Source organism: Uranotaenia lowii, chromosome 2, assembly GCF_029784155.1.
Source record: "Uranotaenia lowii strain MFRU-FL chromosome 2, ASM2978415v1, whole genome shotgun sequence".
NCBI lineage: Eukaryota > Metazoa > Arthropoda > Insecta > Diptera > Culicidae > Uranotaenia > Uranotaenia lowii.
Genome location: NC_073692.1, coordinates 134,509,142 through 134,741,555, shown reverse-complemented (window position 1 = coordinate 134,741,555; position 232,414 = coordinate 134,509,142). Strand labels below are relative to the sequence as shown.

At 34.3% G+C, this 232,414-nt stretch overlaps 1 protein-coding gene across 1 annotated transcript; it reads right to left on the bottom strand.

Moving 5' to 3' along the window:
• Window positions 1–8,107: 8,107 nt before the first annotated feature.
• On the bottom strand, window positions 8,108–191,779 carry LOC129741883 (trissin receptor-like). Its single transcript, XM_055733696.1, has 9 exons — window positions 190,429–191,779; window positions 96,629–97,235; window positions 83,798–83,942; window positions 73,137–73,296; window positions 60,461–60,658; window positions 51,712–51,876; window positions 51,396–51,607; window positions 32,426–32,627; window positions 8,108–19,938 (listed from the first exon to the last, which is right to left on the bottom strand). The coding sequence occupies exons 2-9, from the start codon at window positions 97,146–97,148 to the stop codon at window positions 19,912–19,914; spliced, it is 1,629 nt and encodes a 542-aa protein (XP_055589671.1). The 5' UTR covers window positions 97,149–97,235; window positions 190,429–191,779; the 3' UTR covers window positions 8,108–19,911.
• Between the last annotated feature and the right edge of the window lie 40,635 nt (window positions 191,780–232,414).

Here is a 232,414-nt window from a genome sequence, read left to right as displayed (position 1 = left end):
TTTGATTTACATACCTGTGGAAGTTTTATAAGGCTGAATCATGAAAATTTATGCCTTTAGTAATGTGGAATGCTCAATTTCAAGTACAATTACTCAATTTAATCGATGTTTGGCCTGATTTGCCTTTGAAATTTCCAAAAATAGAATCACAGATAACACAAAACAACAATATTAACATTTATTCGAGGTGCAAGGAATCTTTGAACTGATTTGGACTTATTCGGGGGCGCTGAGTTAAAATATTTAATTAGTGTTTTTTGTCAGCAAAAATTCTCAAGATAAAATGAAAAAAAAAAACAAAAATTAAGTTATTCAATTTGAGTCCTTTTCTTTACAAAACTGTAAATAACAAAAAACTAATAGACTCAATCCACCTTCTCAAAAACTTTCTTTCTTTCCAAACCTTCCAAAAAACTGGAATTTTGATGGAATTTGAACGTTAACAAACTTAATTAAATTGAATCTTTGATATTTTATTATAGTAAGTCAAATCATTTCACAGTTGTTAAATGAATTGATATCTTGAATATTCAATATTCAATGACTTTCATTAATGACAACAGAAGAAGTTGTAATCATAATTTTTGAAATTTCTAAAATCAGCTTTGGTTATGAAGATGAAATTTATCCAAACTGATGAAATTTAAAATTTCTACACGTCATATCACCGAAACTAGAAGTGATAGACCAAATCTGGGAAATGTTTTGAATTCAGGAAGCCAACATTTTACAAAATAAGTGAATGAAACATAGGTACTAAAAATGCTGTTCCCCTGGGTAATAGTTGAAAACTTTTTGTGGTGAATCACAGAATTACAGATATTGCTTCTTTTGAGAAATCGAAATTTTTATGAGCCATGTCGATAAGAAATCGTTTCGTCAGACCATTTTCTGACTTTCGGTCCAGGTAATAAAAACGACTTTACTTGAGGAAAACTTAAATCAAAGAGAGCGTTTATTGCATTTCCATTAATAATTACAGATTTTCCTAATTTGATATATTGGCAACACTTCATAAATCACTTTTGGACAAACGTTTCGCCTGATTGTAAATAATCTTGTGTGAAATTCGCTGATTAGGTTGACCAACATTGTTGAGACTCAACGGAAATCTTTAATCTTCTGTATGATAAAACTTTCTTTATTTTCTTTTTTAGTCTAGAATAAAAATCTTTCACTTCATCATACAATTTTATCTGTGCTTGAAAACAAAAATAATGACCTAACTAACTTCTTTAATGCGTTTTTCCAATTAACAATATTGCATCTATACCTACAAAATAAAAAAAAAAGACTCAAAGCTTAAATCCAACAAAAAAGTCAACAATCTGGATGATTAAGCAGCAAATGCAACTGCAAACAAGTGACGTGCATATTGGATCAAGTTTTTGATATATAATTTTTTTTGGTTCAGTATTGACTGCTATTTTATGATAACAAGCAATCTATCGTAGAAAAAAATCGTGAAAAAAAATCAAATTTGAGATAAGCTTCGCGGGCCGCACAAACATGCAAGCGGCCCGCTCAACCCTGTTATTGAAAGTTTTTTCCCGGTCGGTAGAGTTAAGGACTTTGAAGCAAAACATTGCATTATAAAACTAAAGAGAAATCTCCTTTATTTTTAAAATTAAAGTCAAACGTATTGCGGTCTGCGACAAAAATGCTTAATAAGTTAAGCTCTAGAAATACTAAAATCTCAACAAAGATTTCCAGTGATGCTAGATATTATAATGAGAAATCTACAGTACTGGACAAAATAAAGTAAGCACTTGTCATCAAATTCCTGTACACACCTAATCTTTTCTCCTGTGGTTGAGACGATTTTGACCTGTATATGTAACAGTTGAAATTACAGGGCTTCTCCTGCAATTTACAGTGGGTTTCACATGATTCCTGTAGGTATAAATTGGCCACAATCCGAGATTTTCATGAAATTCGAAAATTTCTTTCCTACACAATTAATCTGCTCCCCTGTGATCAGGACGTATTCGGCCCGTATTTTGAACAGCTGAAATTACAGGACAAATCTCGGGACAGAAAAAGTACCCAGGAAAAAAACTGTCAAGTTGACCTGAGGGTTCAAATCCGTGTTTTCCGGTAAATTGCAGGACTATTTGAATTTTCCTGTAAGTTCGAAAAGCTTTCTTCCGAGTAGTTAATTAATGTATTGTTTCTCTTTTAATTGTTCAAATTAATTTCTATGCTCTATTAGATAAAAACACAATGATTTGATAAAAAAAAATGCAATCTATTTTTAAATTTTCATCAATATATTTTTTTTACATTTTAAAGTATTACTTAGCACTGTTGTTGCTGTTTGTAAAATTTCGCTTGCTTCCTCTGTTGTGTGAAGCTTTTCAAGCAAAACACCGTCACTAAGATTTGTTCAAAAGGATAATTGCTCGAAAACATGTTAAAAATGAACCAGGAACACGAATTTTAAGTTCCCGGTTCAATTTTAACATGTTTTCGCGCAATTACAAATCCTACTGACGATGTTTTGCTTAAATTTTACGAATATCTACGGAAACTTGCTCTGTTTTATAAGAAAACGGAACAGTTTCATAATCAGAGGAATAATGATCTTTCAAGGTACGAGTGCGTACTTTATTTTGTCCATGCATCACTTGACTTTTCCTACCTCAATGCTCAAGTGTGAAGAACAAATGCAACTGTTCGACTAATATTTTCGATGATATATCAAAAACTCTACAGTTCATCAGAATATTTCGAGTTGAAAATCTTTATGTGACAAAAGATACGGAGATACGGAGAAAATTTTGATAGCGAGTGTGTATTTAATTTTGTCTACTATTGTGTTTAATTTTACACACATTTTCTCAATATTATATCTTTGAAACTAAAATAACTAACCCAAATCTTAAACGCGATCAAAATAAAGTAGAATAAATTGATCGTGATCAAATTTTATCGGGGAGCACTCACTCATATCTCTCATATCTCACAACTATTAGAACTACATTTTTTAATTTGGTATTTTTTAAATACTTTTAAACACTAAATTTTTTTTAATGGCTTCAATAGCTGATTCAGAAAAATAATGAATTCATATAACATAACTTATCAAGATTGAAGCTGTTATTTTTTAAGTCTAAAGAGAGTTATCCCCCATCAAAGTTTGGAAAAATCATATTGGAATTTGATAAACGATTCTAATTTGTTTCAAGAATCTCTACCCAATGTATTTCATTAAGAAATGGTTCTTGAAACTTTCTGTTTTGAATATCAGGTTGATGATTAGAAAAGCCCAGCGCTGCTTTGAATTTCTTGGATTAATAAATGTACTCGAAAGCGCAAAGTTGATTTAAAGTGTTAGGAAATCTGAGAAATTGAAAATTGATAGAAAGTTAAAATATACAGTTGCGTTCAAAAAAGAATAAAATCACGTGAAGCTGCGCACCCACTTCCAACTTTGACTAGCTGCCATTTCTCTCTCGGTTGACATTTTTTCATGAAAATTTGACACAATCTAGTTCAACTATTAAACTAACACTAGACGAAAAAAAACGTTCATCGATTTTGACGAAACTTGGCCTGGTATTAGATCAAACATTTTTACATCTTTGGACCAAATTTTAAATTTTTTCAATGAAAATTGTCGAAGATACAGCACGTTTAATGAAGCAATTCCAAATTTCCCTTTTTAACGGAAATAGCTCTATCTTTCTTTCCCGTCAATGAAAAGACTTCAAATTTCGTCTAGTGTAAGTTAAATAGTTGAACTAGATTGTGTCAAACTTTCATGAAAAAAATGTCAACCGAGAAAGAAATCGCAGCTTGTCAAAGTTGGAAGTGGGTGCGCAGCATCACACGATTTCATTCTATTTTTAACGGAACTGTAGGTACCTTTGAAAATACATCAAAAATTCTGTGGGAATTGAAAGATGCCAAAATATTTCAATTTACGCCAATTTTCCATTCCAATCCAAATTGACACTCCAGGAACTCTAACGGATAAACAACTCTGGGACGGAGGTTCTATTGTTATCCTATTCAAGCCAAAATTTTATTATTTTAATTGTATAATCAAATAAACGATAATAATCATATTAGATTTTCGTAATTCGGATAATGTATAAGTAAAAAAGTATGTTTTTATTTCAATCAATTAGCATTCTTTTTGTAATGTTTTATTTTTATTCAATTAAAGGTGTGCATAAATAAAATAAATATCAAAATCAATTATCCTGTATTTATTTCCCCAGCTGTCAATCAAAAAAATCCTCAATTGTTTAGGGGTCTGGGAAACAAACAAAAAAGAAAGGATTGCTAGGTTTTGCCACAATTTTCAAGCTATACCCACTGCTGACAGCACATTTCGTTCGGTAAATTGAACTCAGAATTCCAAAGTCCCATCCGCCTTTAATCCGGAAAGACGCCTCAAAGAGCCTCCGATAAAAGGGTGACAATTTTGCGAAGCCTTAGAGTTTCATTCCTTCCAGGAAGAACCTTTCGAGAGATTTTTGGCTCCATCCAGGGGAATTGTAGAATGGAAATCAATTTTTGGGCTCTCTTCCACTGGTTGGAACTAAACGTTTCTCAATATATTTCCGAAAAAAAATCCTAGATATCAGTTTTGTGATTTTTTATAACTTTTCGAAAACCCCTCAAAAAAAATTCATTAACCTCCGCTCTAATTAATTTCAGAAACATGTTTTGGATCCCCAACGTAGGCTCAACTACGAAGTGCTACAACGCACTTCAAGACGAACTCAATCGAGCAAAGAAAAAAAAACCAAGCAAATTGATGCGATTAAGGTTTTTCCAAACGAGTTTTCCTTTTCCTTGTTTAGTATTGAACAATTTGTTTATTTCAAGCAAATGAGCAACAATATAACAATTAGCTCAATTTTAAAAATGAACTTGCATTAGGAAATATTTTTAGGTTGGGTATATGTTTTCGATCGGGAAGATGTTTTTTTATTTTTTGGCTTTTTACCCGACCCGACCCGATACCATTTTTTTGTGGTCTTTCTCAAGGGACAGACAGATAATTCCCTTGAGTAAGACCACAAAAAATCGTCGAAACGTCGGGTATTTCGAATAAAATGTTATTTGATTGAAATCTATGACCGTAAAAAGCCGAAAATTAAAATTCAAAAATCAGGAAATATTATTTTAGGTTGGATGGAAACAAATAACAAGACTTGAAACGTGGGACCTGGAAAATGAGAAGAAAAAATTGAAAAGAGATTTTATGCATTTACATTATTAAACATTTGAAGGACCTGAAGTATGAAATAGAACTTACCTTTTACAGAAAGCTTCGATATGTGTTATTTGGATAAAAAAAATCTCAAATCTAAAGCCAAGCATAACAGTCTTTAAGTTGAGGATTCAAAATCAAGGATTTCGGATGAATGATTCCCACTTACCATTACCTTTATTAAAACTCTTTATTCTCTTTGGTAACAAACAAATAAATAGTTGATACAAAATATTTTTCCGTCCCACCCCAAAATTCCACACAATATGTGCGGCGTGGCTTTCCTTTATCAGATTCTGATACCTACTACATACCCGAACAGTTAACTTCATCGCCCCGTTGTTGTATTTCAAACCCTGAATCAATTTCAATTTCCTTGTCCCGTTTCTGATTTCTTTTAACTTTGTTTTGGCATCTCCTGGCTGATTGCTCCGCCTTTCGTTAAGTAAATAAGCACATATATTTATATCAAAACCAAACATCTAACTTGCTCGTTGATTTTTTGTTCGTTTTTTCTTACTACGTTATTGGTTTGATTTACATTTGTTTTTATCTTTACAATTAATACTGCATTTAAATGGGAATTTACTAGCTCAAGTTCCATAGTAGTTCTGTACGTTTCTTCATTGGGTGGCCTTGTAAATATTGTGGCTCTCTCTTTCTTTTTCTGATGCCATTCGCTCAACTTCTAGATGCTAACACAGAAATATGAAAAATTACGTTTTTGGTTGGATTCAACTACGATGTTTTAGGTATTAGAGTAATGCGCTTGGCAATTTTTATTAGTATGGGAGAGTGGGGAATCATGGGCCACTTTTTTGCGTTGTTCCATAACTTCTTCAATATTAAAGATAAAATGAAAATAAAAAAATGGTATGGTTTTCTACATTTTCAAGGTATCATAAGGTATTTTTTTATTTTTTTTAATAAGTAATTTTCCCCAAATTCTGACTGTTTGAAAAAAAGCAATATTTTTTGGATTTTGAAAAATGATGGGGAATCGTGGGCCACCAAATCCAAATTGACCAGATAACATGCAAAGTTTATGAGTTAACCCAAAACTGTGATTTCCTAATTCATTTCGTTATTTAAAAGCAATTTCAGATGATGAAATAAAAAAGAGAGCTGTGTATGATCGCATAGATTCCAAAACCTGGCTCGCGAATTACTTATATAGGATAGACAAAATATTTTTCATAACTCTTCATTTGGCATAAGAAAACATTGCAGATAGGTAAAACGTATTATAAGTTCTGAATGTGTATAAAAACATAAAAATATAGGTGATTCAAGATGTGTGGCCCACAATTCCCCACAAGCTATGATTTGCAAATTGGTTGCGTTTGTGTGACTGATTGATGTTTCATCAAAAATTCCTTTTCCACTTGAAAGATCATGACATAACTAAAATCATAAGCGTATGAGCATATTTTTGTTATGTACTTTAGGTTCCCCATCGATGAAATTAGCGGGTGTTGTTTTAATTATGTAAGTAAATTTTTCCAACTTTTTTTAGCTTGATAAATAAAAGAAGCATATGATGCGTATTTAAGTCAACAACATATAGGAATACATGCTCACGCAAAGCGACAACGATGACAGTTGATTTGAGATTTTTATCTCAACACACATCTGAGATATTAAAAGTGGCCCACGTTTCCCCATGGCCCACGATACCCCACTCTCCTCTACTTATTTTTTGTTTATTTTTCTACGTGACATGATAAAACTGTCTCCTTTGACAGTTCAAACAACCTGGTTAGTCAGTTGGTATTGTTTTACATATTGTAGAACTTGATTATTTTCCCTCGTGGTATTCCGCTACAAGAGTTGATTTGTAATACTTTACTTTTCCTTTTGAACTCTTTCGTTTACATCCATTTTGTTCATTCACTTATCACAGTATAGTTTAGTGGTATGAAATTGTGACTTGTCGTTTTGATTTGATGATCGTTTCCGGAATTTTAGTGTTTCTTTCATTATAAACTGTGAGATTTGTTTGTTTTCTATTGCATTTTTTTTTTTAAATATAACGGCGTCAAAGGTAAAAGATATTTGATTCACTGGATTGTTCTCCTGACTTATTTCATGCAACATCAACCGCTAAAATTTCATACTTTTGGAAATAATTTAAACCGTCAAGTTTATTTAATGGAACCCAAATGTATGTAAATTCTTAAAACAAAATTCGAAAAATTTCAATTGGTCTTGATCGATTTGATCAATCCAGCCCAATAAGAAATACCCCTAAAGTTATGCTCAAGCAAACATGTTTGCATAAATTTCGATTGTTCTTAGTCCCGGCATCGAAGTTCAATTCTCGGCACGTGGAAATGAATCAACGAACGAAAACTTCCGCAGCGGTTGCTATGATTGCGGCGGCGTTTCGATGGCTGCTGGACGATTGATTCCTTTTCCTCGCAACCCTCGCAACTGCTCATCCACGGCCGAAAAATTAATGAACCGTTTCAACCTTCGCCGCCGGAAGTTTGTATTAGGGAGGGAACTTTATCAAATCCGTAATTAATGACGAAACTTTTGCCGCGCTTTCATTTATTTCTTACGAAGTAGCTGCAGCAGATTTGTTTTGTTGAGTTCTTTCCATGCTTTCTGGCGATGGGTTTCAAACTGTTCTAAGTGAACAGAGAGATATTATTCATGCTATTCAATTAAATCGGCTTACCCTCAATAAGACCCTTTCGATTGTGGGGTTTGGAAAAGCTGCTGCTGTAACGCTAATGGAAGTGCCAAATGTTCCAGACAATCCAATTTTGTTTCGATATTATATGTTAATGAATGATCCCCAGAAAGTTGGTTATTTATAACGAAGGATGACCAATGAATGGTATTCAATTATCAGGTTCAGAATCTGTCAGGAAAAAGAAACGAAAACACTAGCTGCCTGCGTGCGGTTGCTGTGCAATAATAGCAATAGCAGAAAAACCTCACGCATTCGATCCACGCACAAACGAGGAGACTCGGGTTTGCTGTGCCTTTTGAATTCGGTTTCCTCAAGAATGTAACAGGAGATGAGTGAGAGCCATTCGTTTGGTTTTTTTGTATTCGCTGCCTCGAATGTATATTGCTTCGTGAAGGCGGGCCATGTTGAGAGCGTATGCATCATCGGTTTTGACGTTTTCGCTGCCTCAAAGCAACCTTTGCTTCCGAGTAAAGCGTTGAGCGAGAGAAGGTTGATCAATTCATTCTCATCCAAATACAACCACTGGTTGACACACACCTAAAGAGCACGCTGAAAGTGTAGCGTTTAAATCCTGCGTGATTATCGTAGAATAATTTGGCAGGCATCCGACGCCTACAAACAAGACGATCCGTTATTTGAGGGAAAATAAAAAAAAAACATTGACGCACCGAAAAAACTTTTCACATGAACGCTACGTGAAAATGTACATAGATTTTTGCCACCATGAAAATCACGTGAAACCTACGTGAATTTCAGGTAGCAAACAGAAGTCGAACAGCAAGCAATATTCACGTAATTTTCATATGAGTTGTAGGTGAAGCGTACGTGAAAATAATGTAGATCGGAAGTGAATAAGGATTCGATCCACTGCATACTTTTCACGTAGATTTTATTAAAATATGAACGTATTGTTTTGTATTTCACATCAATGCAATAAAAAATAATTAATTCGGAGAAAAGATTTTATTCAGCTGAAATAATAACACATCACAATATTTATTTTGTTACACTTAACTATTTACAATTTTACTGCACTTATTATATATTTCACTACTCACTTCACAACGTCTTCGAAAAATTGTATTCAATTTGGCTCCATATAGCGGTTGGCTGATCGTCCCAGCTGCTCCAATTCCGCATCCTGTTGAAATGGCAAATTATGTAAATAACAGTCAAACAGTGATATTTTTACTATACTTACGAAATTACAGCTTCTCCGTCACAAAAAAAAACTTCTCTTTTGGCAGCCAATAGATCTTGGATTCACGCGCGCCATATTGGTTACCTTTTTTCTTTCACAATGATTTCACGTAATCGAGCCGTTAAGAGCTACGTGAACATCACATAAAATTTAACAAACCCGTTTGTGATCGGCGGTTCACTGGATTTTCACGTAAATCGAACGTGTCTTTGTTTTGAAAGCATGACAACTACAGGAATTTCACGTAAGGATTATGTGATTTCATGTTAGCTTCTAGGTGCTTCAGGTAAACCAAGCAAAAATTCACGTAGCGAGGGCCTACGTGAAAATCCAGGTGATTTTAATGTTTCCTTTTCGGATGAGTGCGAGCTTGCAGCTAATAGGTATTATCGTGCCAGCACCTTATTTTACTTCGTTAGTCCGGGCTTCCGACTTCCGACAAAGGAAAATAAAGTACTAGATTGTTGGAAGTCTGTGTTTTGCTGCCAGTTCACCACCCAACAAACATTTTTGAAGGTGGTTTTCTCAACAAACTTTAGTATGCGTTTCATATGCATTATAAAATCATCGCATAAAACTTGAAAAAACAGCAATTAACTACTTAAGTGGAGGCATATACATACATATTTTTAACTTTTGGGTTAAGCGATAAGAATTAAACAAGCTGGGCGATATTCAACGCCTTATTTGTACATCCTGAAAGCAGAGCTGTCACAGTAGACTGAGTCGATTTGGGGTCATTTTTGAATTTCTCAAACCCAGGGGTCAAAAAAGCTTCGTCTTGGTCCAAAACTCATCCATGATGTTTTGTAGAATTTTTGAGTAACGTTTACATGAGTAAATTTGAACTTTTAGGTTTTTATGGGAAAATTGAATATTATGTACTGAAAAATCAGCATAATTTTTGTTTTTCTTGAGGAACCGAGCCTTCTGATGGTTTTTGTGCCAATTTATAAAATCTCTTAAGGAAATTTTCCGCTGAACAACTTTGTCGAAGACTGTAACTTCGTATCATATTGGATAAAAAAGTTATAAGATGTTCAACAGAGGTATGTCTTTTCGCATTGATAAACAATAAATTCAATTGACATCACTGCTCAAGCCTGGTAAAGTATTGCATGAATAGAAGTCATGCAATACCTCGCTAGGCACCCTGCAGTGATGTCAATTGAATTTATCATTCATCAATGCGAAAAGACACACCCCTGTTAAACAGCTAATAACTTTTTTTGTCTAATAAGGTACGAATTTACGGTCTTCGACAAAGTTGTTCAGCGGAAAATTTCCTTTAGGCACAAAAACCATTAGGAGGCTCGGTTCTACAAGAAAAACAAAAATGATGTTGATTTTTCAGTATGGGAGAGTGGGGAATCATGGGCCACTTTTTTTCGTTGTTTTATAACTTCTTTATTATAAAAGATAAAATGAAAATAAAAAATGGTATGGTTTTCTACATTTTCAAGGTATCATAAGATATTGTTTTTAAATGTTTAATAAGTTATTTTCCCCAAACTCTGACTGTTTAAAAAAAAAGCAATATTTTTTGGATTTTGAAAAATGGTGGAGAATCGTGTGTAGCATATAATTTGAAGCATAAACTGTCATAAATTAAATACTCAACAGTTTTATGTTACAGCTTAAATCTCAAGTCATAATTCTCATATATTATTCAAATATTCGGTTTATTGCTGAAGCTAGTCCTCATAATCGACTAGAGACGTTGACCCATGTCATCGTCACGTATAGAAGAAAAAAACCGAAACACTCTTTCATATTTTCGTTAAGTGCGTAGCGTAATATGATCGTTCTGTTTGTGACTCGGTGCATCGATGCGTCAGCGCAACGAAACCATAACACAAGTGGTCGATTGTTAACTTCGCTTACGCATCGATCTGAATATATATTCTTGAAGCGCCTTATGTAACTCCAGGCTCCTCCTCAAAATAAATGTCAATGTAGAGTTAAGAATTATGTGTGTAGAGTTAAGTTAGTATAAGAACAAAGAGAAACCAAATAAACGGGTTCAGACAGTCTTCAGTCGGACTCCAACCAAATCGGATTAATTGTATAATTTTGATGACAAGTCCGCACTTTTAAACGTGGGCCACCAAATCCAAATTGACCAAATAACATGCAAAGTTTATGAGTTTACCCAAAACTGTGATTTCCTAATTCATTTCGTTATTTCAAAGCAATTTCAGATGATGAAATAAAAAAGAGAGCTGTGTATGATCGCATAGATTCCAAAACCTGGCTCGCGAACGTTTTGGCAAAACTTTTTATATAGATGGACAAAATAATTTTCATAACTCTTCATTTTGGCATAAGAAAACTTTACAGATAGGAAGAACGTGTTTTAAGTTCCGAAAATGTATAAAAACATAAAATATAGGTAGTTCAAAATGTGTGGCCCAGGATTCCTCACAAGTTATGATTTGCCAATTAGTTGCGTTTGTGTGACTTATTGATGTTTCATCAAAAATTCCTTTTCCACGTGAAAGATCATGCAAAAACTAAGATCATTAGCGTATGAACATATTTTTGTTATGCACTTTAGGTTCCCCATCGATGAAAATAGCGGGTGTTTTTTTAATTATGTAAGTAAATTTTTTAAACTTTTTTTATCTTGATAAATAAAAGAAGCATATGATGCGTATTTCAGTCAACAACATATAGGAATATATGCTCACGCAAAGCGACGACGATGACAGTGGGTTTGAGATTTTTATCTCAACACACATCTGAGTTATTAAAAGTGGCCCACGTTTCCCCATGGAAACCTAAAAGTTCAAATTTACTCATGTGAACGTTGCTTAAAAATTCTACAAAAACTCATGGATGAGTTTTGAACCTAAACGAAGCTTTTTAGGCCCCAGGGTTTGAGAAATTCAAAAATTACCCCAAATCGACTCAGTCTACTGCCACACTTTCAGACACCAAATTTCAGTCGACTTTGATACTGTTTTGCAGTTCTATGTCATGCGATACTAAATTTTGGTCAGCGAAATTCGATTGCAATGTCATGACCAGATGATCAAAATCTGGATTGCTGCGACTTTTCCTTCTCTCTGCCGAAGATTACATTTTTGCAACTGTCGGTCAACAAATAATGTAAAAGCCTTCCCAACACAACCACAAAATGATATAAAAAAGATGACCTCGTGCGTGATGCGAATGAAGTATAGTCAGAAGTATGTCATATAACATTGACGTTGCTACCTGACGGAGTTTGTTGCTTGGTCATTCAATTCGTAGACGACTATGATATTCTTTTCCTGACATTGACTAGGGTAAATGATCTTGATCGGAACTAGTCGAAATCTGATCTTGTCCGGAACCATTTACTTTTCCTTAGATCTAGGCTATGATTGTTTATGAATCTTATCGAAATGTTGAAAAACACTTTTTCAAGATCTATTCAGTCAAGCATTGTCATTTTTGCTAAAATTTATTAAATGAAATAATGAAGATTTAAAAACATACGCATTTCTACTGCAATTTTCACCAATCTACGCTGACTTTGAACGTCAATTTCTGTCACCCTTGACCGTTGTAAACGGATTCTTAATGAATAAAATGGTAAAAACTCATTTAAAAAAAGCATTATTCGGGGTTTTCAAACAAGTTTCTCAAATATCAAATAATGGCGTAGTTTTTAAAAGGAAAATGTATTATCTTAATTGGAAGCATCTTTGATCTTGAGCGGAACTACTAGCGTCCGAATTAAACAGCAAGGTGCGCTATCTAATGCCTTACTCACACGCGGGTTTTACCCCTGAATGTATGCATCACCATTGTATTTTTATTATTATATCAGCTTTAGGGAAAGGAAAGATGCAAAATTAAGTTCGAATAGAACCAAAAATTACTTTAATTGGTGTCACAGCGTACCAAATCAGGCACTCAAAAAGTTTAATTTATTGGGGTACAAGAAATGTGTTGTTGATTCTTTCTTTCAGAAGGGACGGCGGGAAGGAGGATGAAGGCTTTCACATATATTTTTCGGCATAATTAGAAATCTAATGAAGCCAATAAAGTAAAGTCATTATTTCAGAATAAGAGCCAATCTGCAATTACTATTCGAACTATTAGAAGCAGCTTTCGTTTAAAGAGGGTTTTAAAGGTGTTGAAATTCCAATTCATAACGACATACTAATAAACAAAAAATAAAATTGTTTTTAACACCAATTCCTTCAGTTTTATAAAGTGTAGAAAAGCACACCGGTTTTGCTATTTTATAATACTCAACGATTCAATTGGTGGCCTGGTATTGAAAACCTTTCCGATTCCCTTGTGTTTTTTTTACACTTGAGCTCGAACAAGAAGTCGGGTTGGTTCTATCAATTGAACAAAATACTTAATATTTGCATAATTTTTTAAACAAATCAATTTTATCGTGATTCATAAGAAACTGGAATTTATTATAAACTTTATTCTATGAATGAGTTGCTTAAAGCAAGCTTGCCGAAATCGTAGAAAAATCTGTAATTTTCATAATTTGGTGAAAATTTTTATCACAAAATCTGTGTCACAAAACACAGAACTTTGAAATATTTACAGATTTCACAGAATTTTCAATTTTCGAATGGATTTCCGTATTTTTTTTTTTGTCAATGTAACATTAAGGTTTCTTACTTTGAATTAGAACAGTATGACAATATTTTCAATGTTAACTGATTTTGCCCAACTAAAATATAAAAGACTCAATTTATCATGAGTTTCCAATAAAATTTAAAGAATTGAAGGAATAAGAAATCACAAAAAATCCATTTTTTTTCTCAAAATCATTGATTTTAAGCAATGTACAGTTTTTTTTCTGCTAAATCTGTAATTTAAGGCATCTTCTTCTTCTCTTATCACAGAGAACAGACGTACAAGCTAGCCCATGAAACTTGTGTAAAAATTCCAAACCCCTTTTAAACCAATTTTTGATTTTTGGCTGGGACACCAGATGTCTCTAAACACATCAAAGAGAACTGTTAAAACAAAACTGAGAAAAAAATTACTATATTAAAGCCAGTTTTGAACAGGCCGTTTGAGCTTCTTTTCATATTTTGAAAAATCGCTGTTGGAGTTTCGTAACATTGGATATAAAGTGAATCCAAAAATTTATCCGATATTTTCTTCAAACTTGCAAGAAGTACTAAATTTTGAACCATGACATGCAATTGGATACGTGAATGAAACCCGCTTGAGATGTCTAGAATCAGTACTGCTGGGTGAGAATGATGGTCGAGAATGTTTATATTTGACTGGACATAGCCGATGCTCCCTCTGACTTCGATAACCGTTCAAGAAGTGCGAAAGCTTGAACCAAAAGGTGTCAGTTATTCTCTGCCAAAAATGTACTAAAATACAAAGTAAAATTTTGCCAAGTCAAAAGTTAATCTTATTGCATTTTTATCAAGCAATAAATTGAAGCCGTCCGTTTTACTGAGATATTCAATTTATTCATAAGTTCATTACAATTTAGCCGTTTCGAAAAATGAGCGCTTTAAAAGTTGCTTTGTAAATTTTCAACGAAGCACCAGATGGCACTGCTTACTGTCAATTTTTAACGTATTTTTCTGATGATAGCTCTTAAATTTTTACACACTTTTCTGAAGATTTTTTGTTCGAGCTTGGACGTCTGTTCTCTGTGGTATTACTGACATTGTCGTTACCTCCAAAAGTTGTTCGAATCAATATGACCCTAAATACGCACATTCAAATAATCAAACAAAAATACTAACGAATTTCAGTGTTGAGATAATAAAAAACTAAATTTTGAATTTAGAGAATCGATTCTTTTAAAATGAGATACAGTGAATCAAAGTGAAAATTGTATTTTTTTAAGTAAGAAATAAATTTGAACGGATATTTGAGAACAGTTTTGGAACACTAAGTTTCTTTTATTTACTTAAAAACAGCCGAAACGTCCACAATAAGACTACATTCACCAATCACAAATCAACCATCTTACGTAAAAACATTAATTTTTGAACTTTAAAATCTTCAAAGATGAAATTTTATCAAACTTTTCACAATTACATTAAGATTAGGAATGAGAGCTATTAAAGATGTTGACAGTACAAAATGGTTCCGCTCAAGATAATATTTTAGTTTCGCTCAAGATTAGAATTCTTACTTCAGTAAAACAGCTTTAAAGTTATTAGGATTAACTCTAAAATATTCTCAAAATCATCATTAGAAAGCAGAAACCAAGGTCTATCCGTTGAGCTGAAAAAAACATTCGTTCGGATATATGTAACCCATATCCATACCGCTTGATCAACTGTCCCGAGTTGCGTCGAATTGAGCCATTTAGTTCCGCTCAAGATCATTTACCCACTGAATGCCATTTAGTCAGGATCAAACGAAATTGACTGATATTTAGCAGCCTTGCCTGAAAGTATGCGAGAGAGCACAAGTTTTGCTCTCAATGCATGCAAACCGTTGCCAGCGGCAATATTTGCTACTTCTCTCATTGGACAACTTTTCAAAATGCACCATTCGATTTTCAGCAATCTGCACTGCTTATCGCAGAGAGTAGAAAATGGTTGTTTTCTCACTTGAATCCTGCGCTGGAGAACAAATCGGTATCGAATTTTGAATACGGCGAATGCGCCAACATCACGGTTTCGAGAAACACGCGTTCAAAGTTTGACATCTCCATAAGCTCCCAGCAAAAATTTTATTTTGTTTTTTTTTTTTTTATTTCTCGAAAACGAAACAGTCTTCGGTTAACGTTGTACATAGAGTGTCCGTCCCGGGATTTCCCGGTCGGGAATTCCCGGGAATTTGAAAAATTCGGGAATTCCCGATTCCCGGGAATCATAGTTTCATTCCCGGGAATTCCCGACATGTATAAAATTATTTCTCTGGAAAAGCCTGATAGCCTTCGGAACTATTCTTTTTGATCTTTTGAAAATGTAGTCATACAAAACTCATTGAGAATATGCCGATTCCTGTAGCAGTAGACATTTTGGAACCATTTGGTGCATTTTTTTTTTCAAATAGATAATTTAAAAAAATAATATGTATTTTCACACCATTTTCATTGAACGAAAACCAACAAAACTTCGAAAAATACATATATGAAAAATCGCGCAGCAGGTAGGCAGATTGTGTTTTCTCGAAAGTAACATTTAAGCACTTGTTTTCCTCTGGCTTTGAAAGCCAGACGAATTTCAAAACTTAAAAAGGAAGAACACATTGTCTTCTTCATTTAAAAAGCAAATATAAATCATACAAATAAAAAAATATTTTTTTTAAATAACTCCTAATTGCATGAATGAATTCTTCATTTGACTTATTCAGGCTATTTTATAGTTCGTTTAACTGTTTTCAATTTATCATTGTTGATAACAGTTTGAGTTATTTGATTAAAAATAAGTTGAAAAACATAATGAAGCGTACATTTGAACGAATTATGGGCTTGTATGCACTACAGTTTTGAATCGAAGTGCATATATTTTACATGTTTTTGAAAATTTCCCGGGATCCCGGGAATTCCCGGGAAACAGGCCCTCAGATTTCCCGATTCCCGGGAATGGGAAAACGGCCGGGAAATGGACACTCTGTTGTACACTCAAAATGTAGGTCTTCGAACGTATTTTAACAACCAGCTGATAACTTCGTTTGTTAACATTTGGCGCATTCGCCCTATTCAATATTCACTACCGAAATCTTCAAACATGGTGGACTGTATATCATATCCGATTTATATCGACTTTAAGTAACTATTTTTACCAACGTTTGCTTGTTTGGTTGGAAATTTGATTCCCATTTACATTGTTAACGATTTGACCGATCATTTCTAATGCAATTTTATGTTTGCTGGGCAAAGAAATTTCTTAAAATTTCATTTAAATGGTGAATATACGAGCTGAAATAGTCGCCCTAAAGCCCGAAATGCTGATCAATGTTATGCAGAACGCCTGCTTTTACGTGCAGTACAAAAAATCGGAAAAACTACTTTTTAAACTTTTAAGTTGTTCAAAACTTCTTCCGGAACTAAATGTGTACTTAACATTATCGCCTCGCAAGTAATTATGTGTTTGTACAAAAAACCTGACCTTCTTTTTCATTAAACCGGGAGATCCCATACAAAGGCAATATACAATTTTTCAGGCCTTGAGCAATTTTAAAGTTATATTAATTAAAACTGAGATCTATGAAAGTTCTGACAAAACATGATAATTTATTTAACTGAACCTCTCTCGCCTTTAAAATTAGGAGTTTCCATGTAAATAAAATCAATATGAAGTTTAAACCATTGAATCATTTTCAAGCGATTTTTGTCCAATTTGGTGCTCAAGCAAATGTGGACATTAACTATTCATTGTTATATTCTATTATATTTAAAGTCCCCTTAAAATTCGCAAAAGGGGGTACTGTAAAAAATCAATAAAATTTTAACTCAACTTAAAAATGTTTGGAAAATTTAATAAAATTTACTGAACCAAGTTTAAACACCACCAAATGATAAACATAATTTTTTTATCTTAACTAAAACGGTGGGGCTCTACATAAAATTGGTGAAAACTAAGGCCGGATTAAGCCATCGGGGCAATTTACAACGAGGGGCCAATATAATTTTTTTTTTCATATGCCTTCTCAGAAAACGCATATTATTACAAATAGGCAAAAAAAAAAATAACTGTATAAATTTCGTTATATTGACTTCAAATAACCATAATGTCTGATATCTTCAAACAATAATTTAAGATCCATCACGTGCAAACATTGTGGAAGAGTTAATCAACTAATCGAAAATGAAAATGAGCTGTGAAATGCAAAATTGCCGAAAAAAACTGACTCGTAGTCAGAATATTGAAAGCTTTCGAACATAAATTTTACTAATTGCTACACAAGTTTTTTCAAAGAACTTGACTGATCGCGACAAGACGTTTCAAGTGGTTGATGCTACAAGAAATATTCATTTAAATTTGTTAAGAATAAAATAGCTTAATGTTGCTGTTGGTAGAAATCTTATAGCACAGAGAACAGACGCACAAGCTCGAACAAAAAACTGTTTATGAAAGTGTGTCGAATTTCAAATGCTGGGAATTAAAAAAATACGTTGAAAACTTACTGGAAACAGTGGCATCTATTACGCCGTTCAAAAGTTACAAATCAAATTTTCGCCCAGTTTTCGAGAAGGCGTAATCTCATATGAATTTATTGCTGGATTTTACTTTTGAATGGACAGAATTTCGCTTCCTTTATTTTATACAGTTTTTACTTGTTGACTATTTCCGGTGAGTGAAAGAACTGTTTTATATTTACGTAACGTTTCGAGTAACTTTTCTTCACCCATCATCAGATGTCCCCCAGAGTAGCCTGAAACGTTACGTACATTTAAAGATTTAAAAGAAAATGTTTCACTCACCGAAAAACGTCAATAAGTAAAGATCGTACAAAAAGTACTGGTGATATACTTTTATTCATTCCTTTATTTATGCACTACTAAAGCAGTTAAAATAAACAACAGTTTTTCAATTAAATTTTTCCCTTGTAGAACGGTTATCGTCAAAGGACGAATTGTATGTATCCAGTCAATTTGGAACATTCCTGAGGACCAGTCTTACCCAACAGAACGGGTTTTATGCGGGTTACTCTCAAGTATCACTTTTGCATCCCATTGTCCAAAATTTAGCACTTCTAGCTTGAAGGAAATATTGATTGATTTTTAACATATTTTTCCTTTATGCAACTGAACGAAAGTGTTATGGAACTTATACAGCAATTTTCTTAAAACATGCCAAACAGTTCATACGACTTGTTCAAAACTGAAAAAAAAATTCCTCAGTTTGGTTTTGACAGTTTGCTTTGGTGTTTTCGGAGACATCTGGTGGCCCATCCAAAAAACAAAAATTGATTCAAAACGATCGTTGGCAATTTTACACATGTTTCGGGGCTAGCTCGTACGTCTGTTCTCTGTGCTTATTGTGCTGAAATAAATAATAGGTAGATTTTTTTCTTATGTTAAAGTTAGTTTTTTGTTTTGGCTCCGATTGTTAGAATCACTAAAAATAATCAATCACCCATCATATTAAGTTCGTTTGATAATTGAGTTCAAGTTCCAGCTTGTGATAGAACGTTACGTATAGCATGAATCAACAGAGCACCTTACAATGGATGATCCGCCTCATCTCCTTCGACAAAATAAACCGTCGAAGGAGCAAAAGTGACAGCCGTAGCCGTCGAAGCGAACTCATCACAGGTGTTGGTGAAGGTCGTTGTTTCGTCATCGTCCTCATCTTCATCGTCGTCGTCGTCGTCGTGATCAACCTCACTAAGACGATCCCTTGGACAATCTCGCTTGGTGTTGGGATTCTTCCGAACGAAAGCCATCGGAATCCGCCGTCGAAACCGGCTGCTGGCTTTCGCCATCATCGAGGCCATTCGAGAGGACGGCTTCGATAATGATCGGCTGATCGACAAAGGAGTCTTCGAAGAGTTGCTGTTGCTGTCTTCGAGGCTTCTTCCTCGTAGATCCATTGACGGCATCTCTTCGGGAACCGACGCTGCTATCAAAGTTGTCGTCATTGTCGTCGTCGTCGTCATCGTCGGAATGCTCGGTGATTCGCTCGGCTGCTGCTGTTCCGGCTGTTCGAAAAGATCGATGTCGGTGTTTGTGTTCGTGTTGGAGGTGATCGAGTTTGAGAGAATGTCTCGGCTTCTGATTGCTGAGGAGGCTGCTGTCGGTCGAGTGGATCGGCTGACCGGGACCGGAAGCACCCTGCCATGCATCCACCCACGCGTTCCAGAGGCCGGAGCAGCACCGGCCGCACGAGATCAGGTCGTAGCATCATTGGGGAAATCCTACATGGGTCGAATCGGTCCGTAAGGAATGGTTCTACGGAAGTTTCAAAAAGGGGGTGGTTTTTTGGACGGTTTCATGAGATGGATCGATGGATGGATGGATGGATGGGATGTGGCAGTTTTTATGGGAGTATTCATTCCGGCAGAATGGCGTGACCCCCACCAAGCAGCGATGGCCATTACAATTTTGGCAAAAAACGACAGAAAAAGAAACAAATATCGAAAAAGAAAACAATTTCAAAAAACGCGTTCAATGAGAAATACTCTGGCTGCATCTACTTTTCTACGCTACAAACGGAGTACAAAAAGAGGGTAAGGATTCTAAGGATGAAACAATTGTTAGAAAATTTTGATCGAAAAAGCAGAGGAAACCATATTTTGTAACATTATTAAAAAATACGGATGAAATATTTACAAACTTACCTTTTATACAAGTGCGCTGTTGAAACTATGTTATATGACGAAAAAAAATTAAGAGCTTCTTTCTCCACACACACTTTTGTTGATACAGAGAGAACGAAGTACGAGTACGAATTTTTTAAGTTTAAATCCTTCATAAGTTAGAATGCAAAATACGAAATAGAAGTATCTTAATCAATATTTTTGATCAAGTGCATATAATAAAAATACCAATCCCGATTCTAAACGCTTCATCAGACAAAATACCTGACAATTTCAATACGAATTTCATTCATGACCAAAAATTCCAAATCGTAAAAAGACCGACAAAAATTTGATGAACTGAAGAAAAAACGAACTGGCAAAGTAAATTTCATATCATCATTCTATTCTTAATTTTAATTATAACGTTAATGATCAAGCTATGTTATACAAATATGTTTTATAAAATGTTTTAAGATTGTGGTCAATATTTTGAAAATATATACAAAATCTGAATGCATTTAAAGTTTTAGGATAGCTAACCTTAGCTTAGAATACTTTTCTTAACTAGAAATTCCTCTGAACTCTCTCATATACCGTTCATTTTGATTTGATTTTAAATTTGGAGGTGTTTTATTGACCTAAAAACCCGAAAATGAGGAATTTCCATCCGATACCTTAAAATTACGAACTTTTTGATTCAAGTTACTAAATAAATGTATTAGAAAAACTCTCAATATCAAATATTTATTTATTGGGTTTATATCAACGGATCACGTATTGATCCTAATGATTAGACTTAAAAGTAACATTAATATAAATTAACAAAAAAGTATAAACTACAGACTACACAGTTCTTAACATCGCTAGAATTCTTCTTTTAAACGTATTCCTGGAGGTATCAAAGTCGAAGAGCTCTGAAAAACGGTTGAATATCCTTGTAATACCGATCAGGGCACTATTGGCTCCATAGTTGTTCTGGCGAAGAGGAATGTGAAGCTGAAGGTTCCGATTTCTTAGTCCTGGAGGTCGTACGCACAGGTTGATAGTTTCCAGCAGCATGGGGCAGTCTATATTCGAAGCCAGAAGATCGGAGACAAATAACGCTCGAATGGTAGCTCGCCGGGCTTGGAGCGTGTCCAAAGATATGAGGTAGCAACGATTCTCGTATCGTGGAAGGCGGAACGGATCTTGCCAATTCAAGCGTCTCAAAGCGTAACGTATAAAGCGTCTTTGGATGGCCTCGATTCGATCAGCACCATTCTGATAATAGGGACTCCATACAGCAGATGCATACTCCAAAGTTGAGCGGACAAGGCTACAATAGAGACTTTTCAGGCAGTAAATGTCTTTGAAGTCTTTAGTCACGCGAAAGATAAATCCCAAACTTCTCGATGCTTTGTCGACTACATAATTAGTGTGCGACTTAAAGTCCAACTGTTGGTCAAGAATTACACCTAAATCATTTACTTGTTTTGCTCGAGCAATTATCTGGTTTCCAAGGAAATAATCAGCAGTTACAGGAAGCCGTTTACGGGAAAAGGTGATGACCGAGCATTTTTTGCGGTTTAATGGCAGGCAGTTGTCATCGCACCATTTGGCAAAATTGTCAAACTGTCGCTGTAAAAGTACAGTATCTCCAGAACATTTTATAGTGTAGAAAAGCTTCAGATCATCTGCATAGGCGAGTTTTGGACCGTCAAGTAGTAAAAGCACGTCATTGAAGTAAATCAGGAACACTACTGGGCCTAGATGGCTGCCTTGAGGCACGCCTGATGTGGCAGAGAATTGTTTGGAACATGAGTTACCAGATCTTACAGAGAATTTGCGTCCAATGAGGTAACTGCGAAACCAATCTAATAAGGACCCGCAAATTCCCAGCCTTTCCAGCTTCGCAATAGCTATTTCGTGGTTCACTTTGTTTAAAGCGGCCGACAAATCAGTATAAATGGCATCGACTTGAGAACCGGCAGCAAAACTGTTTTGCACGAATGATGTGAATGTCAATAAGTTCGTAGTCGTAGAGCGCTTGGGCATAAATCCATGTTGATCATTACAAATATATTGCTTGCAAAACGAGAAAATTGGGTCGAAGATAACGAGTTCGAACAATTTAGCTACAGCACACAAAGCCGATATTCCTCTGTAGTTATGAATATCCCTTCTTTCGCCTTTTTTGTAAACCGGGAACATAAAAGCATTCTTCCACAACGACGGAAATATAGCTTTGTCAAGCGATGCGTCAAATATGCGTTTGATAGGAATTACTAGATGAGGCATGGAGCATTTCAAAAAAGTAGCTGGTATGCCATCGGGGCCCGGGGAAACAGAATTTTTCAGTTTTACAGTCGCCTTCAGAATAGTGTCTTCACCAAAAGAGATGTTGTTTAAAAGAGTATTCAAAGATGGAACGTTTCTAGTTGCACTAGCTATTTGTTCTGGGGAAATAGATCCGGAAGTGAAGACGCTAGAAAACTTTTTAGCAAAAAGATTGCATATATCGTGGTCCGACGATGCCGTCTCGTCATCAAGAAACAGGTTAGTTGGTAATCCCGACTCTTTCCGCTGGTCTTTGACGTGTTTCCAAAAAGACTTAGGGTTTTGTTTAAAATTCCGTTGCAATCGAGATAAGTAATTCTGGTAGCATTTGGCGCTGGCTTTTTTAAACGCTGAATTCAGCTTACGAAATTCATCCTTTGAGGAGGGTGATTTGAGCCTGTTGTAGGTTCGAAGAGCTTTGCGCTTCATAGTTTTCATGCGTTTCAAATCTTTGGTAATCCAAGGCGCTCGAGCATTTTCGACAGCAAGACGTTTCGGCACATGTAGATCGATTATGTGATTTATGATGTGTGTAAATTTTTCTGCTGCAGCATTGGGATCGGATCGATCAAGCTCAGCTTCCCAGTCAACAGAGTCAAGCTCGTGAGAAATAGCCTGGAAATCAGCGTTTTTCAAATCATGAAAGAAAGATGTCGGTTTCTCTGAGCGGGAATTCAAAACGGAAATCTGCATTGAGATCAGCAGCGCAGGGTGGTGACGAACACACTTGACTAGAGGTGCAGGCGCTGATTCAACCGTTATGGAATCATTTTAATGGTCGCATGCAGACTGAGAAGGTGGCCGCACGCGTCTGTTCCCCAGGTCAGGGGCGGCTTGCAACAACAACCGAGCGTTCACCAAGTCAGGGGCGGCTCAAACAGCGTCTGTCTTGCAGCAAGCGCCTGAATTTATGAAATGCGGCTCCCGTCAGCTAAGTCCAAGATGGCAGCCCCATCGCGGGATAGGGACTTTAGGCTAACAACCTACTGCTCCTGATATCTTGTATTGTTACAGAAACTGAGAGAAGAAATATCCGAATTGGAACTTGGCAACGAATTGGCAACGACCTTTAGCATGAAAACGCGGACTAGAATTGGATTGTTTTGACCCTTGCCCAGCCAGGAAAGCTGGCTCAACTTGCTAGAGAAGCTAGCAGCCTCAAGCTAGCGATATAGGGACTGAGCGAAGTCCGTTGGCCTAACACTGGGGAACACAAGACACAGTCCGGGGAAGCACTGCTTTACTCTGGCATACGAGGAGAACATGCTACTCGGGAACGAGGAGTTGGTTTCCTGTTAAGCCCGCAGGCCCATACGGCCCTCATAAGATGGGAACCGATAAACGAAAGAATAATCGTAGCCAGATTCAGAACACGGGTTAGAAACCTTAGAATGGTCCAGTGTTATGCGCCAACTGACGTTGCCGATTTGCAGGAGAAAGAGCAGTTTTACAGTCAATTGAACAGCGTGGTTGAGAGAATTCCGAAGGGTGACATTCAAATCCACTTAGGCGACTTCAACGCAAAGATTGGCTCCGATAATCAGGACTTTGAGCGCATCATGGGGCGCCATGGCCTAGGACAGATGAGCGAAAACGGAGAGCTGTTTGTAAAATTTTGTGGCAACAACAACATGGTGATTGGTGGATCGCTCTTCCCCCATCGACCAGCACATAAGGTCACTTGGGTATCCCGAGATGGCCGAACAGAAAATCAAACTGACCACATCTGCATCAGTCGAAAATGGAGAAGGAGCCTTCTTGATGTCCGCAACAAACGAAGCGCAGACATTGCATCTGACCATCACCTCGTCCTTGGCGAGATACGACTGAGAGTTGCGCGTGTCCAACGGCGCGAGGAGAAAGTCGGGTGTCGATACGACGTCCGCCGGTTGGAGAATCCAGAGGTGAAAAGGGCATACGTTGAACAGCTAGAATCCCGAGCCTCGGAGTTGCCGACAGACGGAACAGTCGAAGAACAGTGGTGTGGAATCAATGCCTTTATCACGACGAGCCATGGTACTCTCGGTAAAGTTTGTGGAAGACGAAGTGAATGGATGTCGGATGAAACCTGGTGGATGATCGATGATCGGAGAAAGGCGAAAGTCGGAATTGAGCAGGCATGTACCGGGTCAGCCAAAGCAGCCGCCCGCTTACGATATGCGGAGCTGGAAAAGGCAGTTAAACGAGCTTGTAGACGAGACAAGAGAGCCTGGACAAACTCCCTAGCCGAAGAGGGAGAAAGAGCCGCCGCCATTGGAGATATCCGATTATTATATGATATTTCTCGCCGCCTTAGTGGTGCAAGGACTAATGCAAGAATGCCGCTGAAAAACCGAGCAGGTCAGCTGCTGACAGATCGAACAGATCAGCTCAAGCGTTGGACTGAGCATTTTGATCAACTTTTCCGAGTTACAAATAGCAATGGCCAACAGAACCCGCAGCTCGAGGCGCCCACAGTAAGTCGCATTAATGGCGTCAACTCGGAAGCGCCCTCGCTGGATGAAATAGAAGCGGCAATCAAGGACATGAAATCCAACAAAGCGCCTGGAATCGATTGCATTCCTGCTGAAATGCTCAAAGCCGACCCTGCCTTGTCAGCACAAATGTTGCACCGTCTTTTCGCTGACATTTGGGATACTGCAACATTCCCGGCCGACTGGATGCAGGGTATCCTCGTAAAGGTCCCAAAGAAAGGAGACCTAACAGAGTGCGGTAACTGGCGTGGCATAACTTTGATCTGTACAACCCTCAAAGTACTCTGCAAAGTGATCCTGAACAGGATCCAGGAGAAAATCGACGCTACACTCCGACGGCAACAAGCTGGATTCCGATCCGGACGATCATGTGTGGACCACATCACAACGCTACGAATCATACTGGAACAAATGAACGAATTCCAGGACTCTCTTCTGCTGGTGTTCGTTGATTTCGAAAAAGCATTTGACCGATTGAACCACGAAAACATCTGGGCTGCTCTTAGACGACGAGGGGTCCCAGAGAAACTAGTCCATCTCATCGAAGAACAGTACGAGGCATTTTCGTGCAAGGTCTTGCACGACGGTGTCTTGTCCGAACCAATCCCGGTAACTGCTGGAGTGAGACAAGGATGTATTTTGTCACCGCTGCTTTTTCTCATCGTAATGGATGAGATCTTGACTGGATCGATTGACTGTAGACCAAACCGAGGATTGCCGTGGAATCCTTCAACCATGGAGCAACTGAACGACCTTGACCTGGCAGACGATATTGTTTTGCTCGCCCAAACACAACAAGACATGCAGAGCAAACTCGACGACCTTACCGAAAGCTCCAAGGCAGTAGGTCTCAAAATCAATGTCGGAAAGACCATGTCGATTCAAATCAACAATTTTAAGGTTCAGCGCATCAACGAAAACGGTCTCAGACTTATAGACTTCGCCGCCTCCAAACGAATGGCCGTACGTAGTTCCTTTTTCTGGCACCACCTCCCACACAAGTACACCTGGAGATCATCATACTAAACGCAATTACAGATTGACCACGTCTTGATAGACAGCCGGCTCTCCTCGGACATTATCGACGTTAGATCCCGTCGAGGCGCCAACATCGAGTCAGACCATTATCGGCTGATGGTGAAGATGCGCCCAGAACTCTCCGTAGTAACAACATTAGAAACCGTCGCCCGCTTCGGTCAAATACCGGACGACTGAAGCAATCAGAAGTTGCAGTAGACTACGCGCAATCGCTCAAGGCAGCGCTGCCGGCAGAGGGCGAACTTGACGAAGCCCCTCTCGAGGACTGTAACAGTTGGGATACCATCAAGACAGCCATCAACAGCGTTGTGGAGAACGTCACCAGACATGTGGAATGAACACGACGGAACGACTGGTTTGACGAGGAGTGTAGGAAGGTGATTGACGGAGAGGACGCCCCGCGGGCGGCAGTAGGGCAAAGAAGCACCCTTCGAAACGGAATTCATCAACAGCAAAAGAAGCAGCGAGTCCAAATTTTCCAGAAGAAAAAGCGCCGCCTACAAGAAGAGGAGCTGGAGCAGCTACATCGTTCCCAGGAAACACGAATGTTCCTCAAGGTTTTTCAGGTTTCTCAGGTAAATAAAAAAATCTGAGATAAAAAAATGATGGGCACAATTTTTTTCGTATGTTTGAATAACGTGTCGCTATTGAGCCTACCTTCTTTTCTTGTTGCCTACCTTCTTCTATAGAAGATTTTTATTTTGCTTTTCACAACCTCCTGTAGGTGGGCCATTTTTCACTCAAAGGCGGTTTATAAAGAAAATTAATTTTTTTTCTATTTTATACTTCAGATTCATAGCGCCCTGATAGATTCCCCAAAAACAAAAATGTTGCTTGGCATAGTATTTTCCTTGAAACACAATGTTCTATGAACTCGTTGCAGGTCACAAAAATTCGTCAATTTGAATTAAGCTGGAGTAAGTAAAAATGAACAAAAGTATTTCGCTAACATGTGATTATTTCAATAGTTTTTTAACACTTAAAGCTTGTGTAGAGAATATTGAGAATAGATCTGAGCAATGAAGTATGATTTAAAAAAGAAAGAATAAGTTATATATAGCATACCGACACACCCTGTATCCCGCAGAGAATAGCTCCGCGAGAAAAAGGATTTCAATGAGAGTGTTCAAAACTTTTATTCGAGAGCGAAAAAGCTTAGGAAAGCTGAGCTGGAATTCCAATAGAGATTACTCAAAGAAATGTATGTCAGTCAATAAAGAGAGCTGAAGAAAAACGGATGTGGTTGGAACCTCTAATTCTTGGCGTTCTCGATACGATTTGATTGTGTCAAATCAAAGAAAAACTATTGTGATGGGCGTTTCCAACGGAGGACTAACCGGTCAGTCACGACAGCTTGTTCCAGATAGAATTCGAAACAAAACAATTGCCTGTATTTCAGTAATTTATTGTTGAATTTAAGATTTTTTTTTATATAAATATAGCGCTTTCTTATTACTTTTAAGAAAAACAAAATACGGATTAAATTTCCCGTCAAGGTTTTGATGGAATTCTAGAATTTTTCCTGTAAAACGACTCAGATGGCGGCACACACTCGTCGTCTATCGTATTAGCTATCATATTCCACCAGGTCTTCATCTTATTGATGTATTTGACCACCTTTCCCTTTGCCTTGAGACTCCTCGTCATGATTGTCCAGTGTTTCTCAAACGAGCGTGTATCGACGCAAGAAAAAATTTCGACGCCCAAACAACTTCAAGTTGCCCGGTTTAAAAAAAAACGCTGACGTTTATCAAAGAAAAAAGAGGGGAAAAAGCTAGGTGCGCTTCGTCCACGTGGCGAATTTCGAAGGGCAGCCGACGAACAAACAAAAACCTCTAGGAGACAGGATTGCTGCACACCAGATTTTCATCAGTTTCCTGGGTCCCGAAAACATTCCGACCGGGCTGAAGTATCGACATGTGTCGTCCAACGAGGAAAACCCTCCCACAGAGGGCCGTATTGGGCCAACCAAGTATTGGCGTTTTCAACGGATCAAAACAACCCCTAGCAACCCCTCCGTACAGGTGGCAGACTGCAAGTAATGTCACTTTCGAACCCGCATCAGTCCCTTATCAGAGTCCCTTCTTCTGCAGCCGAAACTTGTCAAAGGTAGGTCAAGCGAGATAAACTCAGGTCGAAAGGAACGGTTATCGAAGAGGCGCAACCGAGTGCCTCTACGTCAATTGTTTGGTTTTGGATTAGATTTTCTACGGTAGGACCAGTTCGCCGGGCTGGACGACGATCGAATCGGGTGGTTTTTTTCGAAATTTCTTGAACTGAATTCTACGTACTTCCGGCTGAAGTTTACCCCGTTAAAATACCTGTTCGAAAAAGGTTCCCTGGACAATTGTGCCAACTGTCGTGCTGCCGGAGAAGTTGGTGAAGTTTAAGCGGGTGACAATCGTCATCAGAAGTATACTCAGAGGATGCACGAACCTTAGTGCAACTAGTACTGAAGTTGCTGAGTAGCAAAGTAAGCCCAGGCTCGCATGAGTGACACAGACCAACCGTCAAAGCTCGATCTTGCCTTAGAGATTCCAGGCATTTGGCTAAGCGGTTGAAGCGACGATTCCGTGAACAAGTTATCACAGTGCGAGCGAGTTATGCATGCATTAAACACTTAGTCGACGTTATTGCTATATTAGTCCTAGGGTGCAAGGGCCATACCAATATTAAACAAGCTCACACTCAAGTCATGATTGCACTTCTTTTGGCCACAAATAGCACCACTTCACTTAAAGAGTCTTAAACTCGTAATATGCGGTCGAGTGGATTAAGGTTTTTCGGAACAAACTGGACATCTTTCTCTGCATACCTTTCTTTAACGACTTTGCTGTAATGACACCTTGCCAAATCTGTGCAAAACATTACGGGGTGGTCGTGGGATCGAGCGAACGGCAAAAATCTTTTTTAAAGACACTCTTTTTGGTATAGTTCCAACGTCATTGTCTTTTTTGTAACGAAAACTTTCAATTTTTGCCACAGCTGCCGAATCATAAAATTTCTTCCCATTTTTTTTTTGCAAAACAGCCGTTTCCAATTAAAGTTTTTGACCTGGGATTTTCCCGAAGACAGCCTTGACATTGGTTTCATCGTCCATCATTACAGCTGATGAGCTAGCCAAGGTGCAGACCACAATGCACAGAGGGTCAGAAATAAAATTTAGCGGGAAACAAATTTTTGCATCTTTCTCTTAAGTTTGATGCATTTCATGCTTTGAACAAACTTTTACAACAACCACAGACGGTCATTTTGAATGAAATAATTTTAGGGTGGTTCATGAAGTTTCTGAGATATGAAAATTATACTCCAACTGTGATTAGATACAGGCTTACATTGTTCTAAATTACTGTAGAACCTTATAATTCATGAAACTTTGTCCAAGACATTAAACATCTATCTCCTGAAGTAAAAGTTTTATGGCATTTTTTTTTCATATGGTTATGGGAGCCCTCCCTTCCCTGAATAGAAGGGACTCAAAACATCACTGGAACAATTGGTTATTAGAAAAACTACTTAATGCAAAATTTCACAAAAATCGGTCCAGTAGTTTCTGACTTTCTGAAGAACACATATACAAATTTTCACTTTTTTTCTAGAGATTTTAGCAATCATTACTTAAATTCAAACAACGATTAAGCGCTTTTAACAAAAAAACATACCTGTAATGTAGACTGTAATATGAACTTCTAAATGCAATCAACGATACAATTTTCGACTGGTTCCATTTGAAGTTATTGTAGCACAAAGAGAGTCATTGTCAACACAAATTGCCTGATATTTTCAAAACAGAAACAAATTTTGGTAATCCGTTTTCCAAAAAAGATGCGCATGATGATTGTCTGAAATCTTGCTCAACAAATATTTTTGATTAAATATCACCCCGAAAAGATATAACCATAAAACTGTTTTTTGTAGGACCACTCTAGCCTTATGAGAACAAATTGCTATAAAACTTTTACTTCAGGAGATAAATGTTTAATGTCTGTTGTGGTATGAGCCTACTTGGTTGAATGATTCAACTGAATCAAAGCAATCGAAAGATTCCTTTTAATTCATCCACGGTAAATGAAAAGTTCATATACCAGTATTTCGATAGCAACTTACTACCTTCTTCAGTTTTCGATTGATTAATCGAAAGTTGCTATCGAAATACTGGTATATGAACATTTCATTTACCGTGGTTGAATTTAACGGAATCTTTCGATTGCTTTGATTCAGATGTTTAATGTCTTCAACAAAATTTCATGACTTATTAGGTTCAACAATATTCTAGAACAATGTAAGCCTCTATCTTATCACAGTTACAAAATAATTTTCATATCTCAAAAACTTCATGAACCATCCTTAAATTAATTAATTCAGAATGACCATCTGTGGTTGTTTTAAAAGTTTGTCCAGGACATAGAATGTATCAAACTTAAGAGAAAGATGTAAAAATTGTTTTCCGCTAAATTTAATTTCTGGACCACTGTGTAATGAATTATCTTAATAACTGTTCCATGTTGATGGTTTACAAAGTACAGTCGACTTGCGGAATGTCGAAAATACATACGTGAACCTGATAAAACTCCACACACGTGGGCGCCAAGAACTTCCGAATCCGTCCACCAGCAGCGCTACAATATGAGCAAAGTTTGTTCCAATTCTAATTGAAGCTAGCTTTACCATGAATATTTTGAATTTATTAATTACTGAATTTATTTTTTAAGGTGGATATAAGCTAAGATAACATGTGATTATTTCAATTCATTCCAACCAATATGAATATAGAAACAGAAAATGCGTTTCAATGCTCGAATTTTTTTTTTTCTCAATTCAACAATAAGGTGATACAAACACTGAAAGAGAATCTCTTTTAAGAAAGCAAGGTCAATAGAATGATAAGTCAAGAATAAAAAGAATTTTCGGTAAAACTAGAAGCAATGAAAATGAATAGAGGTGCAAAAAACCGTTCTACAGATAAAAAAAAAGCTAATTTATTTGTCCGAAGATCAAAGCGCCGATGATTCGATGCCAATTGTGCGTTCGTTCATTTGATTGGAACCGAGAAATGACCGTAAGGGAAACGAACGCGCAAGAATTGCTGGAAAAGAACTTTGATGATAGCATTTGTGACGTGAGTTCCTTTCATGGTGGAATATTTTAATTGTTTTAGAATTATTCTGAAAACCTTTGGTGGTGTTTGTTACTTATTCATATTCGTTTTTGATTATTTCTTCAAATATATGTATATTGTGATCTTTTTTTTTTCATTTTGTGAGTATTTTTTTTATAATCAACATGTTTCGTTAAATGATTTTTTTGCTGTTTTTTTTAGTTTTCTTATTCTTATTTTATGCAATATTTTTTGCATTATTATTTTGATTTCGTATTTATTTATTTTTTGAAGTTTCATGCAAAGTACCACTATCCACAAAGAAAGTGATCATAAAAACGCTTCTCAACAAATTTTCCATAGAAAAGTCACATCGTTATCATGTTCCAATATTTACTCCGAACTGGTACGAGTGTTATTAATTTTGCGTCGTTCTCGAGAAGCCACGCGCCACGCGTTCACTAACCGGAAGTTCCTAGTCTTTCCGGGGACCGACCCACATCACCATTTGATGCATAATTCAGCGACGTTCCATATTTACTAAACCAATTTTCGCATCGAACTCTGTGGAGCAATTTTGGCTCGTTTGATAACTAGAAGAATCTAGAGGCTGTCGGACGTCGGCCTTCAATGTGTCCAATGCGTCCAATCATCAATCAAAGCGTGTCTTCGTCGTTGACTGGCTCACTTCTTCCCCCAGTAGAATGTTTTGGTCTTTTGTGCGTGTCTTTTAGGGGCCTGTGGGTCAGTTTTTCTTTTCGTTTTTCCCAATGGATGGGAATATGAACGTGGGCGCTGATCCGGCTGCCAGTCAGTCGTGGGGCCAATTTGTTGAAACGTTGTTGATACATTTTGTCCCGCTGAACAGAAGTAGCCGAAAGTAGCAAAGCCAACCAAATCATGCAGCAAATTAGGCGGGGGATGGTGTTGGTGGGTGGTTTTTTTTCGTGGGTGGTGTTAGTGGGTGGTGAAGATGGGTGGTGGTTGAGTTGAGTTATGTCCTTCCATCTATTCTACGATCGAGTGTAGTATCTAGAGAGACAGTCGAAAAAGGGAACGCGAGAAAGTGGCTGATGAAGTGTGGTGAAAGCGAAAGGGACAATCTAACAGTAGGAAGGTACAAACAAGAACGGGCCTTCGGGATATGTCTGATTAATCGTCTCACTCTGGTACTTACATGTAGTGGGAGTCGTTGAGTGAGGGATTTGTTTTTGTTCTTCTTGAAGGAACAGAGCAACAGTTCACGCATGCCCTTCCGGAAGTTCCGGCTCAGGAAGGCGTACAGCAGCGGGTTGACGCCCGAGTTGAAGTAGGTCACCAGGAAGGTCAGCGGGGTGAAAAGGGCGTTGAAGTTGGAGTCGCCCTTGTAGTCGGTTGACCTGGAAAGGAAGGCAGAACCGAATGAATAGTGAAAGTTTCAAATCGAGTTGTAGTGTGGGAAAACTTTATTGATAGATGTGAGCAAATCACACAATCAGCTGTTTCGAATTTGTTTTCAACATATCTACAATATCACGATTTTTTTTGTAAATCTTTAATTGAAACGGTTCGTACCTTCAGGTTTAAAGGAGCCTATATCGTTTTTATAATCACGATCACCTTTTCGAATACATAGCATCATAGCCCTTTTTTTTCATTCAAGCGAAACCCTACTAAACTTAGTACTCAAAAAATATTTTGCTTTTTTTTCTTAAATCCCTGATAAGCCTCGCTCAACACATGGTAAAAAAATAACTTTTATCAGATGAAAAAGTAACGTTTTGCACAGTATAGAAAAGAATACTAAATATCTCTTTCGCTTTAAATTGAACTCATCATATGATGTAGCTAAGTACACCCAAAGAAGAGGTTGAAAAATCCAATGCCCTCCCACATCTCTGGGTCGAAAATGCGCTGGAAAGTGTACTGTACCAAAGACTAGATGATTGGATAAGCACTAAATTCTGGTAAAGAGATTCAAGCTCCCAAGCAAAATGATGCATGACCACTACATTCATGCGAAGTAAGAAAAACATTTTATGGGATTTTCATCCAATTGGATTATTCATCAAAACAAAAATAAATAGTGAGAATTGAAAGCAATGCAACGGCTTGCCAGTCCGATATTTTACCCAGTGCACCATCTGAGTTGGTTAGCAAACGAAGGGTTATTTTCATAGTCTTTCTGCCACTGCCGATTACCAAAAAACTGCAAACTGTATTGCCCGGCGTATTATTTCCTCCCCTTTGTCTTTGGCGTCAGAGGGATTAGAATAGAATAGGAATGGGGAACTAGAAACTGTTTTTTTTTATTTCCGGCCGTTTAACATACACACGCCCAGCTCATCTTGACTGGTGCTTTTTTGTCGTCGGTTGGAAACAAATAACGTTTCTTTTTTCTAATGCCCGTTTACATACTTACACAGCGCTCAAAACATCATTCGACAATATCCTTGCCGGCTGATTATCCATCCTGCTTTGTCTTGTGATAGGATATGCGATATATTTTATTTGGTTTCTTTCAGACATATGCAATCAGGATGCGCTGTGAGGACAATGCCAGTTATTAGAAAGCTTGTTAATGCCGGTCCGGCAGAGAATCTTATACCGATAATTCCACTTCCAAGAAAGCTCACTATTGCAGTAGAGTCTGGGTTGTGGGTGTATTTAGTGGTAAAAACAAATCTTTATTTAATAAAGCCAGTCAGGTTTGCTTAAAAATTTTTTGCTTACGAATTTTTTCGTGCTACAATACTAGAAAGGTCATAATATTAAATGGAAGACATTGTTTAGAATATTTAAGTGGTAAATTCTTTTATTTTTATAATTTCACTAAAACAATTGACTCTAAGCGAAAAAAAGATTTACAGGTTGCAGGATTTCGAACGAAGTGCCAACTTTAGAAAAAAAGAATAGCTCCGAAATTAAATTGCAATTTTCAAAAAAAATTGATTTATTAGTTTTGAAACCTTTCAATAATTCACCCTACAGTGTCCATTTATATTATCCCACATTGTTGCCAATGTCAATTGATTTCGGGAAAAAAATATTTAAACTCTTCAACTATATCTTACTTCGTTTTGTACCAAAAATTACGTTTTCCTATTTGAGATTTAGAGCAATATAAAGAGTTTTCAGTAAAAACGATCTTATGTAACTCATAAACAAGTGAATAAACATGAAAACTAAAGCTGTTTTTGAGTTAATTTTTTATCCTTTATAACTTGCCTTGATTTTTGTATTTAAAAAATACACCGCTATAAAAAATAATTCTTCAAATTTAGGATAAATATAAGGTTGTAAGATTTTTTTCAGCACGTATCCGTACCAGACAAATTCTGGCTTTTTATCTAAAAACTTGGAAAATACAGGGTTGAATTCTAAATTGTCGACCAAAATCCGGACAATATGCTGGCAATTTGGTCGAAACCTAGAAATTGCTCATCGGAAGTCTTGAAAAAACACATGTTAATTTATTTTTAAATTAAAATTCATCAGCAGAAAGTGGTAAAATTTCTACAACTTTTTCCCAACACCATTGAACTTGCTCTAATGATAGGAGTATTTCCAAATGCACATCTTTTCAACAACAACAACCAAAAAACAAAAGAATGAAGGCTTAAGGAACTATTTGATAACAAAGTTACCTGAGATGATTTGGGGCCATTTTTGATTTTCTCAAAGGTTCAAAAACTTTTCTTTTGGTTCTAAACTCATCCATGTTTTTTTGAGTTTGATTGACCTACCTTCAATTCCATTCAACAGGTTAAAACTCCGTTATCTGATTAGATACTAAATTACGGTCTTCGATAAAGTTGTTCAGCAGTAAGAAATCTTTATAAAATTTACCAATTGGTACAAACATCAAACACGAACACCCTGTTCTAGAGTTAAAAGAAAATTCATGTACGTATTTCAAAACACAATTTTTCCATACAAACATAAGTAACTAAGCTTGTCAGATCGCCCAGTCTTGCACGGAAATTTGAAACTAAATTTGGAAATGCCTGGTCCGACCCGAATGCCCAGTTTTCATTTAAAATAGCCCTAATTTTTAACACTTGATTGGCTAAATCATACAAAAAACTCAAATCGAGTCATTTTAATCTCTGATGTTTGCGTCTGAAAACGATTTTTCTTGAGCAAATATCAACAAAACAATTTTTAACGGTTTTTGGGAAGCCTCCAATACAATTTGAATCTGCTGATGATGTGTTTCGATGGAAATATATATTTATTTAAGGCGTTTAATCTTTTAATTTTTGGATAAAAAGCTTCTCGGCTTTGCCTAAATTTGCCAGGATATTTCCCGGTTTTTGGGTTAAATTTTTTTAAACCAAATGCCCGGATTTTGGCAGGTTTTCAGATAAAAATAGCCCGGATTTTCCCGGCCATGTTACGTGCCGAAAAATTTCTGGCAACCTTATACTATCAGTAATAATGCGTAACTCAACGTAACGTGAGTTTGAAACAAATATATGGGAGTTAGCGGAATCAAAAAATAGCGGAGCTTTTGAATTCGCTTGCTCAATCAAAATTAAGCGGCAAAGTTAAACCGCCAACAAAAAGTTAACGGGCTAATTGGCGGTAAGCGGATAAGCGCTTTAGTGCCGAACACTGGTTTTCATAAAACCTTTCATGATTATCTTTTGCAACTTACCCAAAATTATTCTTTTTGAACGCATAAATATAAAATGATTACCTACAACACAATCTGTTGATTTGAGACTGAGAATGAGAATAAAACCGGGCAAATACCGAACTTTTCGAATGAAATCCGGGCAACCGGACCTTTTCCCAAATTTATAGGGGAGAGTGGGGTATCGTGGGCCATGGAGAAACGTGGGCCACTTTTAATATCTCAAATGTGTGTTGAGATAAAAATCTCAAACCAACTGTCATCGTTGTCGCTTTGCGTGAGCATATATTTCTATATGTTGTTGACTTAAATACGCATCATATGTTTCTTTTATTTATAAAGCTTAAAAAGTTATAAAAATTCTCTTACATAATTAATAAAACACCCGCTAATTGCATCGATCGGGAACCTAAAGTTCATAACAAAAATATGCTCATACCCTTATGATCTTAGTTTTGTCATGATCTTTCACATGGGAAAGGAATTTTTGATGAAACATCAATAAGTCACACAAACGCAACTAATTTGCAAATAATAGTTTGTGGGGAATCGTGGGCCACACATCTTGAACCACCTATATTTTTATGTTTTATACACATTCAGAACTTAAAATACGTTTTTCTTATCTGTACAGATTTCTTATGCCAAATGAAGAGTTATGAAAAATATTTTGTCCATCCTATATAAGAAATTTTGCCAGAACGTTCGCGAGCCAGGTTTTGGAATGTATTCGATCATACACAGATCTCTTTTTATTTCATCATCTGAAATTACTTTAAAATAACGAAATTAATTAGGAAATCACAATTTTGGGTCAACTCATAAACTTTGCATGTTATTTGGTCAATTTGGATTAAGTGGCCCACGATTCCCCATCATTTTTCAAAATCAGTCAGAATTTGGGGAAAATAACTTATTAAAAAATTAAAAAAAACACTTTATGATACCTTGAAAATGTAGAAAACCATACCATTTTTTATTTTCATTTTATCTTTTATAATAAAGAAGTTATGGAACAACGTATAAAAGTGGCACATGATTCCCCACTCTCCCATACTAAATATCCGACTAACCCGAATTTAATCGGGCTGTCTGGCAACCTTCAGATAAGAAAACAACTATTTCTGACAAAATAAAGGACATATTTGAGCGTTTCAAATTTAAGATTTTAATTCATTTAACAACTTTGTTGAAGACGGTGAAACGATTCGACTTAAGGTTTAAGAATATTAAAAGTTAAAGTTAGTTTTAATGTTCTTTGAATTTTCGTCATAATTCTTGTTTTTAAGCCAATATTACACGCGATCTTCGAGAAGGTTGATCATTGAGCTTAAAACTTTATTTTAAAATTTTCGGAATGCTCCATAGTTTTGCCAAAAAAGTGCACAAATTTATTCAGCGAATTTTTACTTATTTTTTCAAAGTTATGTAGAAAACAAGAGCTGATAGAAAAAAAAAAACTAAATGAATATCTTGAATCAGCGCCCCAAAATCAGTCAAAATAAGCTCTTATATTCTTTGCACCTGGAAAACATGTAAATTTTGTTGCATTGTGTTTTAATTAGGTACAGTACTTTTTAGCACTTTATGATGCTCTAATTTTAATAGCAAAATGGGAGACATGAAGTCGGTTCTTCATTTTTTCAACAATTTAGGGGTAAACGAATCATCAAAACTAATTCAGATTCATGAAATTACATTCCGTATGAAATTTACCGATCTTGTTTGTTTTAAGTTTCCGGATTTCCAACACCTTTAAATGTCACACAATCGATTAAATATGATTTGTAGATTAAATCATAAAATTTTCAAATAATAAAACAACTTTTGCAATCGTTTACTTACAGAAATTTTATTACAGAAATAACAAACAACGATGAAATTTTCAATATAATAACTTTTAAATTTTGAAACTTTTTAAATATTATATTGTATCAAATGAGGCGAAGATTGACATAACTTTTGTTCATCCCTTTAATTTATCATAATAGAAAAGTTTCATTTTTTATATGGATGTGGATAAATTAATAACAATGTGCTCAACAAATTACACCTCAAAATTTCATTTATTTATGATCGCATAAATTTAAGTTTCTCCAGACTATGCGTACCAAAGCTAGAAAACTTGGAATAGAATACTTATGGTCTTTTGCACTTTGAAGAAGGTTGTATGAATAAAATAACATAAGACCTTATGTTTTAGTCTTCACGGAAAAATCTTATAAGGGTTTTCAACAGCGTTCAAAGTTTTCTTTTCCAGAATCACAAATCACCAGAGACTAAGTTTGTCAAATATTTTCAGAAAAAGCGTACATTTCACGAAAAAACGGAATATTTGAGAAACTAGTGAAAAAAACATTATTGTATAGTCAAACTTAAACGTATATCATTAGCCAATGTTGGTCATCGAAAGTACACAAAGGTTTTTTTCATAACGCGAATAGATTTTGCACAGATTTTCTTACATGACTTCTATTAATACGGTTTCATGTCAAATTCATCGTAATTTTTCATGGTTCACGCGAATTAACACGTTATTTGAGAGAAAATATTTTAAGTCCTACATATATACGGCGGTTAAACCGCGTAAAATAAACCTTTGTGTGATTTGTATCAAAATTAGTTTGTTTGGTAATTTGTTAAAACATTTGAAAACTTAAGAGAACTTCCATCTTCATATTCTTTGGACAATTGAGTCCAAAAAAGTGGTGTATAGTAAAAGGAGTTTTAATTAAATTCCAGAGAAAAAAATAATCTTTTTAACTCTATAATCTTTAATTACTTGGCAGATCCGAATGACCTCAGTCGTTAAAGGGTGTCTAATAAATAATAAATATAAATAAAATAATTATTTGGAAGCAACTTAAACAATATTTTTTTCATTCATTGGTTGAACATGCTCCAAGAACGCTTAACTGAATCGGTATCTTACAGTAATGCTAAGAGCTTTAGATTTATTCAGTATTGTCTAATGTAATCAATAAAAAATGCTTCTTATTTTGTGGAAAAGACGGGTTTCGAAGATTTGCTGTGTTGAACCAATGCACAATGGGGAATAATGGGGCGTATAAACCGCGAAGAAATTCTATATCTTCACTCCTACATGAACCAAATCTATGAAAATATACTTTACTTTTGTAAAAATGTCCGGAGAATCGATTGGACATAGTTACAGACACAGTAAGGGCTCACGAACGGAGATATAGTGCCTAATTTATTTTTTGTCATTTTTGTCATTTTTGTCATTTTTGTCATTTTTGTCATTTTTGTCATTTTTGTCATTTTTGTCATTTTTGTCATTTTTGTCATTTTTGTCATTTTTGTCATTTTTGACATTTTTGTCATTTTTGTCATTTTTGTCATTTTTGTCATTTTTGTCATTTTTGTCATTTTTGTCATTTTTGTCATTTTTGTCATTTTTGTCATTTTTGTCATTTTTGTCATTTTTATCATTTTTATCATTTTTGTCATTTTTGTCATTTTTGTCATTTTTGTCATTTTTGTCATTTTTGTCATTTTTGTCATTTTTGTCATTTTTGTCATTTTTGTCATTTTTGTCATTTTTGTCATTTTTGTCATTTTTGTCATTTTTGTCATTTTTGTCATTTTTGTCATTTTTGTCATTTTTGTCATTTTTGTCATTTTTGTCATTTTTGTCATTTTTGTCATTTTTGTCATTTTTGTCATTTTTGTCATTTTTGTCATTTTTGTCATTTTTGTCATTTTTGTCATTTTTGTCATTTTTGTCATTTTTGTCATTTTTGTCATTTTTGTCATTTTTGTCATTTTTGTCATTTTTGTCATTTTTGTCATTTTTGTCATTTTTGTCATTTTTGTCATTTTTGTCATTTTTGTCATTTTTGTCATTTTTGTCATTTTTGTCATTTTTGTCATTTTTGTCATTTTTGTCATTTTTGTCATTTTTGTCATTTTTGTCATTTTTGTCATTTTTGTCATTTTTGTCATTTTTGTCATTTTTGTCATTTTTGTCATTTTTGTCATTTTTTGTCATTTTTGTCATTTTTGTCATTTTTTTCATTTTTTTAATTTTTTTCATTTTTGCCATTTTTGTCATTTTTTTTCATTTTCGTCAATTTTATAATTTTTGTCATTTTTGTTCATTTTTAAAATTTACAGTTTTTGATATTTTTGTCATTCTTGGTTTTTTCATTATATCGATAGTTGTGTCCTTTTTTCATTCTTCTATTTTTTGTTAATTAGGTATGTCATTTTTTTGTCATTTTTGTCGTTTTTTTTCTTTTATTTGTCAGTTTTTGATATTTTTTCATAATTACAATTTTGTTTATTTATGGCAGATGTGTTATGATTCTTTTTCTGTTTTTTTTTCGTTTTTGGCATTCATTATAATTTTTAATGAACAGAGGATTGAGCACTTTGAAAAAATTTGTCCTATATCAAACATTAAAATAGTAACAATTTATTGATCAAAACTTTAATAGAACATAACAAGGTTCTTGCTTTCCTGATCAATTCTGTTTCGAATAAAACAAATGTCAATCACATGACAACTGTTTTGATGAGAATTAAATAAATTGATGCTGCTTTTCAACAAAGTTGCTCAATTTAACGAACGAACGGTCGGATTGAAGTGTGGTTTTTTATCTGCTTCACTTAATGGAGGAACACACAGAAAAGTTGGTACACTCGGCGTTGTTGTATGCTCTCGTGTTAATGCTTTCATTTTTATTTTTTCATCCTGTTGAACTTTTCCGGAGTCAACCAGCCGAAAAGTGCTGAACGAAATGCTTTTTCAATAAATGTTTCCACTTTTCGCGAGCTTTTTTTTTCACCGTGAGTGAGCAAGTAACGAAACCGAACAATTTCAACCGTAAAAAGTTGGATTGGGGGAAAGGTGTCGAATTTTGACTGCTCAGTAATTTTTCTAATTGAAGGGTGAAGAATTAAATTTATGTTGCCTAAATTCTGCACCGCTTACAAACTTTCATAATTGGTGAGTTGAAAGTAAAAATTGAATCAATCTTTTGAAACAAGAAAATTTAACTTGTTTCAACAACAGGAGTTCCGCGAATCTGCTTCCCTGCACCCGATTTTCATTCAACATGGTTGATTGTTGCATGTCAAAAACAGCGAAAGCAAGAAAAATAAAGCAAAAACAAATATTAAAAAGCTCGAAGTGTTTCACTCCAAGCCACTCAAGAGTGCCATTCTGGATGGGTGCTTGGCTTGGAGGATTCAATAAATGTGTGGATGAAAAGAAAGAAAGTTTGATGTGTGAATGTTTTTGTAGGAATATGAGATTAGAAATGTTTGATCAGATTTGGTACAACAATGTTGGCGCCTGGCTTTGGTATTGTTGTGATGATGAAGCTGCTATTGCTCCGGAAATCGGTCGTTCCACTCGGTTCAACATTTTGCCAGGGAAAAGTTATTTCGAGTCCTATGTTTTATGCAAAGTTTCAAACACGTTGTTATTCCTGTTAAAGCTTAGCGCTTTCGTGTGAAAAAAAAAATGATTTGAATTTTTCTTGTTGATTTATGTAGCAAAACATGGTTCATATTCAGGCTTGTTCGCGACAAAAAAGTTATATGGTGCAGTGATTTACACGTTATATTGGTTCGCGGAAAATCCTTATTTTTTTCAGTTATTCTAGTCAGATGATCAATGAGAGCCCACGAACTTTTTGCTGATAAAACCAGTCAAACGTGACGGAATTTTCAGAGTATTTTTTTTAAATTAATCGTGAATAATGATTACCTACGTTTTATTTAGTACAAACATATTCGAAGCGTTCTTTTTTAACAATGTAACAAAATATGTTACATAAAAAATATCTGAAATAGTTCTTCATGCAACAAGTTGAAAAAAATGATTTTGCTTAGTTGGATAACTACGGCAAAATACGGCATAAAAAAATCGATTTTTGCAACGAGATTCATACACAACTTTGAGCAATACCACAAAAGACTCTTCGTACTCAAGTTCAGAGATGTTAAAATCGCGAGTCTACATACTCGCACTTTGCCCTTCTTTGCAGAACGATTTTATTTCGTTAAACTCAATCTGCAATGATGCTATCTAAAGTTCAACTCGGAAAGCATCAGGAAGTAAGCTTCGGGTAAACTCGGCAGGAGTAAACAGCAATCGGGGGAGAAACATCAGCGAAGCAAACGAACAGTTCAGCGAATTAAAGAAAAAATCGTTTTCGTTCGGCAGCCGAACACATCAATCGGACAACGCATGGGGGCGTGGCTAAAAGTGATAGATACAAGGGAACGGGAAACGAGCGAGAGAAGGGTGCGAGGAATGTTAACTCGGTCCGTCGGGCAACGATCGCTCGTGAGCATTCGTGTACGGTAAGCTTCGTTCTGTTGTTTCATTGGTGTGATTTTATTCCTGCGAGGAGGGGAAAACATCAACTCGGAACTGTTCTCTTCGTTTTGTGTGCAATCACGTCATGATTGGAACGAAGATAAAATCAATCTGCACACACAGGGTTGCCAACATTTATTTTCAAAAATCAGGGAACTTGCGAAATAAAAATCAGGCAAAATCAGGCTACGTAAAAGTAACGGAAATTTCGCTCAAAGTGTTTTTTTTTTGGTCATTGCTCCACATTTTCACTCCAATATGTGTTGTGAGCCTACTTTGTTGAATAATTCTGCTGCATCAAAGCAATCCCTTCAATTCTTTTTTCAATAACAATTAACGGGAATCTTATGATTGCTTTGATTCAGCCACATTTTCACTTTTTCACTTCAGCTATGGTACCTACCCAGTTCCTTACTACCCATTTTTCATGACATTCGCAAAAATCAGGCAAAATCAGGCACATTTTCAAAAATCTGGGAAAATCAATGGCTTATCAGGTTGTCAGGCAGAGCCTCGAAAAATCAGGCAACGCCTGAAAAATCAGGCACATTGGCATCTCTGTGCACACAACAAGTTAAACTCGGAAAAAATCAGCCGAATGATTCTTTCCGAGGCGAGTTTAAACACCGCTGCTCAAGTTTTTCAACCTGAAAAACAGATTGTTGTTTTTTCTCCCAAAATCAAAGCAGTGTCGAAAAGTATTATTTTTGACATTGGTTTATCAACAGAAAAAGCAGGCTCTTTTAAAACCACAGGTTTATTATGGAACATCATAACATATATGCTTATTGACTACATTTAGGGGTATACCTTAAAGTTGCCAGATTTAGAACGTATCCGGGTCGGACAAATCCGGGCAATTTTATTTAAAATCTTGCAAAATCCAGGCATTCGGTTCCAAAATTTACGACCCAAAATCTGAGCAATGTCCTGGCTAAATTGGTCAAAACCCAGAATTTAGTCAACAAAAATAAAGAAAAGAATTGAAAAAAAATTATCAATATATTTTAAATGGTATTTTTAGCTTCCAAAAAGCCTTTCATGATTATTACTGTGAAACTTGCGAGACGGACTGTTCCCAAATTGTGTATTAAATATTTGGGCAAATCCGGCAATCTGGTATCCTAAGTATACCTGAAGGGGTAATTTGGTGTGTACAAGGAACAAAAAATTTCTTTTATTCATGTTACCTTTAAGTCTAAAACTTTCGCTGAAAAAAGGTCCGTCCGTTTTTCTAAAACAGCTCTAACTTGCGATTCGCTGGACCAATTTTTACCAAATAACTTTTGGTGAGGTTCTTACAGTGTTGAATTCGAGTTTCCTGATCATATATGTACCTTTCATACATTCATATCTATTCAATTTTCAATTAATATTAAAAATACTGCTTCTTAAATTAAAGGTAATGAACAAAACCTGATAAAAAATCGAATCTGGAAAAAATTTCCCAGACAAGATTAAAAAAATATATCCTCCAAAAACTTGATTTTTTCCCAGGTGAAATAACTACGGGGATAAAACTATTTCGTCATCACTGGACCATTTTTTGGTCACGAGGCAATCACTCAAGTTGAACATTCCGAAGACATTTTTCTAATTTTTGACCAACACGGCTGAATTGATATGCTCACCAATTATATCGTCGATATTGCAGGTCATCCACGCAACAATAGTTAAAATTTTAAGAAGAAATCTAGCTAAACATCCATTCTGAATCCGAAAGTTTCGTTATTTCAATTGAAATTGATTGATACTTTTTATTGAAAAGAAATATCAACTACCAAAAATGAACCCTCTATTCTATATGTTTTTATTTCATTTTAAATTATACAAAAAGTTTGGAAATATTGAGTGTATGAAGCAAAAGTAAAATTTTCCAATAAATCATTCGTTCCAAATTTGTTGCTATTTCTTTCGATGCAGTTCTTATAAAATTGAAAACCTCGTATGAGTGCTTGAAATTCGAGATAAAACAAATAAAATCAAGTTCCAAATGCTTCATACCAAATAATATGATATGAATAATTTTGTTGAGGAATTGAGTTTTTATTTTAAAATTGGTGAATCGAAACAAGAATTAATAATCATTCGATATTTTCGAATCACGATTCAGCAAAATAATAAAATTTTAAGTTTTAAATTCGTAGCAACACTTCTCTCAAATAAATGTTTGGATTTCCAAACGTTTTAATGCAAAATGCTAACCATTAAAATTTTGGTCAAAGTTTTGCGTTTTTGCGAAAGTTTAGCAGATAACTTGAAGTTTTTTAACATTTTCTTCCACAAAAATGTGTGTATTTGTCTTTGCATTTGTGTTATTTTATTTTTATCGGAAGATTCTTAAAAGAGGTCTTAATGTGATAATTTTTAAACTGCCAAATTTACAGTTTTCGAAAACTATCTTTTCATCAACATTTTTTTTTTTGCAGTGAATCTTAAAGATTTCCAGATTGTTTTATAAAAGGATGTATTTATATCTAAGTTGAAGGAAAAAAAAATATCAAAAAAAGTATATTGAGAAAATCCGTTTAAAGTTTTCAATATTCTTCTCTAATTTCAATTTGTTCAAAATAAAAAGCTGAAATTTAGTTGAATGAAATTTAAAGAGAAGGGGATCAGCAGTATGCAGTAAAGTCGAGCAAACGGGGTGGCCCTCCATGGACCTTTTTTTCAAGTAAAATTTTCAGTTCAAGATAGAATTCACTGTAAGGTTGCCAGTTAATTTTCAGCTCATATTCAAGCTGGACAAATCCAGGCATTTGATTTTAAAGTTGTCGACAAAAATCCGCTTAATATTCGGAAAACTTGGTTAAAGCCTTCGACTCACTCATCAAAAATCATGAAAAAAATTATCAGCTGACTTTAAGTCGTATTTTGGGCTTCTTAAAACTTTCTATGATTATTTGTATGAAACTTGCTTATAAATTTCGTTTAAGACGCATAAATATAAAAAAATGTGTTACACATTTTGTATATTTCAGTTTGATTTGAACGGACTTTCCCAAAATTTAATTTTCAATATCAGGACAAACCCGGATAAAACCGGGCAAACCCGAATAAAACCGGGAAATTTTGCAACCTTCGTTTACCGTAGTTATGTAAAATTACTTTATTTTAAAAGGTGTTTTGAAAATAAATGAAGGCAAACATGTCAGAAAATTGGCACGCCTCCGGCAGATTTAGTCTAAAAATTTCACTCTGGAGTGATGAGCCTGAGACATTTCATTTTACGAAATTTTATAACGTTCACGAGTTGAAACCCAATTTGAATGTTCCACTAAACAAGTTTACGTTGATGGTTAATCACTTATAAAAAAAAATCGTTTATATCATTACAAATTTTATGCTGGTATGAAAGAACCCAATTTCAGCCTTTTTTTTATCTAAACGCTCAACTGCACTTTCAAAAGGGTTTTGATAAATTACACAAGGCCACAAAATTAAACAAATAAATAAATTATCGAATAAAAAGTAACACATTTTCATTGTCATAATCTGGGAATGGGCATATCATGAGCTCTGTTTTTAAGTCATTAAGATGGTAAAACGACTATAATCGAAACAAAAAAAATATTCTTTCCTAAAGAAAATTCATTTCAACCGATACATAGAATTAACATTCAATTTTAATTTCAATATCAATTGAAATTTTAATTCATTTCATTCATTCTGTTTAATTTTCAATTAAATCTCCCGAATTTTTAAGTAAAACTTAAATTTTTTTTGGAAATATCTTTAATAAGTTTGTCTTTGATTTTCGAACCCGAATTTTTATGTTCTGAAACATCATCTTGAATGAAAACATGAATAAATTTTGAAAAAGAAAAACTAAGTTTCCCTTTCCAGGTCTTCATATTTCAATTGACGGCGACAAAATATTCTGGGCTAAAAATTTAAAACTTTAACCTCGTTTGAAAATTTAATGGAGACTCACCAATTTTTAGTATTTTAAATCATCTTTGAAATAATCTATGAAACATTCGAAAAACGATTCGAGTTAGGTTAGCATTTTTACTAAGTTTAAAGTGCATTGTATTCTTAATAAATAATTCCTATGTTTATTTTCAATATTCACAATAAAACTCCCTGTTCTTATTTGATCAGTTTTGTATTTAGGAATCATCCATTCCATAACTTGTACTTTGTCAGTGAAGATGAATTTAACATGTTATATTCTAAATACATGAAGTCAGGCCCGTGCAAAGGACCCTTCCCAGGGGGGGGGGGGGGGGTTTCGAAATTTAAATTAAGCCAGAATAAAAGCAAACTAAAGAAATAATAAATGTTACTGATAAAATTAATCATCATTTTGAAAATGAATCAGAATGAATGTTACAAATCAATGCTATTTTTGGTAAGTCATTGATAAATTATTTAAAATGATGTTCCTTGTTCTGAACTAGAATTTTGCTTGAAAATAAGTTCTAAGGATTCAGTTTTCGAATTTGAAATAAATATTTCCGAATCAGCAGAAAAAGAATGCAATTTAAAATATTGAATAAAGCTGAGGGGAAATTTTTCGATAGTAGATAATTAAATTTTATTTGATAAAGAGAAGAAAACATTTAATTTTATTTCAGGACTGCTAGTGATCAAAGTCCAAGATAAAACCTTTTATATTATATTATATTATTATTATTATACCTATTATATTTTTTATATTAAAATTAGTTCAATTATTAAAATTAAACTGTAAACATTTTCTGGAATTAAAAATAATAACTTTATATTTATAATACAACATGTTCAATTATACAATTATATACATATTATAATTGAAAGCACAAAGACAAACCAAATATAGTTAACGTTGTGCATTAAAATTTAACTTTAAAGTTAATATAGATAAGATAAATTAAAAATCAGAATCGATTAAAGCACATGACTTAATGAAATAAACATTAGAGAAACGTTTATCAATTTTCAATAAAAGGTTTTAAAGTTTTAAATTTCAAGATCTGAATACTTTGTCATAATCAATTGGAATATTGGGTCCTGAAAAAGACAAAAGGTAGAAACTCTGTTTTTCTTAAGAAAAATTCAGTTTCAAAGGCAGGTAATGGTTATGTTTTCAAAAAACAAACATTCAGAAAACAAAGACAAACTTATGAAAAATATCTCATATCATTAAAATAGTTTTACTTTAAAATTCAGTTAATTTATTTGAAAATTTAAACGAAATATGACGATGAAAAAGAGAAGTTTTTTTTAATAATTAAGAAGGGTTTTTTCAATAAACTCGTCTTATTATAAGTAAAAAAAAAAATATCTTAAAGAAACAGCATTTTGGTGCCTATGATTTAATGATTGATTTGGTAGATTTATTCGTCCTGAACTCGAATCTTTTGTCAAATTTTTCCTATCACCTTGTGTTTTGGTGATATGAAGTTTATAAGCTTAAAAATGTATCAGTTTTAAATGAAATCAATCATTGATATATGATGAAATAACACTTTTACTGTTACAGAAAAAATCTGATTCTAAATTAGTTTATTATACTCATTTAATTCAATCAAGGAATAATATTTCAAAGATGATGATGCATGATCTAAAAAAGTTAAATTCTACAGTTTATAAAAAATTGGAAAGATATCATTACAAGTATTTCTGACATAACTAAATAATGTAAGAAAATGAATTTATTTTCAAAAAATTGTTCAAATTTGCAAAAAAAAAAATATCCGAAATGCAATTTGGTTTAAAACTTCATAAAAAATGGGAAAAAGTACACAAATTGAGTACCTCTATAACTTTTTTCGTTGAACTCAAAATTTCTTGAAGTCTAGAGGAAAGATGCTAATAATTTTTTTCTTCTATTTTCAAAGTTTTGTCAAAAAATGCATAAAGTTTTTAAATGATTATGAAATATTTGCAAAAATTATTTAAAAAAACAAAAACTGAAAGGAAAAATGCTCATTTAGATCCAGGGCCCTCAAATCAGTCAAAATTAGCTTTTAAATTCTTCGCACCTCGAAGGATGTTAATTTTGTAGACTTTTGTAATTTTTCAAAACGTTTTTGAATGTATTGTTTAGCGTTAAGAAGAACAACAAACACAAAATAAAATTGAGACTGAAATTGGTTTGATGAAGAATATTTATAAAGTAAAGGATCCCAAGTAAAATCGATGGTATTTTAAGACTCTTTAAGCCTCTTATGAAACCTTAACTTGGTCTAGAAGCCTGCATTAAATCTTTAAATTTTACTTGGTGATACTAGGTTTTAGATTTTGATGTATAAAATTAGTATTCGATGGATTAATTTTGAAATTAAAATGGATGGTTTCTGAATTAATTTGGTTACACTTCAGAATAAAAAATTCTTTTAAAGGCGAGTTAGGGTTTCTGTATGTCAAGTTTAGAATTTGAATGCAAAAGGTTGATTGAATTTGAAATTTTTAATCTAAATTTACAATTAAAAATTAGTTTCAACTCGTGAACACCGTCTCTAGTCTAGGGTGATTGAAGATTAATTTCCGCCGGAGGCTAGAAAAATTAACTTGTTAACACTTTTTTAACACCTTTTAAGATAAAGTAATTTCTATTTACTACTTCGAAAATTTTACTTGGAAAAAATCTTCATGGGGGGGGTTTTTGGGGGTATTAAACCCCTAAAACCCGCCTCCTTCCGTTCGCACCGCCTTGCATGATGTTGTAGTTGCTAAACTCAATCAAAAATTAACTTTTCTAGTCTTTTACTTTGATTACTGGTAGAATATATATATATTTCAAAAAGGATTGTATCTCTAACTTTGATCACTGGTACTCTTGAAATCAAATTAATTATCTTCTTTTTTAAATTCAATTCAACAATCATCGACTAGTTTCGAATAAATTCTCTGAATAATGAAAATTTTTATAAGATATATAATGTTTATGAATGAAATTCAAGGAAGTGATAAAAATGTAAATAATTTGAGACAATATTTAACCATGTACACATAGACTAGTAAAATAAAAAAAAACACCTGAAAAAAAAAGTTCAAAATGGATATTGTTTCACATTGATGATATTACAGAAGAATTTTTCAATCAACCCTATAATTGAAAATGAAGAAAAGAAATTGAAATTAATATGGTTGCTGAATAACTTTCAATCATGATTCTGACCTGATCTGGGTTGTTGTAAGAATTTGAGTTAAATTTCTTTTTAAATCTTATATTTAAATAAATGTTTAATTTTTCTAAGAACAAATTGTTATGCCCGAAGATTCAAATTCTGGTTTTATTCCAAATTTTAATTCGCATTCGTTTTCTTGTGTTTCGAAAATAATTGATTTTTTTAAAGTTCAGAATAAGAGTTATCATTAAGAACAATTTTTCAAACACTTTCCGGAAATTATATTGATTTGATACTTTGATTCTGATTTATTTTTAGTCGTATTAGAAAAATTTAATTTTTTTTTGAGTTTGTGTGGTGATTATGAGTTTGAATATGGTCTTAGAAATCAATTTCCTTATTTATTATGTTTTTTATATTGTTATTATTTTCAGCAAAATTTCAAATTTCAAACACCCCTCATGGATGTGTACTTCACACGGGCGTGCTGTGCAGCAAATATTGAAGTCTCATCTCTCAAAATAAACGTTTTTCGCCAGTTATTTCCGTTTCTTTTTATTCACTGATTTTTGAAAATTTGGAAAATAATCCCCTTAAGAGCCAACTCTTGGACCGTGCATGGGCAAGAAAGGCACAGAATGGAATGGCTGTTGCTAAGAATGTTTTCGGATTGTTCCGGCCCTGGTGAACCATCATATTTTTTGTATTAGCTCAAACTTTTATAAATTGTGTGTTTTAGCTTAACACATTGTAGACTAAATACGATGATTCTCGTCTTTCGCTTGCCACAAGTTTTCTACCCTATTTTATAATGAAGTTTTTGCTGAAAATTTAAACCAAACAGTGTTTTGTTACTTAAAGATACAAAGTAGAAATATTTGGTCCAGTGAATTCGGATATTTACAATGCCAAATGAATAACTTTTAATGAAAAAAAATTCTATTCTTTCTAAAATTGTTTCCAAAAATATTGTTGATGCTTGGATCTTGGATCTTAAAAAAGTTTTCTACACTATAAATCACGAGATATTATATACAGTCAAAACTAGCTACATGGCGACCGTCAAAAGTTCATTTGGAGTGTTTCAATGTGGTAACACGTTGAGTTTTCATGAGCCCCAGCCTTATACCCGAGGATGAAGAATAATTCAACCTTAGGGGAGAGGAAGGCTATATGCGCATATTAAGGAAAGCACTCATTTTCTCCTATACTCCAAAAGATAGGAGTCTGAAAACTATATGCACATGAGCGGACATCTGTTTTATATACGTTAGTGAAATTTTTCTGTTAAAATCTCTTACAGTTTTTGTGAAAATAATTTTATAATAAAAGAAGTCAAAATAGCCGATTTCCGAAACTGGCGGGCTAAATGCGCATATTTATGTTTTTAGCTATATTTCATTACCACTTGCAATATTTTGTTATTATTTAATTGAAAATGGTAGAAACGGATATTAAGCATACGTCAAGGCCGAAATTTTGGTGAAATTTTTTACATCACTAGTTCTTTTGCAGGAAACATAGTTAAGTATGCCATATGGCCATATTTCAGGGTAATATTTTTTCCATATTGTATTTTTATCGGATCTGTAGGAAGTTCTTCTTTTTTCACTGTAAGATCTTGATTTGAGCGTAGATTTCATGTTTAAATGATAGAAAGTAAAAAATTTATAAGACTAATCTATTTTTCTTGATACAGGCATTTAACCTGCCATGATATGGGCATTCAGAACCTGTCTCTTATTCCAATATCTTATCATTTACAACTTTGCCAAAAGCTTCAATTTGTTAAATTTCCGATTTCCAGATGAATAAGAAAGAAAAACCACTAAAATTTTTGTTCACAGAATCTGTATGCACAATAATTAAAGTTCAATATATTATAACAAAACTGACAAAAATCTTGTTTGAATTTTTAAATTTTTTCGACTTGATACAATAATTTAATTTTTATATGCCATGTGTTAAAAGCGTATTACCCTCAAACTGCACTAATTAGATATGATGAATCTCCAGCCATATCGTCAATCGGCTGTATGCGCATATTACCCAATATGCGCATATAGGAACACTTCCCCCTAATTGTATCTTACAGTTTGAATCGGAGATAAAAACTTACCAATACTGCCACATCTTCCGGGCATGGAACGGCAGATTGCAGAGGGCAAACGTCAGCACCACCACAATCAGCATCCGGATAACCCCCCGTCGAGCCCTCAGCACATTGTTGGACGAATGTGACACCTGCGTTAGTTGCGTTCCGTGACGCTGGTGGAAGCTGTTTTGCGATCGCCACGTCGTTACCACCACCTTGTCGGATTCCACCGATACCTGGTCGAAATGATGGAAAAAATGAACATAGAAAAAATGTTTTATTTTTTGTAAATATAGAAAAATCACAGTAATTTTTCAATCCATTGTTGAAAAATTCTAACCTGACTTTCGCTAACTCCGACAGCCCGCTTTTCGTACTTGCAGCTCGGCTTCCGGTGATAGTTGTTGGAATAATTGGACGAAGAGGTCGTATTCTGGAGGGCGATGTGCCGCTCCAGCCCTCGGGAACTTTTCCACAGAGCTATCGCTATCCGACTGTACAGGAACTGTCGATTCGAGCGTGGTCGAAAGGAGTAAAGTTTAAAAGGAAACCAAAACACAAACATTAGCTTTTTATGATAGTTCTTTTATTGCTGTTCGCCCCGGACCGGAGAAGACCGAAAAGTTCAACCCATTCGAGCACATCTTCTTAGTTAGTGACGGCTGTTCCGGGAAGTTTCGACGTTTTATCGAACCTTTTGCGTTTTCCCCTCAGTGGGCTATATATACAGGATCGTGAAAGTTTTGTTTTATAAGTCACTTGATTTATTATTGATGGAAACATCTTGACGATTGTTTGCCTTTAGAGATCGACGATAACTGATTGATTTTGGTTAACTTACACTTGCCAGTTAAAGGGAAAGTTTAGATGAAATTGATTTCTACAATTTTTTAAAAGATTTGCTCTAATCTATGGACATTCAAAAATCCTATTTACACGCGTAGATTTAAATAGTTTTTATTTTTTTTAAGAATTTCATATGCAAAATTGTACCAGGTTGGATCACAAGAAGTAGTTATATAATTTTAAATGACGAATGACCAAGTTGGTTAAAATCCTCTATAAATAAAAAAAATGAATAGAAGACATAAAAATGCTTTATACTAAGTTTATATTAGCTTTATATTTTTTTTGTTAGGATGAATATTTTAGGACTGATTTTAGGCAGAAGTAGGTTCCGGAAGAAGAAAATTTAGGATCAGATTTTAGGTAATGATCAATATTGAGATCAGAATGTGTTTCCAAACTGACTCTGAATAAATATTAAATATAAATTTTGAATCAAGAATTAAAACTATGAAATTGCGATCTCCTGCAATATGAATCCTTAATTAAAATCTCACATTGATATGATCATCTTAATTATAAAACTTAACTTCGAGCTGAACCTGAATCTAAATTTTTTATTATAATGCTGGCTCTAAATCCTGCCTTTTGAATCTGAGTTCAAAATCTGAATTCCGAATCTGACTACGAATTTTTTATTTAAGTTTCAGATTATAATTTCTTTTAATAATCAACCAACAATCGAAATTTGTATCAAAACTCTCAACTATAAATCTCTTATTTGAATTTTGAATTTTCATGTTTTAATGTGAATTCTTTCTTCAGTTATTTATTTTAAATTCCATTTGTAAATCTATATAAAAATAGCGATTGGTGAAACTATTTAGATTTTTCAATTCTGGATCACCATGAAACTTTCTCTAGTTCTAATTCTGCATATGAATTAAAAGTTTAGTAGAGGTTTTAAATGTAAAGCCAGATTTGAATTAGGTTTCATTTCCCAATGATAATCTAAACTGGATTACCAGATTTTTTTCCGCTTATATCGGGGCTGTAAAATTTTGGATTATTTTCCCCAATATCCGCCAATATCCACCGATATCAAAGTTATTAAATAAAAACTAGAAGAGAAGCAATTAAACCAGTTTTTTATAATATCAAAACACATCAATCAATTTTCAATTATATTTTAAATTTCTAAAAAACCGTTCATGTAAACTAAGACGAAAATTGTCCAAAAAATTTGGGACGCAAAATACTTTACGTATTTTGCGTCCCAAATTTTTTGAACAATTTTCGTCTTAATTTTTTAGAAATGTATTTTTAATGAATGAATTCAAATTTCTGTTTGATTTTACAAAAAGATGAACAAAATCAGGTGACATCTAGGTAATCTGGAAAGCTAAGTCCTATCTTATTCAAATTCGATATTCGGGACTCAATTTCTATCAATAAAAGAGAATTTTGTTGAAAAACTGTAGTAGAATTACGGACCTGGAATAAGATTTCGAGGTTTTGGCTTTAGTTCTGAGTCGAGCTTATTACACTTGAATAATTTAAGTCGTTTATCAAAGTTTGATTAAGAATTTAGAATTTTTAGTTTAGAGAAGAACATTTCGCTTGGCTTTTTTTAACCTCATGAGGGGGATTTAATACAAAATCTTCTCGCCATGACTACGGCCATGCTCAGAAATGCCAGTTGTTTTTCAGAAAAGTCTGGAAGATTTTGAAAAAAAGTCTGGATGTCGAACTCCACAGGTGATGACCTTTTCTTTTTTTTTCCTTTTTTTTATCGTTAGATCGCAATAGTGCAGATGCTCATTACTTTATGGTATTATCATACATTCTATACGTAACATGAAGTTATGCTTAAAGAAAATATGATTATTTATTAATTTAATTTAATTTAAAAAAAGCTAACCAATGCACCCTTAGATCATTCTAATATGAGCATCAGAAATCATAGTGGTAATCATGGTGATAATTGAAAATTGGATTTATTAACAGTATTGGTGTGTTTTTAATCGACTCGAAAGATTCTCAACCAATACTTCTGTGAATGAAACATTCCGAAAACAATTTTGAATGATGTGTGTAAATCTACTTTTGATGGCGGAGAACGTGCGCGAGTAATGCTCTGCGTTTAAGTTGAAAGTGAGGTGAAAAAAAATATTATGGCAACGACACTATACATCATCAATTGCCTGAGACCATTGTGATTGTCATGGCAGTACTACATTATATGCTGAATTTCTTGTTTTACAACCATCTTCGTACAATTCCTTACTTTTACTGATTCGAATCCTTTCCTTCCATTTCCCTACGAAAATTTTGAATCTAGTTTGTTTTGTAAAAAAATCATGTTCTACTTAAAAATCTGGAAATGTCTGAAAGAAAAGTCAAAAGTTTGGATGTATGGTAAGGCTATGATCATTTAGTATCCGGGCACTTTATTTCGGTGATAGCTACGTTATTAGAGCTCGGATATGCAAAACTTTATCAGCGTTGTGTTGGTTATGAAAAGGACTATCGTGCCTATTTTTGCCAGATTTTTAAGTTAATGTGTGTTTGAGATATTTACGATGCAAAAAGACATGATAAAAATAATTTTGCACAAATTTGCGCCTTTTGTGCATTTTGCGCCTCGAAAATTCTTCATTGTCGACTTGAAAACTCATAAACTGTTGATTTTTTTCTGATTCTTTTTTCAACCGAATGGTTAAGAAGTATAAAGAGCCACTCTAGAATCCACACGGAGTTCAAATCAAGCATCGGAATGGAACCCTTGATCTTAAATATGGTGTAAAGTCTATGGTTAAAGGGGATAACTGAATACAGACCCCTTAAATAATGCAATTAATCCATTTCCGTCAGTCAAAAAGTGTTGTCTGACTAGTAGACACCAAGTAAATAACTAATAGTGAACAGTTCCTTAGATTGCAATATGTGCAACCGGTTTTTAAGCAATGCGACAGATGTGTCCTGATGGACGAAGAAATTTATGTTAAAACCGGATTTAAGAGATCAAATTTCTCGGGTGCCTACTCATGAAAAGGTTCCGACCAGATTCCAATTGCTTTTTCCAGGTGAGTTTGTGTAAAATATCATGATTTTGCTAAGGTTTTACAACTGTGGTAAAAATAATAGATAAATACATGACTGACACAAGTGTGCAAAGATAAAAAAGAGATTTTATGAAAAAGTAAGATTATTTCTTGAAATCATTGATAAATAATTTTTTTATATTTTTATATTAAATGTCATATTAACACCTTCATTTCCTCCATAGAAAGTTTTTCGATCAAATGAATAGTTTTTAAAATACAAACGTTTGTAACTGCCCGGATACTAAATGATCATAGCCTTAACCTAAAAAAATGTCTGATGAAAGCTCAAAAAGTCTGGAAAGATTCAGACAAAATCTGGAAGGTTGACATCACTGGTTGCACTATCCAAAATCTACAATACAGCCGAATAAATCCATGGAGGGGGGGAGGGTAGAGCATGAGAAATATCCGCGGCAAGCATAAAGCAAAATTACAAAATATACAAAACTGTATGGTTTTTTAGTGCCATTCGGCAACAGTTGCCAGCAGTTTTGAAAAAAGGTTGAATGTTTTGATTGAAAAGCATGAAACTTGGAACGTCAATTCGATGGATGCTTTGACAATTCGATGGATGCTTTATTGGCGAAATTCTTTCAATTTTATGAAGGAATATTATTCAATGTTAGTACCAAAAAGGCACTTTTTGAACTTCTAGTTTAGCACTTAATACAATTTTAAAGCATGAAATACGTGATTGATTGATCCACAGTTTCATTTTGCCCTGTCTGATTCAATTCAAAGTAAAAAATAAAATACCTGAAACACAGGGAAAATTCTAACGAGCGTTTAAAAAAGGATAGAGTAGGCTTGCCAGATACTTTCAGAAAAAAGCGGGACTTTTTACGACAAAAAAGCGGGACACAGCCGAAAAAAGCGGGACATTTAAGAAATTCTTAAAAAATCTTAATTGTAAAGTCAAACTTATACGTACCATATTATAAAATGTACACAATGGTTTTTTTCAACGCGGGTTGATTTTGCTCAGTTTTTCTTATATGACTTTTATTTATGCGGTATTTTGAGATATTATTTTCTACGGTTCTCTCAGATCATCACGTTAGTTGAGAGAAATATTTCAAGTTCTACATGTAAATGGTAGATTTGATATCGCGTTAAAACCTTTGTGTCAACTATCAAATATATGTCAAATTTGTTTTCAAAATTTGAAAATTTAAGAAAATTTCCATCATTTCATACTTTGGACATTTGAGTTGAATAAGGTAGGGTATGGCAATTTTACTAAAAATGTGTCAAAAATAAAATCTTAAAATCAATTGCAAGCGAAGTTATCAACTGAATCAGAATCTTACTGTAACTTTAGGATTTTTCAGTATTGTCTTATGAAAAATCTGAAAGTGGATGCTTATTTTTAGAAAAAAAATTTTGAGAAAATAGATGTACCTAACGATTAATTAGGTTGAACCAATGAATTGAAATTTGATTTTTTCCAGTGTAAGTCAGTGAACCTTGTAAAAGTTTTCCATGAAAAAAGCGGGACATTTTGAGGAAAAAGCGGGATATCGGGACATTCAACAAAAAAGCGGGACATGTCCCGGCAACCCTAGGATAGAGGTTTCAGAAAATGGTTGAAGATTGGCATCACTTTCAGCAAGTGAAAATGAGCGATTCTGGAGTAAAATGAGTGAAACAACAAAAATTGTCGGCCCGGTTAACAATATTATTAGCAAATTTCGGTTATTTTTGAGTATTTTGAGAGATCATGCTTGCCAAAGACGATTCTGTGGAATTATTTCTTGTACTGAAATTGTTATTTAATTTAAGTTGTGAGTGAGATTTGTGATATCGAAAATGTTTACAATTGTACCGAAATCCAAGTAGGAAGTTGCTCCATGTTTTTCAGGATTGGTTCAGGATGGTCTGAATGGAAAATGGATCGAAGCTAAGTATCATTCTATTTATCTGTTTAAACTCTGATTAAATGAGTTATTACTTTTGATAGTTTTCTGTTCATTATAGATGGATTAATGGGCTTAGGTCTGTGTTTTGAGTTTGGCGGGGTCTTATTCGTGTTTTGCTATTTCTCCGGCTAATTGGCAAGGTACGGGTGAAATTCCATATTTCTAAAAATTTAGCAGATTGAAACATACAATTATTGAAAGACATTTTTAGAATTTTATTGAAAATTGAGACCGAACATTCATGCGACAAATGAGGGGTTACGCGTACACGCGCCCGTTTGTGTGTGTGTTTGTTTGTGTGTGTGTGTGTGTGTGTGTGTGTGTGTGTGTGTGTGTGTGTGTGTGTGTGTGTGTGTGTGTGTGTGTGTGTGTGTGTGTGTGTGTGTGTGTGTGTGTATGTGTGTGTGTGTTCTGTTAAAATTTAACCATTCACCATCCACATTAACAAATAATTAAAAGTCTAAACTACACAGGTTGATTGCAATATTTTAATCTATACCATATTGTCCAATGCGTGATGCAATTTGGGAAACAAATTATCTTCAAACACGCTTTGGAGTACGATGAAATATTTTTAAGAATGAAATGAAAAAAATTTTACACAATTTCAGATTATTAAGTGAACATACCGAGTTAAAAAATAAACATTAACCTTTAGACGATTTCTGGACGAACAGATAAAAAACATTTAATTTACACTCTCTGTAACAGAGATGAATGAACTTTTAGGTTCAAAGTCTCTCTAATCAAACAATCAATCTACACTCTCTGTCGGACCGTTCAACAGCGCAGATTAACAAACATTAATAATGATTTGTAGCCTTGATTGTGAACTTGTTTGAGACATTGTACATTAAAAAATAGCGATTGAAGCGAAAAAAAAACACATAACACATAAAACACATTAAGTTTTTTTGTTTAAGATGAATTCAAATCCATCAATTATTTTACTTTTGATTCAACGCATCCGTTTGTGTAAATAGGAATTAAATAAACAAAGGAAACATTTAAAATGGGATAAAGACATCAGATAAAGTAGATATTCTATAACAAAGTTTTTACAAGTTGTTTGTTGAATAATAGCAAACAAAAGTGATGAATCTGTATTACCAAATCAAATTCTTTTTTTTTAAATCAGAAGGAACGTAGGTTAATATAAAATAGTTTGCCATTGTTTGATTTTTACACTAGTCAAAAGTGTCTCCTGATCATATCCCTCCACCCATCCTCAAAAAATAATTATTTGCTAGGATGCAGAGGTAACCTCGGTCCTAAAGCACAAATTTGTTCTTTTATCCCTTTCTCTCTTTTTCAAGATCTGTCTATTGACTACTAGGACGTGGCCGGCGCCGTTTTTGATGTTTAAAGAGAGAGCATCAGTTTTGTTCATTGTGAATGTGCTGTCAATCCCAGATACCATTCTTTTGGACCTCTGTACAAAATTGATGGCCTCGGTCAATCACGGAGTAGCAACCATTGGCGATGTGGAATTCGTTCTACTGAGCCACGCCTACGATCATGGAATTCGAAATACGGCTGTTTTTAAAAGATGTCCATCATTTAAAAAAAACATCAACTAAGTCTACGAAGCTTATTAATTAAATATTCTTCAGGTTGTATTTCGAGTTCAATGATTTAGGGTGGATGTGAGTAGTCAATTAAGCTAAGCTTAGCTAAGCTAATATTTTATAGTTACTAGTGCTGGTATCTATTCTTAGGAGGTATTGTGAAACCTCCAACATTGATTCTAATAATCGTTCATTCCCAATTGCGCGCTATAATCTGTTTTACGTGCACAGAGCTCACAACCGGTCCTAAAAAAAGAAACACACGGCCCATACTGGGTGTGCTAAAGAGAGCAGCTTGAGTCGCCGTATCATCTCGGAAGATGCTCGGTGTTCCACACGCGCACAAGGCTGGAGAAACGCAAACGCAATTCCCGAACCGTTCGCGCTCTCGAATAGACGCGTGCAAATTCGCACCGCTCAAAATTTTCCAATCTGCGTTTCGGCCGCAAATTTCTCGTGAGAATTTTGAGCAATTAATGTACCTGTGAACGGAGCCCAAAAGAGTTGCATAAAAATTTCTCTTTCTTATTAGACGCACTCGCGCGTGTTAAAACCTGACCATAAATCAAGTCGTATTTGGCTTTAGTGTTCCAATCAATCCTCTGAAATTATCGATAAATATCAAAAAAGATCACGACCTAAAACCATGGTAGATTTCGAGGTAGTTGTTCGGTTCCGAATGCAGTCCAAATATATGGAAATAACAGTCGATTGTAGACGTTAAAAGTTGACGTGGTTAACAATACAACAGATAGCTCTTAATCGTTCTTAAACCTATGTGTTATATGCAACCCCCTGGCAACTTGACAGTTCGGCCGAGTTTCGTGTGCCTGTTTCAAAATCGCAGATGTCGCATATGTACCGCTTGTTTACATACTTTTCGAGTCATGAACATGGAAAGGGCATATCATCAAATGTTGTGCGAATCAGGCAAATTCATAACTTTCGAATGAAGAATAGAATGTTTCAACCGAAATTATTATTCTCATTCAATATTCTATCTATTTACTTTTTGCATAGCTTCCATTGAACGGTTAAAGTTTAGCTATAAAGTGGCTTTTTTGTCATTCCAAAGTATTTTTATGCATCGCAGTTTATGAAAATCACTTGATGATTGTCGTGGTGACGTTGTATTTTACATGTGTTGACGATGATTGCCCTCTATCGTTTCGGTGGGGGGTCTTTGTCCCAAAAAACTACTGGATATCAGTCAAATATTTTGATCAGTTCAAAAGTTTCAAACCTAATGAAGAACACACAGATTGACGTCCTATTAGTTTCCTTGTACTGAACATTTGAAAACAGATTAACTTTACATAAAACTAAGCTATAAACTTCAAATTCGTAACGCTTTTTTTCATTTATTGAATCAATCAAAAGAAAATGCGCCCTTCTGACATGTTAAGTTGCTTGATTTTCGGTTTGACAGAACCAGAGAACCATAAAAAACTGGCACTCGCGATTTGTATGGGAAACGTCAAGTTGCCAGGGGGTTGGGTATATGTGACATCGATTTTCCCGCTATTTTTGACTCAGGAATCAAAAAACCAGTTTTTGTTAACCTGCTTGCTCGAAATCTATTTAGGGGAAAATTCACTAAATTGTTTGTTTTTTATTAAAGATATTGTTGAAAAAATGTTGAAAAAATTACAATCTTTTTGCAGTTTTAATTTTGGTAAATTGGTAAAAATGTTGGTCTCCATACTTACGGTCATCATCAGCAGCGGCAACAGATACAGTAAGGCAAAGTTGATGATATCGAACAGCTCCGAGTTGAATGCCTTCCGGTCGATGATGCAGATAGTTTCCACCTGATCATCGCCCAGGTCGTTTGTGATCGTTCGGACGAAGATGAACTTAGGCACCGAGTAGACGGCCGACGTTATCCAAACCGCCACGATTACAAGCTGCAGGAGATGGGGAAAAAGTGATAGATTTAGAACAGTATAGGCGACATTGAGCGTAGATGATATATGTTTTTTTAACTAAAATATGAAAAAAATAATAATTTAATTTTGGTTTTTTCGGTTTTGGATGTAGATCAAACAACGATTGTTTTTGAAATAAGGGTTTTTCAAAAACCATCGTTGTTTGATGTACGTCCAAGACCGAAAAAGCCAAAATTAAATTATTATATATCATTCCCGGTCGAACACATAAACCTAGTTTAAAAAAAATCTTTATGAATAATTGCTTTAAGAACTTTTATTCAACTTGATTTTTTGTCTACTGGAATGAAAAGATGGAAAGATAAACCCTCAGCTGGGCTCAAATGCATTGACCCTTATTATTCCTCTAATTATTCGTAAATTTTTGAAGCCAACAATTTTGTCTGCCACGCTTAATGAGCATCGGATACGAAGTCAAACCTATCAAGTCGGGGAAAAAATATTCAGCTTCTAATTAGGAAGGTACGGCATCCCAGGAGCTTAATTAAAACTGAAGAAATGCAAGAAAAAATTGCAAGATTAAATTAGGCTCAACTTTTTGTCTGCCTTTCTTTAAATTTCATCGAATCAACGATTCAGTGGCATTGAAAACGTAACGGTTAGCGAATTACCTCCATGCTTTCTGTTTTGAATTTAACAAATGTATTATTGGCACCTCTCTTTGTAAAATCAATCTATTCGTCGTTTACCATTTGAGACTAACTTATTTTTTTTGCAACTCCTAAAATCTGTTCCCCCCTCATCCTCGAAAGACGGACGATCCATTTTTAATTAAACTGTCTGTGAATCACAAATCGACTGGAATGATGGTTTTTCTCTTCCTCCAGGAAAAAAAAATGAAAATTACTGTCGCTGCCTTGCCTAGTTTGCGCTAGACCTTAGCCTAGACCAATCGAAACCCATTCCGGATCAATGATCTGATCAAATCCGATTAATGGAACGGTTCCTTCGAATCGAGAGGAGCGATATTCGTATACATTCACTAATGTATAGTTGGTTTTTATGGCTCAAAAAAGAGATATTTTCAAAGCATTTTTCTAAATTCTTCCGCAATAATCTAAGTGATTCAAATTCATTGCATCAGAACTTTTGATTTGATGACATTAGATGATAATTGAATTTAATCAACCAATTATCCAAACAAACGATCTCAATGTACTTGGAGGAAAAAAAATGAGATTTGCTGATTTGCCATTTGCTGAAAAGTGTGACTTAGTCAACTTAACTCATATATTGCGAAATTTTAAAATGATTGATATTTGAATTGCTTTGAATGATCCGTATCAAAACTTAAAAATGTACAATGATTCTTTTTTTGCACATCATTGCACATTTTTAAAACATTGGAAACAAAAAAACTCTCGACACCCAAAAAATTTTTATAAATGAGCCATTTTAACACAATTATCACAATATGAAAAAGTCATGGAAAGGTCTTTAACAGATTTGTAGGCGTGTGCAACACCCACTTTTTTTATCTTGTCAAATTTTGAAAGTATTTGCTATAACAACAACAAAAATGTTACAAATTCGTCAAAAAAACTGTTTACGAGAAAATTATAAATTGGAATTTTCAAAAATTTTGTGGTTTTGTGAATGTTGATAAATACTTAAACATGGATCGACAAAATCTGAAAAAGGCATTCTGTGGATGCAACAGTGTTTCAAAATTAATTGGATTCGGCCCACAAGAACTGACATCATTGCTGGAAAAGGGTTCCAGATGGCATCAATTTCACAACATGTTTTGACCGGCGTCAAGCTTCGGGAGTATTTGGTGACATCAATCCATTAATTTTGTTATTACTTTAATTTTACCTTTTGAAATTGGATATATTAACAACTTCATCTAATCATTTGAAGCGATTGGTAGAGGACTCCGCGATTTATTCTTCTCCTTCTTGGTGCAGTATCTTTTGCAGTTTTCATCACATGGTTGACCTGGCCGTAGTTATATCTGAAGTGCATTGAATAAGCAACTGATACAACAGAAGAAAAAGAAGAAAAATTGGTTGATATTCCTTCAAAAGTTAACGAAAAAAAGGAATATTTAGTTCAACCTGATCTATTACAAACATTTGTTTATTTTAGAATTTTGGAAAAACACACAAAGATCAAATGTTCTAGAACAATGTGCCAAATGGAACGAAACACCTCTCAGTGATATTTAGATCAAGTTTTCTAAAAGGTTAACTATGGGTTTAAATGATCTCTAGAGTTCCAAAAGACATATTTTTTTTTCGAATGCATCTCTATTATTGCACAGCAGGGTATTTGAATGATTATTTTGAATTAAAAACAAGGAACAAAACTTGCAAAATAAATTCAAATTTCTCAATACCTACATACTTCTAACTTCTAGCCTTAAAATCTGACATTGAATAACAATTTTAAATTAGAATTAGAATTCCTCATAGAAAATGTCAAGATGACGATTTCATCTTGATATTTTTATCTTGATTGTTAAACTAATATACGAGCTGAATCTTGAATTTTAATTTTGAATTAGTTTTCCTGTCCTATATTCAAAAATATTGAATCTGATTATTTGGCAAGTGAGTCATATTTGTTTCAAAGCTTTTCATCATGAATCTTAAACTATAATGTTTTGAGATTCTATCAAAGTTGCCGAAAAAACTTTGTGTTTTTTTGGAATATAAATTCTGGCTTTCTGTCATTATACTCAAAAATTCTGTGATGGTTTTCTGTGATGCTAAATCCTTGAATATCAAAGAAAACTCATGATAAATTGGGTCTTTTTTACATTTTAGTTGAGCAAAATCAATTAACATTACCAATCTTATAATCCTTTTTTAAATCAAAGTGAAAAATCTAAATTTATACTGGCTGAGAAAATTTTAATTTTGGAAATCCATTTAAAATTTTAAAATTCTGTGAAATCTGTGAATATTTAAAATTTCTGTGTTCTGTGACACAGATTCTGTGATGAAAATTTGCTTAAAATTCTGTGAAATTACAGATTTTTCTGTGATTTCGTGAAGCTTGGTTTAAATCGGATTTGAATATTTCAAATATTTACATTAATTCTGATTTGTGGATCTGAAAATATGAATTTCAAATGAAAGTGAATTGAAATTTAATTAAAAAAATGAAAATTGAAAACTTTTACGAATACCGAAAAATTAACTTTATTCAATCACGTGACAAATGAAATGACAAATTTTTTCTGAGTTTTCCATTCTGGATCGCCATTTTGAATTTTTGCTTTGTTTAAATTATTCATTAGAATAAAGTTTAAGAGCTTTGAAACTGATTGCCGAGACTGATTACTGTTGAGAAAATTAAGAAACTCCATTCATAACAAACAAAAAAATCTTTTTTTGTTCTTGTTTATTCGGAAAGTTATTGTCAGTGTTTTGAAAATGCACATAAGTTTTGAAAAAGAGTAATGATGAAATTTTCAATGAAATACAATGAACTAAATCTCAACCAAATTTAAAAACAGCTTTTCATTTCCCATTTCTCATTATGATTTGAACTAAAAATCAAAAACCGTAGAATGGATACAGAATTCTAAATGATTGGAATTCGACCAGACCGAACCGAACACCATCAGCATTTTTTCGAGGCATTCGAACTTTAAGTGCAAATATTTCAATCAAGAGGCTAAATCCCTGATGATTATGAACCATAATCGATTGTTTTAAATCTGAGGAATTTATTTTAATCAAACATTCTAGCTTTTTCGATCTAGAATAAAGACGAGATTCAATGTTGGTTGTTTTAAAATGTTCTCGTGGCCTGAGCGTCAATCTGGTCGATGACTTGCCAAATATTAAACAGAAATAAAAATTCAATTTTGATAATACTGAACCTCCAAAATGAGTTTATTTTAAGTTGAAATATATCATTCAGAAATGCAGAACTGCATTTCTATCAACAAGGGAAATTATTATTATTATTATAATTTATTTGAGACCTTTTAACCACCCGGGTCATTCGGGTCTAAACAAAGGAAATGTTTTTGAAAAAACAGAGAAAATGCAGATTTTTAATTTTCAAGGTTTTGGCATCAGTTCTTAGTCAGATTGGTTTCTCTTGAAAAATCTGTATGGATCATCAAAATTTGATCACGGATTTAAAATTTTCAGGTAAGAATAAAATACCTCGCTTGCTTTTTATGGATCCCATGGAAGGGAGAGGGTGTTGAACCCAAAAAACCAACCCCTTCCCCCGTTCGTACGCCAATGCATACATATATGCTTGCGTTACTTTTTTAACTGAAGTAGTCTATAGAGTAAGGTGGGGTAAAAGTACGAGTCGGGTAAAAGTACGTTTTGAGATTATCACAAATCGAGAACAGAAAAATTTAAAACTCTGGCGTGGATTGATAGTGATTTAGACTGGTTTCATCCAGACAAAATTTTTATTTAAAAAAAGGGAAAATACTCCGAAAAGTGAGGTAAAGCAGCTATTTGCCCAAATGATGTAATATTTAAAATAACGGCAAACATGTTTGAGCAATAACAATTCTGGCTTTCAATGAAAGTCTTAATGAGTCTGTTTAGTTGTTTTCAACCACTAGCAAATATCGAAGAAAGAATTTCAATCATATGTCTTTGTTTTGCAAAACAAACTGTGAATCACAAGAAACCTTGAAGGGGCAAAAGTACGAACTGCAAATTGGGCAAAAGTACAAATAATATACAGGGTCTACTGAAGTAAATCTGAACGGAAAGTTTTAACTTCTTTCTAAAATTCACTGGGAACATCAACGCATATATTTGTTTCTAAAAAGACTTGCTCGCGCAAAAAATTGCTCAAATACGATGAGAACTGGATTTCGTAAACCATGTTGAATATGGACAATTAGTGAAGAACTCCAAATCCGCGCAGGTTGTTCGCCCATGTATAGGATTTGTATCAGAAGCGAACACAGAAGTAAGCACAGATTGATATTAAATAATTTTCCTCTTGACTCCATGCTAAATTGTGGAATTCTGAAAAGTCGTACTTTTACCCCACATCATTCGAATTTTTGCCCCAGAGGTGGGGTTAGAGTACATTTCGATAGCAATTTCGCATTTTCACAACTGCTATCAAATGCGTTGATCGACCATCTCCGTATTTTTTCAAGAAAAGAGATAGAAGTCTAACAAATCCAATGCTGTTCTTGATATTATAGAGAAACTACTGCAAAATTTTCTAAAAATAGGATAGGTCATACTTTAACCCCACCATACTCTACATGAATTTTCTACATAAGCAAATGCGAATCATCAGATGCAGATGTTTTTTTCCAAAATTAAATTATCATAAGGATTAAATATCGTTAAAAGTTAGATCAGTAGTAAAATATATGAGTTATATACAGCAAAATTTAAACTCAAATGCAAGATCCCTAATTAAGAACTTTGTACTGATCACGAATTGTGGTGCGCTTAAAAAAACCTTGAATTTACGGAAAATGAAATTATGGTCTCACAACAGAAAGCTAATGCATTCAATTTACATCGTCGTTTTTCGCAAAATAAAAAAAACGCGTCTGACACTTTCAACCAACGCCTACTCTTCTACTCGTTACGCGAGAATCAGTATGGCAAACATGCAGATAAAGGACCTCTTGTTAATTTATTTATTTGTATTTATGACAAAATTTCAGGAGACCCATAATTGGATTAAGTTTCCTTGATTGTACCTAAATGATAGTAAATGACCACATGTCGTCCATATTTTCGGAGCAATAGAACCGACAAATACGACATGTTGCTATTTTTTTCAAAAATTGATGATAGAATATTTCTGTCAAATTAGGCCCTATCAGCTAAGGATAGTGATGTGATTTTGTAGACCACTTGATCACAGTAGTAACGGGTTTAAAAATCATACATTTTTTTTAAAAAAAAGCTGGTTAATTGACTCAATGAATAGTCATCTGAATATTTTTGTTAAATTAAAAGTAGGAGCCAACGACTGTGGCCAAGAGAATAGCGTTTTTCTCATTTCTTACAATTTTTTAAATTAAAGACTAAAAAATCTTGAGAGATAAACGATTTTTTTTGCATTAACTGCTTAGTTAAGGGCCAATAAAGTTATTTCCTTTGACGAAATTCTATTTTACCCAACGGATTCATAATCCATGCAGTAGAAAGTTGAAGTTATTAGAAAAATGATATTAGGGTGAGTGACCCGACTTTGGACCTAAAGCCGGTTTTGGCTCTAAAATTCCAAAAACTGTTAATAATTCATTTCGCTGTCAATGATTTAGGATACTCCAATGCCAAAAATCAACTCTTATTCTTTTTCATCCCATCATACCGTTTTTTCCATAAAAAGTAGTCTAGCTTAAGTGTTTAACCTATAAAAAATATTCTTACTTTTCAGTGGAAAAAAAAATTGTTAAATTAGTGAGGATCATTTTGAGAAATTAGAGTAAGTAAGCTTAAATCTCATTTAAAATTAGTCATTTTTAACTGTCCAATTTAAAGTTTAAAGGTAAGCTACTATTTCTGTGTAGAATATGAGCTATGGTACATATATTCTCAAACTAAAAGCAAACTATTGGAAAATCTGGAGAATTTATGAAGGTTTGACTTTTGGACACTTTTGATCAAACGGTTCCATTTAAAGACCTTGCAAATATTTGTATCAATACCAACGAATCATATAAAGTGTGAATTTCCATTAGGGCAAAATAAAAAACCTGCCTTGAGCCTTTTTAAGATTTTTTCAGCTATATTGAAATTAACTACAGATAAACACAAAAAAGTTATAGATAATGTCCTAGTACTAGTCTAGTACCAAAACAAGCGTAGTTCTTTCAAAGATGGAAATTTTGATCATCCATATCTATTTTAATCTATCAATAACGACAAAACCTACGTTCATATAATCATTTGAAATTGAAGACAAGATAATACACTATTTTGGATTTTCTGGAAAACACTTAATTCCCTTCGTTTTGTGAGAAATACAAAGATTTTTAAAATCAATTTCTAAAAGGGTCCATATTAAGGCAACCCTATAGTCATATGCAAATTAGATTAAGGTTGTCAGATTTTTTTCAGCACGTATCCGGGTCGGACAAGTTTTATCTAAAAACCTGGCAAAATCCGGCCAATATCTGGGTAAATTTGTCCCACTCGGGTGTTTCTTAATTAACAAAAAATAAGAAAAAAAAGAACTCAGAAGAAAAACATTTTTTTCATCAAAATTTATCAGTAGATTTTATATCGTATTTGAGGTTTAAAAAAAATCTATCAAGATTATTTTTTTTAGACTTGCTTAAAAAATTCCGTTTTTTATTCATAAACTAATAAAATATTTCACTCAATTTGATTTTTATGTTTGATTTGACGTAACAGGTGGAAAATGCGGGCTTTAATCAATGAAATCCGGGCAACCAGACTGGACCGGATTTTTCCCCAGATTTTGCATGAAATATCCGGGCAAACCCGAATAAAACCGGGAAATATCCGGGCAAATTCGAATAAAACCGGAGAATCTAGCAACCTTATATTAAATGTTAAAAACAACGCAAAAAAAGTATTTTTTATTCGAAAATCTTTTTTTCATAAAGGAACGAAGATTTGATTTTTTTCAAATTAAATTGGTCAGCAAATCGAAATAAAAAAACGCACCAGAGAGCCAAGCTATATAAATCTATAAAGATTTTTGTCTGGCATATTCGATGGTTTTTTTTGTATTGTATCGATCACGCTTTATTTTTACACTTTAAGGCGCTTAAGTTAAAACTGATGTACTTAACTGCCATTTATGAATATTTCCATTAACATCTTGGAGACCATATCAAGACCATCGAGACCATAATCACAAAAATGTCCATCTGATCGAATAAAATGTAAATAATCAAATTTCAACTTTGACAATCAAAACGTTTAAAAAGTGTTTGAAGAAAACCATTTTTACTTCGAAAAATGAACAATAATAACCCAAGTAACAAAGATTAAGCCAACTTGCATTAGGAAGTTTTATTATGGTTTAATTATGGTATTTTTTTGCAGCTCGTTTTATGACGGTTTTATTATGGTCATGCAGAATGCTTATATTTTTTGTCGATCATATGTTTTCAGATGGTTTTGAAAACGCTAATAAAACTTTTATTAAACATACTGTTTTAGTTATTTTGAAAGAGTTATGAATGCTCTTTTTAAACTATAATAAAACATGTTCTACAATAGCACTCAGTGCATGATTATTAAACCACCATAAAACTTAGTGACAGTTCTCGATCAAGATGTCAAAACAGGACACGCTCAGGTTAGATAGCACATATTTGAATTGGAACTCCCATTTTCACACATTTTTGATAAGTTATGCGTGTTGGTTTTGAGTTGACATTCAAAAAAAAACATAAAAATCTTTGAAAACTTGAAATCACCGAAAGTGGTATGAATATCTTTACAATATGAGTATTAAGTGAAAGGGCCCAAATAGTAGGAAAAAATTATTGCTTGACGCCATCATTAATTCAATATGGCGGCTTCCGCTTTTATTTTCAAAACTGTAAATTACTGAAAATATCGTGAAACCTTCACAATATGGTTATTAGGTGAAAGTAATTAACGAGTAGAAGTCAAATTTCGTTGCCCGTCGCCATCTTAAATCCAAGATGGCGGCTACCACTCAACTTGAAAATACTGTAAATGACTGAAAATCGCATAAAACCCATAATATAGGGGTATAAGTTGAAGAGATCAACCGGTAGAAGTTGAATTTAGCTATTTGACACCATCTTGAAATCCAAGATGGCGGTTTCCGCTAAACTTTAAAATGTAGTTAATGACTTAAAATGACATAAAACCCAAATTGGTATTGGGTGAAAGGACTAAACGAGTAGAAGTCGAATATTGCTATCTGACGTCATCTTGAAATCCAAGATAAACTTTAGAAATACTCTAAATCATTGAATATCGCTTGAAACCTTCAAAATATGGGTATTTGTCAATTGGGATAAGCTATAAGAAGTTTATTTTTGCATTCTGACGCTATCTTGAAATCCAGGATGGTGGCTTCAGCTGAACTTAAAAATACTGTAAATGAATGAAAATAGCATGAAACTTCCTATTGTACTAGGTACTAAGGCTAAACGATAGAAGTCGAATATCTCTTTTCGCGTTTCTCTGAAATGTTGTAAGTGACTGAAAATCCCATAAAAACCACCACAATACAGACTCCGTTCGTTTTTGGCAACATTCGATTTTGGCATCATCGAATTTGGCACATGTGCCTAAATCAAACGGTTAACAGAAACAACATTACCTTATAGTTTTCGCTAGAATAAGACCAATACAATTTAGACATATTAGCATGATAGAAATAATAGAATGACATAAATATCAAAAAAATCAAAAACTGTAAACAAAACTAGAAAAGTTTTAAATGCAATGAACACACAATGAAAAACTAATAAAAATGATTTAAATTGATCGAAATTGTCTAAAAATAGAAGTTTATGTAGTATTTAGTGAGTTGAGAAATAAATCGTTCGATTTTGGCAACACAAAAACTTCGGGCGTGTTGCCATAAACAAACAGGGTCTGGTTTTTCTTGTTTAGCCCTTTCACTCAATACCATTATTGTAAAGCTTTCGAGCGATTTTTAGTAATTTACATTCAGTGGAAGCCGCCATCTTGAATTTCAAGATAAAGTAAAAAAAGGGGAATTCAACTTCTACTGGTATCGCCCTTGAACCCAAAAAAAATATTGTGGGCGTTTGATGCGATTTTTAGCGATTAACAGTATTTAACAGCTAAGCGGAAGCCGCCATATTGTAGTTCAAGATGAAGTTTTGTAGCAAAATTTGTCTTCTCTTGGTTCCACCCCTTTACCCAATACCAATATTGTGGAGATCTATAGCCATCTACAGCATTTTAAAGTTCAGCGGAAACCGCAATCTTCGCATTTAAGATGGCGTCAGATAGTCAAATTCCACTTCTACTCGTTGATCGCTTTGAAGTAATACTTATATTGTGGGGGTTTTATACGATTATCAGTCATTTATAGTATTTTAAAGTTGAGCGGCAGCCGCCATCATGGCTTTCATGATGACGTCGGATAACGATTTTCGACTTTTATTTGTGTAGCCCTTTCACCCAATACATCCCAATACCTCATGAGATTTTGAGATATTCACAGCTTTGAAAAGAATAGCAAAATCCACCATCTTGGATTGATGATGGCGCCAGATAGCGAAATTCGACTTCTTCTAGTTGAGTCGTTTCACTCAATACTCATAATGTGGTGATTTCATGCAGTTTTCAGTGATTTAAATCATTTTTAAGTTTCGGGGGAGTCGCCATATTGGATTTCAAGATGGCGTTTGATAGTAAATTTCGACTTCTACTCGTTTGGTCCCTTCACCCAATACCCATATTGTGGTAGTTTCATGCGATTTTCAGTGATTAACAGCATTTTAAAGTTCAGTGGAAGCTGCCATCTTGGATTTGGCCATGGCGTCGGAAAGAAAAAAATCGACATCTTCTAGTTTAGCCTTTTCATTCAATACCCGTATAGTGGTGGTTTAATGCGACTTTTTGTCAGCATTAAAGCATTAAAAGTTTAGCGGATGTCGCCATCTTGGATTTCAAGATGGCGTCTGATAGCGAAATTCGACTTCCACTCGTTTAGCCCTTTCACCCGATACCCATTTTGTTGGGGTTTCATGCGATTTCAAGTCATTTACAACATTTTAAAGTTCAACGGAAGCCGCCATCTTGGATTTCAAGATGGCGTCAGACAATGAAATTTGACTTCATCTCATGATTTATTCCACGGGTCATTCACAACCAATCCCTTTTCATTCAAAAAGTCTATACTCATTTAACAACTCAGAAATTAGGAACTCATCCTAAGCGTGTAATTGGTTGGCTTGCGAGAGAAACGTCAAATCGTAGCTTTTTTTGTGGTCATTATTAAACCATAATAAAACTATGAATTGACTCACTCCATGTTGGTTGGAAAATCGAAGGGCACAAAATGACGCCATGTTGATGGATTCACAATGCAAGCATTGGAATATATTTTTTCAGGCCTTTTTTTCATCAATTCCATCATGATTGACCATCAGGTTTAAAGAGGCGCATTTATTTTAAGATACTATTTCATGCACATTTTACCTAAAATCTTGACTTGTAGTAGAAAGAACGCTCATTATATGATTAAAACATTGGTTTTTTAGCTATTAATTTTACCAGAACATATCTGAATAATGCAATCATCATTCATCAACCATTATAGTTGCTGGAAAAACAAAAAAAAAAACTCCGAGAACTCACAGAATCGAAAAAAAAAAATCTAACATGTTTAATAATTGCTTTTTAGAAGCTTTGGTGACCAACATTGATGATCAACAATGATATATCTTGATGACGCTTCTAGCCAGATTTTGGCTTTATTAGAGTCCAGGTGATGTTATAGAATGCGCTTTAGCTTTTTATGAAGATTAATGCTATAGTCTAAACGAAATTTTGCTGGCCATAATAAAGCTAAAATTGTTACTTGGGAGTACTATAACATAATACCAGACGTCCAACTCTTTGAAGACGAATAAAGTTTGACTTTGTTGGAAATTTTCTTCTAAAAAAGAGGGTATAAGTGCATCAATTTTGTTTTCAAGAATAACTGCTCCAAAGTTTGTGATTTGCCCCTTTTCAATATATAAATATTTTTTTTGGAAAGTGTTAGATGCCTTTGAATCAAAAAAGTATGCAGAAAAATTCTTTAAATCTTTAAACTTCCTCCAAACGAAGTTAGAGAAATCAAGTATCGTTTGGCATCATCGTTTTATCACAAATAAATACAAAAACTGACATAAACTAGTCGTATCTTTTTCCCAATTAAAATATTTGTAGTCTGGTCAACAAATTCTATATGTGAAATAGAAATTTTGAAATTGTTTTGATATCTATTGGAGCAGTTTTCTGTGAATTCTTAAGATGATTCATACGACGTAATGAAAGCTCACGCAAGAAATGGTTTTTACCGATTTTCAAATAAAGGTTTTGAATTGGAATTTTTAAGAATCATTCCATATGAAAGATGCATACATAGATTTTTCAAATTATTTTCAGCTTTGCAGCAATTGATTAACATTGATTGATTTCCAAATGGTGTGTTTGATTTTATTAAGTAAAGTATTTTTCAAGAAATTATCCTTTAAATTTAAAAACTTTTGAATGATAGTAGAAAGATAGTAACTTTTTTGTTTTTCGCCCAAAGCTTTAAAATATCATGAAATTATCTTAACTAACTCTATCCTCCTCTTCAGTTGTTGTTTAATTGAAGCGAGCCAAACGATTTTCTTCCCTCTTTAACACAAACACTCCGGATGCCATTCCATGAGGACGGATGTTCTTTATTTCCCGACAGTTTATCCATCTCACAGTAATGACCATCACTCAGATCAGGCATTTCGACAGAAAAAAAATCGACTTAATTGAAGTTCGGTACTCACCCGCAGCTTCCGGGACGTCAATATTTGCTTACACGTAATGGGATGGATGATGGCAAAGTACCGCTCCATGCAGATCACCACCAGGATGAAAATCGATGCCGTGTAGCTGAGCGAATGCACGAATTGGTACATCTTGCACAGGAAATCTCCAAACACCCAGCTGGAAAAAGAGAAAATTAAAAAAATGTTTTAGGTTGAGTTCGAATAAACTTGAAATATTTGGATGGAAAACTTAAGTTAAGTTAACAGAACAGAAAACTTTCAGACAGACATTTTAACCTTAATTCGTCCCAGATTTGTTTCTCTACCCGTTTGAGTTCAAGGAGTGAAATTTTAGTATACAAACGCAAAATTTTCGCAATAAAAATATATTCACCAGAAAGGCAATTTTGAACCAATTTTAGTGAAGTAATTACTTAAGAGCTCCAATGCTTTGCAAAAATATTGAACTCCTAGAGCGGGTGTAACTTTTCATCTTCATTGGCTCTTGTTAATAAAATATAAATCTTGATTTATTCAGCATGAAGTTCCGCTGAGAATAATGCATTGATTTAGCACCGGAGAGTTAGGGAAACTAGGGTTGAAGTTTTCTTAATTTTTTCTTCTCTGGCAGGCTTCTACCTTCGAAAGAGTCTTGCAGGGAAGATAAAGTTTTCCGTGGTACTTTTCTAGAGAAGCAAGAGAAAAATATTTCTGTAACGGGTTTCCCGATGGGCAACTTTCAATATTAGATGCCTGCAAGCAAGAGATAGTTTGCGGCACTTAATGGATGCTTAATGATGTTCTTTGTAACGAGGAACAATTTGAATATTACGGCTTAGGAATGAATAATTTGACTTTGAAGAAATAAAAGTTAAAAAAAAATAGCAAGAAGAAAGTATCAAAAAAAATTAAGACCGAATGAAGAAAAAAAAGGTTGTTAAAAGTCCGCAGTAAGCAACAATCTAATTCATGATGGCTTAATTAATCATCCTAAATAAGGATGAATCTCTTCTGCTGCAAAAGCTTTAAACATAATTCATTCGATTTGAGCACCAATTAGTAATAATAGTCACAACCCACGATGGCAAAGTAAAATGGACAGAGGGACTATGCTAAGCTTCCGTCTAGACTACGAGGCGACCCTTGCTTAGGCCTAAGACGAATTGAAGCTAATTCTAAGGCTTATCAGATTGATGGAAGGGAGGCAACAAAAATTAATCACAATTTCATGAAATTGAAAGCTCCCCCTGAGGCTAGAGAAGCAAATTAGGGAGCTGTCAGCACGATAATCAATCAATTTTTTCGGCAGTTTAAAACGATGAGAAATTCTTGATGAATGTTCCATTAATTCAAAAATGAATGAAAGTTCCTTAAAACTTTAAAATTTAAACTCAAATAAATTGAAAAAAGTGTCACTTAGCTGTCGCTTTCGCAGGAAACGTACTAATCCTTACATACAAACAGTTGACGTCAGGTGATTTTACTGCGAATTCACTCCAAATCCAGTAACGTAATAAGCCAAAGTTCGCGAGTAAAGGGCAATGGCAATCAATCATGTTTGACGTCATCATACGAATGTCATCGGATTTATTGATTGAAAAATACGGTTCTTTGAATTGCCAAAGTGTAGTTGTAAGTATCAGCTTCCTGTGAACATCAAGTAAATAGTCCTTGATAGTTTTTCGAAGCTGTCGTAAACAGATGTTTTTCTACGTAAAACGGTGTCGCCTACTTGGATTCAAGATGGTCTTCGATTGCAGAGGAACGTAGTAAATAATTGACATTCCCTGATTAAAGAAAGCTATTGGTCTGAAACAGGGAAAATAATTACCTACTGTATAATTTTAGCGTGATGATTTATTTATAAAATGGAAGCTAGCCCACAGTCACTGTTACGTCCAGTAGAGTACAATCTAAATTTAGGGAACCGCATTGTACTACAATACGAGTCGGCGGTGTATTTTTTTTAATGTTTTCTGGTTGTTACGCTATTATTGGCATTGTGAATTCAATTTTCTGAATCATGCAAGGAAATTTCACCTTTAACCATTTGTTTGAACACAGGAATTTTCAATTTTAAAATTACAGAATCATTCAGAACCAACCTCTTTTAAAAGAGAGCTGCAATTTTAGTTTTTATCTGATAGCAATACAAATACGAATCCCTTTTTCTGAATTGAGTTTTAAATTTCAAAACTTGATCTAAAATTTGTTATTCTGCCATTCTTTACAATCTTCTGAAATTCTCACTAACCAGAAGTGTTCTCGCCCATTTGAGCTTAAGTTCTTATAACAATTTTCCTCGATTTGTTCTAGCAAATCAGCAGAAATCGTTTTTTTTTTTGAACAATTTCAGAAGGAATGTTTTACAAATTTTGTCAAAATGTTTTCTCAATTATATTTATTTTTGTTTTATTAGTGACACTTTACCATCGTTGTAACAGTTGGGTCATGTAAAATGAAATTTTCATAGCTTTATAAACATTATACTTTTTAAAAATTTAAGAAGCGATTTTTCATGCGGTTCATCGTTTTTTCAAGATTTCAAAAACACTTCTCTTAATATAGTTTTTCTCACGAGCTACTTTGTATCCATAACAGTTGGTCAGAATATGTAGCACAGTAGTTTGAAAGCCGCAGAATTGACATATACATAGATGGAGAACTTCTGTCGAACAAGTACGCATGGGTCAGCCTTGTAAATATGGCATATTCTCAACTTTGTTAGAACACGTTGGTCCGAGGGACATTTCCGGTTTGTTTATTTTGATGATGAATATTTGTTTTGCCTTAGAAATGATTGATTTGAAAGCCACTTGTGCGCCAATGTCCACCAGTTGTAGGTTTTAAAAGTGCGTCTTGCGCAGGAGTTCTGGAACTAGCTGGAGGTTGCGTGCGATATTGGCACATTCATCGGCTTCTTCGTTTCCGGATATTCCGGCGTGTCCTGGTAGATACTCAAGTGAACGTTATGTTAAGATTTCGTATGTGGTTTTCTAAGGAGTGAATCCAAAGATGTTGTAATTTACGTTTTGAAGTGCATCTTAAAGGCGAACACGAAATTATTGCGACACCGAAAATATCATGCCAATTTTCTTATAATGCTTAGAATCAATCCAAATTTTTGGGTAGTTATATACATAAACTTACTTCAAAAATCAACAGAAAAGTTAATCGATGGAGCCTTGAGGGTAAAATTGAACGCATTTTCGCTTGATTGAAGTCTTCACAGTTTAATCTGGTACCAGTTTCTCGTTTTTTTTTTCAATTTTCTTAACATCCTTCTCGTCTTCGACTGTCTTCTTGCTCTTCCGAAGTTCCCACTTCATTATTGAGTATTTCCTGACAAAGATTGTGATAGGGTGGCTTTTTGTTTTTGTTTTGAAAGATGTAAACACCAACTGGTCGTAGTTTTGATCTTTGATGATAAGCACTGGTCAATGCTTTCTTTTAAAAACTTGTTTAATTAAAATCATCAACAGATCTTCATGTCTTAACTTGTTATGAATTTACAATGAATTAAATGAAGAATTTATATTCACCTCACAAAGGTGCGCTTGCAAAACCACTAGAATTGCATTGCCAATTTTATTTCGTTACTATCATTGAACATGTGTAATATTGTTGTTATGTTTACCCAACTCCTGGCAACTTGACAGTTCTGGCGAGTTTCGTGTGGCTGAATCAAACTCGCAGATGTCGCGTGTGTAACGCTTTTTTACATACTTTTCGAGCCATGCGTATGAAAAGGGCACATCATCAAATGTGGTGCAAATCAGGCAAATTCATAACTTTAAAATGAATGAAAAAAAGATTCAACCGAAATTATTATGCACACTCATTAATCTACCTATTTATTTGTTGTATACGGACAGTTTTTCCATAAAACAGGAAATGTTCTGCTATAACGTGAAAGGTTTTCCATTCTAAAATATTCATATGTATCACAGTTTATGCAAAGCATCTGATGATTATTGTGGGAATGTTTTGTTTTTATTTATAGTGTACGATTGTCCAAAATAGTTTCGGTGGAAGGAATACTTGTACCAAAAAAAAACTGCCGTATATAAGTGGATTAATTGATCAGTCCAGAAGTTTTAGACCCAATAAAGGACACACAGATTTATATTCGAGTACTAAATTTTTGAAAACAGAGTCGTTTCACATATAACTAAGCTTAAATTTATAAATTCGAATGTTTTTTTTTTCATTTGTTGAATCTATTGAAAGAAAACATATTCCAATATGCGTCCTTCCGACATGTTAAGCCTCTTGATTTTCGATTTGACAGAACCAGAGAACCGGAAAAAACTGGCATATGCGATTTGTATGGGAAACGTCAAGTTGCCAGGGGTTAGTGTTTACCACGATATGCCGAGAAATTTTAAACATTAGAAATCAGCTGTTCGTTTGACGAGTGGGGAAATGCCTTATTGCTCAGTAATGCTCCACCGGGCGCCGCTCCAGATAGTTTAGCGAGTTTATGTCCTTTGGAACAAAATGGAGAGAATTGGCCTCACACAACTCCAAGACACTTTGAGAATAGTGATATGATGCCAAATCTGGCCAAAATAGCGGTGCTTCGTCGTGCTGCTGCATGCAAGACCGGCAAAAGGTGCTTCTCGAGACATTCAAATTTATAGATCTCACCATTTACTGTGCCCCTTGTCACGAAAGGCTCACTCCTCATTCCGCAAGTGCAGATGGCCTGCCAGACGAGATATTCTGAGGCGAACTTAATGATTTTCTTCCTCTTAAGTTTGACGTCCACATCGAACTTGCTCTTGTCGGTGAAGAACTGTAACCCCTGAATTTGCTCAAAATCGGCTGTTATATAGGGGAGAAGCGGGCTATATGCAGAATACTGTTTTAATCAAATATTACTTCGAATATGTGTACAAAACTTATATACACATGATCAGACATCTGTGTGCTTTACATTTGAGTATTTTTTTTGTTTAAACCTTCTTCCGTTTTTGAGAAATTGATTTTATTATAACTGTTGTCAAAATTGCCGAACCTCAAACCGTGTTTGAAAAACAATTTTTGTTTTTTTGGCAATAATTCCGTATAATTTCATTGGAAATGCTAGAAACTGATAACTTTCATACGACAAAGCTGAAGTTTTATAAAAATCTATGTCTTTTACAACTTTAAGGAATAAATACAATTTAGGGTTGCCAGTTGCCATAATATGGAGGAATTTCATAATCAAGATAAATTTTATTAAATCTGTTTTGAGATCTTTGATTTGCTCTAAAGATGTTAACAAGAGCTTAGATTTGAAGTTTTAATGAGAAAAAACATAAACATATTTATTCTATTTAACCTGTTTTTATAGGTTAGCGGCATTTTACAAACATGATGGGGGCATACAAAAACACTCTCTTATTCCACTTTCCCATCATAATGAAACCATCATAAAAGCTTTAATTTGTTGTACTTCTAAGGTTCATTTGAACAAGGAACAAGAACTATCCAATTTTTTGTTTTGAGCTTCTTTACGTATAATTTTTTTAAAGTGAAAATATTACACCAAAAGATATCAAAATCTAAACATCAGAATTATATTTAACTGTTTGGATTTCAGTTTCTTAGCTTACGATCATAAACTAAAATTTTAAATAATTTGTGATTGTTTTGAATTTTTATTCCAAATACTCAAAATTGATTTGCCTTCATTCAAGGTTTCAAATGCTAAGAGAAAATTAATCCAAAAACATGACAGTATAAATTCTTTTTTTTTAATTACCCAATTCATAGTGCAATTTGCCAATCCCTAACTGAAAACTGTTGCTGGGAAATGAGATGAATAGTGAATTTCCTTGAATTGTTAAATATTTGTCAAACTTAGCTCTGTCAATTCACAATAAGATTCAATTAGTGTATTTTGTGCAAAGTAGGAAAAAAACGACATTTGAAATAATGAAAAAAAAATTGAAAATTAAGTTTATTTTCATTATTCTTTAAATATTCTGGTTTTGTCCAAATCATTTTTTGATGTTTCTATTCTGACGATCATGTTTAAAGAAAACTTCAATGTTTTTAAATACAGAAGTAAACACAAATCGAAAAAAATCGATTTATGACGACTCCAGCAAAAAAGATCCATTTTCTGTTCAAATCAATCTTCAGCAATTTTATAATACTTGATCAGATAGGAGTTTTTGAATAGGAATGATGGCTAAACTAAATTTAAACTTGATAGATTAAGCGTTCTTATGTTACCGGAAAAAAAATAAGTTCGCTAACCAAAAGTCAGCGTAACTTATTTGTATATTGAACTATAATTCTGGATTTTTTTTCTTACACAAGGGTATCCACTTGCTTTTATCCACTCAAAAGGAGAGCTAACTAAGGAACAGTGCTAAAATATTAAAAAAATTTTCAAAAATACAGACTCAACTAAGTTTGCCGGGTCAGCTAGTGTATTATAAATAAATGATTTGGGTCAATATATATTGTAAATAAACAATTGAAGTCAATTACCTGTTGAGCTTTCAGTGAATGAAATGTTTGATAAGGTTATTTATGGAAAAAATCATTATAAGTATTCATATTCCGTTATTTTTTCGAATTTCTACCTTTTAAAAAATATTCAAGAAAAAAAACTTTATATTTATACCCTTAAATGAATAACAAAAGTATAAATTTCATTTTTTCTGTTTCAACATGAGAGAATTTTCAGAATTCTATTATATTTAAAATATAATTTGTTTTTATGTTACGACCGGATATTTTTATTAAATATTTTTGGCTTTTTCGGTCTTTTTAGTATATCAAACAACATATGTTTTGAAATACCCGACGTTTCGGCCAGTTTTGGTAGTCTTTTTCAAGGGAATTATCAGTCTGTTGTTCACTGACACTGACAAGAACAACAGACTGATAATTGCTTTGAAAAATACCACCAAAACTGGTTGAAGCGTCGGGTATTTCAAAACAAAGTTGTTTGACATACTAAATAGACCGAAAAAGCCATAAATATTTAATAAAAATATAATCGATTTTTTTTATTCTTCAAAAAATAGATTCACAAAAATTTATGATTTCCATGTTGAAATGTCCAATGAATTATTTATTCAAGATTTTAGTATGTCTCAATTCCAATCTTAAAAGCTTCCAAATATACTAATAGTTAAATAATATTTCGAAAATTCTATGATTTTAAATTTTCCGGGAAAACATCATTATCTAAATTAAAAATTCATCATAAATACTCACGAAAATGTATATAAAAATTCCAAAATAAATAGGGCCTTATGATCATATGGTGGTATTTCCGCGGAGTCGAGAATAAGTTGCAGCAATTCTACCGGCGTTCGCTAGCTTTCACCTGCTCCTAGCAAATCTCTTGTGTATGTAGGACACTTTTTCAATTAGACACCAACAGTTAATCTGATTCGCACAACAACGGTCAAGGGATTTTATCTGTGTGCGTATGCCAACGCGCTTCATTTCCATAGACAATAAACCTATCACAAAACCTCTAACACCCACAATCACAACATCCACTTCACCAAAAAATTCCATTCCGCCTATCGACAACGATAAGCGCCACCACTGTTGGCGATTTTTTTCCTGCACACACTTTTTCGTACGCGAGCCACTTTACCATACTATCGTTGTTTAAAATAATTATTTTACCGTCTTCTGTGACCCTCGGCGGCAAAAAAAAAAACCGCTAACGCATCAATCCATTATATTTATTGTTAAATGCATAAAATCAATTATACAATTGTAGTTGAAATTATCATTTTAACAACTGAATCAATTCTAACATTACAGTTGAATCAATTACATTCATAGTTGATTGCGTGAGGTCAATCATCAGTGTGTAGATTGGAATAACCAACTGAAATATTTATAACAACAGTCGTCTATTTTCTCCGTAAATGCATAATCACTACAATATCGCGAAAACGATGAACAATCAATATAGACGACCCTTCTTTGCAACCCCGATCCTTAACTAAATGCTTGAAATCTTTTGGATGGAAACTCCCACGTACATAATATCATTTTGATCTAATGCATAATTACGACAATAAAGCTAAAACAGTGAAAAGTTTATATGGACGACTTCTTCGGCCAATCCCACTGATTCAAAATTTGAAATCTGAAATCAATTTTTCGTCCCTTAAAACCCTTATGTTCAAATTTTCTTCTCAATCTAATGTATAGCAACGTCAAAATCCCAAAAACAGTGAACAGTTAATATGGGAGGTACCTCTTTTGCCCAACCCTAATACACAATTTGGTAACTGAAATCGATTGCCCGCCCCTCAAAACTCCCGTGTGTGAATTTTCGACCCCTTTTGCCGGCCCTTTCACAAAATTTGATACTTGAAATCGATTTTAATTTTACAAATTTTCAAAAATTGGTCAATAATAAGGAACTTAAATATCGTTTATATTGAAAGATCGAATGAAGAACGGGGAGGGGAGGCTTTGTAAATGAGCCATCAATATTTACTCCACCTCCTCCGCTGAATGAAATCACACATTTTAAAAATTTAATACAATATAATATATCAATCGATTTGCGAATCTTTAGTACGTTCTATTCACTGCGAAAAAAATTTGATAAAAAGATAAGTAGTTTAAAAATGATCACTTTATGAACTCTTTAAATAATCTCTCGAATGAAAATAATGCACACATTTTTGGAGAACGAAAGGTAGGAAAAAATTTTCAAGTTTAGGCCCACTTGCAGATCTTGTGAAAATGAACGTGAAAAATCTTATTATGCCAATAACACTAGTTTACAGCAATTTTGAACTTAGTAAACTGACGATCATTTTTAATGTAAAATCGGGCGCTGAATCCGAAAATGAAATTCAAAAAGAAAATCTCAGTAGAACCGTTGTTTAGTTATGCTCCAAATATGAAATTTTGTAAAAATAAAAAAAGTTCTTGTACTTAGATGAAAATATCTCGGACGGCATAACAGTAAATTGAATTCCCTCTTTTGCATATTAAGGGGAATAAATTTTCTATCGATCATCTGAACACTGTTTTCGCGTATGATCAACAGTATTGTTTATATTAGTGACTATATAATAGAAAAAAATTTAAGAAACGAATTTTTTAGAGAAAAATTTTGTTTCAGCGAAAGTTTAGACTCGATGGTAACATTTAAAAAATCTGGTTTTCTTCTGCGCTTAAATGTCGATTCAAAACAAAGATTTCAAGTGGTTATTTATCAAAACCGGTTCAAAATTGAAGAAGTTATGGCTAATTTAACATAACAGTATTTTTGCAGTTTTTAATAATTTAACGAACCGCAGTACACTTATCATAGTATAGGAAGAATGAAACATGATAAATCTCACTCGCTCCAAGTCAAAACTATTTATTAGCTTACCAAAAGGTCACATGCCAAATTTCAGGAAGATTTTACCATAGGGAAGGGTTGCTTGAGTCTCAAACGTGAATAAAATTTTAAGGTATTTTGCCCGGGAGGAACGAAAATTACTGTTTTTTGATTAATAACTTTTTTCATCACTAGCCGATTGTTTTTTAAGGTTGATTTTCTTAAAGCCTAAGTTGAGACAAATATTTCACGCGAAGACTGTTACTCGATTGGGTTTGAAACAGGAAAGTTATTGTGATTCCAAGATTTTCGTGATGAAAAAATTATTGATGAAAAACCAGTATTTTTCGTTCCGCCCGGGCAGAATACCTTAAAATTTAATTTACGTTTGAGACTCAAGCAACCACTCCCTATGGTCAGATCATCCTGAAATTTGGCATGTGACCTTTTGGTAAGCTAATAAATAATTTGGACTTGGAGCGAGTGAGATTTATCATGTTTCATTCTTCCTTTACTATGATAAGTGTACTGCGGTTCGTTAAATTATTAAAAACTGCAAAAATACTGTTATGTTAAATTAGCCATAACTTCTTCAATTTTGAACCGGTTTTGATAAATAACCACTTGAAATCTTTGTTTTGAATTGACATTTAAGCGCAGAAGAAAACCAGATTTTTTAAATGTTACCATCGAGTCTAAAACTTTTGCTGAAACAAATTTTTTCTCTAAAAAATTCGTTTTCTATAATTTTTTCTATCATAAAGTCACTAATATAAACAATACTGTTGATCATACGCAAAAACAGTGTTCAGATGATCGATAGAAAATTTATTCCCCTTAATATGCAAAAGAGGGAATTCAAGTTACTGTTATGGTGTCTGAGATATTTTCATCTAATTACAAGAACTTTTTTTTTCCAAAATTTCATATTTGGAGCATAACTCAAAAACGGTTCTACTGAGCCTTCTGTTGACTCTCCCTTTTAATGTAATCTTTCGAACCTTTTCTAAAAAATTGCATATAACTTCCCGATTTTTATTGAATAAGAAGTCAAGTTTTTCTCTCCAAACTTAATCTTCTTTCAATTCAAGTAACAAAAAATATTTCATAAAGCTCTCTAAGCCTCCATGCTACCAAAACTTGATCTTCCCTGGAAATATTGCTGTGTGGCAGTTGTTTGAATCCCAAATAAAACACTTCCCACTTTTAAAAACCACAAAATCCAAAAATAGAATCAAAGTTTAAATGTGAAAAAAAGAAAAACAAGAATAATCCACTAAGCTCTCCCTCCAGAACTCATAAAATCGTAATAAAGTTATCATAAAAAATATTCGAGCCCATCGAATCGCATATCGATACTTACCTTTCTATCAGATAGATGGTGAGGTTCTGCATCACGCAAAACACCCCCACACAAAGATCGGCGACGGCCAAATTGGCCAGGAAAAAGTTGGTGATGGAACGCAGCCTCCGCGAAAGTGTCACAACCAGTATCACCAGCAAATTTCCTGCGGGCCAGAAAATAAGAGAGAGAAAAACAAAAAAAGCTTTTATTAGTTTGTGAGTTTTGACGATGCGGAGATTGGGTTTTGGTCGCAAATCCACTCCAATGGGGCATCCAAAATAGCACGATTGCTGATGCTAAGCTTCGAAAAAATACAATCCAATTTCAACTTCTCTGCGGAAAAACCTTCGGAAAATATTCGCTATAAAAACATGCACGTCGTCCAATTTTATGCTTTTGTAACTGCAGTAGTTTCCCTTTTTTTCCGGGTGGTTTGCCCATTCAATCATTTCGGATACAAAGGACCATTCGGAAATTTCATTAACCAATCAGCGAGGACGTTACATTGAAAATACATTTTGTGCCATTCATATGGGAGTGTTTTTTTTGGCGAAACATAGAACCTGGCATGAGGCAACATAGTCAACTCATTCTAAAAACTAAAAAAAAAATTAAAATGTCAAAATTGTAAGAACTTTCAAAACTATCAAAATTTTCAAAAATTGTAAAAAATTTTCAAAATTGTAAAATTTGTATAAACTTTTCAAAATTGTCAAAATTGTCAAAATTGTAAAAATTGTAAAAATTGTAAAAATTGTAAAAATTGTAAAAATTGAAAAAATTGTAAAAATTTAAAAATTGTAAAAATTTTAAAAATTGTAAAAATTGTAAAAATTGTAAAAATTGTAAAAATTGTAAAAATTGTAAAAATTGTAAAAATTGTAAAAATTGTAAAAATTGTAAAAATTGTAAAAATTGTAAAAATTGTAAAAATTGTAAAAATTGTAAAAATTGTAAAAATTGTAAAAATTGTAAAAATTGTAAAAATTGTAAAAATTGTAAAAATTGTAAAAATTGTAAAAATTGTATAAATTGTAAAAATTGTAAAAATTGTAAAAATTGTAAAAATTGTAAAAATTGTAAAAATTGTAAAAATTGTAAAAATTGTAAAAATTGTAAAAATTGTAAAAATTGTAAAAATTGTAAAAATTGTAAAAATTGTAAAAATTGTAAAAATTGTAAAAATTGTAAAAATTGTAAAAATTGTAAAAATTGTAAAAATTGTAAAAATTGTAAAAATTGTAAAAATTGTAAAAATTGTAAAAATTGTAAAAATTGTAAAAATTGTAAAAATTGTAAAAATTGTAAAAATTGTAAAAATTGTAAAAATTGTAAAAATTGTCAAAATTGTAAAAATTGTAAAAATTGTAAAAATTGTAAAAATTGTAAAAATTGTAAAAATTGTAAAAATTGTAAAATTGTAAAAATTGTAAAAATTGTAAAAATTGTAAAAATTGTAAAAATTGTAAAAATTGTAAAAATTGTAAAAATTGTAAAAATTGTAAAAATTGTAAAAATTGTAAAAATTGTAAAAATTGTAAAAATTGTAAAAATTGTGAAAATTGTAAAAATTGTAAAAATTGTAAAAATTGTAAAAATTTTAAAAATTGTAAAAATTGTCAGAATTGTCAAAATTGTCAAAATTGTCAAAATTGTCAAAATTGTCAAAATTGTCAAAATTGTTAAAATTGTCAAAATTGTCAAAATTGTCAAAATTGTCAAAATTGTCAAAATTGTCAAAATTGTCAAAATTGTCAAAATTGTCAAAATTGTCAAAATTGTCAAAATTGTCAAAAATTGTCAAAATTGTCAAAATTGTCAAAATTGTCAAAATTATCAAAATTGTCAAAATTGTCAAAATTGTCAAAATTGTCAAAATTGTCAAAATTGTCAAATTTGTCAAAATTGTCAAAATTGTCAAAATTGTCAAAATTGTCAAAATTGTCAAAATTGTCAAAATTGTCAAAATTGTCAAAATTGTCAAAATTATCAAAATTGTCAAAATTGTCAAAATTGTCAAAATTTTCAAAATTGTCAAAATTGTCAAAATTGTCAAAATTGTCAAAATTGTCAAAATTGTCAAAATTGTCAAAATTGTCAAAATTGTCAAAATTGTCAAAATTGTCAAAATTGTCAAAATTGTCAAAATTGTCAAAATTGTCAAAATTGTCAAAATTGTCAAAATTGTCAAAATTGTCAAAATTGTCAAAATTGTCAAAATTGTCAAAATTGTCAAAATTGTCAAAATTGTCAAAATTGTCAAAATTGTCAAAATTGTCAAAATTTTCAAAATTGTCAAAATTGTCAAAATTGTCAAAATTGTCAATATTGTCAAAATTGTCAAAATTGTCAAAATTGTCAAAATTGTCAAAATTGTCACAATTGTCAAAATTGTCAAAATTGTCAAAATTGTCAAAATTGTCAAAATTGTCAAAATTGTCAAAATTGTCAAAATTGTCAAAATTGTCAAAATTGTCAAAATTTTCAAAATTGTCAAAATTGTCAAAATTGTCAAAATTGTCAAAATTGTCAAAATTGTCAAAATTGTCAAAATTGTCAAAATTGTCAAAATTGTCAAAATTGTCAAAATTGTCAAAATTGTCAAAATTGTCAAAATTGTGAAAATTGTGAAAATTGTCAAAATTGTCAAAATTGTCAAAATTGTCAAAATTGCCAAAATTGTGAAACTAAGTCTCAATGTTTTTGAAATCTTCATATAATGAAATGAAAAAAAAAAAATCTGGAGAAATTTTCTTAAGTTTCATATTTTAGTTACATTAAGTTCATAGTCGAAATGTTGCAAAAACTGATTGGTTTGTTGATGAAACTATCATCAAAACATTTTCAACTATTTACTTCTGGGAAACCAGAAGGTTTGATAAAAAGCTCAAAGCATTGAGTAAGTTGAAATTATTAGAAATTGGTTACCCAATTATTTCTTCTGGTGAACTCGTATTGTACCGAATTGAATGCCGTCAAATTCTGTTTAATGGATTCCAAAAATCCCTTTCATCAAAGCTCACTCATTCTTTACGTTTTGAGTTGTGTAACCTAATTTCATTTCACCCTCTGTTGGCAAACTCCATCGCTTACGTGGAAACAACAACGGAACCTTTACTCAGAATTTTTGTTTCAAAAAGAAGTACGAAAAAACACTCACGAGAAAGAAAATTCGTAACAGCAACTGAAACGAATCCAATAGAAGAGCATTTTCCCCAGTTGGCGATTGTACACACAAATTGAAGGGTTATACATTTTGAAACTTCACATCAGTAAGACAATTCAACTGTTGAAAATGTTGGTACGGTTGATTGAATTCGATGGTCGGTTGAATTTCCTTCCATCTAGAACTGGCGTTGAGCTTAATTGAAACACCGTAATTGAATCAACAAAGCTTCGGATTTGCTTTAAAAGACTTTTGACAAATTAACAAAAACAAATTTTTGGCATCCTCAATAATTTACTTTCCTAATCAGAACCAATCTACGGGCCAAGGCATCGAAGCCCGGGAGCGTGAATTTTCAGCAATGAATAAATTAGTGGTTCGAAAACCACCGCTGAGGAACTTTCCAATCTTGTAAATTAAATTCACGATCTTTCGAGTGCTGAACCAGGACCTCGGTTGTAGCTTCAGCGTTATGTCAATTACATTCAGTTGGTCTCTAAAGTGGCGACTCCTGGAAGATTAATTACAGTTTTCAATTAAATTTCCATTCCTTAGAAAGCCAAGGACTCGGAGTTTGGGCAAAAAACGGACTCGGACTCGGAAGGCAACTGTCCAAATACTACTAGCTTGGCCCCGTCTTGGCTTTTTCCGGTGTTAGGAAGTTGTCTACCTTGCCTTCAGTTTCTGCCGCGCACCTCCACCATACCTTTAGGGGATTAAGTGTAATAAATTCAATTATGCCGCAGAACGCTAAAACCATTTGCGAACAAGGGACAGAATTTAGCAGGGGCCGAGCTGTTGAAAATAAGCAACTTGTCTAGCAAGAGGTCCAAGACGAATGTAATATTTATGCCTCGATGTCGTGAAAATACTAAAAATACACCGCAACTTGGACGATATAATTCATGATATGTTTGTATTTTATTTAAAACGAATTTAATTTTAAATTTGAGGGATATTCATTCTTTTATATTACGATGCCAATAAAGTCGTGAAATTTAAACAGTAAAACTTACTAGCAATTTCAAGTAAAGCCGCACATTGAAAACTTTGCTTCAATTCAGACTTTCTGGAGCCACTCTGTTTCCTAAAATATCTCCTGAAATTTCATTATTTGTATGATTTAAATTGTCAAAACTCTTCAAACTTTTTATATTGCTTTTAAAGGCTTTTTAAAGGAACATGGTGGCTCCAGAGAGTATCAGTTGAATAAGTGGCTCCAAAGTGTTTTGACTGATATACATGAATTTCAGTATGCACTCATATCAACTCGAATAAATTGGTAGACGCATTTTGACGGTCACGATAGAGTTTAAAGAACTGTAAAATTAACATGGATTGAGCTGAACATTTCGATCAGATAGTATAATCATATTTTAGATACTACTACTAAATAGTAGGTAGCTATTTAGTGGTATGTAGTGATGGTTATTTAAAAAAGTAGTTACACATCCTATCCTGCCGTGAAATTTACATGAGAGGATCTTTTCGCAATGTGACTTGAAGTACAAAAAATAATTGGAATTTGGATATGATTGTACTATTTTTGTAAATGGTAAATTAAAGAGCTAGATGAAGCTTAGTTCTTTTAGAAATGGGATACTTTGTTTTGCTAGTATCTCATTTACTAGTAATTGAACAATCAAAATTTTGACACCATTTTGCTGACTTTGAAAAGTACTTTAAGATCTATCTTTTCCAAAATTTATAATTCACGCGTTTTTTGAGATATTTACGATGTAAGAGAAAAATAATTTTGCACAGTTACCTTCAAAAACCGTCATTATCAAATCGATAGCTGACAAAACCGTTGATTATTCACAGACTTGCTGCGTGTGAGTGATGGAAAAGTATGCAAATACTGTAAAAAAAAAGTCCAGAAAGTTCAATCAAGCCTGGAGTGAAGCACATGCTCGATAACTACGGTTAAGGGTCATCAGGGAAGTCAAGTCTCATACCAGCATTTTTAATTTTGAATAATCGAATAACCTACACTTAGTTCGATGAAAAGTCCGAAAAAAATTTCTTCGATAAGCTGAAAGTGGTGCCAAGTAATAATTCTTTAAAACCTAACCTCAAACAACAAATTTTTGCTTGTTCCAGAGCTCGAAAGCTGTATAGCCGGTACGGAGGCTGATTTGTGATGATTTGTGATGAACGACAAAACTTATGAAAACCAATATTTCAAACATTCTCCAGCGTATGAATCCTATAGCATTTCTGCTCGTGGCAAGGTCCCTAGCATATTAAAGTGGTGTATTGGAAAGTTTGCCAAATTTGACATATTTTTACATCTTTAAATTCTGAAAATACATAACACAGAATTTATGACGTATTTTCGAAGGTAGCTGGTTTTCGAAATTTTTTAACACAAAAATTCATCTCTGTTCTTGATTTGGAGTAAACTAACGGATGAAATTCAATTGCTTTATAGTCATTCTTTTCCAGAATAAATGCTCTTTTTAAAAATGAAATGATTTTTCAAACGTGTGGCAAAGCAGACCGGGTCAGCTAATTGTTTTAATAGATATTATCTAGAGAAAAAAACTGAACTTTATGTTTAACACGCAATTGATAAGAAATCGATTGAAATCAAGCTGAGTTACAACTGAGCGAATAGGAAAATTCCCATCCTGAAATCTTCGATTCCTGAAAATTGAATCAGGTAATATGCTTTGAAAGTTATTTAAAATCTGAGTTGTTCCATTTGATTTTGCCTTTCGAAAAAAAACCAACCACCAAATGTTGATGGCTTAAATGGCTTAAGCTAGATAGAGAAACCATATTCTGTCTGTCTGTCTGTCTTCCTCGATTTGCTTGAAACTGGAAAGGTGGGTGCTTTTGAGGCTGGGTAAGGTTCCTCTTACGGAAGGAGGGAGGGGATCTCCCAAGCAAATAAGAAATGTTTGCATAACTTGAAAGACATTTAAGCAAACGGTACTAAATTTGGCATGGGAGGGTATTTGGCGACGAAAAATATTTCAATAAATAATTAGCACCCCTTCCTTTTTCTAGAGGGGAAGAAGGAAGGAGGCTCTCTTACAATTTTTTGAATAACTCGACAGTTATTCGAGCAAATGGAACCAGATTTTTGATGTGTGAATATTTGAATATGAGAAAAGGTTCTATGATTGTTTGAAACTCCTCTCGTCTTGCTTTGGAAAAATAGGAAGAAGGAAGGGGGCTCCATACATTTTTTTTGCAAACTCGATAACTGATCAAGTGAGGGAATCAAATTTGGAATGCGACGGTGTTTGGGTGAATAAAATGTTCCCAAAATGATTTGAAGCCTTTCCCACATTCATTGGATAAACAAAAAGAGAGGGGGGAGGGGGTGGGGGGGTGCCCAAAATTTTTTGCATAACTTGAGAAAATATCGAGCAAATGGAACAACATTTGGCATATATTTTGATACAAGTAATGTTTCTTTAAATATTTGGGCCTCTTACCTTTATCCATTGAGTGAGATGGGAAGAACTGACAGGAGCCTCATACATTTTCGTTGCATATCTATGGAATAGGGTTGCCAGATTGTCCGGCTTTATCCGGGTAGGCCCGGATATTGAATACAACATTTAAAAACATTCCGGTCCGCCCCAGAAAAAACCCGGATTTATTAACTTTATTTGGCAAATAAAAAAACAAATTGTGTTGTAAAAATGCCTTGTGCCTCCAAAACGGAATTTGACGACCCAATTTTGCAAAAACAAACGTGAAGGTTTTTGGAAGCCTGAAAAACGATTTTAAATCTGTCGATGAATTTTGATGAAAAATTCTTATTTAAATTTTCTAATTGATTTTTGTTCAGTAATTTCTGGGTTTGGGCCAAATTTGTCCGGATATTGCCCGGAATTTTCGTCGTCAATTTTGTATTCAAATGCCTGGATTTTGCAAGGTTTTAATATAAAATTTCGATAAGTGGTGAAAAAAATCTTGCAACCTTGCTATAGAATTAGTCAGACAAAGAAAAACTTTCTAAGAAGAGAGTTTTTGGAATGGCGAAATATGTCTATTTCCCTACAGTGGAGGGAAAATGCATAATTCGATAACATTTAAAGCAAATGGGATTATATTCGTCATAGAAAAGTAAATGGAAATAATTTTTTTTATTCCTTCTTTCTTTTGAGTGGGGAGCTAAGTCCTATATGCAAAAAACCTATATGCACATGAGCTGACATCTGTTTTATATACGTTAGAGTATTTTTTCTGTTAAAATCTTTTGAAGTTTTGGCGAAAATAATTTTATATTAAAGGTATGTTTTATGTTTTTAGCTATGTTTCATTTACTCTTGCAATATTTTGATATTATTTAATTGGAAATGGTAGAAACGGATAATAAGCATACGTCAAGGCTGAAATTTTGTCAAAATTTAGTTTTCACTAGTTCTTTTGCAATTAACATAGTTAGGAATTCCTCATGACCATATTTCATGGTAATATTTTGTTCATATCGTATTTTTATCGGATCAATATTAAACTCTTTTATTTTTACTCTAAGATTGTGATTAGGGGTTAAATTTAATGTTTCTATGATAAAAAGTAAAACATTTATCAGATTTATCTGTTTTTTCTTGATATAGGCATTTAAGCTGCCTGATATGCTAATTCAAAAACTGTCCCTTATTCCAATATCTTATCATTTACAACTTTACCAAAAGCTTTAATTTGTTGAATTGTCGATTTCCAGATGAATAAGAAAGAAAAACCATTATCATTTTTGTTTACACATTCTATACGCACGATAATTAAAGTTCAATATATTTGAAAAAAAATGCCAAAAATTTTGTTTGAATTTTTAACTCTGTTGTGGTATGAGCCTACTTGGTTGAATGATTCAACTGAAACCGTGGTTGAATTAAGAGGAATCTTTCGGTTGCTTTGAATTTTTAAATTTTTTTGACTTTATATAACAACTAGCAGATTTTACCCGGCCTTGCTCGGGTTCACATGAAATATAAATCAAAATTAGTCGTTTGAATTTTCAAAACTTTGGAAGATATTCATCATTATAAGAAATTTGTTAGTCTTTCTAAAGTTTTTAATGCGGTTATTCACTGCGTTTATTCGCTTATTTGTTTCATTTCGTCTTATTTTTTTATCTTCAAATGGTAAAATTGTTATTTATTTTCCCACCCCCCCTCTAAAAAAATCTCTTACTTTTCATGATGGTTCCTTGTACAATGGTATATTAAAGTTTTATTTAATGAAAAATTTCTTAATAGACTTTCGAATCTTGTGGAATCATGTTAAAAACCCATTTTTGAAGCTTTCAGTTGTATGTTTGCCTTTACCGCTTTTTAATTTCACACTGTTTTATGAGTATTTGTTCTTAAATGTTGAAAGTTCCACTAATAGTTTTTGGAAGTTTTCAAAAACGAATCATCTTAACTGAAGATACTATTATAATGTTATGAAAAAGGTTTTATTTCAGTTTTATTTCAAAGTTTCTATTCTTGTTAAATTCAATGTTAAATTTCTAGATATCATTTGTTTGAATTCGCAGTTCTAAATGGTTTTTCAATAAGTGTTTTCAAAATTGGAAAGTAGAGTTGAACACATTGATAACCAAAAATAACTCAAAAATAATAAATTGGTCAATGAATTTGAAACGTATACCTACCATTAAAAATCTCAGATTTAATTATCTGATCGATTTTCTAATTCCCCGTTTAAATTCCCCAACGGCTATCAAAGCGTTGAAATCGAAGCCTTAAACTTTTAACTATAAATCTTATTATTTTTTCTTTCTCCCTGAGGAATTCTAAAAATATAAAAATAGTTTGTTCTTAAAAGCTGGAATTTATGAAAATCTGTTCAATAGTTTTTCAGCACTCAGTCCAAATTGTTATTCGGCTGAAGAAGTCAGTTCACTGTTCACTATTCAGTTCACTGTATATTCTTGTAGACTCTCGAAGTCCCCCAGTACTTTGAAAACCACTTCAAGTCCTAGTCGATAAGTAAGTAATTAACAGGCTAGTTGTATCAATCCAAAATGTAAGCTCATTATTGCATCCAAAAATTTCGTACCAATACCACATGCTTTCAGCAGTAGCATGTACAAAAAAAACCCGCCAAAATTTTACCGTTAAAATTTTTAATGCTGAGCAAGCTTTGATTTGCTTGAACGTGAACTCCTGGACGGTCGTTTCTAATGCCCGGCCCATGGTGATGGTGAAAATAACCCCGCCAAAGAAAAAAAAAACGCGGTTGCCAAAACGGGTGCCATGACTTTTGGATCGTGTGAATAAAACCGAAAGTTTATGGGAGGGTCCCTTTTCTTAGGTGGGAGGGGATCATAACTATTACTAAAACCTTACCCTGGTTCAACTACATCTCTGTACCTAATTTCAGGCTGATCGGTTCAGCGGTGTGGATTTGTATAAGGTGCATACAAACAAACAAACATATATAGTCCAACTCATCTTTATATATTAGAAGAAGATTGAATATTGAATACAACATTTAAAAACATTCCGGTCCGCCACAGAAAAAGACCGGATATATTCACTTTATTTGGCAAATAAAAATATTTTTCTGGGTTTTGGCCAAATTTGTCCGGATACTTCCCGGAATTGTGGTCGTCAGTTTTGTATTTAAATGCTAGAATTTTACAAGGATTTTTTTAATTTCGATAAGTGATGAAAAAAAATCTAGCAACCTTGCTATAGAATTAGTTATACAAAAAAAACTTTCAAAGAAGAGAGTATTTGGAATGGCGAAATATGTCCATTTCCCTCCAGTGGGGGGAAAATGGATAATTCGTTAACATTTAAAGCAAATGGGTTTATATTGGTCATAGAAAAGCATATGGAAATAATAATTTTTTAATTCCTTCTTTCTTTTGAGTGAAGAGCTAGAAAGAGGAGAGGTGTGCAACTATACTTTTTTTTAATAACTCGAGAAATAATCCAACAATACCACTTAGAAGGGATTGGGGAATGTTTTCTTGATATTAAATAGGGGGGACTCTCATAATTTATATTTCAAAGACTCAGAAACTGATAAAGCAAATGGAACTAAACTTGGCTAGGGGGAGGAATTCTATAAGTGTAGGGGAAAACTGTACAAGACGCACCGGCGGGGTAAGATGGCCCATGCCATTATTTTCAAAAAATATGCCAATTTATAGCTACGTATGGTGTTTTTCTTTATTTTTATTGTGGCAAACAAGCTTCTTAGGTAAAAATTTCATTAAACAACTTAAATTCTTAGAAACAGAAGGATAAATCGAATCTTCGTAAAACTTGTAGTTTTTCATGATTATCATTTAAGGTTTTATGGCAAAACATACTGCGCAGACTAACTAAATTTCAGCTTTTCTTTTTTCCAATCGTATGCCCCGTCGGATGACTATAAATATTTTTTTATATTTAATTCAATTTTCACAAATTTTAACTAAGAACAATCAAATCTGAATAGGAACAAAAAGGGCGCAAGACCACAAGTTTTACGCTCAAGTTTAGAATGCTGTTAACTTTTGAGAAAAACCGAATATCAAAGCCAAATGTCATTCTTTTTATTTTATTTAACTCCGAAATTACGATAAGAATGCATAATTATATAAAATTAAACCTTTTTCGAGTTTAGAAGGTGCACCAATATTTGATTCGAAAAATCATCTGACGCCATATTTGTCGCGGTATCAGCCAATAAATTGAATCTCTACCTATAAGGATATCAAAAAGAGTATTTCAAAAGGCGAAATTTTCGATACGATTAGCAATATCAAATGAGTGTAGGGGAGGAGCGGGCTATATGAGCATATTAAGGAAGTACTCATTTTCTCCGTTATGCCAATAGAAAGGAGTCTAAAACCTATATGCACATGAGCTGACATCTGTTTTATATACGTTAGAGCATTTTTTCTGTTAAAATCTCTTGCAGTTTTGACGAAAATAATTTTATAGTAAAGATAGTAAAAATAGTCGATTTCCGAAACCGGTGAGCTAAATACGCATATTTATGTTTTAAGCTATATTTCATTTACACTAACAATATTTTGATATTATTTAATTGGAAATGGTAGAAACGGATGATAAGCATACGTCAAGGCTGAAACTTTGTCAAAATTTAAGTTTTCACTAGTTCTTTTGCAATTAAAAACAAAGCCATATGCCATATGGCCATATTTCATTGTAATATTTTGTTCATATCGTATTTTTATCGGATCGGTATTGAGCTCTTCTATTTTTACTCTAAGATTGTGATTAGGGGGTAGATTTAATGTTTCAATGATAAAAAGTAAAAAGTTTATAAGATTAGTCTGTTTTTTCTTGATATAGGCATTCAACCTGCTTGATATGGGCATTCAAAAACTGTCTCTTATTCCAATATCTAATCAACTCTGCCTTTGCCAAAAGCTTCAATTTGTTGAATTTTCGATCCCAGATGAATAAGAAAGAAAAACCATTAACATTTTTGTTTATACATTCTGTACGCACGATAATTAAAGTTCAATATATTTTAACAAAACTGACAAAAATCTTGTTTAGATTTTAAATTTTTTTTGACTTTTTGACTTTTGAATTACAGCCATATCGTCCATCGGCTATATGTGCATATTACCCAATAGGCGCATTAGGGAACACTTTCCCCTATGCTTTGTTTACAAAAATGTGATCGTTATTTTTCTTTCTAGTAAGACGTAAAATATATCCCTTAATTATGTTAAACATTTAATTTGATTTTTGCATGATTTTTGGCCCTGTAAATAGCGTTAATGCTTAACTGGTGCGTTCTGTACAGTTTTCCCCGATGGTTTTGGTGACTAGTTGGCCTTAGCCAGAACCTCGAAATTTAATTTGGATTTGGCCTCATCAGAGTTGCCAGGTTATTATGACAAAAATAAATATTTGCTCGCTATTTATTTCTCAAATATTATTTAAATTCAATTTTTAACTATTAACATATCCTACAAATTTGTACAGCACCTTTGTAGATTTTTAAGAGTCATGTACGCACCTCACGTATGCAAAAACTTCATTTCAGTATGTAAGGAAATTGAACACTGAAAATTCAACTGCTTTCTCGAAGGGACGAAAACGGCGAAATCGTCCTCAACGCCAATTGCTACGTCCAAAAAAAAGTAAACTTATGCTTGATTTTTCCGTTAAACAATTCAAAACAAACTGAAGAAGAAAGTTTTGGAGATTTTCAATCTTTCACATTTTGACAAGCATAACACATAGAGGTACAATTCTTATTGTGATCTCGGTATTTGAATATAACATAATGAATTAACAGATTTAACTTTAAAAACTTTATATTCCATCGATTTTAAAGATGTGACAAAGCAAATCGGGTCAGCTAGTTATTGATTAAAAATAGAATTTTTCTTTTTTAGGTAAACCAACCCCTAGTTTTGGGTTGAGATTTAAGAATCAGAACATATTTATGAAAATGTTAAATAAAAATGATAATGTTTATAAACTTGTTTAGCAGGGAAACTCACCAATGACGTTCGGCTAGAATTGGCCGAATATAAATGAAATTTTTGTTTTGAGCTCTTTTTAGTTTATTAAGCGTGGTTGTCACTTTTTTTTAAATTTTGTGTGTGTGTTTTATCGGTGATAATTTCAATGAATAAAAAATATTGATTGAATAAAAACAAGATTTTCTGAAGCAACATTTTTCACCCACAGTAAACATCAAAGCACATTCACTAGATCGCATAGACAACTTACCGAAAAAGCAGCAGCAAAACACCAACGAGTACAACGTTATGAAAATCACTCTCACATCGGTCCGATCAAAGATAAATTCCTTGTGCACATAGTTGTTGAACGGCAGGCTGAGATTTGTTCCGGCATAACTTAGTTCGGTGCCCCCCAAAACCGAAGGCCCAATTCCCATTCCCATTCCCATCCCACTCCCGCTGCTGCTTCCATATCCGGTGCCGGTGCCATTGATTCCGCCGAAAATCGAAGAATTCAGCAGCTGTGCGCTCTCATTGTTGATGATAACGGCAGCAGCGTTACTGTAGCCACCCGATAAGCTGCTTCCGCTGTTGTTCGCCAAAGCCGAAGAAACCATGCCACCGGATCCTCCTATGCCAAGACCCGGCCCAGGAACCTCACTTCCGTTTCCCGTTCCCATTCCCAGCCCATGACCAACACTTTTCCCGGCAGCAGCATTCAAAAAGCTCATCACACCCAGGGAGCTGACGTTCATGTACTCGACAAACTTCAATGGAGTTGCCGCCATTTCTTCCCCGTCGTCGTCGTCGTCGTCGTCGTTGACACTTTTGGTTCTTGTTGTTGGTCCTCCGAAGAAAATTGTTCACATCACAACCTAAATCACGAGAGAGAGGGGCACGTTTGAAGTTGTGTTTCAGTCAGAAAGAGATGCCAACACCAAATCGCTATCGGCAATCGTTGATGGTGGAGTTGCCCCCAACTTTTACTAGTTGACACAAATCGATGTGCATTGTGGCTTATTCTAAATAATGTGGTTGTCACTGGAAAATATTTCAGATTTTACATTATAACGAATTTGATACATTCCTTTACTGCGGTGCTGTCGACCCGAATATATTTGAGAGAATCGTTGAGGGTGTCTATTTTTTGTTTTTTTTTTGTTTAAATCTTCTCCATAATACCAATAAGCCTCACCCGTTCCAGAAATTTTCACCCGTTAGATCTCCTGGAGTGAAAATTTGACACTCCTGACAAAACCACCATATCTTTTTTAATTCTCATCCGAATAATTTCTTATTGTTTTTTTGGCTTTATGTGCAATTTTGGCATTTGATTGCTGGTCTATAGTCTTTTTTCCGAAGTATTGTTTTCGATAAATTTTTTTAATACTTTGAATAACAGGAAAATGAACAGTTGTAGCCAAATATTAACTCTAAATCATTTTTGAATTACATCACGAGGTTTTTAAAACAATATATTTCATACGATTCGGTTGAGAAACAAGAGAGCTATATCGGTTTTAAGCGAGGAATGTCAAATTAATACTCAAGATTAAGGTTGCCGAAAAAAATTTTATGTTTTGAAGACTTTTCGTGATTTACCAAAAAATTCTGTGACGGTTTTCTGTGATGCATTTCCTATGAATTTAATTCAAAAGTCGTGTCAGATTGCGTCTTTTTACATTTTACCTAAGAAAGATCAATGAACATTACCAATTTTATCAAGTTTTTATGATTCAAAGATAACTTTTATATTGACATAAACTATTGAATTTAGATATAAACGTCCAAAATTCAAAATTCTTTTGAATCTGTGATTATTTCTAAAATTCTGTGTTTTGTGTCACAGACTCTGTGGAGAAAACTGGCTCAAAATTCTGTGAAATCATAGATTTTTCTGTGATTTCGGCAATCTTACTCAAGGTCTGATTTAAGAATTTGGTCTGGGCTTTCAGAAAGCGTCCATAGAAATATAATGATGCAAATTTAAAAAAAAACTCATCAACTTATGGGCGTCCATGAAGCAATGTTTTGTTTTGAATGCTGGCGAATAAAGTTACAAGCCGCCTTACTTCTAATAGTTTGACATTTTGTAATCTGTTCAAAATTTTCCAATAATAGAGATTTAATTATTTTATTCAATTTCTGCATATCTTTACCACTATTCTCAAAAGAATATTTCATTTACTGACTTTTGTTTTTCTCTCAAATAAAATTTTATTTTTCAAATGTCCTTCATCTCAATTCTACATTGCATTCTCAGCAAAAGCTTTTAAAATCTAAAACAGTCATCCAATCCGAAACTATTCTTAGCAACACCCTTTCCAACCAGAAGGCCAAACGAAAACAAACATTCACCAGCAACGGTCCTAAAAATCTGCACCACCTAAGCCACTCCTTCTATTCTCCCCCGAAGGCCAAATAAAAACAAACATTCAGCAGAAGCTGCTTGAAAATCTGCGCTTCCTAAGCCAATCCGCCCTTTTCCACCGGAAGGCGAAATCAAAACAAACAAATATCCCAAGTAACACAGATTAAGCTAACTAGCATTAGGATGTTTTATTATGCTTTAATTATAACATATTTTGTGCAGCTCATTTTATGACGGTTCAGTTATAGTCATGCAAAATGCTTATATTCTAGAATCGACCATATGTTTACATATAGTTTTGAAAACACTAATAAAGCTTTTATTTAACATACTGTTTTAGTTCTTTTGAAAGAGTTGTGAATGCTCTGTATAATCTATAATAAAAAAACAAACTTAGAAGTTTGCTCCTAGCTTTATTTTGCATGTTCTATAATAGCACTCAGTACATGATTATTAAACCGCCATAAAACTTAGTGACAGTTTCCAATCAAGATGACAAAACAAGACACGCTCAGGTTTGATAGCGCATATTTGGATTGGAATTTTTATTTTTACACATTTTTTATAGGTTTTGTGTGTTGATTTTGAAAAAAATAAAGGTATAAAAGTCATTGAAAACTTCAAATTACCATAAATGATATTAATATCTTTACAATATTCGTACTGAGTTGAAAAGGGCCAAAATGTTAGGATTTTTTTTTGCTTGTCACCATCATTATTTCAAGATGGCGGCTTCCACTTTTTTTTGCAAAGCTGTAATTTACTGAACATATCAACCTTCACAATATGGTTTTAGGAGAAAGTGATAAACGAGTAGAAATCGAATTTCATTGTCCTTACAATACCCTTACAATTTGGGTATAAGTTGAAAGAGATCAACCAGTAAAAGTCAAATTTCGTTATCTAATGCCATCTTGAAATCCAAGATGGTGGCTTTCGCTGAACTTTAAATGACAAAAAATTGTAATAATTGCAATAAACGCCATACCCAGATAACAAGAAATCGTAAAGTAGTGTTCATTGTAGATTGTATAGCATCCAGTTTAGATTGGAATTGTATAAACATCATGTTGTAGCTAAACGAAGTTATATTTTATCGTTTATGGTTTGCATAGTTCATTATATATGATAACATTTTGTTAATCGTATAGAAAGATCAATAAAGTTGTTTTGAATCGCAGTAGAATTGTGTAAAGCTCAATATTTAATCCCAATGTACAATTGAGCAATCTTTCATGCTTGCGATCTATGATGACATATTATTTCCATGAAATGTCGTACAGTTATTGTGAGAACATCGTATTATAGAATTTAAGCAATTTATCCGTACTTGTCATTCAAAGTCGCTTATTGAGATAAACTTAATCGGTAAATAATTGTCAATATTGTAATTCTCATGCTAAGTAATATCGTATTCATCTTATGTCAACAATTGCAAAAATTTATAAACTTAATTATTCAATTACAATCAATTGCAAAAATTGGAAATCCTTGACGAATTTTGTTGCTTAAAAGAAGGCAGTTTTAATTAAGAAAAAAAATATAAAAATGAAAAAAGTGGCACACACGTTCGGCGTTGACAAAAACACAGGCGACGCTTCAAAAAATACGGTTCTGTGATTAACGATTCCAGATAACCAGAAATCGTAAAGTAGTGTTCATTGTAGATTGTATAAGCATCCAGTTTAGATTGGAATTGTATAAACATCATGTTGTAGCTAAATGAAGTTATATTTTATCTTTTATGGTTTGTATAATTCATTATATACCTACGATAACATTTTGTTAAATGTATAGAAAGATCAACAAAGTTGTTTTGAATCGCAGTAGAATTGTGTAAAGCTCAATATTTAATCCCACTGTACAACTAAGCAATCTTTAATGCTTGCGATTTATGATGACATATTATTTCCATGAAAGGTCATACATATTTCAAGGACCAAAAAGTGTAGTTTTCGCTCTAAAATAGACTGCAGGCCGAAATTTCACTAGGAAAAGCCGCTATATTGGATTGATGCTGGCGTCAGATAGCAAAATCCGAGACTTCTTCTAGTTTAATCCTATCACTCAATACCCATAATGTGGGCGTTTACTGCGGTTTTCAGTGGTTAAAATCACCTTAAAGTTCAGTGGAAGCCGCCATCATGGATTTCAAGATGGCGTCTGATAGCGAAATTTGATTTCTTCTAGTTTAGCCTTTTAGCCAATACCCATATCGTGGGGGTTTCATGCGATTTTTAGTTATTTACAGCATTTTAATCTTCAGCGAAAGTCGTCATCTTGGATTTCAATAAGGCGTCCGATAGAGAAATTCAACTTAAACTAATTTAGCCATTTTACCCAATGACCATATAGTGGTGATTTTCAGTGATTAAAAACATTTTATTGTTCAGTGGAAGTCGCCATCATGTGACTTTTTGTCATTTACAGCATTTAAAGTTGAACGGAAGCCGCCACCAGATAGTGAAATGCGACTTTTTTATAGCAAGCCACCACACTCCCTCACACCAAAAAGCTTAATGTAGCCCCCGGGCAATGGACGCTACTGTCTCAGCATGTCTGGCAGCAAAATGATAATTAAAGTAAACGCGAGCAAATTTAAATCATGCTGAGAACACAAATCTTTATAATGTCGTGCGAGGAAATGTATTATTTAACGAAATTGACTACAATATGAATCTCAATGTAAAAAAACTCCCTTTAAAGTGATTCAAAATTCGATATTTACTATACTATTTATTTTCTGCATATTTTAAAAAGTTGTGTTCAATAACTTAATAAAAACTTAGGAATAATTTATACACGTTTAGCCCTTTCACCCAATACCAATTTTCTTGAAGTTTCATGTGATTTTAAGTCATTTACAACATTTTAAAGTTCTGCGGAAGCCGTCATCTTGGATTTTAAAATGGCGTCAGACAACGAAATTCGACTTAAACTCATGATTTATTCCATGGATCATTCACGACCAATCCCTTTCCATTCAAAAAGTCTGTCCTCTTTTACTGTACTAATGATTAACAACTCAGAAATGTTGAACTCACCCTAAGCGTGTATTTGGTTGGCTTGCGAGGGAAACGCCAGAATTTGGCTTTTTATATGTCATTCATTAAACCATTTTCAAAATAAAAAGCTATTTATCTGACCATAATAAAGCTATTAAGCATTGAATTGACTAACGCCTTGTTGGTTGCAAAATCGAAGGACACAAAATGACGCCATATTGATGGATTCACAATGCAAGTATTTGAAAATATTTTTCTAAGTCTATTTCCCTTCGATTCCATCATCTATGCCCATCAGATTTGACGAGGCGCATTCATTTTAAGATACTATTTCATACACCTTCTTGTTTAAAATCTTGTCTGGCAGTAGAGAAGATGCTCATAATATGGTTAAAACATTAATGATTTGGCTATTAATTTTTCCAGATCATATCTCGATAATCGAATTATCATTCATCAACCATCATTGTTTCTGGAAAAAATAACTAAAAAACTCCGAGAACTCACAAAATCGAATAAAACAAAAATGGTTAACATTATTAAATGGCTTTATACAGGCATGTCAAACTGGGGGTTGGCGGGCCGCATGCGGCCCGCGTATCGCCGACTTAAATTGGCACAAAAAAACACCACTGATTTTTATGTAAAATATTACTGCAAAAAAACTAAATCTGAATGTACCGTAAACTGGGGGAACTTTGATCACTTTTTTCATTCATTTTAGAATATTTTGGAAGGGGTTGCTTTTTCGTAATACCTAACAGCTTTAAAACCCTTACTGAGGTGAGGAGCATTAAACATGATCATTGATTGCAGTAAATTCAAACGACATTGGTGGATATAATTAAATGTTTGTTAGAAAACCAGATTTCGAGTTTCGGGGTAACTTTGATCACTATGGTTTTTACGTATCTCAACATCTTCAAATTTATTGTTTTGATGCCATTAACCACAGAAGGCTTAAAACATCGATAACAGTAATTTTTTGTTTGGACTCAACCGAATTTTTCAACGTTTTCTCCCAAAAACAAATATACTCGAAAAATGGACAATGTTCTTACATACATTTAGGGGCAAAAATTATAAATATTTCTCAATATTTTTTGGCCTTAAAAACAAATAAATTTTACCTTCACGCAATTCCCTAAGTCCTCGTACTGTTCCCATGTTCGTTTTTTTCTTCAAACTCAACCATTTGATAGGGATTTTAGCCAGTTTTTCAAAACGGCCTTTTTCATGGAAAATGACTGTTTTTATGCAATATCCAAAAATTTTCATTAAATGACCATAAAAATAACACTTAAACTTATCCTAAACCAAGAAAAAGTTGAACTTTCACATTAAACAACCCATTTGCTCCTGAATGCTTTAATTTGATCAGGAGAGATGTTTGTTTGTGAGCCTTCAAAAAACCGGATATTTTAAGATTTTAAAATTAGATATTAAGTAATATAACAAATCTTCCAATAAAAACCAAATTTGTCTTATTTGTAACTCAATTTACAGGCTTTCAAACGTAGTGAACAGTTTTCAGATATTTGAATTCCATACTTAGTTAATGATGGTTATCTGCCAAAATTTCATGTTGATCAAAGTTACCCCGCTGATCAAAGTTCCCCCAGTTTACGGTACCGATTTAACTGATTTTGGCTGCAGCCCTCTACGTCATAGAAAATGTTTTTATGCGCACACCTAAACGAGTTTGACATGCCTGGCTTTATATAACCTTTGGTGACCAAAATATTAAAGCATAATGATTTTATCGAGGTTAAAAAAATTGGTCATGATGACGTTTCTAGCCTAGGGCCAAATAGATTTTAACATTATTAGAGTTCTGGTGATGTTATAGAATAGGCTTTTGCTTTTTAGGAAGATCAATGCTATAGTCCAACCGAAATTTTGCTGATCATAATAAAGCTAAAACTGTTACTTGGGCAGTGTAATTTAACTTCAACTAAAGTTCATCGATAATTTTCCCAGACGATATGAACACCCCTAACGATTCTCTCAGCGCAACACGATTTTCCAATCTCCGTTCACTGTTATTCACGGAAACCAATTTCCTACCAGGAGAGCGTAGTGATGATTTGTTAGACGGTTTTGTCCCTATCAACAGTTTTCCGAATCACTCATGATGATGTTTGGCAGCTCCGGAGCTGATACCGGATTTTATTTTCTGTTCTGGTTCCCTCCCCGAGACATGTGTTCGGGATGTTTATCTCACTGGCACTGGCACTGACACTCACAACTTCCGTTTTGGTTCGCCCCCTCGATTGGTAACTGCATCTTCGAAGGGACAAATTTTCGATCAATGGAGCAACCGAAAAGATGCTGCAATTTATTGTACTTGTCGCCAGCATAAATATGGTTGCAGCTCTAGAGTTTGCTTGTTGTCGAGTTGTTTGTGGGACGGCCCTTTTTCCAAGTGACAATATCTCCGGAATGGGGATGGCCCGCCTGTGCTCATTCAATTTAGGTGATAATGGTTTCCGATGGTTGTTGGCTCTAGGATGTCCGGACTAGAGCATAAAGGTTGAGCCATCTCGTGTTGAGCCTGAAAGTGAACGGAAAGCAAAGGAAATTGATTCAGTGCACTATTACGTTGTATTATTTATTGAGTGTGTTTGCAGAGAGCGGTACCCGAAAATTTATCGTTTACAATGAGTGGTTTTTACGGAAGAATACTAGCATTGAGCTTTAAAAATCACGTATGAAGTATTATTCATAGATTAATCAGGGGTTTTCATCTTAAAGCTGTCTAAGTCGATTGAGTTCTTTTATTCTATTCTGTAGAGAACTATTATTTTTTTCTTTTTTTCCCAGATATTGGTCGGATTTTGAGACAAAGTTGTTTTAATGAAATGGCCGAATTACGCCAGAGTTTAACATAATTTCGCCGTCAATTGCCCCAGGCCCAGAGTTAATAGTACACGTCGGTTGTCGAGTGATTAGCGTTGTAAAACGCAAATCGCTGGTCCACTGCTGATGAGTTCGATGCCCATCTCGGTACTGTTTATCTTAAGTTTTTCGTCATTTATTCAGTCTATTAAGCCTAAATCGGCTAGACTGTGTATGTCTTTTTGAAAATTATATCAAAATTTGTCTCACCGTAGGGTAGACCAACAAAACCAAAGAACAGAGTGCAGAACGGGTGGTCGGAAATGGTTACATGGAATATAATGAGATTCTACAATACACACCAAGTGCCGTTAGTAGCATTAATTCTACTGAAAAAAAAAACCACTAAACTTCAAACAAAAGCGATTAACAACAAACTTTTTCTCGCAGTGGCTTAGCTCTTATCTTACTAACATTACTGCCGAGTGAGCATTCCCATTCACGGTTCGATTGCATCCGATCCTTTTTTGCCCTGTTCAAACGGCATTTCTTAGTGGCACTTGCAAAGTGCTGTAATTGAAACAATTCCCCACAAAATGGTCTCCTCGCCTCACAAACTCCGAGAGAACAAACAATGTCGGGTGTGACCACGTCGGGGGAAAGTTTTGAATTAAATTTGCCTTTTCCGAACAGTTACAGCTATAGGATACATAAATGCAACGGAATGCAATGTGGAATTTGTCCGTCCATTGTTGGACAGGATAGCGCATCTCTTATTCATCGGTTAGCGTCACTCTCGGTTCGAATGATTATCCCAACAATGGTACAAAGTTTGCTGCATCAATCTTGGACGACTAACAGTTTCGCTAATGAAATACGAGTGGTCGGGGAGTTTGAATAATGCAACACTAGCATAATGACTTTTAATAACTCATTAAGAAGGAAATTGAAGGAACATGTATTTTTAATGTGAATTTTGATTGAAATAAAGCTGAAACATTCTATATTTTGTGGAACGTTTCTAAAAATTTTGGTGAATGTTTAATGGATTGATAATTTATTCAGGCGAGATAAGGGCATAACGAGCACCCAGGGCATAAAAAGCACTCCTTTTTTCTACAAAAGTACGTATTTTCTTAAATAAATTTTCATGACGATTTGTTTCGTACTTCCCATAGTATTAATTTTTCACAAAAAAAAAGGAATCTCCTTATTAACTTTACAGAGATATTTAAAAAAACCAGCTAGGTTCTCAAGTGACGAAAATATCATAACATTTGAGCACCACGAAATAAGCTCTTATCATCTTGATCTATAATGTACGCACTGCAACATGAAGTAAACATTGTTTCAATTGTCAATTTCACCATAATAAAAATTTTGACTTTTCACTTTAATCAATTTTAAAACACGTTTTTACTGAATTGAGTTAGTTCGGGGCGAACAGAGCGCTATTAATTGGGGCACGATGAGCGTTTTCTGCCGTATAATTTAGCGAATTCAACTCGATGTAGTCAACTGAACAATAGAGTTACAGGTTTTTTTTTTTCATGTTCGAGGTTTTTTTTTTCATTTACCATTCAAGATCGATTTTTTTGATTGTTGCATCATACGGCTAGTAGTATCACCCGCCAAACAAAGCACCAGAAACATAGATAATGTATGAGCGTGTGTAAATCGTTTGTATTCTTCATGCTCATTTAAAAAAAAAATGCAATCGGTGAATCAATCAGACTGATTTGACATTCCATCGATTTTTGTTTTCATTTTTTTCTGTTTTCCAACCCTGGGGTATAAACTGACCCGGTGTATTGCTGTATCATCCAAAAACTGTTGAAATCTTTCAAGTTGCACGCTCAAATTGATACTAGGCAATGTACAAAGTCCTATGCAAAATTTCAATATTGTTTGTTTTATAATAAATTTGTTTTGGAAAATCGATTTGAACAATATTTCAAAAAAAAAAATGCAAAATGCTTTTAAATAAAATAATTAAATTTAAAAAATATTTTTTTCCTTTTTTTCCTTGTAGGAGAAAGCCTACTGCGACTGCTAATTGATCTATTGTGGTAATTACTGTGGGACTCATTCCGGAGTCTACCGGAGAACCAATGATCCGAATCGTCGCTTGGCCGATCAAGGTCTCTTCGATCGTTCGCGGCTTGGCAAAAGCCCACAACAGTTCTGGTGCACGACGGACGAACGGACGAGACTGACTGACGTGACGGGACCTGTTCTTGCCAGACCCGCTGGAGAGAAAGGGAGGATTAGGGCGAGATAGATATCAATCGTGACAGATCTTACAATGCTGGCAAATAGTGATACCAGTTGCATTGCTTGACTTTTACATTTGATATAATTCCTTTTCTCATATCCCACAATTACCAAGCGTTAATATATGCTATCAGGCTCCGCTGCACTATTGATTGAAGTTACATTCGATTGCTGCTTGAGCATTTTGTGCCAATCGGGTATGATATCAAAGATGTATGATATAACCTTCTTAGGACTTAAATATGTGCAACCATATATCTTGTGCGCAGTATACGCTCTCTTAGATTGATGAGGTCGCAGCAGTTGCATTGAAGGTGCTCTGCAGTTTCTTTTTCGAACCTTCAGACCGACAGTCATCGTTGTGAATTATGTTTTTCCTTTTGAGATGCATTGATGGAGAATGTTCAGTCAAGAGACCTGTGTAAGTACTTAACTCGTGCTTGCTTAAGTTCAACATGTTTTTGGAGAGTCGTGCTCTTGGTTCAATGAATCTTTTTGCCTCAGTTGCTCCCTCCGCTGTTTTCCACTTGGAAATATTAGTAGTGCTTTCCCAGTTCTTAAGCTCCATAGTCAAGGCACTCATCGATAAGGTTCAGGTCCAATTAACAATCCTGAGATCCTTCCCTAGCTAGTTGGTCTGCTTCTTCATTCCCTAGACTATCGCAGTGGCCTGGTACCCAGAATAAAGATACTGTGTTCCTTATGGCCAGGTTTCCTAGTGCAACTATACACTCCCATACTAGTTTGGAGTAACATGTGAACGTACTTTGTGCTCGAACGGCGGCCTGGCTGTCAGAGAAAATGTAGATACTTGTGTACCTGTATCCTCTTTTCAAACAGGCTAAAGTGCATTCTAGAATTGCTTGAACTTCTGCTTGGAATACTGTTGGCCAGTTTCCCATAGGGCTTGTGATATAGCTCAGTTGGCAAGTCTATTGTCTCCTGAGCCGATGTCCGCGAGTTCGAGCCCAAGAGTAAACATCGAACACAGTTGTACCGGATAGTTTTTCAATATCAATCCGCCAACTGTACCGTTGATAAAGTCGCGAATGCCATAAAGATGGTAAAACGACTATAATCGAAACAAAAAAAAAAAAAAAAAGTTTCCCATAGGAATTGAGATTCTGAGTCTAGGTCCGACAGTTCGTCTTAAGCAGCCGAGCTATAAGATTGTGTTTTTTATTAGTGCTCTAAATCGCATTGGTGCTCGCAAGTTTTGGCAGTGTGTAGTTTGCCCTTGAAACTCCTTGTTTGTACTGTCGAAAGTTCGACAACGTTGTGTTGTATGTGACTAAACGGAACTTTGAAAAGTATGGAGGAAGCCCGTACCAACTTGCTTAGAGTTAATTTCGGACCCGGAGAATCGAACCGATAAATGGCATTTTCCAGTTTATGAAGTCTGAGATGAAGCTTAACCCTGACAGTTTATTGGCCGGCCATGTATAGATAAAGAGCACAGCGTGTAGGTACATAAAATTCAAGACGAAGAAGCAAATAAAGGAAACCATACTGCAGCTTCCATCTTCAATGCAGTTTGGGTATGATGATGGTTAATCGACAAAAGAGACCATATCTTAAGCGGCCAACATTTTTAAGTATGTCCGGATCTTCAACCTCCCGCCGGAGTTTGAGGACCAAGAAATCTCGGAAGTGCTATCAAAATACGGAACAATTCATCGGATGGTTAAAAAAAAGTACGGCGCGGACATTGGCTTCACAATATGGACGTCAGTAAGGGCATATGGAGATACAGAAGGAAATTCCAGCAACTTTGCACGTTAGAAATTTCCAGGCACGGACTTACTACGAGGGACTGATGAACAAGTATTTCGTACGCGGAGGCAAGAACTATATCTATACTATAGGATGTTTTGGTTCATTTAAAAAAGAATACATACACTTTTTCCCGAGGACTTTCCCTTTCAAGGCTTGATAGATTTTATGTTTCTTTTCAATAAGTTCCATCAGTGATTGATGCTGATGCTATCCTAGTCCCCTTCTCAGATCACTGTGCGGTCATTATTAAGATAAAAACTAACCAAAGTTGTTTACCAATTGTTGGCAGGAGTTTTTGGAACATTAATAGACATTTGTTGAGAAATGAAGAAATATCATCTGATATCATCGAAAGCCAACATTTAAATTTTAAATCAGGGTCAATGTATTGTACTTATCGTTATGAATGGAGGTGTAACTTGGTTAAAGTTAAAATCAAACAAATTTTCAAAAATGAAAATTGGAAACAGAACCAATTAGTTAGTCAGGAGACTCTTCAGGAGACTTCATCAATACTTTAAACCAGGGGTGAGCAACCTTTTCAACCAATGGGCCATTTAAAATTTGAAATCTTGTCAGCGGGCCGCACTTAATTTTAATTTTTTTTATAATTAGCAGAGCTTCACGTCAATTGTATAACAACGAATTTATTTATGAAAAAGATAATTCACGTATTTAAAAACAGGAATTCAAAATGATTTTTTAAATAACCGGTAGTGAAAAGGTACATCACTACATCTTTGACATTTTTAAATTCTCTCAATTGTTTAGTAGTAGATACTTTTTAGCAAACATTCGTTCTTACAACATTATTTTGAAAACCAATGGTACTATTTGTTATCCGTTTAAAAATCTTCTGGAGCTTACCACAGTGATAACTAACAGTGTTAAAAAAATATATATTCAAAGAAATCGCAGTCGTATTAACGTTTGTCGTTGAATCGCTAATTTATTTTCTGTTATTCCTTTCCACAAGTAAAACTTTTCCATAGATTTTTTTTCCTACAAACGATGAAAACCCTGTTTTTTAAATTGAAGTTCTAAATTGGATCATATCATTGCATTGAGATGTTGAGGAAGGTTGTCGAACTAACAGAAAAATGTTCAATTTCACATATTTTTAAACAAATATCTTCAAAACTACATTCTTGATTCTAGATTTTTTATCCATATTTTTTTAATTTTAAATCTTATTTAGATATCATTGGGATATGATTTCTAAAGATATAATATGACTTGGGTAATGTGGAATGCGAATTATATGTGAAATAACTCAATTTATCAATGTTTGATGTAAATTTCCAATAGAATTTTTGAAAAGGCAGATAAACCTCAAAGACCTGTTGGGTCGAATAACAGAATTTCAGACATCTTTTGTTTTTACCAACCAACAACTAATAATTTTTGTCGGTAACTTTAATGAAGGCTGATTCATGTTGATAAAAAAAAATCTCAAATCGTTCACCCAGGCTTTATTTATTAAACTTTCTCAATTTATATCAATATTCAGAAATAAAAAAAATAATTCACAAAGTTTTGGTTTAAATTTTTTTGTAAGTATTTGAAGCCTTTTTGCCGAATTGGATAGAACATATTTTATAAAAATTATCTGCTCAGCATGTTTTTTTCACAAATAACTTTATTTTTGCTTGAATCTAAAATAACGACTTCACTAACGCACTTCGAAATTCCTTTGATCATGAGTAGCTTCCGATATTTGGCTGCTCTTTTGGCTCACTTGAATGTTTTTTGCTATTCAAAGTGTTAGGAGATAAATTATTAAGAAAAATGTATTTTCAATTAAAAAAAATTCCAATATTGAGTAACGTTATAAACGATATTGCATTTATACCTTTGAACAGAACATAATAAATATTTAAAATGCCAATAAAAAGTTCACTACCTGATGATTGTGGGGCCAATGCAGATAAGTTAAGGATGCCAGATTTTTTTTCAGCACGTATCGGGGCCGGACAAACCGGGCTATTTTCTATAAAATCCTAGCATAATCCGGGCTTTTCATTTCTAAATAGACGACCAAAAATCCGGGCAATATCTGGGCAAATTTTGTCAAAACCCAAAAAATACTCAACAAAAATCAAGCTAAAAGAAATTGAAATAATTTTTTTTTCATCAAAACTTATAAACGGATTTTAAATCGTATTTTAAGCTTCGAAAAAACCTTTCATGATTATTCTTGTAAAAGCTGCTTAAAAAATTTGTTTTGGTGGCTAAATATAATATAATAATAATTTTAACAACACAATTTATGTTTTTTTTATTTGCCAATGAATTTTCAATGAAATCCGGGCAACCGGGCAGGGCCGAACTGTTCCCAAATATTGTATCAAATATCCAGGCAAACCCGGATAAAACCGGGCACTCTGGCAACCTTATGATAAGAGCATATTGGATCAAGTCATATAAATTTTCCTAACAATGCATTGTTGAGAAAAGTTAATGCATTTGAATTTGAAAAAAGCTTCGCGGGCCGCACAAAAGGGTCTCGCGGGCCGCGCGTTGCTCACCCCTGCTTTAAACAATTTGCAAATTCGTAAGAAGGAGGGACATTTCGTAAACAAAGACATTCATATAGCTAAAACAAGATTAATGGAATAGAAGCGAAAAAAATAAAAGACTTTTGTTTTATACATGAAGTTTTTGGAACTGTGCAAAATGAAAAAATGGGAATTTATCAAATATCTGCACAAATTCAAATATATTCTAATTTTCGTTTCTTAAAATTTTCCAAAAAAAAATACAACTAAATAACCAGTAATCCATCCATTCTTAAAGAAATTATTTTTACCCACTATTCAAAGCAATTTGCTGATTATGATTCATCCTGTAATTTTAATAGTAATGAAAATTTGGTAAATGATATTTCAAAAAGCCTTAACGAAGAACAACAGTCAGATTTAACCAAATTCATAACAAATGAAGAAATTTTTTACACTTTGAAAACATGTGCTAAGAAAAAACGTCAGGAATTAATGGTTTAAGTTACGATTTTTTTTATAAAGTATTTCAATTTGATTAAAGAAGATTTGGTAAAAATATATAATGATTTTTTATCTGGAAGTGTTCAACCACCTGATGGATTTTCATCCTGTGTGATTACATTGATTCATAAAGTAGGATCAAAACATGAATTATATAATTTCAGACCAATAAGCCTTCTCAACTGCGATTATAAATTATTCACCAAGAACATTGCAAATAAAATAGCCTTGGTTACAGATTCTGTTTTAGGCCCAGAGCAATCAGCTTGTCGGAAAGATCGATCATGTATGAGTAACTTAATGGATATAAGAAGGATTATTATGAAAGCAAATGAAACGATTTATGGCGAATGAATTTAGAATCAAGCGTTCTATTTGACAAGCATACCCCTTGAGTATGCTACTATTCGTTTTATATATTGAACCCTTGCTAAGAAAAACTGACAAAAAGTTTTCTGGAATTGTGATATATAACAAGTTTGTTAAAACTGTGGCCTATGCTGATGATATCAACATTTTTTTTAAACATGATAATGAATTTGACTTGCCAAATCGCTGCTTTGCAAATTTTTAAACTTTTGGTAGGATTGAAATCAATTTGATTAAATAAATATTTTTAAGATTAAACAAATGCAATCTTGGACCCCTACTAATTAAGGAAGCTAACTCTTTTAAAACCTTAGGTGTTGAATTTTGCAGTAAAATTTTGGATATTATTAATTTAATGTTTGATGTTTGATATAAAGATGTTTTTCTATTTACATGGATCGAAATTTGTATAAATATGTTGGCTTATTAACGCTTTTGTGTTATCCAAGCTCTGGTATATGGCCCAAATCTTTCCTCCTAGCAACAAACATATAGCAGTTATAAAATAAGATGTCATAAAATTTTTGTGGGCTGGATATATTTTTAAGGTAAATAGGAATCAACTATATCTAAGCTGTACTGATGGAGGTTTGAGTTTTGTATAACATGAATCTAAAATAATGGCTTTATTTGCGAAAAATTTGAAGACTGGCACTTCCCCGTCCAATGTAAGAGGTTTTAGTGCAGTTTTTCATCTCATAGTGATTCCTATCCCAGTTGTTTAGGAAGGGTTTATGTTCAATCACTCTTCCCTACACCAGTTCTATTACCCATTTTTAACCTATCAGTATAGAATTAAATCGATCCGGGAGGAACCGCAGGACCACATGACTCCCACATGTCCCTATCGTTGATAGTTTCATTGTATGGTATGTTTAGGTTGAAAACGGGCTCCATTCAGTGATCATTTTTTACCATTAGCGCGTTGATTTTATATTTCATCGGGATTTTTAGATGTCCTGGGAGATCCCCCTCATGGAGAGTTTTGATTTTCTGAAGTCTCAAGGCACTACGTTTTGCCTCTAAATAACTCAATAAATTGATGTAGTGGCAGAATATTTAGTAGTGCAGTCTCGCTTGATGTCGCAATCTAGTATAATGCCTGAATATTTTACCTGTGATTCGAAGTTTAGCACTTCCCCGGTCTAATGTTAGAGGTTTTAGTGCAATTTTTCGTCTCATAGTGAATGCTATCACAGAAGTTTTGGAAGGATTTATGTTCAGTCCCTCTTCTTTGCACCAGAATTGTGCATAGTTAAGTACAGATTGCATTCTATTAGACAACACATTCTCATGTTTTCCCCGAACTGTAATAACTACGTCGTCTGCAAAGCCAATAACTTCGAATCCCATAGCTACAAGTTTGTTTAGGAGGTCGTCCAAGATCAGTGACCACAACAACGGTGATAGAACCCCACCTTGGGGACATCCCTTAGTTGGATTGGCACTGATCCTAAGTCCTCTCAAGCTTGCATAAATGATTCTATCTATCAGCATGGTACTAGTCCAATCAACAATTTCCGCGTGGCACCCTCGTCTTTTCATAGCTAATTCGATTGAGTCATGAGATGCGTTGCCTAATGCCCTTTAATGTGTAAAAAAACAACGATCTTCCAAGTTTTTCATTCTACTTATTGAGACCAGAAAGTATAATTGTCGTTTCTATATAAGAATTTTAATTTCAGCATTTTACGTTCAGCAGTCACTTCAGTTTAAAATATAATGGAGCAGTTTGGTTTTCAATTTCGAACAGAAATGCATTAAATTATAAAAATAATCCGCCTAAATTGTAAAAACAAAGCTACCAAAACATTTGGTTATAAATTACTAGCTGTCCCCATACGAACTCCGTTTCGCTTTCAACTTGGAATATGTTATGAACAGATTGTATGAAAGTCAATAGCCAAATATTTTCCAGATGCATTTCCGAATTCATTGTTAAGTTATAATTGCAAAAATATTGAACGAACACCTTCTGTCGTCTGCTACTTCATTTGAAATCAGGAATTGATTGTCCGTGCCAAAAAAACCCCCGTGTAAAAATTTCGAGTCGATCGTCGCATAACAACGCAATTATTGCCAAAAAGTTAAACTCCTTTTGGTGGCCTCTTATACAATCTTTGATATCTGAAGTCGATTGTCCGTCTCTAAAACTACCGTGTGCAAATTTTAATCCCAATCCGATGTATAATAACGACGATATTTCAAAATTATTGTAAGGTTAATATGGACGACCCCATTGCCGGCCCCTTACGCTGAATTCAATATCTGAAATCGTTTGATCGTCCCTCAAAACTCTCGTGTACAAATTTTCATCTAAATAGATGTATAATAACGACAATATCGCAAAAACAGTGAATAGTTAATATGGACGACCCCTTAGGCCGACCCCTGACTTTAATTTGGATAAGTGAATTCAATTGTTTGTCCCAAATAACCCCTATGTGCCAATTTTCAACCCAATGCGATGTATTAAAACGGCAAGATGTTCAACATGGATGATTTTGTTGAACATGTTGAAAACTCACTATGCATATTTTCAACTGCATAAACTCTGAATCTAATAAATTTTTCTTTCTCTATGAGGAATTCCAAAAATATAAAAATGGTTGACCCTCAAAGCCCCCCAGCGGCGGTAAAGAGCACTTTGAAAGCCACTACTATTTTAGTCAATATATTGCTAACAGGCTAGTTGTATTTTTCAATCAAAATGTAGGCTTAAAATTGTATCCAAATATCTCGTACCGGTAGCATGTGCTTTGAACAGTAGAAGGTACAAAAACACCCGCCAAAATTTTCACTTTCAAATTTTTAATGCTCAGCAAGCTTTGATTTGCTGTCCAGTACATGTGAGCTCTGGATGGTCGTTTCTAATAGCCTGCCCATGGTGATGGTGAAAATAATCCCGCCAACGAAACGAACGGAAATGAAAGTCAGTTCACAAAATGGGTGCCATGACTTTTGGTTCGGGGGAATAAAACCGTTGCTGTATGGACGACACTCTTCAAAAGGGGTCATCCAAAAATCTAAAAACATTTTTCATCATTCCTGGTCCTAATGAGCGCGCATGCCAAATTTCAGCTCTCTAGCTCTTAAGGCAGCTGAGCCTATTGAAGACAAACATACAAACGAACAAACGGAAATTACTTTTTATATATATAGATGAACCCATTTCCATGGAAGGCTTATTTCACGAATTCATAGCTGGCATCCATTCGCGGCCAATCGATCATGGTAATAAATTGATTAAGTATGGCTGAACAATGTAGGTACAGCCTGTTAGTTTTCCGGTTGAGGGTACTTTGGATTATCGTTTTTCCTCCTCGATTGACTAAAAACACGACGCCTTTCGACAGCGCCGAGCACCGGTGCAGGATTTATGAAACAGATGTTTTCATCGCTGCTTCCTGGTCGCGTGTCCCCGGTTTGATTAAGCGGAGGAAAGCCAATTCTGGTGCCTATACTTACTCTCATTCATCGGGGATGTAAAGTGAATGGGGATAAGGAAAATGGGCCTGTCAGAGCGTTATAAACGACCGCAATTTTCAAGTGGGGCTCGTGACGAACGACGCTTTTCTTCTGGAATTCAGTTTCAGGGAGCACATTGAGATCAATGTTTTAAAACGAGCCGGTTTAGATTCAAGATCGGTTTTCATTAGCAAATGTAAGATATTGGTAAAACTTTTGATTAAATTTTCCGAAAACATTCCCCACTGTAGAGAGTGGCATGTGCGGTTTACTAACTAGTAGGGCAAGTAGTTTTCCGTTGAACGCAAATCAACGACGTTGAAGACACGGCAAATGGTGCGGGTGGCAGCCGGAAATTAATGACTACAATCGATGCAAATTTTCCGAACAAATCCTTCCGCATGGCGCACCATGGGTGCCATTTGCTGCTGCTAGTGCTGCTAATCTTTACAGTCAACACAATCTAATCTGAGCAGCTGAACGAATGTGAAAGCCATTACTGAGAAACTAGTCATTGATGGCGTTTCAATGTTGATAATATAATAGTTCAGATCCCGTGTTTGGAAAGAAGGAGGAAGACTTCGAAATTCAATGGATGGGGTTTCGGATTGTGTTTGCATTTCAACTTTTCTCTGGCGATCTTTGACGATTGTTGGATTTTACGAGCTGCACCCGTTTCGGCAATTTAGATTCGAGTTCAAGATCAAATAGTTTAATCCCTGAAGGGTAAAGGTTTACGTCCATCTGTTTAAGAAATTTTCATCTGGACTTTTGGACAAAATCCGATGAAAGATCAGAAAAAATTGCTACTAACAGGATTTTTTTTTTCATTTCCATATGGTTAGTTTTATTAGTTAAAAATGAACTTGATTAAAAAGAGATAAATCCATAATTACTTTGCAGTAGTTTTTTAAAGAAGAATTTAAACAAATACCTTCAAACTTTGATCAAAAGCGATATACGACACACTCGAATGATTTCCTTTGACGGTGATATATTCTTGTGCTAGTGAGTTTTTGTAAATCAAGTAAAGTTTTTTTCAGCATGAACTACATAATTTCTGTTATTTACTACGTAGAAATGCCTAAAATAAGCTCAATGAAACCTGACACATCGATAATGAGTCAAATCTTTGTCTATCACTGTCGTGACGGTACTTGCTGCTCAAATTCGACAGTAGTAGTGCTGCCACCTTCAATTTGTAACTTGTTCTTACAGGATTTTTAATAAGTTCAAATTCACATTTCAACTTTTTTTTGGCAATAGCCTATTTTTGCCTACATCAAATATGTTTTAGAATTATGTTCTATAATCATAAGACAAACTATACGAGATGTTAATGAACTTCATTTGAATTTAGTGTTCATTTTTATCTGCCTTTTCACACCACAAGTACCTACTGATACAGAAAAATGAAAAGAATTTGAATCGAAATTAAAGTTCATCAAATATGACTCATTTGAATAAATTCTGATGATCATTGATATCGTCGAGGAGCAACGAGCACAGAAAACCTAAACAAGAGCATACAACACATTTTTTTCGTGATTGGAACGAAATATCCAAGCAAGAGTTGAGTACCACATAAATTTCTTAACATGTCCTTCTCGTCTATGACTGTTTTCTTGTTTTTCCGAAGTTCCCGCTTCATTATTGCCCAGTACTGCTCCACCGGGCGCAGCTCCGGAAAGTTTGGCTGGTTCATTTCCTTTGGAACAAAATGGACAGAATTGGCCTCTTATCACTCCAAGACACTTTTAAAATAGTGGCATGATGCTAAATCTGGCCAAAATAGCGAAGCTTTGTCGTGCTGCTGCAAGAACGGCAGAATGCGCTTCTTAAGGCACTCAGATTTATAGATCTCGCCATTTGCTGTGCCCTTCGTCACGAAAGGCTCACTCCTCAGTCCGCAAATGGAAATCGCCTGCTGAACGAAATATTTGGAGGCGAATTTAGACATTTTCTTCTTCTTAAATTGGTCGTCCACATCGGACTTGCTCTTGCCGGTAAAAAAAAACTCCAACCCCGGAATTTGCTTAAAATCGGCTTTTATATACGTTTCGTCGTCCATCACACAGCAGCCATATTTTGTCAGCATCTTCTCGTAGACCTTCCGTACTCAAACGAAATCAGCAATCACCACCGTCCAACAGTCAGCAACATTCCAGCATAATCACCAAACCAACATCCGCAAACACAACAGCCATAATCACACATCCCACACAATCCGGAACATCCATCGATTTCAGCTACCGCACTTTAACGTATATACCCTCGCTCACCACCAAAATCATCAAAGACTTGAAAAAAGAATTTTTAAACATTAAATTCGTCCAAAAAACCCATTCCCATTCTGCCAGGCCAACAGTCAAAGGTCATCTACACTGCAAAAAATACACATTTAAAGAGTATGTTTTTCCACACTGTTCAGTCCGACCAGTCGACTGAAGTGGGAAAGAGCAACGAGGAATATACGCGAGAGTACCACACTGAGAGAGCAAGACGGCTGCTCTCGCTGAAAGCGCCTAGAAGGTTCGAGGCATTTCCATCTGATGCAAGCACGTGCTTGAGTGCTTGCCCCACAGCCTATTTAAGGGCGCATTCTTTGATGCGCAGAGAGCCAGTCGTAATCAAACCGCCAAACCGTCAAGATGGGCGGAAGAAATCAAAGTGTAAATAGTTTGTAAATATAAGTGATAAGTGAAGAGAAAATAAAATAGAAAGTAATTCAAGAAAGAGTGTCTTGTGCTTTCTTCCGCTGCTTCGCTCCGTCGCCTTGCTCCCGGGTCCAGCTGCCACAATCGGCTCTTTTCAGAGCCCCATCCAGAAAGAGTTTTGGATCTCGGTCAACCAGGCGATCGAGATCCCTTCGAGCCTCGGCCGCCAGGCAGCGTCATGAGGACCTGCCTCCACTGATGGGACAACCATGCGTGGTTGTCTCTTCAGGTCCAATCCCACGAGGGGAGCGGACCATCAGTGGTAGTTTTCCCGAGCGCTCACATTGTCCCGGCCTTGGCCCCCAGGCAGACAGTCTGCGGACCTGCCTCCACTGTTTGGCAACCACCAGGGGTTGTCAAAGCCTTATCCCTGAGGGGGAAAAGGCAAGCAGTGGTAGTTTTGCCAAGGCCCCTTCGTCCTACAGTCCTATGGCTTTTCATGGCCACAACACACACATACCATTTTAAAATCGTTCTACACATTGATTTTATATTGTTCAAAATCATTTTCAACAATGCAAAACATTTTTATTAACTTTAGCATGTATATTATCAAAAATAAAAATTATTAAAAGAAAAATAAGCGTGAAGTGAAAATTTTCGAATCAAAATGACGACAGACAGGGCGACACAATTCGCGTCTTTTATATTGAAAGATTTCCAGCTACCGGAGGAAGCTTTGGAAGTGTGCGGTAAGTGTTTTATGATAGATTTAAGATTCAGTTGATTTAATGATTTTTTTTTCCATTTCAGGAAGCCAGTTTGGTGGGAAGCGCCTCGTCGAAGTCTCCCGGGACAATTTTTTTTCCGCTCTTGGACGAGTCCTCCCCCGGTGAAGAAAATAAATTGTGGAATGTGGAAGAAATTTTCCGCAGGGTAGCGGAGTGGCGACAAAATCAGGTAAGTTTTTCTAAACTCCCAACAATAAGTGTTCTTTAGTTTGCGCTCCAGATTAAAGTCTATCGGAAAGGTTCAAAAGCCCAATAATGTCGGATGCCGGAGGCCTAATCGACTTTTTGGTTAGCTAGAATATTTTTATTTACTTTCATGATTGATTCAACTGAATTATGGGCTTAAGTAATTTAGATGGATTGTCGACAATTTTACTGGACTTGCTTTGAATGATTTGAATATCAGTAATTTTAATGTTAACAACCGTTTTTTTTGCTATGCGCCTCAACAAAAATCGGGAGAAGAAGTGTCTCGATTATTTTTGTTTCGTAAAAACATTGAGGCCTGTTTTTTTTTTCGAATTCAGCCTTTTGGCACTTAAATTCTGTGATTCTAAGCGTCTCAAATTTTTATTTTCATTATTTTCAGCAGGTAGCCATCGAAAGCTTGTCACCAGAAATTCAGCGGTTTATAATACAACCTGATGAAAAATCACAGGAGCAGAAAACGTTCAACAATCCAAGGCAGGAATCTTTATCCCATGAACAGGCACCGACAAGCGATGAACGAGGTAGTCTCGGAGCCAAGATATTTCGTGAAAGATTTGGTCAAAATTTCCACGCATCGGAAAGCCACAAGGGTACGGAGAAAACATAAAATTAAATGTTGCTAAAAATCAATTGAATCGTTGGCCCACCAATCAGCCTGCATTCGATTAGAAATAAAATACTTTTTCGCAATAAGGTTTTCCCATCCATAAACTTATGTTCTTTTTCGATTAATTTTTCTCAATGAATTTTCTATATAAAAAGTATAAAGTAAATATGAAATATTGTTAGAAAACTATATAAAATTGTTATCAAAGGTATTTATTTTATTTATTCAGTAATTATTCCTTTAAATCCTATCAAAAATTAGAACAAAATGAGCTAAAAGAACCTTTATTCACTAATAAGTGATATTTTTGAAGCTCATGAGATTTATTTGGCGCTTTTTTAAGTTCTTTAAGCTTAATTTCTTAATTTTTATGTGAAACATAAACATTTTATATGACACACTTGATTCTCATATGTGATATTTGATATATGGGAGGCACGTCATTTGTATCTGTAAGTCATATTACAAAAATCTATATAAGGGTATATATGGACGATAGTATTGGCAAAAATTTGGCCTCAGCCATAACCTCAAATTTTGATTTGCTGACGGCCTCACCAGTGATGCTAGGTGCGTTACATAATCAGTATTAGCTTGTTCTAAACTAATTATAATATTTCGGAATTTATCAAACTTTTTAACTATCAACAGCTAAACGTTTGAATTCATTACGGGGCGCGGGGCGTCCATAAATGGATGAAGATAAGCCATCTTTTGCTAAATTTTCAAGGTGAATTCAAGACATCTGAAATATATTTCCATGTACTGCTTGGTAGATTAAAAAAGAGTTATTTCTAGCTTTTAAACGAATGCAAAATCATTCACTGTTACAAACAAGTTTATTAATGAAAGTCCCGTCTATGTTGACTTTGAAAATAATCGCCTACATGTATTCATGGGAAGGTTTTTCTATAACAATGCAATTGAAAAAATCTAATCATTTTCCAAATATCAATGCACTTGGCACCCCTGAGCACCCAAAAAAATCAAAACACGAACATTGCTTTTATCGCTGTATCACTTTTCCACAGGGCGAATTTATCGATATTAGTATCGGAAAATCGCGTTTATCGTGCGCCCTTCTCAAAAATCGATTCTGTTCTCCCATGGTTTAAGGTTAGGGCTGAGGCCTCCTGCTAAGGTGGTGTTCGTGTAGAACTGTCAATATATCTTAATAGGCATTTATATATAATTTTTGTACACTGCAAAAGTATCCCATGCCATGACTGTGAGAAGGTGTACATCAGAATGAGTACCAATACACTCACAATGAGCATGTAAGTCTGACCGGTCATAAGTCTGAAATCAACCGGTATGAAAAAGTATTGGACACTGGAGTCACCAATATCGTTGAAATCAAGAAGAAACTAGGAGATACTACAACTATGACGGATCATGTTATCAACACGCAACATCGATTCGACCACAACAGAGCCAAAATCGTAGATAGAGCGCAATACACATCAACATTGCGTGTATTGGAGATGTGTCATATCACCAACACAGAACATACTGTGAACTACAGGACAGACACAGCTAGATTGAGTGCAACATATTTATACAGGCATACTACAATCCGTAAAACCCATACAACCAACCATCAATAGCAATAGTATAAAAAATACCCAAAACCCACACATTACACCGATTCAAATCCCACTTACCAACTCAGAAAGCTCAACCGCAAACAATACCCACACAATCCACATAACACAACATCCATAGTTCAAAAAGTTCGTTAAAGTGCGACCATAGGAAATCGGATGAAAAATAATCTTTTCGTTCCGATTAAAATTGTAAGATGATTAAACTTATCAATATGATTGAAAATGTATAAAAAAACAACAATACCCCCCACAGAGCTGCAAATACTGGACACCTAGCCGTTGGAAAAAAACGATATCGACAATAACAGCAGACAAATAAGTGAGTTTACACATTTTAGAATAGTCCACTAACAATGCTCAAAATTAATTATACGCAAACAAACTTCCAGTTCCCTTGAGAAAGACCACAAAAAATGGTCGAAACGTCGGGTATTTCGAATAAAAAGTTGTTTGATTGAAATCTAAGACCGTAAAAAGCCAAAAATAAAATTTAAAAACATCTTCCCGGTCGAAAACATAAACCTAACCTAAAAATATGGCTGATATACGCAAAGGTTTCTTTATGCACTTAGAAACCACCTATGGTTGTAACATTAATCGGAAGTTTAAAAAGTACGCACCAATTTGTACTATGGCAATGAACTATTGCTGGATTTGTCGAGAGACTGGTGAGTTTCATTGCAACCTAGAGAGCAGCGGTTCATTTCTATTAGGATATATTGACAGTTTTACACGAACACCACCTTAGCAGGAGGCCTCAGCCCTAACCTCAAACCATGGGAGAACAGAATCAATTTTTGAGAAGGGCGCACGATAAACGCGATTTTGCGGTACTAATATCGACAAATTCGCCCTGTGGAAAAGCGACACACAGATGCTCGTGTTTTGATTTTTTTGGGTGGTCAGGGCTGCCAAGTGTATTGGTATTTGGAGAATAATTATATTTTAAATTGAATTTTTATTGAAAAACGTTTTCATGAGTACTGAGAATTTGCAACTTTCCCCTAGATTTCTATTAGAATATGAAATTAAACGCAACATTTATCTGAACTGAATAACAACTGTCTGTATCGCACACTTAAACGATGTAACGAATTATGTAAAAATGTTATAAATAATCAGAGCATGCAGGCTATTATTTTCATAGTCAACATCAACGTGGCTTTTATTAATTTACTTTTTTTTGTAACAGTGAATGATTTTGCATTTGTTTAGAAGTTGGAAACAACTCTTTTTACTTTACCGAGCAGTACATGAAAATATATTTCAGATGTTTTAAATTCACCTTGAAAATTCATTAGCGGAAGATGGCTTATCTTCATCAATTATATTAGAGACGCCCCGTAATGAATTCAAACGATTAGCTGTTGATTGTTAAAAAATTTAATCAATTCAGAAATATTATAATTAGTTTAAAAAAAAAACTGATTTTAGTAACGCGCCTAGCATCACTGGTGAGGCCGTTAGCTCATCAAAGTTTGAGGTTATGGCTGAGGCCAATTTTTCGCCAATACTGGCGCCCGTATATACCCTTATAAGCGTAAGTAGCTTTGTAATCAAGCTTCTATGGAATTCTGGTTGCTTGGGTACGCATGTTAAATTTGTGCCAGATCAGACTACGAAAAGTTTGTTTTGAATTATGAAATCTTTTGTTCGGGATAAACATTGAAAATAGCATTTTCACCTACAATTTTGGTATCTTTCGTCCGATTTCTTTTATGCGATTAGGGTTACGTGAACATCACATGGAGCGCACCAAATCCCACTGTACTTGGCGGATCACTGAATTTTCAAGTAATTCAAATACATCTTTGTTTTGACAGCATTCAGCTTTGTGAATTACACGTAAGGATCAAGTGTTTTTTATTACCTTTTAAGTGGTTTTTGTAAATCAAGCAAAAATTCACGTAATGAGTGGCTACGTGAAAATCCAGGTGGATTTAACGATTTCTTTTCTGTTTAGTGAACATTGCATTGGCGGCTCACATCTCCTAGAGGTCTTCTGCTGACGGGTTGTCGGAGGAACTGTTTCACCGTGTTGTTCGCAGCGTTAGGGTGGCTAGGTGATTTGCATCGCTAGGGAGAACCTCTCAACCCCCACGAACACTTCTGCAACATTATTTAATAACTTTACAGCAAGATTACAACGACTCCCTTGGAATGGCTAACAACCCCTACACTTTGTCCAACAAAACAGCATCTCAGCATATTATTTAAACGATGACCGTGCTCTAGGCTGAGTCGATTTGGGGTCATTTTTGAATTTCTCCAACTCTGGGGTCTTGATAGCTTCGTTTGGGTTAAAAACTCATCCATGATTTTTTGCAGAATTTTTAAGCAACGTTTACATGAGTAACTTTGAACTTTTAGGATTGTATGGGAAATGTGAGTATCAGTGCTGCAAATTTTCTAAAAGCACGAATGATACTGACTGTGATTTTCTATCAGTGTAAAAAGCTTTAATTGAAATGAACGGAATATAGATTTCAACAAATAGCTTCTGATCGGCTCGGCCATCTTCGTGCTTACAGAGAGCTGTGTGAGTGTGAGCTATTACAAAATCTGTCTATCAGTCAGTTGAAAGCTCACGCGTAAACCCGAACTAACCTGATTCACCCCACTGCTATATCCACGTATACGAAAGCGTCTTTCGCTTAGGCGTTTCTGTCCTCACTGCGTTCTATAATTGACTGCTAGCTTAAGCATTCAATCAGTGTCAGCGAAAGTTGCTGACAATTTAAGCGAACATTTCTTTTCGCGATTGCAAATTTGCAAATTGTGAATTGGGGTTCGATAAGAAAACACGATTTGAAATTAGAAAGACTATACGATTATATAAAGGAGGACAGGAGGATGGATGAATATAGATTTCTTGAGGATTGAATTTATGGCAATTAATAATGACAAAAATATGACAAATAAAGTAAACATATGACGAAAATCTGACAAATATGTCAAAAACATGACAAATGTGGTCAAAAAATTACAAAATTATGACTAAATGTGATAAATTTGTTGAAAACATGACAAAGTTATAAGAATGGTATGAGTAAAATCTGTGAAATGTGACTAAAATTTGACAATAAAATGACAACAATGACAACAATGAAAACCTCGCAAGGCACTCTGCAGAGATGTCAATTGACCAAGACGAAGCTTTTTGGACCCCAGGGTTTGAGAAATTCCTAAATGACCCCAAATCGACTCAGTCTAGTGTGCAGAGAGCTTTCAGGACTGAGCTTTCTGTTCATTCTCGTATGAATCTAGTTGGAATTAAACTGACCGATACACTGCAAAACATTCAATTGAATATTGAAAACTGACACTAAAAATTGCGGAGTCCGTGGTTTTTTTCGTCCGCAGCTGCAAATACCTAGCCAGATCAAACACTTTCTTGCAAAATTATCGGCAAAAACGAATTTGACCTTGCCGGGGACATCACCCCGACCAGTGGCTTTGTAAATTTTTTAGCCAGGAAGCCGCCTAAATAAAATCTATCTGCACGTACGTTTCGTCATCCATGAGGATGCATCCGTCGTACTTCGTAAAAACCTTGTTGTATAACTTTCGGGCCCGATCTTTGGCTTCTACATTCTTCTTTAATTTCCGGTTTGGTGCTTACTGGCCCGATAAGATCGTACTCCTTCGCGCAGACAAATCCTTCTGACGATGCACCGGTCGGCATTGAATTCCATGGCGATATTATAGTCCGACTGCCCTGGGTGTGCCTTGATCGTTATTAACACCTTTAAATGCAGTTTTCGATCCTTAGTTTCACTATGACGCTTGGTATGAATCTGCCGATCGATAGTATGCATCTCATAGAAACGCTTAAAAACGTTGTACACGGTCGATTTGGCCTTTTTTGACGATTTAGCGATTTTTGACGTGGGTTTTTGACGTGGGTGTCCAAAATTAATTTTCGTCTCGCGGTTTCCATCACGTGTAACTTTTTTGAAACAAAACGAATCATAATGAAATTATCAGCACTGATAGAGGAAACATTCCCAAACAAAGCACTGTCAAAACATTCCAGATCCGACAATTAGGATCGCTATGGTATAACAAACAGTGCGTCCAGATTTTGGGATATTCCTAATTCATTTGAAAAAAAAAAACACTTTAAAAAAGTGTATTTTGGTTTCATTTAAATCGGTTATTTTGAAAAAATCTTTAAATTACTGAGCACCGGAACCATTTTAATGTATGTACAGAAACAGTAATTTTGTCACTCCAAAACTGTGAAAGTTTGTGTTTGTGTGTTTGTGTAAGTCTGTGAAAATTTTCTATTAAAAAAAACTTTATCAAATATGATTTTTAAAATGCTGAAAAAATGAACCATATTCATGAATATTTTTTCTTACTTACATTAATTGGAGTGCTGACAATGTTGCTTCAGTCACGGTGTATGTTTTACAAGCATGCATGTCTGTCAAACAACGGACTCTCCAAGGCAAGGAACATTCTCCGTACTTTATCTCAACGCTTAGAACAATCTTTCTGATCTGACTCAACCAGGCGCGGTCCTATGGGGGGGGGGGGGTGATCGGGGTGATCACCCCCCCCCCAAGCGGCAAAAAACCGTTACAAAATACCCGTAAATGCTCGAATTTCTATAAAAACTTTGAACTTCCCCTAGTAGATGTGCCTTTGAATTTTCAAAAATTTTCCACTCCGTGGGGGTGTTTCATCAACGAAAAAGTTTGTTTATCATTTAAAGGCTCAAGATTGAAGAAAAGTCGGTTTATCAAACTCAAGCAGCTGTAACTCGCAATGCTCTGGACCGAATTCTACCAATCAACTTCTGTTGAATTACCTTTACCATGCAGTTTCTTTCTTTTTCGGTCAGATAGAAGAAAACAAAAAAAAAATTACTCAAACTATATACATATTTACGGAATCATAAGATTGGAAATTCCCTTTCATTTTCAAATATTACTATAATGTTTAATGGATTTACAGATCTTGGTAATTCTAAGAAGTGATAAAATACCCTTGGCTTTAAGTGTAAATTGCCTTATTAGTAAGAAATTTAAATTGTAGTCAACTTCTCCATTGGAGTGATCAGTTTTCCAGTAGGCGCTTAAGAAACGTGTGACTTTAACTGACAGTCTTGGGTACCTTCCAATCTTTCTCTTTGACACCAATATTTCACAAAATAAATTCAATCGTAATATACAACATGTTGAAACCGCATGAAATCCATTTTCAAGAATAATTTGGCAACGGAAAGTTCTTCATTAGGATTTTTCTTTGTAGTTCAAAATATCTTAAAAACCGAAGAAATCTGGTTACTATAAAACTTAACTTCAAGAATAAAAAGCTAAGACGAATCTTAAATTCAAATATTTATAAATTAGAACTTCCAATTCTGTATTTTGTCTTTTATTTACAGTAGGTTTATTGAATATTTTAAATTTTCACAAAGTTATGTCTAACACATTCCAAATTCCGATGCAGTACTTTTCTCACGTGCGTTTATAAGGAATTCATAATTAGATTGCAAAATAACAATTGAGTTTTTGAATCCCAGTAAAGATTCTTTTGCATAAATTCATCTCTCCCTCGATTTTACATCATTCAAATATGAATTATGAAACTTAAAACTAACCTATATCAAGAAATTTCGAAAAAAATAGATCCAATTTAATTTAATTTGGTTTGATATCTGTCACATCAAGCATTCTTATAAAGAATGACCGTAAAAAGATTCAAAAACATACTACCAAACAGAAACTGAATATGAAAATTTTGAATGTTAACAGTTAGAGTGTAAGTTTTTAAAACCTTTTAAAGATTTCTAAATTCAAGTTTACCCTTCATTTCTTGATTTTTTATTTTTCCTTAAAAAATCATTTTAAACAGTTGGAAATGATGAGTACATCAAGAAAAAAAATTTAAATAAAATACGATTTTTCCCTTTTTCCACACATTAATTATTGCAAATTTGTTACTTCATGGAACGAAGTCCCCTATGAGTTTTTAGAGACAAAAAGGAATATAAACTATTTATAAAAATTTAGGGGTACTGAATGCAAATTTCTATTTTTTCTTCTGCTTTGTTTTCCGGTATAACTTATGAAAATACAATGTTAAAATTAATTGAAAAAAATTGTGCACTTTTAAGCAAAAAGATTTAGAAAAAAAGGTTCTAACTTATCAATTGTTCTGAGAATGTGAGTAATTTCCCGTGACTTCTGAACGATAAAATTGTAGAATAAAAAAAAAATGTTAAATTTATTTTCTTCAAATTGTTGTTTTTAGGAACAAAATCTTTTCTTTTTTTTTTTGGAATTTGCCAAGTGGCATTCTCTCTAGAATCTGCATCGTTGAAAGAGTAAATGATAATTCATAAATTTAAAATAATTATTTGTTGTTTATGTAGGTCAGTTGTTTCATCAGTTACCATTGATCGATTTAACTCTTAACTAATTAGTTGTCTGACAACAAATCTGACAAAAAAAATCGAGTTAAGAACGCGTATATTTTCCAAAATTAGTTTTTTTTGGATTAAAACTTTCCCTATATCAGTCGAGGCAACAAGAAAATCCATCAAGCTAACATTCGAAAAAACTTTTTGTGACTTTTGACTTATACTGCTGGATTTCAAGATTTACACCAATTATATTGCCGAACTGCTTTCAGCTCATTCACATAACAATTTTGGAATTTTAAGTCTTAATCTAGTTTAAGGTTTCATACTCTACATATGAAAGTTTGGCAATTTCAATTGCAATTGATAAATACTCTTCACTAAATTAACCCTTCATGGCTTTATTCCATGTTTTTTTAAAATATAAATCAATATCATTTCAAGAGTTTGGAATTATGAATAGGTACCTACATGAAGAAAAAAACGATCTTTCGCTTTCTTTATAATTTATTTGTTGCTATTTCAATTGTTTCGGTACAGTTAAAATTAAAAAATTTGTTTTATAAACTGAAATTCAAGAGCAAACCAATTAAAATTATGTTCCAGATGCTTCATTCTTCAGTATCTGATTTTGACAATCTTATTTCAACTAAATTTATAATTGGAGTGTTTTTTTTTTGTTATTGAGAATTTGAAAAATTAAAACCACAATTTTTAACGAAGATTGTGTTTCCACATTGAAAATAATATAACAAAATTTTCAAATCGCTATTCAGTAAATTACTCCAATGAAAAATTTAATCACCGTTAATCAATTCAAAAATCATAGTAATAATTAACTAAAACTTATCTCAAAACTATACTTCTTGTTTGGCCTAGCACTAATTTTCAGAAGCTCAACAACGTGTGTATAATTTTCATTTGTAAAATGACATTTATAACATGAAATTCTTTAAAGATCTTTGATAGTGACAATTTCAAACTACCAGGTATACAAATTATGACAATTTTCATTTTATTTACACTTTTTGGCAGTGAATATTATAGATTTGCTGATTGTTCTATAAATATTGAAAAAGTTAGTTAAAAGATTTCATTATTCTTCTCTTATTTCATATTTTTCGAAATACATCTGATTTTATTCAGTAAAACTGAAGTGGGGGAGGAGGAGCAATGTGCAGCTTACATTGTACTCATTTGAAAGTGGCAACCTTCGCCCCCCCCCGCCACCCTCCCCTTCTTTTCGCTCTTTCAAAATGATCGTTCGTTCACCAGATACTCATTCCTTCAAATTGACTGAATTTTGAAATTTTGGAAAATCACCCCCCCCCCCCCCCCCCAAGAGCCAACTCTAGGACCGCCCCTGGACTCAACTTGAATGCAGCGGACCATTTCGTTTTGATTTGATTTTTCATTCGGAAACTGGAGCAGTGATACATCAAGAAAGCATCAGTATCAGCACATTTTTTATCGGAGAACTAAAGGAAACGTTTTTCTTTCACTTCGATGGAGATGAACGAACATCTATTGCGTTGAATTGAGAAAAACACTTCGCCAATAATCCAATTGTATGATTTGCTTCAAGGGCAAATAACGTAATGAAGTTTCCCAATCATTCGGCTAGCTTTTCCTTTGTTTTGCCCCCGGTATCTTTTACTGATGGAAAAATATGAAGTGAAAATACAACCCATGCAAGATGATTTTTACGACTCTCACAATCGAAAGAAAGTACGAGTATAATACCTAGCTAACTACATATCGCGGCCATCGTGGGATGCTGCCGGCTAGATCTATCCTCCTATCCTACGCTCCCCCTGAAGAAATCCAAACAAACCGAAAATTTTATTTACCAACCCATCCCTGCTGACAGGAAAGTGATAAAAACCCCATTGCTATGGAAAATTGGAAAACAAACCAACTCAACTCGCTCAAACCGGCGAACGTGTGAGTTTTTGGAGGTGCTTTGTATACACATAGGTATGTTTATCTTTTCGATTCGTTTTTATTTTACATCCCGCCATTTTCCGGCGATCGCGATTCAAACCTTCGAATTTCATTGATTATTTTCTTTTGACCCAAATCGTACTGCTACTACTCCCGACTGCCAGTGATGATTTGAAAGGAGAAAAAATAAACCCAATTCGATGGTTTGCCCCATCCTCTCGCTGAATATTTTTTCCATATTTCAAAGAAGTGTTTGCAAAAAACAACGATCTACGAATTTGACATTCGATTGTTTACCGAAGTTTGACGTAATAATATTGCTTTATTCTTTCACTCGACTCGACTGACTGGTCCACCGGAAGCCAGGGGGAAGGAAGCTTGATTTATTCGACCGATCCAAAGCAAAACAAACTGCTTTGTGACGTTGTTGGAGCGTAGGCAAAAACTCAACAAATACGAATGACAGGATGAGGAAAAATTACTGTTCATATTTTCTTCCTCTTCAATCCAGACAGGCGATCAGCCGGCAGCCAGGAGGGAAAAACTTGGAAAAATATTAAATTGAAATATGAGAGGGCTTGTTTGCTTGAGCTTTGGATCGTTTTATCTCATCAGGGTGTCACTTTTGACTTTCAAGAGGACGCTTTGCATAAGTGGTAACTCGCTTTTGAACTTTCCTCAAGTAAGATTAAACTTTATCTTGAAAATATTGAAAACATCAACATTTCAACGAAAATATTTAAACGGATGGAATTTCCCATCTACTTCTTTGACTATTGAGGATATTTAAAAAAAAAACTTCTACAGCTGACCTGAAAAGAAAACCTAGCCTTACCTGCTCATTATCGAGGCTTCCAATTAGACTTGAAAAGAAACACAATCGGCAAAAATTTCCGTTGCCTTTTTTTAGCTGCTAATATTTTTTTTTTTTTTGAGCTAAGATCAGAGTTTCATCTTATCCAGCGGGTTCCGATTTACATAAGAAAGGCAGCACAATCAGCTTGAATAGAAAATTATACACTTTTAGATGAATTTTAGGATTTCAATTCGGTATCGGGCTTGTGATATAGCTCAGTTGGCAAGTCAGTTGCTTCCTGAGCCGATATCCGTGAGTTCGAGCCCAAGAGTAAACATCGAACACAGTTGTACCGGATAAGTTTTTCAATGTTGTTCAAGATGTTAAAACGACTATAATCGAAACAAAAAAAAAAATCGGTATCGAACCCGCCACTGTTTCAAAAAAAAAGCTCCAGAGCTCCCAGCAAAAATATAACTTTTTAACTCCTATCTAAAACAAAAAAGACTCCAAAAACTGATTCCGGGCTCAGAAATCAACTACAGTATAGAGAAAATCGCTTATTGATTCTTATTCCTTTCTGAATATTAAATTTTTAATAAGACTTAACTCATTTTAGGGGTTCTGATTCTATATCATATAAAACGAAACTGTATTTGTGTTTTCATGTTTTCAATTCTGTATCCAATTCAGGATTTTCGATTTTCGTTTTAAATAATCGTTTAAAATTTAAATGAAAAACTGTATTTGAAATCGTCATTTCAATTTGGTTTACTAGAAAACATTCTGAGTTTTTGATTCATGTTCAGATTCGAAGTTCTTGAACTTTATTGTTATGCAAAATTCAAACATAACACAACTTTAAAATGGCGATACAGATTCATCATTTGAAACATTCATTTTTATTTAGATTAGAAGTCGTATCAGAATTGAAACCAAAAAATCAGAATAAAAATTATGGATTAATGATTGAGGCTCTGAAACAAACTTCAATGCTTCGCTCATATTTGATATTCTAATCTGAAATCTTAATTCAGAATCTTTTTTTTTTACATTCCAGAAGTCCTATTGAAATTACCAGAATATTGGGCACGTAAGTCACACGCAATCTTTCCTCCTCACTTTCGACATGAAATGAGAATTCAAATTCAAAATTTATAGCCAGAATCCCGACGATTGATGAACGCTGTAGGAGTGCATCTGCTTTGGACAATAACACGAATGTCCGAGTGAGTAATTAATGTTAATATTAATTTTTTTTTATTTATTTATTAACAATTTTGTAGCAGTTGGATTAGTCTGAAGACTGTTGTCGACTGCTGAAGCCGGCGATACAGATGTGCACGTGATTAACACTTGACCCCTATGATTTCTTCGGGGAGTGGATTTGTTGGTGTTCCGGCAGGTAAACTTCAAAGTCGTACTTTGCTACAAGGAATAGGATGATCTAAGGAAGGATATTGGTAAGGTTTGAGGATTGCAAAGCTAGGGGATAATTTCCTATCCCTTTTTGCTCCCAAGAGTCCATATAAGTAGGTTTTACCGCGCCTACGTCGCGTTGCTTTAGGAGATTGTCTTGGGAGTGCTATGCAAGAATTAAAGTTTTTTATGATTGCGAAGCGAAGAGATAACCAATCCCCCGAATAACCAAACTATCTTTGTACCGTAAGGCTTCGTCAAGGTGGATCAGTACCACTAAGCTGAATTAGTTTAAGATGCGTTGAAGAGAAAAATCTTAAGGTTTTTTTTGAAAGTCTCTAAATTTCTTGCGTTCTTTAAGTCTGATGGGAGTGAGTTGAACAGATTCATTCCACGATAAGCTAAGCTATTTTGTGCGAAGTGTGTTCTTGCTCTAGGCAAAAAGAAATTCATGTTTTCAGCGCTTCTCGTATTTCTATTGTGAATGTTATTTATATAAATGAGTTCAAGGTTCGATTTCAGTAGGTTTCTTGAGATTTTGAAAAAGAAAGTTAAGGTTTCAAATTTGTTAAGCATTTCCAAAGGTAATAGTTTTTGACTGTATAGTAATCTAGTGGAAAATAAGGTAGGCAACTTTTTAACATATTTGAGAGCTTTGTTTTGAAGAATCTTAAGGCGTTGCAAGCGTGTTTCAGCTGCATAGCCCCAAATGGAATTCATGTAGATCAGGTGGGATTGTACATAAGCATAATAAATTTTCCAAGCTGTTTTTTCATCTAAGTATTGACGGACTTTTCGTAGAGCGAAAACATAGGGAGTTATTTTTTTGCAAATATGGCTTATATGAGCGTCCCATTTCAGATGTTCGTCAATGTATAAACCAAGATATTTTATTTCAGAGATTTGTTGAATCTGCGTTTCATTTATTGACAATGTCAATGTTCTAGAGTGACCTCTTAAGGAAAACACCATAAGTTTAGTTTTCTTTAGATTCATCGACAAATGATTTTTAGAGAAGTATTCGGACAGTAATTTTATGTCCCGTTCAATTAATGTCTTCAAATTCATCGAATCATCGGTTGCATAAAGTAGAGTGGCATCATCTGCGTACATTTGCAGTTTTCCGAAAAGCGGTGTTTGAAATATATCATTAATATAAATATTAAATAGCAATGGTCCAAGGACGGAACCTTGAGGTACACCATATTTTATTACTTTGTGAGAGCTATAATTTGATCCTAAGTGAACTGCTTGAGTTCGATTGGACAAATACGATTCCATCAGTGATAATGCAGTGTTATCAAAACCAATTTCTTTGAGTTTTTGTAATAAAATTTGATGATGAACGCAATCAAATGCTTTGCTAAGATCTATGAAAACACAGGATACGATTTTTTTAGAATCAAGATTCACAGTTATATCGTTGATTAAGTTTGCAACTGCAGTTAAAGTATTTGATTTGGGAACAAATCCAAATTGGTTTCGATTAATAATTTGATTGTTTTGGCAAAAACATTGAATTTGTTCAAACAAGATTTTTTCAAACGGCTTCGAAAGTGAATTCAGAATAGATATTGGTCTGTAGTTACTCATTAGATTTCTTGCACCCGATTTGTAAACGGGTATAACTTTCGCGACTTTAAGTGAATCAGGAAATCGCCCAACATCGATTGATTGATTAATGAGTTCCGTGTATTTTTCAAGAAAATATGATTAATATTTAAGTAAGAATCTTGGTGAAATACCATCTATTCCCGAGGCAGAATTGTGTTTCAATTTATGAATGAAGGTGCTGACATTTTCACTAGACACGTTCGAAAATGAGAATCTTATTTGTGGCTGTAGAAGATCAGGGATTGACGCATTCCAATTATTTAGTACAGTTTGGCATACATTAATGTAGTAATTATTGAATGATTCACATACTTCTTTAGGTTCTTTAATCATAAGTTCATTCTCCTCAATTTCTGTTGGAATCAAGTTTCTTTCATTTGAGGTTTTGTTAAAGATCAGTTGATTAATGTTTTGCCACAGTTTCCGAGGATCATTTATATTAGTATCAATTTGTGTCGCATAATAGTTCTTTTTAAGATCTTTTATGGACCTTGACAACTGATTTCTAATTTGTTTATAATTTTCAGTGAAAGCTGGATTAAGCTTGAGAGATGATAAAGTTCACGTTTCTTTTCAATAAGTTTCAAGATTTGTTGATTGAGATAAGGTTTTTTAAAAGATCGTTTAGATTATACATGAATTTTCCTAGTATTTCGATCAATCAGTGATTTGTAATGTGAGGATAGCTCATTAAAATTACAAACATGATCTACGTTCAGATCAGCGCTGTTAATTTTATCGTGTTCTAAAACTGTCTTAGTGAAAACATTGGATTTATTTTTGCTGACGTTGTTCAAATCTTTTACAGAGAGTATTATACTTTTATGGTCCGAAAGGTCGGGTTCTATGTTAATTAAAGTTAACTGGTATGCTTTTTTAAGAAGATCTGTTAAAACATGATCGATGATAGTTTTGATTGTATTTGATTCGCGTGTCGCAGAAGATTCATTTATTTGGTTTAGAATTGAAAATCCATTGCTTCCAATCGTATTGGTATAGTCTAAAACGAGTCGATCAACAGGATTCAATAGATTTAGATTAAAATCTCCAATAACAATACTATTGGGGAAGCAAGATAGCAAGGTATCTAATTTGCTTATGAATTGTGGAACATATCGTCCTGGATTATAAATTCCAACGATATTCATACTAAACTCTGGTAGTTTTACAACAAGGAAATCAGAATCATCAGAGAAATGATGATTATGAGAAAATATGTTTTATGCTCCTGTATTTAATTTGAGTTCCTTGATAAAGAATTAATATAATTCGAACGTTGGATGAAGCACATATAAAAAGTGTTATGATTGACCTGATTAGGTCGAAAATCCAAAACATAACCTCAAAATTATTCCCGTTCGAACAACAAATTAAAACAGATTCAAAATTTGAAATTGGAATTTAAAGTTCAGATACAGATTTCAATTGGAATGAGTCCATAATCAAAATAATCAAATTATCAAGAAGGCTTTTTTTAGGTATTCAAATTGCAAGAGATCGCAGACTTGTAATTGGAATTGATAGTTCGTTTTCCAAATTTTTATATTTATAACCAAATTCGTTTGCATAATTTAGCTGTAAATGAAATCAAAAAGCATATAAACAATGAAAAATATAAGATGATATTGAAACATGTATGATCTCTCAAACAAATTGTCGGGAATTCCATATGTTTTTGACGTATTGATCAACACTAAGAATATAGCAGTTTTTTTCCTGAGCCAAATTTCAAACTAAAATTCGAAACTTGAACCGTAAAATTTTAATCTGGTGTTAATTTTAATTCTCGCGTGAGCTTTCGATACGTCGTATGAAGTTGAATGTAAACAAACAGTTTTACTGCGAAAAAATACAAAAACTGACCTAAACTAGTCGCAACTTCTATCCATTTAGAATATTTGTAGTCTAGACAACATAATCCATATGTAAAATACAAACTTAACTAAAGTGGTTTTGATAATTTTTGCAGTAGTTTTCTGTAAATTCTTCATATGTTTCAACGACGAACTTAACCAAGAGTTCAATCAATTTTGCTTATTTAATTTCAGCAAAAAACAGGTTTTTTCTAGAAATAGAAGGCTTTTAAAAAAATTACTTATTAAATGTTCAAATCAAAAAGTGAAAACTAACCTTGCCAGATTGCTCGATTTTACCTAGACTTTCCCGGATATTTTATAAAAAAAAAATTTGGTAAGGTCCGACTCAGCCCGGTTTCCCGATTTTCGTTAAAAACAATCAGTTTTGGCCGTATTTTTTACATTTTTTGTAAAATGAATCGTAAAATTAAAATTTTAATTTTTAATTCATATTCCTCCTTTTTTTCGAACTAAGTTTTATAACCATGATGAACAAATTATAAAAATGATTTTCTTCTTGATTTTTTTTTAACAATTTCATAATTCCGTTCCGAATTTGCCTGGTTAGAATATGTGCGGGCGAACTCCTCGCAACCGTAAGCTAAATTTGAAGCAAATTTCAAGGCTTCAACATTCGTTGAAAGTAAGTTTCCAATTTTATTTCTAAAGGATTCTTTATACGAATCTAATAAACCATTTTCAAGATTTCAGTTCAGGATGTATTTTCAAAAGTTTCTATTTAATACGATAAATTACTAATTCATGTTGATAACTTAAAAATGAACAATTGAATAGTCCAGTAGAATCCAGTTTTTAAAATAATATTTTAACTTTTATTTATTAATTAATTGTTTGAGTTGTAATGCCTTAGTAAAAATAGGTCACCAAACACCCACCCTCTTTTCATGAGGCAGTTCTTCCAACAGTCCTGCCCTTGACCGACTGATTCTCAGTGACTAAAATGGTGGTAAAACTCATAATCGACACGATCGACAGCGACGCCCCGACGATACAACGAACGAAAACCGATCGCGAAGCGAGAGCAACGACCGGAACTCGCGGTTCAAGGCCGGTAAAATGCGGCTGCCTGGTGCTGGCTCACTCTGCAAAAACTACCAGAGTGTACACATAACCAACTACAAACTTTGTTAGTGCAAATAGAAGCCAGACACCAGGTAAGCCAACCGCCGCTCATCCGCCATTTTGTTCTCGCCAAAAAGGACGCGCGCTAATGCCAGTGTCTCCTTACTACGGGACCCCTTTACAAAAGACCGTGGTTGGAATAACTTTTTCCCTCCAACGACGACGAGAATAACCGACACCGAACATCGGTTAATCCACGATCAAGGGCCTCGGTCGGTCATCCAGCTCCCTGCGATTTTGTTTGCCGCCCTGAGGTCTAAAAAGGGACTCTCTTATACGCCGGTGGAAGTGGTAGGTTTCATACTTACATATTTGGCGCCCAACGTGAGACTCGAACCCACGACCCTAAGATTAAGAGACTAATGCTCTACCGACTGAGCTAGTTCGGAATCCAACAGGAATTTTCAATCAATTATTTGTGTGGTTGTTTTTACCATAAATGCTGGTCCCCTTGAACGTATTAAATCGCAGATTCAGAATATTAACAGAAATGAATTAGCCGGCAAAATGTATTGAGTTGTCGTTTTTTAAAAAATTTTTTTTAATAAAATACACTTTTCATATATTAGAATCGGTGGCATGGTTTTATATTTAACCACTGCGATGAACTGTGTGTTTGTTTTTTTGCCACTGCCGGCAGTTCCAGAGAAGGATTATTTTTGATACCTGTGGTATCTTGATATAAATCGTCTTTGCGCTCCCACCATACAGACCATACAGATATATATGAGCGCCCAACTCAACCGACGATGTTTAGCAATCGATAGCACAACTGACCTTTGTAGACTGTAGCAAGCAATCAAGTCAGTTCTGCGGCAGTCTGGATTTGGATCTTAATAAGGTCTAGACCCGGGACTCCACATTGGCGATCCATGCCAGTGTTTTTGCATTTCCCCTCAGAGAGGAGAGAGGAATGGGGCCAGTGCTTGAGGGCAACCCAGCGCTGGTCATACAAAGCCTTTAGGCAAAGAGGGATTCGGCCGCCCGTCAGGGCAAAGAGGTATTCGACCGCCCGATATGGCAAAGAGGAATTCGACCGCCCGATAGGGCAAAGAGGTATTCGACCGCCCGATAGGGCAAAGAGGTATTCGACCGCCCGATAGGGCAAAGAGGTATTCGACCGCCCGATAGGGCAAAGAGGTATTCGACCGCCCGATAGGGCAAAAGCCTTAAATTGGCAAGCCCTGATTGGGCTTCTAGTGAGTGTTATTATTTGATATTAAATGTAAACCATATTTAAATACTGAAACGATAGTGAGCCGGGTTTCAGCCCATGGCAACCGATAGTGAGCCGGGTATAAGCCCATGGCCATCGGTAAAAGATGAATAGCCGGGTTTCAGCCCATGGCAACCGAAAGTAAGCCGGGTATTAGCCCATGGCCATCGGTAGAAGAATAATAGCCGGGTTTCAGCCCATGGCAACCGATAGTTAGCCGGGTTTTAGCCCATGGCCGTCGGTATATTGTTAAGAGCCGGGTTCAGCCCATGGCAATATAAAAATAATATGATGATAATAATAATGAAGCAATTATTGAGAACGGGGAGAATGTGGTATCTTGATATAAATCGTCTTTGCGCTCCCACCATACAGACCATACAGATATATATGAGCGCCCAACTCAACCGACGATGTTTAGCAATCGATAGCACAACTGACCTTTGTAGACTGTAGCAAGCAATCAAGTCAGTTCTGCGGCAGTCTGGATTTGGATCTTAATAAGGTCTAGACCCGGGACTCCACAATACCTACTGGAGGATCGTCGCCATGGGCCTGAAACGAAATAAAGAAAATCGTCAAAATAAAAATTTATTTCTTTTATCCAACCGAGAGAACATTGATCTAAATAATCAAATAACTTACGTTCTTTAATTGATTTGAAAAGAAAAATCAGGGGTCCTCTCATTGCTTTTATGTATTTTTTTCCGGATCGGCTCCTGAGTTTCGGAGTATGCTTGCTGCAGCATATTAGAGGCAGCACTTGAAAAGCAAACTGGACTTACTTTTTCGCTTTCTGATGCTGACTGTTGACAAACAGAAATATCTCCGCTTTCTGCTGATTTTAGATTTTCAAAATCAAACAAACTTCTTGCTTGTTCATCTAAGAAATCCATGTTACCGAAACATGATGTTAGGTCTAGTCTAACATCAATTACATCAGACTGCTAACTAAAGTCTGCTTCATTTAATATTGGAACAAATTCTTTTGCTCATTGTGGCGCTCCTAGTGGACGGATTTGAAAACTTTTTTCACCCACGTGTCGGGAAATTCATTACCTTTCACCATGTATTTATGTCATAACACCAAACGATAGCATTTTGTAAACAACCGCCATGGAAGCCGAACGGAGAGATCAAATTGTGCACAGTTTTCTTGAAAATCCATTGTTGTCGGCATCGAAGCTAGCTAAACAGCTTAAAATGCCCAGAAATACCGTATGGCGTGTTATCAAGCAGTACAAGGAAACATTGACGACGGCTCGGAAGCCGCATTCGAAGCGTCGGAGTGGAACTGTCGACCGGAAACTGCGTGGGAAAATCATCAAGGCCGTCAAGAGGAATCCCATTCTTTCAGACCGCGATTTGGCCAATAAGTTCCAGGCCGCTCACAGTACGGTGCGACGAATTCGTCTCCGGGAAGGAATAAGGTCATTCTGAGCCAGCAAACAGCCAAATCGGACGCTGAAGCAGAACAATGTGGCCAGAATCCGTGCTCGAAAGCTGTACGACCAAGTGCTGACCAAGTTCGACGGATGTAAAGTCTGCTTCATTTAATATTGGAACACAAACAATTGCGTGTAGTTCAGTCATTTATTTACGAATTCATAATTTGTTTTCCATACAAATGTAGCGTTTTCATTACTGTTTCATAAAAAAAAAATTAAAAAAATTATTCATTGCTGTTTCGAAGAAATTCTCGTACTCGTACTCGTAAGAAAACTGTGCACAGTTTGATCTCTCCGTTCGGCTTCCATGGCGGTTGTTTACAAAATGCTATCGTTTGGTGTTATGACATAAATACATGGTGAAAGGTAATGAATTTCCCGACACGTGGGTGAAAAAAGTTTCCAAATCCGTCCACTAGAAGCGCCACAATGAGCAAAAGAATTTGTTCCAATATTAAATGAAGCAGACTTTATTAGAATGTATGAAGTTGACTTAAATGAAATTGTCAAAACTGTCATATTTCCTGTTATCAGAGCGATTTTCAGTAGAGAAACCCTCTCCAGTCAAATCAACTTCACATAAATGCTAGTTTGTTATCGATGTTATGGGTACAACAAAAATTTGTGATATGGAAGAGCCATACGAATTTGATAACAACCTGTTGAGTTTTTTTTATCGGTGTGTTATATGAAATATTTTCTTCCTTTTTTTTAAATTTAGTTTATTTTGAAACGCTTTTCATTAGTTCACTGTTAAAATCAACTCTTAATGACTGGATCCAATTCCAATGTCCAATTGATCAAATCGTGGTTTTAAAAGATTAACTTCAAGTTGACAAGACCAGGTCAAAACACCTGAATCTGAACATTTATTGATGGCAAAGGGGTAAAAGTGATTTTTTTTTAAATTTTGTAGCGGCCCACCACACTCCCCCACACCAAAAGGCACATGTGAGCCCCCTGGTAATGGACGCTGCTGTTCTCAGCACGTCTGGCAGCAATTAAAAAGAAAAAGTAATACGCGAGCAAATTCTACTCATGCTGAGAACACAAAAATTATATTTAATTTATTGCGAGGTAATGTGATAAATATTATTTACACTAAATTACACTATGAATCTCAATGGATAAAGTTTCCTCTGAAGAGATTTCTGTTGAAACAAAATTAAACTAATTATACAATAAAATTTTACTAAATTTAAAAAAAAAACTAACACTTCAAGATAAATTTTTACAAAATCAACTCTACATACTTAAAAATCTTTACACTATTTAAAAGCTAGCTTTGTTCGGCTTGTTTAACGACTTATTCATTCTTTAAACATTTGAAGCAGTTTGTTTTTGAATATGGATCGACGATAAGTTTCTTTCAGATCAGTGGGTAGGTCATATTATATTTGGTTGGTCCGATGAAAGAAATTCTTTTCTGCCCTTAAGTTGTTAATGACCGACAGCGTTGTAAATAAATTAAATGACGAGTATTATGTGTTCTTATTGCAGCTCAAAGTTAATATTTTGAATGGTATTTGATGAGTGCATATTGTCAAAAACATACATGGTAGTTTGGATGTCACAAAAATCTACTAATGGTAAGGTGTTATGAGAAATGGATGAGTAAATAAGTTAGGGATAGGGAGATTGTAAATTTTTTTATACATCTGTTTTGCAAGGATTGCAGCTTTTGTAAATGTGATTGAGATGCTCGACCCCTAACTGAGATAAGGTAGTGTAAAATTGAATGGATAAAAGCGTAATAGAATTTTAACAAGACATGTTGAGGCACAAAACGTCGTAGTCTCCAGAGAACACCGCAAAGAGGAGAAATTCTTTTTACTAGATTTTTTACATGGCAATTCCACGAAAGAGTACTATCCAAGTGAATACCTAAGTATTTGAAGTTTTTTACTTCTTCTATAACAAACTGGTTCATTCTAGGGTCTCAATATTGTGGTAATACTTTCCTGGCCGAGTGAAATATCATATACTTTGTTTTTGTGTAGTTTAATGATAGCAAATTGCTGTTAAAATATGCGGATAGTAGTTTTAAATCATGCTCCAGTTTATCGGTTATGGCATTCGGAGATTCTCCTGTATAAAAAAGTGCTGTGTCATCTGCGAAAAGCCAATGCTGTACCTAAAAGAAGAAGTTTACATAGATCATTAATATATAAAAGAAAGAGTACAGGCCCTATATTGCTGCCTTGTGGGACCAATATTTCTGATTTCACTCTCTACTCCTTGAACAACTACATATTGTTTCCTATACGAAAGATAACTGCGAGTTATATCATTTTCTATGCCCCTTATTCCATATTTATTTAATTTTTCCAGTAAAATGCCATGATTAAGCGTATCAAAAGCCTTTTTCAAGTCCAAGAATAAAACACCAGCTATATTTATGGAATCAATTTCTTTAATTATGGAATCCACAAGTTCAGAAATCGCAATAAGAGTATTTCAGCCTGCTCTAAACCCATAATGCATACTATATAGAACATTGTTACAATTGAGGAAATTGGTAATTCTGTTTACTAGTAGTTTCTTGAAAATTTTGCTGAATACGCTGAGACTTGATATTGGTCGATAGTTGCTAACATCTTCTGGATCGCCTGATTTGAAAATAGGAGTCACTTTTGCTGTTATGAGGCAATCTGGGTAACGTCCAGATTCAATTATTTATTGAGTTGAAAACCGTTTGAGGATGGGAGTGAACAAAATGCTTTTTTTTAACGCACTTACGAGAAAACTATCAGGCCCACAGCTTTTTTTGTTTTTAAGGGTAATTATGACCAAGTTGACTTCATTTTCATCCGTTGATTGCAAGAAAAGTGTGTTCTGAACCTCGTTGATGTTGGACAAGTCATCAAATTCAGTTTCAACGGGTATTTCCTTAACAAGATCTGATCCAATCGAAGAAAAATATCTGTTAAATTTATTGCCAACAAGTTTTTTCTCTGTAATGAGTTCTCCACCTTCTGTGAGTATAATTTGTGTCGATGATTTAGATTTAGGTACCCAAGAGTTGGTTGATGTTTTTCCAGAGTTTAGAGTGGGTAGTATCATAAAGTAATCTTTCAAAATGCATCCGTTTACACGTTTTCTTTTTATGGTGCAGTTTTTTGTTGATGTGCACAAGCATTTTTTTAGATTGTTATCATTAGGATGTTTTTTCACTCGTTTTAATTAATTATCTTTCAACTTAATTAGAGCCCATAGGTCAAAAGTCATCCAAAGATAATATCTGCCTTTCAGGCTTATTCGCTTAGAAACTGTTTTTGTACAATGCAATTGTATGTAGCTATTATTTCTTCAATGCCATTATCGAACGATCCTAAATATTCCGAAAACAAATTATTTAGTTTAGTGTGATCAGTGATATCTTTATTCAAGACCATTTTTGTCTTTCTGATGACATTTATAATGTTGTAAAAATTTGTGAATTATCACTTTTATCAGTAAGTATTGTGTAATTTTTTAGGCGTTCAATATCTTTTATTTTATTTTATTTGAAGTCAAAAGGGTATAAGCGCCAAGCTCAAAAAACATATGTCGCTTCAGTTAACATCAAAATACACACAATAAACAATTGTTAAGTACTCAAAATGGCAAAAGGATGAAAATTCATAAAATTAATAAACAAATACAAACCAAAGACTTAAAAATTACAAAAACAGCTAAAAAATGATGAAAAAACACAGTTATAAACAAAACATGAAAATTGTGAAATGCATCAGAAACATTATAAAAAAATGATAAAAATTGAGTTGGTGATAATAAATAATAGTGTTTTTGTAGTTATAAGTGAAAAAAAGGTTGATCGGGTAGCATATCATTTTGGCAACACAAAATATTCGGGCGTATTTTAACAAATATGAACTTTGGGCTTGGATTGAGCTGTTAAATTTCCTTAAGTACTACAAATATTTCAAAAAAATATTTAAAAAATATATTAGGTATTTTTATCAAAATTAAGAATTTTTTGACACGTTTTCGGACCACAATATCAACAAATAGGGATGTTGACCATCTTGAATGCTCAACTGCTCCTTGACTCGACTATTGTTGAAGGTATCATGAATGAAAGCAAGAAGAAGAGGGGCAAAACTTGCTAATAATAATTTAACACTATGAGCGTTAAATCTGCAATGAGAAAGTTTTTATCCAATGAACCTAGCCTGAAAGACTTGTTGATAAATAGCCAGACGAAAGTAAAACAGTGAACCCCTATCAATTCTTAGGGTCGATACGTCATTTTTGAATTTCTCAAATCCTGGGGTCGTTTTGGTTCGAAACTCATCCATGATTTTTTCAGAATTTTTAAGTCACGTTTACATGAGGAAATTTGAACTTTAAGGTTTGTATGGGAAAATTGAATATTTTTTACTGAATAATCAACATCATTTCTGTGTTTGTTCCAATTTATTTATCCCCTCAACCCGTGTATTTTAATATGCTAAAAATGAATATGAAAACTGCCAAATTATCGTTTTATATTGTCGACAGACAAGCATTTAAATTTCTGGTGTTTCACTAATTGTTTTCTCATATGGGAAACTACAGGATCATGACTCGAAACATACCACATAAGCTGTAGGCTCATTCTCGATATTCAAAACTTTTCAGCCTAATTGCTTATTTAATCATCACGTACAACTGGTTAATATTTTGTCAAAACGTCGTTGGATCCCTCCCTTGCAAATTTTATCATTGAAACGAGGATTCACCTTTCCATAAAGTACAGAGAAAGATCAGCATGGGCCCCCGGCTCGGTTGTTGGACCTTTTCATGGACTTGGGCTACAAGAACGAACAACCAAAATGTTCTCTTATTTCTCAGCCGTTCTTTACATTTTTTTTTGTCGCTCTAAAAACCGTTGGGGAAATGCCCATTTCTTGTCGTACATTTATTAGCAGCATCATGAATCTTTCACGTGGAGTTTTTAGAACACCCACCCACCAACAACGGTGGTTGCGATTCAATTTGAAAGGCGGCATCTGCTTTGCAGAGAACTTTTTTTGCGGGTGAAGGAGTTGAATGAAACTAGACTATGGTGTGATTGGCGGTTTAAGATTCCTTGTAAACTATTGAATTGATTAAAAGGTTTCATTGAGATCCTGTGTGTGTTTATGTTCGTTAAAAAAATCATAATGCATTTAAGTTAACACTAAAAATTTTAAACGATTTATTGCTAATGCCATAGCGATCAAAAAGGGTTTTTTCTCATTAGAGCTGCTGGTTGGCTTTTCATTCTTGTTTTTTTTTTTAATTTACTTCTGTTTTGTAATTTATGGATAATATCACTATTTTCAGGGTTCTCTTACTGGATTTTCAAAACTTTCATTACACTCTCTTAGTGACCGCCTTTGATGAGTTATTCTGAATGCAGCCCATCGGTTTTCTCGACAAGGGAATACATTAAGACAAACATCTAAAGTTTCACCAGCCGAAGCACACCAGAAAGCATAATCCCGCCCGGGAGTGAATGGCGAGGGCGCTTGTTGTTGAATTTGCACATAAAATAGGAACTCTGGCATAATTGATGGCCCACACAATCTAGAACCAAGGATCCGCAAGTTTCCGCAAACTAGCTTTGTGCAGGATCACGTTCACGGATGCTTTGCTACGAGAGATGGTTTCTCGGTAAACATCTTCCGGCTCTAGCATTCCAACAGTAGGGTTTGTGAGTATTAAGTTTTCCAATGCTTGAAGTAAAAGTATAATTTATTTATTTCTTGTTTTATTTTTAAATTCATACATATGTAAAACTTTTATATATTAATCTTTAAAAAATTTTAATTTAGATCAATAAACCGTGTAATACTGTAAATGGTTAAAACAAGCAGCTGTAAATGACAGGATTAAGAAGAAAAAAAAAATAAAACACTGTCATTTCACCAGAGCCACAAATCCTAAGTAGGTTGTTAGTTAGCTGGCTTGATAAAAGAAAAGCTTTGCCGACGAGTGACGTTTCCAGCAGGTGTCGTCGTCGTCGTAGTGTATGAATATTTGCTTTGGTTTGCACTTTCTTCATTACTTCGCCCCAGGGTAGGCAAAATGCACTCCGACACATACAGTAAAATAACAGAATTTTCTGCACTGTTTCTACCTTTAAGAGATGTGTTAGGAATGACGAAAAAATTTATACCAAACCGTCGAAGGAATGATACTTGTATAAATTTTGGCAATTGTTCATTATTTGTTATTCTCTTTGTATTTTTTTATTGTCATTTTTGTCATTTTTGTCATTTTTATCATTTTTGTAATTTTTGTCATTTTTGTCATTTTTGTCATTTTTGTCATTTTTGTCATTTTTGTCATTTTTGTCATTTTTGTCATTTTTGTCATTTTTGTCATTTTTGTCATTTTTGTCATTTTTGTCATTTTTGTCATTTTTGTCATTTTTGTCATTTTTGTCATTTTTGTCATTTTTGTCATTTTTGTCATTTTTGTCATTTTTGTCATTTTTGTCATTTTTGTCATTTTTGTCATTTTTGTCATTTTTGTCATTTTTGTCATTTTTGTCATTTTTTTCATTTTTGTCATTTTTGTCATTTTTGTCATTTTTGTCATTTTTGTCATTTTTGTCATTTTTGTCATTTTTGTCATTTTTGTCATGTTTAAATTTTTAAAATTTTCGTCATTTTTGTCATTTTTGTCATTTTTGTCATTTTTGTCATTTTTGTAATTTTTGTCATTTTTGTCATTTTTGTCATTTTTGTCATTTTTGTCATTTTTGTCATTTTTGTCATTTTTGTCATTTTTAAATTTTTAAAATTTTTGTCATTTTTGTCATTTTTGTCATTTTTGTCATTTTTGTCATTTTTGTCATTTTTGTCATTTTTGTCATTTTTGTCATTTTTGTCATTTTTGTCATTTTTGTCATTTTTGTCATTTTTGTCATTTTTGTCATTTTTGTCATTTTTGTCATTTTTGTCATTTTTGTCATTTTTGTCATTTTTGTCATTTTTGTCATTTTTGTCATTTTTGTCATTTTTGTCATTTTTGTCATTTTTGTCATTTTTGTCATTTTTGTCATTTTTGTCATTTTTGTCATTTTTGTCATTTTTGTCATTTTTGTCATTTTTGTCATTTTTGTCATTTTTGTCATTTTTGTCATTTTTGTCATTTTTGTCATTTTTGTCATTTTTGTCATTTTTGTCATTTTTGTCAGTTTGTCATTTTTGTCATTTTTGTCATTTTTGTCATTTTTGTCATTTTTGTCATTTTTGTCATTTTTGTCATTTTTGTCATTTTTGTCATTTTTGTAATTTTTGTCATTTTTGTCATTTTTGTCATTTTTGTCATTTTTGTCATTTCTGTCATTCTTGTCATTTTTGTCATTTTTGTCATTCTTGTCATTTTTGTCATTTTTGTCATTGTTGTCATTTTTGTCATTTTTGTCATTCTTGTCATTTTTGTCATTGTTGTCATTTTTGTCATTTTTGTCATTTTTGTCATTTTTGTCATTTTTGTCATTTTTGTCATTTTTGTCATTTTTGTCATTTTTGTCATTTTTGTCATTTTTGTCATTTTTGTCATTTTTGTCATTTTTGTCATTTTTGTCATTTTTGTCATTTTTGTCATTTTTGTCATTTTTGTCATTTTTGTCATTTTTGTCATTTTTGTCATTTTTGTCATTTTTGTCATTTTTGTCATTTTTGTCATTTTTGTCACTTTTTTCCATTTTGCTAATTTGACGAAAACTTTAACCTAAAATTCGAAATCCAACGGTCGGAAAAGTTTCTCATCAGTACAATTAAACTATGGCGGTATAAATTGTTCTTTGACAGTTTCCCTAACAAGAAGACGCTACTATCTTGCTCGATCGATCTGTGCAAGAATTAAAAGTCCCTTACACCCAAGGGGAAATTGATTGCACAGAGCATCAGTGACATTTTGTTTTATCCTGTCGCTGAAGTTGAATCTGCTGCCACTGTTAAACTGCGACGGGGGAATGGGAAGTTCAATTTATCTGCTTTAAAAGTTTTTAATTAGTTCGATGGAACGAACACTACTGCAATCCAATGAAGCAGTTGTATCGTGTCGTGAAAATGGAGTGCAAGCAACTCGCCTAGTTTGCTTTAACAGCATTAAAACATCAATTCGGCTTAAATACTGCTGGTGTGCCAGTGCCATTCGATTTTATTTATTTTGTTGCCTCCGCAGTTTTTGATTCTGATCTGCTTTGGGAATTTTGTTTTTTAAAGCAAAGTTGAAAGCTGAAATCATTCAAGATTTGCTGTATTTTTGTTGTTGTAATTTAATGATTTAAATTTTAAAACAAAATGTTCATTCATTTGTCAATACAAGATCTTATGACTTCGAGGAAAATTCAGCTCGTATTAAACAATTTTTGACGATCGCCATTGAATAATTATTTAAATTACTTCTCTGGCTATTAGGGTGGTCAAATAAAAAACAAATGTTCTGAAATCAATCCCTTGAGGCTGAAATCGTTCCTTACCCTACTAGAAGACTTCATAGCAAATTTCAGTTCATTTGGTTAACTCTGAGGGGTCACCCGCAAGTTTCAAGTTTATATGAAAATTTGGCATCATTTGTTCAAGCTAAACAGCAAAATTCTCTTATTTGGCTCCAACTTTTATGCTCATGCGTCGTATCGTGTTGTTTAGTGAAAAAAGATATTTTAAACTTATTCTCTATTTCTCCAAACTTGAAAGAGGTTCTGAAATTTTAACAATATTATGCCAAAGTGATACATAATATTGTTGAATGTTTAAAATAAAAGTACAAAAACTTATAAAAAAGCTTTAATTTGTATGTATAACTATCGCCTCTGTAGTGCAGAATGAACAATGGCAAAATATTACCCACCCGAAAGTGACTTTGATTGCCTTTATCTAGCAACAGATTTAAGACGTCTATTTCAATGATTAGATACTAATTATTCAGGAGTTCATATTAGATTACGCCTTTTCGAAAACTGGGCACTTAAAAGTTTATTTGCAATTTATGAACTGCGCGATAGATGGCACTATTTCTATTCAATTTTTAATGCGTTTTTGTATGACAGCTGAAATTTTACACACTTTTCTGTTTTTTTTTAATTAAAGCTTGTACATCTCTTTTCTGTGATAAGGGTACAGTATTAATAAAACTTTATACTTTCGGAAACTCATGTAACCAGTAGGTTTACTTACTGCTTGGTGGAACAAGGATCATCAATGACGCGTGTTGGAACGTGTGTCAAGGAAGTGCCTTAGTGAGTAAGGAAGGAGGACCACCCTAAAATTCCCTTGCAATCACTTATGTCAACTCATCGATATAGACAAGAGATGGCGGTAGTAGTCGTGTGCATCGATAACGCGCCAGCGACGCATCAACGAATATAATAGAGCATGGTGGAAAGAACGGAAAGACAACTAAACAGCCGCTAGCTTGCGTATGGGGTCAAAGATCTCGCTCTAAAACGGCCTCTGTTTGAAGAGAAACCTGAGCCGACTACAGCCTTGCTTTAGTTCAATAGACAAAGCAACCGAACTACCAAGTAGATGCCATTTTGAACTTCATACCACTAACACGGTAAATATTTCTTCTCCCATCATGTCCCTACAGGACCCCGAAAACCTAACCTGCTGTGCTGCGCTCCATGATCCGGCCCGATCCTATTCCCGTCTGACAAGCGCCTTACGACTCACCTTTGAGCCTGGTTCATCAACCAAGGTAAGACCAGGTGCCTCGTTGCCAAGCTTCTTCAATAGCTAGTGGTAGTCAGGGGAGTAAGCCACCAGATCCGGAACCAAGCACCGTAAGTGCTATCCCGCCGGAGCGTGCACAACACGTTAGAACTCTAGATCAAGGATCATCTAAAGTATTCTCGTCGTCGAGCCTTGTTCATCACTCAAGGTGGAATCAGGTACTACGATAGCCAGCGTCATTCGGTGACATAAGTCGCTTTATCCGAAACCGATCCCCGTTATTACGATTCCACCCTTCGGTGTTCTGAAGGCCGTCCAAGTATTCGTATCCGGAACACACTGGGTGAACTCGAGCGCCATCGGCCGGTACTAGGCTACAAACTACGAGTAACCCGGATCAAACCCTTTACTCGAGGACCACTCGTACTATCTGCTCACCAAGCCTGGTTCACGCTGTCTATTCCGCTGGTAGGGGGAGGGGGGGGGGGGTGTTGTGATAGGGCGGCAAATGAAAAAGCGATTCACTGGTACTGATAGCAGACTATATTTATAGTTTTGTAGTGGTGCTTCAATTCTACGGAACAAATGATAGGTGATTACAAACATGGTTCAAAATAGTTTTATAGGTTAGAACTTACAAATCAGTGACCCTAGCTATTCCGGCCCTAATACAACTCAGTTCAACCTCGTATCGAGAGCAAAGAGTCCTGTGGACAATATTCCGGGTCATTTGTGGCGTTATAGAGTAAAATTAATAAATATTACCGATTTCCTACTTTTAGCGCTCTGTTCAACAGAGATGATCGGTCAATCAATTCAGCGTTTCGCCTGATCTATATATATAAAAAGCAATTATCTGTATGTTTGTTTGTTTGTTTGTTTGTCCTCTATAGACTCAGCCGTCTTAAGAGCTAGAGATCTGAAATTTGGCATGGATGCTCATTAGGACCAGGAATGATGAAAAATGTTATAGATTTTTGGATGACCCCTTCCGAAGGGGGTCGTCCATACAAGACAAATATTGTTTTCGCGTTATTGACGTTATTTTCCGTCGGATTGTGATGAAAATTTGCACATGAGTGTTTTGAGAGACGAACAATCGATTATAGTTATCAAATTTAGGGTCAGGGGTCGGACAAAGGGGTCGCCCATATCCACTGATTAATGTTTTTGCGATATTGGCGTTATTATAGATCGTATTGTGATGAAAATTAGCACATGAGTGTTTTGAGGGACGAGCAATCGATTTCAGTTTCGAATTGCGGATCAGAAGGCGGCTGAAGGAGTCGTCCATACCCAACTTTAATGTTTTTGCGATTTTGACGTTATTCTACATTGGATTGAGATGAAAATTTCCGCATAGGAGTTTTGAGAGACGCTCTTTTGCTTTCAGGTTTCAAATCTTGCCTCAGGGGTCGGCAAAAGGGGTTATTATCTGTTCACTGTTTTTACGATATTCTCTTGATTGAGAATTGTAATGAAAATTGACACATGGTAGTTTAACAGAAAAGATAATTGATTTCAGGTGTCAAGTTTTGGATCGTGGTAAAAAAAGGCCGTCCATGTTAGTTGCTCACTGTTTTTGCGATATTGTCATGATCATGCATCGGATTGAGATGAAAATGTTCAGATGAGGGTTATAAACTATGAGCAATTGACTCCAGGTAGCATGTTCCGTGTCAAGGGTCGGCGAAAGGGGCGTCTATATTCACTGTTCACTGTTTGCAAGTTCCTGACGTTATTTTACATATAATTTGAAAAGAAAAATGGCACAAGGGAGTTTTGAGGAACGTAAAATTGGTTTCAATTATCGAATTTCGGGCCATGGGACTGAAAAAGAGGGTTTCATTGAAAGTTCAGTGTTTTGTGCAATAATTTTGTTGGAGGCAGTTAATTGATACCAATTTAAGTGTGAAGGTCAAGCAAAAGAGTCGTGCACATAAACAAATAGTACATGTTTCTGCCATAATGTCTAGATTTTGCAATCGATCGAGAAGAAAACACTCTCACATAAATTTTAATAAAAAGCCAATCAACCGTTTAATTTGAATTTCAAGTAATAGTAATAGTAGCGACTTTAATTTTTTCCCCAAAATTGTCGAAAGAATGTTTCGAATTCATTTTCTAAACTCATTTTCACGTACCAATGATTTAAAGCGAAACGAAGTTCGTACGGGATCAGGTAGTACTAAATAAAATACAATGATTAATCACAAGCCACTTCAACTAAATGTATACCTACATGATCCTACATTTATAACCCGAAAAAACAGCAATATTTGGCAAAACGGAACACTTTAAAGTTTCACTTTAAATTCTGCTTCTACGCAGTACGCAACTCGATACAAAATGGCTAACAGAAGTGAAAATTTTCCTCGTGCGGTCACTTTTGGCGGCAACGATGACGTTTAGTTTTCGCTGTTATTTCTCAGCGACTTTTGAACAACCGCGGACTGGCACGGTGGCCAGTTTTCCAACAGGGGGAGTGTTCCACAAACCGTGTTCGGAAAATAATAAAGTGGAAATTTGACAGAGGTATTTCCTTGACTCTGAGTTTCGAGTGTGAACGAGTTGCCGGGATGCCGGGTTGCCGGGTTGCCGGGTTCTTGCTCGACAGTGATGCCAAAAGTGGACTTGAGTGCTTCATAAGAACTGTACTGTTATGGCCCACTTGATTGTGGCACAGACAACCAGAAGTCGTATTTTCTTTTACAGATTACATCGTATAGAATGTTATTTATACTCATTTTCGTATAACTGCACCTACAATGTGCGGTTCATGCATATTCTTTATCGTATTTAAAAGCATTGCATGATTTTATTACGAAAAGAAGAGAGACTCGTATTTATGTACATATGAACTCGACCTTTGTGTACGACAATTCGCAAAAAATCCGTGAAACGACCGATATACGGTGATCAGCCGTGACTGAGAGATTTTGTCGTGCTATGCATAAAATAATTCGAAATAAAAAACGTATATAACTGCATTGATTCGTAATAATGTGCATGCAATCGTATACCTTTGCAAATTAATTCGCATGTCTGATTTTCGTAAAACGTATTTGCTGGCAATCGTAAAAGAATACAAAAAAGTTCAATAAAATCGTTTATGATAATGGGACATCGATGATTGGAATCGAAATAAAGGTGGCTTCAAAATGTTGGTCTATTTTTAGATCATCGATGACGAGTTCTACGATTTAAAAGACATTAGTTATAGAAATATACGATTTGCTTTTGGTTCAATGCCTTTAAAGCAAATTCCCTTGAATTTATATATCCCAGATAGCTTCGAGGAACTATCATGAGCTGCAGATCGTATGGTCAGGGGATAAAGTCCAGGTACTAACAATAAAATCAGCAATCTGGCAAATAATAAACTTGTACGATATAAACTTGAATTTGACAGCAAAAAATGCATTTCTTTGAAATAATCTCATTTTTATTATTTTTATGGATGAATAAACTGATTGGTTAAAAGTGTAAAAAAAAATAATAATCTTATTTTTATTCAACTGACGGAAAATGAGAGCCCTGCACTCAAGTCGCAAAAGACGACCAAATAAGTCGTCAAACTTTCCATATTGTTACGAAAAATGTCGTATATTACAACCTCAATTATCTATATGATAATGTAAATTGCCATAGTATATCAAAAAAAGAATCAGGGTAGTCGTAAATGATGCGCATGACAAGTCGTGCAAATCGTAATTTAATACAATCCAAATCAAGAATATGTTTGCTAATGTACCTATATGGCCTCCAAAATGATACGTATAGAGTAAAGTGGGGCAAGAGTACGCAGGCGGAAAGAGTACGCACTAGGCTTTTACAGTAAACGGCAACACTGAAACTAGCAACACTGTACCGGTTTGACAGGTCATCGAGTCAGCTGATCATATGTGTTTTTGTTTGTGGTTTGGTTCGCGCACGTCGGAGAAATGAGATAAGTTTTAGTTTTTCCAATTTTTATGTAATTTTATGCGTATTTGGAAACGTTATTACGCTTCGTGGAAATTCGCTAATCAAATCTGCATACGTGACAAAGGACACATAATTAATATAGATTAAATCTGTGGAACACTCATGCCAGGATATGATCGGAATATTTAGCACTTTTAGTTTTTTTCACAAATGGTCGTAAGGGGCAAGAGTACGCACGTTTGGTGGGGCAAGAGTACGCGTTGGTTTCCTTCGTCTTTTTGATAGCATTTGGAAAGCTAACCCAAAGAATAATCATGTTTCCAATAATCAGGATGTACAAAGGGAAAACCAGCCGGAAGATTTGCTCTCCGGAGATGCTGGAAAACGCCAGGCAGCGATTGAAGGACGGAGAATCGAAGCGCTGGATTGCTGAAAGCCTCGGGACTTCGGAATCAACCTTGCGTAAACGCCTTAAGAAGGTAATCAACAGAAGATATTTTTGTATTGAATTGTGAATAACAATCATTTTTCTCGGGGGGGGGGGATTCGGTGCTGAAAGCCATGGACAATTCACTTCAGTTTTTACCCCTCAGCAGTCAGAGGATCTCGTTAATCACTGCAGAGCGCTGTACAGTGCTTTTTACGATCTGTCTTTCAGTGATTTGCGTCACTTCGCCTTTGCCTTTGCTGAAGCGAACAGCGTTACTCATAAAAACACTGTTTTATTTTAACTATTGTTTATTAAATAAAGGTTTTGTTTTGTTTAATAAACGATTAAAATGATTCAAGACCTCACTTACACCGGACCAGAATGGAATACAATGAGCTTATTATATGCGTACACTTGCCCCACCTCATGCGTACTCTTGCCCCACTGGTGGGGTAAGAGTACGCTTTGGTAATTTTTGAAAAATATGATTTTTTATCAATGTTTATAAACATAATCAAAATTTTTTGCGTCATACAATCAAGGTTAAGAGCCTTACTTTAATTTGGTTTAATTACTATAATCGATACTTTGTTCTTTGAAGAGATACAATAAGTCCACAACTAAGTGCGTACTCTTGCCCCACTTTACTCTATACTGGTTTTGCTACATTATATACGATATGTTTACAGGTATATTTGCATGTATATTTGCGTTGCAAATTCGAAATACCCACCAAATGATTGTCTGGGGGGCCTGGATATGCGGCTTAAGGCCGAAAGAAGTTACATAGGTGAAATGTTATCAGGCGGAAGGATGTCCTGTCGGATAGGGACATAAGGCCGAAGGCATCTACAGGGTGACAAAAAAGTCCAGTCACACAGGAAAATCTCTATATTTTAAAGAATAAGAAGAAAATCTGAACTCATAACTCATAAAGATACTTCACAGACGGAATTACACCACCTTTCTCTGATCGAACCAGCTTCAGACGTCTCGGAAAGTCGTCCCAAGCGGCGCGCACGTGCTCCATCTGCATTTCGTCCCAGATTTTCGTGATAACTCGCTTGAATTGCTTCAAATTTGTTATTTTATAGCTTCGACATCATGTATCCCCGCACGAAATAATCCAGTGGATTCTGATCCGCAGACGAGACGGAGGCCATTCATTCTTCAAAATGAAATCGGTCAAGTTTTCCTCACACCACGCCTGAACAACTTTTGCGGTGTGGGATGGGGTGCCATCTTGCTGGAAGCAAGACTAACTACTTATTTTGGAACCGGGAAATGTTCAGCTTGTCCGCAGGAGCTTGCTGGAGGCTCACACTCCAAACTCGATCATTTTTGCGATTGTCTGTTTGCTCCAAAACGAACAGCTTCTCGTCCGAAATAATAATCTCATCATCTCCGCGCCAACCGAGCAGCGATAACAGCTGCTCTTAACTCTGCCATGGTTCACAACTCAATGTAAACAAACTGCACAGAAACGAAACTCTGCCATTTTGGGCAGCAAAGTTAGCCCTTTCATTTGACATATAGATGACACCAGAGAGATGCAACGTGTAGGCTCCTTCGAAAAAAAATTCTAAATAACCAAATTTGTCAAATATGTTTTGTTAATAATTTTTTTTTCTAAAAAAAAATAATTTCAAATTACGATGCGGAATTAAAAATCTGATAATGGTTACCCTCCGGCGAATTATCGATTTTCTTCTATGGGCCTCGAGCGGCACTTTTATCCAAGGTAAGTCGCAAAGAATGTCACTCAAATGATCGAAAAAACCCCAACCCTTGCACTACTCGCAAATTTATTCAATATTTGAGTACAATTGGAAAAAGTTTTTTGCACAACATCCTTGTACCTCCCACTTACTTCTACACTAGGCTAACCTGTAGGGCCAAGCCCTTGTTGACTCTCCGAATTGACCAGAGTATCGCAAAAACAATCGCAAGAACACCTTACGTACAACCTTCCTTAGCGTTGTACGCCGGTTCGGAGCGTGGATACCCAAGGATTGTAAGGTGGCTAGTCAACCGTCGGTAGCTTACAAGGGTCGACTCCTCGTCGCTTTGTTTACATTAAGTCTTAGCTGTCATTGGATGTAAGTGTTACTTTTGTAATCAGGTGTTATCCGGCAAAATGGATCTCGAACAGAATCGTAGCTCTGTGGTTGCATTGTTCCTAGCTGGCAAACGGCAGAAGGCCATAGTTCGTGAGCTGTCTGATATAAGTGTGTGCAGAAGTTTTGTATACCGTATAGTTAAAAGATGCCTGGAGACCAGAAGTACCAAAAATGGTATGGCGGGGGACGCTGATCTACTGTCACCACCTGCCATGGCGAAGATCGTCAAGAAGCGCTTTAAGAGAAATCCTTTTCGTAGTTCCACTAAATTTTCAGAGGATCTCAACATATCGGATCGAAGTCTCCGTCGGATCCTGAAAAATAAACTTCAGACCAAGCCCTACAAGATTCAAAAGGTTCAAGACCTTACGATAAAGCAGAAACAAGAACGGGTAAAAAGAGCGAAGGCGCTGTTGAAGAGGGCCGCAGAAGGAAGGTTGAAGAACATCGTGTTTACCGACAAGAAACTCTTCACCGTACAGCTGTTCGTGAATAAGCAGAACGACAGAGTTTGGTTACCAGACAGATCCCAAAGCCATCGCAAGTAACAATTTTAGCTTTATTATGGTCAGCAAAATATCGTTTGGACTATCGCATTAATCTTCATAAAAAGCTAAAGCGCATTCTATAACATCACCTGGACTCTAATAAAGCCAAAATCAGGCTATTTGGCCCTACCCTAGAAACGTCATCAAGACATATAATTGTTGATCATCAATGTTGGTCACCAAAGATTTTAAAAAGCTATTATTAAACATGTTAGAAATGTTTGTTTTTTTCGGTTCTGTCAGTTCTCGGAGTTTTTTTTATATTTTTTCCAGCAACCATAATGGTTGATGAATGATGATTGCATTATTCAGATATGATCTGGTAAAATTAATAGCTGAAAAAACCAATGTTTTAACCATATATTGAGCGTCTTTTCTACTGCCAGTCAAGATTTTAGGAAAACTGTATATGAAAAAGTATCTTAAAATAAATGCGCCTCAAATCTGATGGTCAATCATGATGGAATTGATGGAAAAAGGCCTGACAAAATATTTTCCAATGCTTGCATTGTGAATCCATCAACATGGTGTCATTTTGTGCCCTTCGATTTTGCAACCAACATGGCGTGAGTCAATTCATAGTTTTATTATGGTTTAATGATGACCCCAAAAAAAGCTACGATTTGACGTTTCTCTCGCAAGCCAACCAATTACACGCTAAGGTTGTGTTCCTCATTTCTGAGTTTTAATCATTAGTACAGTAAATGAGGACAGACTTTTTGAATGAAAAGGGATTGGTTTTGAATGACCCGTGGAATAAATCATGAGTTAAGTCAAATTTCGTTGTCTAACGCCTTCTTGAAATCCAAGATGGCGGCTTCCGCTGAACTTTAAAATGGTGTAAATGACTTGAAATCGCATAAAACTCTGACAAAATAAGTATCGGGTGAAAGGGCTAAACGAGTAGAAGTTGAATTTCGCTATCAGACGCCATCTTGAAATCCAAGATGGCGGCATCCGCTCAACTTTTAATGCTTAATGCTGACAAAAGGTCGCATTAAACCACCACTATACGGGTATTGGGTGAAAGGGCTAAACTAGAAGTCGATTTTTTTCTTTCCGACGCCATCTTGAAATCCAAGATGGCAGCTTCCACTGAATTTCAAATACTGTTAATCAATAAAAATCGCTTGAACATAACTTTTTTTCACGTAATACTACATTAAAACTACTTTTTTAAGACAATTTAGATCATTTTAAATCACTTTTATTATTTTTTCATTATGTTTCTAATGCATTTAGCACTTTTCTTGTTTTGTTTATAGTTTTTGTTTTTTTTTGCCATTTATGTAATTCTATTATTCCTATCATGCTATTATGTTTAAATTGTATTGGCCTTATTCTAACGAAAACTATAAAGCTATGTTGTTTCTGTTAACCGTCTGATTTAGGCACATGTGCCAAATTCGATGTTGCCAAATTCGATGTTGCCAAAATCGAATGTTGTCAAAAACGAACAGGGTTTGTATTATGGTGGTTTTTGTGGGATTTTCAGTCACTTACAGATTTTCAGAGAAACGCGAAAAGAGATACTTGACATCTATCATTTAGCCTTAGCACCCAATACAATATATTTGGGAGTTTCAAGCTATTTTCATTCATTTACAGTATTTTTAAGTTCAGCCGAAGCCACCATCCTGGATTTCAAGATAGCGTCAGAATGCAAAAATAAACTTTTTATAACCTATCCCAATTGACAAACACCCATATTTTGGAGGTTTCATGCGATATTCAATGATTTAGAGCATTTTTAAAGTTTATAGAAAGCTGCCATCTTGGATTTCAAGATGGTGTAAGATAGCAATATTCGACTTCTACTCGTTAAGCCCTTCCACCCACTACCACCTGGGTTTCATGTCATTTTAAGTCATTCACTACATTTTAAAGTTTAGCGGAAGCCGCCATCTTGGATTTCAAGATGGCGTCAGATAGCGAAATTCAACTTCTACCGGTTGATTTCTTTCAACTTATACCCCTATAATATAGGTTTTATGCGATTTTCAGTCTTTAACAGTATTTTCAAGTTGAGTGGTAGCCGCCATCTTGGATTTAAAATGGCGACGGGCAACGAAATTTGACTTCTACTCGATTATTACTTTCAACTAATATCCATATTGTGAAGGTTTCACGATATTTTCAGTAATTTACAGCTTTGAAAACAAAAGCGGAAGCCGCCATCTTGAATGAATGATGGCGTCAAGCCACAATTTTTTTCCTACTATTTGGGCCCTTTCACTCAATACTCATATTGTAAAGATATTCATATCACTTTCGGTGATTTCAAATTTTCAAAGATGTATTTTTTCAATTTTAACTCAAAACCAACACGCATAACTTACCAAAAATGTGTAAAAATGGGAGTTCCAATTCAAATATGTGCTATCTAATCAGAGCGTGTCCTGTTTTGACATCTTGATCGAGAACTGTCACTAAGTTTTATGGCGGTTTAATAATCATGCACTGAGTGCTATTATAGAACATGCAAAAGAAAGCTTGGAGCAAACTTCTAGGTTTGTGTTTTATTATAGTTTAAAAAGAGCATTCATAACTCTTTCAAAATAACTAAAACAGCATGTTTAATAAAAGTTTTATTAGCGTTTTCAAAACCATCTGAAAACATATGGTCGAACAATAATTATAAGCATTCTGCATGACCATAATAAAACCGTCATAAAACGAGCTGCACAAAAAAATGCCATAATTAAACCATAATAAAACTTCCTAATGCTAGTTGGCATAATCTGTGTTACTTGGGATGCCATGCCGACTTGTTGACGGCCACCCGGTGACAGAAACCAGAATCGGTGATGGTTTGGGCCGGAGACACTTGTGGTGGGCGGACTCCGCTGGATTTTGTCCCTGAAGGAGTGAAGATCACCCAAAATACATATCGGAAACTAGTTCTACGGAATGTCGTCGAACCGTGGGCACGTCGACATTTTGTTTCCAGGGATTGGGTTTTCCAACAGGACTCGGCTCCGGCGAAGAAAACCCAACTTTGGATTGCCCAACATTTTCCAGGGTTCATTTCGAGTTTCGAGTGGCCGACGAGTTCGCTAGACCTGAAACCTATGGACTTCGCTGTTTGAAATATGTTGGAGGCTGAAGTGTGCTCTAAGAAACAAGAAGGTGTGGAGGTTCTGAAGCGACATCTCGTGGCAGCCTGGGAACAAATACCACAAGAACACCTGCGGGCCTCATACGATACGTTCCTCGACCGTCTGCGGCGAGTGGTTAAACTCAAGAGCGAACAAGTCGAACTTAACCAGTGAATTTTGAAAAAGTAATTTGTTTTCAAGAAAAATTGAATGAATTTGAAATAAAAAGTTGTTGTTTTGATCGGTATACCGTGGTTGAATTAAAAGGAATCTTTCGATTGCTTTGATTCAGTTGAATCATTCAACCAAGTAGGCTCACAACACAACAGAATCCAAAATCTGGAAATGTTTGGAAGAAATGACAAAAGTCTAGAGTCTAGAAGTTTGACATCACTGGTTGTGTGATCTTTACCATAGTTTTGTCTCAGCTTCGTTAGAAGTTTTTCTCAAAACAAAAACAAATACTCTCCGATAATATACTCAGTCTCTCCAACAAACTTATCAGAGTTTCATCACAGCTGAATCACAACTTCGTTGGGCGTTTCTTTCAGAAGCAATCAAAAACATTACTTTGTCATGAATAAATCTTTTCCCTCAGTTTTATGAAGACTTAGACTGATGACATAGTAAGAGCGATGCGATGCGAATTTGAGAACGCAGCCAATGCGAACTCGAGCGGCAGAACAAATTGACATCTGCTTCGCAGCGTAGAGTGTGTCAAGTTTAAGCGATTCACATACATTTTCATCAAATGTAGTTCGCCACATTGAATCGCATTTGCCGGTTCGCATCGCATCGCACTCAGTATGTCATCGGCCTTATGATTACAGCTTGGAATGGTTTTATAAAACAAGCATCAAAGCTTAAAAGCAAAGTATGAGTTTAGTTGTACACCCACAAATCAGATTCTACTCCAATATTGAACTTCCTTGGAGTTGAAATTATCGGTATAAGATTATACGGCGATAACTGGCGAAGTCCTTCCAGCGCAACCTTGCATATGTCTGAAAGAAACCAAATAAAACATATCCCCTATACTATTACAAGTCAAAGCAGGATGGAAACAATCAGCCAGCAAGGATATTATCGAATGATGTACCGCGCGCTGATTGTGTAAATATGTAAGCCGGCCGGCTTTAGAAAACAGTTTTTAGTTTTCAATTTCCACCCCATTCCCCTTCCATTCTTATCCCTTTCCCATCAAAGACAAAGAATGATAAAAAAAAAACACCTGCCAACGACAGACGGCCAATACCTTGCGTTTTCTTTTGCACTCGGCGGTGGCAGAAGGACTGTCAATAAACCTTCGTTTGCTAACCGACTAAGATGGTGCACAGGGTAAAAATCGGATTGGCTAACTGAGATGAGATGTTTCAGTGAGTTCGATTCTCACTCTATTTTTTTGTGATGAATTATCCAATATGATGAAAATCCCATAAAACGTTTTTCTTGTTTCGCTTGAATGTAGTGGTCGGTCATCCATCATTTTGCTTGGGACTCCAAGTCTTTATGCCAGTATTTCTTTTCCAATCAAATATAACACGTTCCGGGCATTTTTGGCACAGAGATTTGATAAAAAGACATTGGATTTTTGCAATCTCTTCTGTGGGTGTAGCTGAACTGCAAAATCCACTTTTTTGGCTTCAACTTTTATACACATGTACCGATTGTTCTGCAAAGTAGGTTTTCTTAATTCGACATAATTTCGCACATTTACATTGACGACTGTATGATGATACAAGTTACGACAAAAAAGTTATTAAAGTTTAAAGAGAGACATGTCAAAACTCATTGTGCATTTTTACACGCATGTTTTTTAACGCCATTTTAAATGTCCCAGTTAACTGTCGGAAGGGCACTCGCAATTTTTTAGTAAAGTTTGCTTATATTATTGTCTTCTATAAGTATATTCACTGAATTTGTTTATCTGTCTTAGATTTTTCAAAAAACCATTCAAAAATTGTACATTTTTTCAATGTATACGTAACTATCCTTGGTAAGAGCCTTACAAAGCTATCTTGACCTGCGACCATGGTAATTTCCGATAACGTTAATTTAATTATTCGATATCAACTTGCTAACATCAAATGATACTGCTCCCGGCACAGTTTATCAACTGCAGTGCGGTTCATCGTTGTTTTTATGGCCCCAGGTTTTTCCCCACCATCTGACTGAGGCCGTGGAAAAACGCGTGTTGAACTTGTGATTTTTTAATGGCTACGCGACGAGAACAATTTCGCACAGTGGCCCCCATCATGAGCTGCGACGTGCTTTCAATTAACTTTAATGCTTTTCTCCGGTTATTTATGCCTCTTCGCACTATATCGAGCAAGTGTTTGTTGCATGCCAAAAGGAACACAATGTTTCAGGGTTGATGGACTGTTAGTTGACCTTTTGAGAGCAATCGTTTATCGTCGGTGAGTGAACATTTACACGGTTTTATCTTCAAATGTCATTGGAGAAAGGTTTTTACAAACAGAAGATATTCCATCCAATTACATGACCTTACACCCTACTTACACCTTCTGGCAATCATCTCATCAGAAAGGACGGAAACATTAGGAGCTGGCAACATGTGGCACCATCAAGCCAGGTTTGATCTCGTTCCACACCGCTTGGGGTTGACCAGGATTCGTATTTGGGGTTTGGAGCTGCGTCCCGAGAATGACGTCGATTATTTACATCAATTCTAAAAATTCATGACCGCAGCTGCCAACCGGTTGCTTTTTCAGGTGAATTTTTCATCGGACCAATTTAGCAAATGTTACCAAACAGGCTTTCGAATGATTAAACAATGCACATTATAAGGTTTCTTAAATTAGAGATCACATTCAAACCTATACATAGTCATGAATGTGGCGTCAATTTCTACGTGATTGAACCGCCAGTTTAGTAGCACTCAACAATTCGGATGAAAAAGGTGGAAAATATACCAGGACAATCATTTCCCAAAATATATATGGACGCATGTCGCTTTGATCTTGATTTTTACACGCAATGTCAGGGTAAAAACGTGAAAAAACCATACAAGTACATAAGACGCCATCCTTGACGAAAAAAAAACTTCAATTGAACTCTTCCCCTTTCTTCGTCATCAGGCTGGTTGCTGCCGCAAAAATAAAGAATTCCACCTTGGAATTCATCATCCTACGTAGCCAGGCTCATTCGATGGAACTCTGTGAGCTGCTTGATATAAGAAAATCCGTTGATGTCCTTCCTAGCAAAAGCTATAGGTATACCTACTCAGTATCTACTACTTGAAATGCTCACTTCCACGGATCAATGATGATGGCGCTGATGTGCTGCCGCCTTTTATCTGTCAGTAGCATTCATTTTTCCTCCCATTCAGCTTTTATTTAGCGCGTTTTTGGCGTACCAACTGGAAGAAAGTAGTAATTCTAGGATGCTACGGAGGAATGTTTTCTTCTTCAATGCTGGAAAATGCTTAAAAGCTATCTAGGCTGATATTAAAAATAAATTTCTATAAGATATATTTGCAAGAAAATGATAATAAATGATAATGAAAAAAAGATTTTTTTTTATTACGTTAACCAGTGACTGACGTTTCTCATAATTCATAGCGGCTTTTTATTTAGTATGTATTTCACTAGGAAATTTATATTAGAAAAATTAGTATACCGTGCAAAGGACCTGTCTATAAAAAAATTCTAAAATTCGATTTGGTTGATTTTTTTTAAATTTGCAAAAATTCATTTTTCACAGGATGGGGAAAACAAGACAAGAAGAAAACTTCTATTACTTTTTTTGCAGAAGTCAAAATTTCTTACGGTCTACGGAAAATTTTAACAGAAAACCTGGCAAAATCAGGGCATTTGATCTCGAATTTTTCAACGCAAAACCCGGATAAATCTAAGCCGAATTTAGTATTATTTCGAGAAAAAAAAATCTATGAAAAAGTGACTAAAACCACCTACAATATTTTTTTATCGATACCCGTCAGCAGCAACTAAATCTCTTTTCAAACTCAGAAAAAATATTTCGATAAAACAAGCAAAGAAAAATAGAGCCTATTTGAGACCTAAGTTTACATAATTGTCCACTTTACCCGTCCAAATAAATTCGAAGAATCTGGAATTCATGCTTACTAGACCCACAAAAAAATTTTTTTATTCATGATTCGAACCTCCAATATTCAAGGAATGTATTGTTGTAACTAGATATTATCTAGGACTTTTTTTTACAACTTCCACGGAACAAACAAAAACGACAACTGAAACAAAAAAAAAATAGGATTTTTTATCCTTTACTCCAAATCCAAACAATTTAAAAAGGCATCTATATCTATAAAAATTCATATATTTGTATACCGAAGTTATATATTATAAACTATTTTAAAGTTTTGAGATGGTAAACATCCTAAATATCAGGAAATAATAAAGTTTCACTTAGTTGAGAATCCATAATTTGATGATAAAAAAAGTTCGAGTTATTCTGTTTATTTTTCGGAAGCAAAAATTAGGGTTGCGCTGCTGATCACCGGGGTAGATTATACACCATTGGATAGGTAAAAGTCTCAATAAAACCATATCTTAAAGTAAGCTGCTAGTTTTTGCAATATTTTGAATACTATAGCTTTGAGTGGAACGCTGTATAGTTCAAAAATGAAAATTTAAGAGTATTTATACAGAGAAAATCAAGCAATGTTTGCTTCGATATACTTATATGCAAATTCACCATAAAACATCACTTTTAATATTCATACAACAACCCCAGAGGAATTTTGGGGTCCATACTTAATTTAACAAAAATATTCATATATATTTGAAAAATATTCAAGTTTCCAGTAGAAAGCTCAAAACCCGTTTTTGCAATTATAGAAAAAGCAGCAAACATTGAAAAAAAATCAATTTTCAATGTTTTTCAACTTTCCGCTTACATCAACAAAAATGCTTTTGATTTTTTTTCCAACTTTTTTTTATTTTAAACCATTGTGCGCTGCTAGCTTTGTATGCAAAATATAAATACTTAAATTTTTACACCTCCAAAAACCTTTTTTTGGTTGTTTTTACTACCAGAAAAAGCAATAGAAATTTTGCCAGCGGTCCATCCAGTCCCGAATTAGCGCAACGCGTTTTAATTTTTTTTTTTATGCCTTACCTTTTTCTGAAATGAATTGTTAGGAAAAATTATATAACTTGATCAAATATGCACTTATCTGCAATTGCCCCACCCCCTTTTTATTGGCCTTTTAAGCATTTATTATGTTCTGTTCAAGGCATAAATGCAATATTGTTTATTGACATAACGTAATATTGGAGTTTTTTTCTTCACAATACATTTTTCCAAAATATTCAACACATACTACTTTGAAAACCGAAATCAATTAAAATGAGTCGAGAGAGCAGCCAAAAATCAATAGCTAGATCAAAGGAATTTCGAAGACCGTTAGTGAAGTCATTATTAATGTTTCAAGCAAAAATAAAGTTGTGTTTAAGATAATTTTTTTACTCATAAGGTATTCTATCCAATTCAGAAAAAAATCTTTGTTTTGTTAGCATTCAAATACTGACCAAAAAAGTTGAAACCAAAACCCTGTAAAATATTTTATATTTCTGAATATTGACAAAAATAACAAAACTTTAATAATAAAGTCTGGGCGAATGATTTTAATTTTTCAATCATCATGAATCAGCTGGCATCAAAGTTGCTGACAAAAATTATTAATTCTCGATAAAAACATTGGCAATGTGAAATTCTTTGATTAGACACGAAAGGTCTTTGACGTTTATCTGTGAAGAGTTTTCCAGAAATTTAAAAGAAAAATTATAAAAAAACATCGATAAATTGAGTACTTCTCTTATAATTTGCATTCAACATTACGAATGTTTAAAGATTAAAAACTATGAAAATCTGGGAAAAAAAATTTTCGAATCATAAATGTGGTTTTGAAGTTAATTGTTTGAAAATAATAAAATTTTTCTATGATTTTGACAACTTTGCTCAGCAAAAAACGGATTTTTCAGCGTTTGTAGGCTTTGAGGAAAAGTTATAATTGTGGAAAGAAGCTACAGAAAGTCAAGACGGTGAATTTCTTAAATATAAAATTTTCACACTCTAAGTTATTTCTGTGGTAAGCTTCGGAAGATTTTTAAATGGAAATGATAACGAATAGTGCCATCGATTTTAATAAGAAAATTGCTAAAAGAAGTACCTATTGTTAAAAAATTGAGAAAATTTAATAATGACAAAGATTTAGTGATGTACCTTTTCAATATCGGGTATTAAAAAAATCGTGTTGAATTTCTGTTTTTAAACGCGTGAATTCGTTTATCATTCCTTTTTCAGAGTTATTTTGCCAAAAAATTTGAAATTAGGGGATTTTTTTTTATTATCTGACAATTTGCGCCGGGGGTCTTCAGATTTTCCCCAAAATTGAAAATTAGGTTCCTTTTTGCGACTTGAAAACACATGTATTTTTTCAGATTTCTAACATTTTTATTTTTTAAGTTAGCTTCGGTAAGATATTTTTGTAAATAAAAAATAACCATTTTTCAAAGCTACATAACTCTGTTGTTTCTCAACGGAAATTATAAAATAGCACATCAAAATGCATCAAAATTTTATCAGCTTTCCAAATAGAATAGTTGAAAAAAATTAAATAATGACCTTCAACATGAAAAGTTGAAAATAAACATTAAATGGCGTCTAAAAGTACCGTCTGCACCCCCGAATATTTGGCAAAAAATACCATTGTATAGCTCGATTTATGATGCAACTTTCATCTGAAGACACCAAAGTGGGCCATTAACACCTTGAAGAGTTATGAAAGAAATAATGACAATAAATCTCTTTTTTTGCATCGAAAACAAACAATGGTCGAACAACTGCACTCACATATGGAGATAGCAAGCACTTCTAACAACATGGAAACAAAAAAAACTTACCAAAGCAGGTAAAAAACACTACTTTTTCGTGCTTTGTAGAGTGTTTGCAGCAAAACTGACTTCTGAGTATCGTATTTTTTAAGTGATATAACTAATAATGGGAATGTTGCTTTTACAACCTGGTCATATACTATGTAACTCATTAATTTTTCGATCAAAGATCATTGTGAAGCATAATCAATGCCAATAGTAGAAGGTTCAGTCCCTGTGTTTGGGATCACAAAAATGTTATTAAAAAAATGAAATACAGACGTGCTTTACATAGTTTTTATATCGGAAGCTAAACACTGGACACCAAAATACTTTCCCATTGATCAAAAAAGTATGAGAAAGTGGCACAAATGTTGTAGAAATAATCAAAGAGCTCAGTATGGCCAGCCCAGGCTATAAAATAATGAAAATATGATACTTTTACCGTATTCGTTTTCTACATTCGCCCAGTTTTGAGGTTTACCATACTAGAACGAACATAATTCGTCGTCAGTGTTTTGCTACCTCGATCGCTCACAAACGAATCTTCAGTGTTCCACCGTCAATTTTAAATCAAATCTGGGCAATTACGGATGCAAAACTTAGCGCATAAACTTCTAAAAATAACAGTAAAATGTGCATAACTTGTTGTGACCTGGTGCAAAACTGGGTATAAACGAATACGTTATTAGATTTTTGGATATAACATGAAGTCAGTTAAGCTGCAACAATCTACCGCCCCTTCTTTCATAACAGTCCCATATACAAAAATAAGCAAGCGAGACAATCAGATTTTTCTGTTTTGGAATATATTTTTAAATTGTGACCATCACTTTCAGCATAAACGAAAATCATTTCTAGGTTGTCATAATAAATCGTTAGGCCTGAAATTTTCGAAATTGGGTTATTGGTATGGTCGAGAGCACCATTTTTATTCATTATGGGACTGTTAATCGACCATATTTGAAACCTTTTTCGAATCTACTAGCATAACAGTCCCATACAAAATTTATTTTTCTCACCAAGCTACTTTCTAAGACTTTAATTTAATCATTTTTGATCTTCTAAATGCAATTGTCAGAGAAAGAAACATACTTTTGCAAAAAATATCATGAATTCCACATTGTAAGTTGAATCTTTTTACGATTTTTGATTGCATCCGATAGTTTTTCGCTCAGGAAGTCATTCCTAAGAAAGTCAGACCTGCCTTCGAAAATTAGTGTGCATCATTCGACATCAAGTGAGTTAAAAAAATGTTTAAATGATTCAAAGCAATAAACCAAAGACTATTTCGCCGAAAGAAACATTGAAAAGTAACCAAATCCGTGGTATTTCACATATGGGACTTTTATTCAGGTATATTTCATATAGGACAGCCACGAATTGATATTTTTTTCGAAATTTCTAGAACAAAACCTCTTTTTTTAGTCTTTTATGTTGAAGCCATATGTTGACCTAAAATGACAAAAATTCATATGGGACTGTTATGCGAGTAGGGGCAGTCTAAAAAGGACGAAAAAGTAGTGTTTTTTACCTGCTTTGGTAAGTTCTTTTGTTTCCATGTTGTTAGAAGTGCTTGCTATCTCCATATGTGAGTGCAGTTGTTCGACCATTGTTTGTTTTCGATGCAAAAAAAAGAGATTTATTGTCATTATTTCTTTCATAACTCTTCAAGGTGTTAATGGCCCACTTTGGTGTCTTCAGATGAAAGTTGCATCATAAATCGAGCTATACAATGGTATTTTTTGCCAAATATTCGGGGGTGCAGACGGTACTTTTAGACGCCATTTAATGTTTATTTTCAACTTTTCATGTTGAAGGTCATTATTTAATTTTTTTTAACTATTCTATTTGGAAAGCTGATAAAATTTTGATGCATTTTGATGTGCTATTTTATAATTTCCGTTGAGAAACAACAGAGTTATGTAGCTTTGAAAAATGGTTATTTTTTATTTACAAAAAAATCTTACCGAAGCTAACTTAAAAAATAAAAATGTTAGAAATCTGAAAAAATACATGTGTTTTTAGGTCGCAAAAATGAACCAAATTTTCAATTTTGGGGAAAATCTGAAGACCCCCGGCGCAAACCCGTCAGATAATAAAAAAAAATCCCCATTATAAAAAGTTATTTGAAGCTCTGCTAATTATTAAAAAAAAATGTTATCTTAAGTGCGGCCCGCCGACCAGATTTTAAATTCAATTTGGCCCGTTTTGGTTCAAAAGGTTGCTCAACCCTGGTCTAGTGCTTACCTTACAATAAATAATTCAACACTTTCTCTTATTTATAGAATAAACAAAATATCTCAGAAGTTTCCAGCAAATCAAATATAATGTTCTGATGAGAAATTATTTTTTCCTTATATAAAAAAATGTGGCGGCTTTTACGAGGGAAACATTACCTTTTTCTTAGATACATTAATTATCAGTTTTAAGAAAAAAATTTGCGGGAATTTGAAAAATTGAAGAAAGGGAGGAAAAAAATTAAAATCCTTTTACCATTTTAGTTTTTTTGAGCTTTTTTTGAATAAAAGTAATAAAACCGGTCACAATGGAATGCTCACTTTATGAGCATAAAAGTTTAAGTGTAGACCTATAATGTAAAATTATTTTGAGTTTTTAATCCTTATTGAAATTTGCGTTGATTTATACATTCTACAACCACATGAATTAAAATAAAAAAAAAGAATTTTAAAAAGGAACTGTTATTGACTCATGGCTATAGGAACGGTGGGGGGGAATTTTAAAACCCTCCCATGATATTCCAAAAATGAAAAGCTCTAAACTTGAAATTTCAAATTTTTTTCATCAAATTTTAATGAACGACTAAAATGATTCAAGAGTAATAATCTGGACTCAGAAATAAACCCAAAACATTGAAATCTCATACCATGTCCACAATTCTACTACAATTTTTCAAAAAAAAATTCCCAATTGTTGATAGAAATTTAGTCCCGAATATCTAATTTCAATAAGATAACACTGAGCTTGCCAGATTGCCCAGATGTTGCCGTTTTTGTTTACTTTATTTGCAAAATCAAACGAAAATTTGAATAGATTCATAAAAAATAGATTTATGTATTTGGCGTCCAAATGTCTTGGTCAAATTTTATCAAAATTGACATAACGATGTTTTGAAATCTTGAAATATGATTCAAAATTGACTGATTTGTTTTGATGTTTGATATTTCTGTTCCCTATTCTATAGGGAACAGACAGACATTCATTTTTATATACCTTATAATAGATTTTGATATTGAGGAAATTAACCTGAAATAGCACGGCCCGGATATTGGCGGAAAAAATCTGGTAAGCTTAGGTTAGAATAACTCTAGATTTTGTGGTTCCAAATTTGCTTATAGATATAAACATTAAAATTCAATATTAGCAATCAGATTTCGGATTTTGATTCAGTTTTTTGTTATTGAAATTCAGTTAAGATCATCGTTAAATAAATGATTCGAGTCCTCATTTGTATTTCAAGCTTCAACTAGATTCATTTTCCATATTCAAAACTTATCAAATCGAAATTAAAAAAAAATTAAATCAACAACTATAAAATCATTTCAACAGTAAATTCTTTTGCAGAATTGGAACTTGAGAAAGTTTCATAATGGTGATCCAGAATTGAAAAATCTCAAACAGTTTCATCGTTCGCAATGGTTATTACGATTTATAAATTGAATTTCAAATAAATAACTGAACATTCTTTATGTATAAAGCCGAAAATTTAGAATTCAAATAAGAGATTTCTTGAGGGTTTTAATACAATTTTCGTAGGTTGGTTCATAGTTTTTAAGAAATTATTTTCTGGAATTTATATTTAAATTTCGTTGCCAGATTCGGAATTCAGATATTGAACTCAGGTTCAAAAGGCAGAATTCTGATCCGAAATTTAAATTAAAAAAATTAGATTCGGGATCAGCTCGAAGTTAAGTTTTATAATTAAGATAAACATATTAATGTAGGTATTCATTAAGGATTCTAAATGGAGGAAATCGCAGTTTTATAGTTTAAATTCAAGATTCTATATAAAAAAACAAGATTTTTTTTAAGAAATAAACGGTTTATAAACTAATAAAATCGGAAGGCGAATCTCGCAGACAGCCTGTGTAATTGATGCAAAAAAAACAAGCGAATTAAGAGGATAGCTTGAAAGGCGAGTTGAGAGGGAAGCTTGGGTATTTAATATCCAAACAAGCGAGTTTATAATTTCATGAGCCATTTCAAATTAAGAAGTGTTTGTATAAAGAAGTTAAGCGAATTGAGAAAACAGCTTGAAATCAAAACGAGTTGAGAAGACAACCTGAGTTATTGATGAAAAATCAAGCGAGTTAAGAGAATAGCTCGAAATCGAAAGGCGAGTTGAGATGATAGCCTGAGTAATTGATGAAAAAGATAAGAGAGTCTAGAGGACAGCTTGAAATCGAAAGGCGAGTTGAGAAAACAGCCTGAGTAATTGATGAAAAAACAAGCGAGTTGAGAGGGCAACTTGAAATCGAAAGGCGAGTTGAGAGGACAGCCTGAGTTATTGATGAATAAACACGCGAGTTGAGAAGACAGCTTAAAATTGGAAGGCGAGTCTATAGGACAGCCTGAAATAATTGAAGAAAAAACAAACGAGTCGAGAGGACAGCTTGAAATCGAAAAGCGAGTCGAGAGGACAGTCTGAATAATTGATGAACAACAAGCGAACTTAAAAAGTCATGAGCCATTTCAAATAAAGTAGTTACAAAAAAAAAACAAGCAAATTGAGAGGACAGCTTGAAATCAAAAGGCGAGTAGAAATGACAGCCTGAGTAATTGATGAAAAACCGAGCAAGTCGAGAGGACAGCTTGAAATTGGAAGGCGAGTCTAGAGGACAGCCTGAGTTAATGATGAAAAAACAGTCGAGAGGACAGCTTGAAATCGAAAGGCGAGTTGAGAGATCAGCCTGAGTTATTGATGAGAAAAATAAGCGAGTTTATAAAGTCATGAGCCGTTTCAAACAAAAAAGTTACAAAAAACAAACGAATTGAGAGGACAGCTTGAAATCAAAAACCAAGTTGAGAGGACAGCCTTAATTATTGATGAAAAAACAAGCGAGTTAAAAGAACATTTTGAAATCGAAAGGCGAGTTTAGAGAACAGCCTGAGAAATTGACAAAACACAAGCCAGTTGAGAAGACAGCTTGAAATCAGAAAGCGAGTCTATAAGACAGTCTGAGTGATAGATGAAAAAAAAACGAGTTGAGAGGATAGCTTGTAATCAAAAGCGAGTTTATAAAGTCATGAGCCGTTTCAAACAAAGAAGCTACAAAAAAAACAATCGAATTGAGAGGACAACTTGAAATCAAAAGGCAAGTTGAGAGGACAGCCTGAGTAATTAATGAGGAAACAAGCGACTTGAGAGGACAGTTTGAAATCGAAAGGTGAATTGAGAGGACAGCCTGAGTTATTGATGAAAAAACAAGCGAGTTTATAAAGTCAGTTGTTTCAAACAAACAAGTTACAAAAAAACAAGCGAGTTGAGAGGACAGCTTGAAATCAAAAGGCGAGTTGAAAGGACAGCCTGAGTTATTGATGAAAAAACAAGTGAGTCAAGAGAACAACTTGAAATCAAAAGGTGAATTGAGAGAACAGCCTGAGTAACTGATAAAAATTTCAAGCGAATTAAAAGAATATCTTGAAACTTAAAGGCGAGTTGAGAGGATAGCCTGAGTTACTTCTCAAATAAGAAATCAAGCGGATTGAAAGAACAGCTCGAGATAAGAACAATCTATGAAGCGTTGCGAGAGGATAGTTTGAATGGATTGTTCATAATTCATGTGAGTCAAAAGGACAACTTGGAATTTTAAAGTGTTTTAAGAAGGCAATTCATCTAATTACTCATTAATCTTGTTGTGGGAACGTTTGAGATAAGAGGTTACAATGAAGCGAGTTAGTGAAATAGGATAGCTTGCTTATGCTTATGCTTGCTTATGATACATACACAGCCAGAACTTGTCAGCATCCCCCCCCCCCCCCCAGCAGTAGTAAAAGTACATTTACTACCCATCTTTACTCGGCCGGGCCCACTGTGCAGTATTAGACGCAGAGACAACTGGAACACAGGGAGGAAGAAACGTGGACAACAGTACCATACGTTCCTGTGATTATGAATATACAATTGAAAATACCAACGTTGGGAGCACATATGCTAAAATTTATAGTACTCCTTGACGATGTTCCTTGGAATTTCCTTCTTCTGCGGTTGGGAATGAGGTATTTCAGCATAAAAGTTCAAAACTATAGCAAATGGATTGATGGAATTAGAATGAAATGTTTTATGGTTCAAATTCACTTCTAAATTTTCTGCAAGTTTTGAATTTCTATGCGCCATCATTTCTGGTCAAAGACCTTGGTTATAGCGCCGTTACTCGCTCTTGAAAATAAAAATTAAAGAAAAAGAATCCTAATTAGTAATAACAGCCACAAAACCTTTCAAAATTTACTTTTAGAAAGATTTTTTGGTGAAAATTTAATATTTCAATTCATTATGACCGACTTACACGTTTCAACCATTCACCCTGCCGATTAAATAGTTTACATATATGAACGGTTACCATAAATAAATAAATAAAATATGATTTTATAAAACACTACATATGTATGTTATGTAATCTACATTATGCAATCAGTAAAGATTTATAATAACAAAAATAATTCAAAACAAGGACTTAGCTGCATGATTCATCCGAGCCATGAACACCGGAACTTCTGTTGTTCTTCTTTAAGGAATTTGCTGGAAATCGTAGCAATCATTGCAATTCTGCGAAGGTTCCATCACGATTGCAGAGAAGGGCCCTTTTCACAGACGTTTTCACGAATATTCACCGTTAACCTGTGGCCTTAGGCCTGTAGAATTTAGGCTAAGCATCAGGGCTCAAACGTTAAACTTAGTGTACGGTTCTATTAATTCCTCCTCATATGCCAACAAACTCAATTTGCCAAATATAGTTTCCGCATAATTTTTTTTTTTCAAAAAATACTTGACCGACATACTGATGTTGATACATCGACACTTCAACCTTTCTCACTCGTGTTGATCACTTTTTTTAGCTTATTATCTCCAGATTAATTGAAATACCTACTTATTATTAGAAATTAGTAAATCAAATCTATTCGCGATCAGAGGCCCTTTTTCAATCCCACTTACAGTTCACATCTTCACACAACAACTGGTAAAAATTACACTTTTCACTGCAATACCTGGTTATCTTAGAGTTAAACAACAAATTTTTAACTAAAATAAAATCACGTTCACTTTATATTTTTCAATTTAAAGAATTTCAATTTTGCAGCTCCAAAAAAACGCGTGGAAAAATAAATTTCGAAGAATGACGAAGCAAAACGCGATCGTGACAAAAAACACAACCGCACTCGAACAAGGCCAACTTAGTTCCTGAGTTAGTGAAATAGGATAGCTTGAACAAACTGTCTTAAAATTCAAGTGCATCAAGAGCTGTCTTTGAAAAAGGCAAATCGAGTAAATAGTTTGAAATGCGTTAAGAGAGTACCATAACCTATATAACTATAAGATGAGACCCAGCAAACTTTTTTGTAGCTATATTCTTATGCTGTTTTGATATGCGTACCATTATACGTGGCATGATCGTATGAAAGTTGAAAAAACAGCATTTACCTACCAAAATGGAGGCAGTATATGTATACACATAAATTTTATTTCTTTCTAAAACGACTAAAACTTGGACGTTATTAGACACCTTATTCGTACCTTTCGGAAGAATGCAAGAGATCTCCAGATTTTACTCTCATAGCCTTCAAATCGTTGCCAGCTACAATATCTTCCACTTCTCTCATTGGTCAGTATTACTGAATTCCCATCTGATTTTCAGTCATTTGGATGCACTGTTGGTTGCAGAGAGAACATGACGATGATTTTCTCACTTGAAGCCCGCGCAGGTGCAAAGTCATTTCAAAATTTACAAACATGGCGAACTATCTATCATATGCATATTCGATTTAAACTGACTTCAGACGACATTTTAAACAATCTTTTCACTATGCAGTTGGAATTGCGATTCGCAACACCATTGTAAACGACTTAAGTTATCATTTCTGATACGGTTTCATATTTGTTGGGAAACAGTGATGAAATTTCGTCCGTACACGCCAGTGGGACGCCAGCTAATGTGCGTGAGAAATGTCAAAACCAACTCTATGTATATGCAAAACATAAACAAATGTTAGTGACTACGTATCAAACCACTACGACCTAACTTGCCTATATAGTGTAATTTTTTATCCGAATGTGAAAATTGGTCTTGTGCTATAGGGGATTCTTTCTGTAAGCGAGTGATAACATAAATAGTGTTTCACATTATGGTATAGTAAAGTCAGTGATTTTGAGCAAAATTTTACACAACATGATTTCCCGTTAACCTATGGAGAGTATTCCTCAAGATTTGTAAATCCTCGAAATAGAGAAAAGATTGAGCCCTGGGAATATAGTTGAAATTACTTTTAGTTTTTACATAGTTTGCCTTTTTGGAATAGTAGACGCTCATATTGCGTACATTCAATTGCTTGGTTGGTGAACAAACAGAGACATAAGGATCATCGAAATATTTAAGATGATTATGTTCAACGGAGATTGAAAAAAGGCGGAATTGAGATCTGTAAGTCGATGCTTTCGCATTGTAGTGTAAACTTCAAAACAACTTCACACCAGTTCATTGATAGTATTCATGGCCAAGTTTCTTAGAACAAAAACATACTTGTTTGAAATTTAATCAATCTTTTTTCATTTATTCGAGAGATTTTCAGTCACAGGCTGGTTCGCCTCTACGAATCAATTTTTGATTGTTGCGATAATTAGTGTTTTTTTAGTAAGTCAGCATATTTGTATATGGAAAACGCACAATTTGTTTACCATGATGTTTCCTTGTATCCATATATATTTTTTTTTCTTGAAAACTTTAGAAAAGGAACAGATTTTAAAACTGTTATACTAACATTATTTTGATTAGCAACGGAGGGGGATGTGTGAATGGATTAAACAGACATCGCGTTATTCGTCATTAGAGTGCAGGAAGTCAGTCAGTAAGACGGCGATCAAGCAAGAGAGTCAATTAGTGTGTAGTTTTCTCCTGGTAGTTCGAACTTCGGAGCTACGGACAGGCCTGCACAAACTGTGGAATGAGCGTGAAAAAGATTTTTTATGGAACCTATTCTTTTAAATATATTTGAGTATATTTATGGTAACGCCGAAATAAGAAATATGCCAAAAAAATAAAGTTGGTACCTGGTTATGAAGTATGGAATCAAGCACAAAAAGCAAAATATACGACAATAAGTAATTTGAGTAAAACGAAAAAAAATTCCCCGACCGAGATTTGAACTCCAGTCCTCCGAGTTGGTTGTCCGGTATCTTACCACGATGTCAACTTATCAGTTGTAAGATTTTCTGTTAACGAACCGGTCAAAGGAAGAAAGGAGGAAGGATTACTCATTTATCATAAATCAGTTCACTCAAATCGTAAATTTCGAATTAGAATATTCTCAACTTTTTGGAGACATATTTACGAATTGACTAAGCTGCTATCCGATTCAACTTTTTTTGGGCAAATCTAGTCGTAAATGAATGATAGAAAATCACTCAATACCAATTTGTTTACGATGGTTATTGAAAATGTCTTAATATTCGATTTGGATTACCATTTCTATTACGATTTCATGTTAGCTGGGTTGTATCTGTAAACATTCCACTTTTGAAAGGCAATAAGATATCATTATAGAAAGGTTATATTTTTCACGCAGGAATAATATTTTGTAGTTGGTAAATTGGATGAAAACTCCAAACCGTAAAATGTTAACAAGCGTGAATCTCTGCTGATAACTCAAATAAAACGAACAATTTAGCTGGCATATTTCATGCTTTTCTAGGCAACATATTTTAAACTCAGTACATATATATATAATCTCTAGCTTCGCAAAGTTATTACTGCTGTCTTCCTCTTTAAGAGCTAGGTTATCAAAAATTCTATTTTCTTCTCACCTCCAAACACCTTAATGAAATTTCGACCTAGACGAAGCGAAAAAATTGTGGATAATTGTCCCGAGACCAATCTCGAACGTGCTTCATGTATGTTGTTAGGGCAATTAATTATACATGCGCACATACACACATACATACATAAATTAGCATATTGATTAAGAACCTGAGCTGCTGAATTGAAACAGGCGGGCGGCGAAGAAATGTTCTCGATTTTTTTTATTAGGGAGTTTTACTGCAAAGGAGAAAAAGTTTTAGAATGTTCTCGGCTTTTGCCGCTTCAACAGATGTGCTAACTTCTTGATTGGCATGGCTGATTGTGTTTCCCTAATGAATGTTATTTAAGGACGCCAAACAAATTAAAGTATTATGGCTAAATGTTTTGTTATTAAGTGGGTTTTGGGATTAACAAAATAAAAATAAAAATTGGTCAGATGTTGAAAATGCATTTGAAACAAAATTAATAAAATAAAATTTAATAAACATTCTTCTTAGTCTTTTGGTAGTCGTAATCCGGAGGTAAAGAATTCCGAAAACAGTCCTGCCCCCAAAAATTGTTTTCAAGATGTCTAAAGTTTGGCTGAAGCAAACAAATAAGAAAAAAAAATTTGGCAAATAAATGGATCCACATCAAGCATGAAAATTGAATTAGATTATGGAGAGGAATTTCTCTTGGACGCCCTGTAAATATAACAAGCTTTGCTACTGCTAACAATCAGCCCCAATAATCTTGAAGAGACCTTCCGTGAATCGGCACAGCTTAAACTCACCCTCAGATAGATAAACATACACTCATACACACACAAACACGTACAAACATATAGGGAGCTGGAAAAAAGGGCGGAAGATAAATCATTTCGAGCTGCTGTTCGCCCACAGCTGGACATTCGGTGAGATAGAACCGCATCATCAACTTGTGAATTTATAGCCCATACCTAAATATGCCTATATGAATGGGACCATAGTTAATTCTGCAGATGCATGCCAATCGATGCCATCCGTCATGGACTTTCTCGTATATTTAGACAAAAACACATAAACAATTTGATCAACCGATTCGGGTAACGTACAGCTGCGGTTGATTTGAGGGAAGAATGGTGAAAAGTGCTCCATCAGTGTCCGGACCAAAAACGCTGAAGTCACTAAAACAAATTTCAAATTATGTTCCTTATTTGGAATTAGAAATTGGCTGGAAAATAAATTTGAAGCAGTCTAGTTTTCAAATTTTTTAACGATATTTCCGAAACAGCAGAGAAAGGATGCGGAAATTTCGAATAAAAATTTCGGCGTGAGAATCAGTGCACAGAAATAAAATAAATAAAATAATAACAAAATATAACAAAAAAATTTAATCCAACAATAAAAAAGAAATTTCAAAAATTACAAAAATGACAAACATGACAAACATGACAAAAATGACAAAAATGACAAAAATGACAAAAATGACAAAAATGACAAAAATGACAAAAATGACAAAAATGACAAAAATGACAAAAATGACAAAAATGACAAAAATGACAAAAATGACAAAAATGACAAAAATGATAAAAATGACAAAAATGACAAAAATGACAAAAATGACAAAAATGACAAAAATGACAAAAATGACAAAAATGACAAAAATGACAAAAATGACAAAAATGACAAAAATGACAAAAATGACAAAAATGACAAAAATGACAAAAATGACAAAAATGACAAAAATGACAAAAATGACAAAAATGACAAAAATGACAAAAATGACAAAAATGACAAAAATGACAAAAATGACAAAAATGACAAAAATGACAAAAATGACAAAAATGACAAAAATGACAAAAATGACAAAAATGACAAAAATGACAAAAATGACAAAAATGACAAAAATGACAAAAATGACAAAAATGACAAAAATGACAAAAATGACAAAAATGACAAAAATGACAAAAATGACAAAAATGACAAAAATGACAAAAATGACAAAAATGACAAAAATGACAAAAATGACAAAAATGACAAAAATGACAAAAATGACAAAAATGACAAAAATGACAAAAATGACAAAAATGACAAAAATGACAAAAATGACAAAAATGACAAAAATGACAAAAATGACAAAAATGACAAAAATGACAAAAATGACAAAAATGACAAAAATGACAAAAAAGACAAATATGACAAATATGACAAAAATGACAAAAATGACAAAAATGACAAAAATGACAAAAATGACAAAAATGACAAAAATGACAAAAATGACAAAAATGACAAAAATAACAAAAATGACAAAAATGACAAAAATGACAAAAATGACAAAAATGACAAAAATGACAAAAATGACAAAAATAACAAAAATGACAAAAATGACAAAAATGACAAAAATGACAAAAATGACAAAAATGACAAAAATGACAAAAATGACAAAAATGACAAAAATGACAAAAATGACAAAAATGACAAAAATGACAAAAATGACAAAAATGACAAAAATGACAAAAATGACAAAAATGACAAAAATGACAAAAATGACAAGAATGACAAGAATGACAAAAATGACAAAAATGACAAAAATGACAAAAATGACAAAAATGACAAAAATGACAAAAATGACAAAAATGACAAAAATGACAAAAATGACAAAAATGACAAAAATGACAAAAATGACAAAAATGACAAAAATGACAAAAATGACAAAAATGACAAAAATGACAAAAATGACAAAAATGACAAAAATGACAAAAATGACAAAAATGACAAAAATGTCAAAAATGACACAAATGACAAAAATCACAAAAATCACAAAAATGACAAAAATGACAAAAATGACAAAAAAGGACAAAAATGACAAAAATCACAAAAATCACAAAAATGACAAAAATAACGTGTAGATTTTGTGTGAGATTTGAATTTCATTACAAAAGATTTATTGCATTACAAACTATTATACGTAATTGAAAATGAATTTCAATTCGTTATAGTCATACAGTGTCGTAAAAGGAGATGTCTCAGTAGACTGAGTCGATTTGGAGTAATTTTTTGAATTTCTCAAACTCTGAGGTTAAAAAAGCTTATTTTTGGTTCAAAACTCATCCATGATTTTTTGAAGAATGTTTAAGTAACCTTTACATGAGTGAATTTGAACATTAAGGTTTGTATGACAAAATTCACTATTTAATACGGAAAATCAACAACATTTTTGATTTGTTCTGTGGAACCAAGTCTGCTTATGGATTTTGTACCAATCTATAAATTTTCTAAAGCAAAGTTTCTGCTGAACAACTTTGTCGGGGACCGTAACTTATAAAGTAAAAAAGTCATTTGGTGTTGAATGTCTTTTGGCATTGAAAAACAATAAATTCAATTGACATGACTGTTGGGTGTCTAGCGAGGTATCGCATGAAAGGAAGTTATGCAATAAAGGGTGATACGGTCAAAATTTGGTCAATATCAACTTGAAGATTTTTTTTTTTCAATTTTGCATTTAAAAAACCTGAACACCCCTCATTTTGAAGGTGTGTGTGTGTGTAGAATGTTGCTCCTATTTTGATTTTGAAATTCACTCTTCAGTTGTCAAAATGCCGTCCAAGGAAGAAAAGCAGTGTATCAAAATTTTGCTCGCGCATCGCGAAAATCCGAGCTACTTGCACGCAAAGCTGGAAAAATCGCTAAAAGTTGCCAAATCAACCGTTACAAATGTAATTAAAGTGTTTGGGGAACGTTTGTCGACAGCCAAGAAGTCTGGATCGGGGGAAAATCGAAAACCGGAAACCGAAAGAGAGTTGCCGGTAGTTTCAAGCAAAACCCTGACCTCTCTCTCTGAGATGCCGAAAATAAGCTGGATATATCGTCTACAACCGTGCATCTAGCCAAAAAACTAGCCGGACTATCGACTTACAAGAAGGTAGTGATTCCAAATCGCGACGATAAACAAAATACGACGGCCAAAGCGCGATCCCGGAGGCTGTACACGACGATGGCTTGAAAAGCAGCATTTTCATAGCTTCCGGGACTGTCAACCAAGAAATTTACGTGAAAGAGTGTTTGAATGAACGTCTGCTGCCTTTCCTGAAGAAACACGGTTGTTCCGTACTGTTTTGGCCGGATTTGGCATCTTGCCACTACGGTAAAAAGGCCATGGAGTGGTACGCCGCCAACAACGTGCAGGTGGTTCACAAGTACAACAACCCTCCCAACACGCCAGAGCTCCGCCCAATTGAGAAATACTGGGCTATTGTCAAGCGGAACTTAAAGAAGACCAAAAAAACTGCTAAGGACGAGCAGCAGTTCAAGGCAAAATGGCTTTCTGCGGCGAAGAAGGTAGAATGGGTTGCTGTACAAAATCTGATGGCAGGGGTTAAGCGTAAGGCCCGGCAATTCGGAAGCCTGACTGAATATTTTTCCTGAATTTTATACTAGTTAAACTTGAAAAAGAAATTCAATTTGATTTTTTAAATTAAACGATTTCACCGATTTACACGCGTTTTCCCTTGACCAAATTTTGACCGTATCACCCTTAAGAAAATTGGAGTTTTTTCAGCTTTTAAGAGATTTGAAACAAAAATTGGATGGATTCCAATATCAGCTGACGTGTTGTTGACTTAACTTGGGTATCATCTATCTAAGCACATATTTAAAGTATTATGAAATTTTTTCCGAGATATGATCTATTTCGAATCACTTTGGATACGATGATGATAGCTTCCAATTAGCATTTCGAAAAGAGAAGCACAAAAGTATAGGTACATAGCTATGTAGGTTGAGAACCATACGGCATCCATCAGAAACAATCTATGCGTCTCCTGATTGCATCGAAACGAAGTGACAGCTGCCAGCTGGGACAAGCTCCTATCCCAATTGAGCTCAGCCAGCCAACAGCCGTCTCGGAAACTCATCTTTGTCCAATGCAATTACGACAGCATGCATGTCTGCCCTCTTGGGTTAAAACTAGGGTGATAGTAATTTTTGTCCATCATGCAAAAAGGATTAATAAAGTTGATGATGTCTCACAAGATTTGTTTTTGCCCTACCACAAAGGTCGAGTTGAAAGTTCAAGAACGATTCCGGATGTATAACACCTTATGAATAGAGGCAACTTTTTTTTTTGCAGACGGAAGCACCCAAGTGTTACATTTCTGTGGACCTGGATATCCTCTACATCTACTGGCAGCTTACAATGAACTCAAACAAGCTAGACAATGTGCTTTTGTGCTGGGAAAACCGTAAATTGAATGTTGTGTAGGAGTCAATGGAATTGAGATGGACACTTTATTATGAAGACAGATTGATTGTAATAGCGTATGTTCCTACGCTACATACATAACACAGTATTGTTATGTATCGAATCTACATCGGTTGACATATGGCACAGCCTCATGGATGATTGTGTGTCCATTATAAATTCATTATCGAGTTCTAATTTTTCAATTATAATCTATAGGAATCACATATTATTGATAAGATGTAGACTGTCAATGACTATTTTTTCGTTTGAAATGAGTCAGAAAAATGGGCAACAAATGAAGAAAAAACTTTCGGATTAAGAATGACCCGGCCATAAAATTGCATAAATGAAGCACCTTCAACCATTAAGAAATACTCCCGAACCCGACCCGGGTGAGTGATGAGATGTTCCCGAATAATTTCGCAACTCGTAAACGCCACCCTTGGACACTTACCTCTCTAGACCTGCTGCTCGTTGCTAGATGCTGCATCTGCTGCTGATTTTAGTTAGTGCGCATTAAAGTTTTTCCCACACCCCAGTGTAGACAGAGGCAAACGTTTCGTTGTTTTTGGTATGTTCTCATCAACGGCGTCCTCTAGATGCAGTTGCAGTTTCGACCATCTGGAGCAGATTAAGAATGTGCACCGTCGTAGATAAATCGGTTCCATCTGCTGCCACACTACTATAGTATATCTCTACACAAATGCGCTACGGATCTTACTAGTAGATATAGAAGAAGCAAGGTGCCGCTGTGCTTGATGCACTTAGAGACACACTCATTCGGTTCACTTAATCACTCCGGGAGCGCTGCATGATTTTATAGCGCGCTTTGGGTGCACCCTTTCAAGGGACACGCTGATTGATGCTTCAATTTGGAGTGGAGTGGTTTGCACAAATCGGCGTGTGCGGTGTGCTGGGTATAGATTCAATTTTCACAGAACCCGCTTCCTTTTTTCTTCACTTTGGATTCCCGAGTAATTGAGCACATACATCAACATGCATAGGTAGCTACATTTGGTTAACGGTAATGTAATAAAGTAGGGTGGCAGCGAAAGTGATCATATCAAATTAAAAAAAAACCAATGTGCATATGTGATTAACATTTGATTGATTGGCCCAATAAAGAGGTTTGTGTAAAATTTCTGCTCAGTTGGAATGGAACGGCGAATTTTACCTCAAAACGTTCAAAGTCACTAAAGAGGGAACCAAATGAAATCTAAGAAATCGAAGTTTTCATTTTGATACCAAAGACTTCAAATGCAGAAATCGTTAAGTTTTTGTGTTATCTGAAAAAACAAATTTTTGGCAGATAGTCGAATTTTTGAGATTTAAGCAATTTTCGTGCATTTCTAATTTGATACATTTATAGCGCCGATGTGGTCTATCGGATATGTTGGCACGAGTCTGGTAACCCAGGTGTACTGGGTTTAATTCCCAGTATCGGAAAGAAAACTTTTAGGCTAAATGTTTCAGAGGGAGTGCATCTGGGGTTAATTTGAAGCCACATAGATATAGGCTGGACCTTGCTACCGATGGGGAGGATCATACTTTTGAATACTCAGGTTCAGTGTTTGGAATAGAGTCATATTGATTCATGTTTCGTCAGTATAGGCATTACATAACTACACAATTCATTAATGATTGCTATTGTCGCACTCTCCACTTATCATACTCAATATCCGGGAAAGTACTCATTTTTGAATGAGTAAATGAGAAAATACTCATCTCTATGTGAATATACTGGATAACACAGAATATCTGGCAAGACTACTGAGTTATCATAATCTGTCATCAAGAATCATCAATTCTATTGTTCACAATTGCGAATTGTACGGAACAAGTGGAATCCAAAACAAACAATGTTTTGATTTCAACGGCGGAGCAGCAGAATCGTCTGCTGCACGGAAAACGTCTGCTTGCAGAAGGAGTACATTAGACCGCTCCAAAAATGACTTTTTTCTCTCATATATTTTTAGATGTTTTTTGAGTCACCAAGCATCAGTGTAAAATTTGAAATGATTTGGTTTATTGCTGAGTTAGTGCAACGTGTTTCAATTTTGAATGGAAATTTTAATTATTGAAGAAATTTTTCACATTAAATCATCCGGGAAACTCAATTCAGCTTGTGATGAAGTCGGTCATTGATTTTGACTATTCTTAAGCTTCATGTTTTGGTAACATCCCAAGCAACCAAAAGTCTCATATCTACTTAAACTCGTGCCTCCAAAGTTCGAATTACGCTGAACAAAGGTTGCAAAGGGATTTGGTGCCGAATTTTCTCGAATGTTTGCATAAAAGTTACAAAAGGTTCCTCAAAAAGCCTCTAATAGACTTGGAGTTCCAAAAAGTTCCGCAAATAGCTTTTTATGTGACATGTCAATCGTATCCACACTGTATAAAAGTTACTAATGAGGTCTTATTAGCCTTTTGTGGCCTTCAGGTTCCAAGAAGTTTCTCAAATAACGTTTTTGTGACATGTCAATCGCCCCCACACAGTATAAAAGTTACAAATTAGGTCTCAAATTGCATTCTGTGAACTTCAAGTTCCAAGAAGATCCTCAAATAGCCTTCTGTGAACTTCAAGTTCCAAAAAGTTCCTCAAACAGCCTTTTTGAGACATGTCCGCCATTTCATGAATATGAAATGTGAACGAACATCACAAAAGGGCATATAATGAATAAATCATTTTTTGGAGCTTGGAAATTGTTGAAATGAATAATTTATATTGAAACTTCAACTCAGAACAACTTAAATTTTTTTTTTTTTTTGTTTCGATTATAGTCGTTTTACCATCTTTATGGCATTCGCGACTTAGAACAACTTAAAGATAACTCGCAAATGATTGTTTTTGATAAGAGTTAATATGTTGACTTTATAAAATTTGGTCCTACTGTATTTACTTTTCACGAATTTATCACACATTGAAAGGCAGTTGAAGCAATTCATTCATTAATCAAGATAAACTCAAGAATTTGTATAATTTTTAGCTTAACAGTTATAAACATGGAATTAATTTTTTTTTTAAAACCGATATTATTTTAACGGATGATTGATTTATACGCCTTTTCGTAATGTTTCTTAGTCATAATCAACATGCGTCTTTGCTACTGACTGCCCTTGCGGGTATTCTAGGAAGCTTATAACCACTTCGAATTTTAGCTGCCGGTAAGGCAACATCTAGGCGTGGCGTCGTGGCAGCGTGTTTGGATATCATCTAGGAGGATCGGGTTCAAATCTGGTACCAGTACTAATTTTTTGCATTAGGTTGTTTGATTGCTTGAGTAAGCGAATCAAATAATTGTGTAGCAGAATTGGCGTGCGTGCTGGCATGTGTCGAACAAAGTTAAAAACAAAGCAATTAAGTAAGATCAATTGAGGGAGGTGATGGGAGAAATAAAGATGGATGCCGAGAAACCGGCAGCACCACATGGGCTGGTGGTGACCAAAGCAAGAGAGGAGAGGAGAATTTTTTTTTTATTTTCGCTGATTAAACGTTTACTTGTGGGCTGAATAGAAGGCCGTTCAAATCTGTAATGGAACTTCAAAGTTTCAATAAGAACTTAAATTTTGGGCTGAATAAAACGTACTTTAGCACATTGATTATGCTGATTAAGCTGTGTTTGACCTTTTTAACGAGACTATTGGTTGCTTGGGATGGCAAGCAGCTAAGCATTCCATGAAAATAGTTATAACCATTTAAATATAAAAAAGAATCTGAATCCATGTTAAAGTATTTATAAATGGCAGACCTTGCTGCTAGAGCTTGTAATATTTTGATGAAATGTTTTTGCAAAGGTTATATTAATCAATAAATTTCCCGGATATACAAAGTAGTTTTATGAGATCTTTTATTCTCACCCTATTATTACACAGCCTTCAAATAAGTAGTCAAAAACGCAAAAATTAAAAAAAAATCATTTTGAAAAAATGTGTATAACATCGATTATTTTTTCTGGGGTACAAGTAAGTTTTGGGCTTTGTTTACGTGAACTTTAATGCAAAAAAAAGGAATATTTCTCAACCAAAGTTATATTTTTTGGAACTTTCAAATCTGAAAAAAACTTAATTCAATTAAATTTATTTAAAAACGGCAGGTTTTGCTGCCAGGTTCTGCTAGGTTAAATAAGTCAACAAAGTTATTTTGAAAAAAAAAATGGCATAACATCGAATATCTTATCTGGGACAAAAATTAGGTTCAAGGATTGTTCACATGAAAGGTACTGCAATAATCGAGGAAAATTTAAAATTCATAGATATGTTAATGACTACTTTTGTTAAATTTCTATATCCGATAATAGTGAAGATATCCTCATCCCACAAACCTCAACCGGTTTCCAATTCAAACCGTTTTATGAATATGAAATAGTGAATGCAATTGCCTCTTTTGAATCCAATGCTACTGGACTCGATAATATCCTTATTAAACTTGTGAAAATTGTTGTTCCTTATTTACTTCTGATTTTGAACCATCTTTAATTAGAACATCTAAATTTCCGTTTCAATGGAAAAAAGTTAAGGTTGTACCAATTCCAAAAAAATCCAATAATCACGATATTACTAATTTGAGACCAATGAGTCTTCTAAGCTCCATCTCAAAAATATTCGAAAAGCTGATCAAACAACAAATTTCGAACTATATCAATGAGAATAATCATTTAAGCAATAGTCAATCTGGATTATAAGCTCATCGTAGTATAGGAACTACCTTGATTAAAGTGCATAATGATATTGCTGCTTCTCTTGATAAAAAGGGTTAGCAGTTCTCCTATTAATAGATTTTGCTGAAGCGTTCGACAGGAAGTCCTACAAGAAGCTCATCGAAAAATTAATTTCTAAATTTTATTTTAAAAAATGAAAATGATTAAATCATACCTTCAGGGTGGTGAACAGGCTGTATTCGTTGGTAGCTGTTTGTCTGTCCTAATGCCCATTGAGTCATAAGTTTCTCAAGGATCTATTCTAGGTCCACTTCTTTGTTCTCTCTTCATATATGATCTTCAGTTCTTAAATATTGCAATATTCAGATGTTTGCTGATAACGTGCTCTGACAAATCAGTGCCCCTAAGTGATGTATGTGATAAAATCAATTATGACTTGCTAAAAGTTAATGAATGGTCCTACTTAAACTTTCTACCTATAAACCCCGCAAAAACTAAAGCTCTGTTTTTTTTTAAAGATGGAATAGAGATTCAGATCTTCCGAGACTTCAATTGGCAGACTCTGAAATTATATTCTCCGATTATGCGGAAAATCTTGGCGTAATCTTTGATCACGAACTGTCATGAAAAAGGCAAGTAAACAAACAATGTAGCAGAATTTATGGATCTTTAAAAAGGCTTAATCTTACCACTAGGCATCTCGATATTAATACTAAATTAAAACTGTTCAAATGCTACATTTTTTTTTCAAAGTTTATATACGGAGATTTTATTTATTCAATAGTTCAGTCAGGCCCATGGACAGACTGCGAGTTGCCTTGAACTCGTGTGTCCGTTACGTCTATGGCCTATCTAGATTTTCAAGTGTTTCTCATCTTCAAAAAATGCTGATTGGTTGCCCATTCTATTACTTTTATGAACATAGGTTGTGCGTTTTGGTACATAGAATAGTTACTAGAGGAAGATCGCATTACGTTAAAAGACTTTTTGTTCCATTACATTGAAAGACATATTGTTCCAATAAGAAACTCTGGAACTATTAATTTTGTAATTTCACCTCATATTTCAGTCTATTACAATAACTTGTTTCTCGTAAGAGGCATCTCGAACTGGAATAATCTTCCTTCCAGCATTAAGTCCATTAAATCGAAATTTGAATTCAAGAAAGCTTCACTATCAAGATTTACATTAAACAGTTAACAACTGACTTTTATTAGTTAGACATGAAAATTCACGAATAAAATGGATTATTATTATGGGAGAGTGGGGAATCATTGGCCACTTTTTTTTATTGTTCCATAACTTCTTTAGATAAAATAAAAATAAAAAAATGTATGTTTTTCTACATTTTCAAGGTATTATAAGTTTTTTTTTTAATTTTAACAAGTTATTTCCCCAAATTCTAATTTTTTTCTAAATTAAATTTTTGAAATTTTTTTTGGATTTTGAAAAATGGTGGGGGATCGTGGGCCACTAAATCCAAATTGACCAAATAATATGCAAAGTTTATGAGTCGACCCAAAACTGTGATTTCATAATTCATTTCGTTATTTTAAATCAATTTCAGATGATGAAATTTTATTATTTATTAAGAGAGCTGTGCATGATCGAATAGTTCCAAAAACTTGCTCGCGAACGTTGTGGCAAAATTCCTTATATAGGATGGACAAAATATTTTTCATAACTCTTCATTTGACATAAGAAAACTTAATGATAATAATAATAATAATTCGTTTTATTCATGTAACATAAAAGGGTGCTTAATCGGTATAGCGCACGGCACCCTTCCAAATAAACGAATTTCAAATCAAAATCATGTAACATAAGATTTTTACATTCTTTTTTATGCGTTACAATTAGGTTATTAACTTGTGATTTTAAATATTGAACAAATTTCGTTTCTGACGAACTTTCATACCTAACTATTATAAAGTTAAAGGGTCATTAATAAATATTATTATTATTATCATACCTAACTATAAAATAACCGTTTACTGTCTTAAGTCTTAAGTCTTTTTAAGGATTTTATATGGATAGGAAGATTAATACAGGTCGAGATGCCTCTAACGAAAAACGAGTTATTAAAATAAACCAAGCAATCCGATGGAATAGTTAAATTCAGTGTTCTTGAATTTCTCACAGGAACGAAAAGTCTTTTGATATATTGTGGAGCTTCTTTATGAAGTATTCTGTGGATAACTACGCAGGATCTATATTTGTAAAAATTAAAGAATGGCCTATCAAATTTTTTTTTAAAGTGGGAAACACTGGAATACCTAGATAAGTTGTAAACGTAACGAACGCATGAGTTCAGAGCAACACGGAGTCTGTCCATGGACCTAGCAGAACAATTTGAATAGATAAAATCGCCATAAATGAATAACGGATAAACATAGCTTTTGAATCATTTTAATTTAGTTCCGACATCAAGGTTCCTCATGGTGAGATTTAACTGTTTCATAGATCCATAAATTTTGCCACACTGTTTATTGACTTGCCGGTTGCATAACAATTCATGGTCAAAAATGACGCCAAGATTTTCAGCATAATCGGTGAAAACTATCTCAGAATTTGCCAGATAAAGCGTAGGGGTGTTAATATTTCTGTTGGATCTACTGAAGCATAGAGCCTTGGTTTTAGCTGGATTAACAGGTAGAATATTCTGAATAGACCATTGGTTGATTTGTTCTAAGTCGTAGTTTATTTTGTCACCAACAGCTTCCATTGATAACGAATTGTCAGAACAGAAATATATTTGTACGTCATCAGCAAACATCTGAACGCTACAGTATTTTAAAAAAGATGGCAGGTCATTAATAAAGAGAGAAAACAACATTGGTCCCAAAATCGATCCTTGAGGTACACCAGACTCAATAGGAGTTAACATCGAGAAACAAGCATCTATTAAAACTGATTTGACCCGTCCTTGAAGATATGATTGAATCATTTTAGCTGCAGATCCAGAAAAAGTAAATATTGATATTAATTTTTCAATCAGCTTCTTATGGCACACCCTATCAAAAGCTTTTGCGAAATCAATTAGTGGCAGAAAAGCTAATCCTTTTTTATCAAAGGATGGCGATGTCATTGTGAACTTTCATTAAGGTAGGTTCAGTACTATGATTTGCTCTAAAACCTGATTGATTGTTACTTAATAATCTATGTTGGTTAACATAATTAGAAATTTGATGCTTGAATAATTTTTCGAAAATTTTCAAAACTGAGCTGTATAAACTAATTGGCCTTAAGTTGGTAATATCGAGATTGTTTGATTTTTTCGGGATTGGTACAACTTTTTTCCACTGGAAGGGAAATTTAGAAGTTCTGATAATAGTATTAAAAAGATGGCTTAAGATCGGGAGCATACAAGGAAGAACTATTTTCACCAATCTGATGGGAATGTTATCCAATCCGGTAGCGTTTAACAGTTTAATTTCAAATGAAACAATTATTTGAAATTAAGTTTAAAAATTGTTGCCTTAAATAAGTGGAAAAAAAAATTTTCTTCAAAATTTCTCAACTAATATTTATTCATGAAAAAAATTTCCGTTCATTAAAGTGTAAATGATTAAAGTTTTTGAAGTTATTATAAGACGGAATTGGAACTGAAAAGGTGCATTTCTATTATTTTTGAAAAATTTTTGTTTGCATGTTTAAGTCTTTCTTGTGTCATTTTAGGTCAACCCTTTTTTTATTTTTTTTCTTATTTTATTTTTGTGTTGTTTTCGTTTCACTATTAAGTTTTTTTTTTAAATTATGTCACTTTTAATGTTCTATTACATAGTTTTTTTTTTAATTTTTCTTTGTATTCCTTTCCGTTTGTGACATTTTTGTGTCATTTTTGTGTCATTTTTTGTCATTTTTGTGTCATTAAGTGTCATTTTTGTATCATTTCTGTGTCATTTTTGTATCATTTTTGTATCATGTTTGTATCATTTTTGTGCCATTTTTATGTGATTTTTGTATCATTTTTTTCCATTTTTTAATTTTTGTGTCGTTTTGTGTCATTTTTGTATCATTTCTGTGTCACTCTTGTGTCTGTTTTGTGTCATTTTTGTGTCATTTTTGTCATTTTTGTCATTTTTGTCATTTTTGTCATTTTTGTCATTTTTGTCATTTTTGTCATTTTTGTCATTTTTGTCATTTTTGTCATTTTTGTCATTTTTGTCATTTTTGTCATTTTTGTCATTTTTGTCATTTTTGTCATTTTTGTCATTTTTGTCATTTTTGTCATTTTTGTCATTTTTGTCATTTTTGTCATTTTTGTCATTTTTGTCATTTTTGTCATTTTTGTAATTTTTGTCATTTTTGTCATTTTTGTTATTTTTGTTATTTTTGTCATTTTTGTCATTTTTGTCATTTTTGTCATTTTTGTCATTTTTGTCATTTTTTGTCATTTTTGTTGATTTTGTTTTTTTAGTCATTTTTGTCGTTCTTTCAAAATAAATTTTTGGTAGAAATTTTTCGTTGAGTTGAGACTATATTTCGACTTTTTTTGCATTCCTTAGCCATTTAGCACCAAAATCTTAACTTCGATTTTAAAAATTTATATTTTTTCTCTTTTGGTGATTTTTGAGGGTTATAAATCTAAAATTTGAACGTCTTGAGGCATCCCTAATGAGATCCAATTGAATTGAAATTTGGCGCAGTTCAGGTACATTGTCGGTTTCTCTTATTCGATAAAGAAATTTTTCCAATGTACCCGTTGTCGCCCTAATAAAAAAAAAGATAGATACCTCGATTCATATATTCACGAGTAAGTAATCCAATTCCGAGTAGTAAGTCGAGAGCGCGGTTACATTCAATCGAATCGATTATCCACTGGGCGGTCTTGAATTAGTGATGAATGCTCCTCCTCCGCTGATAGACGGCGATTTCATTTGGCCGCGGCGCCATGTGGGTGAAGTGTTAAACTGGCTGGACCAATAATTTCTTTGGCTATTTCCGGCGCACCATTTCCACAGTGACATACGATCATAAAAATATGCCCTCACGAATAACTTTCCAGACGGCCGTTTTTCTGAGTAATAAAATCCGCCTTTATTGTAGATTGTATGTTTCGATCGAAGGAAATTTTTTCTTCTTTCCGAGGATGAAAAGTTTTCCAATAGACTGGATTTTGTCACTGCTTCAGGAAAACTTGCAAGTCACCAATTCAATTTCGAAGAACGGGAAACTTGACGAGCTTTTCGCGAAAAACACCAAACAATTTCACTCGATAAAAGACAGAGCAATTTTTTGATTCGGTCGTTTTTCATCACTCAACTTGGTTTCTTTGTCGAGAAATCACTCTTTATCGCTTGATTCACTTCTCGGTTTCAATACATGATTACGCACTTTTCCATTATCACTCAAGTGGAAAATCATATCGTGGCTCCAATCCTGGGCCGAAAAAAGGTTTCAAACTCGATGAGACCTTTCCGTTTGTGGGTGGAGGTTTCAATCCGCAAAATCAACCGGTCAGGGTTGGAAAACAGACCCAAATTCACTTATTTTCTTAAGGAAAAACACCAACAACATCACACAACATCTCCAAAGGCTGAGCGCTACCGTAGTGTTGTTGACCACTCAACTCCAACCCCAAAACAACAAACAGACCCCTATCAAGCTCCAAGAAACCTTCCCGGCGGGAAAGTTCAAAACCCGGTGCTCTACAATTAGGCCTCCGAAGACGACTTTCAGCGATATCACACCCGGGACACGTTTGCCTGCGCGTGAAAGCATAAAATAACCAAGTTCACTCCTCCAAACCAGACCTGGGAATCCCTTAGATCTAGCAACCTCTTATCAAAATGGCACTCGGGATCCCTTGAATCGCACTCAAAAATCTCGACTCACGACAGCCCCTGCGCTCTTCCAAGTCAGGAGCCAAGAAAAATAAACTCCAAAGATTCCAAAGACACATTCATCCACAAGAAGAAGAAAAATCACCAAGCACCAACAACTACATACATCCAGGCGTGGATCAGAAAAGTCTTTAACACCAAAGAAGCCAAAAGCCTAGAAGGGCAATCCGTCGATCCGTGGTCCGTCCTTCAAAATCCGCACTTTTCGATTGGGCGCTCCCACGAAAGCGAACTGTTCGCGGCAAAGTTCAAACGGATACTGAACTTGAAAACCGACTCCAGCCAGGCAGCAGCTCAGCCTGCCTCAAATTGAAGGGGGATAAAAAAATTATTACTACCATTTTCCTTCATTCACGAAAAACGAACCCCCTTGCCAGTTGTGATTTTCCGAAAGCGCGCCCCATCTCTGCCGACAGCAGCAAAACAGCTGGTAGACGGTTTTCCCCGGTCATCATCCCCCCTTTCATCGTGAAGTTTTCTCACTAGTCAGGCTAAGATCTCACTGACACACGACTCGGAAGGAACAGGTGGTCGGTAATCGGTGGGTGGTGCGATGGGTGGGAAAAATATGCCACGATGCACGAGATCGTGCTCTGTTTTGATTCATCTTCGGCTTCGGGTGCAACAATTTCGTGTTGCACCGGAGCATTCGGGTAATGTCGCACTTGTAAATCTCTCTGCGACTCTCTTGAGCCATACTTTTGTGTCGCACCGATGCGTATTTTCCGAAGAAAAGTCATTTCAACGGGTGGTCTCCCACCCGAAGAAAACAGAGACTCCAATCAACAAATCGACAACGACAAAAACAACTGTCGGAGACATACAATTTGGTACCGGAAGCGTTAACGATTGTTGACTTTCATCATTATTAGGGGAAACGGAACCCACGGATTTTTGACGGAGGAATCGATTTATTCGTGCATCCTCCTGCTAGTTTTAGTTATCGATTTGTACCAAACAGAGTAGTGTTATGGTTTCATTAATGCTGAGCTAAGACCGGTTGTTTTGCCGGCTGGCTACAGTTTTTTACAACCGATTTATTTGAACCGGCCGGCTACAGATTGCTAGTGATGAATAAGACCAGAAATGATAACTGTCAGAATGTCATTTGACATTTCTCAGAAGCCTAGAGAGAGCGACATTCATCAGTACGAAAACGACCTTCGCAGTTGTGTCCTTTTTGGATTAATCCTCGGGATGAATAAACCTGCTTGGTTAAAATCCCCGAGATTTAAAAAAGACGGGGGGGGGGGGGGGGGGGGCCTTTCGTAGAAAATAATCCAGAATTTATAATTCAGCGAGTATGTAGTTATGTATACACAACACATTTTCTCCAAGGCCACCCTACATGATATATCATTAGGCCATTGCAAGCTTTGTATGGAAACAAAAAAAAATTACACCTCTCATGATTTTTTTTGGTTGATTTCACTGCGAGAATAGCTGTTACAATTTTGGAAGCGCTTCGTTGTGTCCTGAATTAGCACAATGAGTTTTAACTTTGAATGGAAATTCGTTATAGAAAAAAAAAATGTTTATCAAAAATCACCAAAGATGAACTGAAAGTTAAAAAAAATGAACTTTGGATTTTAAACATTTCTTGATTCTTGCAATTGATTCTTCCAAGTCAACAAACCATAAACCTAACTTGTACCACAGACAAGATATTCTGAAGTTTTGACTGCTAATTTTCAAGTTGTTTAACCCTAGGATGAAAATTTAAAAAAATGCAAAAAAAAAAAACTTTGCAAAGCCGACGAGTTTTTTGATTTTAAAAACCTTCGTAAAAACATTTCATGAAATCATTGGAAGCTCTTGCAAGCAAAACCTGCCATTTCAAAATACTTTTCAATGGATTCAGATTTTTTTTATTTTGAAGCATACACAAATTTTTAAAATTTTAATTGATACAATTTTGAATCTTAAACCTTTGAATCTTGGGGATAAAAAGGTTAATACACTTACGATACATTTCTGACACTACGCTATACAATTGACATATTCACTTATACATATGTTATCATGATTTATGAAAATTTTAGATATCAAGCTGAACACCAAAATTGAAGTGACGTTTTAAACCTTCAAATTTTCGACTTTCGACTTCGATACTTTGAAAAATCATGATTTTCATAACGAAAATCTTTTGATTATTTTTTTCTCCTTTTATACAATAAACTACATTCTTTTTTTTTGTCAATTGAGAAAAAATAAGAAAAAAGCTGTTGACGCAAACAAAATTTTTTTTTTAAGAAAAGCTCTTCATTTCACAGTTTTGAAATTGCTATATTCCATTAAAATTAAAAAGGTAGTATTCTAGCATTTCCAACATTTGATCAATTTTCATTATTCTTTTTTCCGTTTTCAAGTACAAAGCTAACTTCAGAGAAATTTGATTACAAATAAGAAATACATTTTTATTCTCTTATAATTACATTGCTCTTTATTTTCCTTAAGGTTTGAGGTATTTCAATGAAAAAAATAAGAAAAAAATGTCTCTATACAGATAATCCATTCATATTCAAATCTGAGTTAGAGCTGTTTTTTAAATAATAGACTGATTAAGAATTTTTACCTGGAAGACAGATCCAATTTATGTGCTCTAGATATTAATTTAAAACTCTACATACTTTAACTCTGTTTTAATTTGATCTCTTTTTTTAACCTTTCGCTGATTTCAGATTTAAAATTCTTGTTTTTAATTAATGTTTTTTACCTCAATATTGATATCGAGGAGTAAAAAACCTTTACATGAATTTCTAATTTAAAAAATTCTTTCATATCTTAATTGTGATTCGAATTTCAGATTGTATTTTTTTTTAAATGGATATAGATGCTATTTTATGATTTTATTTCAAACTTTTAATCTTTAAAAGAATTTATTTTTGATTCCTTTTTGGAATCTTTAGAGCGATTTTATAATACTAGTTTCGAGTTTGAAATGCTGAAGCCACTTGCTTTCTTATATTTTAAGTCAACACAATAATTTAAAATTTGATTTCTGAAAAGTGGTTCAAAAGTGTATTTCTGATAATTAATTTTGATTGTCAGTTATGACTTTGACTTTCTCAACTGAAATTTTATTGTGAGGCTGACAATTTAATCGGGATTGTTCTCTATAGCAATCGGCCGCTTTGTTTTGAATATCTTATTTTTCCTTTGAGAAATCTTTTTGTTTTGTATTTGCATTCTTCCTACGATTTTTTAAATTTTTGCTTGACATAGTTTTCTAAATTAAATTAAGTTTTTAAGGAAAACAGTGTAAAGCAGAAATACTATTTGTTTTTACAACCAGTAATTAAGAAAAACAAATTGAACAATTTGCGGCATATAATAAAAATGCGAAAAAAAAAATTTAGACACCGCCCCCCACCCCCCTAAAAAAAGGCCACCCACACACCACGTGGAAAACTTTGATTGGGGTGAAGGTTTGTAATTTTTTTTTCCATGGAGAGGGGGTAAGTGTTTGAGTGATGTCCACTTGGACATACTCGTGCAGTAAATTAACAGGATAATATTTCTGTTGAAATCCAAAAATCGATAAATTTTTTCTAAAAAATATATTTTTATTTTTTGTTTCGATAATTGTCGTTTTACCATCTTTATGGCCCTAAAAATGAATGATTTGAATTCAGGACGCCGAAATCTTTCAAAAACAGTTTTTAAATCAAATACATCAAAAGTTCCCTAAAGGGTGATACGGTCAAAATTTTGTCAATATCAACTTTACGTATTTCTTTCCATTTTTCATTTTAAAAACCTGAACACCCCTCATTTTGAAGGTGTGTGTGTGTAGAATGTTTCTCCTATTTTGATTTTGGAATTCACTCTTCAGTTGTCAAAATGCTGTCCAAGCAAGAAGAGCAGCGTATCCGTATCCGAGCTGCTCGCACGCAAAGTTGGCTAAAAGTTGCCAAATCAACCGTTACAAATGTAATTAAATTGTTCGGGGAACGTTTGTCGACTGCCAGGAAGTCTGGATCGGGAGGAAATCGAAAACCGGAAGCCGATGAGACGACAAAGAGAGTTGCCGGTAGTTTCAAGCGAAACCCTAACCTCTCTCTCCGAGATGCCGCAAATAAGCTGGGTGTATCGTCTACAACCGTTTATCGAGCCAAAAAACGAGCCGGACTATCGACTTACAAGAAGGTTGGAGTCACTACAATCGCGATTATAAACAAAATTCGACGGCCAAAGCACGATCCCGGAGGCTGTACACGACGATGCTGACGAAGTTTGACTGCGTTGTAATGGACGACGAAACCTACGTCAAAGCCGACTACAAGCAGCTTCCAGGACAAGAGTTTTATACGGCAAAAGGAAGGGGAAAGGTAGCAGATATTTTCAAGCACATGAAACTGTCAAAGTTTGCGAAGAAATATCTGGTTTGGCAAGCCATCTGTACCTGTGACTTGAAAAGCAGCATTTTCATAGCTTCCGGGACTGTCAACCAACAAATTTACGTGAAAGAGTATTTGAATAATCGTCTGCTACCTTTCCTGAAAAAACACGGTTGTTCCGTACTGTTTTGGCCGGATTTGGCATCTTGCCATTACGGTAGAAAGGTCATGGAGTGGTATGCCGCCAACAACGCGCAGGTGGTTCCCAAGGACAAGAACCCTCCCAACACGCCAGAGCTCCACCCAATTGAGAAATACTGGGCTATTGTCAAGTGGAACCTAAAGAAGACCAAAAAACTGCTAAGGACGAGCAGCAGTTCAAGGCAAACTGGCTTTCTGCGGCGAAGAAGGTGGACAAGGTGGCTGTACAAAATCTGATGGCAGGGGTTAAGCGTAAGGGTCGGCAATTCGGATTTGGAAAAGCGGAAGCCCAACTGAATATTTTTCCTGAATTTTATACTAACTAAATTTGAAAAAGAAATTTAATTTGATTTTTTAAATAAACGATTTCACCGATTTACACGCGTTTTCCCTTGACCAAATTTTGACCATATCACCCTTTATCTGAAGCAGCGTGAGCTTTATGAAGAAGAAATTACCGGCGGATTCGACATTAACAAATCTGCGAATGACAGGAATCGCGCTAGTACCACTGTCGCTTTTCGGTTTGTTGCTTTACACCCTAACGGCCCCTTATCGTTCGAATATCACGTAATGTAGTTTTCAATTTATTTTTGTTTTATGATAAACTGAAAATTTATTAAATTTGTTGGGCTTGTGATATAGCTCAGCTGGCAAGTCTGTTGTCTCCTGAGCCGCTGTCCGCGAGTTCGAGCCCAAGAGTAAACATCGACCACAGTTGTACCGGATGAGTTTTTCAATAACGATCCGCCAACTGCAACGTTGATAAAGTCACGAATGCCATAAAAATGGTAAAACGACTATAATCGAAACAAAAAAAAAATTAAATTTGAAAAACCCGTTCAAAATGCCCTCATCGAATTTTGGACAAATCGCCCTCCTCTTAGCAAAGGTGCCAGCTGGTTTTGTCAAAAAACCCAACATCACGAAAAAAAATCAGGATTTTTCAAGACTTCTCCTGAATCGTGGAAAAATTATGCAGCTCTGCTTAGATAAAATAAATTAAGCCGAAATATATGTGCAGTAAACGCTTTAATGTACGCTTTAATGTAAGAAGTGAGCAGTTTATTGGCTGGACTGCGATTCATATCGAAAAACATCATTGAAATATCTTCTGAACCGAAGTTTACCGTCGTTTTCAAATGTTTATTTGGAGAGTTTCTCGGTGTCCTTATAATTTATCTGGCCAAATCAGGACATTTTACAGATCAATTTTCCAAAATCAGGACCATTCAAAAGTTTTTGAAAAATTAGGACGATCTCAGGACAAATCCTGAAAAATCGTACACCTGGCACTTCTGTTCTCATGGTGCTGCTCGGTAAGATGTTAACAAAACCACGATTTACTCTAAATTTTAGAGTACAGTTTTCAAAGAATATAAACCGATTTTTATCATAATACATCAATAAATTTTTTGCTTTGTCCTAAATTATCATTAGAATGAATAGAAATCACAACTTTCGATCGAGTTTGATTAAAATACATGCACTGAAAATCTCTCTTAAGTCTTGAATTGTTCTGATTTTTGAAATTAGCTTTTAACACGTTCGTCGCCACGCTCATTTTGGTAGTTTTGCTAGCCAGGCCCAAAGAAATTATCGGAGAGAGAAAGCAAAGAGGGAGAATTCCCATATTTGAACCGTGTGGCGAAACTGAGTGGTAAACTCAAGTAAGAGAGCGTCACACGCTTTTTGATGTGACGGGGCCCCCCAGGAAATACACCCGTCACCCGAATATGGGTGCCGTGGCGACGAACGTGTTAAAATGTTCTGAATTGTCCTGATTTCCATAAAAACATCTCAATTTCAAACGCATTTGTAGTTGTACATCAAAAGTTCTAGAGTTGATCGGACATCAAATCATGGGCGGTCCTAGGGTCCAGGTCCTAGTCGGTATACCCTTTAAATTTCAAAATTTTTTACTCCGTGGGAATGTTAATTTGACAAAATAAGTTGCGTGGCAGTAAAAAATCGACGAGTTTGTTAATAAACCACTTGTTTGTTTATTACAAAATTCCTACAATAGAGTTAGATTATTAAATGTAAGAATTTGGAAGAAATATCTACACCTTACTTTTAGTGATTTCCTGCCTTGCACAAGTAACCAGATTATGTATGTATGTAGTATGATGTAGTATGATCACGTATGTAGTATGATCACGTATGATATCCAAACCTAAGATGTTTAGTTAAGGTTAGGTAAGTATAGTGACTTGGAAATTTCTTCTAACCAGCTCACCTGAGATATCGATAATTTTAGTTTTCGGGAGCGATGGCCAACAAACGGTAAATATGGAATTGGGATTAAAGATCTACAAAATATTGGATTAGCAAACTGCAGCTAAATTATGCTTCACTGTGTAACATACCCTAGTCGATCGGGATAAGTATTCGTTGTGTTCCCGGACTTTATTACAGGGCTGCAAATGCCACCTAGATTTAAAGGAAAAAAAGGCTTTCGAGTTCCCTTTCGTTGTATCTTCTTCTTTTTCCGCTGATGTATAGATGTCGATACTTTGACATACCGATGCGTAGGAGAAATGGGGCTTGCTGATTTGATGGCGCTGCTAACAAGTTATATTGTCTGAGTGATCATTTTTCAAACAGTCGCATAAGAAGCATAAAACTTTTATTGGTCGTCTAACTTTCTTATCTATCTTTTGACATTGTAATGTATTAATAAGTGTTAAACCTTAGAAAAAACCCCTTTTTTCGCTCATAAATTTACAGAAGTTTAGTTTTATGATTACATAACACTTTAATTCTACGATAAACTTTATCGTACAGGAAACTTTTTTTATCTTTATTTAAGAGGTTTCCAGCCACAGGCTGGTTAACCTCAAAGGAAACTTTATAAAATTTTTAGAAAATTGCAATTTTTTCGGTTGCAAGTATGTATTGAACATAGTTATTTGTCGATTTGTTGTTGATTTTCCTAATCCGGTTTATAAAACGGCCTTTCTATTTCTTCTTTTCTAACTTGCCTACGATCATTCATTTTTTAATTAATCCAGAATTGATGTTAGTTGTTGACTTAACTGTCAATAGCTATTTTACTTCGGAAAAACCATACACCAAGGATTTCTGACGCTACCAAAATGATTATTTTTACGAAAAATTGGTCCTTTTAAAGTTTTTCTTGTTTTTCTTAGATGTAACTTTTAATATTTGTCATATGTCGTCAGAATTAAAATTTAGATTTTTTCCGATTTCCTTTGGTCCCCCCTTTTGGGCCGTCGTTTGGTCAGTTTTTTAGGCCTATCTACAAAATGTATATGGTCGGTTTTCGAAATTCGACATGATCCATTATTTACAAAAGATGACGATTTGCTGCGGCATTTATCGTCTTAGGACTGTTTTTGTTTGTGTATTTTTCCTCAAGGTCGATGTCTTATATCCAGTCCGAGTATCATTTTTCCCAATTCAATTACAGTTTTGTTATAGTAAGCAACGATCTTGTGATAGATCTGCCAACTTGTTCAATCAGAAAATTGGTAAACAACATTTATTCAAATTCGTTTCTTTTATTTTCAAAATCAAACAAACTTTTAGATTTCATTTCCCATGTTGTGTAAGCTCTCAACAAAACAATCCATTAAAGCTAACTCCAAACACATCGTACATTACATTTTGAGCCAGTCATTCAATTCGGTAGTTTCGTCTCACGAGTCCGAACATAGTTTGTTATAGTTCTATGTACGGGGTCCCAAAGCTAGGAAAACTTTTCGATCCTTGCTGCAACAGAAAAGAAACTTGTTGACAAGTTTAATTCCACAGAAGGTTGCATATATTGCAATATGAAAAAGTCGGGTGCTTGTGAGCCTGAATGTACAACAGTCTAACATGCATTTCAAACTGAAACAAACGCCGAACTTGAGAAGAGCTTGAAAAGCTGGTTGAAACTTTGCTCTAGTGGTTCGCTTAAACGATGCCGTTCGCAGATAGGGTTTCCGGTTTCCTTTAACGAAAATTTGATGAAAATTGATGAATATTTTTCTATGAAATCCAAAAAACGATTCCAATTCCTTATTTTCTGAGTTATCTGAATAACGTATGAAGAATTTGATGTTGAAAAGATTATTTGCCTAGTTGCATCGAAAATTAACTTTTCTTTTTTTTTTTAACTCTGATGTATGTTAGGAATGTTTTTGATTTATGAACACATTTGCTTTGTTAATAACGGAAAACACACAACCATTCCCGTTTCGCGAGCGTCAAATAGTAACTGCGTTAACTGCGAGCCATATCTACATAGTTGAAAACTTTCTCATTCTTCCCCATTTGGCCACCAAGAGCCATCCAGCAGCATACATCCTACATCCTCAAGAACTGGAATTCAAACAAACTTCAAAAAAGTGCAGCATTTAGCATCAGTGCATGCATATGTAAGCTTTGAGTTCCGAGTCGTCGTTCTCGTCGCCATCGTTGGAGTCGTTGAGCAAAATATTGCTCTCATGTGTGTTCCGATTGGGGTGCTGTTGAGTTTTTCCGTGCAAAGCAAATGGGAAAATATGTAAGTGGGAAAAACTCGGGGAAAATTTTCTGAAGCACTTTCCCGGTATACCGGTGGAGAGGAATTTTTTACATATGCACCGAAGTTATTCGAGCCATTTCATTTGATTGCTGGTTGGCTTTTCTCGTATTTTGTGTTTTCCCATGATTGACATGGAGGTTTTGCATGTTTCTCACACCCACTGTTTGGTGGTTTTCAGTAGTTTCTGAGACTGGAAAATCGTTTGTTCATAGTTGTACTTGGTCCGAAATTTTTCGGTAGAATGCCAAAAGTTGAATGAGCTCCTTAAAGAATAGTGCTTGTCAACTGTAAATTAGCCATCCATTTAGGAAGTAAAATGATTGCTTTTGACCTAAGAAAACTATGTTTCTAAGTTTGACATTCAACTATAAAGGGATGAATCTGGGTAAGAAATAAGCTTCTTTTCTTTTTTACCAAGATTCGAGAAGTGGTAACCAAATGTCTTCATTATGCGGTTAATTTCACTTCCATCTGTAACGTTGAGCCGTCAAGACGTACGCCGGAGCATCGGACAAAAATCGTCACTTTCGTCAATAATGTGAAGATTTCTTTTCAGATCGGTCGAAGGGGAACTGCTCGTATATTGGCGGAATATTTTAATGATTTTCAAAAAAAATTAAATTACTTGAATTATAAAAAACATCAGTTTTTTACCTACGACACTAAAAGTAATCGTCCTTTCAAAGTTGTACTTCGTGGTCTCACCGGCGATGAGACACTGAATCACAACTGAATTAAATTTGTTGTTAGGGTTTTCTCCGATTCAAGTAATTCAACTGAGGAAAAGAACCAACACGAATAATACTAGTAGTATACTAGTAATAATACTCATATTTTCCCGCGGTTTTGATGGCAGCAATCAACAGCATTTGTTACGTACGTGACAAACAAATACTTTTGCATCATTGCTCGTTCAAAAATACCAAAATTTGGTTTGTTTGTGTTGAAAATTATGCTCTGGGACGCATATGCGATTATTTTCATGGTAGGTATCTAGCAAAAATGATAGCAAGTCAGTCCCATTCCATAGCCAACTGCAAACGCTGATGAAACAACAAGGCTAGAAGAGAGCTTGTCCTGGTTTATCGGAACCTATTACTTTGACAACCTAGGGTAAGCATTCCAGATTGCCTAATTTTCATCAGGCTACCGGATCTTTAAAGAATAAATGGAAAAAGCCCGGTCTGGTCCGGTTGTCCGGATATCGAGGAAAAAAACCCGATTTTTTCAGAATTTTTTCTACAATTTTTGCGAAATCCAAACCAAAAACTCTTATCTAAATCCTGAAATGAATTATTTTTGGGACAAACTACTTCGAATATTAAACAAAATAGCTTCGCATACATTTTTGGAATAGTAAAATAAGATTTGAACCATGCTTCCGAAAATCAATCATTTTCACTGAGCCATGCTTGACTACATTCAGAGCCAAAAAATCAAAGCAGTCAAATTTTCCTTCTTCAACCAAATCATACAAACAATCATGCATGACAACGACGCTTCTGTATGTGAAACACTTTTGCGATACATGATGAGGTAAAAAAGGACGCAGACTATCAGCAACGAACGTCTCGATGCTGATTTCCTTCCCCTAACGACTTTCAACCTTTAGGATCATAACTGATATGTATCAGTTCTGAGCGATCTATGTAGGCTATCAGATGATTTTTTATTTTTCGTTTTGCCTAGAAGGACAAAATCATGACTAGGTAACCGCAATGAACAGTCCAGCATGTGCTACAGCTTTTTTGAACATGTGGTCCTGGTATTTATTCAGATTTTTCCTTTTGAAACATTAATGATCGTCTATCAATAACGAGCATTATCAACAATGATGCGAGGATAGACGTTTGGGAATGATTGAGGGAGCGACGTTCAAAACGTATCACCAAGTATGTCGATCACCGTCGATTAGCCACGTGACGAATAGCAACGGTAGCCTCCGGTGGGGCATGGTATATCTTCTTGTATCAAGTTAGTGTTGATTTTCGACATATATTCAATGGGTACTTTTACCACGTGCGTATCACAGCACTCGGAGGTAGCATCATTTTAGCTAGAAACCATTCCTGATTGCTTTTCTTGAGCGAATTTCCGACCACTGATTTGAACGCCCGCCGTTGATGTTCTTGGTAAAAAAATCTGTTTTCATGTGTTTATTTTTTACCTTTTCTCTTGCCTTTTATAAAAAATACCTGGATTTTGACCGGTTATGGCCGGGTTTTTGAGTTTGAAATTTGGAAATCCATTGCCCAGGAGATTGCCTTATTTTTGGATAAAAATGATCGAATTTTCCCGGCCGGATACGTTCAAAAATAAGCTTAGAAAGCTTAATGTAGGGTATGAAGAAGACTGTAAGTAAAGACCTCGTATGTGTTATTATTTTATACAATTGAAATTTGAAAATTTCACTTTTTTATAACATACGAGAATTGCCGTAACTTCCGGGTAGATCTGTATCATATCCAATATAACTGCAGGCTGCTCAATTGTTACAGTATCAACGTTATATTTCAAAGCACACTACATGGCCGTCTATCACTATAATTATTAGCTTTGGGACCGACTTGTGATGATTTTCTCGATGGGACCGACTTTCGATCATTTTTACGATGGGACAAATTTATTTGAGGTTTTTTTCAATGTTCATCAGAACAAAGTACTCAAAAAAATTTTTTCTTCTAAAACTACCGATAATTTTAAGGTGATTCCACGGATAAACTCAAAAATGATGAAAATGCAAATGGGACGGACTTGCTATGAGTGGCAGTTTAGCCCTTCATTTAATGATTTTCTATTTTTCCTTAAAAATCGTTTTAAACAGTCAGAAATTAACAAATTAAAAAAAAATTAAATATGAATAATACGATTTTTACTTTTTACATGCATTAATTGTTGCAAATTTGATACTTTATGAAACGAAAGGTTAAAAAAGATCAGGTTTATAATTTGCGTTAAGCGTTCTAGGAGCACGTGTTAATTTGCAAGAACCATGAAAAATAACGTTGTTTATGAATTTAAGAAGTCAAATCAATTAATTGTTGCAAATTTTATACTTTATGAAACGAAGGGTTGAGAGTTTCTTAAATGTTTCGCTTTTTTTGGCTGTGTCCTGCTTTTTTGTCGTGAAATGTCCCGCTTTCCTCGAAGAGTATCTGGCAAGCCTATGATAAACCCCAAACAGAATTCTTCAATTGTGCGAACTGCGCAGGTCATCATTCCTTCAATTCCATAGACTGTCCCGTTAGGGCAAAAATTATTGCTTCTATGAAAAATCCCCAAGTTGTCAGAAAATTTTCTTCTCCTCCTTCCCCTTTTTCATCTCCACACGTCAGGCCGGCAAACAACCTGCCTGTTCGCGTTCGCGTAACTCGGCCTACATTGGAATCACGTCTTGATAATGCTCAAAGTGATTTTAATATTTTTAAGAGGAGAAATTGTTTTATGAAATGAATTTGCGGCTTTATCGGTGAGGGTTAAAGAGTTGAAATGAAAGACGGATAGAAGATCAAAAGAAAATTCTAAGGTGGTGAAAAGAGCGAAGAGCATTTGAAATAAAAGCTTGAGCACATGTTAAATTCTTTGTCCCGCATCAAACAGTTAATTGATGCGGGACAAAAAATTTAGCATGTGGTCAAGCCTTTATTTCGAATGCTCTTCGCTCTTTTCACCACCTTAGAATTTTCTTCTGATCTTCTATCCGTCTTTCATTTCAACTCTTTAACCCTCACCGATAAAGCCGCAAATTAATTTCATAAAAGTGATTTTAATGTTACCTGTACTGACTCAGCGCCGCAGACTTGTTGTTTAACGTTCTCAGAGGTGTTGCATTCTGCAACAGGTAAAAAACTGCAAGTGGGTTCGATATACGTAGATTTTGCCAAGGCTTTCGACAAAGTACCTCACAGAATCGTAAGAGAAAAACTTGATCGATATGGATTTTCCGAGTGTGCAACTAAATGGCTGTATTCGTATCTGCTGAATCGTCAAGGCTTTATAAACATTCGTGGGACTCACTCCTCCGTGTTAGACATGCCGTCTGGTGTTCCGCAGGGTAGTCATCTTGGACCGCTCATCTTCGTGATTTTTATTATCAACATGATTTTTATTGGCAACATTCCTTCAGTTGCCGAAACTGCTTTTTGCAGATGATCTTAAAATATATAGGACCATTGATATGATATTAGATTGTGTTGCGCTTTAGGAGGACGTCGATCGATTATTAGTATGGTGCGGATTACACGGTATGGAAGTTAACGCCGAAAAATGTAAGTGTATAAGCCTCTGTTGTCTACGACTACGGTTTGAGTGACACCTCTCTCGAAAGAGTAAACTTTATTAAAGAACTCGGAATAACGTTTGACCAAAAGCTCTCATTTGTTCAACACACCGCGACCACTGCAGCCAAAGCCTTTGCTTTGCTCGGCTTCCTGCGTCGGAATACACTCAGCTTTGAGGACCCGTATGCTCTAAAAACAGTTTTCTGCTCATTGGTACGCAGTGTTCTGGAATATGCGGTACCGGTCTGGGCACCCTACCACTCTGTCCACAGAGAAAGACTTAAACGGATTCAGAAAAAAAGAACTTTTCTACAGCGCACCTTCGTCCACGATATCTTGACGAATGCCGTTGACTGCCTGCAATTGCTCCAGAGATTGAATATATACGTTCGAGAACGCGGACTGCGTAATCAAACCATGTTTTGGCTGCCAAGAAGCAGGGTAGTCTTCGGACAGAATCACCCCCTCTTTCGATGTTGTGAAGTTTTCAATGCTGTTTCTCACTTGTTTGACTATCATGTTACTAAATCTAAGTTTGAATGTGCAATCCGTGACGTCACCTAACTTAATTGCTAAGAATTTTAATTATAAGCTAATCTTAGACAATCATTCTGAATGACAATAGTTTGACTAATGACTCCAGAAATAAATAAATAAATATTATGAATTGGAACGCTAGATCTTTGCTGTCTAACCGAGATTAATTCTTTTTATTTTTGAAAACTCAAAACATAAATATTGCTGCCATCACTGAAACTTTTTTTTAAGCCAGACAATAACTTAAAAAGCAATGCTTTCTTTAAAATTTTGCGAAATGATCGACTTGATCGACAAGGTGGTGTAGCTATTGTCATCAATAGTTAAATATCGCGCGACTGAAGCAACCTGAGGTCGCAGCAGACTACGCGCAATCGGTCGAAGCAGCGCTGCCGGCAGAGGGCGGTTGAGAACGTCATCGATTATGTAGAGCGATCTCGACGGAACGACTGGTTCGACGAGGAGCGTAGGAGGGTGATGGTAGTAGTGTAGGAAGGCACCCGTCGAAATGTGGAAAATCACCGACAGCGGAAGAGGCAGCGAGTCCGACTTTTCCAGGAGAAAAAGCGCCGCCTGGAGGAGGAGGAGCTCAAGGAGCTGGAGCAGCTGCATCGTTCCCAAGAAACACGAAAGTTCTATCAGAAACTCAACGTATCCCGCAAAGGCTTCGTGCCGCAAGCCGAAATGTGCCGGGATAAGGACGGAGGTATCCTGACGGACAATCGTGAGGTGATCGAAAGGTGGAAGCAGCACTTCGATGAACACCTGAACGGCGCACATGCAGGAGATCAAGACGGTGGGGGAAGGTACATCGCCGGCGTAGCCAACGACGTAGAGGAGCCACTCCCAACGATGAGTGAAGTTAAGGAAGCCATTCGCCAGCTTAATAGAAACAAGTCGGCTGGGAAGGATGGCATCTTCAGCTGCGATGCTCATCAAAATGGGCCCGGACAGGTTGGCCGATTGCCTACACCGGTTGATAATCCGGATCTGGGACATAAAACAGCTACCGGAGGAGTGGAACGAGGGGGTAATATGCCCCATCTACAAGAAGGGCGACAAATTGGACTGTTAGAACTACCGAGCGATCACTGTCCTCAATGCCGCCTACAAAGTGCTGTCCCGAATCCTACTCCGCCGCCTAACGCCACAAGCAAACAGATTCGTGGGAAGTCATCAGGCCGGCTTCATGGAGGGACGGTCAACGACGGACCAGATATTCACATTACGGCAAATCCTCCAAAAATGCCGGGAACACCAAGTCCCTACGCACCATCTATTCATCGACTTCAAAGCCGCATACGACACGATCGACCGTAACGAGCTATGGAAAATCATGGACGAGAACGGCTTTTCCGGGAAGCTGATCAGACTGATCAAGGCGACGATGGATGGAACGCAGTGCTGTGTGCGGATCTCGGGTGAATTGTCGAGTTCATTCGAATCGCGCAGGGGGCTTCGACAAGGTGATGGTCTATCCTGCATGATGTTCAACGTGGCGCTAGAAGGTGTTATTCGACGAGCGGTGGGCGAAATGCGGGGCACGATTTTCAACAGATCCAGTCAACTTATCTGCTTTGCCGATGACATTGATATAGTCGTCAGATCATCTGCGGCGGTGGAGGAGATCTACCGCAAACTGAAACGCGAAGCAGGAAGGATTTGGTTGATGATTAATACGTCCAAGACGAAGTACATGCTGGCCTGCGGATCCGAGACCGACCGAACCCGCTTGTCCAGTAATAACAAGGTCACGATCGACGGCGACGAGCTGGAGATAGTCGAAGACTTTGTCTATCTCGGCTCACTGGTGACCGCAGACAAAGACACCAGCCGTGAGATCCGGAGGCGAATTATCAGCGGAAGTCGTGCCTACTATGGACTCCACAAGCAACTGCGGTCGAGAAGACTTAGCCCTCGCACGAAGTGTAACCTGTATATGACGCTTATTAGACCGGTTGTTCTCTACGGGCACGAGACATGGATATTGCTCGAGGAGGACCTGCGTACACTCGGAGTATTCGAGCGACGAGTGTTAAGAACCATCTTTGGCGGCGTACAGGAGAACGGAGTGTGGAGGCGAAGGATGAACCACGAGCTCGCGCGACTCTACGGCGAACCTAGTATCCAGAAGGTGGTGAAGGCTGGCCAGATACGCTGGGCGGGACATGTTGCGAGAATGCCGGACGACTGTCCTGCAAAACAGTTGTTCGCTACGAATCCGGTAGGAACAAGACGCGCGGGGGCGCAACGAGCGAGGTGGTTAGACCAAGTGGAGCGTGATCTGGCGAACGTGGGGTGCCAGAGAAATTGGAGAACGGTTCTTATGAACCGAGTGAATTTTAGGAATTATGTTCGTCAAGTTATGTCGTGAGACGGAATACTATGTAAATAAATAATTGTCGTCACTCTAACTTAGAACTCAATAACTTCACACTCTGTTGGATTCAAATTTTCTATCAATGTTTTATACCTGGTTTTAGAAGATGTTGGCGTCCTGAACTCTAATCTTTTGTCAGATTTTGTCTATCGCATCCAGTTCTTCTGAGAAGGTGTTGAAAAACAGTTTTACCATATATCAAACATTGATATCTTTTTATTATGTTTTACTTCTTTGTTGGAGATTGCAAACTTATGGTTTGAAAAATATCTAAATTCATTTTTTTTAGAAATTTCATCTAAAAGACATTTTTACAGAACGGAGAATAATTAAAAATAAAATAAAATAAAATTTTAATTACGTCTAAGTCAAAATAACTTGTGGTCTTCGGAAAAGTCGATTATTGCGTAAAAACTTTCATTTTTAAACTTGTGTTTAATTCTACAGTTTTGTTGAAAAAGTGCACAAATTTCTTAAATTCACTTTTACCTACTTTTAAAAGTTACAGTAGTTTCTCGATTTTATCACTATTCGATTTTTTCACTACTCGCCAAATTCACGCTCGATTTTATCACGGTTATTGTTTCGATTTTATCACGCTTTTTCATAAATCATTCAGAAACCATTTAGAGGACCTTAATTTTCATTCAAAAGCGTGGAGCGTCTTTGTTCATGGTATTTTTCAAGGTTTATGTTATGGTATACAAGCATTTAATAATATAAAAATGTGGGTGACTGTAAGCGTTCTTGAAAAGAGATTAGGTTTATCTGATTTTTTTAAATATTCGTCTTCTTGAGAGGGTGCCATGTGCAATACTGATTTGGCAGCGTTTAGTGTTGTCTGAATTGATTTTTATATGCAGATGAAATTCTTCTAGCTTTGCCATAAATTATGTAAATGAGACTTTGATTTTTTTTCTGCAAAGTATGAAAAATAAACTGTTATCTGACCATGAAGCAAATTCCGAAAAACACACTTTTAGAGTTGTGCAAATTTCAAAATATTTTTCCAAAAGGTATTTTTTTCAGTTCATCAAAGATTAATGTGAAGTTAGAATGAAAATATTAAAATCATTAATTGGCAGAAGATAATTTCTAGATTCAGTTTTCTTTGGATTTCCTTTTTAAATTGACGTAAGAAACAACGACTGTTGAGTTTCCATAAAAACTAAATAATTCTCTGTAGTAATTGACTGAGAAAATGCTTTTTTGTCAAGAATAAATCTTAAAATAGCTATGGAGAAGAGTAATTTAAACTGAAATCAATAATTTGTGTATAGTCAATTTATGTAGTAATCAGTGTTAGTGAACATCTTTTGATCAAAATTGATTGATCAAAAGTGTATGCGCTACATAATGCGTTATAATCAATCATTTAAGACGATAAAAATATATTTTTCCACTTTAAATTTTAGTTTCGCCAAATTCACGGTTTCGCTATATTCACGGTGAAATTTTTTTTGAGCGTGATAAAATCGAAAAACTACTGTAATTCGAAAACCAGAACTTGTAGAAAAAAAATACATAATTGCATATTTGGCTTGCGCCTTCAAATTAGTCAAAACTAGAGTATTCATTTCCCGGCCATTTTAGCGTTCCCGGGAACTCTCGGATCCCGGTAAAAATTAAAAATGAAGATTTTAACGCTCTACCGCATACAAAGCCTTATCATTATGGTATTTTTAACATTTTAAGGAAGTAGTATTGCAAATCATTTCAAACTTTTTTAATGCCTCAAAAATTCAATTAGCAATTGAATAACCCAAGACTCATAAACTAAGTACCGTAAACTGGGGGAATTTTGACCACTTTTTTCATTCATTTTTGAATATTTTGGAAAAGGTTGCATTTTCGTAATATCGAAAAGTCTTAAAACACTTACTGAGGTGAGGAGTATGAAACATGATAATTTATTACAGTAAATTCAAACGACATTTAGTGGTTCTAATTAAATGTTTGCCACAAAACCAGATTTCGATTTTCAAGGTAACTTTGATCACTATGGTTTTTACGTACCTCAACATCTTCTAAATTATTGTGAGAACAAGTTCACTGGTGTTGGGAAAAAGTGGTAGAAATTTTGACATTTTGAAATTTTTACCATGCAAAAGTGTTTTCAAGTTCTTTGGGCGTTGTATTTTTTTACAACACTGTTTCTATTTCAGCCGTATGTGCGAAACTACAACACGTGTTTTTAAAAAACTTGAAGGCCACAGATCTTGAAGATGTTTTTGCATGGCAAAATTTTCAAAATGTGCAAATGTGACAAAATTTCTACCACTTATTCCCAACACCATTGAACTTGCTCTTATGGTGCCATTTAGAACAGAAGATATAAACATTAATAACAGTTGTTTTTGTTAGGACTAAACTAATTTTTTGAACGTTTTTTTTTTTCCAAAAACATTTATAATCAAAAGACGGACAATGTTGCTGCATACATCTAGCGGTAAAATTTTAAACATACCTCAAATTTGTTTGGTCTCAAAAATAAATAAAATTTTGCCTTCACGCAATTCCCTAGGTCCTCGAACTTTTCCCATGCTCTTTTTTTTAAATTTAACCAATTGATAGGGTTGTAGCCATTTTCACTATACGGGCTTTCAATATCCAAAAATTATCACCAGATGACCATAAAAATAACACTAAAACTAAAACTAAACAAAGAAAAAAGTTTAACTTTCATATAAAACCACCCATTTGCTCCAAAATGCTTAAATTTGATCAGGAGAGATGTTTGTTTATGAGCCTTCGCCAGATATTTTAAGATTTTAAAATTATAGTTTGAGTTATATCAAAAATGTTCTAATAAAAACCAAATTTAGCTTATTTATAATTCAATTTATAGGCTTTCAAACGTAGTAAACAGTTTTCAGATATTTAAAATTTTTTCTTATTTAATGATGATTATCTGAAAAATGTCATGATGATTAAAGTTCCCACAGTTTACGGTACTTTAACCGACAAACTTAACTGATTTATGTTGAAAAAATTAGAAAAAATATAAATGATACAAAATTTTCACTATCGATAGGAGTTATACTTAGAAAGTTATTCATCAAATCTCGTAAATTTTTAGATAACTATCCTTTCGTTTCAATTTTTTTTATTTCTTTGCAGATAATTTTGTTTCTGTCAACAGTTTGCGAAACGGAAGTTCTTAACGATGAATTTTGCAAAACAGAACATTCAGATTCTTTTCGTAGCGCTTCTTTAAAGGAATTATATGGTTTTGTAGATTCTCTGTCATTTTTCACTTTTACTCTTAGTTTTCGAACGAAAAATCATTTTTAACAAATTCAATCTTTTAAACAGTTGTTAGAGAATAGAATGTTATTGTCTAAGCCATAGGTCGGCAACCTGCGGCTCGCGAGCCGCATGCGGTTCTTTGGGTGTATAATTGCGGCTCTTTAGCTCAATGTGTGAAAATTTTGAAAATACACGAAATTTTCAAGAGTAAACGGACGCAACATTAGTTTTCCGTCAGTTCAGATAATATTTCCCAGGATAAAAAAAACCAAAAAAACAACTACTATAGAACAAATTAACAGCATCTTGTCAATTTGTAACCAAGTTGAGATTTAGAAATCAGTTAATGTTCTTCATAAAAGTCTGATACAGCATTTGGAAACCTGGAAAAAATATTATTTGGTGGTACGGGAAGTTTTCCGTTGGATTTGTTTTCTTTGTTGTTCTGATTTAATCGGATAAATACCGAGCATTTTTTTTATCGTCAAATACAGTCCTCACTGTTGAGATTATGAAATAGAGTTTGTTTTTCTTGAATTGAATATTTTAAAAATAAATTTGCTTTACCACCGTTCTGCTTAAATATGAACATCAGATGATGATTTTAATAATGCTTAGAACTCTGATTATAATTGTTATGTGAATTAAAATTTCTTTCTTAAAACTTTTTTTACAGATATTGAGTCCCATCTCATAATTTCTTTTTTAAATCCATGAAGCATTTCGTTCTAATTTTGAACATAAGTTCAAATGAACAAATTTTCAAGTTTGTTAAAAAATAATTTTTGCAAACCGGGAGCTGAGTGCTGGATCTAATTTAAGAATTTCATAAATAATATGAATGATTTTAGGTATTCATTCGAAGGAGCAACTATATTTAGTAAAAAAAAATGTTCTTCCAAAAACTTTAACCCTTCATTTCATGATTTTTTATTTTTTCTCGAAAAAATTCTCAATAGTGCGCAATGATGAATACATGAAGGGAAAAATAAGGAAAAAATATTATTTTCACATAATTCGGTTATTTAGCAAAAATATTAATTGTTGCATATTTGCAACAACATGAAACGGTTACACCTTTTTTTCTTCTCACTTGACAACTGGAAATAAATGCTTATTCCTAATTTCTTTTGCACTAATCATAGTTTTCGCACAGGAACTTCGCAAATCTAGATTTCTGGACACCGGAAAGTTAAGAATTTATCTGGGAGTAGTTATGTATGTTGATTTTCCACCATGGGTGCACGGATTCACCGCAGTTTCTGCCTAAGTATGTGCTCTCATGCATTCTGGAACCGACACCGTGGCTTCGTATGTAGGTATATTTTGGAAGAACGAGTCAATCAGGTTACTTAGAGGTATTCCGGCATCCGTGCATATACCTGGCCAGCTGGCAGCTGGTTAAACATTCATATAATCAGTTATAAGAGGAAACACATCTTACCTGTCGGCTTCTTATGGGATTTGAACCCAAAAGTTGTCTCGCCGATATCGGGAATCGAACCCAGCCTGGCACATCGGAACCAGACTCGCACCAGCTTATCCACTAGACTACAAAGACTCTCGAGAAATTAGCTAGGAGTAGTTATGCGATAATATACCACCTACTGAGGAAATTATTTCTTACGTTTGCTTGAAGGTGCTAAAAAAACGAACACACACATATAGGATCTCAGTGAAACTTCATGTTTCTTTGAAGAGATCTAATTTACTTAACTTTAAGGCGTACATCTTTCAAGGATTTTATGGCTAGCATCTTACCACCAGACCACGGAAAGAGCACTATATGTGTCGTGATTGGGATTCGATCTCATGGACTCTGGCTTAGATGGCTGGAACGCTATCCTCTAGGCCACGACCGGCGGCAAAATGGAAAGCTTCTTACCTATACAACTTTTCTGAACATAACCTTGAACAAATCAACACATATCAATTCCGAAAACGTATTTAAATTGGTTCTGATAAAGATTCTTAATCTTAAATCATACCATAACTATATGCCAGTTTTAATAAACAAACTTGATATTGAAGAACAAAGTCTCAATTTAGTTTTGAAGGAATGATCCAATTACAAATTACATTAAACTATTAAATATCATTTGTTGGCAAAATTAAAAGAACAATAAAGATTTCTTCGGAATGAGCATTAGAATTTGGAACATGATTCTAAAATTAGAATTCAAACTTGAAATCAGTTTAAGAATAAAAAAGAAATAAAAATAAAACTAAATTCAAGAACAAAAAGTTTCAAATTAAAATCAACTTCCAGAGCTTCCAGGAAAAAGTTGAATAGTATAAATAAAGAGCATTTTTCGTCGATTGATAATAAGAAACGGCTCATACTTTAGTAAAAAATAATGAGCATTGTAATTTTCAATCAAATCATTCCTTCATCTCTAAGAAAAAAAAAAGCAAAACAATACTTCAAACCTCGGTTATCGAATGTTGGCAGATAGTACTGAATTTTCAAGTGGAAAAATAAAAAAAGCGTATTCGTTGTTTGTTTTTAGATTTTTAAACTCTCTGGATAAAGCCCCGTACTTGAGTTTGAATCACGTTGAATAATATAGAACTTTTGAAAATTGGTGTATGCTTATTTTGCAAGTTGTGAAGGCATCCGACATTTTTTTTTATTCAAAATATGTATTTGTTATACCAATGGGCCGCGGAAAAAAAATCAAAATAATGTGTTTTACATACGCTGAATTACAAATCCCAAATAAGTTAATTATTCGGACCCGTTCTAGTTTAAAGTTTGATAAATTTTGAACTTTTTATAATATTTTTCTAGTTTTGATAACGGTTTAGAGCAAAACTTTTATTTTTTTCACCTCGGGGGCCCTCTTTATTCAGGGGGGGGGGCAATTTTTCTCATCCCCCCCTCCTCTAAATACGGCCTGAACATGATAATAAATCATTTATAACGAAAACATTGTCATCGGGAAACAAATACACTGTTTAACGATGCAAGTTTCGAAAACACACTATGGAACCCATATAACTACCTAGGGTACTACCGTTGCATGGTGTTGCATATTTGCAACAGTTATTGAAAACCCATTATATCAGAGAAAAAACAAAAAAAAAATCTCAAATTTTGTTTATTATGTAAATTACTTTAGTGGGAATACGAAAATATTTTTTTTGAGTCGAAAAAAAAATTCTCAATATGAATTACACTAGGCCAAAAATTTGAAAAATTAGGCTTTTTCCACTTTCCATATTTTTCAGATTCAAGTGGGTTTTTTTGGTTCCTATAAACACTAAAAATATTTTTTTTTAATTGAACGTGATCTTGAAATTATAAATATTATTCCTATCGAAAAAAAAATTTACTTTTTAGCTAAATGTGAAGTTTAGAACAGTTTTAATTAATTGTTGCATATTTGTAACTTTATGAAACGAAGGGTTAATATATTTTATACAACTATATTTTATACAACTTTTACATCCTTTTTTGATTCTAAACTTCATTTTTTATCACGTTTCTGCGATTATTTTAAAAACGTCATGAATGTTTTAAAAGTTGATTTTGATTTCTAAGTTTTTATCAGAATTTTGGTTTTGGTTTGTTCTATGGAGTGATGATCAAAATACCGCCAAAAAGCTAAAATTTGAGTTTAAAAAATGTTGAAAAATGAAATACAGCGAAGCAAAGACAAAGGAAGATCTGAGATAGCTTTTAAAATTTTTATTGTACCCCAGTATATTTCTACAATCATCGGATGACGATTCCAAAAATCCAAGATACGCTAAAATACAGCAAATCTGTCAAGAAATAAAAAATATGTTTTTGACTGTTTGAAATATTTCAAATTGTTTTGTTGGAAATATTGAAAAATAAAAATAAATTATTCACACAACGAATCTTATATCATTAAAATCGGTTGACATTTTCGAGCAGGGAACCGCTAACAAACTACTTTAATGTTTAACATTCGCAAGCGTAAACTGAGAAATCAATCATCAAATTAAAATATTTGTTCGAAAAATCAAATAGATTAAATTGTTTAAAAGTTTAAAATATGAATTTGTGATTAGAATTTATAGAAACTTTGACAGAAGGATCAATCTAAATCCATGATATATTTGAGACTCAGAGGTTAAGACATTATTTTTAAGATTTGCTTGTAATAAAAATAATTTATAACCGTATTATTATCAGACCACATCTCGCGACCGATCGTTAAATTTTGGTAAATTTTAACTAATTATTTCAATCCTTATCATTTTTGAATTAAAATTTTTTGGTTTAGGTATTCATTATAAAGCCAAAAATATATTTGAATATTTATCTTTTCAAAATGATAGTTTTATCTGCATAAAAAATAAATGAACCTCAATGGCTTTTAACGGATGTTCAAAACCAAAAATTTTTAGGCTTATTCGTAGAATTTGAAGAAAAAAATAATACTGTCAAACCCTATTTAGAATTTTTTATATTGATAAACCTCTATTAGTATGCATTTTTATGATATGAAATTGTCAATGCTTCTTCATAATATTTCAACAGAATACATCGAAAGTCTATCTTTTTAATCTAGGAATAGGTGTTGGAAAAGAATTGCAGAAAAGTTTCAAATGATAAATTATATCAGGACACAATGGCAAATCGCCAAAATTTCAAGTTACTAAGTTGTACTCGTTTTGAAAATGTATTATTCAGAAGAAAGAAAATCGCTTCCGTTTGCCAACAAAACAACGAAAATCTGTGGCGATATGAAAAAGAATAACAAAACTGAGTTCACATCAGACTGCAATGTATCTTAGCGATCACTATTATTTGTAGTAAGGATAAACTGAATTGCGGCTCTTTTAAACTTGGAAATTTCCTTAATTTGCAATTTTTGGCTCTTCTGTCTCAAAAGGTTGCCGACCGCTGGTCTAAGCTATACATTAAGGTAGAACTATCAAGTTCCTTTCTCAACCTGATCGATTTTTCCAATTTAGATCGTGCAAATTTTAAGTAATTTAGCATTATTTATCGGCTTCGGGAATTTCTGTTTAAAGCGTTTCCCGGGATAGAACACTCTAGAAGGGGTAGTAATATTTGGACCTAAAACCACACAAAACATGCATAGATGCTGTTTGTAGCCACTAGGTCGACTGACTAAAAACAGAAACTGCACAGGACTGCGTTTCAAAAAAAAAAAATTTAAATAGACGCGTATGTATGTATACATATTTCCTACGAAATTATGTTTTCCATTCTTACATTCTTTTGTAAGAGGCATTTAAACATTTCTCTTAAGTGATCTGGTACTCAAACTTCATTAAATATAAGAAATATGTTCGTCCTTTTGATAAAATAGTCTTTCGACAAAAAAAAGAGAACATTTCATTAAATTGCACAAAAAAATAGTACGCCCATTTCTTGATCGAAAAAAAGTACAGGTTTTCTTAAGAGAGTAGGTACGTGTGGTATCCCTATTATGAAACCATCATCACATGTTTTTTCAGCGTTCATTTCTGTTATCATCATTTTGCCTAAATTACTGAATGAATTCCAACTCCATGGCAATTATTTCACCACCTTTTTTCTTCAAAATGCCAATATCTCCTCTTCTTACGAAACGCTCAAGCGATAAAGCTTCCGCTAAACAAAAGAAATTCATGCATCCTCATGGTTAATTTTTATCTATTTCCCACCAAGCTCCACCCACGTGAAACCACCATTCGACATCCGTCGACATAAACCATCACTGACAGCACGGCCGCGGTTTTGCGCCTTTGGATAGGCAACAGCAGTAGCAGCAACAATCCCTTTATGCTTCTTCCGATATTGAATTGCTGCGTGTCGCCTCGCGATCGTAGCTGTGTGGAACCTTTTTTATGCTGCTCGTTTATGCTGTTTATGCTTGCGATTATGTTCTCGAATGCGTAAAATGGGGTTGGAAGACACTGTACATTTTATTCGTCCTAAACTGCATATTACTGGCTTCGTTTACTGGCTGGTATCAGATGGTTTTAGTTCATTTTCTAATCAGAACTTGTGAAACTTACTTATATCTTGTTTAGATTTAATTTTTGCATTGTTAATACGCATCTAAAATTTTTAGTGGAACCATTCTAAAAATTGCTTTTGAGAATCTCAAACAACCTTCAATCGTTCATCCCATTCTGGAAACAATCTTTCGAAACTCGACAGTGGAAGCAATTTACAAGTCGAATAACTTACCCGGAATAAGTAACACTTTTCCTACTTCACAGCAACAAAAAAGACGGAATAAATCAACCCATTGAAAGGTATCCTTCCGGCAAATGTTCCATCATAGTTGTTGAGCTGCAGTTGAGCTTAATCGCATTTCACATTCCACAAAAGCACCTTTTCTGCTGCAGTTTTATGCAATTCTTGGTTCCGCCTGCAGCGGCAAAGCTTCTCGAGTTCATCTAACGCAGCACCAGCATAACTCCGGTGTATAAGTTTACATTTATTTTCCGGGGCACCACTCGGCAAAGATGTTTTATTGAAACGGAAGAGAAGGAAGGGTTTGAGAATTTTCTTTTTTATTTGCTACTGCAACGTTTTCTAGAGAGCATTCGATCGAGCATCGAAAATTGACTGCAATTCAATTTCGAGGTGTTCGAGTGGCTTCAAAAAACTGAACTGATAGGGAGAAATTTGATGGAAAGTATTAGTTTTCCGGTGAATTTTAGATTCAGGTTCACGCCTTGACCTTTTTTTTTTTCTAGGGAAAGTTCAAGGTTGGTTTCTGAAAAACCAGTACGATGCATTCCGGAAGTTAGTCCTTTAAAAGTATCAAAATTATTCGTGTTTTTTGCAGTTTTTGAAAATCAACAAAAAGTTTTAATTTAAATTGTGTATGAGCCCTGAAATCAGATCGCCGAAAAAAAAAATCTGTGTTTTTGAAAAAAAATTATCACTTTGTATGATTTTACCCCAAAAATTCTGTGATGGTTTTCTGGGATGGAAAAAACGTTCAGCAAAAATTAATGAATAATATGGTCTCTTTTTTACATTTTACTTGAGGAAAATCAATTCAAATAAAATTAACAATCTCATCATAATTTTCCAATACAAAGTTAAAAATCCAAAATTTATCCTGAATAAAAAATATAACTTTAAAAATACGTATTTAAAAAAAATCTGTGAATATTGCCAAAATTCTGTGTTCTGTGACACAGAATCTGAGATGAAAATTTGCTCTAAATTCTTTGAAATTATGGATTTTTCTGTGATTTTGGAAACCTTGCTCAGAATTCTTTTCTTTTTAATTAGGCTTTCTTCAACAAATCTATGAGATTTTTTTTTTCCTTTTTTTCCTCACAAGAGTTCAGTACTCTGCAATTAAATTGTTCATGGAAAATTAACAGGCGCAGGCCAAAACACGTGATACGACTCACGAAACGTCCAAATGTCATACGTTCAAGAAGCTTTGAACCATTGTCTTTCCATGAAAAATATTTAGGATAACTCAAGCTTTGAGTTTTTGTTTCGAAGCTAATCAAAAAACAGTTGACTGCCTTTCACGTGTGCTGGTCTTAAGAAAACAATTCTTTTATCCTTATGCGTTTGAAAAATTATTCCATTTTCGGCGAATAACATTTGGCGGTAATTTTAAGTAATCCTTGCGACGGAAACGATTCAATTATCAATCTGTCCGATTCCAGAAACCATGTTTTTGAAAAGGAAACTGTTAAATTTTATTTTATTTTTTTCAAAAGACTCCTGAAATGATCATACCTAATTGAAAAAAAATTATAAATGAATAAATTTCAAAATGTTCATTTTTAAAACAGTTTTTAAAGCTTGTTGTCATATTTTCAAAACACATTCCCCACGGAAAACGTGAATCTTTCTACTTCCGGGCACTCAACTTTGATGCCATGAAAGATGCCAATCCGCACGTGTTGCAGATGGGTGTGATCCTTGAATTTTTCATTTGAATTGATTTAGGTACATCCGGTATGGTTCGCGCTTCAGGTGTGGGGAGGGCTTCAGCGATTCATCTTTGAAAAGCAATAAAGAGAATTTGCTTATGAAATGTATGCACTTTCATCACATATCGTTAGAGGTTCTGAGAGTGAAGGGTAATGAAATTTTTATCCTTCACTTATAACGGAGTTTGAAATCGATTCATGAAGAGGATTGTATTATGATTTTCTAAAACTTTGGACATCAATTCCCAAAAATCAAGTAGGTAGCATATCGAAAAAAAAACCGGAAACCATGAAATGCAGATTAAATTTGAACATTAAGACAATTTTAATGATATAGAGCAATCACCAATCATTTTTTTATAAGATTTTTATTTTGGCTTCATCGGTGAAATATATTCTTGTAAGAGGAATGAAAGAATATTTAGAAGATGAGAAGAAAAGCTATAAGTTTTTGAAGAAAAGCTAAAGAGCGAGTTGCATTTTTAATAGATGATAAAAATCACATGCTAGACTTTTATCCATCACCAACTCAATGTTTCAAGCTTCTATTAAAAATGCACTTCGCTCATTTCTAACACTTTTTAACAGCTTTTCTAATAATCTTCTATTCGTCTTTTAAATTTCAATTCTTTCATTTTTCCAGAATCTCACTGATGAAGCCAATAAAATAATCCTACCTATGGCAAATTTGATTATTTTTAACTGGAATTTAAATAATGAACATACAGTTTTCCAGAAAATATATATTCAATTCTAACTTCAAAATATTATTTCCGCATGCTTTCTGGTTTCGAAATTCACCTCGTTCGCACAAGTCCATCATTTTGGCAGCATACCTACTTAGCAACGATCTTGCGCCTTTCGATAGGCAACAGCAACAGCAGCATATTTTTGTGGAACATGTTCAGATCATGTTGTATGGACAAAGCTGTTCATGCTGTTGTTGAGTTTATGCTTCACATGATCGTCCTTTCTAAGCGTTTTTGGTGAACTCGGGAAAGTTATGAACGAAGGATGGATGAGAATAGAACAAACGGTTATTCCCTTCTTAATTGGTGATAGTTGGGAACAGCATTATTGGTGCATTTGCGATTAGAAATTGAATTTGAAGAAATTGAACGTCATGAGTTCACTTGGCGTTCAATTCCACCTGAAACCTCCAGTTCCTCGAATTTTGAGCCACGATGAACATACATAAAAATAGAAATATTTTCAGTTTCTATTTTAATTCAAAACATTATGTTTGTAATATTTCGTAAATAGGTTGCTTCATTTAAGAGTTGTACCACTTCGAAAAATAATTCTACAATTTTTAGAATAGGTATGTAGAGGAGAATAAGGAGACTTGATTCCTGGGGTGACTTGATTCCCTAGCTAAATCTCGAAACTGAAATGTCTTACGAAGATGAAATGTTCTGGAAACATGTGCCAAATAGAGCAAAACAACTATGCTATTGAACTATGTGTGAAAAATTTGCTTATAATTTATGACAGCTTTACAGTCTTCACATTTATCAGACGATGAATAAATGTGTGGGTCCGATGAACATTTTGACCTCTATCCTGGATCTCCGGTAAAAAAAAAGACATCAAATTTTGTCGTTACTTCGCTGTATCTCATTTCTCAATGAACCGATTTTCTGAACCTAAATTTAAGTTTTTTTCGATAGTTTGATTATAAATTTTATAGAACATACTTGGGCTCTTAACGAACTCAGTTCTTCAGTATATTGGAATGATGATTGCTTTGAATCTGCGCCTCGGTTCATATGGACCCGATCGGTTTTGGAGGGTTAAAATGTTTCGGAAATGGAAAATTATTACAACAATATTCATTTCAACATGTTTATCATCAGAGTTTAGTATGAACTTTGTAATGCCATATTTTCAAAGCAATGGTTAACTCTCAACTTTTTCCAGAAAAGGTTTTTAAAATGTTCATAAGTTGAATCACCGCGATGTATTGTTTTTGAATTTTATCGACGAGTTTTACAAATTAGAAAACGTTTTCTACCAAAACGTTTTCAGTTGGACACTAAAATTATATTTATTATTTACGAATTAATAATTAAATTGAAATTCTTGTTTTAAACTTACAAGTTACTGGCTTTTGTCTACATTCTAATTTGTTCTGGCTCAGCTTGTTTTTGCGTTTACATTTGTGTGTCAGCGTGTGTTAATTTAAGATGAATCTCGTTGTCTGTTTACGACATTATTGTCCCTGCTTAGTTTAATGTAAAAAGTTTCTGTATTTATTCTTGTTCATCGTGCTACTCTTTCAAAAATTTTGCAGTTTTCAAATTTGGAAATTAATTATTAGATAAAAGCTTGTATGCAAGATTCGAATTTTTGTCATTTTTTGTGTTCACAATACCAAAAATGAACAGGAAATTTGTTTCTAAAACCATATTTCTACTTGTGACCAAATGATATAAACTCAAAAAATGAGGTTAATGTTACTGATGCGGTTTAAAATAAATCAGATTCAAAGTTTAGATCCAACCAGCCGCCAGTCCGTGGCGTAGAGGATAGCCTTCAAGTCTTCTAAGCCAGCGGGGATGAGATCGAATCCCGGTCACGGCACATATACATAGTACACTTTCTGTGGGTTGGTGGTTTTAGCATTTGTAAGATGTTAGCCATCATATCCTCGAAAGATGTACGCTTAGAATTAAGAAAAGGGAATCTCTTCGAGGAAACATCAAGTTTCATTGAGATCATGTATGTGTTTGTGTTTGTTTAAAACCAAACACGAGCGCGTACGCCAATTATTATAACCCGTCCGAAACTCGAATATTGAGAAAAAAAATTGTTCCTCCACGGTGGGAAAGGTGTTTTAAGTAAAGTGCTGTGATTTTTTGTGGTTCGAAGCTAGTTTTTACAGTCCACTAGCAAGTTATCGAACACTCTGGTCAGTCATTTAAAATTATTCAAACTGACGTTACTTGTTCTGAACTAGAAATTTATAGCTTCGGTCATAAGATTTAGTGTGGAGAAATACAATATTTAAAACTTAGAAGAATTTTAAAGGAAAGTAGTTCCGAATTTAAAAACTTAAATTAAATTAATCATGATTGAAATTTGATAAGCAAAACGATAATAATAATTCTCGGTTCAGCTTTCATTACGTCGAATGAAACAAAATTTAAACGAAAAGTTTGATTACGAAAAAATACAAAAACTTACATAAACTAGTCGTAAGTTCTTTCCATTCAGAATATGTGTAGCCTGGTGAACATATTCTTTATGTGAAGAACAAATTTGAAAGTTATTTTGATATGTTTTGCACCAGTTTTCTGTGAATTCTTAACATGTTTCATACGACGTAACGAAAGCTAACGCGAGAATTGATTATTAATCATCCTAATTCACATTTCGTATTACATTTCCACTTGAATGGTTGATAGAAAAATTCCGCGCAAATATCTTGAGTTACGAAAAATAATTAGTCACGATTTTAAATGTGAATTTTCGATCCCATTTCTAGAGTCCAAGTGATCAAATTCTGAAAAAAAAACATTTTTTTTTTCTATTCAAATTCTTACAGTTATCAAAATAAAAGGCCAAAAAAGAACATTTTTGAGGTTCACAATAATCATTTCAAATGCTCAAGTCATAATTGGAAGCTTATACTGCCAAAGTACAGGTTAGGAAATTCGATTTCTTGTATAAGAAACTGATAAAAATTAAAATAAGAAACTCGAAATTAGCACAAATCAAATTCTAATTGAGTTGAAATTGCCCGTTAAAATTTAGCTTTTTAGTTGATGCTTCGAATGAATTTTTGAATTTTATCATTTAAAAAAGTGGATTTAAGATAATGAACAAAACTGAAACGTTTGTAGTTTTAAATTCAGAATAGTTGGTCTCGTCAATGGAAAAACAAAAGGAATAAACAATGATTTTCTTATTTAAAAATCAGATTGGTAGGCTTCCAAGGAAATAAATTTTTCAGAACAAACAATTCAGAATTGAAAAAACAAAGATAAGCTTACTAAAAATAATGTTAGGATTGATATAAAAATTCTTTTTGAAAAATGAAAAAAAAAACAATACTTAAGGAAATTTTTTTTTGTAAATTGAACAAAATTTGAAGATGTAAAGATTAGTTTTTCAACAGCATACCCAAAAGGAAATTTTTCATATGAAAACGTCTAACCATTATAAAAACGTCTTTATAAAATTCAAATAATAAATCCAGGGAGTAGCATTTTGGTGCCTATGTTTTAATGATTTATTTGAAAAAATGATGGTTTTCGAATCATTTGTCAAATTTTATTTATCCCCTCTAGCTTCGTTGATATGGTGTTTAAAATTTTAAAAATAAATCGATTTGAGTAGGATAAAAGTAAAATAAATGAGATTCTGAATATGTTCATTATATTTCATTCAATCAAGGACTAATATTTAAATAGATATTCTTTTTTCAAAGACCGATTCTCTTAAAAGCTCCAGTCTAAAATTTAAAACGATATTATTTCAAGTATTCCTGACATTAAAAATTAAAGTTTAAACATAAGGTTTTAATTCTTTAACTAAATTTTTGAAGCCTACATAACGTTTTGATTTTTATTTTAAGAAAAATCCAAAATTTAATGTGCTTGAAGCTCATTAATTGCTATAACTCATTTATTTTTATAACAGCATTTATTGTTATAACTCTTATAACTTATAAGTTTATAAGTTATAACTTATTTTACAGAATCTTGAAAAGTAAACCAAAAAAAAATTTATAACTTTTTTCAAACACGTCAAAATTACATGCGGTCTTGGGGAAAGTGATAATTGATTCAAAAACTTTATTTTTAAATATTTTTTCAATGTACTAGAGTTTTAGCAAAGAGGTGCGAAAATTTCTCAAAAGATTTTTCCTATTCAGGACAGCCAAAATTGACATCTTAATTTTTTGCACCTCGAAAAAAGGAAATTGTTTGCCTTTATGCAATTTATCAAAACCCTTTTGAGTGTAGAGCTGAGCATTTGGAAGATACCTGTCACCTGTCATATGTGACTTGTCATACCAACTTGTTGAGTATTAGTATAAGATGACTAAGTAGATGACTATTAAATGACTAAATTTTCAGATTAAAAATGTTGATTTAAAATTCTGAACATGATAAGTTACACTTCTTAATAAAAAACCCATTCTAAAGACTAGGTAAAGTTCGAGTTTTAAGATTTGAGTTGCAATACAAAGTGATTATTAAATTGCAAATCGAAATTTACAATATTAATATCAATTCGTAAACGTCATACAGTGTCTCAAAAGGAAATGTCTGAGTCTAGAGTGATATTCCTAGACTAAATTCCGCCGGAGACAAGCCAATTGTCAGCCATGTTTGTTAACATTATTTTTACACACAGTTTAGGATCAATTATTTCAAAATTTCCTTGGAAAAACCCTCCATGAGGGAAGGGGAGTTAAACCCATAACCCCTCCCCCCCTACCCCCGCCTTGTTCGCACAGCCTGGTTTTCAATATCATATCTGATTGAGTTATAATCTAACTAATACTATCAAAGGGTGATATAATATAGTTATTATTGCATGGACTTTTTTATATAATCTGTGATATTTTAACATCCTACGGGCACTCTCATTTGGATATGAAAAAGTTGAATATAAAAATATTTTGTTTTGATATAATTTTGTTTTTCTCTTCTGATCGGGATGAAAACAAGAAAATGGGAACAAGTATCCCACTCTCCCCTATGGATAGATAGGTTTTGACGAGACAAGGAAAAGTTTTTTTAGGCCGTGGGAGAAAAGACTAATAAATTGAAGAACTTGAATTATTTCAAGGAAAATAATCGCAAAAAGTTTTTCGCCTATTTGGCCAATTTGAAAATTTGGTCAACATGCAGATGGTTTTTAGCGTCAGTTTTGAACTGACTTTATAAAGAAAACTTTTTTTTGGTTCCGAAGTGACTTTCGTCAAGATCTTTCGAACCGTGTATTGCTCATCCGCGTACATCAGAAAACCAATTTTCATATATTTCCCCCCTTCCTTGTTATATTTTCCAAACCTCTAAGAACATCAGCAATTTTCCAACGAAAAAACTATTTAAAAAACATTTGATATAGATATCTCTTATCTCACACATGAATACAAATAAAGTTTTGAAAAAACCATGAAAATGTTTCTTTAAATCTCAAAAATATATTATTTGAAATATTATCTATAACATTTTCGGCTAATATTTGACTCGAATTCCGTAATTTCAACAAATTTCAAATCCTTCTTTTGTCACTCGGAGTTAGAACATCGCGAAGTGGGAATAATAAAAAGCAATGCAAAAAAAACCAATAAACTGAAAGAAATTGCACGACAGCTTGTATGAAACAAAATTATATACTAAATCATTGCTCAAAACCTATAAATCAAGTAATTTTTATTGTAAAATTCATGGAAATAAATGATGCAAAAGATGATAATACTCCTATCTTTTACAATTCGTTTTTTTGCCCTTGTAATCTTCGAATATTTGATTAATTTTTCGTAATTTCCTGAAAATACTTCAAACTTTATTTGGTGTGTTTTTTGGCAATTAGGAAGGGGTGGGGGCGAGGGGTGACAAGGAAGAAATTGATATTTGTTCCGGCCTTATTGTTGTTTCAAAAAGCACTATGCATTACCTAAATATTAAAGACACGAATGAAGTGACAAACACATATCATTCAAATCTCCGAATAATTAAATTTCAAAACAAACCCAATAGTTTCAAGAATAACATAAACTGAGTAAGTTGAAGTTTATATTAAGGTGATTGAATTCGGTCTCTTCACCATTAATTTCACTCTTTTATAAATACACAGTGAAAAAATGCACTATGGGGTTTTAATTGTCAAAAAGTCAAAAATTGAACTTTACCGGATCGTTTTTTTATTTTTACTTGATAATAGCTTAAAATTTGACTAAGATATATACCTCCAGTTTTTCAAATCATTATCTTGAATATTAAACGCACCACAGATATCAGACTTAGAAAAAATTAAAAAAATGTATGTGATGAAGAAAAAAAAATTCATATATTTTATGGGAAACTTTTTTTTTTATTAAAAGTATACTTTATGAAAAGTAATGTTTAAAACTTTCATTTGATTAATTAATAAAGTTTTCAATTATAACATAATTAATAAAAATGAATTAATTAATTTTAAGTTCGTTTTGTGTTGAATATATAAACGTCTTGTGCAGTAATTAGTACCGTTAAATTAAAATTCCAAAAAACCCGATATCGCTGATTTCAGTCAAAACACCTTTGATGATTTCTCAAAACTACATTAAATTTTTATGATAAAATACTAAAATAACCGCTTAGAGATGCCTAGAACTGCTGCGAAAAACCATAAATTTTCAAATCAACTGGATATAGTTGATTGATTCTTCCAGCTTGTCCAAAGTTGATAGTTAGCATCTTTGGGAAAAGAGAAAGAAGGTAAAATAAACCAGATAAATTTACCAATTTCGTATATAATTTTATTTACCTAGCAACAAATTGAAGTCCTTTATTTTATTAATTATCTGGGCAAATCAGTACAACTATTTTCAAAACCTAGAAAAATCTGGGTATTTGGGTTTAATTTTTTTGTATACATAATCATAATCAAGCAGTGATCAAAGGGATAACAAAAGGATCAACACCAAACACCTCAAATTATAATTTCATTTTGAAACTTGTCAACAACGTCGAATCGTTTTCAAAACTAACAAAACTAAAAATTTGGATGAAAATAGCTTAAGAAAATTTAGACCAATTTGAGTTTTTTATTTGAGTCAGATCATAGTTTGCTCAATTTGTCCAGGCCACTTTACCTTGAAACCCCGTTTATGTCCGAATAAATCCGGGAAATCGAGGATGCCCACAATACATAATAAATCACTTACTCTTATTTAATAAATAAAGAAAATATTTTAGGAGTTACATTATTACAATTTATTTTTGTTGCGATTTTTACAACAGCTAGAATAACGGGGGCTTGGATAGTAAAAAAAATTGAAAAATTTGGAATGCACACTGTAGGGGAGAATGAGGATACTTGATCCCTAGGGATACTTGATTCCTTAGCTATATCTCGAAACTGGAATGTCTTACAAAGATCAAATGTTATAGAAAAATGTGCCAAAATGAGCAAAATAACAATGCTTGTAGTTTAAAAAATTTTAACAAAATATCTGTTTGAGTAATTGAACTTTGTTTGAAACATTTCACAAAACGTAACTTGAAGATCTTTTTTCATCACTTTAAAATGTTCCTTACATGGTAAAATTATGACCAAAATATTTGTTCCAATGTATCAATCGTTCGAGCGTAAAATGAACTTCATAATGCCATATTTTCAAAGCAATGGAAAACTCTCAACTTTTCTCAGAAAAAGTTTTCTAAAATGTTGATTATGGGTACAATTGATCCCCTAGAAATGGGTACAATTGATCCCCCTTCCAAACGGCATATTCTTCTTCTGAATTGATCGTTATGATTGCTGATTACGAGATTACTAATATTTATCCAAAAACTAATATTTATCAAACAATTGTCTGAAGGAAAAAGCAAAAATAATTAATTTTCTCTAAATTATAAAAAATAGCGCCTTTAAGTATGCAAAAATATTAGCGTTGAGACAAAGTTATAGAATTTTCTTCTTATGTATGCTATAAGTTGTGAAATGAGAACAAACATGACCAAAATATTCAATTAACATTCTATCTTGGGGTTTTGTTTGATTTTTATACAAGGATTAGGGCTTCCTGAATAAAAGATCAAGTCTCCTTAAAAGGGGATCAAGTCTCCCGTAACTTCAGAAAAATCGCAATTTTTTTACTCCCACGAAAATGCTTCTAGTTCATCAACGGGTTCAAGTATCGTTCTAATTTTTGGAGCATAGAAACTTGAAGTTACAAGCTGTCAGAAAATGTCAAAGACGGCGAGTTGCTAAATTTTTCCAAAAAGATATGGTGAAAATAAGAAAAGGGGATCAAGTATCCCCACTCTCCCCTATAGGGGAGAGTGGGGATACTTGATCCCCTTTTCTTATTTTCACCATATCTTTTTGGAAAAATTTAGCAACTCGCCGTCTTTGACATTTTCTGACAGCTTGTAACTTCAAGTTTCTATGCTCCAAAAACTAGAACGATACTTGCACCCGTTGATGAACTAGAAGCATTTTCGTGAGAGTAAAAACATGGCGATTTTTCTGAAGTTAGGGGAGACTTGATCCCCTATTGAAGGAGACTTGATCTTTTATTCAGGAAGCCCTAATCCTTGTATAAAAATCAAACAAAACCCCAAGATAGAATGTTAATTGACTATTTTGGTCATGTTTGTTCTCATTTCACAAGTTATAGCAGACATAAGAAGAAAATTCTATAACTTTGTCTCAACGCTATAACATTGCATACTTAAAGGCGCTACTTTTTATAATTAAGAGAAAATTAATTATTTTATCTCTTTTCTTCAGATAATTGCTTGATAAATATTAGTTTTTGGATAAATATTAGTAAATTCGTAATCAGCAATCATAACGATCAATTCAGAAGAAGAATATGCCGTTTGGAAGGGGGATCAATTGTACCCAACTCTAGGGGATCAATTGTACCCATAATCAACATCTTAGAAAACTTTTCCTGGAAAAAGTTGAGATTTTTCCATTACTTTGAAAATATGGCATTATGAAGTTCATTTTACGCTCAAACGATTGATACATTGGAACAAATATTTTTTTCATAATTTTCCCATGTAAGGAACATTTTAAAGTGATGAAAAAAGATCTTCAAGTTACATTTTGTGAAATTTTTCAAACAAAGTTCAATTACTCAAACAATTATTTTGTTAACATTTTTTAAACTACAAGCATTGTTATTTTGCTCATTTTGGCACATTTTTCTAGAACATTTGATCTTTGTAAGACACTCCAGTTTCGAGATATAGCTAAGGAATCAAGTATCTCCAGGGAACAAGTATCCTCATTCTCCCCTAAGCATAAGTATAAGTATGAATAATACAAAATTATTGTTAGCTTTTCGATCATTATCGAAATTTGTGTAGGTTTAAACATTCTACATCCTTTTCCCAATATGTTATTAGTTTTGACAAACCAAACATTAAAAAACTACTGTAGACATAAAGGCAATACTCAAATGATTTTCCACTCCAACTTCAGTCAGTTTTTTTAATTCTAAATGAGACTATTCCAACTAATTTAACCCTAATTTTATTATATTGATTCTGATGAACTTTTATTTTTGAATTATCAATTATCAAATACTATAACAAATAACGGGAAATCAGCATATTATTCCCTGCTGTCCAATCTCAAATTATCTTTGATAATAAAAACACACTCATAGTTGAATTGCGAGTTTCATTGAGTGATTCTCAAAATATGCATAAGATTTTAATCTTATCTTCTTCCAGATTCATGATTCTGTGTTTTAAACATTTTGTCACATTTAGAAAAACTATTTGACCAAAGTTTCTGTTGTTTTATTTTTGATCTGATAAGAATTTTTATAAAAAATTTTAAATAATCCGCATTATTTTTTCGACTTCAAACGCAATGCATGAAAACGAATATTTTTTGCTTTTAAAGGTGTGAAATTGAAATAAAACGACATTTGGATTTAAATCATAAATTTTGAAATCCCTGCTATAGTTTTGCAACATTGTTTCGCAACTTTGATTTCGAAATTTATTTGTTATCTGTTTCTCAAATCTTGATTTGAAATTATGGCTTTAATTTGAGACACTGAATTGTGGTTCCGCATTAAATCCAATTTTAAATTTCGAATTTTATTCTTGAGCTCTTTTAACTGTATCTCTATAGGGTTTGAATTTATTTCTTTTATTTGTTTTTTTTTTTAATTTTCAATTCTAAGTCAAATGTTTATTCTCAATTTGTCATGATGGAAATTTTTATTCTACTTTCGATTTTTCAAATCTTCTTTCCATGATCTTCAATTAATCATGAAAAGAAAAACATTTTAACCTCAAACTTTGATGTTTTCTAAATCAGAGAATTTTTGGTGATAATAGGAGTTATTGAGTAAATTGGAATGAATTTTACAATTAACAGCATTTATCAGAGTTTTATGAAAAATTAACTTTTGTGCAATATTTGTACGTGGTGCATTAAAAAATATTGTATGAAAACACCAGGCAAAATAGTAATTTGAATGCAATATACTAAGCATGCCAGATTTCCGTTTGACACAAAAATGAAAAAATATGATTACTCAACTTCAGTTTTTCGTTTCGTTTTGCAAATAATGTTAATAAATCTGGCAAAAACAGGGCGTTTATCTTAGATTTTCGGCTAACCGGACCGGATCGCAACTTTCTGAATCCAAAATCGAATATTTCACTTTTTGAAAAAAGACTAAAGGTGTTGATAATTACTTCTTTCGTGAATTAAATTTGTGATAAAAATAGACCACTCGTGTTTTAGATTCCGTATATTTTAAGAAATTATTTACTGTGCATGCAAATGAAAACTTTTAGACAAGCAAATCCTTAGTTAGGTATGAGAGATGAAACATAAACCCCAGCTAAAGGCGAGATAGGGAAAAAACGACAAAAATCGTGCCAGGCAGCGGCCTTGGCTTAGTGGTTATAGTACATTTAAAAATATAATCATGTTAATTGTAATATCATAGCTTTTTGTGAACAATTTTGACATAAATCATAAAAAAGTAGAGTCCACATGTTTCAAAATTTAGGAAAAAAATGGTTGAAGTGTGTAAACAGTACAACCGAAAAAGTACTCCAAGTCATGTTCCATAGCCCCTTTGGATATGCAATAAATAATTGTCAAACATTTTTCCTCATCTTTATAGTTTTTTATAGAACTAAAGTTGTTTGAAATTATAAAACTTAGCTTCAGTAACGAGTTAACGAGAAAAATATGCGTTTTAAATGACCACCAATATTCATCACACTCTATCATATTATTTATTATTCTAGGAGAGCCACGTCTCTAAATTTCTGCTTTCTTTAAGTAGAATCCATGCCCCCTAGAGCTGAAAATATTTGAACATCCACCAAGACGGAGCGACTTTACAAGGAACTCTCAGAACGGAACACCGCAGAAACCGAAGGATGGAGCTAGATACCGGGTTAGATCGAATCATTAAGTTCGAAATCACAGAAAGCCAGAGAAGAAGCCCCGCAAGTGAAAATGTGTCTACAGGAAAACTTTAAACGACAAACATTCATCAAATACTGAAAGGCTGGTATCATAGCATGGGGAGACGAAACTATCCGGCCTTTACACCGACAGTTAACTTCCTTCCTCTTCTGCTTTATTATTCCATTCACAAGAATCTTTAAACTTGTAGTTACACGACGACACACAAAAAGTCGTCTCTAAACCACAAGGACTTTGTGAAGTGTAATTTTAGACGAAAGCGATACAATTTGTTTTGAACCTCGTGGGTGAATCAAAACCTCAGTCTCGAGGATATTGTGCCGCATATTGTTTCCATTCATCCAGTTTTCATTCATTGTGTGTTGTTTTTTTTTGTTATGTTTGGCTTTTAAACAAGCTCTCGCTCGCTTGTAGGCTACCCACGACACATGAAACTTTCTCCGGATTTACGGTTTAAGGATCACAATTTGTCAGGATTCTTGTCAGCCTTTGGTTGAACGAACTTGATTCGTCTGAGTTTTTTTGAATGCATTGTTGTTCTTTGTGTTCAAGTTGATTCTTCAGAATTAACCTTCATTCTTATAACTTTATGAATGGGTTAATAAATTCCCATACTATGATTTTAAGACATTTTAAACTGCTATTTTTTCTAAATCTACTGACTTAGCTCAACAAAATTGAATCCTAACATTAAAATACCTTCGTTTAAAGGTAATATAAGAGAGCTCAAAAAAATTAAAAACAAATGGAATCAACTATGTAAGTATTTTTCTAATAACATCTAAATATTACTAAAGTTAGTAGTTTTGTACTGTCTCAGCATGTCCCCATCCTTTTTTGTAAGCTGGCTTCTGGATATTTTTTTCATCTGCGGAAACTGTTAAAGGATTTTCTCTCAACTAAACTAAAAACCCCTGCGAGTGTGCCCGATTTGCTGCTCAATTGGTTGGAACGATTGCAACGTGTTGATTTCAAAGAGGAGCAGAGTTCGGATAAAAAAAAAAACACAAACAGAAGCCCAACTAGAGCAGTAAAACTATACGAAAATTAAACACCGTTTAAGTAAAGCGAAATCCACAGGATGTTTTTTCTTAACTCCTTTGAGGACAGCTTCTTTGAAAAGGTTCAAAACAGAAGCTGAATGATAAAAAATAAACCGGACGTCAAGCATGAAATGGAAGGATCGGTAAGGAGCAAAAAAATCAACCGGCCAGTCTATTTTGGCTTCTGATCCTGGTAATCTCTTCACCTGCTTGGCTCGTATAACGAAAAATTACCAACTAGGTACCTCACCAATTGCAGTTGCTGA

Excerpts from the sequence above, each read along its gene's own strand:
- LOC129741883 (XM_055733696.1), bottom strand. The coding sequence starts at position 97,148 with ATGGCGGCAACTCCATTGAAGTTTGTCGAGTACATGAACGTCAGCTCC. Across the intron at positions 51,877-60,460 it reads TGCCGCTGCTGATGATGACC|TTCCTGTACAGTCGGATAGC; the intron begins GTAAGTATGGAG and ends TCGAATCGACAG. Across the intron at positions 32,628-51,395 it reads CGGAAGATGTGGCAGTATTG|GTCAACCGACTACAAGGGCG; the intron begins GTAAGTTTTTAT and ends CTTCCTTTCCAG.